This window comes from Syngnathoides biaculeatus, chromosome 9, assembly GCF_019802595.1.
Source record: "Syngnathoides biaculeatus isolate LvHL_M chromosome 9, ASM1980259v1, whole genome shotgun sequence".
NCBI lineage: Eukaryota > Metazoa > Chordata > Actinopteri > Syngnathiformes > Syngnathidae > Syngnathoides > Syngnathoides biaculeatus.
The window spans coordinates 2,774,713-3,059,581 of NC_084648.1; the positions used below are offsets into that span (position 1 = coordinate 2,774,713).

Genomic DNA, 284,869 nt, shown 5'->3' on the forward strand with positions numbered 1-284,869 from the left:
ATTGTATGTCAATTCCATTCACAGACGATCCAGTACACAAGCTATCTCAAAGCACGTTACCTAGGGAGCAAAATCTATGTACTCTAGGTCTACTTAAACAGGTTGGGTTCAGATAGAGACAGGTGGGGTTGAGAACAATGCAAGGGTGCTTTTTATTCGTTTTTAGGTGAGGGGGTTGGTGATTCTAAGTGCCACTGACTGACTGACTGGGGGTCTGGAAAGTTTATTTTTAGTTTATTTCCTTAAAGGGGAAATCCAGTGCTTTGGATGAACAATGTACCAATAGGTCATGTAATATGTACTCTAGTTTGACAATGTGATGTTAAATCCTCTCTCATTTAATAGTGTTTTGAGAAGATTTTTATCGACAATTACAAATTTTCAGGGGCGCTGCCATTTTTGCGAGTCACATAACTTATGTGCGCGGATGTGACGTGTAAGGTGCCGCACCAAAGGCTCGATTACATTGTGCCCAGCGCTGATTTTTCAGATTTATCCTCATCTGATGAAGAAATAGCAGTATCGGTTGATCAGGAAGACGGAGGAATACTTCCATACAGATTTGAACCTGTGACTGTAAATAATGTTGAATATTTGGATGGTTCTTTGGGCAGAATAACACCGGAGTCTGATCACTCGGAGGCCTATGCGCGGGACGTAAGTTCATAAACAAAGGCTCCCGGAGCTCCAGGCCGGAAGCCGCTCTGTATGGAAGTATTCCCCCGTCTTCCTGATCAACCGATACTGCTATTTCTTCATCAGATGAGGATAAATCTGAAAAATCAGCGCTGGGCACAATGTAATCGAGCCTTTGTTCCGGCACGGTACACGTCACATCCGCGCATGTAGATCATGTGACTCGCAAAAATGGCAGAGCCTCTGAAAATTCGTAATTGTCGATAAAAATCTTCTCAAAACACTATTAAATGAGAGAGGATTTAACATCACATTGTCAAAATAGGGTACATATTACATATGACCATGCAAAGCACTGGATTTCCCCTTTAATGTGGAGATGGACAATTTGTTTCACGTCACTAAAAGGAAAAGGAAACATACTCAGTACAAAAACAGTAGCAGAAGCAGTACATAAACGTCAGGCATGTGCACAGATATTCTCACGGGGAAGTTCCCAAGCTCCAGAAAAAGGGGTTTCTGTCTGTCTGCTCCAGCTTCTTGGATGTTCTCCCTTTCTCTCTTCATAAAAAGTACATGACAGTTTTACGTCAGAAAAAAGCAGGACAATTTGAAATAATGGGTTTGCACGCTTCCCTGTGCCTGCGTGGGTTTTCTCCGGGCACTCCGGTTTTAAGCGTGCAAGCTAAATAAGAACTACGCTACGCTATGCATAGATTCTTGATGATCGTTGTTTGAGTGCCCCAAAGACTCTTTACAGTTTCACACATGATTCATTCACACTTTGGTGGTAATCTACTCGTTCAGCCACAGCTGCCGTGGGGCAGTCTCTGGCCACCTGTGTGTAATGATACGTAATCAATATGTATGTACACATATTGTCAGTAGTTCAGCCAAGAGAAACACTATGAAGCGAAGGTACTGTTGGGGATAAATGAATGCAATTTCATGGGACAGGTTGTAAACGTGGGTCACCAGAGAATGATAAGGCCATCATAGAGGGCCTTGCTGGCTCACAACCCAATAAATGCAAGCCTCTGTTTGACTGGCAACCAGTCTCCGGGTGTAGTCTGCCTAGCACCTTGAAGTTAGCTGGAACAGGACTCTTCTTTCCGGGGACCTTGAACAGAATAAGCCATTTGCGGTTTGGGCTAAGGGAGCTACACTGGGATTTACTTTTGACGTACACATAAACTAGAACTCTGTAAAGGTCAAATATTTTATTATTGAGTAATCGTCATTTCCAAATTATCCAAAATGTCATCTTTTATAATTAATACATATAATATATTATGAAAATGCCAGCACAGTGGAGAGTGGATAGCACACCCTTCTCACAGTTTTGAGGATGTCGGTTTGAATCCGGGAATTGGCCTTCCCGTGTGGAGTTTGGATCGTTTCCCCGTGCTTGTTTTTTTTCTCAGGTACTCCAGTTTCCTCCCACATTACAAAAACATAGAAGCTCACTGAACACTCAAAATTGTCCTGAGGTGTCATCGAAAGGATAAAGTAGTAAATACTGGAGTGGTTTAGCTATATCCTGTCCAGCCAATCACAGGGCACAAATAAACAAACAACCATTTACAATCATAGTCACACGTATGGGCAATTTAGAGTCTTCAATTAACCTACCACGCATGTTTTCAGAATGGCAGATAAAACAGTATTACCTGGAGAAAACTCACACAGGGATGGGGAGAACATGCAATTTTCACACAGGTGGGGCTGGATTTGAACACCGATCCTCAGAAGTGAGAGGCAGATAGGATAACCAGTCTCACACCATGCTGCTGTTGACATGTTTTGGCAAAAAAAAAAAAAAATGATCTTGTTATTTTGGTGTATGAGCAAGGTGCTAATATGAAAGGGGTCCTGGCGGGCAGAAGTTCTTGTCTGCCTGAGGTGTCCTTAAACAGAATCAAATCAGAATAATCAAGGTCACCCTTGACCAAATAAGTGTGAGGTGTGTCAGGTCCAAATGCTCGCTGATGTTTTAATTCCACAGCTCAAAAATGATAAAATGGTGGCCTATTTGGGCTAAACTGCTGCTCTAATCTTCTCTGCCTAATCTCTCTATCCCTCACCTCATGTAGACAGCCATGTTGTGCAATGTGCAGTGTGACCTCGGCGAGTACTTATTCGGGTGACTAAACGTGACACAAAAGTGAGTAGAGGAATAGAGGGTGTGATGTCATTCTTTGTATTCGTGTGGTGTCACAGCATCTATGTGGTCTTTGTGTCCATTTAAGTGAACTTTGTGTATAATACAAATAAATGAAGTCCACTGGGAAGACAAGGGGACCTTTAGGTGCATACATGGCACACATCATTGTTGATCAAAATGTTCTTTTCAGACCTGTCGTTGCATTTCCACTGTTTCTGCCTTTTCCTGATCCATTCCTTAAAATGTAGCAGCTTGTCACCTTGTGCTGAACGCTGACATGCGATAATTGAATTAATTTCACCCTATTAGCTGTTAAATCAGGGTGAGCAGGCTTGGGAACGGATATAACTGTAAACCTGGCACGAAACTGTGGCGGTGGTCCCACAAATGCCATTCCTGCTCATTTTGGCTCCACCCACGCCAGCGTGGACTCGCACTCTCACCAGTCAGCCAATTGAGCATTGTCTCATTCATTGTTTGCTTGGCAGCAGTCTTACACTCATTTTACTGACCTACACATACAAAGTGTCACCGAGATTGGTTCAAAAAGTACATTTGATTACTGTATTATTATTTTTTTTAATAATGATCCTCCATAAAAATACAAGACTGAAATTTATCTTCGTTGTCTTTTCCTTTTTTAACTTTTACTGGACAAAACATATACATTTTGTGTATCTGTAGAGTTGCAAAAATATATACAACAAAAATACACTTAATCTGTCTTCTTAATCAGTGGCGTGCAAAGGCATGCGTATCAGTTTGATGAAGCTCCCCAAAAACCACTGCTGATCTTAATACTGTGCTGAACCAGTCTGTTATTCAGTCAAATTTGTGTTTGATACACACTAATTGTGCAACTATGTTGATTATTATTAGAGATCTTGTATCCTACCAAATGTATTAACATGAACAGACATTGCTAATGCTGACTTGGCACAAATCCTATGAGGAAATTAACAAAGGGAGATTGTCCCTGGCTGTGTGCACTGAGTAACTAGTAATGCAAGGTCAGAAATGCCCATTGTGTATCCCATCATTCATCCATCCATTTTCTTAGCCGCTTATCCACACAAGGGTCAAGGGAGTGCTGTGGAGCCTATCCCAGCTGTCAACGGGCAGGAGGCAGGGTACACACTGAACTGATTGCCAGCCAATCGCAGGACACATGGAAACAGACAACCCTCGCACTCACAATCACACCTGGGGCAAATTTAGTCTCCAATTAACGCATATTTTTGGGATGTGGGAGGAAACTATAAGGCATCCTCCAATCGTTTGAGATGCTCCGTGTAAATTTAACATCAACATTTGATGGTCACTGATGGTATAGAGGTTCACTCGCCTGACTTTTCCTGATATTTTTCCTTATACCAAGATAAGCAGTATAAAAAAATATATTGATCTATTTTTAACAAGAGGTCACAGATGGTGTAGTGGTACAGTACACACACCTGACTTTGATGCGGGCAGCCTGGGATGAATTCCCGCTCAGTGATGATGTTGATATGTGCCCTGTAACTGACTGGCGACCAGCTCAGGATGTACCCTGCCTCCTTCCTGTTGACAGCTGGGATAGGCTCCAGCACTTCCGTGACCCTTGTGAGGTTAAGCAGCTCAGACAATGGTTGGATGGATGGATTTTTAACAAACTTGATCTGAACAAAATTGTAGCGATCTGTTTTCTGCACGTAAAACTCTCTGCAGTCAACAGACAAGCAACTTTGATCTAATCTAATCTGCCAGGTTTCCCCAGGAAGATTTATTAAGGTGCCAACATGGTTCTTGGAAAAATGAATACATTTCAGTCATCATTCCTGAATATTTCCTGGCTGATCCACAAATAGCATGTTTTGATTTAGTTTGCAAGGAGCTAGTATGCAATCATCACTTGAAAGTCAATGGTATAAATAAAGGATATCGTGGCTGGACATTCACTTGGGGTCCAGAATAGAACAAAAGTTAAGAAAGACGTTGCTTTATGCATCACTCTCCTTTGGGATTGGCTGATTGTAGGAGGGGCTGCCACTGCTAAGGTTGGTGGGGAAAAAGGAGGGGATGTACGGAATGACCCCTATCAGTGGACTGGTCATTGGCGTCTCTGGGGGTGGCGTCATGGGGATGATGACGTCGTCCTGGTCCCACACGTGGAAGGCATTGGGGTGTGAGTGGCTGAGGGAAGGGGTCATTTGGAGCGGGCTGACCCCCTCCATCATGCCGTCTTTTTTTACATCCTCATCTATTGGACCCAGCAAACAGTCTGTGGAAGGGTGACAAATGACAGGTGATGACAGAAAACTACAGATGGGCACTGAACATTAAACAGTAAAGCATCTGAGGTTGAACAAAATCCATTTTCAACGCTGTCCAACCTTCCAATTCTTTGGATTTATAAATAATTTTCAATATGGAATAATCGTCGCCATGACCGTATGAGCTTCCTGCTTTCATTGTGATTACTTCAAAATGCTAAGCACATTCCATTTTTTCTTGCTTACTGAACTGAGTATGACAGCAGTTTTATTGGCCTTTTCAATTGAATCCAGATTATTTTTGATCTTCAAGGTTCTGCTGCAGTCTTCAGGCAAGGTAGGCCTACGTCAGTTAGGTCAAGAAAAAGTTAATGTAGATGAAGAATATCCGGCAATCCATTTTTGTATTGCGCTTATCCTGTTCAGGGAATCAGCAAGCTCAGAGTCTCTCCTGGCCGACTTTGAGCAGAGGGCAACGTACTGTACGCTCGGGACTGGTCGCCATGCAAGAAACATACCAACGTTTGGAAGGAATGAAATACAAATACTTTGTTACTGTGCTTGGGTAGATTATTTAGGTATATCTACTTGAGTATTTAAATTTCTGATGACTTTTATTTCCTTAATTTAAAACAAAGATCTGTTTTTTTTAACTCCTTCCTCTGTCAAAATAGGCTTACTTCTTTTAATCTCTACCATTGATGACATGATGTAAAAAAAAAATGTGAATAGGGAGATAAAGTCATCAAGAGTAAATGTTTTCATTGGCCGATTGTTAGCCATCTTTTCAGCAGAAAAAAAAACAAGCAAAAAAATTGGGAACTCTGCTGCAACGTGGAGCAACGATGACCGCAACAAATTCAGAAAAGCAAGATATTCTTCATCCTTGGCCTTATTTGGGAGAATTATTTCATGTTGCATTTTTATTAATATTGTTTTGTCTTGTTTTACCCATGCAGGACTTGTCATCACATTACTCCTGAGTGCCCTCACAAATGAGCTTGCTGCAAAGTTGTACCCTGTGATTTTTAATCCTTATCAGGACGAGCACGATGCGACTTGATTTAAAAAAAAAAAAAAAAGGTAATTAATTTTTTGTGCACTTTTTGTTATTTTGCCTAATTATCTGTGACCTGCAGAGAAGTCAAGCAAAGGAATGCCTACACAATCAGTTTATAGATCAAAAAGCATAAGCAGTCCTGAGACTGAAGCTAAAGTTGGCACATTTTCTACCTGACTTAAAACAGATGAATTTCTCAGCTGTTTTTTTTTTTTTTACATTCAGAGAAAAACTTTATAATGCTATCTCTTGGAGAAAAAAAAGTGGGGGAGGGGAAATGATTTATAATTGAGAAAGTACCATAAAATACCACTTCCAAGCGCTTGATATTTGCTTTGTAAAAGGTTGGATTTTTTTCATTATGCACCAGTTAGATTAGAGTCAAAGAAGGAGTCTTACTGGTACTTGATGTGTAGATTGAAATCGAAATGGATGTCATGATGAGAACGTTTGAGTGTGAGACATATTACCTGCAATATCCAGCAAAAGGTCTTTGATGAGATGACCCACAATAGCGTAAGCCACAGCGACCACAACCATGGCGGCCACAAACACGTAAAAAACGGATTTAGGTAGCTGGATGAGGTCCCTTGAAGGAGGTTTATACTCCTCATATAATGGCTCCACATTTTGGAGCAGATTCTGGAAGGAATGCCTCCCTTCTTCTGGATTGTCAAAACTGTCCATATTCCCAGAGTAGGACATGTCAAAATTATTTCAGCAATTAATCTTGCAGGTCATGCATGCCTATCAAAGATCTTTAGTCAAAGTTAAAATACGAGAAAGCAAAATTTAACTCCCCTCTCCAGAATGCATTTTGGCATTTGATGACAGTTCAGATGTTTCTTCTAAATGTTTTTCAGATTTTCTGTCTCTGGCCCATGTGTCCTCTACACTGACATAATCCAGACAGCAGGCAGCTAACCAAACACATACAATCTCCAATAAGGAAGAGAGAGAGAGAGAGAGAGAGAGAGAGAGAGAGAGAGAGAGAGAGAGAGAGAGAGAGAGAGGAGAGAGAGAGAGAGAGAGAGAGAGAGAGAGAAGAGAGAGAGAGAAATGAAGAGAGAGAGGAAGGACTGGATTATCGTGCCAATCAACAAACCTTCCCCACAAAGATTAGCCCACTTTATCCACCAAAGACCATAATCTGCCTCCACTGTGAGATTCACAGAGAAATTAGTAAAACTATAATTTTGGGGTTTGACATGGATATAATGGAACATTGATCATTCCTCGCTGAGTCAGACAAAGAATGATGCTGTATTATGTAGTATTAGTATCATCAATCTTGGGAAACAGTCACTTTGAGACAGAACATTTAAGTGGTTAAAAGAAGGTCTTATATACGCACGTAACCATCCTTCAATTATTTATGCTACTGATACTGATACTACTGTTCAGGGTTGCGGCCCTGATTTCAGCTGGGAAGCGAACTACTCCCCGGACTGGTCACTAGTCATTTGGAGGACATTGAGATCAAGAACTGTTCATTCTCACCTTCATCTGGAACTCAAGTCACTCGCCTGCACCGAAGTCAAACAATTTGTGCACCACCACACCAACAGTGATGCATAATATACATATTATTATACATATATTATGTCAAATACACAACGGAAAATTGTATTTAAATTTATTAAAAAAGCAAATATCATACATTATTTACATAATATACCCTGTGTATAATAGTTGTTAGAATTAAAATGATTTGACTTGGAAAATTTTGATCCTTTAGTTTACAGGAAATGAAAAAGCAACGATTCAGTACCAAGAGATTAGAAAATTAGTATAAAAAATTAATTATTCAACAATTGAGGAAGAATCCTGAAAATAACTTGGCACCGTAACTAGAGTAATTCTCAACAACGGTGCCTCGTCATCCTTGTGTACTGTGAGACACCATCCGAGATCATTATTATTTATTTAATAAACATACTAGCCAGTATTGTGCTTGTGTGAGGCACGGACGTGGTCTCAAATAGTCATTAGTCAAAAAATAGAAGAAGCTCTTGATCAGTTCTTGACGAACGACAAAACCACCAAAGCAGAAGGAACGACTGTTCCTCGTAGCTGCTAGATGCATTTAGGAGCTAGCACGTAAGTCATAATTGAGTATTCATTAGCGTTGTGAATACTTATGTAAAGGCATTTTCATTCATCTTTGTCTTTTTTAAAAATATATTATAATCGTGTATATTGTGTTTCCACGTACAACGTGTATTTAAAGGGGGACACGTTTAAAGCTAAACGTTTGAGCTAGCATAGCATCGACTCAATAATTAAATTAATGACTTCCGGTTTACAACTTTGAAAACTGCCTGAATTGTCATCCCAGATTGTGATTTATCAAAGCCCATTACTCGACTCCAAATCACCCCAGTCTAAAGGACTTCAATGGACTTTTTCTTTGAAGAAGCACCGGACTCAAAATCCAACCACAACGAAGGACGTGATAAGGACCCGCGGATGGTAAACCGAGTTCATTTTTTAAATTATTCTTTGGAGGTTTATCAGTCATAAAGTCGGCAGTTGTTGTGGAGCTGTACAGTAGATGTTAGAGAACGCTGCCGACGTCCTATTTTCATCGTACAAATGTTGCGCTGTCTCTGGTTGCAGTTACAAGTAGACAACGCAGAGGCCAGTTTGAGCAGGGATGATGACGTTGAAGAGAATTGCAGGTACAGTATTACTTCTACCTTTAAACTCCACTTTCTTTTGATGTTTTCACTCATTACTGTACTCACTGTCACCAGTGGACGGAAGTAACACACAATATATTAGTGCCCTACAATGAGTGGGCTATTTTGTAGTACTGTTCGAATGTCTTTTGATATAGGTCATCCCTATGGAGCCCCCAATTGCAATACATCTTGAAAAGTAGCGAACGATAGTCCCTACTTACTAGAAAATCAAGCATCCCTTGATGCATTGGCCCAGGAAAGAACAATTCCATCCATCCATCCATCCATCCATCCATTTTCTTAGCCACTTATCCTCACGACGGTCACGGGAGTGCTGGAGCCTATCCCAGCTCTCAGTGAGCAGGAGGCAGGATACAGTCTGAACTGGTTGCCAGCCAATCGCTGGGCACATGGAGACAAACAGCCGCATTCACAATCACACCTGGGGGCAATTTACTGTCCAATTAATGTTGCATATTTTTGGGATGCGGGAGGAAACCGGAGTGCCTGGAGAAAACCCACACAGGCACGGAGAGAACATGCAAACTCCACACAGGCGGCTCTGGGATTGAACTCGGGACCTCGGAACTGTGAGGCCAACACTTTCCAGCTGATCCACCGTGCTGCCACAGAATAATTATAATAATTTGTTGGGTATTGATGGATATCCAGTACGAGACAAATTGATAAGTCATGGTGCGAAAATATCATTAATATAAGTAAAGCAACACTGAGGGACGTAAAGCATTTCATCTGTATGTAATTTGTAAAATACTGTACACTCACTTTAAAAGGTAATTTCACAGAATGAATGGTGGAATTGTAGACATCGTGACAAGAATATAAAACAAAAGCAAACCCAGAAATTTAAATCACTGATTAGGGGTGAAGAACCACAATTCATTTTTATGTGACATACATTCTAGCAAGTTTATTTTACACATACAGTACTTCGTTTTAGTTCATTTTATTTCTCAGATGTAAAAGAGAAGAGCTTTCTTAAGAACATTTAAATATTTGATTCCATTTCCTTTTTGTATCTTTTATTTTAATTATTGTTCTCATTTCAGAGTACAATGAGACATTAAATGGCAATTTTTTTCTTTTTAAACTGGGGTGTTCCTAAACATCAGACGTATTTACGTATATTGAAAGGAACTTCAATGCTACTGTCTGCTGAGCTATTAAATAAGAACTGTCTTTTTAAAGTTGTGTGTTTTAATTCTCCAGGAAATTTATCAACAGGTTAACTGAAATTAGCTGTGGAGTCATTTACAAGTATCTGGAGACACAAAAGGAGAGATGCCATCTTCTTTGTGCAATTAAGCCCCATTGAAGCCAGGGACAAAAGACTTTTTGTTTCATCTCTTTTCTGGTTGCCACATTCCGCTTGCAGCTCAATCGACATCAGCAGAAGAGTCCAGGAACTGGTTGAGAAGATTCACGACCGCCGCACCAATGACCAGAAAGAAATTGAAAGCTTTCAGCAGATTATCATGGATAAGGTATTTTTCTTTTTTTTTTTTTTAATTTAAAGTAATCTTTTGTTGGTAACCTGCAAACTTAATGAGGGCCCTGCCAAAGGTTACAGAGGTGTGCCAGCAAATGAAGCAAGACATGTACAATGTCTATGAAGAGAACAGCAGTGAGATGCAGGGGAAGCTGCTGGAGTTGACCGATGTGCTGGAAACATGCACCAGGCTCCACACTGAGCTTCTGAAAGCCAGCCATGTGCTGGCCAGCCTTCAAGAGGGCCTCACCGTCAGTCACACAGCAGAACCCATCACAGAGTAGATCAGATTTATGTTGACAGTGATTTTTTTTTTTTTTTCCACTCAAGTTCTTTCTTCCTCCTTTCAGAGTTCATCAGTTACCGATGGGGTTATCGACTTTAGTCAAAGAGCAAACTCAACATTTTATTGCCCCACTTTCAGTTCCTGTTTCATTATAAGTTTTGTGTAAGCAAAGTTTAGTGCAAAAACTAATGAGACCACACCGTGTAGGACAGCAGTTTTATTGGTGTTTTCAAAGTAACATCTCAGCCATCCTCATTTTGCATCATTTCAAGTTGTATTAAAACATCACAAAATAAAACAACTCTTAATTGATAATGACAACCTGCAACCCCCCCCCAACCGAAATAATGTTTAGGCATTATAACTGGTACATCATTTAATGTGTAGAGTCACTGTTGGTGTAGCGGAACCCTCCCCTGACTTGGCAGGGTGGGTTCAGTTTCCACTCAGTGACTGTGTTCCCTGCGACTGACTGGCGACCAGTTCACAGTATAGTCCATCTTTCACCTGACGTTGGCTGGGATAGGCTCCAGCGCTCCCGTGACCCTTGTGAGGGTAAGCGGCTTGGAAAATAGTTGGATATACCCTAAAAAAAACTAACTTGAACCAGATGCGGTTGTGTATTGTAGAGCAGAAACAAATTAACGTGAATACAGCATGTCCCAAAAATGACCATATTCTTCTTTTATTCCATTGTTTTTGGGCTCATTCCAGCAGACAGGAGGCCATCATCATTTGGAAGCCAAGGTTTTGTAGTTTTTGTAAGCATATCATCAATTCCATTTCCCATGACTGGCCTTTTACCATGGAGCTGTGTTGCAAAATTGCTGCCCAGCAATAGTCCCCCGAACCCCCCACCCCCCCAACAATCAATACTTTGAGAGCCAGTTTAAGCTTCGTGGTGTCATACTAGTCTAACAGATACAACTTATGCCATCCATGGCAAATTTCTCGAAACAGCATCCATTTTTGACAGCCAAGCAGTAGAAGCCCTGTTACTACACCACCTATAAAAAAACACCAAACTCCTAACACAGACTTTTGCACAAAGCCAGGAAACATCTAGGCAGAGGTCACCAACCTTTGTGAGGCTGAGGGCTACTTCATGAATACCGATCGTATGAAGGGTTACGTGACCTGTTTCCGGTAAACTTCAGACTCCAGAGTTCATTACACTATATAAAAAGTATTTGTAATTTCCCATGTTATATGACATTATTAAAAAAAATGTAAGAAAGTCAGATTCAAAATTTAAAGCAGAAATAATAATTGGTGACCTGTGCTATTTTTACAACATGCCTCTTGGGCCCCTTAAGTGGTCCTAACGGGCAACCATGTCCCCACGGGCACCGCGTTGGTGACCCCGGGTCGAGAGGCTGCATTGGAACTCAGAATCAACAAAAACTTATCTTGCAGGTTCTTTGAAGATGAATAAAGCTTTCTCCATTGTGGCTTAAGTTTGTAGAGCATTATGTTCAGTTTCATGCCTTTGGCTTTGCATGAACACCTGCTCTAAAAGTTCTACCAGGCCTTCCGATGCATCATTGTCAACAACAGATTTTGTTTTGACAAACGTTAACACGGATTGCACAAATTTTACTACATGCTGGAGCAGCATGATGCCATGAATTTTCTCAAACTGGCACTGAACTTGCAATCGAGATGGAATAACGTCTTGCCAGGCATCAATTTAGCAACGCTGCCCAATTGGCACTATGCTTACAATAACTGCAAAGCCTCAGCTGTCCAATGTCTAATATCTGTTCAAATAATATGTGAAACGAAAAAAAATTGTGTGTAGTCACTTTTTGGACACCCTGTATTCATAATATAATCCACAAACTAAAACACCTACAAAGATGGTAATAAAGTGCTCCAGTTTCTCATCAAATATTCCCATTCAGATATTCTCATTCACCCTCTAAAAACTACTTTTCAACTGTAAAAGATTGAAGTCCAGTGATAGCTCTGCCCAGGATCAAGGCGTGGATATCATGGGTTCCTAGCGATGGGCAAAACATGAACACAGAACAAAATCACTTAACACCAGACAATCATTCTGGAACAAAACCTACTGCTGACCTCTAGCGGTGGGTGGATATAGCTGCAATGAATACAAAAGTCTTGTACCGTATTTACTCACAGTTGCTCATTACCAACTACAGAGCGGAGAGGTATCCATTTATTTTAGCAACAACATAATTTTGTAATGTAGTAATCCACTAACTAAAAAACTTCTTCCACTGACACTGTTCAGGGTAATTGTTCATCTCCCAAATGAAGCATGATACACCCAGGATGGGTCACCAGTCAAGAGGGACATTTTATAATAATAATAATAATATGTAGAATACTGCGATAGGCTGGTCACCAGTCCCAACCCCCCGAAGATAGCTGGGACAGACCCTATTTTGGATAAACAGTACAGAAAATGGATGTATAGGATACAATCAATGTGCCACATGGATTTTTGGCAAACTACACAGAGCAACGCCGGGAGGGGAAAAAAAAAATGTAATCGCACTCCGTTTTGTGGAACAAAACACTACCAAGTGACCACAGAGGCAATGGACCTCTGATCGCAATATGTAATTACATTATTCCTCATACGTAATATCCTTTTTTTTTCTCTTGAGGTTAAAAGTAACCGTCCATTTGAGGGATGATTATGAGCTGATTACCGAGTCTATGTGTGTAACCCTTAAGTGACTTACCCTCATAGGTGTTAACAGCCTCCAGGTTCATGACATGGCGGATGATGTGGTATTCATCTGCGATTCCATTCCCTCCCAGCATGTCTCTGGCTTGTCTCGCTATATCCAAAGCTTTGCCACAGCTGTTCCTCTTCAGCATGGAAATCATTTCTGGAGCTGCTCTATTTGGATGACAACAAGAACAAGTGCCTTTAACCCTAACCCTGTAACTTGACTTTACACTGATCTGATGGTCTTGATCGCTATTGGCCGATATTTAGCATTTTATGCTGATCGGCTTTAATGTCATAATGTGCCGATGGCTCTGTAAAATACATTTACTCTGCGTCACTGTTGTGTTCCCGGTTATTTTTAGGGTTGTTTGCGTGTCTTTAACATAGTACTGTGAATATCTGACTGCCAATGAAGTTATTTAAAAAAAAAAAAAAAACATGGCGACAGTGTGGGTCAGACAACACGTCTGAGACCGGTAACGCATAATCCTGGATCAAGGCTTCTTTACACTAATGCATGGGACGACTGTGCTGATTTCCCTGTGGCATTTGCATTTATCCTCAAGCGTAACCCACACGCTATTTTGAAAACGTACTGCAGTTCTCCCAGTCAGGGGTGTTGCAACGGCTGGTATTGGCTATGACACCACACGGTAGAGTTTCCTTTGCATTTCGACTTTTCTTTCCAAAACAGAATAAACGTAAGTACTAGTCGTAGTGACACCCCCGAATTGGAGGAGTACTGCATTACATTTTCAAAACTGCACATAGGGATTGTGCTTAAGTACAAAGGCAAACTTCATGCGGGACACATGCAGTCACTGCCCGCATGAGTGTAAAAAAAGACTTGATGGTTGTACGTGAACAGGCCACCGTTCTGTCGAATTGTGCTCTAAAGTTGCAGTGTGGGTGAAGTCATTTTATTACAATAAGGTAATTACAATACATTACCACCCATTATTTCTGTCATGTAATGTTGGTTTGACCTGACTGATTAGAATACTGTACATGACCTGATTTTTGAAGATACTCACAGTACATGCACAAGTTATTTCAATAGATGCATTGCTCCATCTTGTGACCGGTTATCATTTTTTTTTAACTCATTGATCGTCCCCAAAAAGCCGAGAGATAAACTTACTTTTTCTCATCAATAAGTCTTCCCAGGGACAAACATGACTGCAGCCCGATGGTAATCTCTGTCAACATGTCAGCCATCTTCTTTTGCATAAGTTGATTCCTCGCCAGTGGCACTCCAAATTGTGTTCTGATCAGTGCAAAAATATTTCAAATTAAAATAATAGTGATGAAAGTAAACGCAAAGCCTAAAATCATTCATCAAATTCATGATGTTGGACTTAACCTTTTGGAATACAATTCTTCAGTCTCACTTGTGGTTTAATGATACCACATGAATAAACGGCAAAAAGCATGAAACCATCCGTCCATCCATTCATTCATGATCTGATCCGTTATCCTCACAAGGATCATGGAAGTGCTGGAGCCTATCGCAGCTGTCATCAGGCAGGAAGCGTGGTACACCCTGAACTGTTTGCCAGCCAATCGCAGGGCACATGGAGACAAGACAAACAGTCGCACTCAAAACCACACCTAGGGGCAATTTAGAATGTCCAATTAATGTTTCATGTTTTTGGGAGGTGGGAGGAAACCGGAGTGCCCGGAGACAACCCATGCAGGCACAGGAAAAACATGCAAACTCCACACAGCTGGGGTCGAGATTTGAACCCTGTTCCTCAGAACTGTGAGGAAAATGCTCTACAGCTACGCCACTGTGCCGCCTATTATGAAAGTTTTCATCCGTATTTATTACTCATAGATAATAGATGGGCGGCAGGGTGAATGACTGGTTAGCAGATAGCTGGTAGCGAGTTTAGAGGACTGGGGTTCAAATCCCGGTCTTGCCTGTGTGGAGTTTGCATGTTCTCCCTGTGCTTACATAGGTTTTCTTTGGGCCCTCCGGTTCCCTCCCAGATCCCAAAAACATGCGTCGTAGGTTGAGTAAAGACTGAATTGCCTGTAGGTATGAATGCAAATGCTCTGACTGTACTGCCTCAAAATGCAAAGAAACCTCCCAAAGGTAAAGGCTTTTGTGTAACGTTGTAATTTCAAACTTTTCTTTTTTTGAGCAATTAATTCCTGTTCTGTGACAGTGTCAATGTGCTCGGTGACTGACTGGCAACCAGTTCAGGGTGTAATCTGACTTTCGCCCAAAGTTACCTGTGAAGGCTTCGGCACTTCCGCGACTCTTATTGAGGTTAAGCGGCTCGGAAAAATGGAAAACCCATGAAAACTAGATTTTTTCCTAAATGTCTTACTGGATGTAATGATACGATTGGGGTGAAATAGGTTTCATTTAGACTCAACCCTACTAGATGACAATTTTCTCATTTTTGGACAAGGGAGCAATTTCATGTCATGGTCTTCTTAAAATAGGAGTTTCAAGCCTCACTTTCGGACCAATGAAGGAATTGAATAACACAAAAGAGACCTTCTGATGACCATTGAAAAGAATGACATTCTAATTTAAGAAATGGATGCGCCCTTTTGTGACTGTAGAAAAGCTTTATTAGCAATACTATAAGACAATATATATATATATATATATATATATATATGAATATATTTTTAGGTTTGTTTTACAATTAGCCCAAAAATGGCCACAAACAACCTTAAAAGTGAGCAAAAATCCAACAAGGCCTTCTGATCAAAATGAGCTGCACCCGACGGAAAACATTTTAATTTTTCAGTTCTGGAAGGTAATAACATTTTCCTCGTTCTGAATGGTGTTCCCATTGTGCAAAAGATCTTCCCCTTTTTTGCACATACCCACACAAATAAATCTCTCCAGTAGACTAAACGGAAAAATGACTACTAACTATTCCATCTTTCAAGGAAACCAAAACTGTTTTTGGTTAGGTGTAGTTTGAATGGTTACATTAATGTTATTTATCTGGAATATATAAAGCACATGTACCTGTCCAGAGTGTACTGTCGAGCAGCGTGGAAACAGAATTCCGCTGCTCCCAGGGCTCCCCAGGCGATGCCATACCGAGCGTTGTTAAGACAGCCGAAGGGTCCCTGGTGACAAGGGCCCCCCCCCCCCCCCCAACAATGGTAAACACTTCATTAGGTACAACTGCACAAGTAATACAACTGTTTTTGCTCTTGCATTCAATCTTATTACGTTGTGCAGGTAAATGAACATCATTTTGGAGATGAGCTCATTTAACATAGATCAGAAGAAGCACTTACAGCCAGACCAGAAACATTTGGAAGCATGTTCTCTTGAGGAACTTCTACTTCGTCCATCAGGATCATGCCAGTGGCGGAGGCCCTCAATGAGAACTTGCCCTCGATCTTCGGGGTAGTGAAACCCTTCATTCCACGCTCGAGGATGAAGCCGCGCACCTTGCCATCTTCACACCTGGCCCAGACCACTGCAATGTCTGCTTCAGGGGAATTGGTGATCCTAGAAGAGGAAGCAAGAAAGAGCGCATCTACTCACTCGTGTTAAGAAGAGCAAAATAAGCAATTGTAAGATTGCACCAGACAAATGTAAAAAAATATTACCACAATCATCATGTGTTGAATACTAACAGTTTAATTCAAACGGAAATCTTTTTACCCACCATGTTTTGGCCCCACTGACAGTGAAGGTCCCACTGGATGGGTTGTACGTGGCCTTTGTCTCCATACTGCTGGGATCACTTCCATGGTTGGGTTCTGTCAGGCCAAAACAGCCTAGAATTTCTCCACGAGCTGGAATACATCCACAATGCATAGAGGTAAGAATACAGCACTTTTAAAGTGTTCTAGTTTATCCATAGATGTCCTCACCAAGCCTGGGCAGGTATTTCTCCTTCTGAGCCTCTGTTCCGTAAGCGTTAATGGGATGCATGACTAATGAAGACTGTACACTCATGACTGAGCGATAGCCGCTGTCCACTCTTTCCACCTCTCTGGCAATCAAGCCATACGCCACATAATTTGTCCCGGCACACCCGTAACCTGCAGGGTGGGCGCAGAATGTCAAATGGAACCATGAAACAGATTGCTGAGTGTGTAGTATTTTTGTGTACCTTTGATCGTGGGCCCTAGGACACCCAACTCTCCCATCTCCGAGACTATTTCGCGGTGGAAATCTGTTGGAACATGTTTAAGACGTAAAATCAGGTTAACACTGGTTTGATATGATGATGTGAAAGATAATATATTCCCATTTCAATGCTTAAAGGGGAAATCCAGTGGTTTACATTAACAATGTATCCAAAAGGTCATGTAATATGTACTGTATTTTGACAATGTGATGTTAAATCCTCTCTCATTTAATAGTGTTTTGAGAAGATTTTTCTCGACAAGAATTTTCATGGGCGTTGCCATTTTCGTGAGTCACATGACCTACGTGGGCGTATTTGACGTGTTACGTTACGTTCCAAATGCTGGATTACATGGGACACCATTATGCCCAGCACGGATTTCTCTGATTTATCCTCATCTAATGAAGAAATAGCAATATCACATTTTCAAGATAGAGTAAATATTACATGACCGATTGGATAGATTGTTAATGCAAACCACTGGATTTCCACTTTAAAGTGGACGTATTTTGCCAAAGCAACTCTTTCTAGTATTTGGGATGTTATATTTCCTCTATTGTACCTCAGTGTTCATGTACTACTAATCCAAATTAAAATCATCTATGCATTCCTGAGCTCCAGATGTTTTTTTCAGTTTCAGATCCTTTGAATTACTTAACGCGTGTTCTTTTAGGATGTGTTTTTCTCACGCTCATGTCTATTGGCCATGACGATGCGGGGCATGAGTTTTTCCTGGCAGTAGTCACGGAAGGAGTCCCTGATCATCACCTCCTCCTCTGTCAGCTGACCTTCCAAGTCCAGAGCGTCTCGCCAGTTGAATGGCACCTTGGCTGAGGGTCGAAACACGTGCACGCTATTATGTCACTGTCGTATACGAAAGACAACAGGTTGAACTCCTTCAAGTCTTACGTACTTCCCTTGGAAGTCTTTTTGACTTTTTCGCCATCTATTGGAGAAACATCCAAACAATTCACTTAAAATGTGTCCAGTGCATCCTTCTTATGTGGATTCTTTAGAAAAAAAAAAAAAAAAAAAAAAGAGACAACTTTACCGTTAACTTTGCGCGTGGCAGCAGGAGCCGTACTATGGGCTCGACACGCTGCGACAGCTGAACATTTTGGGGCGCTCGACAGTAGACGAGTGACACTTCTCAGAGCCATTTTCCCCTGCTAAGTTGAAAAACAAATCCAATGGCGTGATCAAACCAGACTAAAACAAATAGTACACCGTAAGAAATGACAACAAAATAATGTTAGATAATCATGCAAAGGTGACACAGAAGGAACACGATAGCCCTTCAGTGCAGTCAATCGCAAAGAGAGAACATTAAACGTTTCCACGCAACAATTTGGAGCAACTTCTACTACTCATCTCGTTGCCAAGTTTACTTACCGTTTTCTTCTCGACGTGCTCGTCAGATACAGTATTATGGGGGGTATTTATCCAGACGCGTGGTAAAGAATTTGGTTAAGTAACGTTAACGTTGGTTTACGTCACTACATTTGTTACGCCTTAAAATGGGTTCACCATTCCGCCATTATTAGTGATGATATGAGTGACATGGCGTTCTCAAATCAGTTCGATTTAGGCTGAATGTGAGTCGTGAAAAGCACAGACAATGTGGTTAGCATTGTCCTGCTATAACCCGAGTACAGCGTTGTTTCGTGCATCGGGTACTGCTTGAACAACGGGGATATCCCCAGGCTTTCCACACTCAAAATGGCGAACGAGGCTGTCCTTATGGTAGGTCTGAGACGAGGGAGTGGGTCGTTGCCCTGGATAATCATTGGCTGGTTAAATTAGCCGCCACAGACGGATATTAATAATTTGTATTAGCCTTTTGCAGCCTCCAGGATTTCCCTGTGTAAGGATTTGCGAGTTTGGACCCTACGCGTGTTCACGAGTCGAGGAAGACCTGACCAATGATTAGAAAAGGTTAACAGCAAATGGATTTATTAGAAAGGAATGTGCAATACAGACGTCCTGGTCTTATCTAGGTATCTGCCGCACACGAGGCATGTGTCTTCTGGCAGGATAGCCAAAGAAGAAGACAAAAGCTGCCCAGTAACACAAGGTTTTTATATGTATGTGTCTATGGTAAAAGTGGCTGCCCCAAGGTCTGGTCCTGGGCTGGGATTGTAACTTTCCGCTCTTTAATCTTATGTCGTTCATCTCCACGGCAACACCTGGGATGGGAGGATGGCGCCAGCCGGTTTTCTGCGGACAACCACCGGCTCCACAAGACATCCTTGTCTGATTAGCAAATGGGCAACACTTTATCTGTTGATTAAATGTACAAGGTCATATTTAAGCAAATAATGAAAGCGCAATAAAATAAATATCTAAAATAAATAAAATAGTCTTCACCTGTATTTACCCATCCATCTTCACATCAACTCAGACCAGCTGCCGTGTCCCTGCTTAAGGGAAGCATCCCCACAGCTTGATATCACCACCTCCATGTTTCACACTGAGGATGATGCATTCAGCGTAATTAGTTTTTCTTCACACAGCACTTTGCGTTTAAGCCTTAAATTCAATTTTGTTCTCATCTGACTAAAGCACTTTCTTCCGCGTCTGCCGTGTTCCTCATTTTGTATTGTAGCAAACTGCAAACAAGACTTCTTACACTTGTCTTTGAACATTGGCTTTCTTCTTGCTCTTGTTGACTTAAGACCAGATTTGTTGAGTGCAGTTGTGTACGTGTATTGTGGACAGTTTCTCCCACCTGAGCTGTGGATTTCCGCAGCTCTAAGAGAGTTGGCCATGATCTTGATCATTTCTCTTCAAACTGTCTCTCTCAGATTAGTCTTTTGTGCTGTAGAGGTGAGCAAGAGAGAGAGCGGCATGGCGGCAGGGTTAACTCTGAGGAGTACAATGGAGCCTGGGACATGCTCTCTTTGCTCCAGAAACAGTTTTTTTCTTTCTTTCAAGCCTTAGGCAATGGATTTGGAAGTTGGAAGCACACTAATTCCTTTCAGCGCATGAAAGCAACTCACTTGCTAATGTCACCATGATCAAGCACTGGTGGTAAGTTTGGAAAAGATGTGAAAACTTTTAAACATTTTCAACCTTTTAAAAATATTTATTCACACTAATCTTGTTCTCTATCAGGTGTTTTAAGCCATAGAAAAAAAGCAAAACATTGAAAGATAAAAAAAACATTTCAGTACTGTATCCATTGAAATGGCCTGTATCAGCTGATACTACAAGTAGACTGATAGGTCCTGTTCTCACTCTTGAGAGGAGGGAGAAGACTGTCAGGCTCCACTTAATTGACCCCTCCGTGGATATTGCGCAATCTGCGTCACTGACCAATCAGAGGCCAGAGATATGAACAACATTGCATGGTCCAGTATAGGTTTTGTTAGCGTTTTATCGCGTATTAGGGTGATTTAACAAAAAATATGGTTAAGAGGTGTAGTCAGGGACTTTGTAATAGTGAGGACAGGTATCCTGAAAGGCTAGTTGGTGGAGTTCGATTCGTACCCTTTCCAAAACCGAAGACCCAGTACGAAAAATGCCTTCGATGGATCAAACTTTGTGGAAGACCGCATCATCAACTAAATCCATCTAATATCAACTGGAACACATATGTTTGCACAAAGGTATGCCTTATATTTGATTTTCAATACAAGTCTCGTATAAATGAATTCGAAGTTCTTCGCTAGCATAACATTGCTACGTGTGAACGATTGACACACTTATTCTTTGTTGAGCGATATTTAGCGGTGATCGGACTGCACAAACGTGTCGCTTTCTTGCTGGCTCGCGGCCGAAGCTTAACCAGACTGCGTTTGCACGAAGATATGCTCTGAATTTGATTTTTAATACACGTCTCGTATAAATGAATTCGAAGTTCTTCGCTAGCATAACATTGCTACGTGTGAACGATTGACACACTTATTCTTTGTTGAGCGATATTTAGCGGTGATCGGACTGCACAAACGTGTCGCTTTCTTGCCGGCTCGCGGCCGAAGCTTAACCAGACTGTGTTTGCACGAAGATATGCCCTATATTTGATTTTCAATACACATCTCGTATAAATGAATGAGACGTTCTTCGCTAGCATAACATTGCTACGTGTGAATGATTGAATGAAATCAGAAGCATGGCGTCTCTCTCAGTTAAGAATCTATTGTATTGTATTGTATTTGCCATTTTTACTGTTTGTCTTACGTCAGCGCACGTGGCGTGACGTCACTTCAGGAGGCGTGGTTAAGTGCCCTGTACGGAGGGGTCAATTGCTTTCTTTGTGGTCTGGAATAGTTAGGATGAAGATACAAAGAGTGAAATAATGTCAATCTCACACATGCATGCAGCCTTTTAGGCATACACAGATACAAGGGTATTTTGTCGTGGTTCCCACTGCAAATCTATTATTGACTAATTGCTCGATTAAGGCAAAGAGTTATCTGTTCCTAAAGCTTTAATTGCAAGTGAGACGAATGGTATTTCGAATTAAAGACTGAAAAAAATGCTGTGTTCATTCCCTTCAGTGAAGAGAAAATGGACACTGCCTCATTAAAACATTTGAGGGCTATAAGACTAAACTAATAGGCAGAACTTATTACGTGAATACAGTAAGCGGAGCGCTCAACAACGTTAAAAGATCAGAATCATATGTGCCACAGCAGTGATGTGAAAATGATGTCGTATGCCTTAAGATTATAACACTGACTACGTAAATGTGAAATCAGGTATGGTGGCTCTCATGGCAGGAATATACTGAGAAATGGTTTACAGGGTGCTGCCAGTGCTGTGGGGTCGGGGGTACACACACCTCAGCACAATGCCTCATTTCGAACATAGTATTTACTTCCTCAACCCCCTGCCAATCATGGGGGCATTCAGGGTTGTGACCTTTTGTCTCCCCATGACAGGAGCCTTCAGGTGGTGGGCATATTTGCCTGGTATCCATATCTCATAAAGTCGTCACAAGCCTTAGTACTCAATTTATTCACTTTTACGAAAACAGATGCACCAGCCACCTTATCTGGAGCAGTGGCTCTAATCGGAGCCCCTCCCTGATGACCTGATGGTGGTTCTCACCATGTCTCTTAAGGGAGAGCCTGGACACCCTGCGGTGGAAACTCATTTTGGTCGCTTGTATCCCGGATCTTGTTCTTTCGGTCATGACTCACTGCTTGTAACCATAGGTGACCGGTAAACAGAGCTTCATTTCGACTTAGCTCCTTCTTTACCACAATGTCCCGATATAAAGTCCGCATCACTGGAGACGCTGCACGGATCCGCCTGTCGATCTCCCCTCCATTCTTCCCTCACTCTGGAACAAGACCCCAAGATATTTGTCATAGGAGTTTATGGAGCCGTGCTTTATCCTAAGACCTGTTTGCCATGGGTGACCCGACCAATGGCGCCCCAGGCTACTTAGCTCCAAGGATCATTGGGACACAAACCCCTCCACTACGATAAGGTGACGCTTCAAGGAAGGGCAAAATCAACATGTAGGAGGTCAATATCCTTCAAACATTCATAATAAAACTCTTAGTCCCCAAGAGTCTTTGTTCTTGTGTAGGTAGTTTATTATATACTTGAGAGTTGTTGTAGGAATACCATGTGCTTATTATTTAAAACACTGCAAAGCTTTGACTTCAAGATAATTTATGTGAACTCTTTTTTACATGAAGGTGATAAAGAGAAGTTTGTGAAAAGGGGTTGAGTGTCACTTGTGCGAAACGGATGTGTGAGGTGAGCTAATCATCATCAACGTACACAAGATCATCATCACACCTATATGATGAGAGCAAAAAGTCACCGGTGTTATTATGATAAGTTAGTGGCCTTGACATGACAACATCTGAGTAAATAACTTTTTTTTTGCTTTGTGACCAATCATCCATCGCATGACTTCATAAAGACCTTTGTTTCTTTCAGGAAGCAGGTAAGGCAAAGTCCTTGCCTCAGCACTACTTTTTATGTCAAAATTCCCTGGGCATATCCATCATAGGAGAAGGTACTGCGTGTGCTTATGTGGCAGTGAAAGGACGATAAGTGAAGAGTGTGAGGTTCTAGAAGTGAGGCCTCACACATGAAACACACAAATTGAAACACCTGCCCAACACAGTACAAGAAGGAAGTGCGACATCGTTCAAGTCAGTAGGTTGAAGAGGACTGATGACACAATGTTGCAGTTCAAAAAACGAGGTACAGCTGTGCATTTATTTTTGTGTCTACGAGTACTGGTACATTAAAATTTGTGGCAGATAATGTGCAATCTTGTGAAAGGTGGGATAGTCAGAATCGTGATTACTTTTTTTTTTTTTTCAACAAAAGTTGTTAGAGTTGAATCGTGCTGCTGCTTTCATTGCGACTTAGACATGCGTGGCACAGAAGGCTGACTGATGTCACTTGTGTGCTTTGGTGAAGACGTTAGATCAGGGCTCAGCAACCTTTTTGAGGCTGAGGGCTACTTCGTGAGCAGCAATCCTATGAAGGGCTACGTGACCTGTTTGCGGCAAATTTCAGACACAGCTCATTACATGTACATAAAATATTTTTGTTTTAATTTATTGTAGAAAAAGACATTACAGGTATTTTAAAAAATTAATTCACACAAGCAAGGCAGATCCAGAATTTAAAGCACAAATAATAGTAACAATTTGTGGCCTATGGTATTTTTAGAACATACCTCGCGGGCGCCTTATATGATCCTCGCGGACTACCATTCGCCCACGGGCACCGCATTGGTGACCCCTGTGTTAGATGTTGCCATGGCACTGGTCTGGTGAAATTAGTATGGGGACTACCAAGGGAGCGTTTTTCTGTGCTGCTGGGGGGGCATGACAGTTTGGCAGCAAAGAAACCCCTTTATTTGCTGTAAATATCATCCATACGTCATACCCCGAGAAACGAGTGACCTGGATTATGTAGTTATTGAGTTTTTGCTTTGACTTGCTACCCCATACTTGAGGAACGAGTTCTGTATGGCAGCAGGAGGCTCTACTTACTTGATAACAAGCAGTACTTTAGCTAATGTACTGTGTAAATATACTTTAAAAAGAGGCTGTGCTTTGCCACTACAAGTTGATGTTTACTTGAAAAGTTACTCTAAAATAAAGAATGACACGCTCTATGTATAGCCACAGGGGCAAACAATTAATACAAAATACTAAATTATATATAATAATGCATTCTGGGTGTTTAAAACAATTAAAAGCCATGAACAAGAGATATGAATTTTTCCTCAAATTAGAAAAAAAAAGTTTTTGTGTTTTAGAAAATTGGTCAATTTTTGTCCAGCATATCTGATATGATCTGAAATGTCTTCGTGAAGTATCGTATACCAAGATAGGGTGTGTTTTAATAATAATAATAATAATAATAATAAACCAGGCACGGTGGATCAGCTGTAAAGTGTTGGCCTCACAGTTCTGGTTGTTCCTCTGTGCCCTGCGATTGGCTGGCAACCAATTCAGGGTGTATCCTGCCTCCTTCCTGTTGACAGCTGGGATAGGCTCCAGCACTCCCGCGACCCTCGTGAGGATAACCGGCTCAGAAAATGGATAGATGGATGGATAACATGCCGACACAATGGCAAGATCAGCCCTAAGGTCTCAAAATACAGAAGGTTACTTTCCAAAGTTTGGTCAGCCACCCCCCCCAAAAAAAAAAAAAAATAATAATTCGACTTATACTAGCTGTTCTGTGCAGATAGACATCCAGACATTTACGCAAATGAAACTTGATTTTGTTTGGGTGTGAGACTTTTGGCTTGGCTTTCCATTCATTTTGATGGGGAAATATGTTTTGAGATTCATATTTTTTTAAATAAAAGCATGGCCATGGAACTAATTAATTTCATCACAATCAGAGTCATCTTTAGTTGCCAAGTACAGTCTGTCATAAACACAAGGAATTTGTCTCCGGTAGTTGGAGTTGCCAGAGTACAACAACAGAAAGGAATTGTCAAGAGAATACTTTTCAAATATAAAAAACATTTTCTTGCCCACAATAATATACATCATTTGAAAATTGTGACCAAAACCCTGATGACTTTGGTCAAAAGCCCGCATGTATTTAGTATGAATATGATTTAAATTTTGTAAATGAAATACATGAACTGCAACCCACGCAGATTAGTGACCAATCGCGGGTGTGCAAATGTATTGTGTTCAAGACTCAGTCAGTCATAGGACACAGAAAGAAAACATTACCACTCACATTCACACCTATTGGCAATTAAAAGTAACTATTATCACAGTGTTTCAAATTTTGAATTGGAAGTGCACAAACGCACTTTCCAGTGTAAACAAGAGACAGTGAGTGTGTTTTCTTTCAATTTTAGGAGAAGTTAGGACCTTCGACCCAAACTTCAAGGGGCCGCTTGACAACAGGTATAATGTCAATTTCGATCAGTGGTTCTGGATTTTTGTTCAAAAATAACTGTTCAGGACATTCTCACTTGTTCTCAGGGGATGCACGGATATTTTCTGCTGTTTGCTCTTCATCATTGCTTTGATAGGCTACTTTGGTGTGGGAGTTCTCGGTAAGATTGACGAGTTATTGATGTGAGATTTGATGTTGGCTAAACCCTAATGTGCCTGTCTTTCCTTTTTCCTATGATTCCTGCTGCCATATTTCAACTTACTTCCACAGTTTATAATCACAGTTCATATTCAGTGCAAAACAGATGCACTGTAATGCAGTGGAAAGTAATGCAATACTGTATCACAGGTTCTACATTTTTATGGATTCAAATTTCCAGTTGTGGATGTTTTCAGTTGTGTAAAAACACACTGACTTGTGCTTAATGTATTGACATGTAACTACATAAGGTAAGCAAGATATCATGATACAAACAGCTCTTTATGCAGTACAGTTCTACACCACTGCAAAGCTGTTGCTGCAACTTTCGGCTTGTCTCATCAGGGACTGGCACAGCTATTCACTTGTATGATTTGTTTGGCACAAGTTTTACCCTGGATCCTGAACACAGTCCACCGGTTGTTTATTCAAGGACTTTCAGTACCTGGGATTTAGGGCACTGATCAGCTGCTGAACCCATACCCCATAATAAACATTTTGTTAAATGTATACGTCTGCCATCAGTGTCAATCACAAATAGGCGAGATTGCTGAAATTCTCGCGATGACTTGCTTTAGATCCCAATGTGAGCAGTAAAGTGTGATCCATCTGTTGGAATGAACACACCTTACCAGTGGATGTTTCTATATGTTCGACTTCAGAATAATTATTGTAATTATCTTTCCCTAAAGCCTGGTCCCAGGGTGATCCCCGAAAAATTCTTTATCCCACCGACAGCAGAGGGAACTTCTGTGGGCAAAAAGGAACACCCCAGGAGTGAGTCATTGAGCAGTAATAGCAGAATGTAATGTAGCAGTCAAATAATGGATGTATGTTGATGTCCTCTCTTTTCATATAGGAGGAAGCCTTTTCTGTTTTATTTCAATATCCTGAAGTGTGCCAGTCCGTTAGTGCTAGTTGAGCTCCAGTGTCCCACCACACAGGTCAGCTATGAGAGACTTGTTTTTGGATATTTAGAATGGCTTTCTAACCATTATGTCTCCTGTTCCAGATATGTGTTAGAAAATGTCCCCACAAACATCTCACCCTGGACAAAGTCAAGACGAGTAGAGAAGACCGTATCTATTACCAAAAGTATTGCAAGGAAAAATTGTCTCTGGTACAACATTCACTTGAAAATTGTGTAGTGCAACATATTCCTTGTGTATTACATTTCCATTGTGTTACAATTTCCAAAGAAATTCTTACTTGGTTCATTCTTGGTGAAAGAACAAAGTGTGATTTGTTTGGGATGATCAGCACAATTTTATCAGTTTTTTGTTGTCAACAAATCGAAGAATTTGTGATCACGTAAATGAGATTAGAAGTATCATGTCTTAGCGTGTAGTCACCACTAAATCATCGAGCTTTTACAGTTGCAGCTGATGTTAACATACACTGTGCAAAAACACAAGTTAAATCTTTTTGTCTTCCTGTCTGAAGTCACGTCAGACTAAACCTCTCCTGTTAGTCAGATCACCAAAATTATTAATTTTGTTAAATGCCACAATGAGAATTGCTTAAAAGAATTTTACATTTTCTTAGAGGTCAAACGTTTGCATACTCAAAAAGTATTATGTCTTTAAAGAATGGGGAAGCCCAGATGATGAGGGGCATGGCTTTGGAAGTTCCTGATAGGTTTACTGACGGAACACCTGGGGATGTATTTAAGGCCACACCTCAAACACTCTGCTTCCTTTTTTGAAATCATGGGAAAATCAAAATAAATCAGACAGAGAATCAGAGAAAGAATCATGGAGCTCCACAAGTCTGGCTCATCCTTGGGTACAATTTCCAGATGCTTGAAGGTGCCACTTTCATCTGTTCAATTATACGCAAGTATAAACATGGGAATGTCCAGCCATTACACCGCTCAGGAGGGATATGGGCTCTGTGTCCCAGAGATGAACGTGCTTTGGTCCGAAATGTGCGAATCAACCCCAGAACAAAAGTTAAAGACCCTGTGAGGATGCTGAATGAACCTGTTGAGAAGGTGTCATTATTCACTGTGAAACGAGTCCTGCACCGACATGGGCTGAAAGGCCACTCACAGAGAATGAAGCCATTACTCCTAATGAAAAAAAAGAAAAACTTTTGGAGACATGTCCGTGGTCTGATGAAACTAAAGAGGCGCTGTTGGCCATAATGGCAAATGTTACATTTGGAGAAAAAAAGTGCAAAGCTTGTATAGTAGACCTGAGAACACCATCCCAACTGTGAAGGATAGATGTGGCAGCATCATGTTGTGACGCTGTTTAGCTGCAGCAGGAACTGGAGCTCTTCATAAAATAGATTGCATAACGATGAAAGAACATTAAATGAAGATATTAGGACAACATCTCAAGACATCAGCCAGGAAGCTAAAGCTTGGCTGCAAAATGTGTCTCACAAATGGACTATTGCCAAAATGGTTAAAAAGTGGCTTGAGGATAACAAAGTCAATGTCTTGGAGTGACCATCATAAAGCCCGGCTCTGAATTCCATCGAAAATTTGTGTGCAGATCTGAAAAGGCGTGTCTGAGCAAGGTGACCAAACAACCTGAATGTTACAGCAGTTCTGTCAGGAAGAATGGGCCAGGATTCCAGGAAAGTACTGTCAGAAGCTTGTGGAAGGTTACCCAAAACGCTGGACCCAAGTCATGCTGTTCAAAGGAAATGCTAATCAATACTCTCAATACAAAGGAAATATATGTAAATGTATGACCTCCACAAGAATAATATAAAATTCTCAAGAAATTTTCTTTTTCATGATTGTGACATTAAACAAAATAATTTGACTGACCTGAGGTTTAGTCTGATTTCACAATGAAATGTATGTTTTTGGGCAGTGTACGGAAACATCTGGCTTCAACTGTATGTACATTTGCATGATACCTAGTAGTAGCTTCTATGTCATGCTTTTCTCAGTATTTCCACACGGTTTTGAAATTTTTGAAAAAACTAATTCTGTAAATACATTTTCAAAATTCACCCATTTCAAATTCAATTTTTTTTTTCCATTCAGACTGAATCCACATCCGAGATCTGGAAGAGGGGCGTGTGCCCCTCCATGCTTATGCCCAGCAGAGCCTGTAAGTGAGAGGGCATGTCTCATTTTAGGAATGCTAAAACAAGTTGTCACGTAACAATTTATCAAAATAACAATTTGTGCTATCCGGCCCTTTTGCAGTCACGCGCCGCTGTCTTCCATATCTGTCAACACAAAAGGGTGGCGTCGTAATGGTGGGCAATAAGACCCTTATTGACACTGGCAAGGGAGATACTGTGAAAGCCAAAGCTGTACTTGATGCAACCCAGTGAGTCCCAATCAAGGTTTTTAAATTAGCACTTGCTAGCATTTGAACGACTTGAGATTTTTTTGTTGTCGATGCAAATTTGGTAATAATCGAGTTGACGTCACTTAATGGTTGATGCAGATGACACTTTCTCAAGTCGCTGAGCATGTCAATGTAAAAAATAAAAAAATAATGCTGTGTAAAGGCTTTCGCAATCTCCATGTGTCTGCTCCAAATGGCAAAAGTCCTTCACCTAACCCCTGACACATTCATCCAATCACATTCATGTTTGTCCCAGGTAGAATTGGAATTTGTACAACTATGACAGAAAGTCATGTAATAAACTACAGTAGACTAAGAATAGTATAAAACTAGGCTGTCAAATGTTCTACAATCTAGAACATCCATATTTTGCTACAGAAATCACTCACGGCTGATTCCAATTATTGCAGATATTGGGGAGTGGTAAAGCGTCTGTTTGGAATTTGTACAACTATGACAGAAAGTCATGTAACAAACTACAGTAGACTAAGAATAGTATAAAACTAGGCTGTCAAATGTTCTACAATCTAGAACATCCATATTTTGCTACAGAAATCACTCACGGCTGATTCCAATTATTGCAGATATTGGGGAGCGGTAAAGCGTCTGTTCAGCATGGTCCTGTGTCTGGACACTGTGATGAGAATTTCGTAAATGATTTTGGTGAAATTAAAGTATGTTTAAAAAAAAGACGAAGAAAAAGTGCTTCGGGGCATACTGTTTTATAAAGAAAATAGAGACCAGATGGCAATTTGATAGTTTCTCATTTTGATAATGACCATGTGTTTCCTCAGTGTCATTGTGTAAGCAGACATTACAGTATGTTGGCTCTTTACTGTTAAACACTGGAGAGCGTTTGGTGGTGGTTACACCTCGTCAGCTACTGTTAGCATTAGCCTTTTCAGAGAAGGGTGCATTAAGACTGTGGCTTTATATTTCAGGATTGGCTTGCACATTTAGCAAGTGACCTCGAATCCAGTCTTGTTTTTTGTAAACTATTCATACAAATTGAGCCACCATAGCTCTCTTGCTGAGAGTACACAAAACGGGGTTGTTAATCCAAATTACAAAACCACACGCCTATGTCACACTCTCATGGTGGATGCAGGGTAGTGAAGTCGACATGCCGAATAATCGATAAATTGCTGCAACCCCTATCATATGCTGATGCCAATAGCTGAACTGTGTAGTGTAAAAGTGTAGTCAATGCCTCGCCTAGCAATGTGCCTCTTTCCAAAGTGGTCAGTTTGCAAGAAACTAAGGAATTTTGTACTAAATCTACTATATATATATTTTGCAACCAGTTTTAAAATGTAATTCCATTAAAATTTGCTTTTTTCACAGGGGTTCCAACATCGTTCTTGAAGCTCGCCATTTGGCTATGAAAATCTTTGAGGACTACACTCAGTCGTGGCATTATATAATGATGTAAGAACATTAATTATAAACAAGAGAAATTCCATTGGACTGCATTTTTCATTGCTCACGTGGTTTACCTTGACCCTCATATTTGTTCATTTTGCTCTTCCACCTTTAGAGGTCTGCTGGTAGCCATGCTCATCAGCTGGCTATTCATAGTCATGCTGCGCTTCTTGGCAGGCATCATGGTGTGGGTCATGATTATCCTTGTCCTTGTTGTCGTAGCATACGGTAAAAATCTCCTTACACCTCCCCTGTAGAGAATGTGGCTTCAAACAGCATATGCACCTCAGTTATCATGGTTACATTTTTAAGTAGCACAGAAAACACTGAAAGGGACTAAATATTGGGTGTGTTCTTAGGCACTTTACATTGTTACCTTGAGTACAAAAATCTGATGGGAGACCCTGCTTCTGATGTGAAGATTAGCGAGCTGGGCCTGCAGACCGACATCTCGATCTACCTTGAGATCAGACAAACCTGGCTGGGATTTAGTACGCTCAAAAATGCTCCGCACACACACTCACCTACAGCCTCAATTCCAATGAAGTTGGGGTATTGTGTTGAACATAAATAAAAATATAATACATTGATTTGCAAATCAAGTTAAACCTATATTAACCTATAATTGAATACACTACAATGACAGGATATTTAATGTTCAAACTGATAAACTTATAATAATAATGGACTTTTATGGCTGCAAGACATTCAAAAAATGCTGGGACAGGTGGCATAAAAAGAGTGAGAAAGTTGAGGAATGCTCATCCAACACCTGTCTGGGTGCCATGACTGGGTATAAAAGCAGCTTCCCTGAATTTCTCAGTCATTCAAAGAGTAAGTGAGAAAATAATCAAAAGAGTCCTCCGGACAATGGGGAAATGAACCATGCAAGCTGTTATTGACGTTAAAGTTCAAAAGCCAGAACCTGTGATGGTATTGGGCTGTGTTAGTGCCTATGGCAAAGGCAGCACAAAGGCTGAAAGGTACATAGAGGTTTTGGAGAAACGTGCTGCCATCCAAGCAATGTCTTTTTATTGGATCCCCTTGCTGACTTCAGCAAGACAATGCAAAACCACATTCTGTACATGTTGCAACAGCGTGGCTGTGTCGTAAAAGATTGCGGGTACTAGACTGGCCTGCGTCCAGTTCGGAGTTGTCTCCCATTGGAAATGTATGGTGCATTATGCAGCATAAAACAAGACAATCAAGACTCTGGACTGTTGAACAGCTGGAGCTGTACATCGAGCTAGAATGTGAAAGAATTCCACCTACAAAGCTTCCAAACTTAGTGTCTTCAGTTCCCAAATGTTTATTGAATGTGTAAAAGTGATACAACACAGCGGTAAACATGACCATGATCTCCAATCTTTTTTTCGGAACTTGTCGGAGCCATTAAATTAAAAGTTAATGATTATTTGCTAAGAACTAAAAGTATCAATTTGAACATAGAACACAATGATTTGCAAATCATATTGAACCTATATTTCATTAAATACACTACAAAGACAAGATATTTAATGTTTAATTTTATTTTTTTTTCAACACAATGTCCCAACTTCATGGGTATTGGGGTTGGAACAAAAGAGTCTATTTTAATTCCTGCCACTTTTGCAGCGATCACCCTCGCCAGTGTGGAGTTCCTCATCATCGTGCTTCTCATCTTCCTCAGGAAGAGGATCCTAATTGCTGTCGCCCTCATTAAAGAATCTAGCAGGTTAGCCTCATTTCTGCAATTTTATGACACTATTTTTATATTCAACTCCACAAAGTTGACCAGTCATGTCTTGGAACTACTAAGCAATACTATGTTAATACTCAGTTTTTACTTTTAGGGAGTTATTATTTTTTTCTGGTTTCATGGTAATTACCATTATAGTCTTGAGAGCTTTTTCCTAATTTTGTTCGCCACTCATGTTGCTAAATAAGGCATTGGAAGTTTTAGGAACATCTCGTGTTGTAACAGACATCATCAAGGTCAACTTCAATGTTAAATTTACAATAAATTTCAGGCTGCCTCTTAGTTTAATTCTTGTACTACAGCAAAAAGAAAGATAATGCACAAAATACACATAATACATACACAATATTAAGACAGGATCACAATGCTTAGTAGTTTTCAATGAAGAAATAAGAAGAATAATGTGCACAAGGTAATACTTTATAGTAAGAATGGGCGATGGTGATGTTGAAGAAACGACAGTGTCTGAAATCAATTTATTTCAATACCACTTAACACTACAATAATACTTGAATACCTCCACTATAGTGTTTGTCATAGTTTGAAGTCTAACCGCCAACCTGACTAAAGCATGTTTATAACCAGAATAACATAATAATGGTCCTGCTGTAGAGAAAACATAGCAATCAACATCTGGTTGTGTCAGTGGTCATTCAACGAGCTCCACTCTTGATCACGCAATTTGAGTGGCGCTATTTTACGTGTTTCACTTTTCCACTGATCAAGGGTTACTGTGAGGAGTCTCAGGTTGGCTCTCAGATCTCTGGGGTTGAGGTCACTGAGGTCGTTGAAAATCTCCTTGGTGGCAAAGCCCAGGAGGTCGATGAGATTTGCCCCGAGTTCCTGAACACTCTGGATGTTGTGGGGCTGTCCTGGTTGACATGCCTCTGCAATATAGAGTAGACATTGGGGACAGTGCCTCTGTTTGGCAGACTGGGTTGGTAGACCCCTTTTTAAGAATGGGGAGCAGAGGGTGTGTTCCAACTACAGGGGGATCACACTCCTCTGCCTTCCCTCGTAACATCTACTCAGTGGTGTTGGAGAGGAGGGTCCATCGCGAAGTCGAAGATACAAGAGGAGCTCTGTGGACAAGCTGTACACCCTCGGCCAGGTCCTAGAGGGTGCATTCATTTCCAGTGAGGGTTGGAATCCACCAAAACTCGCCATTTGTCCTCGATTGTCTTTATACCATTTCTCTACTGAATGTCTAGCCGCAGCCAGAGAGGAGCTCTTGTTCGATGACCTTAGTATTGCAGCTCTGGTTTTTGCAAAATTAAGCATACAAAGAAAATAACACTGTCCCTACAGTGAAACACTGAAGAGGCTTTTGTTCTGTTGTAGGGTAGATTTCCTACACCTAACATAGGGTTCTTTCATTTTGCAGCCTACAATGAAATCTACTTTCTGACAAGGTTTTCTGGAGCGAAATGTGCTGCCCAGTGTCCAAATGTTTGGTCTCACTTGCAGGTCATGTGTGTTGTAACGGGAAATTGACCCAAAACAGACAGCTAGCACCCAATAAAGGCTCAAAGGTATTCTGAAGTGACCTATCACTCCAGGTGAAAAGCAGACTTCACCCTGAATTAGTTGCCAGTTAGTCGCAGGGCACCCTCAAAAGGTTGCGAAACAATACATTGGTTGCCAGTTAGTCGCATGGCACTTTCAAAAGGTTGTAAAACAAAGACAAAGTAAACATGTTACTAAGGCTATAAAAACTGCTTCGATTTTCCTAATTTTTGTACTCAGAAATAGGGTACCTGAATTTAGCAAAGGGCCACCAAAACTGCGATTTCACATTGTATTGCACAACTTAATACTTATTTTCAAATTGCATAAATGGCAACATTTTCAATTCATTGATATTTTATGTGTTCCTGAGAAATTTAAAAATGTTCCATGGTTTTACCATTGAAAATAACATGCGAATAAGAGTTCATAATGATAGAAAACTATATCGTGGAAATTTGCCATTTTTGTTTTCTGGGAAGTTTTAAGTAATTTGGGTGATCATGTTTTCTCAGTTTGAAAATGAGTTTCAAAATGAGAGGCTCTGAGGGCGCGAGCAAACATCCTCCTGTTTAAACATTTCCATCTCAGCTAATAAGAAACATCTGTGCATTTTTCTACCAAAGATTGAAGGTTTCAGTCTTAAATTTCTGAATAAATTACATGTGGGCTAGATTTCAATAAAATGGTAAAAAAAAAAAAAATCCTTAATCCTCATCTAATCTTTACAAACTAGGGTTAAGTGTCAGGATACCAACAGTTTTGTTAGCATTTGAGCTAATCGTTAAAACGGTACCTGACCACAGAGCACATTAGAAGTCATTATTAATCTGCCTTAGGGCTTTCTCTATTCAAGATGCCTTCGTATATGTTAGCATTCGACCTGTTAGTATTTTGTCCATCAAAATTTTACTTTTTTAAGACTTTTTAATTTGCCGAGGTCAAAGTATTAAACTAGTTTGATCATGTAAGTAAAACCCTAAATATACGCTAAAACCTGGCTGTGAATTTAACTTCATTTCATTTTCAGGGCATTGAATTGATTGCTGGACTGTTTTGGGGCCTCACTTAACAAAAAGTGATCAGGATTCTGACTAGCACAAAAGCTGAAAATGGAGTGCAACCAAAATCCTATCAAATTGTGCTAATGGACACTGGCACACATGAAGGGAATTTACCTTGATAAGTTAAAAATATAAAAATTAAAATTGGGCCCATCGACAATGTCGCAGGGACGACACTGACAAAAAAAATAAAAAATTTACTTTATATAATTTTCTTTTAGAGAAGAATAGAATTGCGCCAGTTTACCACATTTGAATTATGTACAACCATTGATCATAGTATAGGCTTTTTTTTCAGTTTGCTGGAATAATGTGTAACAGCGGCACGGGTGAAAGACGTAATTTTTTAAATTTTAAATAAGATAAATGAACAAATAAAAGTGGTTCAATGTGTCCTTCGTTTATTCCAGTTGGGAATAGCGATCGATAAACGCAGGTAGGAATCAGCCAACCTCTTCCCTCCCCCCCATATTACGCACACCTGTTTTTCAGAGCATTCATTATTATTATTTTTTTTCCAGGGCTATTGGATACCTGACATCATCGTTATTTTACCCACTGCTGACTTTTTTCCTTCTGTCAGTGGTAATAGCTTACTGGGCGGTCACTGCAGTGTATCCTTTCCCTTGAGCTGATAATCAGGGATGATGCAGAGAAATAATAGAAATACAAAGACCCGATTCTTTGTCCACTCTGTTTTCATCATCTTAACATCTTTGCCATTCAGTTATCTCGCCACATCCAGTAAGGAGGTGTACAAAGTGTCCTCCCCCACTGAGTGTCAAAAATACCTTCTCAAAACCTGTGATCCCAAGGTGACAAACTAAATCTGCGCCTCATAGCATCTTCATGTTTCTTGTATGACGTTCACATGTTGTCCCTCTACAGACATTCAACACTTCCAGTGTGATTTCTGAGTGTCCTCATGCTGAGTGTATCTTTGCCTTCTACGGCGGGGAGACCCTGTACCACAAATACCTCATCGTATTCCAGTTTTACAACGTCTTCCTCTTTTTCTGGTGCACCAACTTTGTGACGGCTCTGGGACAGGTCACCCTGGCTGGTGCTTTTGCCTCATATTACTGGGCCTTTAAAAAGCCCGACGATTTGCCTGCCTACCCTGTCTTGTCCTCCCTGCGACGTGCCATCAGGTTGGAAAATTGATTCATGAAATTGATGGGCTTACAAGTTATAGAATTATAGGTATTTTTTTCAACAACTCTTCATCCTTGTCAGGTATCACACGGGTTCCGTGGCATTTGGCTCACTCATCTTGTCAATTATCCAGATTATCAGGGTAATTCTGGAGTACCTGGATCACAAGATGCAAGGTAATCAAAGCAACTAGTGACACTCGAATATTTGACTTTACTCGTAGACATATATGCAGTCATGATTCCTGACTGCAAAAACTTCACCCCAATAAAAAACGCCCAAAATGTTTTCGCGCCTTGACATAAAGTACCAAACTGAACGCAATTCTACTACTTAGCAGAAAAGGAAATTTTATTTTATACCCTACTATTCCTTTTTTGAGGTTGGCCATTGTTTGAATTGTTTTTATTTTTTTGTGGAATGAATTCTCACTCAATCCATTCTTCACAATGGACAAGTTTAATTAGTGATAGCAACTTAATGCTTCCTTGGTGATTATCCTCTAGGTTCTCAAAACAAGTACACAAAATTCCTGCTGAACTGCATGAAATGTTTATTCTGGTGTCTGGAGACATGCATCAAGTTCCTGAACAGAAATGCATACATCATGGTGAGTTTCTGCAAGTGCAGATAGCCCGAGTGACGTCATTATACTGAAACTGTGATACTTTGTCTGAAGATTGCCATCTATGGGAAAAATTTCTGCACATCAGCTCAAGATGCCTTCATGCTTCTGTTGAGGAACATTGTCAGGTTGGATGTCAATAGTTTATATACTTTATTATGTTTTACAAGCTTCTGCACTCAATGGAGGCTTCTAAAATGCTCTTTTTCCAGTAGATTAATCCTCTGTCAACAGTATTTTTATAAAAATATTCAAAAAGTAATGAAAAAGCTCTTAACCATGCTTTTAAGACCGTGGATTAGGAAATTTACTCTCACGCATTGTGCCTATTTGAAAACAGGGTGGCTGTCTTGGACAAAGTGACTGACTTCCTGTTGCTCCTTGGGAAACTGCTCATTGTTGGAATTATTGGTAAGATATCTCTCACAAAATTACAGTAAATGTAATGTGTACACTTCTACTTTTTTTCTGCTTAGGAGTCTTCTCTTTCTTCTTTTTTACTGGAAGAATGCAATCTGTTGAGTACAGTCCCCCTTCTTTGAACTACTACTGGGTACCAATACTGGTGAGAGACTTTTGTAGAAAGAGCATTCACAGAATTTTCAGTTATGAGTGTAAGGACGGACAATCGAAGGAAGCTGACAAGACTTTTTTTTTCATTTGTTTCCCCCACAGAAACAACATGTATGTGTTGAAGAATTCTTAAATGTCATTTAAGCACCACTGATAATAAAAACTAAATGATAATGCATTATTTGCTAGTAGTATCTAACAAAGAAATATGTACCGTACTACTTTATTGAAAACCCTTTCAAGTCAGAATATAATGCGAATCGTTACTCCTGCAAGACCCAAAATGCACTGCATAATGCTCATGCAGCTTGTTTGAATACTGTTTTAACTGATAGGTTTTGATAATGGTATCAGTGGTGCAAAATGCTTGATGTAGATTTTTTTCCCCCCCTCCAATTAGACGATGACAATTGGAGCCTACCTCATTGCCCATGGCTTCTTCAGTGTATATGCTATGTGTGTGGACACGCTCTTCCTCTGCTTCTGTGAGTACTTCTTTATTGCCATGGTCTCATTCCAACAACAAAGCTACTAGTTTCTTGTTTCATGCTGTTTCTGACTCTCCTTATGTTTTTTTCTCACCCCCTTTAACCATTTTTTTTCGCATGTATTTTCATTATTTTCCCCTTAATTTTCCTTAAACCCAATTCCGCTGTACTCACTGAAAAGGTGAAGACTTGGAGAGAAATGATGGCTCACCTGGAAGGCCTTACTACATGTCCCCCGAGCTGCACGATCTCATCGGCTTGGCGAATAGGTCCGAGGGAGATGGAGACGATGCTGATGCTGAGACTCAAGAAGCTGCGGGGGAGGAGGAAGCTCATACAGTGGAAGAAGGCGGAATTAAACTAAAGGTGCAGTCTGATGTCTCGCAGTGGATCGAGGAAGAGGAGCCATTTGAGGAAAATTTTGAAGACACACAGAAGACTGAGGAGAACGAGGAGACTGACGACAAGGACGAGGAGCAGTCAGTCAGTGAAGTAATGGTGATCGAAGACAACGATCCAGAGGTGATAGTGGTGCTAAAGCAGGAGGGAATTGTGGGAGCAGCAGCACCTCCAAGTGAGGAGACAGAGAATGAAATTTAGAAAAGAAGCAGAAGAATCCACGTGAAAACATGATGCTTCTGCTTCTCAGTGATTATAATGTGGGCTTTTAAAAATGTACAGTGAGATTGTGGACTGAAGGAGGTGGTCCCTGATATCCTGAGGCCCAGTGTGGCTAATGTATGTAGCTTGAAATGCCGTTGTGTCGGAGAGCCGCGTTGGCTTTGACATGTTGAGAAAGTGCTTACCATTTTGTAGTCACTGTTACTAAAATACTGTCAATTAATGCACGACACAACCTCTCAGGTTGCATTTCAGTTTGAGATATATAAATTATTTTTCACAATACCGGCTAATGCCAAAAGGTTACATGCAAATTTAATGTATGTACTGTATATTTGATCTTTCTGGAGTCGTGTCTATAAATTCTTGGCTTGAATCTTGTAAAGAGCCTTTTGCTCTTGGAACGCAACCAGTTGTTACTAACTTAACCTTGGCTGACTTTGTCCTAAACAATCTTTGCTTGATGTTGACATGTCCTTCAAACTTATAAACTGTCTTCTACTTGTCATCTTGTCTAACATTCCATATTGATTCGATTTTGTTCTTGATTATAAAGAAAAACAGTTCATGTCAGTCATTGATGACATCAATCATGGTAGCAACTAAAAAAAGGCATGCCACTTATGGAAGCAGGTGTGTGCAGGAGTCATTTGGGGGGCACACCCTTAAGACAGTGTTACTGGACAAAGTGTTACTGATTGTCCTTACGCGTGATTGGTTGTTTCTCTGCTCTGCATTTGGTTGGTGATCAGTCCAGGGCATACCTCGTCACTAGTGAGAAGTGGACCTAATGGATGGATAAACTGTTAACAATGTTAGGGATTGTAGAAACTGATATGAGGAGGATGGGGTGGAGGGGGAGACGAGAACAAGCACATTTCTCACTTGAAAAAATGTTTCTTCAATTGGAGTTGATGAGGGGAAGTTTCACATAGCTAGTGGGATGCCAGCCAATGGGCAAGAGGGCTACCTTATGGACAAGTGACACCACCTATAGGTAGGCATAGCTTAATCAGGCTCCCCATGAAAACAAGGGAGAGGCCTTGTTTTGACAAGCCCCGTGAACGTGAGCAGCACACTGGTTATCTCCGGTGTCTGCCGGGCTTTTCTCTGAATTAGATGCATGGTAGGTTGAAGACAAATTGCCCAAATGTGTTGGTGAAGGGTGTACCCCCCCAAGTTAGCTGGGATAGAATCCCATTGCATGAAGTACATTGGTTGCAATACTGGCCAAACCCAGCCACAGCATCTTGTATTCCTTGGCGTTCCAGGACTGATTAGCATCTGACGTCCGACAATCTGGCAGTATGTGGGGAGCAGACCATTAAAATTTGTGAACGGATTTTTAAATTTATAGTCCATGCAGCAAATGATGTCCATCCATTGAGGGTTACGGCAGCGCTGAAGCTTATCCCAGCTATCATGCAGGAGGTGGGGTACACCCTGAACTGGTTGCCAGCCAATCGCAGGGCACATGGGGACAACAGTCGCACTCATAATTTAGATGTAGGCCAATGTATTTTCCCAAGTGTTTAGTGAAGTACTTAGTGATGTATCAGTACCAAACTATATATCCTAATTCAGTTTTTATTGTGCTATACCTGGATGTATTATACATAGTGCTTTGGATCATGTAAATAACCTCCAAAAGATTTCCCGGTTTTGTAAAATGAAATTTATTTTGCATAGCTGGTAGCTCAGCACCTCTAAACCTCTGATCGTTCCTGCCTGTGTAATATAAGCACAGAGCTTATCAGCGGTAAAATATGGGTTGATTTCATCCAAAAGTTTTTGATGCAGTATTTGTTGAACTGTGTGTTGCTGTGGAGTTTGTCATGATCCTGCCGCTCCAGCACAAGCTGTGCGGGTGCCCGCGTGGGTGCCCGCGCGGGTCCGCTGACTGAGGCGCACACCTGCGTCTCATGCGGGCTGATTAGTCTGTGTATTTATATCACCCCGATGACGACTGGTCCCCACCGGATCGTTGAGCTTCATGTCCAGTTCCAACACTCGTAGCCCTGATCGACAACCTGTGTGTACCGACCTTCGCCCGTTCTCCGACCAACCTTGTAAGCCTGACTCCTTTGATACTTCTGCCTGCTTTGATTGTTTCCCCGTGTACCGACTACTGCCTGCCCGCTCACCTGCTCTCTTCGCCCGACGTCCCAACTACCGCTGCTGCACCAGACTGCCTGCTCGATCCCCGACCTTGGCATATAATAAACGTCTACCGCTGCTGCACCGGACTGCCTGCTCAATCCCCGACCTTGGCATATAATAAACGTTTCTCCTTGAACTACCTTGCATCGTCCGAGTCCTGCATTTGGGTCCTCCTCTCATTCCGATGGGACGTGACAGAACGATCCGGCAGGAAAGACCCGGCGTCGCCGGGACCGACGCAAGGTAGACCGTCTGCTGGAGGACCAGGCCTGTCCGATCCGGGTAGGCTACTTGACGTCCTCCGCTTCCGTGTCTTACGCTCCACCAGCGAGGTATGACTACGTCCCGAACACGACCCGTCCGGCTCCTCATATTCTTCTGGACCGACTTTTCGGAATATGAGGAGGACCGTGATTTGTATGACCGGCTGCCAGAGTACGACTCCGATTATTCTGAATCTGCTCATCCGATCTTTCATCCCAGTCAGTTTGTTTCACCTCCCCGCGTTTCCAGCACCCGAGCGTCTTCTCCCAGTAGGTCCAAGTACACCAATCCGTAAGAGGGAACCCGCTTGGCGGCCAGAGGAGACGCCCCGGCCGGGCGCTCCCATGTGCCTTCTGCTGCGCGGCAACTAAGACACCGTCCTCCCACTCCTCGCCATCAACGGCGAAACCCGCAGACCCACAGCTGGTGGCGAAGCTTCCAGCCCAGAGGGAGGAGGAGCCGCCAAATCACGAGGCGTTCCGGCGCGAAATGCGGGCAGGCCGGAATCTGTACACAGGAGAACGATCAAGGCAGGCAGAAGTATCAAAGGAGTCAGGCTTACAAGGTTGGTCGGAGAACGGGCGAAGGTCGGTACACACAAGTTGTCGATCAGGGATACGAGTGGTGGAACGGGACATGAAGCTCAACGATCCGGCGGGGACCAGTCGTCATCGGGGTGATATAAATACACAGACTAATCAGCCCGCATGAGACCCAGGTGTGCGCCTCAATCAGCGCACCCGCGGGGGCACCCACGCGGGCACCCGCCAGCTCGTGCTGGAGCGGCAGGATCATGACAGAGTTCAGTGGTTAAACAACACTGCCTACCGACAAGTGTCATATATTTTGCCCCTCTTGCGTAAGTAATGCCACCAAAATAGTTTTAGAAACATCTCAGTATAATGCATTGCAGTTCTACACTAGAAACTACATGCATTTTTTTTTTGTAGAGGTTGTAAAAGTACAAACATCTGAACTTGAACCACAGACCCCCAAAAAATCTTATGACACATCAAAGAAAAGTCTAACAAACTTTACAATGAATGAATAAAAAAAAAATTGCAGGGTTATTTTAAATCAGGCTTGAAGAATTGAGAGAACCTTTCAGCTTGCAGGTGCCGAGGAGGTGTCACTGAACGATCTCACAGCAGCAGAGAAGCGGGATCTGAGCAGGCAGTATCATCATTAGCCACGCCGTCGGGATTAATTTTCCCTTTGAAATTCAGCGGGATAATGAGCTGCTGTGGCTGCCCAAGTGTGGCCGATAAGTGGCAACATTAGCCGACATCCCTTGGATAATTATTTTTCCCTCCTCTTTGCCCTGTGACGTGCGGCCAGAAACAGGCTGATGACCCAAACACTGTTGTGCTTGGCCTCCCACTCAAGTCGCTTTCGGGCTGGCAAGGGACCCTGGGGCGGATGATTGCATCCATTTGCCTTTCAATGCAATCAGCTTGGCGCCATACAGCAGACACACTGTAGCCCAAATAACACAACACATGGTGCACTTCAGGGAAGTTGTTATACCCATAGTTTGATACAGTGAAGAAAGTAAGTATTTGAATACCTTGCTATATTGCAAGTTCTCCCACTTAGAAATCATGGAGGGGTCTGAAATTGTCATCGTAGGCGCATCTCCACTGTGAGCGATAGAAAGAAAATCCAGAGATCACAATGTATGATTTTTTAACGATTTATTTGTGACACACCTGCAAATAACTATTTGAACACCTGTCTATCAGCTAGAATTCTGACCCGCAAAGACCTGTTAGTCTACCTTTAATAGTCCACCTCCACTCCATGAAGACCAAAGAGCTTTCCAAAGACACCAGAGTCAAAATTCTACAACTCCAGACGGTGGAAAGGGCTACGGAGAAATTGCCAAGCAGCTTGGTGAAAAAAGGTCCTCTGTTGGGGCAATCATTATGTAGCGCCTCTCTAGTATAAAATACTTCAACGAGGTAGCCACCCAAGTTTTCTTACTCCAAAGTACGAAACTAATAAATTAACTCAATGTTAATTACTCTAAATGTCTATTACAATTTCAGTCTTGTGCATTTAATTCTCTATCAAAAGTCTCTGAAATAATATTTCCCTTTATGAGTTAATATTATCCTAATTTAATAATCAAGCTACCGAATAACCACTCACACTATTTTAACTGTCTTGCAGATACCCAAATAATAAACCTGTTTATGTAACAAAAAGTGTGAACATTTAATAACAAAATAAAGGATGGAAAAATCCAACATGTATACACAACAGTCAAATAAACAAAGTCAATTTAACAGGTACACAATACATACATGCTCAGGGCCCAAACAGATATGAATATAGCAGACAGGCAAACAAAATTAAAACCCCAATGTCACTGCGGTGCTTCCCAAGGCAGGAGTGAAGAAAGGTGAAGGTGGGTTTTCCTCTGTCCGGCGTCCTCACGGTCCTCGTCCCTTTTTCTTCCTTGAAGTCCAAACAGAGCCTCGCTAGTCGCATTAGCTCGACGCTAGCGCCCTTGTCCTCTCCTTCGTGGTCCAATACACAGGCCTGGCTAGCTAGCGTTAGCTGGTTGCTAGTGCCCAAGCCAAGTCCCATGCATGCACTTAGCCCCTGTGGTCGCGGCTAACTCCATCACGTTACGGCGTGATTTGAGTAGTACACTCACACACAGTTTAACAGATATTCCACCACATTGCATAAAGAAAACCTATAACCTAATTGCTACTCTATTATACTGAAATTTTACCTGTACCAACTTTTAACTGGGTTACAATTAGAAAATGGAAGAAGGTAAACATGATGGTCAATCTCAATCGGAGTGGAGCCTCATGCCAGATATCACCTCGTGGGGTTCAATGATCCTTAGAAAGGTGAGGAATCAGCCCAGGACTACACGACAGGACTTGGTCAATGACCTGAAAAGAGCTGGGTACACCATTTTCAAGGTGACTGTTGGTAATACGCTTCGCCATCATGGTTTGAAATCAAGCATGGCACGGAAGGTTCCCCTGCTTAAACCAGCACATGTCAAGGCCCATATTAAGTTTGCCAGTGACCATTTGGATGATACAGAGGAGTCATGGGAGAAAGTTTTGTGGTCAGATGAGACCAAAATGGAACTTTTTGGTCATAATTCCACTAACCGTGTTTGGAAGAAGACGAATGATGAGTTCCATTCCAAGAACACCATCCCTACTGTGAAGCATGGGGTGGTAGCATCATACTTTGGGGGTGTTTTCTGCACATGGGACAGGACAACTGCACTGTATGGAGGACAGGATGACCGCAGCCATGTATTGTGAGATTTTGGGGAACAACCTCTTTCCTTCAGTCAAGAGCATTGAAGATGCATCCTGGTTGGGTGTTTCAACATGAAAATGACCCGAAGCACACAACCAGGAAAACCAAGGAGTGGCTCCGTAAGAAGTATATCAAGGTTCTGGAGTGGCCTGGCCAGTCTCCAGACCTAAACCCAATAGAAAATCTTTGGAGGGAGCTGAAACTCTGTTTCTCAGCAACAGCCCAGAAATCTGTCTGATCTAGAGAAGATCTGTGTGTAGGAGTGGGCCATAATCCCTTCTGCAGTGTGTGCAAACCTGGTGAACTACTACAGGAAACGTTTGACCTCTGCAATTCCAAACAAAGGCTACTGAACCAAATATTAACATTGGTTTTCTCAGGTATTCAAATACTTATTTGCAACTGTATCACACAAATAAATCGTTAAAAAAAAATCATACATTGTGATTTCTGGATTTTTCTTTTTAGATGATCTCTCTCACAGTGGACATGCACCTATGATGAAAATTTCAGACCTCTCCATGATTTTCCTAGTGGGAGAACTTGCAATATAGCATGGTGTTCAAATGCTCATTTTCTTCACTGTAGCTATTTGCACACGGTATTGTACTAGGTCGGAATGGGTTGAGTTAATGGATAAGAAAATGGTAATTCCTCTGAATGGCAACTGCATGGGATAAGAGTGCTTGGTGCTCATTTAGTGGGGGAGGGCCGCGTGCCGGAATGTACACACCCCGGCCTGCTGTCGTCACAGGGCTACTTTTAGCCCCACCCAAAAATCTTGCAGACTGATTTAGATCAGGAGGGGGTTTATTGGTCTGTCCGCACTGTGGACTTATGAATTCCTTTTTGACTTTTTTTTTTTTGTGATTTAGGGCTACATACACTTGACTTGGAAAAAAAAGTGTAGACTCTGAAAAGTACAGTACTTAAGTTCAAAAGAAAAAGTGAATTTTTACAATTATTGTTTTGATAATTTAGCGCTAATGGGGGAAAAAAAAAAACATTTGTACAGACAATAGTTTCCCTTTTTTATTATCTGAAATTATTTTAGCAAAGAGCTCCAATATAACTAAGAATGGAAAAAAATTGAGGGGTCTACTTTACATCGCTGCAGTAAAAACAACCAATCACACTCATGTACACACCTCCACGCCATTTAGACTTTTCAATCAACCTACCATGCATGTTTTGGAATGTCGGAGGAAAACTGGAGTACACGGAGAAAACCCACGCAGGCACAGAAAGAACATGTAAGCTCTTCAGGTGGGCTGGGATTTGAACTCTGGTCCTCAAAAAGTGTGAGGCATCAAGCATAATGATGAAAAGAAACACGTGCATTTAAACAAGTGCAACAAAACAAATTCTTTACAGGTGCTATAGTAGCAAATACAGAACAGAGGGAAGAGAAGTACAAATTATTTGTTTTCCTTTGTTTTCCACCATGGCATCTTTGTTTTAGGTTTTGGCCTATTGTAAATGATGACTAGTAGGTTGTCAAAGTTAAATCACAAATGACATCACAAAGTCAACCCTTGTAATCAGAGGAGGCTAAGAAAACAGTAAACAGTAGGCTAGAGTTTACACGTTGCTAGGCAACAGGGCTCAGAACTGCGCACGTATGGACGGTGAGCCCCCGCTTTAGCTTGCATGTGACTTCTCTTTGCAAGTGTGAAAATTGCACTGAAAACATGTTGTTCGAATCGGAAAGCACCAAACCTTCCGTGTATGACCAAATAGCGGATTTGCAGCGTAAAATTCAACTTTTAGGTAAGTTTTTTCAATGAATTGGGGCTGTGGTTAATATTACTTTCTCAATAAATCCGTCTCGCATTGATGTTCATACTTCGTGTCGATCAGAGAGTGACAGGAGTGCCTATTATGAGAGCTCTCAGTCTGCCCTGGAGAAAAACCGCCAGAACATCCTGCAGCTACGGGAGGAGAACAGAGAATTGCAGAAGAGGGTGTCGGAGGCCGAGGCTGTAAGGACGAGAAACGCATCTTCAGTGAGATCATAGGGTTTACAATCCACTCTCTCTTCTGCCTCAGGATGAACAACAATTTGTCCAATCGGCCTTACATGGTCGAGGCGTGGAAAAGGACACTGGGCCGCCAATGTCAGGCAAGGTTGTATGCCAACACTTCCTCCTACCATCCCATTTTTCGTTTTTTGTGCCTTTTGACTTGACTCCCAGGGGTCGCTGCATACAGCAAATCACTTCTATGATTTGTTTTACTAATATGTCATCAGGCGACACAAAAAGACGACACTTGATTACCTCCATTCACATCACCATGTTCAGTTTGATCATAAATCAGAACAGGTTTAACGTGTACGAATCCTCAGCGGATCAAGGGGAGAAAAAAAAAATCCCTCTTAGCCCAACCTACACCAGAGGATAATAGCTACAGTATTTTAAGAGACATCTAAAGGCCACTTTGTGCACCTGCCGTCGCACGCTAGGACAACGCCCACATTGCTTCACGTGACCTACGCATTGTCCCGCGCAGAAAGTCTGCATAGCTTGCCGCGCTCACGTCAGAAAAAGTTTCTGCACGGGAAAGCATCTCTCGTGATTGGCCCGTTTTAGTCACATGCTGTGATGATGTACCCCCGGCTCCACATAGCAGTTACATCACCCCCTTCTCGACATTTAGGTTAATTTGTTCAAGCCGACATTGTTCAACGGTCGCCATTTTTGTTGTTTTGTTACCTTTTACGGAAAGGCAATTAAAAATAACTACCAGAAATGGCCAAAAACGTGCTGAGGAAATTCCAGCCAGCGGCGTCCTTGCCAGCCATAGTGACACTTCTGGCTTGGAGAAGAACTGCACCACATTTTCAAAATTGTTCGGTTGGGTTGCGCTCGAGTATAAAGGCAAACTACGTACAGGAGGGACGCATTGACATCATCGTGGTCGCTGTATGCGTGAGCATAAAGAGGCCTGAAAATTGAGTCGTTCCTGACTTATTAAGTGATGAAAAATGATCAAATTAGGCCCGACTATCGTCATGTGTTTACGCCTCTTATTTTGGATTAAAAAAAAAAAAAACTTTTTTGTTTCATCGTAGTATTTTCAGGTTCCAACATGAAACCCAGCAATAAATACAAACTAGCTGTTCTTGTCTTTAGGCAGCTCTATCCAAACTTGAACACCGGGTGGCGTCCAAGATGAAGCGGCTCAATGCCCTGAGACACACTACCCTGACTCACCAGCGCCGGCTAGATGAGCTAAAGAGGGAGTGCCTCAGACTGGAAGCAGTCGGCTTCAACCAAGTACTCTCTGAAAAGGAGGATATCACACTGGTATGTTGCAGCATTTTTTTTTCTGGTGAAAATATCATTTGTTTTCACAAGCAAAAACGAATTTATAGGACCATGTTTTGATCAATATCTGACAACAAAGTAAAATTACATTTGTTATTCTGGTTTTTATATTTTATGTTTAATTTTTGGCATTAAAGGCATCTTGTGCAAAAAAACCCCCCAAAAAAAACAACGTACATTTTCAGGGGCACTTATGTGATTTTTCACACAACCATCTTACATCGGAGGAAAAATTACAAATAGTATTATTCATCCATCCATTTTCCAAGCGTTGTGGAAGTGCCGGAGCCTATGCCAGCTAACTATTACAGACTACAAATTATAACACAAATTCCAGTGGAATGTTGTGTAAAATGTAACATTTCTATAATTTGAAAATCCTTTTCAACCTATATCCAGTGTACTGCAAAGAGAAGGTATTTAATGTTCAATAAAAGCCAAATATTCACTGTTTTGAATTTGAAGTCTGATAGGTTTCCAAAAGGATAGTGACATGCGCATGTTTACCACGATATTACATCACCTTTTAACAACACTGGGAACACTAATTGTCAAAGCTTTTTAGGTAAAATTGTTTCCAATACTTGCTTGATACACAACTTAGGTTGCTCATCAGTCTGGGTTCACAATTGTTGTTTTCATTTTCATTGGAAGACAGATCTGGCCTGCTGCCAGGCCAGTGTAGTACTTGCACTCTTTTTTTGTTGAAATATGTGGAGACATCCCTGGAAAAGATATCGCTTGGATGGCAGCATATGTTGCTCCCAAACCTGCATGTACCTTTCAGCATTAATGGCGCCTTCACAGATTTGCACGTTGTCTATACTATGGGCACAAACACACCACTATGCCCTCTCAGATGCTTGCTTTTGAACTTTGTGGTGACAACAATCTGGAACAACTTGAAATGTAGACTCATCAGACCACAGCACATTTTTCCACTTTGTGTCACTCCTTTCCTGATGAGCTCGGACCCAGAGAAATAGATAATGACTTTCCTTTTGCATGGTAGAATTTTAACTTGAATTTGTAGATTTAACAACAAACTAAGTACACTGGCAATGGTTTACTTAGCCGTTTTTTTTAACTTAGTGCGACTTGAGGGATCGAAGGTTGGGACACTCAATGTTGGTTTTCACCCTTGCCCCTTACATGCAGAGATTTCTCCAGATTCTCTGATTCTTTTAATGATCTTATGGATCATAAATTCCAGTTCCCTGCAATTACACATTAAAAAATGTTTTTCTTAAACTGTTGGACTATTTGCTCTCGCAGTTGATCTTCACCCCGACCTCTCTTAACTGAGCCTTCCTGTTCACCTGTGAAATGTTCCAAACAGGTGGTTTGTTTTTGAGCATTTCCCACTTTTTCCAATATTTTGTTAGTACTGACCCAACTTTTTTTGGAACTTGTTGCGGGCATCACATTCAAAATGAGAGAATGTTATATATCTGACTGCATGATTGGTTGTGCCGCTGCCTGTAAATCATTAAAAATATGATCAGACCTTTGGAATGTCTTGTTCTTTGCATCCGTAGAAATTGCGGTCGCTGCAGAAGTCTCTGGAGGAGAACCAGGTCAAGTGCAAGGGGGCTGCAAACACCATGACTAACTATCTGAAACTGAAGCGACACTTGCAGGTGAGTTATCCTGACCGTCGAGAGGATTTCATAAACCATCTTTATGTGACGGACCATCCCTCAACCAGTCTTTTTTTCCTTTCTATTTCATCCGGCAGGAGGAGAGTCTCACTTTCCAGGGTCAGATAGACGGTCTTGAAGCGGAAATCATGAAATACAGGCGGGAACTGCAGAATGTGCAGGATATGAACAACAAAGCCCAGCTCTCCAAAGAAATGGCATTTGTAAATACATACATATGTGTGCAATATGTTATGAATTATTTCAATGTGGTCGATAACTTTCAAAATGCATTGAAGATTTCACACCTTACTTGTCCTGCAGTGCCCTTACACTGAATTAATTTACAGTTTCTTACTGTCCTCTGAATGTTTTACGTACCCCCCATTCTCTATTTTCTATCCTCCCAGACTGAGTTACAGCAGCAGGAGGAATTGTTTTACAAGGAACACCAAGAAAAAGATTATCTTCTAGCAATCTACCGAAAGAGGGTGCAGGAGATCAAGGCCCGGGCTGAAAAGCTGGATGTGAGTTACACGTAATACTCTATGCAGCACGATTACCTACATGAGCAAATCCTTGATGTTAAATACGGAATAAGACATTAAATCAAAGCTGATGAAGTATTCTTAACTCCAACGCTATGACCTGCAGGCTCAGAGGAAAAATGTACAACAGGATGAGCTGAACAATGAAGCTGAGTCCAGCGCTGCCATGTTGGCTGCTGAAATGGAGCAGAGCATCTGCATGTTTGATGAGACCCTCCAAAGTATGAAGGATGCCACGGGTTACACAGACACACAGGTACCAATGTTGAAACAGGCGCATTTATGTCATCGCACGATGTGATTTGTGCAAATTACTCCCTGTCTACAAATACGGCCAAATGGCATCTGTTGTACTTCAAGGTTTGCACAGGGTCCATCTAGTGGCCAATGGCTAATTGAAACAGGATGTGGCGAAGCGAGTGTCGCCCACATTCACCAAAATTGGCGAATCAAAATAGCCTGAATCAAGATCCCTTTCTGAAAATGGTTAAAGTGTGCATGCTCATTCTATCACAGGACTAAGTGGTAATTATGGTATGGTAATTAAGTGTATTTTGTCATACAGTCCCCTCAAAATCTAATGGAATGACAAAGTCAATTCCCATGTTTTCTTTTTTTAAATTTATATATATATATGGTATATATTTATAAATATATAAATATTTAATTATAATAAGTATATATAATATTATAATAATATAATTTGAAGTTAAAAATAAACTCAAGATAATACATAAAATATGTAGTAATAATAAAAATATATAAATAAATACATTATTATATATCTATATATTAAAGTCGTTTGGGATTCAAATCAAAAGATGTATACGAGACAAAAGTTCAGAAATTCTGGTTTAATTTCATGGTATTTCCATCAACATGTGTTAAACAACTCAAGACAGAGCACTTTTCATTTCAAGCCACTCACTTCAAGTGAGGAAAAGTATTGGAACAGAGAAACTTTTAATATTTGGTGGCATAATCCGTCCTTGAATAACTCCATCAAGCCTGAGACTTCACCAGACTGTTGGATTCACCTGAAATGCTTTTCCAGGCTTTTACTACAGCCTCTCTCATTTCTCATTTCTGTTAAGGGCTTTCTCTTTTCCTTTTCCACTTCAGGAGGTAAAATGAATGCTGGGTTCAAGTCTGGTGATTGATTTAGCCAGTGTAAAACATTCCCCCCCCCAGCTAGGTTCTGTTCTGCCATTGCCTTCATGCGACATAGATCACAACCACTCCACCAGTGAGTAACTCCATCCCTTCCATTCTTTGAGCTGCTTATCCTCACAAGCGTCGTGGGAGTGCCAGGGTTGATCCCAGCTATCATCGGGCAGGGGGCAGGCTACACCCTGAACTCGTAGCCAGCCAATCATAGGGCACATGGAGACAGACAACAGTCACACTCACAATCACACCTGGAGGAAATGTAGAGTTTCTAATTAATGGATGTTTTTGGGATGTGGGAGAAAACCGGAGTGCCTGGTGAAAACCCACGCAGACACGGGGAGATCATGCAAATTTCATTCAGGTGACGCCAGGATTAAAACTCCGGCCTTCAGAAATGTGATGCCAACTCTCCAACAAGCTGTGCCACTGTGCTGTCCAGTGAGTAACTCTGAGGAAAAAAAATCCTGTAAGTTGGTGAACGAAGATCCAAAGTAGACTCCATAATATTTTGGACATTTTCACTTGTGTAAGTAAGTTGGGGAATACCTCAAAAGATGAACAAAAAACACAAAAACAGACAGAACTAGAAAGCTTGTTCCTGAGGCGACCACATGGTTGGGCAGCATTTTTCATTGCATAGGGTTAGGGTTAGCTGGCAGAACAGTTTAGGAACGCTTGTCCTCTGTCATTCTGCGCAGTGCCATCCACTCGGATGACCGCCGGCGTGAATTAACTTTCGTCGAGCGAGAACAAATGAATACTTTGAGACAGGCTTACGGGATAGACTAGGTTTCTTGAGAAGGTAATGTCATAGCAATTGTTTTCAGAGTCACATAAGCAAAAAGACGGCCAGAAATGATCAGTCACAAATTTATAAAGTCTCGGATCTGTGGGCTCTCAAAGACCATTTCTAGGCTTCACTTCTTCACTGGGTAGGTTTGAATGGCAGAACTCCTCCTCTTACCTGTAGTAGGTGTCACTTCTGTTCACAAGGTGTCTCTCCCTAAATTAACCGTATTCCTACGGGTTCACGTGGTGCCAACGAGACTAGGTTTAAGCCTCCCCCACTGTATCAAACGGTAATTGTTATCTTTGATATCACAAAGGCAATCCCCTTTGTTGGCACAACTCATGTCTTGACTAGAGGAAATATTGTCCCATCAACAACAACTGAGACCTGCTGTGTCCCAAGAATCTAATTATTGTGAAAATGGAGCATGAGAAAAATCTTCCGTCACTATATTTTTGTGTCCTGTCTGTAGGAGGTCATGGATCGTTACATCGCCCAAAGGGAGACTCACCGACATCTGCAAGCGCTGAAAGCAGATAATGCGTATGTTCTCCTGGAGCTAAAAGAGCAGAAGGTGCAACTGAACCAACAGTTTGAGGACATGAAGTATTCAGGAGAAACAAAACTGTCCAGGTAAAAAAGGCAAAGTGCAGTAGTAGTAGAATAAGCACATTGTCATTTGTGAGAAAGTGTATGCATGTGCCACATACTGACTTTCACATTCAAAGCTTTTTAAATGATCTATAATCTGATGAGTGTTTCTGTCGAAAGTGCAGTGTTAGTTAAACTTGCACAATCTAATCAATTTCAATACAAAAGCTGTATCAATTTTTTTTTATAGAGTAATAGCAACTTCCAATTGCCACTGTTTGTAAATGTAACATATTTACTTCTGGAACTGTAGTTTGGTAGTGGAATAGTGAAAGCTGTTTCTATTGTCGTTGTAATTTAGCCAATCACAGGGCACATACAAACACAAGACACGCATTCGCACTCACATTCACCTACGGAGACTTTTGAGTCGTCGATGAACACAACCATGCATGTCTTTGGGATTTCGGAGGAAACCCACACAGGCACGGAAAGAACATACTCCACACAGGCAGGGCCGGATTTGAACCCTGGTCCTCAGAACTGAGAGACAGATGTGCTAACAAGTCGGGAGAAACATGAAACAAAAATTGTTTGACACTTGCTTGATTATAAAGGTCTTTTATTTTCTATTAATGTGATTACAGTAAAATGACTCCACTTCCCTCAGATAAACAACCTCTCCCAACAAGAAGAATAAGTGTGGACATAAGGGCGAGTAGAAGCATGTTTTCCTTTTCTCCGTTTGTAGTGAGCAGAGAATGCTGGACGAGTGTGAGCAGGAGCTGCTGGCTAAACAGCACAGCTGCGAAACAGCTAAGGAACGCCTGTCATCCGTCGTTAAAACCCTCAGCACTATCCAAGCTGGAGTGGAGCACCTAGCGGAAAAGCTTAAGCACATCTCTCTGGTAAAACAAACAAACAAATGAACAAAAATACTTAATGCACCCATAAAGTGAAAAAAATTCCATTAAATTAAGCTTACCATAGAGAGGACTCTTGTTAACAACCCTGTCGAATTTGAACATTTTCACTGGAACTTGTTTTAGCTACTGTAAAAAAAAAAATCAAGACACGTGAAATGGTGAAAAGCTGTTTAACGGTATGTGCTGTGTTTTGGGAGAGAGTACAATGTGTGCCGGGACACAAATGATGGCAGATCTTGATTTTCATACCAGCGCAAGACTTGCTGCAGGTATTTGCCAATTTAGCGGACTGGCATCAGCCAAAATGGGCGATGTCATTGCAGCGACGTCTCCTTTGGATTCTCCCCGCAACATGTAACTGGGTACCGAGGGCTCTTTTTCAGAAGCAGATCTTGATTGTGCAACCTCTGTTTAACAAACTTAGACAGAAAATAGTATTCAGTTGGAATTCAAAATCACCTCTTTCATGCACCATTGAAGTAAGTTTGAATCAACTTTTAAAAGCTGTTTTATATTTAGAATTTTGTACTGTGCTGGGTTTTTTTTTTTAGCCCATAATGAAAATTGTGCTCTTCTGGTCTTTTTTGGCCATGAAAAAAAAGTGCTTCATTTTAACAATCACATTTAGCAGACAACCCCTAACTAGTCTGTGAAATCAAAGTTCTGCTGTTTTTATATTTGTATTGACTCACTTTATTTTTTCAAATCACCCCAGCACGCAGCTGTGAGGACGCATATGCATGAACGACAAATGGATTCATGACGTCTGTGGACATACACAATATAAGTTGTACCGGTTATAACCAGATCATCCTTTAATTTATCATGTTGTCTTTTGCCACACTGGCGAATAGCAAAGCTCCAGTCACAATTGGCACGCTCTCTCCATGCAAGACCATCCTTGCTCCTCACATAAAGGAAATTAATGAACAATGATAAAATTATCTGTGTCGACACCCACTCCCGCAGACAGCCCTTTTTGTTAAATACGGCAGCTGTGCGCATCTGCGAAATTACAACCGAGTCCAATGCGTCTCCTGGAAGAATTATGCCTCATGCTGTGCCAGATTTGTGCTAGTCATGAAAATAAAGGTATATAGTTTATGGAAGTAAATATGTGCCACCAGGATTTGAATTTAAAATGCCACTGAAAATTTTATGTTGTAAAATTCACATTGTTTTTTCAAAGTGATCACATTTTCAATAGCTGTATTTCAGTTTAACTTTTCAATGTTTACAAATTCACCATATAAAAAAATTCAACCTTTAAAATTCAAACGCAATATTTTCAGTTGCCTGAGATTCATCTGGCTACAATTCGCTGTCTGAAATTCATCGGCACGTTCAGCACAGATGGTGAATTTTAATCAAAATGATAACTTTAAAACAATGTGAAATTTACAACATCAAATTTTCAGTGGCATTCTTAATTCAAATCTTGGTGGCACATATTTACTTCTGTAATAGTTCGACAATCAAATCCTACGTAGTTCTCAGTCTTTGCAAACTTTCCACATTTATCTTCAAACCTTTATAATGTATTCAAAAAGAGATCTTTGAATTTACTGCACAGGGTCTTTAACCTTCGTTATGAGCTGTAAATTGCCAGTAAAATCCTTTGGACTCCCTACTCCCCCCTAAGGGATACCGAGGACCAAGGGTGAAAAAACATTGAGCATGTGTACCGTTTGCTATTTTTCATCTGTCTGTGGCCTCCTCTGTCCTCGATAAAGAATGAACCACCGTCAGATGTGTCTCCAAATTCAGAAGAGTTGGTGGTGCAGCTGCTGAGCCAGTGTGAACGGAAGGTCCGCTTACTCCAGGGCAAGCTTCACGGAAAAGACCTCAATGAGATTGCGAAGGACATGGAGGAAGAGGAGGTAAGACACGTTTATGTCGAGCAGGGGTCAGGCAACATTTTTGGCTGAGGGAGCCTAGAAACACACATTCTGTTTTTGAAAATGTATTTCCATTTTTTTTAAGTTGAGTGCAAAAGCAGACCGAGATAATTATTCTATTATTACTTTAATGCATGCACCACGGCAGGATTTCGACGTCCCGCTTCACCCGGGTCCTTCTTGTCAGTTCGTACTGAAATTTACAGAGCTTCTCTTTCTTTTTTTTCGCCGTCTTCTTTCTCATGGCTTCCTTACTACTGTATGTGATTGAAAGAAGGCAACTTTTAAGATTTCACAATCTGGCTAAGCTACAGCGTTATCCAATCAAAATAGTCTGATCCTGCTGAGCCAGAGGGAAAACTAGCACTGGCTCCAGACCATAAATGTGAAAACTAGAAAGGCCAGTGCGCTGTAGCAGACTCCCATACCATCATGCCATGATAGGGATGGGGGCCAATACATGGACACTGATTATAAATGATTACATTTATTATTATTCATTTGCTATCAATACATAACATTTGGAAAAAAAAAATCCCCCCACCCACAAATCAAATGTTTTTACCTGCAAATGGTTGCTAACTCCCACTTTCCCTTGTCACAGGTACGTACCTCAAAGGGGGCATTGTAGGCTATCTAAATATTCCCATTTGTGGTCCAGCTACCTCCACTGCTGTTGAAAATGGATGGTTGCATTCAAATCTTGTACATTTTGACCAGTATTTTTAACATTCCTGTAATGCACTTTAAAATGGCAGCAGAATTATGTATTCATTTTTAATCATGTTAACTGTCAACTAAGGTTTACTTGCGAGCCAAAAGATCTCAAAAGAGCTAAAGCTTCCTGACCCCTGATATCAAGGTTCAAAGTTTACTTTGCAAACGTAATGTTTGGTAGTTTATCCTTGCGGCCTCAGCTGTTGTGTCCACTGTGTGTTTCATGTGAATAAAATCACACAAGTACTCATTAGCTAACAGTTTTGAAACGAATGATGTTTTGAAATTAAAGATGATGAAAATTAATTGGTCAACGAAACAAAGAACAAAAGCACCGTTATAGAAAGGCTTTTTGGAAAAAGGAGTTTTTAGTGACTTAAAATAAAGCCAGAAAGACTGACAGAAACAAATATACAGCTTATGTAGGGCTATAATATTATTATTATTATTTTTGTAGTTCTATTTTATGATTGAGAAACAACTGCCTTCATACAACAAGCGAGTCACTGTGGCTGAGGACCAAGAGATGGGACTCTTAACCAACGGTGAGATTCCACGCATACACACACAGAAAGCAAATCAAGTGTCATTGCTAACTTGCAATATTTTTTTTTTTCCTCAGAGGACGACAATGAGGAGGATGAGGGTATCCTCTCACGAGAAGCATTGAAGCGTCGCTCTCAGGCTATGATTGACGCCATGTCTAACAAGAAAACCTGGAAGATGAAGAAGGGCAAGTAAATGTAAGCCCAAAGGCTAGACAGGGTGATAGAAGGTAGATGGATGGATGAAAGAAAATAAAATAAAAGAAATGACGAGAAGAGCACTCAATGATTTAAAAAAAAAAAGAAGAAACAAAAAATTAAATATACATCCAGTATAAGTGGTCACTGAGAATTCTTACGGATGAGTGAGAAGACTCAAAGAGATGAAAAAAAGGGACCTTACTTGGACATGACAAACTCCAGGACTGTGAGTGAAGCCTGGAGTCACTTTGCTTAGCTCTATTTGCAGTTAAAGTATTATCTTTTTATTCTTAAATGATCTTTTGGGTCATATCATTTTTAGAGACCCCACGAACCTCAGGGTTGTAACTGCTTCTGGGTCAGGAGGTCAAAGTTGACTTGGTATAAAAGGTCGAACTGTGCATGAAGAAGACAGAACAAGATCTTGTGCAAGAGGGATTAATAGAACTCATTTGAAGTTTATTTGAAGGTTGCTAGGCGGAGTGAGCTTAGTTCTTTCACTAAATTTGAGAACAATAGTTTTAGAAATGGCTGAAAGCAACTGCAGTGATGTTCTGTATTGAATTGTAAGTATCAATAGCTGTCCTGGAATTAACCAGGTAGACAGGTTTTTACAGTGAACAAAACCTCTTTGACTCACTTGAACAATAAATTGTTTTTGTTTGTTTGTTTGTTTGTCTATTTAAATCGTTGTTGTTGACACCAGGAAACAAAAGCATCAAAAAAATATTTTGACAATTAAAAAATGACTTTCCAGTAAGTGAAATGAGAAATTTGCTGAATGTTAAATTGCATTGCCCTGGATGATGATTATTTCTTGCACAGAATGTTGTATTTGTGTAGTAACATTTGATATTATACATTCGATAACTTCAGAACAATATTTCCCCCACCCGCCTTGAATCTTGCTTGAAATGTACTTGCCCGAGTTGAATGTTTGAGTTTATGAAACATGTCTACTGTAATCTTAAAAACAACCAGTGTGTGTGTACACTCAGGTCCATAAGTATTGGGTCATCGATGCCATTCTCATTTCTTTGGCTCCAAATAATTGATCAAAAGTAAAACCAACAAGATGTGTTCACACTGATGACTTCTAGTTTTAATTTGAGTGTATTTAGATCCAAATAAGGTGATGTCTGTACTGCCTCGGGCTGTAGTTGACTGCAATGGTCTTGCAAATAAGTATCAAAAGTGAATGTAGGATTTATTACTTAGTTACTTTTGGGTCCTTTAACAAGTGTTGTAACTGTTGTAATTGCTACATTCCACCTAGTTTGGATGTAAATACGCTCAAATAGCAACTGAAAGTCTACAGTTCAAGCACAGTTTGTTCATTTTATTTTAAATCCATTGTGGTGGTGTTTAGAGCCATAACGATGAGAATAATTGTGTCAATGTCCCAATGCTTATGGACAAGACTGTATTTCTGTGTAGCTAACTAATATAGAAACCTCAAGTCTGTAGACACACAAAAAATTAAAAAAAAAAGTATATGACCCCACTGGAATTAATAACTAGTTGAGCCTCCCCTGGCGTAAGTACCCTCACCCATCCGTTTGCTGTATTGCATATTCCTACTACACGACGCTTGAGGAATTTGGATAGTTTTCTAGAAATATCTCTGGAATGTCTGCTGTAGAGGTATCAAGGAGTCCTAGTAGTAGTAGCCTTACAGTTCTGAAGTTGGGGGTTTGAATCCGAGGTCCACTTCGTGTGTGGAGTTTGCACATTTTCCCCATGCTTGCATGTTTGTTCGCCCTGCAATTGGCTGGCAATCAGTTGAGGGGTGTCCCCTTGCAGACTTGTCAACATAGATGTGAGCAGATTTCTCTAATTCTTCTCATTGTGGACTGAAGAACACTAAGGTTTTAAAGAGACATTTACAACTCTTTCCAGCTTTATATAAAGCCACACATTACAGTATGTAATTGTGAGTATCCACCGAGCTCTTATGTGCGAGGCTTGGCCCACACAGGACAATGCTTCTTAAGAATAGAAAACTCATACCTGGTTTGTATTTTTTTATAAGGCCCTGTCCTATAAACGCCTCAAATCTCATCACATTGATTGGTTGGTTGACTTTGCCTCGTGGTTCATATCCTTTTAGCTCCCTGCACTGTGATTGTTCACTTGTCCAATAAAGTCATGAATTCAAATGTTTGTGTGGAATTAGGTTAAGCATACTGTAATGCCAAATGATGCACATTGTTCAACATGAGTCATATTTTGGAAATGGCATGTTCCCTGCAAATGACTTTCAACCTGTCCCACCCTGCCAGCTTGGACAGGGTCTTACTCACCTGCAGCCCTAACGAGGGCAAACAGTATATAAAATGGATGGATAACATTGACCCACATTTGACATACCAACACTAAACATACTTTTATCAGTGCAGCATTGTACTGTATATCAATAGTGCACCTGAGGCATATACTTGATGGGTGTAGTCAGCAGTGAATGAGTTCAACTTTATTTGTATGAAAGTCAAATTACAAATGTAGTTACAACAACAAATAACGAATAATTATAATCACTTGAAAAAAATAATTTTGAAAAATCTCCGTCGGTATTTTTATGATCGATCAGTAGTTTCGATGGACCAATCAGTGTGAGGAGGAGGACGTCCTGCTTCCCCGGCCCCGCCCCGACTGCCAGCTTCACTTCCTGGTTCAGAGTTTGAATATATGTGCCAAAATGCGTGAGCGATTTGCCTGTCCAGACAATTTAAACAAGCATGCATCATGGGTTATCTGCATTTGAAATAGTATGGATGCTTGACAACTTCTTTCCACGTTATATTTATTTCAAAGCAGCGTCAGCCAACGATTTTCTACACAGGAAAATACGCCCGCACATGATTTGTGGAGAATGAGGTTAGACGGGGAGTTTATTGCTAGCTCTAATTAGGGAAGCGTTGAGCTGAAATAATGCGACATGAATGGGAAGATAATTATTATGTAGGAGTGTTCAACCAAACAGGGAGGGGACCATTCCAACCTCGAGCATCATCCACCCACAGTCCCACTCCAAATGTTTCTGAGCAAATGAAGCTTCAGCAGTTCCGTCTTCATCTGCTGAGGATTCAAGGACAAGCGCGGTTACACTAAGGTGAATATCATGCAAGTTTTTTTACACTCGTGTAAAATGATCTCATTTGTATTTACTCTTCGTCTTGTGTATTTTTGTAACAAACCTCTATTCTTTTAGAGAATAGATCATTACAAGAAAGTTACATGTTAATTTCTTCAATTTTTTTCAAACTATTTAATATTGTTTTTAAAGATACGTTACGATACGTTGGTCGTTGGTGTGATTAATTTTTATCCTTAATTTTTTTTTCTTTTATCAGTTGAGTTAGTGAGTTTGCATTTACAATATGTGCACACATTCACAAATTTCATATCGTACAGCAATAAATATGCTGAAAAACATCTCTAAAATACCTTGGTGTCTTTCAAAAATAAATGTTTTCAGTTTATTCTAAGGGTTTGTGATTATATTCACTGTTCTCATAAGTTTAGGACGTGAGAATTAAGCCTCGTTTGTGGAATGTGCAGGAAAAGTATGGAAACTTCCTTTTTCTCTTTTCATTTAAAGTCATCGTAATGTGACTTTACCAGAAGATTGTAACACCTACAAAAGTGTCAACCAGATTGTTGTCACCTCTTAGTTCCTTATGACTGCTAGCTGAGTTTGCATTATATTTGGGTCTTGTTATTTGTTCTAATAATACAGCATTATTCAGTATTCCATGGCACTCACATATTATTAAAGAAGAGTGCAAATTGTAATTTTTGGGGTGAAATGGATCTAACAGTCCACTATTTAAGCATGAAAACTTGCTGAAGTCAACTGAAATATTGGTCTCAAAAAAGAGGATGTACGGTGCCCCCCTGTTCATGCTTTTTCTTCTCGGACACAGATGAGGCAGCAAGTGTGGGCAAGATCTGCCAAGGTGAGTGGGCCTTAGTGTGTGGACACGTTGTGGGAGATGAAGAGTGTTCTTCCGGTGAGCGAAGGCAGTGATGGAGGGCAGTCCCGAAGCCCCCATACGAAGGTGGGCCGAATGAAGAAGCTACTGGGGCTGAGGCCGAGTCACTCCGTGGACGCCCATGTGACAAGGAGCCGGGGGTATGGCTGATGAGCTTCCAGTTGTTGGATTCTGATGAACAGTGTGCGGTAAGCAGAAAACACCATTCTTGATGGGTATTGCAGGACTGGTAAAGTGCTGACTTTCTTTGGATATTCTGTCAGCCATCCTAAAACGTTCAACTCCGAGTGACCGAGATCCATGTTTGTGATGTACTGGTACTTGTACTCTTAAAGAAAAGAGGAATGTGGAACATCCTGGTTGAACACAAACTGGGGTGGCTGACCCCCATTTTTTGGGGATTTACAAACAATTTTTCCCATAGGAAATAGTAGAAATAGAAATAAATACAAAACAGCAGTTGTAATTCTCAAATTTTTATAAATGGTGCAGGGATTTTAAAGTAATATTTTCACGTCATTAACAGGCGTCGTGTAAAAAGAAATGTTCTGCAAAATGAAAATACAATGAGGGTAACATACAACTCCACACTGGCGGAGCAGGGATTTGAACCCTTGAACTTAGAACTGTGAGGCAGACGCCATGTCACCATTATTCCTTTTTGAGGCTGCATTTTCATTTGGAAAAAAATGTCAGTATGTGTGTCCACGTGTTTTCATTAGATACTCACTAAATTGAGGTCTTGCGTAAATATTTCAGTGGGGTTCCAAAATTGTACGATCATTAGGTTTTATGGATAGGAGGGGACTGAGCCCTCGGGAAATGCACAGAATGTGAGCGGATGTAGCGTGCCAATACAGTTTTTCACAAACAAAAGAAGATTGAGGAATAGCTCTTTAACATTTTTGGACAGATTTTATAGGACCATATTGGATCAAAGTTAAATGTCACTGTTACATTTGTAGTGTTAATTCTGTCTGTTTTTTAATACAGTACACAAACACAGGAAGCATGTTTACAGCATTAATCCCATAATGAAAAAAAAATATACACAAATTGTTACAGTGTATGGAAAACTGCGAAAAGGTCACTGTGATGTCACAAAATCAGCCAAACCCATTGTTTTCAATTAACTGAAAATTAAAGTGAATAATTGCCCTTCAACGAGTTAATAGTGCAATCAAAATTAAATTAACAACTGAGATCGCAAACTACTTGGTGGGTGGAAGCATCAATTAATATCGTCTACTTTTAAGTTGGCAGATCAATACATTAATCTGTTCTGAATTAGACGCTGAAGCGTCTTTTCTGAGTGACATGACTGCAAGACTGTATTATTCCCCTTCAAGATAATGAAAACATTTAATTCATAACCATAGATCATTTAACACTTGAGACTGTGTGAGTCCCAGGATCCACATGTCAACAATGAGTCCCTGCAACTCATTTTCTCCAAATATTGATACAGTAATCAATCCTCTGCTATATCATGGTTATTGCTTTGGGTTCCCACTAAATAGCAGATTTTTACATTGTAACATTTTTGTGTTTTCCATTGTTCTTGCTCTCTCTCTCTCTTAGGCCTGTCTTGGTAATTGCTTTCAATTTGGCACATATGTACATTATACATTAATACCTAAACAGACAATAATATACTGCCAATCAAGTTTCCAGTTGAATCAGAAGAAGCACGAGGACCTGGAAATGTCTCACTTGTTACTCTCTGTACTCATCAGTCCTGATTTAAAAAATGAACGGGTCACAGACTGAGTCACTCTCATTTGATAGGAGAGTCTGCCAGACTGTTCTGGACTCCTGTTTTAATGTCCTTGATGTATTGAGCAAAATAACGTTGCCTGGTGAAGTTGAGTTACAGTTTAGCATGGCTTTCGCTTGTTTATCGAAGGCAGGTTGAATCAATTCCTTCATGACACAATTAATCAACAATCAATTCAACAGAATTGACGTAATTTTCAGTTACTATGCTCATCTCTGTAAATCTTTCTTTTGTCTTTTTTTTTTTTTATAGAATACTGTGCGTATTCATGAACGCGTTTGGTCGGCCATCAATACGAAAGTGAGTGAGCCAGCTGTTGATCAGTGTTGCCCAGCAACCATACTAGCACAACACAACAGAGGCGCGTCACTTGAACAAATTTCATGACTATTCATGACAGCAATCAAATTAAAAGGACATGTTGAAAAAATCCAACACACCATCGCTTTCAGACCAACAGGCGATTTGAGACAAACTCCAAACCGGCATGCAATATACAAAAAGGTAAATAATGTAAAATAGTCTGAAAAATGCCGGCACTGAAATTATTACCAATGAATATTAGTATCTAAATATAATATGTACAACATATATAAATATAAAATGTTGACGAATAGCTAAATAGGCCATGTGGCGCTACCGGGACAAACCTCAAGGACTTAAAAATTTTGAGGTTCCCACTGTGTCACTCTCTGCTCTTGAAAAGTCTGATTCCATTGTGAGTTTGGAGGGAGGAGATTTCCTTTTGTGGTTGGAATAAGACCTTCCATGTTGAACGGCCATTTTTCGAGCCCAGTGATGAAGTCACTTCATTTGTTTGACTGTATTTTTACGTTGACAGCGCATGCTTGTTGATATTTGTTATTTGCAGGAATTCACTGCATAGAAAACAGAGGTAGTACGTATTAAGTAGTGGCGGGTCTTTCTTGATACATGGTTAAAGAAGACCTGATGGCTGAAAAGGAGGATCCTCTCCTAAATGGGGAATCCCTGATGCGAGACAGACAATCAGGGACAGATGATTTTTAACCTTTCGACAAATTATGTTTTTTTTCAATAAGTTTGAAAACAATGGGATGCTACAGTATTCTATTAGTGCGTTTCTCTAAACAAGACAAACTACTAACCCAAATTGCAAACACACTGAAATCACTTTCATTAGATGTACAGTAATGTGCACAGTATGTATTAAATTGTAAATGTATTTTGTCAGATTTTTTTTCTGAAGGTACTGCGCAACACTTCACACAAATTTATGTCATATCGGAATGAGAGTATTTTGCAAGTCCTGCAAGCTGGTCTAATGCTTTAGGGAGCACAACTGACTTTGGCAATTTTCCTCCTCACCATTCAAGTGAGTTATTGTTCATAATTGCAGTCTTTTCTGTCTCTGTCTACCCTTTTGTTTTCTTAGTGGAAAAGAAAGTGCATGGGCAAACATGAAAGAATCATGCTTGATTTATTGCTTATTCATGGCCGGAATCTCATTAAGGCAACAAAAGGCTCATTCTTGGACTCACTGCCGGCATGCTTGATTAACATTTCATCTTGTCTGCTTGTTAGTGTTCTCATAATATGTAGCTAGACGGTTGCATTTAGGGTACATTTACACAACCATAATTTCATAAAAACTTTTCATGCTTCTTTGCATTTTTGGACAGATTAACATGCAGGCAATAAAGTTGTCAAAAATGACACATGTTCACACAAAAAAACACTCAAATGTGCCTCTCACATGACTAGCTAGTAATTCTGTGTTCATCCTAAAAAAAAAAAATTATATATATATATATATATATATATATATATATATATATATATATATATATATAATGTGCACCACATATTTATTTATAACCTGAAACTGCTTTTAAATCAGAGTACCACAAGTGTGTTTTAGTTTACCTGTACTGAATGCAGCATGATAGCAAATGACTATTATTTTTAAAAACTTGCACTTCAAGAGACGGGTTTTTTTTTTTTTTTAGATACATTCTTCTTCATTGGATATGAGAGTCCGTCAGATTGGTCTAAACTCCTGTTTTGCTGTCCTTGTTGGATTGAGCAAAATAATGCTGCCTGGCGGAGTTGAGTTACAGTATAGCAAGACTGTAGCTCAACTTCCCTCCTATGTTTATGGAAAGCACCTTGAGCATTTATGCAGTATCCTACTAGTGCGCTGAAGTCCATATGCTTATTATCCACACGACAAAGATAATTCACCGCACTAGTAGAATGACTAGAGGTCACTTGTAGAACGATGATTTTCAAGTGGTGTTTTTTCCTACTACTGCCTTCCAAGTATGTCATTTTTGTTCACGTGAAAGAACAACTAGGGTGCACTAGTAGAACAACATGTTACCAGTGAGCCCGAACTGTACACCAGACTCATGCCATTCAAAATCTTTACAAAATATTACATATTAAGTAAAATTATACAGAATTATTTCTAATGCATTACTTGTAGTAGTTAGTAGTAGCATGAAGATATCAACTGGTGCACATTTTTGCCTCACAAGTAACATGTAGCTGTTCCACTAGTGCCCCCTGGTCACTCTTTCAGTCCAATGTAACTAGTAGTAACATAGTACTAATGCGCACTAGTTATGAGACAATCAAAAACATACAATCAAAACCACTGAACGGATTGTCGGCACCACCCTACCCACCCTTGAAAACTTGCACGCCACTCGAACTAGGTCCAGAGCGGGCGGGATCTTGTCAGACCCTCTACATCCTGGTCACAAGCTTTTCCATCTCCTTCCTTAGGCTAGGTGCTACCAATCAATGCAAATCAAAACTAGCATGCATTCAAACGTTTTTTTTTTTTTTCTATCCCTTTTGCTATCAAGTCATTAAATTCTTGATCAGCGAATCTACTATTATCTGCCTTATGCCATTGTTGTGACACACCCTTGCATCCTGCTCGTCCAGTCAGTATTAGTATTAGTAAAACATACTGTAGACCACATGTGTCAAACTCAATGCCCGGGGGCCAGATCCGGCCCGCCGCATGATTTTATTTGGCTCGCAGAGGTAAATCATGTGGATCAACGTCCAGGATTTTTGTCAAAATGTGTCCCAAAATTTCAAATTGTCATGTCATAAATGATAACATTGAGCTATTACAAGCAGTTTTGGGTTAACAAACAACAATAGTTGGAAAACCCATTACCCTTGATTTCTGATTCCAAAACTAGTTCATAAATTTAATGTGTAAATATGACGCGGCATTTAAAGATTTTTATGGTTTCACAGTCATAATGGCGCTCTGAGGGAAACCCAGAGTAAAATTTAGCCCCTGACAAGAATGAGTTTGACACCCCTGCTGTAGAGTATTGCACAATTCGTCACTTTAAACTGCACCCTTTGCACAATTGTCATTGCACTGGTCTACAACGGTGAACTGCGAACACGTAAGGACACTCGGAACAAGCTTAATATAAATGCCAGAAGACTGCATCTCTGCTCAACTGTGACTCTGATAAGCAACAGTTCCCTATTAATTGAATGCCTGTTGTTCTTTCTTCTTGTGGCTTTGTTTGTTTCTCTTCTCCTTACTCAACGTGAACTTAGTACCAGGGCGGCACCGACTGCCGGAGACAAATTCCTTGTGTGTCATTACATACTTGGCCATTAAAGCTGATTCTGATTATGAATTGCGTCATGGCACAATTAATGAACAAGCAATCCAACAGAATTGAAATCATTCATTCTCAGTTATTCCATTCATCTCTGTTAAATGCCAGCTTTTCCCCCCCACCGTTTTCAATTAAACGGTGCACATGTGCATCCTTTTTATCCGTATGAAGTCTGACAAGCTAAAGTTCCTTTTGCAGATGACAGCAGATCTGTTTCATGCTGTAGGTATGTCCACGCCACTCCCCGGTACAAAAGTCTCCAAGCTGGATTCTTTTGGAGGTAGCAGTATACTAAACACAACATGTTGATGTTGGGCTGGCTGCTACAGGACTGGGCAACTTTGATGATCATTTTATTTTTTTATTTCTCATATATGTTGCAGTTATCATTTTAGTTTTAGTTGCATTGCAATTGCGGCAGAAATGAGTAAGAGAGTCTTCTGAATGGGGTTGGAGTGATAAAAGGTTACAAATAAAGCATACAAATGAAATGTTATTGTTTGCTTGTTTTAGAACGACAGTAGCTGGAAAGCTTTTCTTCCAATCAATGCCAGGATAGGACTTTGGGTTTGTGTGTACTGCCAACAAATGTACTGTGTGAGCTCAGATTTGTAAAGATGATTGTTTCATTTTAATCTGTCTCTAGTGTAAAGAAGCAACTTGAAGGAGTTAGTTTGTTTTCATAGCCTGCTGTTGACGTTTTTATTTTATAAATTAGCATTTGCTTCCGCTGTGCTGGCCTGCCCTCAACTGTCACCTGTCCGTGTCGCCCCTCTTTGAAATGGACCTTTCCAACTGGCGATTTAAGCTCCGCCCCCTTAACTGCAGTTGCCACCTCCCACAAGCTTCCAAAATGGCGACTGAACAGAACAGGTTTGAAGTGGATTCTCTATCGCGTATTCCAGATAATATTGCGGTATGTTTTTTGCCAAATGCATCAGGCTTGTCCAAGGGAGTTCTACAGAGAGGTCAAGGATATGTACACGGAATTAAGATGTTGGACAGAGCAGGATGCAATGTTAGTTACAGCAAAATGGCCTCATAAACTTCATATTGAAATCCAACAGGATAAAATAGTGGAATCGTACTGCACATGTCAAGCAGGATGAGTAATTTTTACATGGAAAGATCATGAGTAATATCATTGTAGTCTTTATAAGTGAGTTAGGTTTGATTTTCTACAAGTTCATTTAAACAGTGGTGATTAACTCAGTCAGTACCGTCGTCACCAGATGGAAAAAGTTTGACTTGACTCGTAATGGAACCCAGTGCTCTGTCTTAAAAGTCTGATGTGATACAAATGGGCAAATAGACATTTCTAATGCATTACATCGCGCATTTACATATCACTAACCGGACTCTTCGGCATAAAACATTACAAACTTCTTTCAGCAGGTCAGTGATACACTAACAAAGTGAAAATTGTTCTCCTGCAATCTATAAAGCGCAAAGCATAATAATTCAATCAAACTCAGAGACGATACTTCTCCCTCACTTACCTTCGAACATACAGCCTTGTGTTTGTTGATATTGTCCACATTTAGTTGTACGTGCGGTCGTCTGCAAGCCTTTATCCATCCAATCCACTTCGTCAACTATTTTTAAGGCTTTGGAAAATGTATCAACCGGGCCCCTTGTAACTTAGCAGGATATCTTTCATCAGAATTGCATGTTCCCCAAGCGCATCTGAGGACCATTTTCTTCGTAACAATAACTTTCCCAAGCACACGCTACTGACAACCAGCACTGCTTGTGGGACAACATGGCAGCGAGAGGGGCGTGTCAAGCCAGGGGTTAAGACAATGCGGCTATCTGACTGGCTATTGTCGTACGAGTGATTGACAGGTCGGAAAGGTCCATTGGTCTCATTTGTCTGAGATTTTGTCTGTTTCTCCTTTGATGGCACATGATGCATTTCAAACTAATGCTATGAAGATGAATATTTGATGTACTTTAGAGTTTGTGAGCAATGCGCATATTTACTCAACGCTACCTGAGTGAAAAGGCCAGTTACCAACGGTGAGTTAAGACAACGAAAAATGCTCTTATTTACATACCGACTATATTATCGTATCGTCATGGTTGTTAAGAATCTTTAAATAATTTCCTTTTTTTTTTTGCCTGGCTGTGCTCTATTCACGTGCTTTAATGGTTTCAATGCATGCACCCCTCAATCCTTTTCAAGGGATGAAATTTTCCTGCACTGTGGTCCTTCTGAGCCTAATTTTTTTGCCACTGTAGCCTAGTATTACCTTTAAAAATCGTTGTGCTTATTCCAAGACTTTGTCATTCATTTTTACTACCAATTTGAGTGTGTTGCGGTACTGTATTACAGTCGTTGAACCGATGTGTTGTTATTTTGACAACCTACGAGTCTATATTGTGTATCATTTTTGAAGTGCAACATTACATTTTTGGAACGAACATCTGTTAGAATGTTTTTGTGGAAACTGTCTCTGCATGCAAATCATTTCTGAACAAATTGTGCCACTGGTGAACATTCAATAGCACTTAATGTCCCAGTCATTGGACTAAGTCACAAGCTAAATCCCAAAAATTGGATGCAATGACTCTCAATTCTAGTGTTGTAATGCATGAGTCAGCTTGTCATGAGGGTTTTGCGCTGCATGTGTGTGTGTTTGTCACCAATTTAAATTGGACCTCACTTGGGTGGTGCGTAGAAAGCAAGTACAAGGTTACAGAGTTATCCAAGAAGAAAAACAAATCCAAAGTTCTGAACATTTTATTTCATATCGTGTTTGGTTACTCATAAGATAATTACGTATTAGCCTTGCTGATTAATTGTTCAGTTTTACTGATTAACGTCAGTTTTTTGCTAGTGGGTTTTTGTATAAACAATTTTAAAAGTAATTTGGTGGGGGCAAGCATTTAAATGATGTTTGATGGGTGAAATATTGAGGGGAAAAAAAAACTTATGTGAGGAAAACAACTTGCATTTGTGTTTCAAGGTACATACTGACATCTACTATTACATAATTTGTTAATAAAAGCAATTTTTTTCACACATATCTTCTTTGATATTTTTGGAAGTTAATGCTGAGGGTAAAAAAAACTACAATACAGTTGTAAGTATTGCTATCAAGGAATAAAGTTCCTATTTGCATTTGCTTTTTCTGCATAGGGGAAATTTGTTTTAAGGCAATACCGCTTTACCCTAGTGTGTGTTGTGTACACTAACATGAACATAACATTTATCTCTACAGGAACCAGTGCAGGAATGGGGGGAGGAAGAGGAGAACGGGGCTGTGTTTGGCATCACGCTGCGCCGAGAGCCCGTCTTGCCAAGCATGGACGTGGCCATGGCGACAGACGGCACAGCTTCCAGCTCGGTCCACTACAACACTGTAAAGCTGCGCAGGCTTAAAGCTGGCACCCTGGAGCACTTGGTCACCCACCTCCTGGATCCTGAGCAGCAGGAGCGCGACTACGTCCATGTTTTCCTCTCCACCTACAGAGCCTTCACCTCTATAAGTCACCTTATTGAGCTGCTTTTTCAAAGGTGAGAATCTCGCTCTGCGGGACAAACATAAACCAAAATGTTGGTTTCATACTTGTCTGCTATTCTACATATTCAGCCATTCTTAGCGTTTTACTCAAATTACTCAATTTACTCAAAACTTCAGTTTGGAACCAAATATACACTTCCGTGTCATTGTGGTTCTTTATCAAGGAACTGCAGGCATCCGTAACAGATAAACATGTGTAAAAGCCTGTTTACAACGTCATCATTAATGCGTTGAAACTATTAGATGTGTATTACGTCATCTAATACGTAAAACCGGACAGTCGGCTAATAGTCCAGGTATGCCTCACCTGTTTGCACTGCCTGCAACGTGAGTCACATGTTGAGGTTGAAAGAGGCTGTCAGACACCCTCATGACGTCATTCCAGCTAAGTGTAGCGAAACCTCTATTGAAATCCTGGAATCTTTCTATGACATCAACAACAACAAAGATGGTTTTTATTGTTTTGTTTTTTTCATCATGACGTTAGCTAACCCTTCGTCAGCGAGGCTCAGGAGACAGAAACAAACTGCATGGCTCTGACTCATCACATTTTAATTTCTAGAATTTCAAATTGTAAAGATTTATCAGACAACTTTGGTTTTCTTTGTTTACATGTAGCTCTTTGTTGAGGGTGACGTGGCAATGTAAGTGACGGTGCAATGTTTTTTGCCAAACAGTCACCCCCATAGCTGGTCTGCGGGTGGCAACAGGCTTTCTGTCTGTCTTGGATCATAAACTTCCTCCTTTGTCTTACAGGATTTTTTTCAGGATGTTGCTAAATTGAACACAAACTGCATAAAATCCAACTTCATGACTTTTTTTTTTTTTTTAAATAAAAATCAAATTCTGGAATTATTTTCTTTCTTAGGTTAGCACATTTATTGTTTTATATTCTGAAGACAACCAGAGTAACAACTATTGATGACCTCAATATAAGGACATTTATTTCTGAGCGAAATCTTTGTCTGGTAATACGCTCAAGACGAGAGTCTCTCTTCCCAAAACTCTACATCCTGAGTTGATGCAGTGCCTCAGGACGTTTTCCACCCACATTCACTGGCATAACTCATTGTGAACGTCACAATAAGTTTCTGCTGTCGTTCCAACTGATTTGTAGCACAACTTCCTGACTAAATTACAACTCCAGTTCTCTTCTATTGTGAGTGATGATATTGTAAAAGTATCAACTGGTGAGATGTTAAGGCAGAGGTATCCGTTAAATTGATCGTGTCGTCAAATTATGTGAGATGCAGACCAAATGACTGTCTATCCACATGATTAATCCTAGCAAATACTGTTTCCCTTTTTTGCAGTGATGACTCAAACACCATCTGCGCGCAAAGGTGAGTGCATTCACTTTGTTCTTTTCCATCTGTCCACTTGAACTGGACATTTCAAGGCTTCATTGTTTTTCAGTAGTGAAACCACAACAATCAAAGTCTTGACGAGTATTTCTGTTTTGCTCATTTCTTTCTTTTTTCTTCCTTTAGTCCGTTGCTGCCAGTAATCAAGCTGTGGTTGAGGGAATACAGTGCAGACTTCCACGACCCCCCTCAATATCAAGCTCTCCGGCTCTTGTGTGCTAACTTGCGCCGGCGCCTCTGCTTCAGACGCTTGGCTCAGAGTGCAGAGAGTTTGCTGAAGTCGCTCCAGGAGCAAGGTAAAGGAAGCTTCTAGTTCTCCAACTGGCCATAACCAACTGCTTATTCACTCACAATCAACACACAAATTGCAATCACCATCTGATGAAATCCCATCAAGTATTAAGGATTTATTTTATTGTCTCTGCTGGAGAGGTATTCTATTAAAAGGTTATTACTATGGTTGTAGAACTACAGTACCATACGAGGACATAGTTGGACCAGAACACGAGACACATTAATTTGGTTAATGTGCCCGTAGCGTCTTGCTTTTATACAAAACCTTATTTAAAATACTAGGTGTATACAGTATTTGGGTTAAACATAATGAGATTTGGGACTAATGCCTTTCTGCTTCTCACTTTTTATGCACACTATGCTCAGTATATTGACCATCACAGCAAAAACAGCCCTGTGTTCCGATATTCTTGAATAAATGTGATATACTGTACGTACTGTGCATGCAGAGGCTCTGCTGTATTCTGGGCTTTATTCCAACAACATTTTTAAAGGCTGAATCCCTGTTACATATCTTCAATTGGGTGACATTAGACTGTGCAGGAGTACCTGATTTCTGATGAGCCTGTATGTGTGTTGTCCTGTTAAAATGGCCGTGAAATAATTACCGTCTTCCATTTTCTATTGGTATGCGACATAACTACATGTGACCTGTTCAGTGTGTGTTTGTGTCCTTCACGATTATATTTGCAACAGATCGCAGCCACTTTACGTCAGAGGACGACAGGGGTCTGCTCTGCAAGGAGGAAGACACAGACGTGTTTGTAAACTTCCGTGTCACAGATGTAGCAGAGCAGCTGACCAGATTGGACATGGTGGGTTTTTCTGACCTTTTGTGTTGTGCTTTCTTGACAAGTCATGTGACAAGTAATGTTAATTAAAATATCAGTATTTGTGATTATTTCTTTTCTAGGAACTATTTGTCCAGGTCTTGCCATTCCATTGCCTGGGCTGCGTGTGGTCCCAACGAGACAAGAAGGAAAACCGCAATCTGGCATCCAGCGTCCGTGCCACCATTTCCCAGTTCAATGCAGTCACCAACCTCGTCATCACTTCGCTGCTTTGCCCGTTTTCTCGTTCCCCCCCCACCTCCTCTCCCATCTCATCACCCAGCTCCTCCTTGAGCTTCCACTACCATTCGAGTGCTCCAGCCCTACCTCAGTCCTCTCAAACCGGTCCTTCCTGCAGAGCAGGCATCATCGAGAGGTGGATCGGCGTAGCACAGGTGTGTGTGTGGAAAAGAAGTACGCTTTGATGACGTAAAGTGACAGAATTAGGCTCCAATTTTTTCTCATGCTGGCATCTTGCAGGCGTGCAGGCAGCTGAAGAATTTTTCTTCCTTATGGGCTATCCTCTCTGCCCTGCAGTCCAATGCTGTGTATCGTCTCAAGAAGACCTGGATGGCTGTTAGCAAGTGAGCAACCTGTAAAACGCTTAAACCACTATGCAGGAAAATACGGAGTAGTACATTTATAGAGGTTGAACATGTTATGTGGGAATTTCTACTTTACTTTTCAATTGCAGTTGGGATCAGGTCCAAATTAAAATTAGTTTGACACAACAGCGTCTGACTCTGCATGCAAATAAGCAGATCAGATTTAGATTTTCTCATTTCTCAAGTGCTAGGGTACCATCATAAAAAGAATATCGAGTTATCCATTTTCTATACTACTTATCATCACTAGTGTCAAGGACAAAATAATCTACAGTACCATCAGAAAAACTGAATTCATCAAACACACATACACACAAAAACTTAAAAAATACCCCTGCTGATGAACGCTCTAACCATCTTTGTGAAAGTCAGAATGTGGTGTTTTGGCTTTTGGTGCTTGCATTTTACTGCCTTAGTCAAGTTGACTTCAGGGAAGGAGCCAACAAAGTCTGTCTTCTTTTCAGCGAAAGCATGACTACCTTCAAGCAGCTGTGCAAGACATTTCCTGACGAGAACTGTGTGCTAGCTAACCGAGAGATCTTGACGGATGTAAGTAGAGTTGTGTACTTTAATTCTAAATGCCACCAGTAGTACCCCTACAAGTGTTGTGTGTGTGAAATTTGGTTTAAGTTGTGCTGGTTTTCCGCTATGTTGTGCAAGAAGACATGCAAGACAGATGTAAATTATATAAGGATATATAAGACGAACAAAACAAGCTTAGCTATTTTATAGCTTAAAAACAAGTACATCATTTTCTTTAGTACATAAACAGAAGAAAAAAGTTGTATTTTAATGATTTACATAAGGAGACTTTTTAAATGGAGTCTTTAATACATATTATTTAGTGGTGTACTTTTCTTTTTAACTTTGCTGTTCAAAATGTTCCACATGCCTTGTGTGCCTAACAAGTGTGTGGACTGTAACTGTGTCCTGAAGGCCTTTGCCAGGTCAACAAAACACCTTTTCTTTTCATCACTTGAGGAAAATTCAGACTCCAGTTTCACCTTTTCTTTTTCAGCCACTATTATTCTCAGTGTTGCTGCATGGTAAAGAACTAGTTATTTAGGAAGAGTGCGTTTATCACCAACCCAGAAAAATAGCAAGACTGAAAACCCCAACTGGGATTGCCTTTCCTGACACCACCCAGTCAGGAGGGAAAGAACAGTTATGTAATATTTCTGTTGTGATCTACCACACCCTACGTTTTGTCACATCGGCCTCCTGAGTGCTGTGAGGCTATTCAATCAAAGCTGACCCAACCCTAGTATTTATAATATAATAGTATTTGTATGACACTCAGTAAACATGTGAAATATGAATTAAAATCATCCATGCATTCCTGAGCTCCAGGCGTTTTTCTGCTGAAAGGCCTGAAATCAGGTCTTTCCGATTTCTTGAGGTTCTCTGTCACATCTTAGCAAAAATATCCCTGTTCCACTCCACTCCTGAGCCAGCGCACGGAACATAACACACGTGTGCACTCACAAGTGGGGCTTCTACATGGAAGCATCCAATCAGAGGAAAGGGGCGATCTTAGCCATATATAGACAAAGAAGATACAAAGCTGGGTCAAACAGAGGTAGCTGCCAGAAGAGCCTTTTCTGGACACTAATTACTAATTAAAATTAAATTAACTAATTAAATTAAATAATATAAAAATACAGGGTATTTAATTTACTTCAGTAGTTCAATTAAACATGTAAAACTCATTTATAGAAATAATTATTAAATATCAATATTTATTAATGTGATTAATAATCAACAACATATTTCCTGGTTTTGAATGCTTATGAAATGATTGTAGTTTATATCTAATGAAGCCCCAAAAAATATTTTACATAAAAAAAAAACAATTATTGTTGGGATAGAAATGAGGTAAGGAAAACCTCGAACCTATTTTATATTTAAATATTTAATGAATCACATTTTTCCCTCATGAAAATGGCTCATCTGTGATGAGTACTCTGTTAACAAAGTCACCAAGACCCAGCACGTTGACGTGCTAGGTTAGAATAAAATGTGAAATTTTCATTTTCTAGCTTTTTTAAAAAAGTTCTATTATTGACTGTTGGGACTATGACAGGAAAAGCACACGAGTTGGTTGACATGATGATTAGGAGAAAGGTTGATATTCTGTGCATCCACGGAGTAGATGGGAAGAGAAATGGAGTAGGGGTTATTTTAAAGGAAGAGCTGGCTAAGAATGTCTTGGAGGTGAAAAGAGTATCAGATCGAGTGATGAGACTAAAATTTGAAATTGAGGGTGTTATGTATAATGTGGTTAGCGGCTATGCACCACAGGTAGGATGTGACCTAGAGTTGAAAGAGAAATTCTGGAAGGAACTAGATGAAGTAGTTCTGAGCATCCCAGACAGCGAGAGAGTTGTGATTGGTGCAGATTGTAATGGACATATTGGTAAAGGAAACAGGGGCGATGAAGAAGTGATGGGTAAGTACGGCATCCAGGAAAGGAACTTTGAAGGGCAGATGGTGGTGGACTTTGCAAAAAGGATGGAGATGGCTGTAGTGAACACTTATTTCCAGAAGAGGGAGGAGCATATAGTGACCTACAAGAGCGGAGGTAGAACCACGCAGGTAGATTATATTTTGTGCAGACGATGTAATCTGAAGGAGGTTACTGACTGTAAAGTAGTGGTAGGGGAGAGTGTAGCTCGACAGCATAGGATGGTAGTATGTAGGATGATTCTGGTGGTGGGTAGGAAGATTAAGAAGACAAAGGTAGAGCAGAGAACCATGTGGTGGAAGCTGAGAAAGGAAGAATGTTGTGCGGCCTTCCGGAAAGAGGTGAGACAGGCTCTCGATGGACAACCGAAGCTCCCGGAAGACTGGACGACGACAGCCAAGGTGATCAGAGAGACAGGCAGGAGAGTACTTGGTGTGTCATCTGGTAGGAAAGGGGAGAAGGAGACTTGGTGGTGGAACCCCAAAATACAGGGAGTCATACAAGGAAAGAGATTAGCGAAGAAGAAGTAGGATACTGAGAGGACTGAGGAGAGGCGAAAGGAGTACATCGAGATGCGACGTAGGGCAAAGGTAGAGGTGGCAAAGGCTAAACAAGAGGCATATGAAGACATGTACACCAGGTTGGACACTAAAGAAGGAGAAAAGGATCTCTACAGGTTGGCCAGACAGAGAGATAGAGATGGGAAGGATGTGCAGCAGGTCAGGGTGATTAAGGATAGAGATGGAAATGTGTTGACTGGTGCCGGTAGTGTACTAAATAGATGGAAAGAATACTTTGAGAAGTTGATGAATGAAGAAAATGAGAGAGAAGGAAGAGTTGAAGAGGCAAGAGTGAAGGACCAGGAAGTGGAAATGATTACTAAGGGGGAAGTCAGAAAGGCACTACAAAGGATGAAAACTGGAAAGGCAGTTGGTCCTGATGACATACCGGTAGAGGTATGGAAGCAATTTGGAGAGATGGCTGTGGAGTTTTTGACCAACTTATTCAACAGAATACTAGCGGGCGAAAAGATGCCTGAAGAATGGAGGAAAAGTGTTCTAGTTCCCATTTTTAAGAACAAAGGGGATGTTCAGAGCTGTGGGAACTATAGAGGAATAAAGTTGATGAGCCACACAATGAAGTTATGGGAAAGAGTAGTGGAGGCTAGACTCAGGACAGAAGTAAGTATCTGCGAGCAACAGTATGGTTTCATGCCTAGAAAGAGTACCACAGATGCATTATTTGCCTTGAGGATGCTCGTGGAAAAGTACAGAGAAGGTCAGAAGGAGCTACATTGCGTCTTTGTGGACCTAGAGAAAGCCTATGACAGAGTACCAAGAGAGGAACTGTGGTACTGCATGCGTAAGTCTGGTGTGGCAGAGAAGTATGTTAAAATAGTACAGGACATGTATGATGGCAGCAGAACAATGGTGAGGTGTGCCTTAGGTGTGACAGAGGAATTTAAGGTGGAGGTGGGACTGCATCAGGGATCAGCTCTGAGCCCCTTCCTGTTTGCAGTGGTAATGGATAGGCTGACAGATGAGGTTAGACTGGAATCCCCTTGGACCATGATGTTCGCAGATGATATTGTCATATGCAGTGAAAGCAGGGAGCATGCAGAGGAACAATTGGAAAGATGGAGACATGCACTGGAAAGGAGAGGAATGAAGATTAGCCGAAGTAAAACAGAATATATGTGCGTGAATGAGAAAAGTGGAGGGGGAAGAGTGAGGCTACAGGGAGAAGAGATAGCGAGGGTCGACGACTCCAAATACTTGGGGTCAACAATACAGAGCAATGGAGAGTGTGGTCAGGAAGTGAAGAAACGGGTCCAAGCAGGTTGGAACAGCTGGCGAAAGGTGTCTGGTGTGTTATGTGACAGAAGAGTGTCTGCTAGGATGAAGGGCAAAGTTTACAAAACAGTGGTGAGGCCGGCCATGATGTACGGATTAGAGACAGTGGCACTGAAGAAACAACAGGAATCTGAACTGGAGGTGGCAGAAATGAAGATGTTGAGGTTCTCGCTCGGAGTGACCAGGTTGGATAGGATTAGAAATGAGCTCATTAGAGGGACAGCCAAAGCTGGATGTTTTGGAGACAAGATTCGAGAGAGCAGACTTCGATGGTTTGGACATGTTCACAGGCGAGAGAGTGAGTATATTGGTAGAAGGATGCTGAGGATGGAGCTGCCAGGCAAAAGAGCGAGAGGAAGACCAAAGAGAAGGTTTATGGATGTAGTGAGGGAAGACATGAAGGCAGTGGGTGTTAGAGAGGAAGATGCAGGAGATAGGCTAAGATGGCAAAAGATGACACGCTGTGGCGACCCCTAACGGACAAGCCGAAAGGAAAAGTAGAAGATTGACTGACTTATATTTATGTATGACATCAGTCCTTAACTTCCAATATGAAAATGTTCATGACATCATATCTTCTACCACAGTGATTTTTTGTTTCACTTGCGAGCAAGTAATCATTGCCTTTTGTGGTCTTTAGAAGCATCAAAGTGGCATCGTACCTTACCTGGGCTCCTACCTGAGTGTCCTTACGATGCTGGACACGGCTCTCCCTGACTTTGCAGAGGTGAGTAGAACTCCCAAACGCAAAGACCACCTGTTTAGAATACTGTAGATGCTTTTTATGCCACTTAACTGCAGTGTTTATTAAGACTTGCTGTTCTCTTCTGTGGAAAGGGTGGCCTCATCAACTTTGAGAAGCGCAGAAGGGTAGGTTTGGCCCTCTAGTGCTGCCTCATTTTAATCTCTTCTTGTCAACTGGCTGCTGGCTTCATTGTTTTCCCAAAATAATCACTTTTGGTGCCCCGATATTTGTTTCAGGAATTTGAGATTCTCGATCAGATTCGTCAACTCCAGGCTTCCTGTTCTCACTACCAACTTCCTGCAAACTCTCGAATAAGAAACTGGCTGCTGGCGCACAAGCTCGTTCTTACTGATCAGGAAAGGTTCGAACAATTTTCCCCTGCCGTCAGTACAATGCCCAGACAAAACAGGGGACACAGTTCGCAGTTAATTAATGAAGCCTCTTTTTCTTGTGGCCTGAAGTTATGAACTTTCTCGTGAGCTGGAGCCTCCCGTCGATCCATGTCCCACTTCTCCCAATTTTTGGAGCAGTCGGTTGCAGACTAAGAAGCTCATCTCGTAAGTATAATGCTTAATCCCAAATTTGGTGCTGTAACTTGTCAACCACCTAACAGTGAATAGCAATGAAACCACGTTGCACTTGCTGACTGATGGAATCTTTCAGACTGAATAGAATAGAAACTCTCTGTATTCTCTGTATTTCTGCAATGTTCCGACCGTAACCCGTGCCAAATCCACACTCGTTCAGTTTCCGGTCCAATTTGTGGAAGCAAAGTGGATGATTAGATACGTGTCAGTTGATTGGTTGAATGTGTTCCTCCTGACCAATGAAAACGCTTGTTGTAAACAAGGCGGTTCATGGGGCCATCAACACGATGGCCGTTCTCGAGTGAAAGAAATTGATATTTCAAAAATAAGTTCCGATGGAATGAGAAATTGTCGATACAGTTGGAAAGAAGGAAGTTGGTACTCTGTTAGGCGACTTCATTCGCAAAATCGATCGACCTGGTAAAGCATAGTGCACATTGGGTCAGGATGCTATTGACTATGGATCAAGAGGTTTCAAGCCATTGGAAATTCACGCAAAACGACAAAAACATGTCAAACAACTGGAAGCAACGAAAACGAACTTTTCCATAGCTGGCACATTCGGATGTCAACCCAAGGCCAACAACCAACCAACCCCGGTTGCAGACAGGGTGGTCAGTTACAAGGTGAGCGTTCAGAAGCAATTACTTGTAAAAATGTTTGTATTATTTACTTGACATTCATAATTGTTGACAAATTCATGCATTTCAATCATTTACAAAAACAAGAAATTAAAATGTTTTTGAATGGATACGATGTACACGCTATGAAAGCACGCTTGTTTGGCATGATGCAAATCTGAGTTCAATTTAGTAGTTTACTTAGTTGAATTTGTATTTGAAATTTTTTTGGGGTAGAGGTATGCGCCTAAATAATGAATGATCATATTGTGTATATTTTGATTTATTTATAGATGTACTAGATATATTTCATTCGTAATACTATTTATAAAACTTTACATTAAAATTGGTGATCATTCTTTGATCATGCTTGCAGCCCCCAGGTCTTTTTTTCATCCAGTCTAATCACATGTCTGAGTTTTTAAACTTTCTACGCTAACCATCACCTCAAAAAATACTTGGCTTTCTAAGCACTAGCATCATAATGACCAGCGTAAAAAAATCCAGCAGCAGCCCAGTGCCAAGTAAACCAGGCCGATGTTTTATTGCTAAAATGTACATTTTAGATTATTGTAGGCCACTGCAACGTAGATAGTTTGAAGAGTAACGCTGCACTTAAATACAGGAAAATAAAAAAAGTTCTCCAAAAATGATTCAGTTCAAATGTATTAACACAAAAGCACATAATATTTTACCTAAATACGTTTGAAAACTAATACTTCGAAAAGATTAAATGGGAATGTATTGTACTCAAGAATATTAAGTTCTCCTATATTATGTATAGTTTGAACATTTAATTAGGTGGTGTGTTTTTTTTTTTTTAGGAGCTCATACCGTTGTTTAGTGTTTTTACACTTATTACTGGACAGTACACCAGCTTATTATGAACATTTCTCAGTGTGAATCAAAACTAAGTTGTACTGTCACTCTAAAGGCAAAACTTGTCACGACATTTCTTACATTATACGTTACAAGATGTGCTCATGAAGCTGTGGTTGGTCAGCGCAAACCTTTTTCATTCTTCCAAGAGCAAAACATGGATGACCTTTTGGGTGCAGATCACAAGCAAGCGGTGACCGTTCTCTGCGCAAGACGTCCACCGACCAGATGAGTGTGTCGTCTTCGAGTTCCAGCAGTTCTGACATGGACGACCTCAGCGTCCCTCATTCATCCCCGCTCAGGCTCAAACTCAAGGTAGGGCCGCTTGAAATTGTTGCTGTCCATACATTTTACGGGGGGGGGGCAAAAAAATGAAGTCAGCCACAATTGCTGATTTTAGGAAAATGTGTTACTTTAAATATATTTACTTTAAAAAAAGTTCATTTTTTCGTAAAGCATAAAGCTCGCGATGCTGTATCATATTGGGCTTTTGGGTGAAAAATCACAATGAACCTAAAATGCACTATGAGCTTTGCAAGTGAACTTAATTTGACCTCGCAACGTTTTGAAAACTTTTCAACACTTCTGTGCTTTTTGCATTACTTACTGTTCTTGAACATGAAGTCAACGACATCGACCAACAGATTTGCAAGTACGTCCTCGTCCACATGTAAACATGTGAACAGCATGATGAAGAATCCCAAGAGAGATATCATCCAGGATACCAATTTTCCTTGAAGCACGAAATGTAGGTCGATGCATGAAAAATGGACCTGTCCTGAATTTTGCCATTCAGTTCCTTGTTAGGCGGCACGGTGTCGCAGCTGGAAAGCGTTGGCCTCACACTTCTGAGGACCCGGGTTCAATCCCGGCCGCCCCTTTGTGGAGTTTGCATGTTCTCCTCGTGCCTGCCTAGGTTTTCTCCGGGCACTCCAGGTTCCTCCCACCTCCCAAAAACATGCAACATTATTTGGAGACTCTAAATTGCCCATAGGTGTGATTGTGACTGTGACTCAGTGTGCCCTGCGATTGGCTGGCAACCAGTTCAGGGTGTACCCAGCCTCCTGCCCGTTGACAGCTGGGATAGGCTCCAGCACTCCCGTGACCCTTGTGAGGATAAGCGGCAAACAAAATGGATGGATGGAGGTTCTTTTTAGTAAACAGCAACTTGTGGTAGACCAACTGAAGCGACGAACAATTGGACACAGGGACTCAAACGGTCTAATTGAGATCACCTGTAAAGATTACAGCGCATTTTAGGTTCATCCTGAAAGTTCACCCGAAAGCTGAATATCCCAAATCTTTTTGTCCCCTTTACTAATTAATATCTGAGTACTTCCCCATGATAAAAATGTTTTTGTTCAAATTCCTCCTTGCACAGTCCCTGTCCAGCTCAATGCACAACATCACGGAGGACACCATCTCCATGTCGTCGTCGTCCTCTTCTCCTCTCCTCTCCAGCTCCTCCTGCAGCTCCTCCCATCCCGACCTGCGCTGCTCCTCTTTGGTGCCAAGGTCCGATTCCTCCTCATGCCCCTACAGCGCCTCCACGCAGTCCGTGCTGCCAGTTTACAACAAACAGCTTGCCGACTCGTGTATCATCAGAGTCAGCTTGCAGTGTCTCGACAACGGCAATGTCTACAAAAGTATTCTGGTGAGGGACAGCATGGTGAAAATTATACACAAATCTCTTGGCTAGGTTCTGGATCAGGTGCAGATTGAATGTAATTTATGTTTACCATTTCAATCATTACAGAATTTGAATAGCTCAATTTTAGGGATATTGCCTTTTGAGTGAAGTTTTTAGAATGTACCAAAAATGCGTCTTAACCTTGATGTGTGAACTTAATTTGGCCTTATGTAAACTTTGGAATGCCGTTCAATTTCACAGCGTGCCATCGATGTTAGTATTTTCATGGATCTAACACCTGCTGGTGAATTTTGCTGTTGAGCTCCTTGCAGAGCGCAGCGAGCTGTGCAAAAAGTATGGAAACGTTCAACAGTAGGACTTGCGTGTTCCAAAGAAATGTGCAAATTAAATTCACCTGTAAAGGTCAAGGTGCATTTTAGGTTCATTCTAAAATCTCAGCTGAAAGCCCAAAATGCTAACTTTGTGTCAGCAGTGTATATAATGTAAAATAGGTATGAATAAAATTGATAATGTCACAGCCTGAGCACTAGAGATCTGTATGCTTTTATACGCAGCAAAATTGGGCATTTAATTAGAAACCTTCTATGAATTGATACTTGATGGATCTTGAATCTAACTCAATGTGTGTCGTTTTTGATGAATTATTATGATTTTGTTCCTCAGCTGACCAGTCAGGATCACACACCTCAGGTCATTCAGAAGGCCCTGGACAAACACAACCTGGACGAGACATTCAGCTGTCAGGACTTTAGCCTCTCCCAGATGCTCAACGATGGAAATGGTACATGTTCATAAACTATAATAAGTTCAGAATCATTTCAGCACTGATAGAGTGATGCATTGACAAGTCCACCAGTTTAGGAGTTTTCCAAATCAGGCATTTTACTCAGTTGTTGTCTTTTGGTTTGATTGTGTAATGGTGTCCAAAATTGGAGATACAAATGCAAAGAACAAATTGAACTTGTAAGTCAAGGTGACATATAAGTGGAAGTTTAACACGGCATCATTTGTTTTATAGAGCTCCACTTCCCCGACAACGCCAACGTGTATTACGCCATGTGCACCACCTCCAACTACAACTTTGTCCTGCATCAACGCTGGAGGAGCCACGGGAGACACGTGGGCTCCTCCTCCAGTCCTGCAGTGCCGCCCCGTGTCCGCCACGCCAAGTGACGAGCGGCTGTCGAAGGAGATTCCTAACTCACAGCTGCTTTGTTTGGCTTCCAAAGCGAGCCCCTCGGACACCTCCGAGCTGTGCTTAGATGTCTTTTGTCAGTGCCTTGGCTGCATTCGGACATCAGGATTTTGGACCTGCTCTAGGCTCTCACAAAGCCCGTTTAAAGCTTTTGCACAAGTAGATGTCTCACTGTGACGCAGCAAATGGGAGCCAGCTGCTAACTGCAACCTGCATTGATTTGTGAACATTCTGCGATTGCAAGTCGCCCGAATGCATCTTAAACATTGGCACCTGATTTTAGTGTTTATTGTTTTAATGTTACTTTAAATCAACTTGAGTATTGGATTCAGAATCAGTATTCTGCTTTGCAGCATTGTTTTGTCTAATTTTGTATGTGAACATGGGCACACTTGTACAATATGAAGGATACGAGCTCATTATGCCCCTGTCAAGTGAAGGAGATCATGCGCTTTTGCAGTCATGCTCTTACTGTTTGTTTACAATGTATATACAGTACAGTGGAAGACTGCTGATTGACTTGCGATGATGTTACTAGTACAAGATGGCATCCTTCATATGTGATGCTATGAACAGAGTTAGCATGGAGGACGGTTCTTGTATGTGAATGAAGTGTCCCAGTAAGTGAAATGACCTGTCAGTGATGTTAAATCCTTTGAAACTGTTCAGTGTAATTGCTGACCCTGTTAAAATGAATTTTGAAACATTGCTAAATTGCACGCAGGTTTGCACTAGAATTTGCTTCACTGGCTTAAGCTCAAACATTATTTTTCCTGATTTTGGCCCAACTGTTTGCCTACTTCTATGTGACCTTGTCTGCGTATATTAATATTTTATTGCATTTTTATGTTTTCCCCAAGCTGCTCATAGTTTTAAATACTGGCTAATAAAGGCATTGTATTTCTTATAATGCTGAGAATAATTTGATCTAAATAGAAAGGGTTGCAGACCGACCATGACCATGAACTATACACTATTTAGGTGAGTGTCAGTCTTGTGTTTGCTGGCTACGATGTATTTTAGTTGGCTAAAACTGTCCTTCCTGGCTTCAATGAAAACAACCCCACAGAGCTGTCATTAAGTTAACATTCTGGGAAGGAAAGCAGCTATAACAGAAATACATCAAGGAAGGAAGGAAGTACACCTCTGCTGATTATGGAAGGTCACAGTGCTAAATGTGGCTTTTTTTTTTTTAAAGAGAAAAAAGAATTGCAGTAAAGTAAAACGATTTGTCATTTCCATTAATATTTAAATTTCAGGGGCCAGGGATCAATAATGTAGTGAATGTTACTAAAGTATTTGATATACTTTACGAATACATTTTACCTCTTTTATTTTTTTTTTTCAACCTCATCTACGAATGACCTCGCCGATGTTTGCTTTTAAAATGAAATGCTGTCAGTTGTTGCAATTTTTGCGTGTTCCTGCTGCGAGCACAGGAGGTCGCAATTCGCCTAGAGAGGAAAAGACAGCTCTCGTGTGGCTGCCATGATTCAACTCTCAGGTACAAGCTATTTTATATAAATACTCGTTTTGGACTGACACAGAGAACGTTTCAAAGTTTATTATTGTAGGTCACACTGGAATTAAACTGAACACTGAGAGGTGTTTATCATATTTATTATTCTCTTGTGTCACTTTACTAATATCTCAAGAATGCCCCATAAAGACTTAAGAAGCACGTATTAGTGGTTGTGTGCATTTTCCTGCACGCGTGCGTGCGTGTGAGCTCGAGATCACTGTGTGAAAGTGCATGCATGTCATATGTTGGGAAGTGTCATACACTTTGCATTTGTGTGTGTGTTTCATGTCAGGCCGAGTCAAAGAGCATGTCAGAGAGATCTGCTTACTTCAGCATGAAACCGTGCGTGTCGGGGGTTGCACAAAAGTGGATCCCTGCAGTGACTGTCGACAGATGGAAATGGATGAGACTAATTAAATGGATTGCTTAATCCACTTAATAGTTGCAGGTGACCGCACTCATCTTCTGTGTTATTGGGGTTTTGTTGTCTGTCATTTTAGGTTTAAGTAAGGGGTGGCATGGTGGCTCAGATGGAAACCGTTGGCCTCACAGTTCTGAGGTTACAGGTTCAATCCTGGACCTGCCTGTGTGGGGTTTGCATGTTCTCCCCGGGCCTGCGTGGGTTCTCTACAGGCACTCCTGTTTCCTCTCACAGCCCCAAAACATCCAACATGAATTGAACACTGTAAATTGCCCCTAGGTGTGATTATGAGTGCGGCTGTTTGTCTCCATGTGCCCTGGGATTGGCTGGCAACCACTTGAGGGTGTACCCCGCCTTCTGCCCGTTGACAGCTGGGATAGGCTCCAGCACTAAGATAATGGATGGAAGGATTTTTTGTATTAGGCTATGTGGACTTGCAATATCAATCATGGGCCTGCAGTGGGAGGAAAAGTATGTCAACTCTTTGAAACTATGGATTTACATAAATTGGTCATCAATTGTAGTCCCTTTGATCATCTGGATCACAAGATCAAGATCAACACCCTGCTTAAATTGTTGTAATACCAACGTCACAGTTGAAGGTTATTGTGGTGTTGAAGCAAAATGGCCCAAGTGTAAGAAAGCAGGGAGGAATTCAAGATTGTTTATAATTCTCTGCGTGTGTGTGTGTGTGTGTGTGTGTGTGTGTGCGCACATATATATTTTTTCTATTATTTTGCCCACACCACAGAATTTGGTCTCCAAGTTTGTCGCTTATTTCACACCAAGACATGGCGTTGTATTCATTTTGATGAAGAAAAAGGAGCGCTTCCTGTGCAATTAGTTAATTTAAGTTTATTTGTATAGCCCTTAATCACAAAGGGGTCTCAGAGCTTTTAACAGGTCCAAGAAAAATACAATACCAGGTATCCATTTGCATTACTGCTGGTGAGATGAGCCTGTCACAGCTGACTCTGTGAGGTATAGGAGCTGAGGTACATTCTGACGATCTCCAATCAGTCACAGGGCACAAAGACAAACAACAAATCACACTCACATTCATATCGAACGGATAATTTGGTGCCTTCAATTCACCTGACAAAATGTCTTTGGAATTTAGCTGAAGAGAATTAGGTAAATACATCAAGATTGCAAACTCCACACAGGAAGCCCGGAGCCGAGATTTGAACCCTGAGCTTTACCTCCTGGCACTGCTGAGGCATTACAAATTTGTGCGGCCCCCTTGACGTTCTTATCAAGACTTTACCTTACGTATATCAGTAATTTTTTTTGTTATTTCACATGCACACACGCAGCATCCACTCATGTGTTGTTTGGGAATGCTGTAATAGTTCATAAATGTAGCGAGTAGATGACGGATGACCTGCCAAAACGTTGTTGTCCATGATTTCCACTTGTACAGACTCACACGGAAGTGCAGGTCACTTCCTGTAGCGTGAGGCCACAAGATATGCTAATTGGGCCCGAGGGGATGGTTTCATATTGCGTAACATGATGCTGATCTCTCGCTCTCGCACACACACGAGTGGCCTACTTTCATTTTAGAGGTGCATAACTTTTTTTTTTTTTGCCACCTATCCCTCTGTCATGCATTGATAGAGGTCATCCGTCGTGTGTGTGCGTGTCTTTGAAATCACGTGTCCTCTAGTTATTGTCCTGCACACAAGCATCTTGTTGTGCACGCACACAGGGACACACTGACCTAATTTGACAGCGCCATGTAGAACAGAGGCACCGTGACTGAATGGGTCACGACAGGCAACAGAAATCCAGTCTGAAACAGTCAACCTTCTTTTACTTGAACTGCTTTTACTTCACATCCTTTGGGAATGATTAAATCATGATTTTGACGAAAACAATGATCACGTTTATTTGAACGTTTATTTGAAGCAATCAGCTCAGTTCTTGTTACAGAACCTCGTTGCTATTCACTAACCTGCCATAACATTAGTGGAACCTACTGTGATCCAATATAAGCCCTTAGAAAAAGAAGAATGAACAATTTGGAGTGACACTGTCAGAGATATTTGATTGTTTGATTTTTTAACAGTGTGGTCCATCCATCCATTTTCTTTGCTGCTTATCCTCACGAGGGTCACGGGCAGTGCTGGAGCCTATCCCGGCTGTCAAGGGGCAGGAGGCGGGGTACACCCTGAACTGGTTGCCACAGCAAATCGCAGGGGACATCGAGACAAACACCCGCATTCACATTCACACCTATGGGCAATTTAGAGCGTCCAATTAATGTTGCATGTTTTGGGGCTGTGAGAGGAAACAGGAGTGCCCGGAGGGAACCCATGCAGGCACGGGGAGAACATGCAAACTCCACACAGGTGAGTCCGGGATTGAACCCGGGACCTGAGAAATGTGAGGCCAACGCTTTCCCAGCTGATCCACCGTGCCCCCCCAACAATGTGGTCATATTTAATAATTATTGCACAGCCCTGCATCATACTGTGATAGTCAAAATGGACAGATGGATGGATGACTGATGGACTGAATAGCCAGGACAGAAATATGTGCAACCCCCAAGCCCCCCAAATAAAAACTAATATAATACAATAAATAGCATACTAACCATTTAGGTGGCTTACAAGTTCCGATGTCATAAGAGGAGTCATGACCAGCAAGGTCTAGTTGGCCAAAACAAACACAAACTTGTTCCACTGTTCTTATTTAAGACTGTTACGTGGGATGCAAATGTTCGTTCCCTCATGAGGGAACGAAATGTTCCCAGCCGTGTGATGGCATTGCGAATCTGCTCAACATAGCGACATCCATCTTAAATAACAGCCAAGGATGGGCAGACGCACGTAGGCTCCTCAGTTACATCCCGAGCCCCAACCCAACCTCTCCGTGTGCTGCTGACCTACATACTGCAGCATCTTGGTTACATAACAAGCCAGGCCTCGTAACTGCAGGCGTTAGAGCGCAAACACGACCCAGCTCCTAAACAACACCCCCCAAGCCCCCGTAGTCATTTTAATTTACATCATTATTTCCCTAATTTGCCCCTCTTAATTACACTGCCTCCAACCACTTTACTTTTTTTTTTTTTTTACCATCCTGAGTCAGTTCATCTCCTACCCCGGTTTAATATGAGCGCAGGACTAATCATTAATTAATGTTCAGAACATTGAAGTTTTGCAGTGTCATTTCTTGTACGGAACATTGAGGCAACATCATGTTCCCGCAAAGTATGCCACGAGCATCCAACATGTCCAAGGCTTTGTTCCGCTAAGCTGCTCCTCAAGCAGCAAGAAGCGGGCTCACTTCTGAATAGTCTGGCTGAATATACAATGCAGAGGCAAATGATGTAAGCACCCCCCGCCCTTCCGTCTCCCCCCTCCAACCTCCCCTATTCCTTGCCACTGACCTACTTTTACTCTGACCTTTTTTTTTTTTTCACACCACCACGGTGGGCTGGATTTAAAAAAAGAGTGAGTTTGAGTACAAGCATTGAGATGAGCTATGTGGCATAATTCACTGCAGTTTCATTTCATTTGCGTTGTAGCTTGAATAGGGAATACTGGGGATATTGCACGGGAATGCTAAAATGCTCAATGAAATCAGATAGAAAATGAAAAAATGATACAGAATTGTGTGGCGTGAGAAAGAATGATGTTGAATAATATGAACTGATATGCAATGACAAATTTGGAAGTTGAAACGTTCGGATTGGTCAAGAAGTATGTGAATGAGCGGATCTGAATTTTGGCCTCCCGTGATCTTCATGAGCGGCTAAGAAAATGGATGGATGGATGGATGGATGGATGGATGAATTTTGTCCTTTTATTTTGAAATTTTGAAAACAAATTGGAATGGGAATGACTGAACATTTTACATCGTGTGTACTTCTGTTTATCCATCCATTTTCTTTGCTGCTTATCCTCACGAGGGTCACAGGGAGTGCTGGAGCCTATCCCAGCTGTCAACGGGCAGGAGGCGGGGTAAACCCTAAACTGGTTGCCAGCCAATCGCAGGGCACAAAGAGACAAACAGACGCACTTCACAATCACACCTAGGGGCAATTTAGAGTGTCCAATTAATGTTGCATGTTTTTGGAATCTGAGAGAAAACCGGAGTGCCCAGAGAGAACCCACGCAGGCACGGGGAGAACATGCAACTCCACACAGATGGGTCCAGGGTTGAACCCGGGACCTCAGAACTGAACAGAACAGCTGATCCGCCATGCCACCTACTTCTGTTTAATTTGGGGTAAATTCTGGTGAAGTTTTGGGGCACTTCCTTTTCTTGAAGCCACTTCCCATTCATTTTGGGGAACTTCCTGCAAATTTTTGGGGCACCTCCGAGTCGGTTCCTGGAATGGAAGGGTTTGAATCAGTTGAATGTGGAAGCAGGTGGGAAAAATGTAGACAAGGTCTTATTACAGAATTTTTGTTGGTTGAAAATATAGAAAAAGTTGGTGAAAGTTTTGAAATTTTTGGTGCGTGGGAATGTAAAAATTTTGTGGTTGGAATGGTTTCAATTGGTCGAGAAAGGTTGAAGGAGGAATGAATAATAATGTACAAGCTGTTGTAATAGGGGAATGGTGTTGGTTAAAATATGGAAATATGTTGTGAAATACGTAAAACTTTCAGTGTGTGGGAATTTTCGGAATGTTGAAAATCGATCCCAAGGTGAATTGAATGAGCTAAACATTTTGAATGGACCACGCAAATGTGTTTTTTTGAATGTTTCATTAGAAATGAATGGGGATTTTTTTGGGGGGGAGGGAGGGTTGTTTGTAAGGAAGACAAAATGAAAATGCATTGAAAATATTAAATTCAACAAGAGAGATGAGGATGTTTGCTCAGTATTGCAGTGCTTGCCTCACATTCCTGCACTGGCTAATGCAGTACCCGACCTGACAGCGACGCCTCAGCCAACGGCGACTGCTACCGATCCATCGGAGTTACATTCAGATGGAAGCGTTCCATCGCTTTCATAACACTTGTGTAACTTTGCTTGGTGCTCAGCTCCAGCAGGAATTGTGACAATATGTTCATGGTGCTGAATGTTCTATTTTTTCCTTACCTTTATCTTGATAAGATTCAAATACTGTATGCGTTTGAATGTCAATTGAACATCCCAACCTATTAAATGGCCAACCAATTTATCACAATCTGATGTGGTTGTAAAGATTTGAAGAGGCTTCATTTAACGAGCCAGCAGCTTGCAGATTGTGAGTGTGTGACTTTTATGCCGAAAGAAAAGGTTTATGAGTGTGTGAAAATGATAATAAACCAAAAGCCTGGAAGGCAAATATTGACTGGCAAAGGCACTAAAACATACTGATGGCCTGAGAACTGCTATTTTGGATACGTCCTTCTCTTACCAAAAACCAGTACCACAATCGTACTCATTTTTAAGATAATCCAACTCATGCATTTCAGTACCAGTAATGGAAAACGTGTTTGAGAATTATGTAAGATTTTGTAAAAAAAAAAAAAAAAAATTTTTCTTTTTCAATAATGTTAATAGATTCCACCAATAATCTTTAAACAATTATGTGTATAAATACTGTATACATAAAATTTGTGACAAAATTATTTTGCTTTTTTCAACATAGGGTGATGTGATGATTTTTATTTTATGTATTTATTATTTATATTACTGTGACCTATAAGCTGTACAACTCAACTGAAAAAAAAGACCTGAAATATTTTACAGCAGGGAAGTTTGAATAATTCAGATAATGTGGACACACCCTTTTTAGAGAGGAATGTGGTTGTGTTGAACAATTACAAGAAGAAGGGTTGCGTCAGGAAGGGCATCCGGCGTAAAAATTGTGCCAAACATATATATGCGTTCATCTGGGATATTACGCTGTGGCGACCCCGAAAGGGACAAGGCGAAAGAAGAAGAAGAAGAAGTCAGCACATGGTGTCGCTATGTAGCCATTCATTTCCCAAGCCGCTTATCCTCACAAGGGTCACGGGAGTGCTGGAGCCTATCCCAGCTATCATCGGGTACACCGTGAACTGCTTGCCAGCCAATCGCAAGACACATAGAGACAGACAACAGCGGCACTCACAATCACACCTCGGTGCAATTTAGTGTGTCCAATTGATGTTGCATGTTTTGGGGATATGTGAGGAAACCGGAGTTCTCAGAGAAAATCCACGCCTGGGGGAGAACATGCAAACTCTGCATTGGCAGGGCGAGGGTTTGAAACCCTTGACCTCAGAATTGCGTGGCCAACAATCTAACCAGATGCCCCACCTGTCACCATCTAAAGTATGGGGCTCAAAATGGGGTCCTGAGGGCCATTTGTAGCCCATAGGATGATATTTTGTGGCCCCCACCTTAATATTAAAGTTTATTCGTGCAGCCCTTGAGGTTTTTTTTTTTTTTTTTTTTTTTTTTTTTATGAATGGCACTTTTACAATGTTGTGTGCAGTGCTGATGAACCGACAGATCAGTGGCTCTCGGGGGCGTGAAATCGACCGGGCTTGATGCAAGCAGAGAAAGATTTTTCAGAGTGAAATTTACAGCAGCATTGCCATGGAGTTTTATTAGTAGTTTTGGACACAACTTGTTTATGCTAGCATCCTTGTTTATCTTATTTTGTGTTAAAAAAAAAAAACAAGAAATATGTTTAAAAAGATTGGATTTTTTTCCCCCCAATTTAAGTGCCCAGGCCTCGCCAGATTCTGCCTCCAGCGGCCTCAAGGTAAATCGATTTCAAGACCCCTGATCTAAAGTGACTTAATAAAGTTAAATTGCTGTAGTAGGGCCAAAACGTCAGTTTCATAACATATTTTCCCACATGCTTTTGGGTTACTTCCAAGTGTTTGAGACTTTTGTCTTGTCATATCTTCAAAGCTTCTGATTGAAGCTCTCTGGGGACTAAGGCTTGTGCTGAAAGATGCAACTCTAAAAACATCAAGAAAAGCATACTTAAACCTCTGAACATCGGGGTTACTTTGAGACACTTTAAATGTTAGCAACTATGTGCTGACTCCCATTTAATGTAAGTATGAATGTGATTAGCTGTGAACAAAACCACCTCTCCATCAAGAGGGTGTGCACACTTATGCAACCACAATAGCTCAGATGTTTCTCCTTCTACTCTCCAATATATCATTCTATTGAATTGTTGATGGCACAAATTAGATGGTGCAAAAATTATACTTCATATTTATGTCTGGATTTTAACAGTGGTGTGTACATTTTTAATGTCTATGCTACGATGAAGAGTATCCAGGTTAATTGTGTGGTGCCTGGTGGGTTTGGATGTTGCTCTTAATTTTTGGTCCCATGCTGCCACACCAGTGTTATTTCATCCATCGTAATGAAAGTCAACACAAAAAATTTCTAACGTGACCAATGACAGTTCAACAGCCTTTTATTCTTCCCCATTTTCAACGTTTACAATCAAAATAAAACATGTTTTTTCCTGTTCAACTATTACGCATATCCACGTGAAGTATAGCCATACATTTTCACTTACGAGGAACCTTCTCCTTCTCCTTTCCACAAAAGGTTCAGGCAAACAGGTTAGAGAGTAACACAAGAGTACAAATCATTGCATTGGGTCGCATGAGCAAAATACACAGCACAACTGGGAAGAGCAGAGAGCAAAATGACACGACAGGGAGGACAATAAAATTACACAGAATAGACAAAATATGAACCCAATATAATAGAAAATAACAATATTAATAAAAATAGTGACCACAGTATACAAGTGATCTGGACAACTTTACATTTCTACACAGTGGCCAGAGGCAGGCACCAGGAAGTCAACTCTTGAACAGATTGTATGATTTCAATTTGAACGCGGCCGCTTAAGCTCAGTGCACAGTGGACAAGTGGCCTCGATACGTCGTCGGCCAAAGTGGGGACAAGAAGAGACGTAACAATGAGAGAGGCACCTTATGACAAGAAGAAAAAACAAAACAAAACAGCAGCTTTCCTGGTTTGAGATGGCAGTCATCTTTTTATTAGACACCTGCAAAGTGAAGGTGTAGCCATTGTGTTCAAACGCGTGACCAAGCAAGGTTTGCCTTGTGCTTGTCAGCATTGAGCGACTGCATTGACTCGACTGATATGACAATTGAACTCAACTGTTTGGGCCGTTTTGTGTGTTGCACAAATGAATTCACCCAAAACCACAAACCAAAGTCGATCCTGGTGGCTTTTTATCTTTCTTTTTTTTTTTTTTTTTTTTTGCTTGAGATCTTTGAGACAATCACTTTGTAAGTTGTCTCAAAAATTAAGCAGGTCAAAGTTCTGTGTCAGAAAGATTTTTTTTTTCTTTTTCCCAGATTTTCTTTTTAAAATATATACCTCATTTATGCAATGTCGCAACAATATACAGTCTAAGTGCTTGAAAAGTGAAGAGGACATGTGCAAGCAAAGGATTGACAGTTATTCAGAGAACAAATACACAGTTACTGTACCAACAAAAAGTGACATTAACAGAAAAAAAAAAAAAGAATATTCTTTGGTCAAAGAAATGTTCTCATAATGCCACCCAAAAAAAAAAAAAAAAAAAAAAAACGCTGGCCAGAAGTACCCCAGACTGAAACAATTTCATTCCATTGCCTCCCTCAGTGAGTGATGCATTCTTTAAACTGGAGGGGGGACATGTGGGAGGTAGGAGAGAATAAAGGGAAACAAGTGACAGTGAAGCTGGGCGGAAATTATTTCCTAGGCCTCATTTTTTTCCTGTAGAGTCAGAAACTACCGAGCATCTCCCAACTGTTCTTAAATACACTTCTAACCACTGCTTGGTGCCTTTTTTGAGTCCAGTCGCTCATCCGACTGGGGCGTGACGTCTTCAGTGTACTCCACCTCATTCTCTGCCTCTCTGCTCTCGCCGCTGAGCTGGCCGCCGTTGGAGTTGCCAGGCAGTGCCAGGTAAGGGTGCTGGGGCAGGGTGGGGGGCGGGGACACAGAGACGCTCACGCAGAATTCCATTTGCGCTCTCGTCGCCCCGGTGGACATTGCTCGGTTCTTGAGTCGCAACTTGTGGGGCAGGGCGGTCGCTTTGACCTCAGTTTGGCAATCTCCGTGCGGGCCGACATTTGCTGAAGTTTTCTGGTGGTAGCTGCTGATGTCTGAGGATGATGAGGAGGAGGAGGGAGATTCGTCATCAGTCGAGGCCTCTTTGTCGGAGCTCCGGGGGTCCCCGTCGCTCGATGATGTATCTTTAGCGGAGGAATTCTCTTGGTAGAAGCCATCGCTTCTCGGCCCTCCCTCATAGGTGAGAGCTGGAGGCTCTTCGTCCATTGTATTGAGGTAGCCATTGTGCTGTGGGAACGCAGACATGCCCTCTTCAGTGCTGCGGATCAGATTAGGAGCAAATGGGTTCCGGCTCTCGGCTTGCTCGAGGCTGTTCTCCTGACCCCGGCAGCTGTAAGGCTCGCGATGGCTCTCATGCTGCGGCTGGCTGCTGTACCTTGTCTGTAGCTCCTCAGAGTATTCATACTGCTCACAGTCCATCGTCTTTGTCCTCTCTAGCTTCTCGGCGACCTCGGCGATGGTCACTGAACATTCTGAGAACTTTGAGGTCAAAGAGTTCTGGCCGTGCTGCGGCCTGCTCTCCTGCTCATCTGGCCTCTGGCTCGCCACGGGGTAGCACCCGCTGCTAGGGTGAAACAGGATGACGCTCCTTTGTGAAGACGTGGCTTGGGCAGTGGAATGGGGGGCTTCCGTGTGGCCCTGCTGCTGCTGGTAATCCATAGAAGCTTCGGCCAATTGTGCACTCTGCTGGCGAGGAGACATCAAAGCAGGATGGATTCCATGGTAGGCACCACTTGGCAATCCATTGACTATGCCAGCAGAGAGCCCGTTGCTGTCCAGTCTTGCCATCTCCATGCTGGGAGGCTCCTTCTTTATGTTGTAGCCCAAGGGCTCGGGGCTGTCCCTTGAGGAGCCGTCAGACAAGTCGGACACGGATCCCCTCGGAGAATACTTGTGGAGCGCCGAGTGCCGCTCACCGCGGCTGGGCTGTTCAGTTTCTGACGAGTCTGAATTCAGCATCACCTGGGACGCGCTAGAGTAGCCGCTACTTGAGTTGTAGGTGTTGTTGGGGGTGCCGTTGCTGCTGCTGATGTTGCTACTTGTGTTAGCAGCCGCTGCGCTGCTCGCGATCTGCTGGCTTTTCTCCATGTAGGACGCCGTGCTGATGAGGCCGAATCGCAACTTGAGCTGAAGCAGTTCTGTTTTTAGACGAACATTCTCCTCATTGAGGGCCATGACCCGGTTCTCAAGAACCATATCATTCAGGCGCCGTTTTTCCCTAGAGCGCTTGGCTGCTTCATTGTTCTTCCTCCGTTTTTCCCAGTATGAATCGTCCTTTTTCTCATCAGAGATGAACTCCCGCTTGCGGCGGGACGCCACAGTCGGCTTGGATCCTTTAGCCTGCCGGCTGGAGCGTGCGCCACCCTCAGGAAGAGGGGATGGGAGATCGCTATAGGTAGTGAAATTTTCCAAATCCATGGAATTTTTGTTGGTGCTGGATGGGAGGTGGAGACTCAGGTTCTCCATTTTCACAGGTGTAGCCAGAGTGGAACTCTAGCAAAGAGTGTAAGGAAAGATGCACAAGTATAACACAAAGACTTTGTTGTACAACTATTTCCGCTATGTTGTGGGATCAGCAAAGACTTCTGAATGAGGTATTTGTGAACGTCTAAGATAGAGCCTCATTGATTTCTTTTGCCAACTGTTTCCTCGAGCAGAATGTTCAAGTGTCCAAATTAGCCAAGAAGATTAAAAATAGATGGAACTCCATGAACACCTTAGACATTGAAATCAAAAGGCCTTCAAAATAAAAGAGAAACGCTTGGATTTTGAGTACTTTGGTTTTCTTGGTACACTCCAATTCTCTGGAGTCTCACAGCAGGTGAACTGGATCTTGCTGATGTTTTCCCAAATGTTCTCCGGATCTGCGAAACCAGTCAGGCCACAGCGATTCTCATCACAATGTCGTACAGAAGATGTGGGTCGGGCTGTTTCCTTTGGGGTTGGCTGAGGATCCAGCTTCAATTTCTCTGTTATGTAGTGAAAAAGGGGTGGGGTGGGGAATTGGCGAGAGAGAGAGAGAGAAAACAAAAAGTTAGATTGGCAGTATGGAGTCAGCATACAATCAACATTTCGGTCCAATGACATTTACAAGAGTGCTGGCATGATAGACGCGAAGAAAATACTTCCCGAACTTTACGCAACTCGTTTTTCTGGTTTTAATTTAGTGCTGACTGGAATGTAATTAAGTGTCCACTCGGTATAATTTGATCACCTACAATCAGTTTTAAATTGTTTTAATTTCCCGACTAACACGGGACAAGCTACTGAACTTCCCCGAACTGGATGAACACAGTTGCCCAAAAGAAAGCCGGCACACCTAACATGTCTGGCCCCGCAAGGTGAACATTGAATTAATTACGTTCTCTTCTGATTATCTTACATTGGGATTTCTATGTGTTCAATAATAGTAAATTGCTGCTGTTATCATGGTGGACAGAAAGATGAGCTATGGGGTATGAATACGCCAGTAGATTTTTTTTTTTCATAGGATCTTTGCTTCTTTGAGTGACTTTCGGACTCAAAGCATCTCATAGACCATCACGTCTTCCTAGATCTTACATTTCCTTGATCGACTTTGATGAAAGCTAATGATTAGATAAGCAGTTCAATTTACATTTCAGTTATAAAAAAAAAAAAAAAAACACTGTTGACATTGCACAACTTCTCAGTTGATCTGTTGCTCTTGCTTAAGACACCAAACCAGTTGAGACTGACCTTATTCTTCCTGAAATACTTCAACACATGATTACTTAACCACACACAACGACCAATGTTTGAAAAAAAAAAAAAAAAAAACATAACAGCCATGGACACTAAACGCATTTGCTTGGTTTCTTCATAAATTAAAGGTTGTAAACTTATCCTAAATACAGATAGACAGGTAAATCCAGTATATAATACATCTGTGTGCTTTGAACACATCTATGACATTCCGGCATCTGGTTACTGCATTACGCCACTTAAGCCAGAAGACAATGAACTTGTTACATCATCTAACTGTGGACTCCAAAAAAAAAAAAAAAAAACAAGTAACCTTGAACCAGGTTGTGTAATGATAAGAATACCGCAGCATTTGTTTATTCACAGCTTTTTTTTTTTTAATTTATAGGGGCTAAAATTGGGCTTGCTATGAAACCAGTATGACTGCCTTTTATCACTGTTTTGTTCCCCTAAAGAATTCAAGCATTGCTACGCAGAACAGAGGGATTTGGCCACAACAGATGTGGAAAAATGTAGGGGTCAACCCCTCCTCCCCACTATGAATTATTTTCGTAAAGACTGCAGAGGGAGGGAAGCGAACAAAGGCGGGTGGGAAGGAAGCTCGGCTACGTCTGCGCTGTCCCACTAACCTAGAAACAACGCTATGCAGTAAACACTCCTCCTCTCTTTGACAGTACGCAATAAAATAGGTCAGTAGGACTGCAAAACAGGGAGGGCGGGAGAAGGAAAGAGAGTATTAGCATGCGCTCTATAAATAGTCCGAAAGAAGAGGGGGGAGATGGGTGGATGACAAGAGGAATTCAGGACGTGTACTCAGAGGAAATAGAGACAAACTTATATATGTCAGCGGCATCAAATCTTAATTGCAGATCGATTTGAATACAACAGCAAATCGGTCCGTGCAGTGGGAGGAGCCCACAAAGCCAGCACAGAACAATGAGCATCAGAGGCAGTTGAAAAATCTTAGCTGGAGATGGCATTGACGTCAGTGCACACACCCATCTCCGCAGCCAAAGTCACGCAGAACAGCAGCTCTCTGGACTGCATGGGGAGGGGCTGCTGTGCTCCCCCCGTCTTGGGTACGTGCTCTTAACTGGTCTTGTGTAATGGCCACATTATGGCGGTTACAGTTGACCCGACTTTAAATTCCCTGCTACTTCCCTCTCAGTACGGGGGGGGGGGGGGGGGGGGGGAATTGAACGGGCTAATTGTCTTGATTTACTACTGCAAAGTCATCCCATGTAGAAACAAAACATTGTGCTTACGGTTTCGAGCTGAGTAAACAATGACGGGGTTTTCAGGAACTTTTTACTTGGAGAGGAATGCCTCACCTCTGACCCCCAATGGGGTGAGTGTGAGTCAACAGCGAGGCATCCTTGCTCCCCTCCTCCAACATTTGAAGTGATCCAACCACACACGTGGCACGTCCATTTTGCCCCGCTGCTTTGTGTCGACGGGCTCAAAGGGGGGGGAGACAGGAACGAGGGACTACAAACTGCCACTTCTAGCTTAACTCGAGCGCTCCTGTTTGTGTCAATTTGTAGCAGGTTGTAAATCACTAAAATGGTCAAACAAAATGGTCAAACAAAACACAGCTAAGGAAATATGCTTAACAAAAAACATGAGTCGCATTCTCTTTATGTGAAATATTACATCCCCCCTGCCACGGGCGGGCGTTTCATCCGATACAATGTGTCCTCAGAGAAATTCTTTCAGTCCTGCATCTGTTATTTTTATACATTTAGTATGGCCCTGGAAGACTTCATGTAAACTGCATAGCTTTGTTTTTCAGCCCTTATAGGAAAAAGTCGGATTCTAAACCATTTAAAAGGATGGGGCCCACAGAAAAGTTGTTCAAAGTTGCATTAATAACACGAGACCTGCAGGACCGAAAGGACAATTAAGCGAGCCCTTGCATGACTGTATTGTCTTATTTCTCAGAGCAAGGGACCGAGTGGTCAAACGCCGAGTGGCCTAGTATGCCTTATGTACCGTCACCCAAATACCGGTCTGACCTACATTCTGAGAGTAGACTGGGAAAGAACAACGCAGACTCTCTGAAAGCAGACCAGCTGGCAGCAAGCGGGCTACATGGGCTCACCAGAACCCTGCCTGCCTGACGGCCTTTTTTCCATGCATTGCATCACATCCTGAATGTCGGTCAAGTCACAAGGAGGTCATCATCGGAGGCCACATTTGAACCAAACTCAAAGAGCTCACTTTTAGTGTTCTATATCAACACTTTTTTGCCAACTTGTTGTAGACGGCAGCTCTCATTATAACCTCACGAATAATAAGCAGGGTGTGAATGGAAATCAACTCCCAGGACCTTTTGTCCCAGGAGAGATGTGCAGCTCCCTGCTGCGTGTTGGTTATGTCATAGCTTCCAACGCCCCCAAACTAATGCGATGCCTTCCTTATTTATTTCCTTAACATCCACTTGAAATACAAACAAGTCATTCTGATGCTTCTGGTGAACATATAGGAAGAAACGAATCGATAGACGCGAAACAGCCCGCACCACGTTTCTTTCTTTCTTTCTTTGAACACCATCTCGCTAAATTCCCGAACTATTCTCATTTGAATTTATGACCAAAGCCACGGTCGAGCTATTTGAAATGCTCTCCACGGTTCCGGCGTGTTATATCGCAGCTGCCTCACGAGAAAAGCCACACACACGAAAAAAAAAAAAACGCCACCGACAGCAAATGAGCTCGCCATGACATTGAACACGCACTGCGGGGCAGGCGTTTCCACTTCACCCGTGGCCGCCGAATAACGCAGGAATGGGGACACGTGAAACACGAACTGGGGCGACAAAAAAAACAAGCCGACGTCCTGCTAAAGGGAACACAACGTGTTGTTTGTCCGACGGAACGTCGAGAAGTGACGGCCGGCTTTGCCGGCGGAGTCGCCGTGTGAACAATAACCGGCGTGCTGATAAACTCTCATGAAATTAAATCAACGTTTGTTCACATACCCGAATGAGAATGCTTCCACACTTTAAAGCAATAAAAGTAGAGGACAGAGATATATATATATAGGAGAGCGCGTGGAGCCGTCAAAACATACCTTTGAATGGTGGAGGAGGGGAACACAACCTACTGGCTTCCCCGACACAAAAGCTGTCTCGGTCCCGTTTCCTCCTTTTCTTGAGACAAAAACCTATCCCGAAAAAAAATCAAATAAAATGGCCCTCAAAAACATATCAATGTCCCTCCGTCGCTCTCTCTGCGCCTGCCTGCTCGGACCCCCCCCGCGTTGTGCGCTAGCGGACACTTTTTGCTCCACTTGGAGCGGCGGCAGCCTTTCTGGAAATATGTGTTAGTAGGTCAGCGGTTGCGTAACAGCCCCGCTGCCTCGTCACGTTTGTGTCCTCTTGTTTCCACGCGAGAGCGCGCACGTTACATGCACTGCGGCCGCCGCCACCCACGGCGTGTTTCTGCACCCCCTCCCCCTCTCCAAACGGGGTTATTCTACATCAAATAGCGGGGGCGGGGCGAGGCTCGGGCCAAAATGTAGGATCGAGTGTTTTATTCAGTTGAGGTTGTTGAGGTTATGGAGGTGGAAAGATCTAGAAATAGTGTTTTTGTTTTATGGGACAAAAATCTGGTATTTCAACAGTGGTGTGTAAACGTTTTACATCTATTGTAAAATGAGAAATTAGGGAAACATCTGACATACAGGTGATTATTATTGTGTGTTGCACAGTAGTAACGTAAAGTAAACCTTGTGCCCAACTTTTTCCAACTTTCCAAAATAATGCAGCTCATCATGTGTCTAATGTATCTTCTTCTTCTTCCTTTTCTTTCGGCTTGCCGCTTAGGGGTTGCCACAGCGTGTCATCTTTTGCCATCTTAGCCTATCTCCTGCATCTTCCTCTCTAACCCCAACTGCCCTCATGTCCTCCCTCACAACATCCATCAACCTTCTCTTTGGTCTTCCTCTCGCTCTTTTGCCTGGCAGCTCCATCCTCAGCACACTTCTACCATTATACTCCCTTTCTCGCCTCTGAACATGTCCAAACCATGGAAGTCTGCTCTCTCTAACCTTGTCTCCAAAACATCCAGCTGTGGCTGTCCCTCTAATGAGCTCATTTCTAATCCTATCCAACCTGCTCACTCTGAGCGAGAACCTCAACATCTTCATTTCTGCTCTCCCTGTTGTTGTTGTCTCTTCAGAGACACCCTCTCTAATCTGTACATCATGGCCGGCATCACCACTGTTTTATAAACTTGGCCCTTCATCCTAGCGGAGACTCTTCTGTCACATAGAACACCAGACACCTTCCGCCAACTGTTCCACCCCGCTTGGACCCGTTTCTTCACTTCCTTTTCACACTCACCATTGCTCTGTATTGTTGACCCCAAGTATTTGAAGTCGTCCACCCTCGCTAGCTCTTCTCCCTGGAGCTTCACTCTTCCCCCTGCGCCCCTCTCATTCCCGCACATACATTGTTTTACTTCAGCTAATCATCATTCCTCGCCTTTCCAGTGCGTACCTCCACCTTTCTAATTGTTCCTCCACCTGCTCCCTGTTTTCACTGCAGATCACAATATCATCTGCGAACATAATGGTCCGCGGGGATTCCAGTCTAACCTCATCTGTCAGCCTATCCATTACTACCGCAAACAGGAAGGGGCTCAGCGCGGAACCCTGATGTGTGTAATGTATAACAGATCAAATTAGAATATGGTAGAAAAATCCATTTATTTGAGTACTCATGTATTCTACAGTCATTGAACATTTGGGGAAAGAACTTTTTAGAGGGCAAATTCTAGCCCAACTCCCCTATTAAAAATCCTTCTCATTGTTTCCTGATTGTTTTCTATAACAAAGATCAAGAAAAGATGAACATGCATCGTAATTTTATATTCTAGTTTTTAGAGATGGTGCATTATGGGTTTTTGTTTGCTGTAAGACAATCATCAAAACTACACATGCATATTAAATGAAATGTTTCTCCGTTTGTGTAGTGCATCTTATCACACTGTTTTCACTTTTTAACAATTGAACCACCTTAATTAAATTGAGCTTTTAACACTATTTTAATGTGGTGATATGTAGCTGTATGGCAATCCTGATTTCCTGAGGAAGACATTTCACTTTGATACAGCAGAACTTTGACATTCACGCGCATGTACATAATATGTTACGTCCTCACCACCAATTTTTTTTTTTAGCAGTTACATCAGCAACCACTCTCGCACACAGGCATGCGCACACTCCACATTAGATCATGGTTATGAACAGTGGCCTTGAACTTGTCTCACTCCTCCCCCCACCACCAGTAGTATGTTGTGAAAACCACCATCCCCCAACTCTCACTAGACATTCCCTTGGTTACTATGATATGGTGCCTGCCTGGCAACCAACTCCTTCCTATATGGATCACGGTCGGGGGTGTGTGTGCGCGCGCGCACGCGTGTGTGGGAGGGGGCTTTGAGGGGGCGGGGGGTCACTCCAGGATAAATGAAAATGGAACACGTTGTGTATGTGAGTGTGAGAGACAGAGAGAGAGCGAAAGAGAGAGAGGATGAATGGATGGACGCATAAAAGCATGGTGGCTCTAGCTGATGGGATCTATGGCAACCTCATCAAGAATGATTTCATCAAGAACAATGGTGGCTGTGAAGCGTATTTTTGGACCAACATTAAAAATTTGTTCTGTGTGCAGTCAAAATATGAACAAATGTAATGGGACACATGACCATTACACCTAGAGGAAAAGAGCATTGAAAAAAAAAACATAGATGCTTTACATTTTGCAAAAGGACAATTGTTGTGTGTGTCTGCAAGAATTGTTGCTGTGTTTGATGGAATTGATATTATTGGTCGAAGGGTGCTGAGGATGTAGCTGCCAGGCAAACGAGCAAGAGGAAGACCAAAGGAAATGTTGATGGATGTTGTGAGGCACGAGGACAGTGGGTGTTAGAGAGGAAGATGGCCGAGATAGGCTTAGATCGAAAAAGATGACATGCTGTGGCGGCCACTAACAGGACAAGCTAAAAGGAAAAGAAGAGGATATTATTGAGTTTTCTTGTGAAAAAACTTTACGAAACTTTCTGCTGATACAGCCTTCTTCAAACTGGTCCCATACTGGGCATTTAGGTGGGGGCCAAAGATATTTTTTTCACAGGGCTATCCAGTATTTCTGATGGCAACCCTGCATATAGGTAAAGTAACTGTTTTTGATGTCAACATTGGCACATTTGGTCTGCGCATATTTTTGTCGAAAACAAGTCAGCCCGTGACGTTAGCAGCAGAAGACGAGAACATTTCTAGTCTGTAATCTGAGGTGTCATTTTAGTCCATTTTGAATCTCTAGACAGCTGTATTAGACAATGAGTGAAAATAGCGAGGTTAGATACATTTGAGTAGGCTTGTTTTGGTAAAAACAATTATTTCTTTGCAGAACAAAGTCACATGAGCCATGGAGGGAATTTCCAATCATATTCACTGGTTTTGTCAGCTCATTGTTGTGTTGATTGCATCGCTCTCCCTTGAAAAAGACTTTGTGAAAATGATGTCTCACAGGCATTTGTTTTTAAAGTCTTTTTGTTCGGTCGTGGCGCTGTGTGACCATAGCAAACTTTGATGTATGTGGGTGTCTGCATGTTTGTATTATTTTAATCATTGAGGCAGTCATACATTACCAATTTTAATGAATATAACATAATTATGAGTGCTGTTGTGTTGACGTTAGTGTACAATGGTATAGAGCAATATACTGTACGGTGTAATATCAACTTGAACAAAGAAAAATACACACACACAAACACATTAGGAGATACTGTTAATGAAATAAAGGCCATTTTGATGCCTTAGGTCCTTAAATGAATCATAATTAAGACTGAGATAGAAAGAACATGTCTACTCTGAGTACTCATTTACTAAGTGCTTCTAGATGCAGTGTCATTTTTCTGATATCCAATTTGTATTCTCGAGCAGTTGATATATTCTGAACTTTGATCCCTCTTCGGCACATTGGCCAATCAGTGTCCCCCAAAGTAGCTTCCAAGCTAAAAATAGCTTTTCTTTCTGACGTGGTGGATGACTCATGCAGCGTCTCGCTGCTCTCCTGGTGTCCATGCGCCATCGGTCTCTTTTACTTCAATTTCACTGGCAAGTTTCGTCGAAAACCATGCAATGCATTTAAAAATAAAAGTTTTCTCAACCGGTCAGCTGGAAAATTGATGTGCTATAGGTTAGTTATTCATATTTCCGAGTTTTTTATTCAACTGTTGAATACAGGTACAGCGTGGCCATTTGGTGAAAAGAAGTGCCCAATGAATAACTGTCTATTAAAATTTTATATATTTTATTTTGAATGAGTTATTGAATTACCTCAAAAATTACTTGCCCACATGTATTCTTGCACTGTTAAATCGTTGTAGTAGAGCCATAACAGGCTGAAATCGGTATCAATATCATGATCCTTATCAAATTAGTGTTTGATTCCAAACATTGTAGAAGAGCAGCTGCATGAGTTGAGACAGTTCTTGAGAGAGACACCTGATCGAAGACTTGAGATCAATGTTCTCAATGGATCCCTGAAAGAGGCCTCACTGGACCACACTACCTGACCATCATCCAGATCCTTCCTGGTTGGTGATTCCTCTCAAAGACATCAAGTTCAACTCTGGCTATAAGCCTTCCAGTGAGTGTACGATCTGACAGGGGAGACATCTCCCTGCCAGTTCTGGGAGATTTGCTGCGGAACTTGTGTCAGAGACTGCGTAAAGTGTCAGGTGAATTTGGGATGTTTTCATCGGTCATGTAACCATTAGGGATGGCGACTGTAGGCATGGACAAAGTTCCGGTGGAAATTATCTAGGAAAAGTGCATTCCAAAAACTCAAGCTTTTAAACGATAGGAAATAGACACTCCAACCTCATCAGATGGCAACTGAAGCTGTCTTTTCACAAATGTGTGTTGTATTGTGATGGATGTGGTTGCTGGAGTATGTCTGATATAAGTCTAATGCTTTATCTGAGCCCTACGTTGCGGTGGGAGTCAACTGAATGATCGGAATGATAGAAACATCAGAAAAATCCTTCACCAGGCCATCACGAAACTTGATGGCGAGATGCCCTCAGCTCTCAGGCAGGCGTTCTCCTCTTGTGGTCTGAGGACCTGCATTTCCACTGCTATGCCATTGGTCGGCACCACTTCTCCCAAGAACACTTTGCTACCTCGTCGTTGTTCTTTTTCCACTTTTCCCAGTAACCTTCATCTTTCCTCTCACTTGGGAAGAACGGAGTTCTTGGGATAAATTGAAAACTGTGTTTGATGGCAAGGCAAAAAGGCAAGAGGGGACATTGTGATGACTGCTCTGAGGGCCTGGTGCAAGTCGTGCAACCCCCGCAGGCATGCTCACTCTCCCACGTCCAACTGAACCATGGGGGCTGAAATAAGGACTGCAGGCTGTGAGGATGAGCCATGCAGCGGTGGCACCGCCTGGTGGTAAAGCAAATATGGGGAGGGAGAGATTTTATTTTTTTTTACAAGGCAGGCAATTTTCTTCATTAGTTTTTTTGGGGGAGGGCTGAGTCCTGGCTCCTGCTTTGGGCCCTGTTGATGGCTGTTGCCCCCATTATAGAGGCGGTGGCAGCGAGGGGCTGTCTGGGTGGGGGTTGTGGGTGGCGGTGGTCCAGTGCCCTTGCCCTTCCTCTTGAGACTACTCAAGCTTGGGAACTCCCTGAGTCCTCGGTGGTCAGTGGCTTCCCCCGAGTTGGCTCTTCTGCTGGATAGGCTAGTTGACTCGCCCCCCACCACTTGTGGGTGGATAGGCCAAGCTAAAACATTCACTGTATGTCCCGAAGGCTATTTTTTTTCTCAAATATTGTAATTAAAGCTGTCTAAGTATGTTTGTGAATCCTTCTTCTTTCTCAAAGTAATCTTGGGACCAAGCCAATCCATCAAAATGTTAATTGAACAGCATAATTGTTTCACAGGTGGGCCTTAGGTTGGATAGAACAAAAGGCCACTCTTAAATGTTTGCTGGGGGGTGGGCAGAAATCCAAAAATAGAAATCCAGTCAGTGTCTGACGTTACCACCATTTGCCTCACACAGTGCAAGACATCTGCTTCACATAGAGTTAATCCCATTTTTAGTGAAATTCTGTGGAATGCTGGTCCACTCCTCAACAGTGGTTGTCAGAGTTGATGAAGGTTGTCAGGAACTGGAACAAGCTGTCATCTCCGCTGATCCAGAGTATCAACCCAAACATGCTCAATCAGCGACATCTAGGTATGCTTGACCTGCAAAAATTGAGATGTTTTCAATAATTGTTTGCAGACTCTTGCAACACGGGTCAGTGCATTATCATGCTGCAACACGAGGTGATGGTCGTTGATAAATGGAGAATGTATTATTCATCTATTAAATGGAGAATGAACTCTTGCACTGTGTGAACCAAATTGTATTCACACCAGGTGGTGACTGGTTTTCTTACTGACACCAATGAAATTAAATTGGATAGATTCCCATGACACACCTGATAATCTGGTTGGAAATCACTGGATTAAAATATTATGGAAAAGTTAAAAAAGGGAACACATAAACCCAAATTCCAATGAAGTCTTGACATTGTGTAAAACAGAAAATAAAATATGCAATGATTTGTATATCCTTCTCAATCCATATTCAATTGAATACACTACAAAGATAAAAATATTTAATGTTCAGACTCACAAATATTAGTTTTTTGGGGGGATGAGCTGTCTAATGCATGCACTGTTTTACTTTGAAGGCAGACTTTTGTAACATGTAGAATGTGGCTTGGCATTGTCTTGCGAAAATAATTAGGTAAGCCCCTGAAAAATATCTTGCTTGGATGGCAGCATATGTTGCTCCAAAACCAGTATGTACCTTCCATCTTTTATGGTGCCTGCAAGTTAGCCATCCCATGGGCCCTAACACACTAATTTGTATTTAGCGGTGACAACGATCCAGATGGTCCTTTTCCTTTTGGCCCGAAGACAAGACATCCGTTTGTCATAGTGTGGTTTTGATGACTTGGTTTTGCTTGGATTTTGTTTGTTTCGTGTTTTGTCAAGTTATTCTGTGCAATATTTTCATGTGTTCTCTGCTCGTTTGGTTTTCACACAACACCCATTTCTCATTTACTACTACTGCTGCTATTACTAAACAATGGATGGCTGAAATGCAGTCACTCGTGGTAAAAGCAGCAATAAGTGTTTATTTACAAATGCACCAGTTGTTGGTGGAGCCAGATGAGACCCGTGGAGCCTCAGTAGGTCATCTACGTGCATGGTTTTGCTTCACAAAATTTCTATTTTGCTTTTCATTTCCTCATTCTACCTGCCCCCCCCCCTCCATCTCCTGTTGACTGAGATATTTTTAAAACAATTCTAATTTACTCTTTATTGAAACTAACAGACACTGTATTGACATTTAACTAACTTTGCAACTGTACAGTATTCTCTGGTTTTGGGTGGATATAATAACTAACAGCAGATATAGTGCTTTAAACAACATCTCCATAGACCAACATATATTCCATGTCGTACTGTATGGAATGTAAGATGAATATAAATATATTACATAAGCCCCATTGAAGGAAAGAGTGGAATAGAGATGAAATAAAATTAATGCCCACAACAGTGATTTGTCATGTACCATACACAAAGAGACTGAGCGAGAGCAAAGTTCTGGAAGTTCATTATCGATTGCATCCGCGCATGCATGTGGGCACGCACACACGTGCACACAAGACCTCCATTGTTGTTTTACAAGCACCCTGTAAATCTTTCTACACACACATGGAGATGCGGTACACTGGACCTCTCTGTCTCTTGGCCAGCTGTCAATCATTCATCTTTTCATCCTAGGAAAATATCACCATTAGGTTGGCAAACTTACCCCAACAAATGTTTTTGATCATGTTTGTGTGCATACACTATGTACCAGTGGTTCAAATATACAACTGCCTTGATTGTCAAAGTGTGGTACATGTACCTTCGCTTGTAGTGAGCAGGTTCCTTCTGCTGGTATGCAACAGAATCATGGAATTAAATACAAATAAAATTTACAAAAGATGAAATGCAACATAACGTAATGCCAACTTGTTTTTAATGCAGCACATTACTTTTTTTCTTCATCTTTCAAGTACAGTGCATTTTTAAAGTCGAGCTTGTTTTTACGGCATTTGACCAGTTAACTGTTTTTTTTAAATAAATTAAGTCAAATTTTTTTGATCAAATCTTTATATGGAGTACATTTTTAACTGAATCCTTATTTGAATCCATCATCCATCCATTTCCTTTTGTGCCTATCCTCACGAGGGTCGTGGGTAGTGGTGGAGCTTTCCCCACCTGAATACGGGCAGGGAGCAGGGTAAACCCTGAACTGGTTGCCAGCCAATCACAGGGCACATAGAGACAGTCACACTCACAATCACACCTCGGGGCAATTTAGAGTGTCCAATTATTGTTGCATGGTTTTGGAATGTGGGAGGAAACAGGAGTGCCCTGAAAACCCACGCAGGCACAGGGAGAACATGAAAACTCCACACAGGCGGGACGGGATTGGACCTGGGACCTCAGAACTGTGAGGGAAACGCTTTCCAGCTGATGCACCGTGCCACCCCTTATTTAAATTGCTTTTAAATTTTTCTTTGCATCCAAGTGAAGTGTTAACGCCCACACTGTTTTAAGTTAGGCTTACATTAATAAATTATCTTGTCAGGAATTAACCTGGGCTCTTATTTTGACAAACCCTTGGGCCTACTATAATACTGTATTTTAATTTTAGTCAATATGGTGGTGCTGGAGACCTAAGATTTTTTTTGAGGGGGTACTTTCTGTAAAAGGTTTAAGAAACCATACCTTAATATATTCACCACCCACCTAATTTACAAAACTATGATAATCAATTATCACGGTTGATCTAATGCTTCCCACAGTTCTCTAAAGAAAGCTAAAATTCACCTGGGGAAATAAAGTCAGATGGAAAGAAACTGTAGAGAAATACCGTCGGCTCGACATATAACAACTTGTTGAACCATTTTGCATGGAAAAACTTGATAAAACCATGCCTGAAAGTTGGGGGAGGGACTAATCAACAAAGAATCCATCCATTTTCTTAGCGAATTATCCTCACAAGGGTCACGGGAGTGTTGGCGTCTATCCCAGCTGTCGATGGGCAGGAGGCGGGGTACACCCTGAACTGGTTGCCAGCCAATCGCAGGACACATAAAGACAAACAGTTGCACTCACAATCACAACTAGGGGCAATTTAGAGTGTCCAATAAATGTTGCATGTTTTTGGGATGTGGGAGGAAACCGGAGTGCCCCGAGAAAACCCGCGCAGGCACAGGGAGAACATGCATACTCCACACAGCCGGGATGGTATTGAACCTCAGAACTGTGAGGCCAACGCTTTCCAGTTGAACCACTGGGTCGCCCCACTGTAAGACATGAGAAATTGATAATCTAGGAAACAGTGGAGAATTGTACATAATCATTTTTATTCAGTTCACAAAACCAGTGAGTATATGAGTTACATTAAAGACCACATAAACTGGGTAGTGGTATTTCAGGTAAAAGTGGTCTTTATTAGACTGTGACAGTGAAAGCAATAATCAAGACATTTGAGCACATGTATGTTAATGTAAAAATGCAATACAAAAATCACATAAAATCTAGCAGATAAAACGTCAATAAATATTTAGATCACTTGACAAAAGATACACAGACAGTGTGCGTTTTTCCCCCTTCAGTCAAGATCCTTCCAGACAAACACAATACTACACAACCCCAAGTTAAATTGTGAATCAAATAATTAAAATCGAGAAGAAGAAAAAAAAAAACGACTGTAGTGGAAGGAAAAATGGAAGAAATTGAGAGTAATAGAACAAAAATATCACCGCACCTGTGGTCAAGACTTCACGTGAGCGCCTAATCTTAATCTTAAAACCTACCGGTACTCACCTCTCAGTAGATCTTGTGTTAGTGTTCAAAGTTTACTGTCGACATGCACCGTATGTGTACAGGGTTTGCTTATCTTGGGTTGCCCACTGGGCCATCATTTATGAACTTAGCTCATTTTTCACATGACGTGAAGAATTTGTTTGTTTCTGGCTTTGGTTACAAATGTGAATAGTTTTAGACTCATAAACAGATTGAAGTTTCAATGTGTGGCTCTACATTAAGCCACGAAGAATATTTGAATAATGATTAAAAAAAAACATTCTTCTATCTTCAATAATAAATTACTTCTGCTATTTATCACAGGAAACGTACAGGCTCCAAAAATAAAAAAAAAAGCTGAAAAATCATTTATCAACAATGAAATTTAAAGACATTTTGAATGCATTGCAAAGACAATAATGATGACATTATAATACATTATAATTATTATTACTACTGCAAATATGTGTGCATCTTTTCAAAATCATATAATGTGTAAGTCTTTTTTTTAACGGTAATATTTTAAAATTAGTTGGATGTGATGTTCAATTATTTGGGATCATATAGTTACACTACAAACTCTTAATGTAGGTAAACCTTTTGGGTATCTGTAAATTGTGCACCCCCGCAAAAAAAAAAAGTTTGTAATTCCTTATCTTATTAGTTTCAACTGCAGAGGATTGACAGCATTATTCAAAATGTAACCTTCTTGTCTTCGCATCCGCAGAATTGTTGCTAAAGCACCTGTACTGGATTTCAGATGAGCTCTGTACCCGATAAATTGGCCACCGAGCACGTCATCCTTTGGCATCAGGTGTGTCTCTTCATGTGAAGTGCTAGGTGGTCAGAGCGAGAGAAGGCCCTCTCACAGAGCACACATTCGTAAGGTTTTTGGCCCGTGTGCTTGCGGTAGTGACGCGTTAGCTCATCAGAGCGGGCGAACTTCCAGGTGCAGCCTTCCCATGAGCAATGGTAAGGCTTTTCCCCTGGAAAAAGTATCAAACGCGCCATCAGAGCCAAGAAAGTCACGTTAAGGCGCTGTGACTGAGACATTGGACTTACCGGTGTGTGTGCGGAGGTGAGCTTTGAGGTGCGAGCTCTTGGTGTAGGTTTTGCTGCAGCCTGGGTACTCACAGCTGTGGACGGCAGGCTTCTTTTTCCCGGCAGACCTCCGCCCGCGCTTCACCTCCACCTCACCAGGGGGCAGCTGCGGTTCGGCCATCTGTTGCTGGAGACCCAAACGACCTGAGGCCTGGCTGTGGGTGTAGTCACAGAAAAGGCTGGGACTGTGACTGAAGTGGGAGGGGTAGTTGTAGTGTCGAGGGTCGGAGGTCGCAGTTTGGAGTGGGATGAACCTGCCGTCGGGTAAAGCCACCAAAGAAGGATGCTGCTGCGGGGTGTAACATGGAATGAACTCCCAGGATGTGACCTCACTTTGTCTTTCCTGGGAGAAGCCAAACTGCTCTACATGATTGGCAGCTGACATCTGATCAGCTGAGTCATGATTGTAACCCTGGTGATACACATGTGGCTGGAATGGCGCTCTCGGGGACATAAACTCACCCATGAAACCAATGTCCATCTGTTCCTGACCCACATGGTCCTTAAGCATGCCTGCCTCATGGTACGCTCTGTCTTGGTTTAAGTGTTGCTGAACTCTCTCATCACTACGGTCCAGGGGGGCAGGGCTGAGGCCGGGCGAGGGGCTGCTCCAGTCGGACAACAGCAGTTCGATGTCCCAGGAAGCCTGGCTCTCGTCGTTCAGAAGTTCCCCGCTCACTTGCTGGGCGAGATGCAGCTGCTCGGGGCCCAGAGGTGGCGACCTGTCCTCGGACCTCCACACCTATGATGTTTGGGAACATTGAGAAGAAATGTTTTCACATAAACAATTGGTGAAAAGAAAGGAATGGAAAGCAAGAACTTATGAATTGTTGACACGAGTTACTCCTTGTCTTCAACGCCAAAACTGCTCGTAGGGGCCCATTAGGAAGATTCCCCCTCAGTTATTATTGTAGTGTCCTTCTGGGTGTCCAGTTCTGTCAGTGATATGGAGCATTTCCTGCTGACCGGCACCCTCTACCCACCTCGACCCCTTTGCCTGGGTTGCCTGTCATTTCGCAGTGTCTCTGCAGCCAGTGGAAACTCTGGATTCGGGGCAGTGGGCGCAGTGCCCCACCATATGTAGCAGTCACAGCAGTATTTCTTTTCATTGTGTATCTTTCATACCAAAAAGTGATTTGTTTGCAAAATTCACATTGTCACTGATGTGTAGAGGTACATTCTTCAGGGCCAGGGTGGAGTCTGCCCATCGCTCAGTCAGCTCGGATAGGCTTCAGCTCACCACAACCCTGAACAGGTTAAGTGTTATCAAAAATAGAAGGATGGATGTTGAGGGAGGGGGGCCTTCCTTAACCGTAGAGAACCCAAGACATCCAAATCCTCTTTTAAAATTGTATCTACTCACTAAATTCATCAATAAGCATAAAAGGAACACAAAAACATCACATTTGGAAAAAATTGCTAATTTACTTCCGGTTTCAATAATGGGTCACATATGACCCAGTGGGCCTTAACTACCAAAAAAAAAAAAAAAATGCATTTAATGCAGGCACATGTGAGACGTTGGGCTTTAAGGGTAAAAAGAGTAGCTATGGTGTGTTGTGTTTATACGGTGGGCCCCTAATTACAATGGGTCATATGTGACCCCATGGGTTCTCTAGGGTTAATGGACACACTGTATCCAACAAAATCGCCAAGTCCAATAGTTGCATTTTGGACTCAAAAGATGTCCATCCAACAATAAATGTGACCAACTCATTCATAATGCGGTTTAAGTGTGTTCCTGTGAAAATCAAATTAAGGTCCAATGTGTGCAAAATGATAATGTGGTCAACAAACTTGAGGCTTCCCACTCAACATGGTATAGTGGATAGCACATCTGCCACAATGTTCTGAGGTTCTGGGTTTGAATCTCACCATTGGCCATCCTTTGTGGATAGAACATGTTCTCCCCCGACCTGCATAGGTTTTAATTTGGCTACTCAGGCTTGCTCCACATTGTAAAAGCACGCATGGTCGATTAATTGAAGATTTCTTTCCATAAGTGTGCGTGGTGGTTTGTCTAGGGCGGGGGTCACCAACTGCTTTGAGGCTGAGGGCTACTTTGTGAGCATCGATCTTACAAAGGGTTACATGACCTTCAGAATCAGAGTTCATTCTACATCAAAATTTTCGTTTTAATTTTACATGTTATAGGACATTATTTTAAAAATCTCATTAATGGGAGCAATTCAGATTCAAAAGTTAAGGGATGAAAAATAATAATAATACAGTAATAACAAGTTGTGACCTGTGCTATTTTTAGAACATGCCTCGCGGGCACCTTAAGCGGTCCTCGCGGGCAACCATGTGCCTGCAGGCACCGCGTTGGTGACCCCAGGTCAAGGGTGTCCCCCACCTCTCAGCCAGTATCAGCTGGGATAGATGTTGTTGTTCTTTGGGGAATTTTTAACATTTCAGGTGAAAGAGAAATATGAATTTAACGCTTAACACTAACGTTGTGCTCATTTGAACTTTTAAGAAGTCCTCCGTGTCCTGCTTGACCGCTTGGTCAGTAGCTGAGCATTATTTCGGGATCACTTGACAAAAGATACACTAACAGCGTGCGTTTTCCCCCCTTCAGTCATGATCTTTCCAGACAAACACAATACTACACAACCCCAAGTTAAATTGTGAATCAAATAATTAAAATCTAAGAAAAAACAACAACTGTAGTGCAAGGAAAAATGGAAGGAATTGAAAGAAATAGAACAAAAATATCACCGCACCCGTGGTCAAGACTTCATGTGAGCGGTACTTGCTGTAATACGTTTAAGAACCATACCTTAATATATTCATCATCCACCTAATTTACAAAAATTCTGATAATCAAATTATCACGGTTGATCTAATGCACAGTTCCCTAAAGAAAGTTAAAATTCACCAGGTGAAATAAAGTCAGATGGAAAGAAACTGTAGTAATGTAAGTCACGCTCAACATTAAACCCTTTCTCTCCAACATACTGAATTTATTCTTTGTTTTCTGATTTTTTTTTTTTTTTCTAAAGTGCTGAGACTTTCCTGGCATTAAGAGCTAGTATAACAAGTGAAGTCCAAGCATACTTACTTTAATATCGGAGAGGTTTGAGAAGGAGCTGAAGGAAGGGAGCACAGCCTCGGTGGCAGCCATGAAGCACTTGGATACAAAGCCAGAGAATAATCAGCTGTAGTTGGGGTTTGTGTGTTTTTTTTTTTTTGTTGTTGTTTGCTGTTGTTATTGTTGTTGTTTCTTCTCTGCCTTAATATCCTCTCGGCCCTCAGTTAAACGACAGTTCCGTACAGGCTCGCCGAGCTGCTCATGACAGTTACAGTTGACAAAGTGACTTGAGAAACAGTTTGCTAAAGATGCCCCCTTTGCACTATTCCGCTGTGCTATCTTTCCCTCCTTGCTCTTGTCTATCTCTGTCAGCTGGGACTCAAACTTCAAATCTCTCTTTTTCATGTCGCTTTGGACCGTTAGGAGGTGGAGCGGTGCCTCAAGATTTTCAATCGCCCCACGAAATTCATTATAATTTTGTACCTGTGCCGTGCGATCATCATCCATCGTGTGGCTTAATCACAAACTCACTGCACTTCCAGTCAACCCATATTAATCAATCAATCAATTGGGGTAACCCTTTGATGAAAAAGACAGCAACAAGAAAATACTCTCAGATGTTATGTTAAAAAGCTAGTCAATAATACCATTTATCAATAAAGTACATGTATCGCTAGTGTTTTTCATGGTTATGCGATAAAAATGCCAAATAAACATGATGCTATACCAGCACAGTGTTGCCGAATGCAAAACATAATATTTTCTTAAAACTGACTAATGCATCATTTTTAAGTGCTGAATAATTTCCATGACGATTTTTAACACTGTTTTGACACTTTCTGCTGTCTTTTCCCAACAACCGAAAGAACAACAAAGTTTTGTTCACTTGCCCAATGTATGAATAACTGGCTTGACTGTATAAATGTATTAGTAATCGCAAGATAATATCTTATATATTTGTAGATAGATAAATGCAAATACGATAAAGTGGAAAATAAAATGAAAAAAATAAAATAAAGATAATAGATAAATACTTATCCAAAGACTCAATTTCATGAACGTACCAATATGTGTTACCTCATCTCCATGATTTTCCTGTTTCACTTCTTGTAGAACTGGTGTCCCAATACTTATTTGTTCATGTCACCAAAAACAAAAAATAAAAAAAAGTGAAAATAAGAACGACTAGTCTTTGTGAATGATCTTTCTTATCACATCCACAGTCGGATATTGCAGGATATTACTTTGGTAACTACAAGATTACTGCCTATGCATGATTTGGCATATTCGTTCATTGTGAACATTTTGTGCATTTCACACACAAAATGTGGTCTGTTAATCACCTTAAATTCCAAAACATTTGTATCACCATCTCATGTGTAACGAGTACATGGACAATCCATAAGATCTAATAATAATAATAATAATAACAGTAACATTGAACACACACGGAAGTCACGTATTGCTGTGCCTTCTGGGAAGAAGTGTGTGTATGAAAGGTGATTATATTGTAGTTAGCGTTTATCTGCTGACGGGCAGCTGCCACAGCACAGATAATTTGTGACCAGCCCATCACTGATAAAGACTTCGTCTCCAAACCGGGTGAGGACTGCACGGACATCGTCTTCAATATGCAAAACTTGTGGTTGTCAGGCTCACTTAACGTCTTCATTGCAGTCAAAGGAGAACATTCTGAAAGACTTTCCAAACAATGAGCTTTTTATTGTCATTTGTGGTGGATTATCATAGTATTTGCACTTTTGGAGGGAGTAATAAAAGAAATAGTGTTCAAACCATTCATATATAGCAAAGTGGGGACATTTCGTTTCCTATTGTGGGACATTTCGGTGTTCATAAAGCACCACATGAAGTTTATTAGAAGAAAAAGAAAATTCTTCATTATTCTGGATATTATGCTGAGCATTTTGGGGTTGAATGTGTTGGGGCGGCAGCGGTGGCCGAGTTGTTACCAAGTCTGCACCACAGTTGGGAGGTCTCGTGTTCGGGTCTTGGGTCAGGCCCTCGATCTGGAGTTTGCATGTTTGGCCTCCTCCGGTATTCCAAAAACAACTGACCATCACAAGGTTGTTGTCGGACCTGTTGTAGAGGGGCTTCAAAAATGTTCTTAACCCCCTAAATGATTTGTTTGTTTTTCTAGTTTATATATTTGTTTATCCATCCATTTTAATCGCCGGTTATCCTCACAAGGGTCACGTGCTGGAGCCTATCCCAGCTGTCATCGGGCAGGAGGCAGGGTGCACTCACAATCACACCCAAGGGCAATTTAGGGTGTCCAATTAATGTTGCATGTTTTTGGGATGTGGGAGGAAACCGGCGTGCCCGGAGAAACCCCACGCAGGCACGGGGAGAACATGCAAACTCCAAACAGGCGGGGCCAGGATTGAACCCTGGACCTCAGAACTGTGAGGCCAACGATTTACAGTTGCATCACCATGCCGCCATATTTATTTACTTTACTTTTTATTATTTATTATTATTTACTTACTTAACAAATTCAATTTGAAGTTGCCTAGAAAGGAGTGTCCTCTCACTTCATAGTGTAAGATCGAGAGCACTTCTGTGTCATTATCCTAGCTGTTCCACTTGTTCATCCGTCCATCCATTTTCCAAGCCGCTTACCCCCACAAGAGCCACGGGAGTGCTGGAGCCTATCCCAGATAACCTCGGGTGAAAGGTGGACTACACCCTGAACTGGTTGCCAGTCAGTCGCAAGGCACATATTGACACCATCACTGAGTGGAACTCAACCCCACGCTGCCTGCATCGAAGTCAGCCGTGTGTACCATTACACCATAAGTGACTCCGACTTATTCGTATAGTTCCATATTCTCTCGTTGGTGCATTATTTTCCACACCTGGTGTGCATGTTTTCAAGTGATGGCAATTCTGCCATGGATTTGTAGTATTATTTCAGTCAGATTTATTTATTTATTTATATTTTTTTTAAACAGTAGACGTTCACATCTTGTGCATCTTCTGGGGGTTAAGCACCTAAATCCAAGTGATGTCACTGGAAGGGCACATACTATGTGCCACGTTGCTAGAAATGTGAGCGTTTAATTGTACTGCACTCTGCAGTTGACCGTCGACCAGTTTTGGTGTCTGCCTCACACCCAAAGTGAGCTGGGATGTGGGCTGCAGCGATACAGAAGATGGGTAGAAGGATGTTTTTGTTTTCCTGCAGTTTTCTGTGTGCGTCTATCTGTCTGTGTGCTCTATGTACATATACAGTATGCACGCCACAGGGCATACTTGATGGTTCATTCTGTTCAACATATAACGTAGTTTTCTACTACCTCATGGACGCTACGAATGTAATCCTTGAGCGCGGTTACCATATAACGACGTTGTCGCCCCCCTACGGCTAATTCGTATACTTTCCAAATTGATATACTGAATCGATTATATAGTTTGTATGTATATATTTGCGTCTATACAGTACTAGCCTACGTGTTGTGGTTCACAGTTCAGTAGACGTCCGTGTATCAGGTAGAGTTGCCTTTCAAAAAACAGCCTGTCAATTTTAAACATTGTGGTATTTATTGCGTCCTGTTTCTTGGTTGCTATGGATACCAAACACCCTCCCATCGACGCCACTTTGGTCGGCTGCAACAGGTAAATTGCTGAGAGCTGTAACATTTTAATAATTCTGTGTTGCGTGTGGGTGTGTGCGTGTGAGTGATCCCATCCATGTTATCTAAACATGGACATAGTCAGCATACGTTTGATTAAAGCGGTACAAGATCTGCAGACGCAGTGTAAAAAGCGGATGACACAACACTTGGCTGCGTTTATTTCGTGTGAACGCTCGCTCAAACAAATTCTAACACTGGTGAAAGTGATTCATCTCCTTAAAGTATATATATATACAATATTAATAATGCTATCACTGTTAACACTGAAATGTCCTTGAGAAAAAAGTCAACGATTTTTTTACTGTCACACCTGTTTTGATAAATTTAAACAATATGAAACGAAAAACACTTCTGCACACAAAATTGTTTCCCGTCTTATTAACTAAGCTATTGTACAAAGAGGAAGAATGTAACTTGTCCACATGTTGCTTCTTTTTTTTTTAAACCAAGAGCTAGCTGCCATAGACTGCAGGCTTTTACACTTTCCAAACTATGCGTTTAGCTAGTTTTGCACACATTTGCTCACTGAAAACAAAACTTACCTGTGGGTTTTTTCAGATTAGATGGGGAGTTTTTACATACCTGCTTGTGCTTATTAGTCAGTGACAAGACACAAAATATTTGCCACGAATCGTTCTTGGAGTCAACAACATCAAAGAGTTTTCTTAAATAAGGCCTTGAATGGGGAATATCTTATTTCCCTAAATGTGGTCCATCATTTTTGTTAACGCTTGCTTGTGCATGTTTTCGTCCATGTCATTACGGTCACTGTATTGTTCCATTCACAAGTTACAAGACTGAGTCATTAATATAAAATCATTAATGCCTTGACTTGAACCACAAGCTCATAGATGTTATGTGGGGGTACATTAAAAGTCACACAGATGGAGACGTCATCAAAACGCAGAGTCAGAGGAGAATTGTTGAAGAACTCAGGAGTCAATCAGTACAGCAGGGAGACCCGGGACCTGCTGACATGTGAGCTAGACACACATACAAAGACTTATAAAGGTCAATACATATTTATTTAATCGTCCTTGTGATGTCACGATCTGCATTCCTATGTCTGTGCACAGCAATGATGCAGGACTTCACTCTCAGCAACCTCCAAAAAAAGCAAATCAATGACTGTCTGAACAGTAAGTTTGAGGCCTTTGGGGAAGCCAACACCGCTTACACAATATTTTACTTTCCATTTGAGTTGCAACTTGTCAGACTACATTAGCAAGTCCCAACAAATTTAGATACTTTCAAAACATTGTTTAGACACACACGCACGCACACACAGAGAGTCAGTCTCGCTGCAAAAATGCATTGTGAGTCATGACTACAACTGTTTGGTTAGGAAGTCACAAAGTCACACATGGTAGCATTTAAAAGCTGAAAAAATGCATAAATCCTTGTGTGATTATATGATAATGATAGTTCTAATCTACTCACTCACTACTTTCCTTTGATTTGTTTAAATCGTATATAACTAGTATATAACTTTATCTGCCCTAACAAAGTCTCAAAGTGCCCATAAATAGTTAAAACACCCACAGTTAAAACAAAAATAACACCTATAATGGACTGTTTATACAACATAACAAATAATACATGATGACAACAAACTTATCAGAATAAATTTCTCAATTTTTTTTGCTAAAATTGCTAGTCAGTTTGAGCAATACCACAGTTGAATCAATCTCTATACACTTATACGCAAGTACGAAATGACATTATCATGCACTGGCAATGTCATTTAGCAACCTTTAGCAACAAATAGAAGTGCGTTTAGCACCATCAGAAATTCATTGGGAACACGGTAACTGCAGCACGTGCAGTGCTAATGTAACCATATTGGTAACATTGTTGAATTAATACCTTTGGTGATCAATCAAAAGTGATCATCATCATTGCTATAAAAAAAAAAAAACTTGATACAGTGATTGATCAGTGTGTGGGCTCTTACTCAACCGTTCAGGTTTAGCTGATGAAATGTCCACTGAGTGTACTGTGTGCTCTTTTCAGACACGGCTGATACATTACAATGACACGGTTATACCAGTCTCTTCTTACATTAGTGGTTGCATTTAGGAAGCCTGCAATATTGCAGCTGTGAAAGGCCAACGTTCCACCCACAGATGGCACAGCCTTGCCACGGACCGCTGAGCCGCCGTCATCAGCTTCCTCTCCTCGGCCTAAAGCCGGTCAGCGCTCCCACAAACATCTCCAAGGCCGGCCTCAGAGACGCAGTGCTGGTTCTTGTCGCTCTGGGAACAGCTACGCCCGAGAAAAGTTCTGTCCTGCTCCAACAAGTACGTTACTGAAGCCAAAAACAGAATCTACACAATAAACCACAATGAAAAACAAACAACTGTTACATGTCCACACAGCCTTGTTCAAATAGCAGTTTTTTTTTTTATTCATAAAGCTGAGAGCAAAACAATTAAAAACATGGAGCTGAAGTGGAAAGATTAGAAAGTTTTTAGAAAGTAGTAGATATGACAACTGAAATAACATACATGCACAAGTATGCACACCATCGTACAACTGGAGATGTGGCTGTGTTCGGAGTTAACTAATCATATTCAAACCCAGTTAAATGGGGGCCAGCACACACCTGATAATTTCCTCCACCTTGACGAAGGCCCTGCCCCAACGCACGCTGCTGCTTTCACCATGCTTGAGCGCAACTATACAGTACGCAGTCTTCTTTTGATGATGAGAAGTGTTATTTGGGTCTTGGATGTTTAACTTTGTAGGTAGGGCTTCGGTCTTGTCACGCTACCTCATAGTCCAGACATATGAATAAGATGGAATAAGTAGGTAGTTGTCAAAAATTCCCGATGCTACTTAAATACCTTTCCTTGGCAGTTGGAACCTTTCCTGACCAGTTGCCTTTTATCAATTTCATGGATGTCAAATCCTTTCTAATCCCGAATTCAAAATATCTTTCTTTATTGGTCCATAGCATAGTTAAGGTCTTGTAAATCCATTTGTAAACTTTTCCTGTCTTAAGAGTTTTAAACAACAAGATTTCTGTTATGCCGTGAAATCTCTCTGCTGACCATGGCTTGTGCTGTAAGATGTGACCACAAAAATGTTCATAAAAGCATACTAAAGAATTTATTTACCAATTTTGAGTTAATCAGAGGGACCATAAATAGTAGTGGGAATGGTGGTTAACCTGCTTTCTGTGAGTGGCCACATCTCCATTTGTAAGGTGTGCGCACTTGTGCAACCACATTATTTCAGTTAGTTTGACGTTCCCTCTCAGATTTTTTCCCCCCACAATAAATTGTACAGGCTATAGCTTGGATGAATGGTGGGGAAAGTTTTGAAATTATTTGAGTCTTGATATTTCACTCCACAAAAATGAATTGAACAGGGATATGTAGACTTCTATCTAAGATGGCAAAAGATGACACGCTGTGGCGACCCCTAACGGGACAAGCCGAAAGGAAAAGAAGAAGAAGATGTAGACTTCTATCCACTTCAAGTGTTACTAAGTGTAGATAACGACAACAAGTGACTGAGATTAGAGGGAGCCTGAATACTTTGCACTGTTTTATCCTTACAACTCATCTGACTTGATCTAAGGAGATTTAGAAAAAGAGAAGAGGAGGCTTCAAAACATCTTGGCAACAGGAAAGGAACACACACCAGAGGATGCGGCCTCCCAAAATGTTGTCGCAAATCTGAAGCTTCAAGTAACAGAGGAGAGGAACCGCTATCAGGAAGGTGAGGATGTTCAGGATGCACACAGCCATTTGTACATATTTAGCAGAGGAAGTTACAATGAGTCTGGCGTTGGGCTTATGAAGGACTCTCTTTTAAGTAGGTTAAATTTAGACGGTGGCCTCAAGAGCTGCATCATTCTGGTGCTCACGATAGAAACAGAAACATGAGAGGCTGGCAAAATTCATGGAGAGCTTTGAATATGAACCATGTTGTCATGCTGCTGTATGCTGTTCGACTGCGTCGTTATTGAAGACGCATTGAGGGGGATGTTCAGTACGTAGCATTGTGGCAGAAAAAAATGTGCACACATTTGAAAAAAAAATCTCTTTTGTAGTTCTGAATGAGATTGAGGAAAGAAGAGAGTTCCTGTCTTACATGGAATCTCTAGGACAGGACAAGCATTATAGCCACATCATTAACACAGAGATATCACAGGTAAACTGCTTTGTCTCACATTGCTTCATGAAGTACAAAAGATGTGGTTATTATGCTAAAGTCTCAGATCTGGTTGTGATTTTCTGTGTTCCAGAAAATCAGGGAACTGGAGATCCTGGATGGCCAACATCCTAGTCGCAAAGTGACTGTGCCTGAGCCGAGCATGAATCAGAGATCGTGACATTTGCAGGGACAAGGTCACACTGACCAAGCAGTTGTGTTTGAAGTGTGGCACATTTCAAATTAAATTAATAAACAACAGTACTGTACATGTAGCAACTTGCTTTATTTGTCTTACTTCTAATCTCACCAGTATCTGTAAAATTTTGCAGCTGCACAAAAAGTAATGGCAGAAGTACCTCAATTCAGGGAGATGATGTGTGTACATGCAATTAAATAAAGGGCAGCTATGTGAAACATTCACTTTAAAGGAAAAACAAACAAAAAAAAAGAAGCATAGCAAAATAAATTAAAACAGAGCTTCCCTAATTCAAAAAAAGATGAAAACCGTTCTTTTGCCATGTCTAACAACACGGCTGCATACATGACATTTAAAACGAATAATGTCACACGTATCTGTGTGCAAATTATGTCACTTTGATACTCTGGATCTTTGCCATGCTTAACAATAGCGACTGAAAGATGCCAACGTTTTCTATAAAGCAGCTAACAGCTTACATGAAAGCAATCCTTTTGACCAAAAGAACGATTTTGGGTAACTCAATGCACAATTTAGAGAACTTGAACAGCCTTTGATGACATATCATCCAATAAACTGAGGACATCTGAGGCCTCTGGATCTCAAACCTTTAATTACATTTCACCTGATAGGAAACTGATTACAGGCCAGTTGAGCTTTGAACAGTGGCAGCCAGGCAACAGCCTACAAGTCTGCAGTACCGCTGAGAGCTCCTCAACACGTCCCAGACCTCTTAAAGCACTTAAGTTGTCATTTTGGCTCTTGTTCGAAGAGCACCGGGGAGTCTTTGTGGCACTTCAAGACATTCATGAGTTTCTGAGAACACTTAAAAACTGCTTGCGTGGATCAGCTGTTGTCCTTACGGGGACTTTTTACAGGTTCCCCTTTGTGGCTCAGCCTCTTCAAAACCTTCATGGGTTTGAACTTTGCCCCTTTTTTCTTCTGCTGGTCTCCGTCCGACTCCTTGTGGAAGTCTGATGAAAATGAATGGGCACAGTAATGAATAGATTGGTTTCATATTTTTTGTGGTCAAATTCTTGACTGCTGAAAATTAAGAGTTAAAAAAATTATTCACTTCATTGAAAGAGTAACTCTAAGATGCAGGCCTCAATTCCTCACACTTTGGTGAGGTTGAGCAAGTCCAAAAGAAATGGCTACATGTTAAATATTGACTATAAAAATGTACGTTTAAAACTTAGAAAATACATTGCACTGTTTTACAGTACGTGATTGAAACATTTAAAAGGAACAATAAAAAGCAAGTAAAACAGAAAAAGGAGTCACTATCAAAACATTTGGCCAACACACGAAGCAGGTGTGTGATGCTACCTTTTTTCTTCAGCATGGCTTCCATAAACTTATCCTCCTCTTCCTCCCTGTGAGAAAAAGTGTTGTTAGAGTTAGCAGCACATCATGGCGAAATCTCATTAATTAGTACTGTGGGAGAGGTCGTCAGGGTTCCAGCAGGAAATGATGCAATCCGTTGTATGCAAGCAACACTTCTGCGTTTGATGTACGGCGGCGTGCTGACTTTCGGTCGCAAGGCAAACACATTGCCAACATGCGAAATGTATTGAAACTCAAAACAGAGTTGAAGATGAACATTGCGGCACAGTGCGGTGTTTGCCTTTTTATAGCAAATGAAAAAAAAAACCTTTTTGATAACAACTATTAAAAATACCTATTCCACAATCCCACGTGATTGCTCATTTAAAGAATGAAATTATTTTCCCGTTAAGACAAACAGACACTGGATACTCATACCTGACCTAACCTTTCCACCAGAAATCTGTTACCAGTCAGCCATCTGGTCCACTTCATTTGATTTTTCAATATATACATATATTTTTTTTAAACTACAAAATATCATCATCTATCCATACCAGCGACGTATCGTAACAAGCAGAACAATCAAATGCGCTTGGATGAGCTGGCATTAGGTCCAATAAAGCTGTTTGGCCACCACATCAGAATAAACCATGGCTTCCTGTCAGTACCTTTGTGTTCTATTAAACACGCCCACAATTCCCATTGACTAAGTTGCTTTGAGTAATTCAAACGAGATCATCATTTGTCGTACCAGTACATTTTTGTTTAGAGTTGTATTTGGTGATCGAATGTAAGATGGGTGTCCTGACTTAATAATCATTGAAAAACTCTTGTCATACACCACAGGATTACCTCTGCCTGTCCTGGTCCATGCAGTTGACTATTTGGTTGCGTTGTTCAATGATGGTAACCAGCTCGGCCATCAGCTGTTGCTCGCGGCTCTTGTCCTCCTCTGTCCAATCTTTCTCTAAAGGGAGGGAGTAAGCAATTATGACTGACTTGCGCACTTTTTACGGCACTAACAATAACTTGATTACTGATAACATACAACACATTGATTTCAAAAAGGCAGTATGTTCTCACAAGACTTTCTTTTTGAAATACATTTGTGGTAAATAGCAGTACTGGAATAAGTAGTGAAATACTTTTAGTGGTGAATAAACCCATAATTTAACTCCAAAGCAGCACAGGCCTTCATTCATCACCAAGCACATGTTAGGAAAGGTACGACTGGATTTAAGGTTATGATGTCCATGCACACAATAGGCACTCCCTGTGCCGACACACAGGAAGTGCCTATTGTGTGCATGGAGCATGGCAGATGGAGCCGATGAGCTTTGCAACATAATAAAGTGGGTAAGGTGGTCTTCTCTTGAGCACCGCAAACCAACCGGGTTTGTTGAGAAGACACCTCAGCTCATATTCCACGTCAGCCTGCCTCTCCTCCAGGTTCTGCTGCTTCGCCCTATGGGGACCATTAAACAGAGTGACTGAGTCAACAAAAATAAATAAATACAAAGATTCTTTCAGAGACTAAAACAACATGATTTGAATAAAGCTCTGCGACCCACGTTTGTTTGTGTAAAAGCATTCTATTAGTATGTTTCACACAAATATAAAATTGAATGGAGTGGTAACAGTAACTTGATATTGCCAATTGCTACTCTAAAAAAACATTTAATGATTTACATTTTATTTGAATTTAGTGGCATTTCATTGTAAAAATGGAAAACAAACCTTGCTAACACTGCTCTGTCAGAAGCAGTTAAGTAGTTCATAGTTTTGTATTGAGGTCACAAGATTCTGATACTTACGTGTAGACAAGCTCAGCTTCTCGCCGGACTAAGTGATGTTTCTCATGAATGAGTGTGAACCAGTCGACCAAGAGGTGCTCCTCATCTTCATCTGAAAGCACACACAATCACCTATAGACATCTACAGAATCATAGACAAAAGCACTGCTCACAAAAAATGGTCAATTGGATTTGGGGTGAAATCCCAGGATGAGCTGAACATGCACCCTCACTTCATTATTCATCTGTTCAATGTTTCAGCACTTTTTGTACAACTTCTTCTTAAACAAGGACCACAATGGCAAATAAGATAAAAAAAAAAATTCCCGAGGACATCCATATTTGCCTATCTCTGACTCTTCTAGTCTGTTTGCATCTCTGTTGCAACCGACTGAAGAGAGTTTGTGACACACTAAGCTCAGTGACCACTTCCTTCTGAAAACATCCTGTTTGAAGCCTCACAATGCCAAAGCACCACTCAACCATTGTTCAGCGTCATCTTGGTCTCATGATGTCAAACAGTATGATGAAGAGAAAATGTATTTGTCTCATTCATAGCGAGATAAAACACCAGTTGTCCAAAAAGGTCTGAAACACTGAACTGTTGGATATGTGCCCTCTAAGTTTACAGAGGGTCAAATGAAATTCACATGTAAAGATTACAGTGTATTTTGGTCAACCCAAAATTTCACCTGTTATTTTTTTAAACAATGTTCGTGGAACATCCCGTTGCGCAGGTTATGGACAAATTGTTTCACGTCAATGAAATAGCTAAGGTTTCATACCACTGGGATTGTCTCTGAGCAGCTTCTCTAGTTCCACACCCCGTAGCTCCAGCTCATCCAGTTGTTTTTCCAGCTGACCCATCTCCCCGTGGATGTCCTCCACGGGGATGTACTGATCGGACTGTACCTAGATGAGTATTTGCATGGGGAGGACTGACTATTTAAGCACCAGTTTTGGAATATGCTCTTTAAAAAATGTCAGCTTTCCTACCTTGCGTTTGATAAGTGGGAAGCCATGACCTGGGGCTGGGGGTCTGGAAGGACGAGGACCTTTTGGGGGTTTACTTTTGGATTTGTCAGGGGCGGGAGAAACTTTCCTGTTGAATGGATTTTCCTTACAAATGCGCTAAAAAAAATAAAAAAATAAAAATTAGCCTTTACGAATGTTCTGTATTTGTAAATAATTCACTACCTTGTTGTGTGAAATGGTGTCCCCTAAGGCTAATGGGCTGGGATTGGTCATGGGCCGTGGTGGAGAGGGTCCAGTCGCTTTGCTCTCATGGCTGCGACTCACCTGTGGGGTGGCAGGCGCGGAGCTTGCATTTGACGGCGTGGGAAATGCAAAGGGGCTCAAGCATGAATGAGGCAGACGCTCAGTGGAAGAGGAGGAGGAAGGAGAGGCGGTAGATGGCGAACAGATCGAAGGCTCTGAGACGCTTTTGGTGAAATTGGTTTCTTGGGCACTCCCTCCTCCGGGGGCTGGACGAAGTTGGGAGGAGCTGTGGTCGGAGCCAGAAGAAAGACTCTCCACACTGACAGCTGGTGAGCAACAAGATTGCTGAGAATGAGGATGGACTGAGTTGTCAACAGAGATAGAGAAGTAAACCAAGGGAGCAGAAATAAAACGGGGTTGAATGAAGATGGAAATAAGAATGGAAAAATTATGGAGGCGAAGCAAAAATACAATAAACATCAGATATTTCAATTATGTTTTTTGATGGAATTCAACAGTACATATACCATAAAGCTTTATAGGTGTTCCTTACTTACTTAGCAGGTTTTAACCATCATTACCAGTTATCAATACCCAGAGTAAATTCTACAAAAAAGTATCCAAAGTCACGACGCCTGCACCCCAGTATTCACTAAGCATCACCAGTGAGGTGAAGACAATTTGTGAAATGATAATATCACAATTACACGATCATGTTGCATAAGATTATTTTCACCTTGGTTAGCAGCAAGTGGCTGCGGTGCACGAGGTGCTGGTCGTTTCTTGCTTTTAGCACTTCCTGGGCTTGCCGAGCGGGAGGAGCTGCCCGTGCTAGGGGGCGTGTCTGCTCCAGAGGCTTCCGCCACCTGTGTGATGCTGTACCACGGATGACTCGGCACCAGTGTGGCTGGATTCGGAATGCCTTCCTCCTCCTCGTTAATCTCATTCTTTTCATCTTCATCATCGTCAAAGGGGTTGGAGGGTAAAGTGGGCATGCCGGACCTGGAGCCCTCCTCCTTAAGAGAACACACAGAACTCGTGTTGGGAGGTATTGAGAGTCCTGCGGGGGGAGGGGGAGGGGGTTTCTTCTTCTTGGTTTCTGACTGGACCAGGGCAAGCCAGGGTGGGTCTTTGGGTTTATGAGTGCCACTGGACAAGCTGGACAGTGAGACAGACACATGGAGACATCAAAGAGGGCAATACCAACATCCAAACACAGGCATGACATGGTAAACTTTTGATACGATGTCATTAAGACAGGGAAAGCCAGTGATGATGTGCTGAAACAAATGAACAACAAAGAAAAAGAAGCAGGTTTAATAGAAACTCAGATACCTTCTAGGAGACTGGGATCTCTCTCTGGGTTTTGGAGGGGTGGGTGGCTTCGGATGTTCACCTACGATTCCAGATGAAATGTAAACGTTACTCATTTTCATGTCTGTCAATTTCAAAGAAATATTGATCACGCACCAATTGCAAGGCCGTCCACTGTCCGGGGTAGCTTCACTCTTGGGGATGGCCGGGGCGGAGGGCTGGGCTCAGAAACCCGGCGAGGTGCTGGCACTGGTCGGGTAATAGGTTCATTTTGATTGGTAGCTTTCGAGGTGAGGTCCCCGTTAGCCTTATGACTGGTTAATGTGTCCTCTTCTACCGCTTGTTCATGATCTTCCTCATCACTGTCGTCAAAAGGGTTAGGAGGAGAAGAGGGACGGTGTTTTTCTTCCACTTGTCCACTGTCATTAAGTACATCTGGGTTTTCCAAGGAGACCTCGTTTGTTGGTACAGGAGTGATGATGACAGTTACGTTAGCTGGCATGTCAGTATCGTTCACTTTATCCATAGAGGATGCAGTCATTTGCTGGTCTGTATCAGAGGCTGAGGTGTGGGGTGTCTTGCTGCGACCGATCCTCATTGAATGGACCGCACTCGGTCTCCTGGTAAGATCTGGACGGCCATTCTGGTTCGCTGAAGCTTGCCTTGTAAGGTGGTGGGTGCAGATCAAAGCCCCAGAATCACTTCCTTGTTTGTAAGATCCAGGTAGCAAAGTGCTACGACACTCAGTGCACCTGGGAGAACAGGCACAGGAGAAGGCTCAGCTCCAGAATAGCTCAGACATCCAGATATGACATAATTATATCAACTAAAAACATCTGTCAATTGTAAACAAAGTACTGTATGGTGAACGGAACTCAGGATCTGTCTCGCAACCAATTGATTCGTCAATGATGACTCTTTTGTCTCATCTTTTTCTTGTCGTATCCATGCCACACAGGACATATACCAGACGGTTTTACACTACACCAGTTGAACAGGGTCCACGAAGCCATGTTTGGATGACTTCGGTGTGAAAACACTACAGAGCCCTGACCTTAAATGCAGCATACATTTGATATGATCCTAAAAGGGGATTGTGAGCTAGTCACCTTGTCAAATAGCAGTGATCTCTGACCTGTCTTAAATCAGTTAAAAAAAAAAAAAAAACTTGCAATAAAACTTTTTTTTGTAACCGAGTGCTAGCTTTATTCGCCAGAAAATGTCGTTTTTGATCTTTGGCTTTTGCCTCACCATACCTATAGGGTAAAAACAATGACATCACTTTGTAGTGGTCAAACACGAGTTCAAAGAAGTAACACAAAGGCCATTATTACTGTGACTCACATTTGTTTGTGATCTGTCCCCACAATTTATTTCACTCATAGCAGTTCAGTGCCCACCTGAAGCAATTTCGATGGTAAAGCTTGCCGTCTACCAAAAACCGTTGCACCAGATGGACGTGCTGATGACAGGCAGTGCAGGTGCTGCTGATCGTACTGCGCTTGTAGGCTTCTACCCCCACCACCTTGGTCTGGCCCGGCTTGTGCAAGCCACCGGACAGTATTTCGCAGGCAGAGGACAAGGAGGAGACATCAGGGGAGGGGGGAAGATGCAGAGTAATGAAGGAGGGGAAGATCAAACATGGAGTCAGGATTTGAGGGTCTGGATTCTTCAGTGTTTACCTCACTACATCTACTTGCTTCACAAAGTACCACATACTGCTTAATTCAATTCCATAGTTTCAAATGTAAATAAAGTATATATATTTTAAATTTTAAATACCCCTTATTTGACATGACATACATGGAACTTAACTTTATAATTGCCTTTTAAAATTCACACATCTTGGGTTAGTAAAGGTAGCATTATGAAGGTTAGATTCCCAGTGTAATTTGATGGCTTTTAGATTGGGGTAGGGAGATCTGTGGTTAGCAGCAGCAGCCTATTTCAAAGCATGGCACACAGTGTTAGGGAATTACAGCACTACTATATTATGTACAATAGCAGATTAAAAAGACTGACCTATCTGTTTAACTTTCATCTCTTAGCCCCCACCACCCCATTTTACTGGCTAGGCTCAGGAACAGAGAGTGGAGTGGGGGGCAGATTTGGGGAGGGGGAAGTACAGGAAGAGGGGGTGGAATGAATTTCCATCTGAAGGAAGGATAATGCCAATACATAGGAGTGTGGGATGGAGGCAAGATGATGGCATGCCAACGAGAAGAGAGACAGGATACAGAGGCAATGTTTATGCACTACTACTGTTCTCCTCACAGGGAAGAGTGAAGTGACATGTACATTTTTTATAAACTTAAAAGCAAGGATAGGATTTTACATTTTTCAGAGTTAATAATCTTCGCCACAAATATCACATACGGATATTTAAAACCTCCTCGATACACATACATAATGGGCAAAGATTCAGCCTGCTTATTCATCTACAAAATGACTGAAAGGTTTTAGAGGAGAAACATCCTGACCTTATAAAATCACAACAATGGATGAAGAAGACAACTATTTGTGTAAACACGTTTTCACATGTGCCTCATGGCCTTACCTCAGATTCAGCCTCTTTGTCCTCAAGTGGAGTTGGAGGCCTTTTCTGAGTGGGCTCATTAAGATTGACAGAACCTAGCCTCTTCATACTGGGAGGGTTTGCTGTAGGAGAAGATGATGATGAGCATATATTCTCTCCTTGATTAAGTAAGGCCCCAGGTTCAGCTGAAGAAAAACAACCACCACTATCCTTGACTGTAGGTATTGTGTTATTTGATGATGGGCAGAGTTGTGCTTGTGATTGGCTATAACAAATTTTCGCATTGTTTGGGAGATTTTAAGCATGTTATTGTATTTATTTTTTGTAAGAGTTTATCTTGGTCTCATTTTTGATTAAGGTTTCCTGATTCGATAGTTGAGATCTGAAATCATTCTGGTGTCAGCAAAAAAAACAATGATTGGGCAAAAGCCTGTCTGGTAGGGTTCAAGCTCACACAGGACAAGAGGTGGTAACATGTTTATATGCCAATTAGTTTAACTGCTGTAGAACTGCATTCTATTACGCTGAGAGGTGTTTTTTAAGTAATATAAATTTAATATCCAAGGGTGGAGGAAAACATTAAAAATATCACAGTACAACATAAACTACAACCACAACAATAATAATAATGTGGTTAAATTAATCACGCTCTAACCCAACTGTGCATCTATTCTTTTTCTTTACCAGTGTCACAGGTGAGCTGGAGCCTTTCCCAACTGACTTCAGGTAAGATGCATTGTACACACTGGACTGGTCACCAGTCAATCACAGGGCATGTATACAAAAAAACAATTCACACTCCCATTTGCACCAATGGACAATACTTCCAAGTCTTCAATGAACTATCCATCTTTTTTTTGCATGTAGGAGGAAGCCAGAAAACTGGGAGAAAATCCATGTAAACACAGCGAGAACATGCAAAGTCTAAACATGACGACCGTATCTGAAATTCAAATCCAGAATCTTTCAATTTTGAGGCAGATGTGCTAAGCTATACTTCATCGTGTTGCACCATCTCTATGTAGATCAAAATCAAACATTGTCGTATCTGTAGAAGCACATTTACTAATGTACAGTAGCTCTCTTGTCAAAGATGCCATTCAGTCAAGTGGGTGTATAGAAAAAAAAATAAACAATGATTTCCATCATGGAGCTCTGTGTACCAACCTTGAGACTTATTATTGAAGAAATTGTAGTACTGGGAGACGTAGGTTATGACGCTGAGCCTGTCAGGAACCTTCATTGATACCATGTCTTCTGGGTCCAACAGTGCAGGTATCCCTAGCTGTGCCTCAGCCACCTCAAAGGCCTGCGGTGAAGGAAAACCAGAAAATGGTCAACCAAGTCTCTCATTTGTCTTAAGTAAAGATTTGTTACCATCCTGAAAGTGGGGCTATAAATATACGTCGTGGACACGACCGTGCAAGCTCATTATTGTCCAACAAGCAGCTAATATGTTTTGACTTCAAACCTACTTCCCAAGCCATTGTTGTGTTACACCCTCATCAGCTGGCCATCAAGGAGTTTTTTAGTCCTTTGCCACAAACTGTCCTAAAATAGAAATTAGAGGCTAGCTCCTTTCTCACAGTAACATCGCAGGCAGAGTACTGGGTTGGCGCACACATACACACACTCACTAACACATGCCTCGAGCCAATGCATTGCTTTAAAGCATAAGTGTCATCGCTATAAACATTCTAAAATAGATATTGTAATGAAAAATACATGTAACATTATTCATTTCAATGTCTATACGAAAAAATAAATGTGAGCAGAGAGCCCCTTCTGACACGGAAGCTCTTTTCGAAAAGGAGGACATCACACAACCAAATGAAGTTACCGGGGCAATATTAGACTATTGTTTCGAGCCCTCAGGGCAATATTACACTATTGTTTCAAGCCATCTTCAGATGATATGCGATCACGGCCAAAGCGCATCCCCGTCTGATCCACTTCCGCGGCAGAGATGAGCCATCGCGGATGAGCTGCCGGTGTGGCTTATGACAGAGCCGAGCCATCCTGCTTTAGGGGGGTGTTCACAGACGCCGCAGTACTGAGCAACACAGTCGAGCCGGGGCGCCATATGCGCGCACGTGGCTGAGTGAGGCATTCTCAGCTGGGTTCTTCAGAGCAGCCCCCGTTCGCAAAGCCCGACGCCCAGCCTTTGCAGAAGCAGTGACCGCCGAAAATGGCACCGTAGTGGCATATAATGGAGCCGAGCCTGCTGCTTTTAGGGGGATGTTCAAAGCCGCCGCACTACTTGTTGAACATTGTCGAGCCGCAGCGCATTACTGCCGACCTGTTATTTGGAATCCACGAAGCTCTCGTCCCCTGCACCCGTGCAATCCATTTTTCAGAACGAACCGGGTCTCTTGCAAACTTATGAAGGGTAAATCCATTCTCTCGAGTGTTCAAGCAATGTCCAGCAATGCCGGCATTTTGGCTAACACGAAGGAACAAAGAGCTACCTTCCTGGAGGTAAAACTAATGGAAACAAACGAGTCCACGTGGGGGCGCCGCTGTCCTTTACGTCACTTCCTGCTTCTTCTCTAAAACAAATCCCTTGAGAGGATTTTCATGGCGGGGGTTACTAAAAGCTGTATACGTTAAAATCATGTTTTGTGGTGAAAAAACGCATGGGCCCATTTTGGCTGACGTTTTTTTAATAACATACTAAAAATCATCCATTTCATGACAGGAGCCCTTTAAAGACTGGATAGGGCAAAACTATTGAACCGCATTCTCACAAAATTTACCAGTTTGATTAAAATGAAAAAGGATGCATTTCACAGGAATCTCTCAAGTAAATTCCAGATTTTCAATAAAGTATCCATCTAACCTAACAAAATGTATGTGCGAGAATGTAGGCACTATGAACTGTGACAACATGATAACAAGACGTGACAGTTATCTTAAAAAGTTTGAATATGGGTCAATTGTTTGTAGATGAGATTTGTTGGGGAAGATACCCAGGGAGGAGTTCATGAAAACTAAAAATAAATTGTTGCATGCGCTCCTCATTTGCAGTCATAAATGAGTTACTCGTGCTTAAGCCTAAGGGATATAATGAACTATTTGCTTTCACTTATTAGTCAGCATATTTTGTTTGTGGTGCTTTAGCAAACATCTTCGGTTTCTGAAGGCTAAAAAAAGAGGTCTGCCGCAAAAAAGTCCTGCCAAACTTGAGCTCACTTGAGAAGACTCCCGTTTCAGCACTGAATGTACTCTTGGTTTACTGATGGAGTGAAAAGGCTGAACAAGAAAAATATGTTGAAAAATTTGTGCTGTCTTAGTCATCACCATTAATGTACAAAAAAAACTTGATTTTTCTTTTCTTAGCTTTAAGGCAAAACTATAATCAGGGTTGTACAATATTTTGGTTTGGTTCTCAAAGGAGAATCTGAGGTTGCTACTCAATGCTGATTTTTTTTTTTCCCATGACTCACAAACATTACTGGATAAACAAAGACAGTGTCGGGGTGTGTGAGAGATCAGATGATTTGGCGCAGTCCCTAACTTTCTTTGCATCACGAGTCGTTTGCGAACAACACAAGACTACTTGAGCCCCTTCTCATTTCTGAATGGTTTGTAATATAGCAAATCCATATTAATAAAATAAAAATAATATTGTATCAAAGATAATGTGATTTTTATAACATTTACTGTCGAGTGCTCAAACATCAAAATGAAAACTCAGGACTCAATGAAGCAAACAAACACAAAGAACAAATCTAAATACTTAATTTAGGGCTAGGATCTGGGACTAACCTTTGTGAGGATAGATATCTTGGAAAAGGGACTACAGTGATACCTCTACTTACGTAATTAATTTGAAAATGGACATGGACAATGTGAGTCCCGGGATGCAAATGTTATTAAAACTTTAAACTTTATACTTACCGTACAACTTCAAAAGATATGAAAAAAAATCTATATAAATACAGTAATCCCTCATTTTTCATGGTTAATTTGTACCAGACCCACCCGTGAAAAGTGAAAAACTGTAATGTAGGGGTAAATGGTGATTTTTTTTTTTTTTTTTTTGCTTCATTGGTCCATGTGGTCTTGCTGGGGATGCCGCATTATACTGAATTAATGTAGCTTCCCGCTACAATACTGTACTAATGTATGCTGCCATTTTTTTTTCAAATCCTATTTATTTATTTATTGTTTTTGCTTCATTGGTCCATGTTGTCGCGCATTACTATGTAGTGATGTGGCTTTTTTTTTGCGGGGGGCAATGCATTGCCTTGACGATGGGTGATCTGTGAAGTAGAGAGGGATTACTGTATTACAATCTAAAAATAGGCTTTTGGATTCATGTATACAGTGCACGACGGCAACGTGGAGTAAATGTCTTGTGGACACGGATCGGATCAGTGAATTAAAAAAAAACGATCAGCTGATCATAAAAAAAATGCCAATTATCAGCCGATTCCAATCAGGCTGATAAAATCAGCGTCAAGACAGTGACACACGCGTGCACACACACACACACACACACACACACACATACAAATAAAACGGAAAAAATTTACATATGTGTTAAGGACAGATCCATTTGGCTCAAATGTCAGGCAGAAAAGACTGAGTTAGAATAGCTTGGAAAAGATTATCAAAGGCTTTTTCAAACCAAAATTATTTTGCAAACCAATTCCAAGGACGAGGATATCAAATACTTTACTGTATTTAGAAAAAAAAATTTATGTCATTGGACCTTTAATGAAAAGTGTGTTGAATCTGATTTCATCTCTCACACAGGTTGCAAAGACAAGCTTAATCAGGATTTCTATGGCTGTAAATAAAAACACTGGCAGTAATAGCAAACATCCTCTCACGAGAAACTAACTTACCAGTCGGTTGTTCTCATAGATGTCATCTTTAGAAAGTGAGTCAAAGTCTCTGTAACCAAACAGACAAAACAAAAACATCAGTTTGTCATAGAGTGTATGACCTGGGCCAACTTAATGAGAGAAAAATGATTGTGGGTGCTATACTGTATTGAGTGACCTACTTCTATTAAGAACCAGCAAAATAGGTGTCTGGACTAAATGATGGACAGACGTGGTGAGCAGTTAAGCTTTTTAAGTGCTATAGTTGGCTACCGAAAACCCAAACAACAAAGTAATTGTATAGGTTCTGAGAAGGATAATGAGGTTGTGCTTTGATGATTACAAAGGGCCTGGTGCAAGGAAGCCAGTAAAAAGCTTGCTGTAAAAGTGGGAAAAAACTGAGGTGTTCCTGAAAGTGTTTGTCTGCACGTCTGCAAAGGCATGTTGGAAAGAATTATGAGTCTTGATTACATTTCAGCCTGAAAGAACTCACAAACGTGACCTGAGGTTGCTCTAATCTGGTTCCCAAGACCATGAACACAGTGTGAAACAGTTCTAATTTAAAGACTCGTCTTGATGGGTCTTTTTCAAGCACACAATGCAACTGTCCCAAATCTGTTCACAACAATTCTGAAGTGTCATTGAGCTGGCACACCTTTCCTTGGATGTTAGACAGTCAACTGAGTCCACTATGACTGCGCTTCATTCCGTAATTACAACATCCCAAATACTAGAAAAACTTGGTTTGGTAAATCCTGCGGAGAGTCCCACCTTAAAGTTGAATATAAAGAAATGGTTATACAGTTTCTAAAGCAGTGATCCTCAACCAGTGTCTCAACCATTATTGTGGCAGACAGAACAAATAAATGCTCTTTAATAGATGGCAGAAAGTACATAGAATAATTAATATACCTACTTTTTGTGACATTTTTGTTTGTTGGTGTGCCGTAAGATTGTTCAATTGTAGAATATAGTGTGATGTCTCCATAAAGATCGGAAATGAGTGATAGATGTGTAGATGAACTTAAAATCTTGCATCAACATTTAATGAAATATTAATGGGGATGTTTATATGAATCTTTTTCATGTGTGATGTATAATTTTGATTCTATGTGGATTACAGAAAACCCTAAATAAATTCCAACTTGTGCACCAAATTTTTCATTATAATAACTGATTATAGATTAATATAAGCATTGTAACCTGGAAAACAAATGATTAAAACTTTTAATTAAAATTATATTAATGTCAATGATAAATGTACATTTCTAAACAACTGTACAACTTCATGAGACCACAGTGGCTGCAGAGTATCACTACATTGGCCAAGGTCCATATTAGAGAAGTAAATCCAGTTTGACAGGCAGAGGTCCTGGCTGCAGATTACCCTGACGGGCTGTCTGTCTGGATCAGAATGAGCCGGTCTGGGTGACTGCAGCTACTATACACAGTGGTGGTTAAACATGCTGAGACACGAATGTAAGCGACAGAACTCAAAAGTGGACTATTTCAGGCTTATAAACTGCTACTTACAGAGGTACTGCTGTGCCGAATTCAGATATTTTCTGTTTCACTGACTTAGTCATGCAGGGGATGATTGCTCGTTTTGCTCATTTTCTGAACCACGGAAGAAGCTTCCTTCACATCACATTTCCCCTTGAAGACAAGCGAGGGAATATACTGAACTGCGTTCACACAACACCCAAACAATAACTGGTAAATGTTCAGCATTTAAACCACATCGCATTCAACTTTATGCTGGCAAGTTTAGAAACTAACTGGATTGTATAACAGAGTTGTCCTGACGTGATCAGAAAGTATCACTTTCATTTCAATGGTATCAGGTGAAAAAAATCACTTTTACGTTTGAATTTTCAAACAAAATCACAAGGTATGGGACAAAGACACTGCTGTTCCATTCAGCAGTATCTTAATTGTATACTACAGAATGTAACGTTTTGTGTGTGTGTGATGGCACGGAAAAGACGAGAGGCAGAACACCACATCCATACTCATGCTGGGATTCCACAATAATGCTTGGTATTTATTCAAGCTTCAACTTTTTAAGACCGGCTGTACAGAACCTATTTGTTCATGCATGAAAAAAAAAGAAAAACAGAAGCCTGCGTTACCTAGCATTTTGGGGTGAGTTGATTGACAAAATAAATCAAACATCCATCAAGCTACCATCCATCCGGTGGTAACTTGTCAACTGAGTTCAATAAACTGACTGTGCAGTCACAATGTACATGTGCTCCAATAGCATTAGCTCACGTTTCTGTGGGACAAGAGTTTAGATCTCTAAACAACTCAAACAGTATCCTAACATTGTAGGAACAACGAATTAAGGTTAACATTACATAACTGAAACAACGCTATAGATTTGCAGTAACCATTACATCACCCACAAATATTCAACATTGCACATGACCATGTACACCAGTGGTCCCCAACCCCGGGCCGCAGACCAATACCGGTCCATGGTTCAATTGGTACCAGGCCTCTGAAGAAATAATCAATTGGTTCCGTTGTATTCATTATCTAAGTCTGAACAATCCTCTTGGATACATCTTGCTGATTTCAGCACCATATTTACCCCCGCAACCTAGCAAAATGAGTAATAAACTTGTCTTTGGAAATTTTGTTTCAGAGGGGAAAAGGCTCACTCAAGAGACAAAAGAAGAGCCTCCAACTTCCAAGAAAAGAGTTATTAACAATATCTAAGCACACGTCCGACTTTTTGAGGAGCATTTTGGACGCGGAGTGAGTGTTTGAATTATGAGAGCCACTGCAAAGATTTCCCTCAGAAAACAAGTCGCCACCGGGAGGACATTCATTCTCCCAGCTGGTGCACAATCACCTGTCTTTGTTATTAAAAGATAAGAACTCTACTTCCTGACCAAAAAGGACCCACAAACTGCCAAGAGATGTATTTGTGACCCATTTATCAACAAACCAGGTGAATGCAACATGTCTGTGCAACAAGAAGATCAACTGCTTGAGATCACAAACGACGGTGACTTTAGAGGTATTTTCGAGACAACAACTCTGCCCTTGTTCTGGATTAAAGTCTTGGCAGAATACCGGGAGATCGCCACCAAAGCACTGAAAACCCTATTGCCATATCAAACATCTCATGTATTAAGTGCAGTTTTCTGGAGTAACAGCAACCAAAACAAAACAACAGAATAACCTGGAAGCAACACATTTCGGGTGTCATTGTCTCCCATTACCCGCAGATGGGACCATCTTGTTTCAGAGAAACAAGCTCAGGTGTTAGCGTTATGGTGAGTTAAAATTTTCATCTACGTTAAATTCATTTTCATGGCGTGTCTACGGTATCTTATTTTGAAGGCATGTTTAAACATTATAGTGACCAGTCAGAGCTTGGTTGCCAAAAGACTGAAATGAGGCAGAGGGGAGAGGAGAGGAGAGGAGAGGAGATGGTTCAAACCGACCAATTTATTTAATCTGTTGGAAAAATGGAGTGTTTAATAATTCTTAAAAAAATGAACAGATAAAAGAGAAATAAATGTCGAATTGCTGGTTCTTGTTTATTTTTCCACAGGTATTTTTATGTTCATTTTGTTTCATTTTTATTATTTATGATCATGTTTATTATATTCGATTTTCAATACAAACAATATTCAATCGAGAAAATGTAACGTTGTACAGCATTGACCAGTCCGTGGTGATAAAAAGGTTGGGGGCCACTGATGTACAACAATAATGTATATATTCTTTGAAAGCTGGTTGTACTACCAGTATTTCTATCCATCCATCCATTATCTGATCCGCTTATCCTGATAAGGGTCCTGGGAGTGCCGGAGCCTATCACAGCTAACTTTGGGCAGGAGGCGGGGTACACCCTGAACTGATTACCAGCCAATCGCAGTGCAAATAGAGACAAACAACAGTCACACACCTAAGGGTCTCCAATTAATGCATGGTTTTGGGATGCAAGTAGTCTGCAGAGAGCATAATAGAACTGCTACCAAATGTAAAGAAATTCCTCATGAGAACTTGCTCCAGAGTGCTCTGTAACATAGAATAGGGAGTCGATTCACCTTCCAGCACGACAATGACCCAAAGCACACAGCCAAGATAGCAAAAAAAAAGGGGGCTTCAAGGAGCAGCTTGTAAATGTCCTCCAGCGGCCCAGCCAGACCTTGAACTTGAATCCCATTGAAAATCACTGGACCAAAATGTCTGTCCAGAAGAATGGAAGATCATCTCCCAAAACAGGTGTGCCAAGCTCATACAGACATACCCAAGAAGACTTGCGGCTGGTATTCCGGCCAAAGGTGCGTCAACAAAATATTATGCCAAGGATCTAGGTTTTGTCATTGTGGGATATCTTATGTAGATTTTATGAAACTACACTCAAATCAGCTTTCTGTAACATAACAAAATGTGGGAAAAAGTGAAGGAGTATGAATACTTTCTGGTCGCACTCCATGTATGTATAAATGTTTTTTTTATTGTATTTTCATTGATCCCTTATTCATGTTATTGTTTTGTTTATAAATTCCTTGTCTTAACAAAGGTTTGAAAACACTGATCTAATCATTATTCTCCTGAATAAAAGCTCAAATTATTCAAGTCTTATATAATGCGCACACACTGACATGTTTCATATTCATATTCAAGAGGGGTGGAGGAGTGATTATGTGTATTATTATCATCTACCTGATAATCATGATCATGAATAAATGAATAATGGTGAATACGTCAGTGGGTATTAGAGAGGAGGACGCACGAGATAGGCTTGGATGGAAAAAGATGACACACGGTGGCGACACCTAACGGGACAAGCCGAAAGAAAAAAAAAAAAGCGATACATATAGTTCAGTCTGGAAATGTCTTGATGACTTTAGTCACAACCCTAAATATTGCAGCATGGACGAAATTCTCATCTTTTTGGCTCGCTTTAATTTGCTGGTGTTTACATTAAAATTAGGTAAACGGTTTAGGAATTACAACAGTGCGTGCGTGGCTATTCCACTTTTTTAACAGGGCCATGCTGATGCTGATGCACAATGCTGATGCTAGCATTGTGAATCCTTAGGTTTCTCTGAAGTGATAAACACAATGCACAACTGATACCTGGTCGTCTCTGCAGTTGAGTAATAAACACCCTTGGTAACAGCATGATGACATCATACAGTAGCAGCAGATATACAGTACTTAAAAACAAATGAATATGTACCGAACGTAAGAAGCAGATTAATTTACAAACAAATGATTGTGTGACTAACATAAGTGATTAATAGACGGTTACATTACATTCCAATTAGATGAGCCAGTTCATAGCACATGGCTGCTGACTGGACTGGCTGGGATTATTAATGGAACGGAGTCATCTTTAACCCAATGAGTCATACCTTAACGTCTACTGTTCCAACAAATCAAGGGTCGGTTATCACAAACCTTCACAATACTAACATTCTTGTTGTGCTCCATCTAATGTGTGTGGTTTTATGAAAACAGAGTGGTGTGTTGTTCTGGGCAGCACAGGACTTGTCAGGCTGTGTTAATTACAGCACATTGAGCTTCCACCCACTGTCCATTCCAGTTCACATTGGGATGGTTAAGAGATGCATCCTCAACACACATTCACATATCCAAACAGAGTGGCAAACGTCAAAGATGTAATATTCATCTGAGTTACGCCTTTCAATGGGTGGCTGTAAATGTTGCCTCGTGACAAATTACCATGATTTTTGGAGATGATATGCTGTGACTTATGACAACAAGAGGACTCCTTTACTGGGCTTTGACATATGAGACCAGCACAGTGATGAGTTAATTTATTGGGCATTTTGTCTGTATATCACAATTTCATAAAATTAACACAATTCTCTATGTTAGTCTTCAAATATATATGGATTGATTCAGGTACAAAAAACAAATCCATCAATTGATTATTCTATGTCTAGATCTAAGTAAGGTATTTGTTTAATAAGTTCATGCCCATTTTCCAAGTCGGCTATCCTCACAAGGATTGTGGGAGTGCCAGAGCCTATCCAAGCTAACATCAAGCAAAAGGCAGATCACACCATGAACTGGTCGGCAGTCAGACGCAGGGTACATATCGACAACATCACCAAGCAGGATTTGATCCCACGCTGCTCGGACCAAAGTCAGGGGTGTGTACCACTACACCATTGGTGACCTACTTACAGTATTTGATAGGCTGCTGTGTTAAGTTTCAAGATCCCATTTAAGGGAACTAATGTAGAATCATCATAATTCTAAAGTGTTCTAAATGTGTGTTTCAAGAAAATGCCCACAAAAGTATCCTATTTCCACAAACATAGGAACATCTATACTTACATCCACTTTGGCCTGGATGTATAATGACACAAAACATGAAGCCAACCTGAAAGGATGTCACCATGAATCTCTGTCATTAAATTATACAACAATAAAATGTGTTAGTCGTATTAGAACATTGGAAATTAATCTGCCTCTGTATCATGTTTTTATATGATACTTGACAAAGAACCTGAAGGGTGAGCCTTTTGTCCATCTGCATTTGGCCAATATAGATTCTTTCCACAGTAAAAAGTTACTAAATGGCAACATTTCTTCACATTTTTTAAAAATTTCTACTGGTTTTGCTTTGGTTTAACATACGATGCATGTCTTATTAATTTTCAGAAGTTTTACTAAATTGTATTTTTATATTTTGCTTTTTTTAAAAAAAAATCATACTCTAGCTCGCATCCAGTCTTCTATTCTCCTCAGTAACGGGAATCGTGAAATCGTCTTTAGAATACCAAACCGTTTTAAATGTGTGGTTGAGTAGAATGGCATCATATCAATAGTGTCATATTTCCACAACCACTGGAACGTGTACTCACATCAACTCTGGTCTGTAGCGATGTATGATGGCACAAAATGCCAAGCCGTCCCGAAAGGACGTCGACATGTCCTTGATTTCCACATCGCGATAATTTTCACACTGTATCCGACACCACTCTTGGAGAGCCTTCAGAGATCCCATCATCGTGCCCTTGTGGTCCAGCAGTCAGTCATCAGTCGAGTTTCGCCTTAGAAAAGCGTCGATGCTTTAGTTTTATACACTAATGCCACGCTCCGTGAACTAGTCAAATATTAGCCAACTTTTCGCAAGTCGAAGTTGCCATAAATTATCTGATCTCCGAGGTCATACTGCGAAGAATGATGATATCGTCACTGGACCTTTAGCCGAGATATATAAACGCAGCACGTTGCTTCACCCCCCCCCCCCCCCAAGCTCACCAGCAGCAAAGTTCTTAAGAGCAGCCAACTTTGCTAGCAAGCTAGCAGCGGCCAAGACAGTACATGTTGTTTCTTTAGAATCACGACTTGGAGGCAGAACTGTGGGGTGATAAAGCAATTCCAATCCAAGCAAAGGGAACAGTTTCCTCCTCTGGTGGGGTGTGGACCGCAACACGCTTTTTTGTTTCTTTTTTTTTTCCCTTAGGACGGTAGTGTCACGCACTGGTGGTTACAGCGCTAGATGAAAATATATAAGTCCCATTGTTATCCCCACGTAACGTTGCTACAAATGGCCACAGCCGACCCAAAAGCTTGTCGCCGTTGACAATCCATCCTCTCTTGATTTACCCGAAGAGTTTCTAGCGTGTCACCTCCACAATGACACGCTGTTCTTTGATTCCACGCCGCACCCCACTGGGGGCGCTACGGAGACGCCCATTGGACATTCACGCGATAGTACAAAAACTACGCGAGACTTCACCTCTTGTTTGGAATAATTCCCCAAAAATGGCAGCGCCACTCCCTGAAGGGGAGAGTCTACAGTCGCGTATCCTTGAGTCATTCACGTAACATACATTTCGATAAACACATTAAGATTGCAGCGCGATCGAGAAAGTTAGACTCTTAAAAAGTGCGTTTGGAGATTAAAAAAAAAAAGCTTTAATGTGTCACCTTTGCTGTATGGGTTCACGTTTTCCACGTTACAGTGAGTTAAATCTCAAAGGATGAAAACACAGTTGTACTTCAAATAGGCTGCGGTTTAACAAATAAAGCAATGACTGCCTCAAACAAAACATGCTTTCACATTGTGCATACTTGAGGTACCTTGACACCGTACAATAAATCATTAATAAAAGCTTCAACTTGAAATCAACAAACTTCCAATTTTCCAATTCCAAATCAATTTACACGATGATTCTATGAGAATGGTGACTTGCTTGAAAAGATTCACAGATTATTCGGTGATGCCTCCCTGTCTACACACCTGTTGACTGGCAGGTTCTTCTTTCACCAAGTCAGTTTTAAAATAATCATGAAAATGAATTAAATTACAGGCATTAGATGGGGCCAGAGAAGTGTGATTTTTCAAAAGATCATTTTAACAACACTACTCTCAGGGAGACGGTTTTAATATATATGACTGTAAACACCAGTTTTAAATAACCCCCGAAATGTAACTATAACCTGTAATGTCAAGTACATTCCCGGACAGCTGCTCATGAAAGGCCAGAGGTGGGCCAAGTTATTGTGCAGTGTTTAGACAGGATCCCCGGTGATGACAAAATGTTGATTCAACTGTGGTTGATACATGTCCCTGCTCTCTTCCAGGCATTGTCAATCAGGATACCATAATTAGTGATAACAACCGCTTCCCATCCGCTCCAACTAAAACCAAAGGCGCCATCTTCGAGGATAAAGAGAAGCCTAAGTCATGGGAGCAGTGGGGCAGTTTGTAGATGGATATCATGACACCATGTTTTGTTGAGACTTCCCACCTTAAAATCCGTCCCTGTAAAGCTAACACAGGAGAAATTAGCCAATGCAACATTAGTAGAAAATATCAGTTTATCATTTACTGCCTTAGTTGTTGGATAAACACTTTTTCATTTCTGACAAGTGGTGTTAGGAGTTGTTTTAGTCATTACCTCCAGGGTACATTGTGTTGGGATTTCTGTTGGAATGACACGCATTAGTGGCCTAGGGCCCATGCATGTGATGTAACTATAGTTTACCTTGTTAGCTGCATTCTACATTAATAATAACCAGTTTTGTTTCCTATTTGTAAAAAAAAATGATAATCATAATAATGAAAAAATGTTCCTCAGGCGTTTCAGTTAAAATACTCCCTCCATAGTATACGTACTCTTTTGTATGGCATTCGGGTTTAAGATCGCATTAAATTGGCAAATGGTGAGAAGAAAGTGGGGGTTTCATTTAGCATAAGCCCAAAGATGGAATCCCCAGCAATTAGACTCTGCCAAGGAATTGAAAAAGTGCTGAACTGATTCACTGGGAGGCACACATGGAGTCCTCCTCTCATGCCTCATGCCTCCCGCATAGTTGTTTACCAAAGTTATTTGAAATGAGGTTGCGCCTCTTTATCTTATGTGTGGTAGGCATAGTTGACTGAGTATAATTATTGGTTCTATTGTTATGTATTTTTGTCAGCTTTATAGGTGTCCAAAAGTAGCATATGAACAAAAATATCATTACGGCTGTCAATGTTGCAGCCCAACATGCTCTGATATTATTCAGCCATTTTGAAGTCATGCCGACCAAGTCACCCCTAAATGAGTCAAGTGTCTTTTAAATCTTCACCAGCCTTCAGGTATTTTCAGATACTATAAATCTGCACCCACCGTATGCTGGTGTTTGCTCACCTTTCCCTTTGGGTGACTCACCTGAGATGACCTTTTACAGTGTGTAATGTGTATCCACGTGTTTTTTTCTGCTATTTTGTCCATGTCATTCATTCAGCTCTTGCTCAGTCTATGCCGTTGTTCGGATAAAACTGCATGTAGAGTAGATGTTAATTCATAAACAGACATAGGATGAATAAACAAATGGCAGTAAGAAGGTTATTGAAGCACAGTAACTTGTTACTTTTTTTTTTTTTGATGATGTAGTTCAGGGATGTCAAACTCATTTCTCTTGCGGGCCACATTGTAGTTCGGGTTTGCCTCAGAGGGTCATTTCGAGTCAAGGCAGCGTGGGATCAATTCCCGCTCAGTGATGATGTCGACATCTGCACTGCGACTGGCTGGCGACCAGTTCAGCGTGTAGTCTGCCGCTGCCCGAAGTTAGCTGGGATTGGCTTCGGCTCTCTCTCCGAACAAATGCAGAAGTGTTGCATCAGGAAAGGCATCCGGCGTAAAAAAAAAAATCAAAAAGACAGTTACTGCTGCACCACCATGACAGTGGCACAAAAATGGCTTCACACATCAATGCTGATAAAATTCCCAATTTGTTTCTAGTCCTATCAAATTGATGCATGTGAAATTTCCTAGTGACACACCATTGGAAAACAATGTTTTTTTTAGTTTTTCAAAAGAAGTTAATGGATACACAGAATCCCCCAACTTTTTTTTTTTTTTTTTTTTTTGCATTCGTTATCAATTAATAGCATTGGTATTATCTCTGGATCTGTGCAAACACTACAATCTTTTGGACACATTTTTTGTATGTAATTATCCAATTTGTTTTGTTTTTATTTTATTGTATTTATTTTTTGGGGGTGGGACCTTGAGTGGTTCCCACAGGTACCACTCGAACAGAAAAATGAAAATAACGTATAGCGTTTTCATCCAACACCCAACAGCAAAATGTCACTGTTTAGTCTCACTCCCATGTGTAACCGCATTACAGCGACCTTGGCAGTGGGAATGAGAACAGCTATCTTACAAGTGGCCAATAAAAACAAATTAGTTTTGTTTGTGTTAACAATGGTTTCAAAAGCAATAACTTTCCTACAATCAGCAAATGAATTCAAGTACACATTTTTGCAATTTTTTAAGATGTTTGGGGTTCTTAATAACTCCTGAAAGGGACCCACTTGTGTATTTTTTTTTCCTTCATCATTCGTCTATCTCTCATTGTGTGGAAATTATTGGTAATTTGTATGGTCTCCCAAACAGTGTTTTGAATGGAATGAGACCCTTACGTGCTTGTAATTTATGTATAGTTAGACTAAATCTATCATTGTGTCCAAATTGCCCCTACGTGTGTTTGTGAGTGCGGCTGTTTGTCTCCATGTGACCTGCAATTGGCTGGCAACCAGGTCAGGGTGTACCTTGCCTCCTGCCCGTTGACAGCTGGGATAGGCTCCAGCCCGCCACGTGACCCTTGTGAGGATAACTGGCTAAGAAAATGGATGGAGGGATGAATGGATGTGTAGCTTGAGGAAACTGACCACATTTTGTATTCACATTCCCTTGTGGATTATGTCGCACGCAGATCAAACAAGCCCTACAAAAAAAGTTTTTTGCATACAAGTTAAATCCATGGATCATGTAATGCCTTTGTACCAGGGCTACATTCCCCCTGTTGAGACCTGAGACTTCCCATGGGTCAAGATTGCCGCCCACTTAAAAAATGTTTTTGGTAGAATTTTTTGTATCTGTGCTGACATAATTCCCATTTTGTAATGTAGTACCTTATTTTTTCCACATTTTTAGTTCTGCTGGTAAGCTTTGTTGTTGCATTTTGTTTATTACATCATCTCAAAGTATGTCTTCATTTGTTACATGGTCAGCTAATCCCATAAAGGTTTTGCCGCTTCTTTTGCTGTTTTATCTGTAAATCAATTTCCTAATGATTTTTTGTCTGTAGTTGATGTGTGTACTGCACATTTACATATGGCTATTTCTTTTGGTAATTTAACTGCTACGAGCAAATTTTGTAGTAGCTCTGCATGTGTCACTGTGTTCCCTGTAGTTGTCACTATTCCTCTATTCTTCCAGTATTGTCTGTGTAGATTGTGATACCACCGTGAATACAGCAGCATCTGGTCTCAGATTGTTTAAGACTGTCCAATAAGATATGGTCTGTACAGTTCAGTCATCCCAACCCAAATCTGGTTCTTTTTCTGTCCAATCAGGAACATTTCGTACTACCAAAACAAATTGTCCCAAACTCTTCCACTCCGTTGTAATGACGTGTGTGGTAGTGTCCATTCCTTGTTTAGTGCATTTAGTTTGTCAGTCAGTCTTGTACCTGTCACCACGACTGATATACCATCTGAGAACAGATAATCATGATTTTGTCTGGTGTGGGCTGTTATAAGTTTATCTTATACTACATTGTCACATGCAATGAGTCACTTCCTACGTCATTTTGTGGTTGTTCAATCACATCTTGAGCTGTTTGCAGCAAGAAATCTCTTGTTCTTGTGGGAGCTTTGTTTGGAATATGTAAGGTGTAATAATAGAGCGCTGGGTTCCTATTTTGTATGATATTTAACTGTCCTCCCAGTAATTCCTTTTTTTTAATTTTTTTACTTTTATATTTCCTGTCAGAGAGGGAATTAAGCCCAGTCCTAGTTTCAGCAAGCCATCTCTTCCCAAAAAAAAACGTATGGGACAAATTAAAAAGTTGCATTTTGGGAGCATTAGTTGTGACATTTTTGATGGGGAGATGGCTGCTCTCTTCCTCTTCTGCGGCCACAATTAAATGTTTCGCATAAAGCTCCATAAATTTCTCCTTTCTCTGTCAGAAAGGTGTCAATTTTCTATTTCTTATTTTGTAGCACTCTTTCTGCGTGTAGTGCTTGGTTAACGTATTGTTACAGGCTGCCAGTCGGTTTGTCAATCCAATGTTTTTCAATTCATTGTTTTATAGGATTATTTGAATTCACATGAAGAGCATTTTTTTAATTGCCCTTGATACATACTCCCTGGAGTGCGATCTTCAGGAATGCCACCGTTTTTTTTAAAAACATGCATTTATTCCAAATCTGTATTCTTCAAATGGTTCATTGTTGTTTTATTTTGCTCTTCCAATGGCAGATTTTTTTTTTTTTAAATCTAGCAGAAGTGCGCGATATTAACCCTTGAACTCCCTGCTGTTGTGAGAAAGTACTTTGCTGTCATCCAAATTTGTTGTACTTCCACACCATTTAAGTGGTAAGATTTTCTCAAGTCTTCCGTTCCCTGGACGAATTATGTTACATCAACTTTATGAGATGTGATACCTTTTATGGCCGTTTTCACATCATCTTGAGTCCAGCTTTTTTTTTGTTTTTTTTTAATGTTTTTTTTTTTTTTTGGTTTTTGTGTGTGTATGTGTGTTTCTCTTATTTTATCCTGCAGATTAACTATATATATTTTTTGTGTGTATGTTGAGCTGGCCAGCAAAGTCATATTGTGTTATCCACAAATTTAGATGTTTTGTTTTAGTAGGACATTTGCTTTCTACAAACTTAGTCCTTACACATCATTATTATTATTTTTTTTTCAGATGTTGTGATTCAACTATTTTGCTATTTGTTTTTCCCCTGTTGGAGTCAGTGGTTCACCTAGGGTGACTATACTGACTTCCCCCTGAACAGGGTGAAATTTACGTTCCGTTTGAGGTAATTCTCAAGCTTCTACCACAAGTGGCGGAGAATTCTTACCTCTGCATCCTCAAACAGTTGTCACTCAATTTCCTTTCCTTTTCACGTAGCTCACGTACAGGACACACCTTGCCCTTTTCTCAGTTTTATAGACTAATTAGTCTACTCGATAGTGACTAGTATTCTCGAGGTTTGGTTCTGCTGCAGTCACCCAGACGCACATTCACTCATTCCTCATGAGTGTGTGAGTTTCCTACTCACCAGAGATGTCTTCACTTCCTTCGGCTTCTCGTCAACCCTCAGTCTCCAGACGCAAAGTCGAGGCCCAGTCCCGGAAAGGGTCTCAAGTGCCATGGCCACGGTCTTTGCCTGGACGTCGACTCGGCCCCTGGAAACCTCAGGTATCTTGAGATCCGGCTCGAAGGACCAAGTAAATGTCAGGTTCACCAATCAGACATTCATTAAACAGGACAAAAAAGGAAGCAAAGACACCAGTTCAAGTCTCGCGAGGAGAGAGGAGAGGAACTGTTCCATACAACTCACCACTGCACTCTCTGATTATCCTCTCCTCGGCACCTCTATTTATTTAGTTTTGAGATGCCCCTTATTTACATGAATGTTACAAAAAGGAGACGAAAAGCAAAACAGTTTGAAACAAGGTGTAAATGTTTGTTCATGTGCGTGTGCATGTGTGGAAGATTGCTGAATACGTGTGTGGTCATCATTTCTTTAACAGGCAGCAGTTCTAACAGTTCTGATGATTAGATGTTTTTGTTCTTGCTATCTCCTGCTAGGAGGCTGCCACGTTATCTAGGGCAGAGCAAAGCATTTCTTTATTGGAAGCAAATGTATGATAATTATGATCACAATTATTCCTACAGGGATGTAGGACATTCCTGATGTTGAAGAACCAAGCAACGAGAATATTTTTCTAAACTCATCTAAACTTTTGACTACCTTACTTCTAAGAATAGGGTTTCAAAAAAAATTCTCTTTCTCTTTCCGCTTCTCTCACTTATCCTGTTTTTCGAGACGTTGTCTCACTTATTGAACAGCACACACCCTGAAGATCTAAGCTGCAAAGAAGCTCATTAAGGAAATGTTTCGGTGGGTGAGTCATTTGTTGCTTTATTAGCTCAAGTGGAGTGCAATATCAGGCCACACAATTATCTGCACAATCTTTGCAGACGAAGTGCACACAGGTTTTTTGAGAATTTCCAAAAACATAATCTGCAAACCAGAGACCTTAAAAAAACGTTTTACCCCATTCACACACTTAATTTTTTTTTTCAATGTGTTAAACATAATTAAAATTTAGCGAAGACATCTAAAGCATTTCTTTATTCTGTTGTTAATGTCTAGCAGTCAAGAAATGGGAGACTAGTGGCTAACATTACTGAGGAAATTTGTTTGCACAGATTGTTGCTTCAAGCTGTCACTGACCAGCTGAGGTTTACCGTAAAACTGACATAACACAAAAGAGAATAAAAAAAAAACGTATATTTAAACACCGAGTTGTCTCTGTTAATGCTGACGTACTGTATAATGGGAACTGGCAGAGATGGACTAATGGAAATTAGCAGAGATATTGCAGTTATCATAAACCTTCAAACAGCTACTATTTTAAAACATACGGTGCAGGAACATATGAAGAGTTCAGACGCAAAAGCAGATATATCAATTTTTGTTGTTTCGGTAGATTCTTTGATTTATACAGAAACAACAAAAATGGATACTGTATATCTGCTTTCACGTCTGAACTCTTCATATACAAAAATACACAGAGCTTTATTCTCTCAGCTCTGTGGGAACAACAACAAGCAAAGGGCATAAGTACTTACGCACTTATTATGTTGGAATGTTTACATTTTTTTATATATTCACACAAATGTCCTAATTTATTTTTAATCTGTCCTAATGGCATATTTTATGGAGATTTTTTTCAAGAAAACTAGACTCAACTCAGCTGTAGAATAAGTCTCTAATGCTAGCAAAATGTGGAAAATGTGAAGGGGTGTGAATACTTTCTGGTGGTACTGCATTACTGCAGCTTAGGTGGGGACCATCTCTTCTTCTTAGTTTGAAGTACGCCCCAGCTGCATTCAATAGCTCTGTGGTCCAGCATGATTCAGCACAACCATTCTGAGAGCACACAACTCTAAATTCAGACTTTTCTGAACAGTAGAGTATAAAAATCCCATAAAAAGGAATTCTGTAAGACTCCAATTATGTGAGAAAGTGAAAGATGAACCACGATTGTCATGTAGTGCCGTCATGACCAAATTCAGTTTTGGAAGGGGGTTGCTCGGATACATACACCCCTCTTCTTTTTAAGGACCAGAAGAACAATGAGAAGGTTTCAAAGTGGATAAATACCATTCGCGAGGTCAAGGAGAAGGTGAGTCTGCTGAGTGAGCTGCACAAGGGCTACAATAAGGATTGAAGCTCACAGAGCAATCAGGAGCTCATTAAGGTTACAAAGGTTGTGCACATTAATACAGTGAAGAAAATAAGTATTTAAACACCCTGCTTTATTGCAAGTTCTCCCACTTAGAAATCATGGAGGGGTCTGAAACTTTCATCGTAGGTGCATGTCCACTGTGAGAGAGATAATCTAAAAAGAAAAATCCAGAAATCACAATGATTTTGTTTAACAATTTATTTGTGTGATACAGCTGCAAATACAGATTTGAACACCTGAGAAAAACAATGTTAATATTTGGTACAGGAGCCTTTGTTTGCAATTGCAGAGGTCAAACGTTTCCTGTAGTTGTTCACCAGGTTTGCACACACTGCAGGAGAGATTTTGGCCCACTCCTCCACACAAATCTTCTCTAGATCAGACAGGCTTCTGGGCTGTCGCTTAGGAACACAGAGTTTCAACACCCTCCAAAGATTTTCTATTGGGTTTAGATTTGGAGACTGGCTAGGCCATGCCAGAATCTTGATATGCTTCTTACGGAGCCACTCCTTGGTTTTCCTGGCTGTGTGCTTCGGGTCATTGTTACGTTGAAAGACCCAGCCACGACCCATCTTCAATGCTCTGACTGAGGGAAAGAGGTTGTTCCCCAAAATCTCACAATACATAGCCGCAATAATCCTCTCTAATACAGTGCAGTCGTCTTGTCCCATGTGCAGAAAATCACCCCCTAAGCATGATGGCACCATCCCCATGGTTCACAGGAGGGATGGTGTTCTTGGGATGGAACTCATCATTCGTCTTCCTCCAAACACAGTTAGTGGAATTATGACCAAAAAGTTCCATTTTGGTCTCATCTGACCAAAAACCTTCTCGCATGACTCCTCTGTATCATCCACATGGTCATTGGCAAACTTAAGACAGGCCTTGACATGTGCTGGTTTAAGCAGGGGAACCTTCTGTGCCATGCATAATTTCAAACCATGATGTCTTAGTGTATTACCAACAGTCACCTTGGAAACAGTGGTCCCAGCTCTTTTCAGGTCATTGACCAAGTCCTGTTGTGTAGTCCTGGCCTGATTCCTCACCTTTCTAAGGATAATTGAGACCCCACAAGGTGATATCTTGAACGGGGCTCCACTCCAATTGAGATTGAGCATCATGTTTAGCTTCTTCCTTTTCTCCAACAGTGGACTTTTTTCACCGAGCTGCTTGGCAATTTCTCCATAGCCCTTTCCAGCTGTGTGGAGTTGTACAATTTTGTCTCTGGTGTCTTTGGACAGCTCTTTGGTCTTGGCCATGTTACAAGTTCGAGTCGTACTGATTGTATGGGGTAGACAGGTGTCTTTATGCAGCTAACGACCTCACGCAGGTGCATCTGATTCAGGATAATACATGGAGTGGAGGTGGACTTTTAAAGGCGGACTAACAGGTCTTTGAGGGTCAGAATTCTAGCTGATAGACAAGTGTTCAAACACTTATTTGCAATTGTATCACACAAATAAATCGTTAAAAAAAATCATACATTTTGATTTCTGGATTTTTCTTTTTAGATTATCTCTCTCACACTGAACATGCACCTACGATGAAAATTTCAGACCCCTCCATGATTTTTAAGTGGGAGAACTTGCAATATAGCAGGGTGTTCAAATACTTATTTTCTTCTCTGTATATACCACTGCTGAGTACTGACTGCAGCGAATGCTGCAGGTGAGTTCTTGGTTTTATGAAACATCTGTCCTCTCTTAACAGGATATTTATAAGCGCTGTGAAAAAATGAGACCTACACTATTCAGATTAGCCAGTGAGAGATGAGAGTGATGAAGCCTTAGGTAAACGAATAAAATGGCGAGGGAACTAAACAGAAAGGGCTCTAATTAGGAGACTATGGATGAAAGGTTATAAAAACACTTGAGCACATAAATGGGTTTCAACTTCTAGCGGATAGCTTGCAGTCTGATGATAATTTTACAGAGGTGATTAAGCTTTACAAGTGGCAGGTGAAGAATGAGAAGGTGACAAATGACACACCTTTAAACACAGGTCGGTGCAAATGTGCACTGTCCACTGCATCAGTTTACCAGAACTTCGTCTTTACCAATGTTCCCTCCAAATTTTTTTTTCCCTGAGCAATCACATTAAGCCCATAGGGGCCCCTTTGACCACTGTGAGCTACATCAGACGTCTGTCATCCATTAAACTTACGTGGCATAGTAAAAGAATCAAATTACAGCGTTACAATCCCATCAGAACATTTTTAAGTGTTTTTGTAAACGAACAATGAAAATGTCAACAAATCTGTGTTCTTTTAACTACACACAAAAAAAAATTGAAACCCTGCTTCCAAATTGATTCAATTTCTTTATTTTTAATTCACAATGATATCCTTATGTTTTTCTTGTTATACAACTGAATTGTTGCTTCTACAGTATATATGTCAACATCTGACAGTTGTATGATGCTCCAAAGAATTTTATGGTAGTTGTTATTTTTCTCCTTGTATTTGAAATACAGACCTAGCTTTTTGTGCACTGTATTGTCTATGCTTTCATCCTTAATCCTGCACTATTTGATTGACTGAATTAAAAAATTCAAAGGCATACCGATAACCTTTGCTATGTCAGCTTTCTGGTATATTCAGGTACTTTGCCATGTGTTTGTGAATTTGTTGAACTGAAAGCAGAGATTCATTCCTGTTGATGGCTAGGAAAATATTTTCAATGAAAAGGTGAACTTGCTCTGGGTTCAATTTGTTTATCAGTGTCAGCTTGTTCCTTTTCTCTCTGCCTTTGGTGGTCTCCCCCAACTTCGCTCTATGTCAATTGTGCCAATGGATGAAACAGCCATTCAACCCTCACTCATTGAATCACATTGCAAAATGGCACAAACTGAATGCTAAACTGATATGTTATAACTTTCAATTTGAGTTGGAGTTTTATTTTTGTACATAACACAGCGTGGAGAGAACATTGTCTTGATAGTTCTTGATTTTCACTTTTTCTTTGAATCAAAGTAGGCCAATGTAGCACCACCCTATTGGACCTGACAGCACTGAGTGCACTAACCAGAATGGCACCATTCAGCCAAGAACCCTCCAACATAGAGACCCTCAGAATATTGGCAGCAGCCTCCTGGAGGATGACCTCATGTTGCTGGGTGAGCACAAAAGTCTCAACTATCTTGTAAACCTCAAATTGAAGTACCGGTCTAAAAAAGTCAGAATTGGGTTGAGTCAGCTTTGTTTGCACAGCAGTTTTGTCTTATTTCCATCGAATGGGACATGGTGTTCACTCGGTGGCTGTGACCCACAATGTTGAGCCAGTCCACACAGAACATTTTTGTTGTTTATTTGTGTAATATGGCACTTATTAACCTCATTAACCTTTGTTGTTTCTGATCTCCTTGGACTGAAGATTACTGAGGGTTTAACACATATTATGCCCATCAGAGGCTTGAAGAAAGACATTTCTGACAAAAAAATCACTTGGAGACAAGCCCATCATCATCTGTATATTCAATGTTCCCCTGTATGTATGCTCATTGTGGATGCACTTTTTTTGCAAATTGAGGAGGTGGGGGGCTTTGACGTCCATTATTTCTCGAACAATTGTGTTTTTTACACAGGTCAAACCAATATCAATATAGAAGTATTGCTTTACTGCCATCTTGTGGCATTTTGATGGAACATGAAGTTGCCTAAAGAACTCCATGGAGTGCTTTGTTGTGTTGCCAATCTGTAATCGATACACAAGTATAAACATCCTTAGGTGATTCACCATTATATCATTCCATGCAGGAGCTTACAGTTACATCTAAGGCTTCAGCTATCAAATATTTTTTAGAACTGAGTACTACATTGATTCAAGTAATTGGATTAAAAAAAATATTGACATTAAAAACAATGCGGTGGCTATAATAAGGATTCAGAGCCTTTTTTATTGCAGCCATTTGCTAAAATCATTGTAGTTAATTTTTTCCTCATTAATATACAAACCCAATTACAATAGTGTTGAGTCCATTCATCCAATATCTGAGCCCCTTATCCTCTCCAGGGTCACAGGGGTGTTGGAAAGAGGACTTTATTTTTATTTTCTGGCCAATTTCTTTGGATTTTCCCGTGATTTCAAACAACAAAGCAGATTGTTTGAGGTGTGGCCTTAAATACATCCCTAGGTGTGCTGTCAATTAACTTACATGATTTCAGTTCACCTATCAGGTTTGCAAGCCATGGACCTCATCAACTGGGCTTCCCCATGTTCTTTAAAGACAATAATTTTTGTGCATGTGAACGTTTGAGCTGGAAGAAAATAATATACAATTGTAGAGGGAATTCTCTCATTTGTGTGGCATTTAATACAATTGAAAACATTTTGTCATCCTGCCTGACCTGAAACAGGTTTAGTCTGGTCTGACTTCATACGGTGAGACAAAAAAATGAAGTGTTTTTGCAGTGTATGCAAACTTCTGGCATCAACTGTACACAGACACACATACTGTACACAAAACATTTTTGTTTATTTTTCCCAGGGCGACACAGTGGTGCAGCTGGAAGGCATTGCCCCTTGGTCTGATTGTGAGTGTGACTGTTGTCTATCTCTATGTGCCCCATAACGGGACAAGCTGAAAGGAAAAGATGACGACGTGTTGCAATCTGTGTTTTTATTGTGGCAATTCTTATTCACAAGACTGGCACAATATGAAATTCCATTTTGGATTTTTATTTTAGAATCACTTGGCATTCAGTTTTTACACGTGGAATGTCCTTTGACAGAATGTTTTAGCTCATTTCCTGCCTTTTTTTGTTGTTGTTTTAAGTCCAAAGTTGACATCACTGACATCTGATTGGATTCCACATGTGCATTTGCTCGAGTCATGTACCTGAGAGTCAATTCAGTTTTGGTTATGCATACATTTATGTACTGTACTGTAATATGTTCATGGCTACATCAGAATCGTAAATTGAATTAAGTTGCAGTATGAGTCTATGGCCACTGTAATTATAGAGCTATTAAAATCGGGGAAAATGGTACTGAAGGCCAAGTGGTTCCTTGTCAACATAATATTGAACTATTGTATAACGAGGTGCAACTTAAGATACAATAGTAGTAAAATGTCTCATTAAGATTAATTCGTGGTTACATTTTTAACATATGAATCAACAGTTAAAATGGACACATTTAAAGGTCTGCGACAGAAATTCTTTGTTCCGCTCTTACATATGACTGCATCATCACAAGTTTTGTCAGAGGTCATCTTGTGTAACATTTCTCAAGCGTTGCATAAGCACATGTATTTTCTTTTAAACAATTTCACAACAAATTTGTAATCCAAACATTTCACAGGCAGATATACTGACCTCACCTGGACATTGTCCCAAACCCAAACAGTCCTACTATTGTGAGGCCCAACAAGAGCAGAATTCCAGTTATCCCTAAAGAGTGAAAACAAAGTGTGTGCAGAGCTTGTCAAATCATCATGTTTTACAAATGATGATAGCTACAAATAGACAAAGCGGAATGCACAGGTGAAAGAAAGGATATATAAGATGGACACCCCATGATCACGACACAAGTTAGATTTAAATGTGATTGTTTGATTCGCTGAGTTAGAAAAAACAAAACCCAAACCCTCCATCGTATGTATGGCCGCACAGGAAATTATATTTAAAAAAAAAAAAACGAAAAAATTGTAGTCTGAATAAGTGCTGTGCTAACTTTGTTAGAACATGAGACAATGGAATGTTCACAACATAAGCCGATGTCTAAATGCTGTATCACGAGCCAAAATTCTTAAAGGGAGGTTCTTCACTGAGAACAGCCTTAAAAATTCTACTTAATAAAAGCGGTGCATAGAAATGTGACTTTATCCTCATTAAAAAGAAAACTATTGTAGAAATGATCCCTGAGGACAAAATGTTTTTCCCCTTTTTAATGTACTCTAAGCTGAATTCATCCATCCATTTTCCAAACTGCTTATCCTCACTAAGGTTGAGGGCATGTTGGAGCCTAGACCAGCATCTTTGGGCAAGAGCCGCAGCACACCCTGAACTGGACGCCAGCCATTTGCTGGGGTACTCAGAAACAACCATTCACATTCACACCTACAGGCAGTTTAGTGTCTTAAAATAAATCTACCATTCATGTTTTGCGATGCGGGAGGAAACAGGAACACGCGGAAAAAAATCCACATGGGAACAGGGAGAATATGCAGGCTCAGGTGAGGCAAGATTTGAACCCAAGCCCTCAGAATTCAGAGGCAGACGTGTACACCAGCTGTCCACCCACCATGCCACCAGCTAAATTAATCATAATTAAAATTGTCCTGAGCAGGGTGCAAAGCTTCACCAAGTCCTGAAAAGACACCTGCATCCTGCATATGCATGCATGCTGTAATTAATGGCGTACACGCAATGATAACTACCCCATCACGCCATCTCCATCTGCCAACATGACGTGATTCTAGCAGGGCTCTGGAGCTACAAACTCCCAATTTATCATCGCGCATGTCTTGTCCTTGTCTTAGCAGAGTATACAAATTGGGCATCCAGAATCTGACCAATAGTTAAGGTGGTACAAAATACGAAACGTAATTAAAACTACTTTGAGAAACAAAGGGATTTTTTTTTTAAATCTATGCCAATGGCTTTCGAAGGCCAGAGCATTGACAACAAAAGCATGTAATGCTGAAGCAGAACAAGCACATACGCGGTATGACCCCAATCCCTATTGGAGTTTAGGTTTTCTAGATAAAAGTGGCAGAAACTGCATAGAATGGTGTAAATAGGTTTTTGGGTTTTTAGCTTTCCCAGAGGTCTCAGAGTGGACCAGTATAAATTTACAACAAATAATCCCACTCATCTCAATGCTAATGCAATTGGGTCACAATCAGTCCAGGGTGCCTCCTGCTTCTTGCTCACCATCAGATCACCTGCGAACCTAATGAGAACATGCTGTAAAGAAAATGGATGAATGGCTACTACTACTAGCGGGGAGAAGGCCCAGAAGGAGTGTTGAACTGGTAAGGGGGTTGTTCCACAAAGCCCACTAATGGGGGCTGTGGTGGCGCATACGGCTGAGGCATGAGAGGCTGTGGCCCCCCTGGCGGCAGTGATGGAGGATGAGGCTGGGCAAACTGACCCTGAAGATGACTTGAGTGGTCCATCCCTTCACCACTAGCAGACAGGCCTCCACTAAGGTTTGAGTTGTGGCCGCCTCTGTAGTCCTGGTGCTGATCTGAGCTGTGGCCACTCGTGCTTCGATCCCTGTAACGGTCGCCATAGGAGGATGAGGGGCGGTCATCAGTGCGTCCGAAGCGGCTGACTCTGCTGCTGTCGGTACCCTCCCTGGAACGCATGCGGCGTTGACACTGATCCTGGTACATCGTATTGGGATTGTTAAAGCTGCTGCCACGGTAATGCATTCTGCCACCTGTAAGCCAAAAATTACAAATGGACAGTTTCAAACTTGATAACTCGTGCTCAGTACTATATTTGGGTTAGGCATTTGACTACATTTTCTTCAAAACGCCTGAAACGCGATAATTACCGCTTCCTCTTCCGTGGCTTGAGTCGACCATTTGAAGCAGTTTGGGGTTGATGGCCTGATTCGCCTCTTGCAAAACCCGGACAAGGTCTCGGGCCTGCCGTGCATTCCCAGGAGTGAAGAAGGTGTAGGCAGTGCCTTTATTGGTACTGCGAGCTGTACGTCCAATACGGTGGACGTAATCTTCCGAAGAATTCGGATAGTCAAAGTTGATGACAAACTTGATATCTTCAACATCTTTTGAATAAGAAATGTGTTTTAGAAATTATCGTTAGTAGAAGAAAGCCTCAATCAGAATAATATTCTTAAATTGTAAAAAAAATGCTGATTATTTGTAGATATTTTGCATCAGATTTGGATGATTGTTTTGGATGAACTTACCTTTCACTTACAGGCCCCTCCATAAATATTGGAACAGAAAAGTCAATTTCTTTGGTTTTTGTTGGATACTGAAGATATTTAGGCATCAGATCAAAAGATGAATGAGACAAAAGCTCAGAATTCCAGCTTTTATTTCATGGTATATACATCCAGATGTGACTGGAACATGTGACGATGGGAGTTTCTAATTGCCTTTTAGATTGCTTAAAAATTGCTTGTTTTTGGCTTTGGAAATTTACATGTGAGAACTGCATTTGTTGTTAAGCAAACATAAAGAGAAATAAACCAGCAAATATTAAATGTTATTCAGTTCAAGTCATTTGAAAAATGTCTGTTGCAATACTTCTGCTTGGGTGGCTTCAAGCAAAGGATGCATTGTCAGAAGCTGTTTAACACATCTTGATATAAATACTATACCATCAAATGGTTTCTTTCGGCTTGTCCCTTTCGGAGTCACCACAGCATGTCATCTCAGATGAACGCACATATATGTTTTGGGACAATTTTTACGCCGGATGCCCTTCCTGACGGTACCCTTCTCAGGGAGTGGAGGCCCCAGTGGGAAACGAACCCAAAACCCCTGGTTTACCAAACCAGTGCTTTAACCACTGAGCTACGGGGCCTCTACTTTTGTCTCATTCATCTTTTGATCTGAAATTCAAATGTCTGCAGTATACAGCAATTGAAATAAATTGATCTTGCCATTTCAATAATTTTAGGACTGTACAAGACAAAATTTACTTTGACATAGCTCCCTCGGGTCAAATTTTCCTCAGACGTAATACGAAATGAAATAAAATCTAGCAATCATGAATGTACGTAGCACACTGTATACTGGGCCTCCTCCAAATGTTTTCGATACTGAATATACAGTAGTAAAGACATAAACTCTTGCTTTTTCCACAACCCACATCTTCTGGCAAATGTACTATATGTTATTTTCTTTGTTGCTGTTATTTGACTGTAATCTTTAATTGAGTGGCTGCAGCTTTACTTGTAATAAATGTTAAAATAATGAAAAATAAAGGGTTAGGGTTAACCCTAACCCTAACCCTAACATAATAAAAAAACAATAACCAGAAATGTCAATATATGTATAATTGCTTTGGCATATATAGCCGTCTGGACCAGCCAGGACACAGGATTCTGGCCCCTGCGCCGCGTACGCGCACCATTGCAAGTGTTCTTTTTGTGTGCCTATTTTTCCAGGACATGTAACATAAGTATGATACACATGACTTAAGTAAGTGTGTGTAGCATGTACATTTGGCGTCTTAGGTTTGTGACACTTTGTCACATTCACTGCTCATTTTTCTGGGTTAACCACAAGAGTTCTAAGAATATAAAGTTTTACTTTAAAACAGTTGGATGATCCCAAACGCAACAAAACAACTATTAGCATGTACCCTACTCTTCTTTTGATGTAAAACACTTGGAAGAAGTACGGCTGTGATTTTCACCCACAAGAAATCTGGACGACACTGATGTACCAGCCATGTTTCAGCAGAATGATCATTACTGGCCAGTCTGTTTGAACACAAATTGTCTGTTTCTCATTACAGGAGGTGTGGGGCTCTGACAGCACTGCTGAGTCTGATCAGGAATTCTGCCCTCCAGGATGACTGAGAGACTATTTTATCAAACAAACAATATCTCAGTACTATGTTACAAACTTAGCTCACATAATCTTTCAAAAAGTGTAGAAGGTGGACAGAGGTAGCTGCGTTTCGGAGCTCATGGAGGGTGAAGTGAAAGGGGCGGTGCGGTACTTACCCCTTTTGTGTGGTGATCAGTCCTGGTTCAGAGGGAGGGGCTGAGGGTGAGGAAGACCTGATTCTTCCGTCACCTTCTGCACACACCAGCAACGTCAGACGGGAGCAGAACCGCTAAACCTCAAGCGATACAACCACAGGTTCTGTTGCTCTCTCGCCACATTGCAGGAACCTCCTCGGGCCCTGGCCAGGACTGGATCCAGACGAGCCCATCTAACGCTTTCACTGTCTGTCTGCTTGTTTTGGATGGGTCGCACAGCAGACAAAACAGGCACCTCCGGCAGCTCCAATGACAGGCTCGTTGGATTCACACACTGACAGTATTGGGCTGGGGAAGGGGAGCTACATTACCCACAAGTACCGGGGCTTCATCCCCTCAAAAACTAGACAAACATCTACTTTTAATAGGACCGAGCGTGCAGCGACAGCAGTGCACACTGTTACAGCTGTCGCATGCTGCAAAAGCCTGAGAGGAGAAGAGGGGACAAAAAAGAAGAAAAATATAGTAATGGGAATTTTGATAAGGCACATAAACTTCACTCATCCCCCCTTCTCACATGTATTGTCATGTCAACAAAGGTCACCAAATCATTTTCTTCCTTTTTCTCAATTTTACATTTGTACATCCAGTGACTGTCCTTGGCACCTCACACACACGTGTATTACGTTTATGGCTCAGTGCATTGCTCCCAAACACAGACACGCCACTCCGTTCAGGCAGCATGCTAAAGAGCCCCGCTTGAAGGATGCTTTGTAGATATAGTAACAAGAAACAGACCAGTGGACCAGAAAGCCAGAAGCCTCCTTATCAGACATTTGACAGCCCTTAAGCTGTCAGGCTCTAAACACAGGGTGAACCTCCATATGATGTGTCTCATTCATCATTTAATTCACTGCTATTAACGGCTGTTGAATTCAAATACCTATGTTAACACGGAGGACTGTCAGTAAATGCACCTAAAAGACTCAGTGAACCTAAAAGAAAACAACGCTGGACTTTTAACGGGAGAGAAATGTTCAGAGTCGAGTAATTGATCAACAATAATACAATACTTCACTCCACTGCTTATTTACCTTGTGATCATACGCTACACTACACCTTGTGTGCAGTATCATGTGAATTTAAGTTAACGTCAAAGTATCAAAAGGGGTGAGAGATTATTTATCAGTGCGAGATGACGTACCCAGACCACGAGAGGCAACGTCTGTGGCAATCAGAATGGGAGCTTTCCCACTTCGGAATTCTGCCAAAAACAACAACTTCTGAGACAACTCACCATCAGCGGCCACAGAAGCTCTAAAAATAACTGATGATGTGTTTCTCCAACCTGTTAGCACCCAGTCTCTCTCTGGCTGGCTCTTGTCTCCGTGGATACACATGGCTGGCCACCTAATGTGGAAATCAGCAGTACAGTCACCAAACTGAATAGTTTTGACATCGCCACAATAAGTTACTAAAAGAGCTGTCAGATTGCTCACCCATCCCTCCGCATCCTTCTCGTCAGCTCATCGCAGCGTTTCTTGGTCTCCACAAAGATTATGGTTTTGTTCTCCTTCTCTGCCATAATTTCTTCCATCAGCTGAATAAGTCTACACACAGGGAGGGAAAGAAGGAACATTAGCTATTCGTCCACCCATCTTTTTCTTCTGATCAGGGTTCAGGTTTCGGGGACAGCAGACCGAGCATTGAGAGGCCCAGGGTCTCACTTCATTCAGCTCTACATGAGGGAATGCCAAAGAATTATCATTACACCTCACCAGGGGGATGCATCCATGTCCCACTCTAGCCAGATGCCTGACTCACGTCACCAAGCTTCTCTCGATGCAGAGGCGCAGCGGCTCTAACCTGACCCCTTCTGCCATGACAGAGTTTCTCACAATAGCTCGAAGAACAATACCGATACTGATAATATATAATTCAAAGCAAGGATTATTATTTTTTTGGTTCTTTTGTTTTACTTGAGAGATTTGCTCTTCAGTAATGTCCAGCTAAAATTGCCATCCACGCTTCACGGTCCAGATGTACCACAGATTTATTTTTAAAAAATTCAAGGGCTGTAAACTAATGAACATATGCCTTGATGTATTTAAATAGGGTATTTCTATATTGCAGACTTCAGTTATTGTGTGGATGATTCCGAGGGTAAACTGAAACGATAGCGAGAGGATTACTGTATTTTTATTCATACCAAAGGTTTGGAAACATGCTTTCCCAAAATAAACTCACATTATGTTCCAAAGAAAAAAAATCCATATTTTTCTTCACAAAAATGTCCTTTCAAACACAATCCTTGATACATTTTAATGCAAAGTTTTAAACTGGAATGCACCATCAATAAATAAACAAAAATGTTCCCTTTAGGATAAACATGTAACTTAATTTTCCAAGAACACAACATTAATAAAAGGTGCTGCTTCTATCCCAAAATCAATTTTAACATGTAAAAATTTTAACAAAATTAGGTCTTACGGGTAAATGCAAATTTTTGGCAAGGGAAATAAGCCTTTTTACAATTTACAATTACACGTCCATATTTAGCCTTTTGGATAAATATATAACAACATATGAATATTTCATTTTCTTAATTTTCTTAGCTGCTTATCTGTTCGCCTCACAAGGGTTGCAGGAATGCTGGAGCCTATCCCCGCTGTCATCGGGCAGGAGGTGGGGTACAGCATGAACAGACTGCCAGCCACATAGAGACAAACAGCTGCACTCACAATCACACCTTGGGGCAATTTAGAGTGTCCAATTAATGTTGCACGTTTTGTGGTGTGGCAGGAAACCGGAGTGCCCGGAGGAAATCCACGCAGGCATAGGGAGAACATGCAAACTCTACACAAGGAGGACTGGGATTGAACCCGGGTCCTCAGAACTGTGAGGCCAATGCTTTCCAGTTGCCCCAAAATGTGAATGAATATGTAACTTCAATATTTTCCAAGAATGTATGTTTCTTTCAGCTTGTCCCTGTCAGGGTCACCACAGCATATCATCTCAGATGAACGCATATATATGTTTGGCACAATTTTTACACCGGATGCCCTTCCTGACGCAACACTTCTCAGGGAGTGGAGGCCGCAGTGGGATATGAACCCACAACCCCTGGTTTACCAAACCAGTGCTCTAACCACTGAGCTACGGGGCCTCAATATTTTTCAGGAATGTAACATGAGTAAAAGGTGCTGCTTGTATCCAAAATCAATGTCACCCTTTAAAATGTGAACCGGTATTTCTTGACTATGTTACTCAGTCGTGAGAACAATTTTTTCCCAAGCTGCTTCCACCAGTGAAGTTAATCAACATGTGGATGTGGATATACTGTAAAATTTAAACCAGATGTTTACGTATACTATGTAAAGAGGCACTCGCTCACCTCACTGTCTGATGTGCAAACAGACTAAACTTTTCTGTTTAAAAGCAATGGTACCAAACATTGATGAAATGTATACAAACTTCTAACATTGAAGAAAGTCATAAAAAATGTGTAAACAAATAGTAAATAGAAATAATTTGGTGAGCCTAATTTACTGAAAACAGCAAGATCTTAGTCTAAATTTATGTCAGACAGTAAGAACAAAGCATGTCTTTGATGTAAACATCTGGTTTCAACTGTATCACTGCTTTTGTGGAAATGATTGGACCCATGGAGTGTCTCTGTTACCGGTGGGGGTGGGGTGTATTTTTTTTCATTTTTTTATAAATCTTTTCACATTCAGAACAAGCCTTCTCCTAATTTGCTCCATATCTCCATTTCAAATGTTAAAATAAATTGCCAGTGCTACCCTGTTTGCTTATTGTCAGATGACGTAAACCTGAAGTAATTCCGAATTACTGCCAAAATTGAATAACTTTTACGGCACAGCCGTTTTGTTACAGTGTAACCAGTGCATGTTAAAAGGAACACACTTTGAACTACTGCAGATTGGTGAAAAAAATTATTAAAATAAGAATTAATTCATGAAATCGATTATTTGCCCAGCCCAATTAACAGAATTAAAAGATAAATGCAATGGCATATCGATATTTGAGGTTTCCCCACTTCTTACTTGTGGTCCTTCTCGTTGTCCATGCAGACGTCAACAATTTGCAGAATGTTGTGGTTGGCACTGAGTTCCAGGGCTCCAACATTAATCTGGATGTAGTCCCTCAAAAAGTCTTCAGCAAGTTGTCGGACATCTTTGGGCCAGGTTGCACTCCACATGAGGGTTTGTCTGTCAGGCTTCAATAGCAGAAAAAAAAAGATAAGTGAAACACATCACATCAAATGTACCCATAACAGCAGTCTTTCTCCTACCCTAATTTGTTCAACTATCTTGCGAATCTGGGGTTCAAATCCCATGTCCAGCATGCGGTCAGCTTCGTCCAGCACAAGGTACGTGCAGCGACGCAAGTTAGTCTTTCCTGACTCTAAAAAGTCGATCAGGCGACCAGGCGTGGCAATGCAGATCTCAACACCTAAAAGAAAGTTAAGTAAAAGTAAGAGGGAAAAGGAGGACAGACTCCACATGGGATTGAGCAGTAGTGGCGGCGCCTTGCTCAAGGGTGGATTGTGTTGATTTGTTTTTCAAATTCACCAAACGTCAGTAATGAAATACTGAATTGCAGACTTCTGACATGATGCAGCATTTAGCATCTAACATTGTAACCCACCCTTCTCAAGCTCTCGAATCTGTAGTCCTTTGGGTGCTCCACCATATACACAGGTGCTTCTGATTCTGGAAGACTTGCCATAGTCTGAGGCCACTTGCTGAACCTGCTGAGCCAGCTCTCTGGTCGGGGCAAGGACCAAACACTATTAGGTGAGAGGGTTAGAGAATAGTTACAGGCTGCCTGACGAAGTAAAAAAAAAAAAGTGTGCAGCGGACCCCTCATAACTCAGTAAGAGTGGAAATCAACAGCTCAAAGTTAAAAATGTAATGCAAATGTGAAACAAAAATCTAAAGCCCAGGCAAAAATGATGCAGATCCATGTTTACCGTATTACTAGTTAATATGCTTTTTGAAATAGATTTTAGGCCTTGTGTTTACATTTTCACAAGGGTAGCAGTCATATTAAACTGAAGGGGAAAACAAATGGCAATGACAGCAATAACACAAATACCAGAGGTCTTATACATAGAGCTCGCAAACTAGTCATATCACAGTTGGAAATGAGGAGCTGGTAATTAGCTGCATTTGCATTTATCCACAAGTGAAACGAGCTATCATCGCAACTCGCAACTGCGAATACTGCCAGATAATAAAACATCATCGTGCAATCAGATAAGATTGGTGATGACATCAGGATCAGCTGCTAGTCTGAAATAAAAATCTAAAATATTTGTCACAATGCAAGGTTGCTCACAACGCAACAGGGTTGCAAGAGAAGTCAGTGCTGACTGCTGAGTCTTCTCCAGTTTGCTATGGGGCCTCCCCTCACACCTCGTCAAAAGTAACATTTTAGCAGGATGACAAACATTTAGAAATTTATTCATAGTCAGTGTTAAAAGCCATCAAGAAAGCTTTTTTTACAATGATTATAAAACATTGGCACGCTTTACTCAACGGTAAAGTGTGCCAATGTTTTAATATGAACAACTATTTCTTGTAAAATGTCTCCAATTTCATTATTTCATATTATTTTGTTATAGTGTTGTTTTATTAGGAATGTCCTGGATTTGTGATCAATTCAGTGTCCCCTTGCCAAAAATTCTGAAAAAAAAATTATCCAGCTCAGCCGTGATCCTGAATAGAGCAAACAGAGAATGGATCAGTTATATTTACACTATAAAAACTATTTTAAATATGGACAAAAAGAAAAACAACCTCTCGTAGTGTATTATGTCTGACCTGTGGATGTCCACTGCACTGTATTTGTTTTTCAAAAACCAAGCAGCAAACCGAGCACATGAACTTACAATAGGTCCATCTCCTCTCTCCAGATAAGGCTGATGATTAATGTGCACGATTGATGGAAGCAGATACTACAGATAGAGAGACAAGTGCAGTGTCAGGTACCACATGAAATTAAGCAGAACTTGATATTGAACAGATGCTCTCTAGAAATATAAGACATTGAAAACAAAGTTGATTAAAGTCAAATATATGAATAACCTATATCATTTATGAACTAGAAAACAAAAACGACTTCGGTTGCATTCTTCCTTACCGCTAAAGTCTTTCCAGAGCCAGTTTGTGCTATCCCCACCATATCCTTGCCACTCAGAGCCAGAGGGAAGCCCTGAGACTGAATCGGTGTGGGCTCCGTGAAGTTCTGCTGGATTAGCACATCCATCACATATTCTAATACAGCAAGGGAAACAACAACATTGCAATGTTACGAGATCAATTTCTCGGTGTTACAAGCAAAAAAGTTCAAGAGTTTTAGTGATGTAATGCACAGCTACACGAGTGCACACTGTGTGAAGGTGATGTACTCACGTGGAAACTGTGCCTGTTGAAAAGTCATCACAGGTTTAGGACAATCAGACCCTTTGACGGTGATCTCTTTCTTTCTGCGAAACTCTTCAATTTCATACTGGTGATGTGAAAAACAGGATACAGCTTACACAAAATGCAGTTTGCATTCATTGAAGATGACATAACGGGACAAGCCGAAAGGAAAAGCAAAATAAGAACTAGAATAGAGCAAAAGGGACCTATAATTGATCAGGCAAAAATTATTTTTAATTCAATCAAATGAAAAAGTTCCCATGTACCTGACTTAAACGTTGAACTTCAGGGTGCTCAGTGTAAAAGTTTTTCTCAAATTTTGGCAGCTCATCCAGGTTCCACCTTTTCTTACGGAGACTGTCACCGAGATGACCAAACTTCATGGGCAGGGGGCCATTACTGCGACCACCCATGGGCCCAGAACGAGGCCTATGAGGATACACGTTACATGTAGTACTGCAGAACCATTAATACAGTGTGCAGATAAAGAGTCGCGTCATGTTGGGTTATTGGGCATATTTACTACCACCAGAATTTTTTAAAGCGGCATTTGCTGGAAATAATTCTTCAAAGTATTACACTGTTTTAACCTAATTATTTTGCAAACATTTTTCTGTGATTTTCCTTACAGTTGATACAAATGACAGTCTGCATTATTAAATCTTCCCAATAAGACGGCCACGATGACTAAAAACTAGTAATAACGAGTGTTAAGTCAAGTCATAAACTTACAAAGAATAAAGTTGGTAAATGTAAAGAAAAATATTGTATATTTTTAATGTACTCCGTACTTTAGCTGCATTCCACGGCGGCAGATGACAGTGACAATCTCAAATCTATAAAATGACGATTTTCTTTTTCCCGTAAGGATATGGATTTTACAACAACAAATGTACTTTTTCTCGAAAATAATCGTCTTTCTTCAACTTTTAACGATCTACGACGCGACTGTGACAAGTCAACAACATTGCTAACAGTTTCTGTCAGCTGCGTTCATTGGCGTAAACTTGAAAAGACGACATAAATATGAGTTCTGCACAAAGGTCCAGCAATGCATTTTGGGTGATGCAACATTAACTGTATTTTTATCAGATATTTGAAGGCGATAAATTGCAGTACCTGTCTCGTCCGCGGTCCCTGTCTCTGTAATCATAGGAAGAACCCCGCCTCATAGTTTACCCCAAAAAATAACTACGCAGAGCGTCCGCTAGTTAATCAGTTCGACTAATCTTTTTGCAACGTAATTTAGCACAAAACCACGATTATTTTATCAGTAAACACGCTAAACTAATTCAGCACACAGACAACACACTTTGTGACTAGAATACGAGTGAAAATAATCTCGCTAAGTTTTAACACGTCACGTCACGTAGAACAGGATGAACGTAACATATCCCTCTTGATTCCCCCCGCCCTCTTTTGAGGCGTAATGTCAACTGGTTTGGCGGCGTATCTGCACCATTGGAGGGGATAGCTGCGTATGAATATTTACGTAGTCATAATAGTGAATATAGTTCGTAATCTCTTTTCACCAGAGGGTGTCACTCTGTGTGACATTTTAAATTACAGCGTAGAAGAAGTCTTTCAAGAACCGGAAGTTATTGGTTGTTGTTGTTGTAGATATGGAGCTAAATCGGTAGTCCTTGGTGTATGAATTAGAATGTTCATCCGTTGATTTTAGGGACATGCCTTTGCTCATTCAAAATACAGTTGTGGAGCGTATCACCTCGACCGCAGATCTCTTCGACAAATATCCACATTTGCAGGTCGGTTTGTACAGTGTGGCTAAAGTAATATGTCCCCACCAATCATCAATAACACTTTCTTGTGACAACAACAACTTGGAATAATGTTACTTGTACTACTTATACATTGTTTTGTTTTTTTCAAAAGTCAGCAATTTCTTATAATTACACTCATGATTGGTTGCATGGAGTTTGTGTTCATGTGCTTTACATGAAATTAAATTCTGTTAACCATGGTTGATCCTATGTAATCATGAAAAAAAAAATCAAGCGTGATTAGTAGTTTTGATTAGGCGGGTGGTTTATTTCACTTTTCATTCTATTATACGTGTCCCTCAGGGTAGAGCTGCAGAGCCACTTGGCGTGATGTACTGTGGCAAATACTTTTTGCTTGGAATATCTTTTCATGTAACAGGAAAATGCAAAAGCCTTTCGCTCCCAGCCGCTCACTGATGTTGACCCCAAGTGCCTCCTGTATGTCCAACAGAGAGAGTTTGCTGCAACAACACCAGCAGATAGTAAGGAAATATCTGTTGTTAAATTGTTTTGTCTTTTTTTTTTTCTCTCATTTTGTTGTTTTGTCTACTGGTTTATTTAGTAATGTTTCTACTGTACTCCAGTAGGTGTCTCTAGGAACTCCAGATTGTTGACATAAAAATGTTTCATTGTTTTGTGAGCCTGATTCATGATAGCAGCCCAAATGTTTTAAATTTCATTTATCAGTGTTATCTGTTATCCCAGATAGTGTTTCAGTGATTGGATCTGAGGATGCTACCACCTGCCATTTGGTTGTGGTACGGCATACAGGTAAAACGTGTTTTTTGGGCTTTTCTTTTTTGTGTCCACTATCGGCTTTCATTTGAATGTAATCATGTATCTCCTTGTTAGGAAGTGGTGCTGCTTGCCTTGCACACTGTGATGGTTCCAACACTTTTGCGGAAGTCCCCCTCTTCATCAAGTCAGTCACATCACTGAGTACCTGTTGTCATGAGGGCAGGTATGAAAAGAACAAGCAGTAAAATTTGTAATTCATTTCCTTAACCTCATAATTCCTCCAAGTAGGCTTGAACTCCATCTTGTTGGTGGCTTTAAGGATGAGGCAATGACATCCCATGAACTCAGCCTTAACATACTAGGTATTGTTTAATGCACCTAACCTAAGGATGCCCTGATACTAATTGTAGGCTTTACACGATCTGGATTTTTTGGGCCGATCACCAGTCAACAAGTTTAAAAAGAAAGCGATAATTGCTCACCAATCCGATCACAAGATGGAACTATGTGGCTATTTACGTGACGTGCTCACTTACTGCATATATTTGCGTATCCTGAGTATGTTAAGGTATTCTCTAGCATTTTATATAAAAGTTAAATTATCAATGAGCTCTTGGCGCCATTCAAGGATTGTCCACTGACATGTTTAGGTCAAATCAACACAGAAATAACGAGTGCTAATATACAATACAAAAATCACTTTATTGGAATTAAATTAACAAAATACTTTTGATCAAAGACATCCTTACTCTAACATTCTTACAGTCCCTTCTATATGTATGTGTGTTTTCCAGAGTTTAGGTCTTTTTGGTTTTTCCTTTTCTCCCGGCTTCTCCTCGTGTACATTCTTCAGGTGCCAGATCAAATTTGTTGTTCAGATGATGTTCCCCACGAACTACTTCAGTTGTGGATAGACTGTAAATAATTTACGTGTTGTTTGTATGTGACACCACAAAATAGTCCCAAAACAATTATGTTTTTTTTTTTTCCACCGACAAGATTGAAACAACTTTCTTGTCCATCAGATAGACAAGATATGTGACAAGGCTAAGAATAAACTAGCTTTTGGATTCAGACGCGATGCGGCTGTGGATTAAAAGTCTTTTGCAGAGCCGATGGATGACATTAATTGGATCGGCGAATTGTGACATGAAAGCAATTTGGCCAATCAGCATAAAATGCTAATTATCGGCCCATACCGACAAGATCGGTGTAAAGTCTACTTAATAGCACTAAAATGTTACCAAGCAAAAAGCGCTCTCATTATTTTTATAGCAGCCTTCCAACAACTACAAGATGATATCCATCTGGAAACATGTTGCGTCACAGGTAACATAATGTGACTGTTACATATTGGTTACAAATATCATCATCCCTGTCTCAACTATTCTTGTCCCCCCCAGAAATGAATGACGTAGTCCTCAATGCTGTTCATAGACCAGCAGTTTATGGTGTAGGTATGTGTATGCCACACAGGAAATGATGCTCTTTTAAATGCATACTACTTCAACAACATTTATCCTTGTGTTTTCAAGCTGTGAATGTTAAAACGGGCAAAGTGTTCCCTGCCACTTTCCCTTATAAAGGACCCGCAGAGGAGCTGCGGTCAGCACGCACCTTCACAGGGGGACAGGTAAACATCTCGGATGTGAAAATGAATTAACCAGTTCAAAGAACCTTTATTATATTTTGAGTTTTCTGTTTCAGTCAAAATAAGCCAACGCTCACTCGAATAATGCTTTGATTCCCGTACAGATGGTTAACATTTATGACTCTAGTCAAGGACTTGTAAAAGTCGGCCCTTGCAAGTGGTCTCCTGATCTAGGTATTGCCTTTTGGTTGTCCCAAGATGATGTCATTATTTTAAAGGTAAATCATCGATCAGGAATTCAAGGTTTGTCTAGTGACTTCTTCCCAGTGTGTATATAAAGTTGAATTTTTTTCTTTCCTGCTTAGTACTTGTCTACGTCGCCAAAGGCTGAGCCACCACACTTTGTCCATCATATTAAATCCACAATCCAGTTTCTCCTAAAGCACCCAAACTCTGACAATCTCTTCCCCGGGGGTCAGCCACAACTCTACCAGAGGACTGAGAGTGGTGAATGGGAGGAGTTTGCCTCAAGTTGATTCTTGATTGTTTTTTTTGGACCTTGCAATCACCGTCTGCTTTTCTTATTGTGGTTTAAACTGGACCTCATATCAATCGAAAGGCTGTCATGACTCATCTGGCTGGCCCAGTAGAGAAGTAGGCACACAAGCGAAAGTCTATCATTATCTGATGAAGATACTGTACGTTGTCACTTGTGTTAGCAATGTTAAAACCTGAACCTTCCATCTCCTTCTGGATCATGTTGATGTCACTATATGCCTCATTATTTTCTTTTCATGAACATTAATGAAACTTGTCTTTTTTTTAATTGATAAAATCATTTTACCGGCTAGCATTGGTTTGAATAAAATACTGATAGATACCAAAGTTATGTTCACCTTGAAAATACTAGTGCATACGACTAATCATTAAAGTGCTTAAATGTCTTTGACAACCTGCTATCAAATCGTGAAGAGACCACCTGACATCATGAAGTACTAAAATGGGACCTATTTCTATATGATGCCTGTTGATGTTAAGCATTTCTTAACTGAAATGAGGAAGTAAACAATTTCTTAAGAAATAATAGAGTGGGACTGGTTTGGTCACCTGCCTCGCAGTTCTCAAGGGTTCAAATCCCGGCCTTGCTTCTGAGGAGTTTGCATGTTCTCCACATGCCTGTGTGGGTTTTCTCCTGAAACTCCAGTTTGCTCCCACAGCCAAAAAATCAGAATCAGCTTTAATGGCCAAGTGTAAAAACAATGAATTTTTCTACGGCAGTCGGCGCTGCCGTGGTACGACATTCAGAACAACATAGCAACAAGAGACATTTCTGTTTATAGGAACTATTCCTTATAGGACGTGCAAGATGTCAAATCTATATAGATGTGTTAACGTCCCACGTATTAAGCTTGTACAGAGTGCCTTTACCCGTTTGCGGTTCCCGCTATAGAACAGTGCAAAGGGAGCAGTTTAAAGTGACGAATCGTGCGGTCTATGAAATGTAAAAAAATAATTACAATATATATATTACTAATACTAATAATGATTAGACTAGCAGGATGTGAGTGAGTATCCTAACATGGACAAGACAGAAAAATAGAAGGTTTGCTATCAAGAATTTAACGACTTAATTGCCAGAGGGGACACAACTGAGTGCCTGCTATTTTTGACTTTCATTGTTCTCAAGCACTTTCCCAACGGAAGGAGCTGGAAGAGCTAATGGCCAGGATGTGGAGGATCTGAGGATCCCGGCTGCTCTGGACCAAGTTCGCGTTGCGTGCAAGTCCTCAGTATTGGGTAGCGTGGTGCCGACAATCCTTTAAGTGGTTTTGATTGTCCGTTGCAGTCTGAGTATGTCCTTTTTTGTGGTGGCCACAAATCAGATTGTGATGGAGCTACACACTACTGATTGGATAACTGCTGTGTAGGACTGTCCCAACAGCTCTTGTGACAGGCCGTGCTTCGTCAGAAGCCGCAAGAAGTACATCCTTTGCTGGGCTTTTTTGAGGATGGAGTTGATGTTTGTCTCCCACTTTAGGTCCCCTGAGACTGTAACTCCCAAGAAGTTGAAGGTCTTGCACAGTAGGTTAATTGAAAACTCTAAATTTCCCATAGGGGTGAATGTGAGTGCGAATGGTTGTTTACATGTGCTCTGCAAGTGGCTGGTGACCAGTTGAGGGTGTACCCCACCTCTCGCCCAGTGTCAGCTGCTGTCGGCTCCAGCACGCCTGCAACCTTAGTGAAGATAAGCAATTCGAAATATGGCTGAATAGAAATTGATTTTGTTTTTTATGGATTTCAAAAAATAATCACATTTAAACTTTAAAATGTTTGTGAAAAAGCTACATCATGGTGTACTGTATTGACTACATTTTGTGGTGGTCTAATACATTTTTGGATCATTTCATCAATTGGCTGAATGAATAAATGGAATTTCTATTGTCATATTTACATTCAAGAGAAATGTGTACATAATGTACCTGAACTGTATATCAAAAACAAAACACAAGCAAAAGTAACCAAACTGCATAATAAATACAGCCTTTCCTGATGGGACTATAGCAGTTGGTTTTAAAACAGTTTTAAAAACATTAATTCTTTTTTTTTTCGTTTAATTTAATGATAACTTGTTTAAAATAAATCGTATCATGTAGGTTTCAACTTGGCTTTAATATTAACACATTGCACGCGAGTCCTGCTCTTGTTCAGGGCAAGACACGCCCCACCTCAACGCTATTGGCTCTTGCACAGCAGGAAGGGCGAGGCAACCCAGGTGGAACGAGAAAAGCAAAACCTTTATGAACATTTGCACAAAATCAAAACAATAGATTGTTATTTCTAGGTATAGAGCTGTGGTTAGTTAGTATGAGCTACGATGGGTTAAAGTCAAGGTGAGTGCGGGTTCCGCCCAGTCACACACTTAAAACGAGATCCAACAGCCAATCATTGCAACAGCTTGTTTGCCGCAGCCAGTAATATTGGAGCGGGGCGTGTCCTTCGTAGAACACAAGTTGGAGTCCCGATCAGGCACCCAGGAATGGTCGCCAGCCATACGCGTTGTCTTCTTCCGCCTGCGTTCACACATCATCCCGCCCCAAAAGAAGACAGAGCCAATCCAAATCCAATATGGGCCCGGAGAACGCAGATAAACGCGCCCGCCCCAAATTCCCAATGTCTCGCTGTTCTGCGACCAAGTACTGGATCCCATCAACGCTTAAATCCCATGTATCCTTATATCTGTCTAATTTGTGAGCCTTTTCCTTCGGATGTACTGTGTTGTTCTCGTGCCGGGAAGCTCACCGCGTAGACATGACGTGCGTCATTTGTCTCGTCCTGACCGAATAACATTGCGGGAATGGTACCACACCGTCTTCTTGCATTTTGGCGTTGATGAGAGCCATTTGCATCCATGATGCGAGTTAAGTGTGGCGCCGTCTTTACGGTTATCGCAAATTATCGATTGTGTTCAATGTAGGGCTCCAGTCATGATAAAACACGTCCGTCGGTTCCCTTGGGTCACAAACGTTACGTTGTACGGTTGCCTGTTCGCGGGAGGGGACTTTGTTCACCAGTGGTTTTCTCAACGGGACCGAATGGACTGGAGCCACACGCGGAACGTCGCCGTGGTCGCGTTCAGTTTCCATGGCAACTTCAATTTCTTCTGGATGCGCTTTCTGGAGCGCAGATTCCCGGGGAATTCCGCCGCGATGGTGCTGAGGAAGCTGGTCCTGGATCAGACCGCTGCCGCTCCCTTGGCCACCAGCGTCTTCTACACGGGTCAGTTAATGGTTAACTTGGAAATTTACTGGACCGCTTGCAACACGATTCCAATCTCGAGTTGCACCGTGGAGCGTAAAGGTCAAAGATTGTTCTTTGAGTTCACATGTTGTGGAAAAACGTCAAATTATCCGAACAGAATAAGATTTACGGGAGGGGTAAAAAACGAGAACTATGACAAAGTTGTGATATGGGAAAAAGCATTACTGTAACATAGCACAAGAATAATACTAGGAAAATGATTATATATTCTGCTGTATATTATGTGTGCACCATTAAAGCGCTAAATACTTTGTAAAACAACTCATTAATAGTTGTAATAGTAAGGCCCATATTTCATTTGTTAGTCTAATTGTGAGATATCTCTTGTGTTTTGGCAGGTGTCAGTTTTTTGGAGGGCAAAGATGATATCATGGAAGACTGGAGAGACAAATTCTTTAACACCTACAAGGTGAGTACAGCAAAGACACAAGAAGTAGAAAGACGTACTGCTGGTGGACGTGGGAAAGTTCAGAATCCAAGTGCACATCATGCATCACACGTTTTAATATTCTTAACTGCCATGCATGTCCAACCCAGCATTTAAACAAAAACTTGTGTATTTAGTAGTAACTGATGTCAATGTGAATGTTTTCACGTTAGTCAAGTAATTGTCAGTACACAGGAGCCACTGACACATTTTTCCAGCTTTCTATTTTGGGTGGGTGCATTTCTGTACTGGTACTAACACAAACACACATACAACAAAGTAAAACACACTTTTGTGTTCATGCTTGACGTTCATACACTTAAAATAGTCCCACTGTACTATAATTACAATAATATTTAATTGCTTTAATTTGAATTGGAAGCAGCATGATGGACAAAAGCTTGGCAGGTCTGCCTCACAGTTCTGAGGACCCAGGTTGAAATCTGGCCTCGCCTGTGTGAGATTGGTATGTTCCGGCTGGGACCACGTGGGTTTCCTCCCACACCCCTAAAACAAGCACGGCGGGTTCACTGAAGGTTCTTAATTGCCCGTAGGCGTGAATGGTTGTTTGTCTATATGTGCTCCGTGATTGGCTGGTGACCAGTTCAGGCTGTATCGTGCCTCTCTCCCAGAATCAGCTGGGATAGGCTCCAGCATGACCCGAGTGAAGATAAATGTAAGATGTGTGAATGAAATAATTTCAATTTGTTGAGAAATTGCTTTATTTTAAGACTCTTATGTAACTCCACTTTATGTTACTGGTAATTCTCAAGGATATCTCATTGTTAATTCTTCTCACTGATTATACTGGTTATACATCCATGTATCAACTAGTTAATGAATGAAGAAAATGGGAGAGAAGGTCGAGAAGAAGAGGCAAGCATGAATGACCGGAATGTGGCAATGATTAGTAAGGGTGAAGTTAGAAAGGCACTGAACAGAATGAAAAATGGAAAGACAGTTGGTCCCGATGACATACCAGTGGAGGTATGGAAGCAATTTGGAGAGGTGGCTGTGGAGTTTTTGACCAACTTATTTAATAGAATACTAGCGGGAGAGAAGATGCCAGAAGAATGAAGGAAAAGTGTGCTAGTCCCCATTTTTAAGAACAAAGGCGATGTTCAGACCTGTGGAAACTACAGGAGAATAAAGACGACGAGCCACAGAATGAAGTTATGGGAAAGAGTAGTGGAGGCTAGACTAAGGACGGAAGTAAGGTTAGATAGAGCAGGCTTCAATGGTTTGGACATGTTCTTAGGCGAGAGAGTGAGTACATTGGTAGAAGGGTGCTGAGGATGGCGCTGCCAGGCAAAAGAGCGAGTGGAAGACCAAAGAAAAGGTTGATGGATTTGCTGAGGGAGGACATGAGGCCAGTGGGTGTTAGAGAGGAGGATGCACGAGACAGGCTGAGATGGAAAAAGATGACACGCTGCTGCGACCCGTAACGGGACAAGCCGAAAGAAAAAGAAGAAGATCAAAGTTTCAACTAAAAAATTGAAAGCTTATTTATTGTTCTCCCTGCGCATAGAGAGCTAATGCAATTTCATTTCTCTTTTCAGACTGGGCTAATGTTCTGGCCCTTCATGCAGGTAAATATTAAATGTCCTATTCAAGGAACAGAATCAGACTCTTCACCATTAGCTGCAATACATGATTAGAAAAGTAAATGCTGTACAGTTTAAGAACTGTGAACTTTTACCTCTTATTTCTGCCCGATTGATATTAAAATGTGCACAGTCACAGTGCTTGACTAGCGCATCCTGAAGTTGTTCCAATATTTATCCAGTGACACAAAATCCAACTAAGTCTATTTTTAAAGTACAAAATTGTACAGCAAAAGCCTCACTTTTTTTTCTTTTTTTAACTAAAATGTCTACCTGGGATGCGTGATGACACTCCAGTCGAAAAATGTGTTTGTCTCCCACAGTTTATAAACTTTGCCTTGGTCCCTCCGTACGTTCGGACCACCTTCAGCGGCTGTTGTGCCTTCATCTGGGCCACCTTCTTGTGTTTTTCGCGTCAGAGTGGCGACGGCACCGCCGGTGCTGCCCTCGCCTGGATGTTCCCCTCCAAGGAGCATGGAAACGAGAAGACAGACGAGGTGAAAAGCAAAGTACTTGCTTCTCAAGATGGAGTGGTAAATCCTTCGTCCAAACATAAATGAATTATACAGAAGAAGAAAAAGAAGAAGAAGAAAGTGAGAGCCATGGAGGTTCATGAGTCACTCAGGGGTAAATGTTGGTCACATTTTGTCAGGGTCATCGTGATTTATAAGCTTAAAATCTGCAGCAGTATAAGGCACAACTGGAAAGTGATAAATGAATAAACATCATGGTGTCAATAGAGTAGCATTCATATTCCAGCTTCTGCATTGTATCTGATACACTGGTGTACCTAATGTTGTGGCCAGTAAGTGGACAGTTAGAAGGTGCTTCTCAGTCAGTACTGCTTTCAGGACAGGAACCGTTTGTTACTCATGTATTGTCTTCCAGAGCACACTTAACACTCACCTTTGAGCTCATATCAGGTCCGTGAGGATTGTCAGTCTCATCCAGGTTTTTTTTTTTTTCCCCAAGGAAGTTCGAATCAAGGCCGAGGTCAACTTGGTTGGTGATACTTGAAGACGTTTCACAATCCGCTCATTCAATCCGTTTATTGTGAGTGGCTGGAATATATAATATAACGTAAATTGGGATGGAAAATACAGACGTATGCACCAAGGGGAGAATATGGCCCATATTGAATGTGTAACTGGTGGTAGCTAGACTTCTCAACTCCAAGGGAGCCCGCAAAACAAGTTCTTTACATGAGCTTATATAGGCGGTCACTAAGGAAACATGAATTTGTTGAGCCACGGAAAATGAAAACTTGGAAAGGTGAAAGTGTGTTGAAATAGTCGGTGCTTATATTAGTGCATTAGTGGTACTGCTGACACAATAGGATCATTTGTGATATTTCCTCATTACAAACAGACGTTATTGAGGCTGCTTGAAAACAATAATTCACTGAGCGACGACAGTATATATTGGTACAAAAAGCCTACAGATGCCTGTTCAAATGCCACATTTTTGTGAAATAAAAATTATTTCAAAATGTTTTCGACCATTCATCTGACCTATAATCTCCACAACTAAATTGGAAACAAAACTTAAATATTTTACAGCGGGAAAGTAAAAAGACAGCGTGGGTGCTCGTGTGTTCTAACCATCTTATAATTTAACCAATCACATTTAAACTCATGTTAAATCAGAGTCAGCGCACACCTGCTGCCATGGAACACGCGTCTGATTAACCCAAAATAAAAATGCTGTTCTAGTAGTCCATCCATCATCCAAGGCACTTATCCTCACAAGGGTCACAGGAGAGCTGGAACCTATCCCAGCTAGCTTTGGGAGAAATGTGGACTACTTCCTGAACTGGTCAACAGTCAGTCACAGGGCACATATCGACATGACCACTGAGCGGGAATCGATCCCATGAAAGTCAGGCGTGTGTACCACTACACCGTTCGTGTTTTAGTAGTGTTTTTCTGTCATATTTGTAGTCGCACCATACAGCGCAGGGCAACGTGCTACACCCGCAGAGACCCTCCACAGCATCGGAGGTACCTCATTGTTCAAAGGTATCAGTCAGGAGAATTCATACAAAAGAATTTGCAAGTCATGAAATATAAATATTTAAATTTTTGTGGATGGGAAACATTTAAATGCAGCACAGTAACAGAACTGGTAAAGCGTTGGCCTCACAGTTCTGAGATCACAGGTTCAATCCCGGACCCGCCTGTGTGGAGTTTGCATGTTCTTCCCGTGCCTGTGTGGGTTTTCTCCGGGCACTCCGATTTCCTCCCATATTCCAAAAACATGCAACATTAATTGGACACTCTAAATTGCCCGTAGGTCTGATTGTGAGTGCGACTGTTGTCTGTCTCCATGTGGCCTTCGATTGGCTGGCTACCAGTTCAGGGTGTATCCTGCCTCTTGCCCGTTGACAGCTGGGATAGGCTCCAGCACTCCCCATGACCCTCGTGAGGATAGGCGGTGAATATATCGTACAACTCAACACGGTGAAGGCAATCATTATCCAGTGGTGAAAATACAGCGAGACAGTAACATTGTCAAGAACTCGACGTCCCTCCAAAAATGCTGAAAAGTTGAGAAGGAAACTGATTAGGGAGGCTACCAAAAGCATGATGGCAAAAAAAAAAGAAAATAATAATAATCAGTACGTTGTAGTGATTATGTGCCACATTAATGGTAGATGACAAAAGCCTGGCATTTGAGCAGGGATATGAAGACTTTTTGTATCCATTGTTTTTGATTTGAAGGATGTTTACATTCATTCACAACCGGGTACAATCATGTAGGCATCGTGTGTGTGTACACTATATATAGTTTTTTCTCATCTTACCATACTTGAATTTGTCAAAACCATACTTTTTGTGATATGTGAACGTAAAAATATCGTCTTTGCACCATCTCCTCACTTCCTGCACATTAATTCATTGAACATGCCTCCATATTGGTTTCATCGCATGCTGTTAGTTTGACATTGAGACATCTTTATTTGTACAAAAACTACTCACAACTCTTAGTATATGCAAACAGCAACCTCTGTTTTGTTTTTTGTTTTGTTTTTTAATTTTGAGGCAAGAGCCACTGCACTCGGGGGTTTAGTCTGATATCACTGGAAGTATACTTGTGTGATTGTTTTGGTTTGCCATGAAGGAACACCTATAATGATACTGTTGATTGATGATTGTGTTGTTACTTTTATTAATGAATTCATCTTGAGACAGAACCTTTCAACGGCACTGGAATTTCAATTTTTGAAAGTACTTGCAGCATTGGTTTTGATGCGACAAAGAATTTTTATCATGTAATGTGGTCTTTTATCAGATTTGACACTATCCAACTTATTGTGACTGTGATACAGAAATCATATATATTAATAAATACATATGAACGTTCCATACATTATCGTGTTTTTATGTTGACCATTGTAAAAAAGCACTTTTAACATGCTATTCCCTATGCAGTGTCAGCCTTCTCTGATCACTGTTTAATTCATTTTACATCAACAGACAGGGTGGAATGGTGACACAACTGGCTAGATTGTTGGCCTCACAGTTTTGAGGACCGGGGTTCAAATCCCGGGCCTACCTGTGTGGAGTCTCCCCGTGCCTGCGTGGGTTTTCTCTGGGCAGTCCGGTTTCCTCCCACATCCCAAAAACATGCATTGATTGGTGGGATTGTGAGGGCGAGTGTTTGTCTTGTCTCCATGTGCCCTGCGATTGGTTGGCAACCAGCTTATGGTGTACACTGCCTCCAGCCCGATGACAGCTGGCATACGCTCCAGCACTCCCACAAACCTCGTGAGGGTAAGTGGCTGGGAAAATTGATGGATGGATCAATATGCAGGCACAAACTGAACATGTGAAGCCTTATTTGAAGTAAGTGAAGTTGACAAGAAGCATAGCTGGACCTTCAAGACTGTTTAGACTCCACAGATTGGAGTGTCTGAAACTTCAACTGGCAACTTGGATGAATACACAGACAGTATTACAGCCTACACCAGTTTCCGTGAAAACGTGTGTACCAACGTAAGCTGTGGTTCAACTGGCAAACCTCACCACCTCTCCCAGGCTAAAGAAGACGTCTAATGGAGTGGGGGGAGAGCCGTGTACAATCAGGCCAGGGAACATTGACAAATGTTCACAAACAGGATGTAAAACATGTCTTTAAACAACAAAATGGAAGGCCAAGACAGCGTGTCCCCCTCCTGCTTGAAAGTCTATAAAGGTCAGCTCACCGTGGCTTTCACACAGATCAACAGATCTTTGGAACACCATCCCAATACACAAGAAACCTGTACTGTGTGAACTAAGTAACTACAAGACTGTTCCTCTGATGTCTGTGGTCATGCAGTCCTTTCGGTGCCTTGTGCTAGACCGCCCGTTGTGTGCCTACTCAGAAAATACATCTGTGGATGAAGCGCTCAACACGGGACTGCACTTCATCCTGGACCACCTTGACGACACCGGAAGTGGGATACCCACTAAAAGGCCATCTTCATAAAGGGCCAGCAGAGGATGTAGCTCCTGCAGTTTCTGAGGAAGCACAGCCTGCCACAGGACCTGCTGAGGCAGCGTATCCAGTTCTGTTGTCATCCATCACCGTTTGCTTTGTTTCTGCCACAAAAAGGGACACATGCTGACTGCAACGGACAGTGAAGCATAAATAACTAAATAAATAACTATATATATAGTTGCACACCACCAGAAATATAATAAAATCCTCACGGACCTTCAACATCCTGGTCACCACCACCTATTATAGCTCTTTTCCTCAGGGAGGCACTAGAACCAGCAAACATCTTTAATAGTTAATTTCATTGCAAAATGCTCCCCAATTTTGCAAACTGCTGTTGGGACACCTCGTACGTCGTACCTCGTACGCTCACTTAAAAAAAAAAAAAATTAAGGTGCACTATTTGCATACTGTTGTTTATTACTACTGTACCAGATCTTTGCACTATTAGTCACTTTTAAAATATCTAAAAGGCTTGAGGACTGGATCATTTGCAAAATTGCCATTATCTCAATATTGCCACAATCGTGGTACACTTTCATTGCTCAATGCCCCCCCCCATCCTATATGTATATTTTGCTATAGTTGTTTGTTGTTATACTAGGGTGAGTTCAACTACTGAAGACATTTTTTGTGTGTCTTGCAACATATTTGGTCAATAAATCATAAAGGTATTCTGCATTAATATATAATCCAGAACGTGGACTCTTGAATCAACAAAGCAAAGTTTTCGAATGACGAACAGGGAGAAAATCTAATTTGAAAGGAGAGCTGCCACTACGAACATTACCCCAGCATATTCAATGAGTGTAATGTGCAGTTATTTTTAAAAGTCTTCTCACCCCGCTTCTCATGTCCTCGTCAGCTCTGCGCATGCGCCCCACATCCCCTCCATCCGCACGTCGAGGGATCGAGGAGACCGGAGAAAGATGCTCGGCGTCTCAGGCTCAGCCGGCTGAAAACTCAGCATTTGGCGGCATTTTGCTAGCGGAAGACGTGCACATCTGGGATCAGGCCGCTTTGTGGGCGAACATGGAAATGAAGAAGTCTTTTTCAGACGCGGAGCGCGCACTAAGGAACTACGGCGCCGTGTCGCAAACGGCGTGGACGACGGACAAAGGTGAGCGGCGTTTCGGGGAAATCCACAAGCGTGCTGTCGGTCGACGTGCATCCGCGCTGAGTTCAAGTCAGAGCTGTTGCTGTTCGAAGACAGCGACGCTGTTTTGCTATTCAAGGTTGCAGTGAATGTGCGTGCCCGATTTAAGGCCCTTTGCACATTCGTTCGCCTGCATGCGTTCATGCGCAATTCGGGACGTTCCAAATGTACAGTATTTGCTGAATCATATTATATTTCTCTGCATTTCACATTTGAAGAATAGCCGACTTAGCACATTTCAAAACTAAATCTTTGCATTGTTTAAAAATATATTGCAATTGTTCAAAAGCCCCAAAAGGGTATATAGTTGACAGTTTCACATCAATTAGTCAAAACAAAGTTGTATTTTGGGAGTATGGGAGGGCGGGGGGGGGGGGGTGCGCGGGGGATACTGTACAATAGCGATATTTTCTGTATGTGTGCTTGCAGCTTAATGTCAAGTCTGGTTTACAAATAATATTAGATATGCATGCTCACAGCGCTTAAATTGTTTTTATCCAACAGACAGCAAACAATTTTGCTTTGTCTGCATTGTGTGCTGACTCTACATTGTATTCAACACACATTGCAGACAATTCTCACTTAAAAAAATAAAATGAAATGATGAAATAACACATTTGTACGTATAAATAATGATTGTACATTAATGAAATGATCTCAGATCTTATAGGCTTAAAAAAAAAGAGGATGCTGGTTATTTTCTATGAAAGATTTCCACTGCATACCATCTTGTTTTATTACTAAACCTGAATGAGTGACGCACGTGATGACACAGGCGACGTGCTGATGACAGCCTCTGCGATGCCCCCGCAGGACAAGCCATCATGAGGGCACACGGTGGGAAGTTTGAAGGAGGGGAAAAAAAGACGCAACTAAGGCTTTATTTCCTCTCTGTTTACAAACAAAGGTGAAAAAGAAGCGCACCCCACCCCACCCCCGGCCGATCTCCTTTAGGAGAGTGGGAGTGCAGTCCAGTGTGTGTGTTTGTGTGTGTATATAATGTGACTGCAGGATGTGTCATCAGCTGGATGTCATGCAGATGCTGATATTCACCTGATGTGAAGCGCCCCCGATGCTCCTACCCTCATTAAGTCGACATCATTGGGTACACTGATGAGGCTGTTTGCTAAATGAATGCAGCATGAGATGTATTTGTAATGAGCAAATGGAGACCCACCGCTAAGTCTACAGCTTGCTGTGTGAGTGTAAACTCGGTTTTATTGTAAATCTCGAAAGTAGTGAAATTGGTTGCTCCTCGTATTTGCGTGAAAAGAACGATCTTTTTGTTTGGAGTGGAGAGCGTAGTCCGACGTATCTTTTTCTCACATCACTGAACAAAAATGTGGAAAAGGGCTGAGATAAAACACACCCAGGCCTGTTTTGAGCTCCCGGATATTGTAGAAACTTTGATGTACTTGCAGTACTGGCGAGGGAACAATCAAGGCCTCCTTTTCTGTTTTAGGCTCGCATCTGCTTACTTGCGGTGAGTCAGCTCCACGCTCGCTGACTGCAGTTCAGGTCTCTGCAGGAGCTCCGGCTGTCTCATGATGTAACAGACTGATCTGGCCCACAAGAAAGCAGCTCAGAGAGCACACGGGCCACAATTTTACAACATACTGACAATTTTACTACATATTGACAACTGGTGTTAATGTTCACATATGTGTTGCCTCTCCTTTTCTGTGAAAATGTATGTCATTGAGAATACTATAGTGTTATACTTAATTATCTCCCCAAAGTGATGTTATTACCAATCAGGTGAGAAGGTGCAGTAGTGTTTTTCATTGGTTTATTAATTGGATTATGTGCAAATATATATATATGTATATATATATATATATATATATACACATATATATATATATATTGGAACATCTCCCATCTTAAATGTCTGAATCTCAGCACTGACCCTCCTATAGAGCTCGTGCACGTGACGTGACAATTTGCATGGTGCCATATTGCCGGTCAAGCCAAGGTGCTCGGCAGTGCGGGAGTCATTGAATCGTAGCAGATTATTCACAATGCTCGAGACCTGTTGTGCTTTTGGTTGTCACAATAGATGAGACAGTTCTTCAAAGATGTCATTCTATAGAATACCAGCTGAAAAGACCAGAAAAGATAAATGAATTTTGGTAATAAAACAGGATGGATGGTTCCTAACGTCTGTGTAAAATCATTTCATTTCAGGTAGGAATTATTCTTCTCAATCTCAAATTATCAAGAAGTATTTATGTCATGTTGAATTGTTTGAGAATGTGTATTTAAAGGGCTCCTGTCATGAAATGGATGTTTTTTAAGTGTTATTAATGAAAAAACATCAGCCAATATGTGCCCACAAAATATGATTTAGACGTAGACAGCTTTTTGTCACTCCTGCCATGAAAATACTCTCGAGGGATTTGTTTTCGAGAAGAAGCAGGAAGTGACGTAGAGGACAGCATCCCCCCCAAGTGGACTCGTTTGTTTCCATTAGTTTTCCCTCTGGGAAAGTAGCTCGTTGTTCCTTCGTGTTAGCCAAAATGCCGGCTCATTGCATTGCTGGACATTGCTTGAACACTCGGGAGAATGGCTTTACCCTTCATAAGTTTGCAAGAGACTCGGTTCGTCGTGAAAAATGGATTGCACAGGTACAGAGGACGAGAGCTTCGTGGGTTCCAAATGATAGGTAGGCGTGTATACAGCAACTAAAAAAAAATAATAAATTGGGGCGGACCACGTAATCGGTCTCTCATAACATAAAAGATCCGGGGCGGCTCTGAAGAACCCAGCCAAGAATGTCTCACTCAGCCGCGCGCGCAGTAATGCACCCCGGCTCGACAGCGTTCATCGAGTACTGCGGCGGCTATGAACATCCCCCTAAAAGCAGCACAGCTCGGCTCCATTATATGCCACCGCGGTGCCGAAAATCAGCCACACCGGCTGAGGTCCCGTGTTTGGCTCCCACGAAGGCTGCGCGTCGGGCCTTCCGGACGGGGGCGGCTCTGAAGAACCCAGCCGAGAATGCCTTACTCAGACGCTTGCGCACAGTAAAGCGCCCCGGCTCGACTGTTGTTCATCACGTACTGCGGCGTCTATGAACACCCCACTAAAGCAGGATGGCTTGCCTCCATTATATGCCACCACGGCGCCGAAAATCAGCCACACCGGTCGAAGCGCCGCGTTCAGCGGACAGGGCTTTTGCGAAGGGTGCGCGTCGGGTTTGGGGACGGGAGCGGCTCTGAAGAACCCAGCGTCACTCAGCTGCAAAGCGCCCCAGCTTGATTGTGTTGTCCATCGCTACTGCGGCGTCTATGAAGAACCCCCTAAAGCAGCACCGCTTGGCTCTGTCATAAGCCACACCGGCCGGCTGCGATGAGTCGCATAGCAGCTGAATATGGCTCGAAACAATAGTGTAATATTGCCCCAAGGGCTTGAAACAATAGTGTAATATTGCCCCGGTAACTTCACTCGGTTGTGTGGTGTTCTCCTTTTCGAAAAAAGCTTCCGTATCAGAAGGGGCGCGTTTGTCTCCCATAGTTAGGGTGCACCGCGTGTTTTCATTGGCGAATGTCCGGGTGACGTCACGGACGGAGGATGCAGCCAATATGGCGACCACTTGGATATCGCAGAATGATACTTCTGCAACTTTGTGCATGGATGACTCGCTCTCCGCTCACATTTATTATTTCGTATAGACATTGAAGTGAATAATGTTATATGTATTTTTCATTACATTATCTATTTTAGAATAATTATAGGGATGACACTTGGGCTTTAAAAAAAAACAAACATCTGTCACACAGAAGTTTACATAGGTTGTGTGGCAGCAATACGCTTTCATGTATGGAGGCAAATTTTCCTTTTCCAATCTTAATGAATGCAAGTTTGTGTAAAAAAAGGGGTCGTTTATTTAAATATTGGTATTTGTATTGAAAAAAAAAAACTGAGTGGGGCCATCACTATGTGGGATTTATTCTTTATTGAGAACAGATTCAGCAACAAAGTATTTGTATGCGTCCAGACTTTTATACGCTTTCACACTCGTCTGTGTAAATCTCGACGACTTACGCACCAGATACATGTGTAGATCAGGTTGTCCAAGACAAGCGGAAGTGGGTTAACAGTCCACTTTCTTATCGGCGAAAACATCAACTTCGGCGTTAAATACGGGTCCTTTATGCCAAGTGTTTCTCATTTTTCCACGTACCTTCGTTTATTATCACCTTCTAAATGTTTAACGGTATCAGACAAAATTTTGGGTATTGTGCTATAAGACATATTTTCGTCTCGTCTCAATGGAATGAACTTCCAACAATGCTTTTTTTGACCGGCAATATGGCAACGTAAACAAATATCACTTGATTTTATGACATAGGTGGACAAGCTCTACATGTACAGGTATGTGGACATTTTTTTCTGTGGTGTTTTCCCCAAATGCTGACTTCCTCAGCATTAAAAAAAAAAAAAAAAAAAAAACGCTAATTGAGGACTGTAAACTGCCCTAAGGGTGTGTAGTTGAGTTTGAATGGTTGTTTATGTGCCCCACAATGACCGGCAGTCACCATTTGCCCAAACTCAGCGAGGTCATCCGATAGGCTCGAGCTCCCACGTGACAGTGTGGAGCACAAACAGTAAAGACCACACTGACAATTTTAGTGCTGTATTTGCCAATATCTTATCGTGTGTGTAATTTTAACATCTTGAGTCATCCTTTATGCCTTTATGAACTGGAAAGTAGCCGCCCGACTGCCATTACAGTCAGCCATCAATGCATTTTCCGTTGCGTTTGTCTTCTCTACAGTCCTGGGTGAGCGGGAACAAACAAACACACAAACAAAGGGGAGAACAGCAAACACCACACAGGAAGGCTGCAGCCCAGATTTTAACTCATGACCTCTGATCTGTGAAGTTAATGTCCTAACAAGGTGTGCATGTTTTTCTGGGGGGATGTGGGCGAAAACCGGAGTGCCCAGAGAAACCCCACACAGGTGGGGCCGGGATTCTAACCCTGGTCCTCAGACATTTGAGGCCAACGCTTTCACCACCTCTTCCACTGTGCCGTCCTTATCCCCACAACAAGCTTAAAATTGAATTGTATATTGAATGCATTTTTTTTTTTATATGTTTCACTGATTTATTCCAAATTGAAGATTCATGGGATGAGTTTGATGGTGGAACTTGCATTTTTTTTTTCCAGAAATTCAACCACGAACATACCACACAGACAATATTACAGTATAGTGTACTCAGGTGTAATCGACCTAGTTAATCTAGCTAATCGGAGTTTGTTTCCCAGGTCACTCTGATGTGTCCATGGCAGAGAGCACCATGTGTCCAGAGGAGATTGAGATGGAGATGGCTCGGATCCAGCGCCTTAGGGAGGTCTTAGTGCGTCGGGAGTCCGAGCTGCGCTTTATGTAAGTCGTAAAACGTTGTTTTATTTTTGGATGACCAGATGAAGAGGAAATGCGGTGAAGATTTGATCACAAAAAGGTCACGAGTTCTAGCAGCTGTCCTAGACTGCTAGATAAGCCATTTCCATTATTGCCGTGATGTGGCACACCTTTTTACCTCCATTTACAAAATACTGTACCATGTTTTGTTTCCGGAGATTCTATTCATTTATCTATTCTCATTTCATTTCTTGGCCGCATCACATCCAGCAAGTGTACATGGATCAGATTACGGCTTCGATCTGCCAAGTCTATCTGATTTTCCCGGGGCCTTTGGACTCAGTACTCCTCACGATCTAACTTCCTATATTAGCAATGGAACCTTTCACACAGCCAACCAATTGGCCCACATTTACTATCCTCTGATTGGCTGGTCAGTTAAACTTGGTCCAGTTAAGGTACTCAAAAAAACAAAACAAAACAAAAAAAAAAAAAAAACAAGCCTGTAGCAATCTGAACACAATACATTGAATTATCAGCCTCTCTGGTGAGTATGATGTATTTTACTGAAATCATTTTAATAAGTATTGTTTCTGTTCCGCTCCAGATGACCCACGTGACACAATCGTGTGCATTTATATAGCTTTTTTTGTCTTGTATTGATGGTTTTTCTATATTTGTGACATAACAGTGTTTGAATTAAGAAGCAGATTAAGTCAGATAAGCCTCAATTTAAGGCCCGGGTACCAAAATGCACAGCCCGCCATTGTTGATTATACAGTTGTATAATGAAATTACTGCACTCAATTACATTAGATTGCAGGGTTACATTTAAGCATAAAATTACTACTGTCGTTTCATCTACCCATTTGCTTCACAGTATTTCTATTTTTGCATTGGATCATGTCTCTGCCATTTCCTTTGTTGACTTTATAAGTAACAGATACACACAAAAGGCCCCTGAGTTGAGATAGAGCAGGAAGACTGTAATAATGTACAGAAAATTTGAAATGTCAATATTCATGTCTCATGAGCTCTATTCTTCCCCACCAGTGAATATTTTGAAATAGGTTTTGATATTGTATTGTTTATATTCACTCCCCAGCTGTAATATATAAAAGCAACACTAGTCACAGCAAAAGGTGAACCACCATGATGCAGTGTGCAGTTTCTCAAACTGTTCTATTTTGCCATGGAAATTGCATGGTACAGTTTCTACATGTGTACATATGTATTTGTAGACTTCATTAAAAAAAACGTTACAGCACACATCCTCATTAATCCTAAATAGATTATTCAATTGGCTTAATGTTCACAGTGTAAAAACACGCGAACTCCACACTGCATAGCAGGAGAGCAGGCATTTGAGCCTCAATCCTCAGAACTACGAGACACATGTGCCATCCACTGTGGCAAATGGCTGCCCCAAGAAATAAGACAAAATGATCACATGCAATGGTTGGGAATCTGTTCATGCGGAAGGGGTTTATTTATCTTTTTTTAAAAAGGTGTTTAGAACATGACCAGCGTGGATTGTTGTGTGTTTGGTGCGATATTCTTAAATGAAGCTGACTGATTTAGCGGAGAGCTCACTTAGTTCAAGTCCATAGAAAAAGGTTCATTAGACTGCCCGCGTAAGTCCTTGCGCCTGCCTGTGTGTGACTCCAGATCTCACATAAACACGTGGATGTATATAAAACTGATGGTCAGAGGGCAGAAGCTTCTGGAATTCACCGATAGCGCTGAGAGAGGGAGGGAGGCTGAGAATGGAGCGTGGGTAAATGCGGAAAGAAAGGAGGGGGGGGGGAGACTGTGAATGAGTCATCAGGCTGATGTATAACTGGGAGGTTTAAATGTGTGGCATCTGACTCAGAGTGAGAGAAGGGATGAATGGGTAGGGGGGCCACGCTGAGGCCCCGAGATATGAACACAGGATGGATTACGCCATGTTGCATGCTCTCCGTCTGCCAGGCCAGCTGACGTCGTGACATCTTCATGACGAGCTCAACTTGCATTTTAGATCACCTGTCATGTCAATTTGACAAGTCTCGCCTCTGTTGACAAAAGTTGCTGAAAATAAACACTGACATTTACCGGGTCTCTGACATGTTGAGACATTGAAATGTTTCAGTTTTTAGTATATAGACAATCAGTCAGGACCAACTGGTTATGATTGAGTTTGCAGTAGTATAGAATGTAGTATATAGAATATATAGCATATAGAATACAGTATATGAATCAGTTTTTTTCCCATTACATACAGTATTTTGTCCCTCAAATATACAGTACATAGTGAGCTAGTGGGGTCTCTCAATTCTGAGGTCTGGGCTCTCATGTTGCTACTGTTCTCCTGTGTGGAGTTTGCTTGCCCTCATCAGGATGCTGCATTTGTGTGTGATTGTGGGCTTCCTCCCACCTTCCCAAAAAACATGCATGTTATGGTCATTTAAGACTTTAAACTACCATTAGGTGTGAATGTGAATGGTTGTTTGTACTCTATATATGCACTGTAGAAGAAACAAAACAATCAGGTGGTTTATTATGATTTTTAAATGTATATATTTAGGTTCATATAGCAACTCCTTTTTACATCTTTACAACTTAATAATTTGCCATAATTGGGAAAATTATTAGTCTATTTTATTAGTTTCTACACCATAAAATGAGTATTAGTGTATTGTATTGCAAATAAAAACAAGACATTAAAAATTTGGGTTGCATTTAATGTCTATATTTGCTCTTCCATCTGACAGAAGTCAATGAACATCTCCTTTTTTTGTAGGATGGACGACATCCAGCTGTGCAAAGACATCATGAGTTTAAAGCAAGAGTTGAGACAAATTGTTGCAGTACCAGGTAGCGCCTAAGATCAAAGCATGGAAATGCATCATGAAGAAAACACTTCTCCATTGTCATCTCCTTTCTGTGAAACTCTCAAACTAGAGTGGAAGTGAATGACAGCTTTTGCTAGAAAGTGTGTGCGTGCGTCACAATGTTATATAAATAGGACGTTCATGGGATGGATGTCAGTGATGTGAGCAAGAGAGCATCGTTCACACAGAAGCACATTTTAAGCTGCTTAGTGTTGTTTGTACTGCTGCCTGTGAATGCAACACAAGTGAGACGTTCACTGACGTCACCTGCATCATATTCACAGGCACCATTAGTCACACCTGTATGATCTAGTGAGTTCTAATAAAAGCACTATCAAAACGTGCTTTAAAATGATTATAATCTCCAGACTGGTATTCATTCACCCTGTATATACAGTGCCATGAAAAAAAATACTTCCTTACCAAATTCTTATTTCTGCATAGTTTCCTCACTTAAATGTTTAAGACCAACAAACAAACAGACAAATATAACCAAGTGAACTCAAAATGCTGTTGTGAAATGATTTCATTAAGGGAAACAAAAATTTAGATGCACTCTCCAGTGTGAAATATGTAATTAGCCCCCATGTGAAATCATGAATAAATTGTGGATAATCCCAATTTTGTATTAATATCCACCAATCACTCCCACGATTTACAGACCTGTTCAAGAAATCATTGAAACAGAATCTGTCCCGACAAAATCCAGTCAGAAAAAAAAGCTGCAACAAAATGACAATCAAAACAAACTCCACAAGAATCAAGAAATAAAGATGACTAAATCTGTTACAAAAGCCATTTGAAAAGCTTTAAGATTCCACAGAACCAGAGAGAACCATTATCCTTAGATGCAACAAATAGGGAACGGTGGTGAACCTTCTCAGGTGTGGCCAACCTCTAAAGATTACCCCAAGAGAACAGCAATGATGCATCCATGAGGACACAAAAATAAAAAATAAAAAAAATAGGACAACTTCAAAGAGAACTGCAGATCTGCCTTGCCTCAGTTAAAGTCAGTGTTCACGACGACGAGAGCCTGGGCAAAAAATAGCATCCATAGTCGAGTACCAAAGCGAAAACCACTGACCAAAAAATACATAAAGACTTGTCTTACTGTGCAAAATAAAAAAAATTTCAAGACAACATTATATGGAGTGACAAGATGAAAGTTGAACAACAGTCAGTGACAACACTGCCCATATCCACAGGACACAAGTGAAGGTATCATAATCCATTGTTTGACAAAGACTTTGAGAGAAGAAATAGTTAATACCACAAGAGGCAAATTACTCCTCAGCGAAAAGAATTGAAAGGCCAGATTAGATTTTGCAAAGTAAAGAGATGAGCCACAAACATTTTGAAACAAAGTTTTATCTACTGATGGGACCAGGATTAAACTCTATCGAAGTGATGGAAAGGCTAAAGAATGGAAAAAGAAAGGATCTGCTTGTGATCCAAAAGGAAGTTCATTTGTTAAGAATCGTAGCGGTAATTTGTCATGGCTTGGACTTGCTTGGCTGCTTCTGGAACGGCCTCACTAGTCTATATTGATGATGTAACACAAAGGCAGCATCAGAATGAATTCTGAAGTCTATAAAACTATTTTATCTGGAAGTTGACAGATAATTTAGCATCAGATAAAGTACTAAAGCTCAAAAACAAGTACTGAATTAAAAAAAAAAAAAGATTTTCTTCACTGGCTCAGAGGAGGAAAAGGAGGTGGTTGTTTAGGTCACGTGTGCCATTAAAAAAAGACCTGGACTATAAAAACAAAGTGGAGGCCTCTTTTACCCAAGGGAATCTCCGCTCCGCCTGGCAGGGCCTGAAGAACATGGCGGCTGTGGATTTCACAGCATCCAGTCATCAACCCAATGACCTCATCTCTCTTTTTCTAGATTTAAAAAAAAAAAAAAAAAAAAAAAAAGACAATAGCGCAGAGCTAAATATTTCCTCACTTCAGCGTCGTGACTCTACATATGATCACCTTCAGCAGGGAGGAGGTGGGGAGCGCCCTCGAAAGAACCAAAACCAACACTGCCACTTAAACCGATAACATCTGTCGGGGGACCTTGAAGCATTGTGCTGATCAGCTGACGGAGGTATTCCAGCAGCTCTTCAAGACCTTCATGATCTGCAACACAGTGGCCTGGAAGTGAAACCGAGGCATGATCATGCCCATCCCCAAGAAGGGCCCCACTAAGGTGTTGAATGATTTGAGCTCTGACCTCTCTGGTGATGTAGGCGATGGAGAGGATTATCAAAAACTACATCACCAGTTTTGCTGAGCCTCTGATGGATCCATTTCAGTTCGCATACAGGGCCAGCAGGGGAGTGGATGATGCAATGATATACATCCTTGAGACCACCCAACTCTCAGCAAGAGATCCTCAAGACCATGGCCAGGCTCCTGTTTGCGGTCTAACAACCTGCAACCACACATCCTCGCCGAGAAATTAATGACCCGTTTTAACCTGAATTGCGAAGTTATTAGGTGGGTTATTGACTTCTTAACCAATCAGCCACAGAGGGTGTTTGTTAATGGATCCTTCTCTGTCCACACCTCTAAAGGCTCGCCACAGGGCTGTGTTCTATCACCGCTGTTTTACATCCTTTACACAGACAACTGCAGGTCCTCTCAGACAGAATGTCATCTGGTGAAATTCACAGATGACCCAGTCCTTCTCTCTACTTTCTGCCTCTAACCCACGCCATAGTCCTGTACTTCAGGACTTCATCTCCTGGTGTGAGGGAGCCTGTCTCCAATTGAATGCTAATAAGACCAAAAAGTTGATTTTGACATTCTCCATCAAGCAGAGACAATTGGCAGAACCTCATATGACCGCCACCACCTCAGCTCATGGAGGAATACAAGTACTTGAGCACAATATTCCGCAGCCTTCTGAAGTTTTCCTCCAACACTGAGGCGATCCTCAAAAAGTCCCACCAGAGACAATATCTGCTGAGGAAGTGGCGATCTTTTGGAGTGAATAAAGACACTCTTGATTTTCTACCACTCTTTTATTGAAAGTGTGTGTTTCTTTCGGCTTGTCCCTTTCGGGGTCGCCACAGCGTATCATCTCAGATGAACGCATATATATATATGTTTGGCACAATTTTTACGCCGGATGCCCTTCCTGACGCAACCCTTCTCAGGGAGTGGAGGCCCCAGTGGGATACAAACTCACAACCTGAGAGTGCATTACCAATTTCATTCATCTCCTGGTTTCTCTCCATCAGCCCACAAGATCGGTCACAGCTACTCTCCATCACCAAAGTCTCCTCTAAAATCATTGGTCTCCCTGTTTGAGCTCTTTCTGCTTGTTCTTACCACCAATCCATCGACATTGCACACAGGATCTTACGTCACCCCTAACATGCATTACATTCAGTGTTGAAGTGGACGCAGGCTGCACTGACCACGCTGCAGGACGGAGTAGTAGCTCCAGCTTTCTTCCCACAACAGTCCGATTGCTGAACATTGACCACTTCCTCTTTCAACATTATCCGGCCTCTCAACATACTAAATGCTCACAAAACTGACCGCTGTCAAGTATTCACATTTGTTTGTTATTTTTTTATGTCCTATGATGTCTGTCTGACTGTCCTCTTTCTGCTCTTGATGCCCTTTTAATAACCCTGCGGGGACAAATAAAGTTATGAAAATAAACTTGCGAGGAAAAGACGACACTGTGTGGTGACCCTTAATGGGACAAGCCGAATGGAAAAGAAGACAATTAGGAAGCAAGAAGATGAAAACAGAGAGTCGGTCTCATTTTCAAGGACACACACAGAGACACCCACACACAGAAGCTGGCATAAAAGGTTAAATTACTGAAAAGCAATAGTTTTTTTTTGACCGTTTTGGCAGACTCATAATCCTTTTAATTAACTTTTGCGCAAGCCACATGCTGTGTACACAAGCCTGGTGCATTTCCTGCTCTGCTGACAAGGGGATTTATGCATTGAAATCATTACCCGGCCTCCCTCCGCCCCTAAACCCTTTGCAGACTGTCCCAGCCTCAGCCCATACAGGGCATAGCGAACTTCTTCACGCCATGAAAGTTGATGTTTGCACTCACTTTGAAGTCATGGTAGCGAGCAGTGACAGACATGGTTACATACAATGGCTCAGGAGCAAGCCTAATGCTTTCCATTTCATGTTCATACACATTGAATGATACAGCCCACGGAGCTTACATATTAGTGTTACTGCAGGTTGTAAAGCCACTTAGAGGTCAGTCCAGCTTTGCAAAGATAACGCTCACCTTTGATTGATACAGGATTAATATATTTTTGTCACAATTTGCATTGTTAATCTGTTGACTTTCTCCTGTTCATACAGAGAAAGAGAAAAGCAAGAATGACAAACAGCATGAGGAGGAACTGATCCTGAAGATCCACAAACTAGTGCAGAAGAGGGATTTCTTGGTGGATGATGCAGAGGTGGAGAGATTAAGGTAGATGTAAGAGGGGAAACATTAGCATGCAAATGTATGAAGAGTGGCAGCAATACCATCAATGCAAATATCACTATGACTCAGAGAGCAGGAGGAGGACAAGGAGATGGAAGAGTTCCTCAGGCTGAAACTGATACCACTGGAGAAGAAACTCAAAGTCAGACAAAGTGAGTGGACATACTTGAATGCATGTGCATGTGCGCACGCACACACAAATGACTTCTAAAGAGCAAACCTCTCTCTTCACCTCCATTTTTAAAACAAGATCCTCCAAAGGCCAAAAGACAACTCCCGGAGCCTCCGCCTAACAAACCCGTCATCACTAAATTAGATGTGGCCGTCATCAAGGACTGCTGTGGCGCGACCCAGTGTTCCATCATGTAATTGGCAGAACCCCAATGCACACCCCGACAGCCAAATTCAGCAAAACACTTCCAGCTTTGTGTTCAACTCGAAGGTGTTCATGTGTCATGTTTGCACTGAAAGCATAAAATGTCAGGGAGGAGAGTGTTTGCGTGTCATGTGGTTGTATATTTGCATTTCACAACAAAATCACCTATTCACATTTTTTGTGTGTGGAGTCAATCCTCTGCCATTCTGGGGGCAGAGGTCTAAAGAGAAAAGTTCGGCCCGTGTATCACAGAAGAATTCTGAAGTGATGCATCGCTACTGAGGCTCCAGCCTGGGGAGGAGCCAAGTTTATTTTGGGCTATTGGTGAACGTTATGAGAGAAAGTCTTTGCCAAAATCGTAATTGATTTAGAAAGGTAATGTAAGTTGAATGTGAAATATTAAAATTCTTTGGTATCAGTTTGTTGTATAGTTTCTTGTAACTAATATAGGAAATCCTAAATACATTACAGAAAGGCTTGATTCTTGTCCTCTGCGAAAAGTGGCATACTGTTGTAAGTAGGCTTAGAATTTTAAAGTAAAACAGAAAATTTGCCATTTCCATTTCGGTTCCCGTTACACTGGCAATAAAATCTATAAATCAAGACTCAGTACAACAAGCACAATGTCCATTGAGCTGTCCCCTCCAAACGTATTGGAATGGCAATTCCTTTGTTGTTGTACGTACACAGAAGACATTTGGGTTTCAGATCAAAAGATGAAGATGAGACAAGTTAAGAATTCATTTCATGACAATAAATAAATCTAGATGTCGTACCACGGCGGCACTGACTGCTGGAGACAAATTCCTCGTGTGTCGTTACATACCTGGCCATTGAAGCTGATGTGTTCAACAACTCAGGAAAGAGCACCTTTTGAAGTCACCCCCTTTTCAAGTGAGCAAAAGTATTGGAACAAACATTACTAAATGAATAACATTGGTGGCATAACTCTTGCAATAACTGCATCCCTCCCTACACTCCTCAGGATGTAAATGCACGGGCTATTGGGTTAAGATCCAGTGGAATTCTAACTTTTGTCTCATATCTTTTGATCTGAAAAACAAATGATGACTACTAAACGTGTAAGGAAGATTACGTTGCTTATTTTTCCTTAGGTGATGGATACACTGAACTTCTACACGCACTACAAAATGGGATTATTTGTAAATTACGGTGGAATGACTGGTTAGAGCGTTGGCCTCACAGTTCTGAGGACCAGGGTTCAAATCCCAGCCCTACCTGTGTAGAGTTTGCATGTTCTCACCATGCCTGCCTGGGTGTTCTCTGGGGACTCTGGGTTCCTCCCACATCCCCAAAACATGCATTAATCGGAGACTCTAAATTGCTCCTGGGTGTGATTGTGAGTGCGACTGTTGTCCCCCCCCCGGGTCCTGCCCAATTGTGACTGGGAATGGCTACAGCACTGCTGCAACTCTTGTGAGGATAAGTGGCTCAGAAAATAATTGTATGAATGTAACAGTTAATAGAGATCCCTGTATGTTTTTCCAACCTTATCCTCTAAACCTGTCTGATACTTGTGGTAAATGACTCCCAGCCACCCGAAGATTGTTATTGGCAACAATAAATTAAAAACAAAACAAAAAAAGAAATACACTACAACAACACTAACTCAACAATGACTAAGTTGTAGTGTTTCCATTTGTGACCTAGTTGCCGCAAAAAATGGTCAGATTTATTTTGGGATTAATGAAAATCTGATTACATATGCGCAAACAAAGATAAAAATTTTTGTGTGGTTTGCTCACTTCCTAACTGGCAACACTGACATCACCATACCAATAATTGTTGATTGTAATATCAGACTCACAGTTATTCTGATTATTGCTGACGTGAAGAAACTAAGTCCCCTGAATTATGTTTTAGTGATGAACATCACAACTATCATGCAAGTTTCTTGTAACATTTCAATGTATGTTTGAGTGTATAATGAACATTAGCGTAAACCTTTTGTTTCCTTTTATTCTGATAACCATCTGCAGTGCTAGTGAACCCATGTACTTCCAACTGTTGAAAATGTAACATATACAGAAAATGATCTTAACTACCTGTAAAATATGTTTAAATAAATGAGATCTTTCAAGAACCTACCAGTGGCTTGCATCTTACCGTCAAGTGTCGACATGAACCAACCAAGACACTAAAACCAATAAGTGATATGCTTAGTGACATTTATTAACAGAACTGTATTGGTCCCTTAAACAATGTTTGATAGCAAGAAATTGTTGTGAGGTTTTAGGACTGCAATAGATGGAAAGGGTGAGGGGTTGTGGGCAAGTAAAAGCTGATTACAAGGAAGCAGTTTTAAATAAGTTTTGAATTAAAACTTTCTTTCCAGTCCTTGAACACAAAACAACTGTTGTACAAATGAACAATCAAACAGGCAAGACAAAGAGTTAGTACAAGCAGGCTAAGAATGCATTCATTTCTTTCTTCAAAAAAAGTCTTACTACAAATAAATGCACATTTCCTGAACAAAAACTATGCAGATGTGCATATTATAAGAGCTCTTTACAGATGAAACCTGCACAAAGGAGAAGCTAAAGAAGCTAATGTGTCCATTTGGAGTTAGACGTCACTGCAGAGGAAGCTTAAGATTTACTCAAAAAGCTTAAAAATAGATGTTTCTCGGGGGAATTAAAGCCATTATTATCAAACTGAAATCCTTAAATCATTGAGCTGCACATTCTTGATCAAATAGTATTCAATCGGGTCTGAAAAGAGCAGAGACCTACGCTGCAGCAACCATAATTAAAATAATTTAGGGGAGTCGGCAATAGTTGGACCCAGGGCTTTCAAGGAAAAACTCAAAAGCGAATCACGTCACGATGGACTGAACATGTTAACGTAGCGAATGGTCACTGAACGAATGGCCTCTTATCCATTCTACTAAAGTTTTTCTCAACAAAAACTGCCACTTGTCACATCTGTGGAGCTTGTGTCATGATCATCAGTAAACCCGCAGAGACGGATAGCAACCAAGCAGCCAGCAGAGCCAGAAAAAATTGACTGCAAAAAGGAAGAAATTAACACATCTTCTGGACGTAAAAACGTTATGGCCAGGGAGGTACGTTACCGTGGCAAATACAAGCCATTGTAAAAGCCAGGCAAAATCCAGAGAGTCACAGAGGATTCTCTTGTGGATGCTTCACACAGTCCCTGTGCTGCTCCACGAACAAGGCCACTGTCTCCCACAAAACGTCTTGTCCCAAAAATTCATAACTGCGAATCTTCCCATTAAACGTCAAAAACTACAGAGTGCACCCCTTGAGTCATTAACTCAGACAGGAGTCCACTGCAGATACTAGCAACAAGGTGGAGAGAAAAATAAAAGACAAAAAACCTTGAATACTTCAGTAGTGACGGCAATGGTGGCTCAGCTTCTAAGAATCCTACAACAAGGCGGAAACGAAAAAAAAAAAAAAAAATATTGCAAAGAAGTTTTGTCCCCCCCATCAATCATCCATTTCCATCTCCTGCTGGGCTCACACCATGCATCAACTCATATGCACAATGTGCATATGTCAGATGTTAAACTCCCTACTGTGGCGTACCAAACACAGTTACAAGAACACAAAGATGCTGGCTGCAGATTCAAAAGCTTGTCCAAGTATGCACACCCTGCCTTGGGGGGGTGGCCCTTCGGTTTCAAGCAGGTAACCAAATTCGCACGGACTTAAGGAACAAGTGACTTCTTGATGATCTCAAAAAGGTAACCTGTTAGGATGTGTCTGAGACAAAAGGAGCAAACAAGGACTTGAGCATTTCTGGCACTACCTACAACATTCTAAAACGATCAATTGAAATTGTCTTCTGATACGAGATACTTGAGATTTTTTTTTCCCCAATATACACAAGTACACATGAACAACATCCCGAAAACTGTCATTTGGTTAGGCTAAGATGTGACAATAAGTTTGATTTGACATCCTAAAACAAGCGTGCATCTTGAGCATCTCTCCAAATGGTTTGTGTAATGTCTTGCAGTGGCATCTAACTCGAATTTGGATTCCGGTGTGCACTTGTAACCGTAAGTGGGTTTTACGTTTGCACATTTCAGAAAATCTGCAAAAGGTAAAAAGATCAAAGCTCCATGAGAACCACCGAATGAAACATTGATTGTGAAAGAAAAGACTAAAAAGATTGTGATAAAGAGAAAAGCACACTATGATAAAGCAATGACAGAAGAAGCAATCCCAAATGCCCTTCCAGTGGTTACTCTGCAGTGTGATTAATAAAAAGGTAATTAACTCTTCTACTCAGAGTTACACTATGGGTCAACTAGTATGGCTGAATGTGCATGTTTGTGTTGCTTCAGAGACCTGATTTAAATGAAAAGTTGGCAGCTAGCTTGATTCTACTGCGGGGGCCTTTTCTGCTGGAACTGTCCATGGACAAAAGTGTCTTAGTGGTCTCCATGGGTGGAGCGGGCTCATCATCTCTGGTAACTGCTACTGCATTGAATTCTTCACTCTCTAAAAAAAAAAGATTAGGAGAGGGAAAGAGAGAGAGAGAGAGAGAGAGAGAGAGGAGAGAGAGAGAGAGAGAGAGAGAGAGAGAGAGAGAGAAAAATGTATTGGATGAAGTAACTAAAAAAATTGTGATGGACACATAATTACAATGTGTTTTTGTCCTTTCTGACAACAATGTAATATAAGGCAGCACACTTCCCAACCTTTATGGATCATATGCACGGCACTGGAAAGGTTAAGTTGGGTATGTGTTTCCAGTGTGCATTGCAGGGATTTCATTTGATGTGCATCATACATCTGAGATACACAAAAAATGAGAAGGGACGGAGTAAAATCAATCTCTGCCTGAGGACACAGAGATACCGGTAAGTCTGTTGCTACACATTGCCTTTTTCCTAACTTGAATGTGTGTAATCTGTTATACTGTGCCAATTATTTCAATTTTTGTGAACAGAGCCTGTTTTTTTTTTTTTTAAACAAATAATGCTATGATCAAGTATTGGCTCCCTTTTTGAATTTGTGCAGTTTCCCCAATTTAATGTTTAAGATAATCAAACAAAATGTAAATTTCAAACAAATATTACCAGCGTGAACTCAAAATGCTGTTTTTACAACAATTTCATTAGGGGGGATATTCAGTTGTTTGAAGTCATAAGAAAAAGTAAATGAATTAATCGTGGCTAATTAACATTTTGGTTCATTTTCCTCTGACCGCACCCAAGCCTGATTACCTTCAGACCCGTTCAATCAAGAAATCACTTAAAAAGAATCTTTCCCAACAAAATCAGTCAGACAAAAGATGGGAAAAATAACCAACAAAAATCACACATTCCAAGAACACTTGACAAATAAGGTAATTGATCTCTATTAATCAATCTGTTAGGAAAGGGTTACAAAAGCAAATTCTAAAGCTTTAGGATTCCAGCGAACCACAGGGAGTGCCCTTGAAAACAAGTTGAAAAATTTGTATGTCAAAAATGAAGCCATGCGCAAGAATAAGCACACACAGTGCCTGCGAGTAAGCACACACACTGCCTGCATATGTACATACAGTACATACATACTCAAAGGTGCAAATGCTTCATTGAAATCAGATGAGGACCCTTTGACTGTTTTCCTGATACTGGGACAATAAATGGTCACACACCAAAATGAAAATTCTTGACCGAAATTGAAAGTGAGTGGTTAAAAACAGACGTGCCGAAAGTGAATTTGTGTTTTTTACGTTAAAAAGAAAGGCAACACAAAGTGGTCAAGAACATTACTGTGGAACAGTTTTTGGGTGTTATAGGATGGGAGGAAAAAAAATAATAATAAATAAATAAATAAATTCTACATACTGTTCAATTTCACAACAAAATCATGACTATAATTGTAGTCATCAATTTATGGCTTCAATTTTCTGAATTTAATGTATTCATTGCGTCAACCGGCACAGCACGGTGGTCGACCGGTGAGAAAATCCCCTTCACAGTTCTGAGGACCTGGGATCATATCCGGCCTCACCGGCGTAGTTTGCGTGTTGTCCCCATCTTCTGCCTAGGTTTTCTCCAGGTATTATGATTTCCACATCTCAAAATCATGTACAATAGGTTAATTGAATAAAATGTTCGTAGATATGAATGTGTGCGGATAGTTGTTTTTAATCGGTCCTGGGACCAGTTCAGGGTGTACCCCACCTCTTGCTCAAAGATAGCAGATAGGCTCCACCATACTCGCGACCCTAGTGAGGATAAGCAGTGTAGAAAAAGCTGATCTATGCTGTAACACAGTGACAGCCAGACCCAAAGTGGCTCAAAGAAGTATTTAACACATTTCACTCACTAAATATACTTCCAAATGTGCAAATGCACCTAAAAATTTTCCCAGATATTGGGAACAACCCAAGTAACCAGTACATACAAAGACAGTAGAACAAATCTCAGAAATTATATTGTGTGTAAAAAGGTGAAATGAAGAAACTAGTCTCACACATTTCCTGTGATTTTGGCTCATTCCTGCACACAAGAAGTCTTCAGATCTTGAAGGTTCCTTGAGTTTCAGTTCAACAACTGATGAAATTTCAGTAGCATCTTTTGAAATTTATTTTATGAGAAAAATTGTGACTTTTCAGCTGCTGTATGTGATAATTGTAGTGTATCAATTTTTTGGGGTGTTTTGTGAATCCATGACACGATAGCTAAGCACCTTCCTTGCCTAAAGTCTGTCCCCATGTTATACTCCCTCTGTTCTTTGTGATAACGATAATTGTCAAAGTGTAGTTTATTCACTGTCATGGAGGCGATGATTAGTCACTTATACTGCGTTGACAATGGACACGAGAAACTTTTGCCACCATGGCTTGGCATATTCAGCTGCGCTGGCTGTAGCTTGTAGGAACCCTGGTGTGAAAGTGTTGGATGTGTCACACTGAAATGTTTAGAATCATAAAACATTCAAAATAGCCGACAAAAACATGAAAACAAAATGCAAGGGTCCTCTGTGAAAAAGTGATGGCCCTCAATATTAAAATTGAACTGTGGTTTATCATACCTAAGTCCAATTCTCTTTTACAAAAATACTCTGGTGTCTGATGAGACAAAATTTAACTTTTGGAAAGGTTTGTGTCCCATTGCATCTGGCATAAAAGTAACACCGCATTAAAAAAAAAAAAAAAAAAAAAAAAAAAATCAAACATGATAGCTAAATGTGGTGGCAATGTGATGTCTGCTACTTCAAGACTTGAATGACTTGCTGTGATAAATGGAACAATAAATTCTGCTGTCGAACAAAAAATACTAAATGAGAATGTCCTGCAATCTGTTTGTGAAATCACCATGAAAGGAACTTTGGTTCTGGAGCATTAGAATGAAACACACAATCTACTCCACCTTTGAATGACTGAAGAAAAACAAAACCAAGACTTGGAGTGGCCTTGCTAATAGTCCTGACCTGAATCCTATTGAGATGTGGCATGACCTTAAAATGCTGTTCATTCTCGAACCCCCTTGAATGTGGCTGGATTACAACAATTCAGCAGAGAAGAGTGGGCCAAATTCCTCAACTACCAATAAGAGACTCATTGCAAGTTATGGCAAATGCTTTTAAGCCTGACCCAACCAGTGGTTAGGTTTCAGGAGCAAACACTTTTTCAACACAGGGACACAGAGGTTTGGATTTTTTTTCCTCCCTTAATGAAAAAACATTTTAAAACTGCATGTAGTGTTTACTTGCATTGTATATGACTAATATTTAAATTAGTTTGACAGTAAACATTTAAGTGTGACAAACGAGCAAAAAATACCTAGAAATTTGGAGCAAACAGTGGTGCATTCAGAGTCAATTGAGCAAAGGTACCAACAGTGGAACCTCAGAGTTTGAACATAATTCATTCTTATGTCGTGTTCAAAGTCCAAGGTTCTGTTTAAGAAAGCAATTATTGTGTTTCATGAATGGCAACAGGACATGTAGTGGAAAAGTATTTCAATGTTCCGTCTGTCATTTTGTCACTGGCAAAGATATATGAACGAAGACATGTTTGGAGTAAATTATTTTTCCACCATTTAAGTGAAATTGGATAATTTCCTGTGGCACAATGAATGAACTCTCAAGACATATAAGGGGTTTGGAATCACTGTTGTGGTGGCAATTTTTCAAATGCGTTCTGACCTGATGTGTGGTGCACTGGCAGCACTTTCTCCTCAAAATGAATCAGATCCGCCTGCCGCATTAGGACAGGGTCAGGATGGAGCTCAGGTGACGGGAGACAAGATGGTACCGGGCCACAGAGAAGGTCGACTGGGGACGTCAGACACAGCAGCTCAGACTCTGGTACCATAGTGGCACCTGGAAGGCAAGGAAGGTGTTGGCTTTATTATTATTATTTTATTACAAGGTAAACACGAGGTAATATGTTTGTCAAAAGCCTCTTGGAGTGTGAAATTTAACATTACAGACATGGCAAAAGGGTATACCAACAGTGTGTTTCTATAGTCATTTCTGGCCAGATATTTTAAAATGTTAAATACAGAGGTGTGAAAAACTGTATGCCCCATTTCTCATTTCATGTTTTTTTTGTGTGACTGTGACACTTAAATGTTTCCATCCATCTATTCATTTTCTGAGATGCTTATTCTCACAAGGGTCACGGGAGTGCTGGAGCCTATCCCTACTATCATCGGGCAGGAGGTGGGGAGCATCCTGAACTGGTTCCCAGCCAATTGCAGGGCACATAGACACAAACGACAGTTACACTCACAATCAAACAGAAAGACAGTTTAGTTTTTTTTTTTTTTGGGATGTGGGAGGAAACTGGACTGCCCGGAGAAAACCCACACAGGCACAGGAAGAACATGCAAACTCCACACAGACTGCGCCGGGATTTGAACCCTGGTCCCCAGAACTGTGAGGCCAACACTCTAACCAGTTCTGTCACTGTGCTGCATTTAAATGTTTCCCATCCACAAAAATATAAATATTAGTCAAAGAAAGCACAAACACAAAATGCAGGGTTTTTTTTGTCATGATGAGGGAGAAAAAAAAATGATTACCTCCCAACTTCTGAGCAAAAAGACCATTAAGGCTCGTCTTAATTTTACCTGAGAACATCTTGATGATGCCCAAGACTTTTTAGAAAATCCTCTGTGGTCTGATGAGACAGTTGAACTTTTTTGGAATCTTTTCATCTCATTACACATGGCGTAAAAGTTACTGCATTTTAGAATAAGAACTCAATACCAATATTAAAATATGATAGTGTGATGGTCTGGGGCTGTTTTGCTGCTTCAGGACCTGGAAGACTTGCTATCATATATGGAACCATGAATATTGCAGTCTGCCCCCCGCCCTCTCCCCAAAAAGAGAATGTTGGCTATTGATTTGTGACCTCAAGATGACATAAAGCTGGGTTCTGCAGCAAGAGACAATCCAAAAGACAACAACAAGTGGACCGCTGAATGGCTGAAGAAAAACAAATTGAAGACTTTGGAATCGTCAGCTGAATCTTATTCAGATGCTGAGGCATTATCTTAAAAAAGTGGTTCAAGGTTGAAAACCCTACCGTGTGTCTGAATTTATCACTGCAATTCAGCTAAGAGTGGGCTTAATTTCCCCTACAGTGCTGTAAGAAACTCACTGCAAGCTGTGGTAAATGCTTGACTGCAGTTGTTGCTGTGAAGGGTGGCCCAACCAGTTATTGGGTTGAGGGGGAAATTGCTTTTTCCCCAAAAAAATTCTCCCTTGATAATGAAAACCTTAAATTAAAAACTGCATTTTGTCTTTACTTGTGCTGTCATTAATATTACTGACATTTAAACAAGGGTGACAAACATGGGAAAAAAAAAAAATCAGGAAGGGGGCAAGCACTTGTTCACACCACTGTATGCTTGACTAAGAAGAGATGAGTAGTGATTTAAGTGATCAATATGGTATCGACCTAGCTTAGCTGGAACACTATCTGACCAAGTACCATTTCCAATAAATGATTTTGCCAACTGGAAGGTGTTAATAAGAAAATAGCAAAAAAGGCACAACAGAGATTTTTTTCTTGATCCAAGGTATAAAGAGCAACATTTTACTTGGACTCTGGGGTTCAGAATGTGTTGGGCTGTCTCTGGGGGTCTCCAAGCTACCTCCTGACTGAGGGTTGCTGGGGACTGAAACGCTCAGCCTCTCTGCAAAACACCAACACACAAGCCTGTTATCATTTATAGTACACGGAATCACATTACCACATTGAATGGATGCACTGAAGCTTTTGCCTTTCATATCGTTCTTCAAAACGATAATCCTCTTGTGACCGTGCCCTTTAATCCAGACCACCTAATGACGCCCCCAAAAAAGGATGGAAAACAAAATGGTGCAATTTATAATACAATAGGAATATAAAACAGAAAAAAATATATATCCTAAAGTGGTGCACATAGAGCAAAAATTTCATTGGCACCTGTGGAATGGCGTTAAGCAGCTCATCTGTGCTGGTGTATCCATAGGTGTGTGACTCCAGGCTAGAGCCAGTGAACTTCTTATAAGCTCCTTGGAACTCCGAAAGGAAGATCTGGTTGTAATGGTAGGTGTGGAGCAGGGCACGTACATTACGGGCAAACTGGTAAAGCCTCGTCAGCCTCACCCATTCATCACCTGGACTGCTTGCAAAGCTGCCAGCTTGAATATCTCTGTTACCACCTTCACAGTAAAGCTGTGAAAGACATCAATTAAACGCTGCCCGGCTTAGAAGAATGTATATAATGTAATCTAACAATAGGGTTCTTTCACCTCCACAAGGTAGGGCATACTCTTGAGTAGCTCACTGAGTGAGAGAAATCCATATTCACAAGGGTTGAGCAGGGTTTTGTGGACCGTCTGGTAATGCTGGCTCAGCACATCCACCCTAAGACCCTCGTCAACATTCTCTTGAGACATAAGCAGTGCCAAAAGTTGTGACGTCAGCAAACGCAGAGACTTCCTGTTGATGAGCTGAACTTCACGTCCTTCTGTAGCATCCACCAGCTTGAAAAGGACAAATTGGTTTAATATGTATATATGAAGGAAAAGCGTTAAATGACTACATAGGTGTTTCCCAAAATTTGCGACAAACATCCAAGGAACGGAGTCCTGAAAAAGTATTGGCGACGCTTCACAAATTAGTTTTGCATAGTTTTCCCACTTTGCTTTAATCAAACAAATGTAATAGACAAAGAAAAGTTGACCAGAATATGCACTTTTTCAAAATGGCGATATTATTCCAAGACAAAAAAAAAAAAAAAAAAAAACTTAAGTTACCCTGTCCTGTGTGAAAAAGTACCTGCTTTGTTAAATCATGAATTCTGGCTCGTCAAACTTTTTACTGATCATATCCAAGCATGATTACTTACAATACATTTTTATTATTAATTTTTTTTTTTTTTTTTTTACAAACAAGTAAGCCAAGTTTTTTGGGGGATCAGCTGTGGTTTTCACCTTGGAACTCTGCCATGGGTGCCATTTTCCCTCAGTTTCTTCCTTATTGTTGAATCAAGAACAGTGACCTGAACTAAGGCAAGGGAGGCCTACGGTTATTTAGATAAGGTCCTCCCCTCTCCTGGTTGAGTCATCCTTGTGTTCTTTGGGTATAAAGCAGGCCTGGAGGTAATCAATCTTGAAAGTGGTCACTGAAAATGAACTCTGCTTTCCAAAATTTGGATTAGTCAGAGTTAATGCACCATTTTCGAAGTGGGGCAATTATTTTTGCACATAGATCCAGGGAGCTTGCAATATTTTTTTTGCTTAATAAATACAATCATTTAAAAACTGCACTTAATGCTTATGTACTGGGTTATTGATACACATTCGTTTGATATTAAACAAAGTGGAAAAATGCAAAAAAAAAAAAAAAAAAAGAGGTATATTTTCCATGGCGTTGTAGATAAAGATACCATTATTTCGGGTAAATAATTTTTGAACCAATTAAGTGTAATTGGATAATTTCCCAAAGTACATGAATATCATCGCACATTGTATTTTACATTTGTACTTGACAGGAAAACCCATCAAATTAACAACTCTTTACCTTAACAACATGGCAGAGTTTGCCGAGCAATGCAGGCAGGGAGCTGGTGTCATAGTCCTGCAGTCGGAGACCATAACCAAAGGTTTTGCTGTACTCTGTGAGCAGCAGGTTCACAGGAAGGCTCGAGTTTTTTTGAGCCCGAAGAAGCTTAACCAATTGAGCTGCCAGAGCCTTGATGCGCTCCACTTCTGTTAGGGTTAGTATCTTCTCCTCCCCACACTCCAACACCTGCCATGGTCGTGGGGTGGGTTATATCAGAAACTTTGTTGAAGCGCAAACATTCACGTAGCTACTAGTGCCAATCACTAGTCTACTCACTATTAGTACTTCAGGGATGGCCTCAAAGAGCTCGATGAGCTTAGTGAAGCCATAGTAGCTGAGTTTACACTGACGTCCAAAGTGGTGGTGGTAGGTTGGGATGAACTTGCTGAAGGGCATTTGGCAATGAGGTTGGTGACGTAGGAGGTCGATGACCTCCTTTCCAAACTGCTTTGTGTGCTCCATTTCATCCCCAGTACGTTCTGTGGTGAAAGAGGCAGTGAATCTTCCAATTACTCATGTTTTCAATAATTTCTTACAGATGATCATCATTTCACCACCTATCCATCCATCCATTTTCTTAGACGCTTATCCTCAAGAGGGTGGTGGGAGTGCTGGAGCCTATTCCAGCTGTCAACGAGCAGGAAGCAGGGTACACCCTGAACTGGTTCCCAACCAATCGCAGGGCACATAGACAAACGACCACACTCACAATGACACCTAAAATCTATTTAGATTGTCCAATTAATGTTACATGTTGTTTTGGATGTGGGAGGAAACTGGAGTGCCCGGAGAAAACCCACACAGGCATGAGGAGAACATGCTAACTCCACACAGACAGGGCCGGGATTGAACCCGGAACCTTAGAACTGTGAGGCCAACGCTTTCCAACTGACCCACCGTGCCACCCATCTTACCACCGATATATTACTATGGCTGCAGCTCTGGGAGGTGGGGGGGGGGGGGGTCCTAAAATGTATTGCAATCTTCCTAAGGCCTTCACAAAGTACATGTAATTATTGTTTCCCTCCTGGTTAGCTGAAGGATGGAGGCAAATTTTTGCAAAACCATAGTGTTAACTGAACAGATGAGTGAGGCTTATCACACAAGAATCAATACAAACTCTTCTTTTAACAATTTGTGACTGTGCACGCGCAGTTTTATTTATTTAAGCTCAGAGTCCAACCTTGCCACTCTCTGCTCTAACCTGCAAATTCAGTGACTAAGTAACTAATGAGTTTAAAAAAAAATAGGCTGCAAAGGTAGGATTACCTCTCTTGGGAACAGAGATGACCGTGTCAGTGTCGTGCTGTGTGGTGGTAATGGTGGTATCAGGGATCTCAGACAGCAAGTCAATGAGGTTGCATATGCCATAGTCTGTTACGTTCCAGTCTCTGGAAAAGCACCTGATGAACGAGGGATAGAATACATTAAAACCCTGAAGCGCTCTCCAGCCCTAAACACAAAATTATGACAAAATGTCGACAGACCAGTGATATGCTTGCATGAAGTCCTTGATAGCCACTTGCTTACTGGCTTGAAATTTGAGAAGTTTTAACAGGTCTTGAGTGAAACGCTTCACTTGGGCACGATGAGTGAGGGTCAGCAGTCGTTTTGTACCCATGCCCAGGATCTGTCAAGGAAACATTATATCACATATACTTGAGGTACTAGGCAAGATCAACAACAAAGATAAAAAGAACTGTCACAATAATTCTGCCTTTCCAAAGATAATTCAGGGTTTATGCATGAGCTGCGTTGTACATGCCGTTTGTAAATCGATATCGCTTACAATACAATTTTCAGTTTGATTGCTCAGACATAGAAGTTACCAAAATTGGTCCTCTCTGTCAAGAGATGTGTATATAAAGAGACAATTACCCTAATAAGCCAGCACTGACAAATCAATAAGGTAATGAAAGCATGCAAGCCACACCCAAAACACATATGCACTGTGTCACTGTAGTGAACATAGTATGAAAAATATTGTTTGCGCAACTAGTTTGTTGTATATCCGGTTTATCTCGCTTTCCAGATTAGGAGATGACAAGGTTCGCGATGCTGAAGTAGGACTTTTGCAAATCCAAGTTTGGTAAAGAGAGACAAGGACAGCCACAAAGTGTCAAAATCAGACTCAGAGTTTGAGCAAGGTTCATTCAATGGGAAGCTCCTCATTGGCTGCACCTGAACAACGGCATTTTGCTCATTATAACAGCAGAGACACACAAATACACCCAAAAAAAACATGCAGAAAGAAATATTTACACTGCTCAAGTACATGTTAATTTACAAATATGAATAAAAATGAAAGTTGCCCCATTTCTTTGCCTTTTGTTTTTGTTTTTTTTTTTTTGCTTCCGATTTGAGCCAGGCCCATCTTCACCTGCACAAGATGTGCGTTTCAAGCAGTGCCACGTGCATATTATCCTACTCTTGAAGCACTCTCATTCTTGAAAACAATTGCTAAAAATCAGTGCCTGATTCACTTCATTTTTCACTGTTAAAAACTTGAAGTTTTATCAGCTGCAGTGTTGCTGCAGTTCTTCAAGTCAAAGGTGTCGCTACGGATGATATTGGCTGGGACACCATGGTGGGGTTTCCCCAGAACATTTCGATAGCCATTTTTACTTTCCTTTCCGTAACATGGTACAAAGCAACATCAATGGCAACCGTAGAAGCATGTGTGCTTGAACAAATGGACCTAAATGATACATTTAATCACTCAAGAAGGTGGTAACATAGGTGGTATGTGGAGCCAACAGGAGCAATGAGTACTTCCTCACAAAATGTTACTAAAGCGGGCTAATCACGAGACAAGCATCGCGGCTTTTGCTGTGCAACTTTTTTTTGACGTATGCACGGCAGGCTAGACACAACCTACCGAAAGGTGCTATGTGGTGCAATTTGTAAGTCACGTGACGCAATGGGGGCAATTAAGAGTAATAATAGAGGACGTTTGCTTCAGAGGTGGGCAGAGTAGCCAAACATTGTAATCAAATAAGAGTAGTTACTTGACAATGTGAGTCATGTAAAAAGTAGTCCTCCAAAAAAATACGCAGGGTGAAATGTACACTGTGAAGTCACTACTCAAGTACTGAGTAAATAGTACAAACAAACATAACTTTGAAACGTACTGCAGAATTGGTGTTTTCTCAAGTGAACAGAAATGTATTCACATTTAGAAAGATGGTGTCAGACAAATACTACAATCCACAAAAACTGTTGTTTTTGTTCTTCTAAATGTAAACAGGAGTAGCATGCTGTAGCCTTAATGGTAATGACAACCTTACCCCAATTGGTGGCCATGTAGGCACGACAATCAATTGGGTTGGTTAATCTCGTTAATCCCTATGCCCGGTGAGGCCAAAAGAAGATGTGTGAGGTCATGTGACTTTCTTTTATCGTTTGATTTGTGAACTGGATTTGAACATCACTAGCCTTTAAATTAGACTGACGCAAATAGGGTCCAACGCAAAAGTCGTACTCTCATGCACGAAACAGTTGAAGTAAATGTAGCAAGCAACATTTAGATCATTGTAATTGGAGTAAAAGTACCACTTCCGTACGAGCAGCCTATGATGTTAGCGACGGTGACAGTGACTATGACAGCGACCAACCCTAAAAAACTGAAATCTATACGATTCACAAAAATGGCCTGTTTTAAAACTGAATTTTGCCAAGAGGTGACTGATTTGCATGTATGTAATAGCAGTATATCAGTCTGCAAATTGGACTCTGATAAGCATCAGAGGATCTGGTCCAAGGCACTGACATTTTACAATGATCCTGTGAGTTCCACAGCAGTTTGAGATATGTCAAAACCAGAACAATGAATGACGTTAAACTGCATAATAAACAGATACAAATTATTGCTCAAGTAAATTACCTGCAGGACATGTGGCACTGCTTCCAGCAGCTCAATCAGCTTTGAGTAGCCATAATCAGAGACACGGCACTGCTTGGCAAAATGATGATGGTAAGAGGGTATAAATTTGCTGATCGGCATGATGCAAGATGGTTGACTCTTTAAGAGGTCAATAACTTCTCTGCTGAACTGAACGAGTTGAGGGTTACCAACTGGACTCTTACATCTTTGGAGCCACGGCTCTGAAAGCAAACAAATGAGGGTAATCACTTTTTTCCAAAATTAGGAGCAGAGGAAAAAATGTTTGATTTAATGAAATGTCTCACCAACGTTTGGTGCTGGTGGTTTGTTGTGAATCCACTTGATGACTTTGAAACCATTATGAGCTTTGACAATAGTTATACTGGGGACACACGTGATGAGGTGCTCCAGAGGAACACCATTTTCGAGAGTGTCATTGCCCAGTTGCAGCGGACTGAACTTGGCTTCGTAGCAGTCTGAAAAACTACAGGATATGATACAAAAACAGCAATGTATTGAATTTATAATGTGTGAGAAACATGGTTCAACTAACATCAATATTTTACATGAACTAGAATGGATCAGCATATTTTGTCACCTGAGGAGAGGAATTGTTCCACTGTGTGACTGAAGCAGTGCGTGAACCTCAGAAGCCAAAGTGCTTAGAGACATGACAACAAAAGGAATTGTGTACGAGTCTGGGTCAAAATCTGCCTCACTATGAAATAGAACGGAAACGCACCAGAATCAATCATTAGATATATCTCAAGCTAAGATTTGTCATAATGTGGTTTAATTTAATTAGGGGTACATATTCCAATCCTGAGGAAGAGAGAAAACTTTGTATGGTCATCGATTATACTAATGATAAGGCACAGATCATATTGTAAAAAAAGATACAGAACACTCAAATCTTTCAATTACAGTGCTGTGAAGAAATATAAGCCCCATTCTCATTTGTTATATTTTAGCATTCTTAACCCACTTCATGGTTTAAAAACATCAAACAAATGCAACTAGACAAATATAATCCACGTGAAATTATTTCATTTACCTAAAAAATACATACTGAAAGTTACCTGGTCCTGAGTGGGAAAAAAAGTAATCTCTTTTTGTTGAATCATGAATTCATTGTGGCTCATCACAACTTTTGGTGAAGTTCCCACTGATCACACCTAAGCCTGATTACTTCCAGACCTGTTCAGTCAAGAAATCTCTTAAAACAGAACTTGTGTTGATAAATATTAAATTAGAAAAGACCTAATAAAAAACACTGCAACAAAATGACAATCCCAAAAATTTTAGAATGGTTACAAAGGCATTTCGAAAGCTTTAGAATTCAAGCGCACCACAGGGAGAACCATTGATAGAGAAATTATGGAACAGTACTAAACTGTCCCAGAAGGTGCCAGCCTACAAAGATTACTCCAAGAGAACAGCAATGACTCATCCAGAAGGCCACAAAGCAACTCTGTCCAACTTCTAAAGAAACATAGGCCTTCTTTGCCAGAGTATAGGTCAGTGTTCATGAGACAGTAATAACTATGAAAAAAAAACTATGAAAGAATATGGAGTGATTGTTTCAGTCACCAGGTTATGAGGGTTGTCTCATTGAGAAGAACTGCATGCATTGGGTTCAGCCAGAAAGCTAAATAAAGTACACACACATGCAAACAGCAAAATGTATGAAAAAATAAGAAAAAGAGTGGGCAAAAATGGCATGGTGTTTCAGAGTGAAAACCAAAAACAAACAAAAAGAACATGAACCGACATCTTACTTTTGCAAAAGAAGATCTGAAATGATTCTCAAGAGTTTTGCAAGTATATTATATGGATTGACAAGATGGAACTTGAGCTTTTTGGAAGGCGTGTGTCTTGTTACAGCTGGCATAAATGAAGCACAGCATTTCAGAAAAAGAACATTCTGCCAACAGTCAACAACGGTGGTGGTAGTGTGATGGACTTGGTATTAAAATGCAGTGGCGTAACCTTAAAAATGCTCTTTATGCTTGAAAAACTTCAATTTTTGCTGAATAAAAACAAAATATCTCCAGTATTGAAAGACTCATCACCGGTTATGGGTAATCATTGATTTCAGATGATGCTGCTGAGAATGGCCCAACCACTTTTCAAGGTTTAGCCTGTTTATTTATTTTTTTTCCCCTCACTGTGCTTGGTAGGTTTGGATCTTTTTCCACTCCCTTAATAAAAAAATTAAAATGAAAAAAAATGCTAAAAAGTGTATTTTGTGCTTACTTGTGTTCTCTTTGACCACTCTTGAAGTTGTCTGGATTGTGTCGTTTTGTTACAGCCATTTTTTTTTTTAATGGATATTTTTGTCTGGAGGTAATGAGGCTTGGGCGTGAACAGTGAAAATTAAAATTGTGATTTGCCACAATAATTCATGATTAACAAGGGGGCGGGGGTTATGACTTCTTCACATAGGACTTCATAAATGACATTTAAAAATATAAACAATACTGTGGGGAAACCATGCAAAAATAAGTTGAGAACGTGTTAATACTTTTTCACAGCACTGCACAAACCTAAAACAAGCATGCATGTGTGTGTGTACATGCATTGTGGAATGTATGCCAGATTCTTGCCTGAAGTTGTGCTGTTTATAGTGTTGTTTACAGACAGGTTCATGATACTCCAGCTCCTCAAACACTACAGGGCTGCTGCTGGCTGTGGAGGAGCTCTCCTGTGACTGAGAAGATCCCAGTGGACTCTGACGGATTTGGCTGCTGGACAGAAGGCACACCAGCCTTGTGCCGCCCTGCTCCCGTACAGCCACTACATCAGGCAGCCTGTAGAGGTCGCTCATCAAAAGCTTACGATGGTATCTGTAGGTGAGGGAGGAAAAGCAGTATCCTGGAGTTAAGGCCTCTTTATACTCGCACCTGCGTCGACTGCACTGACATGTCTATGACTATCCGATGCGTAGATTGCCTTCGTCCTTAACCGCAACTCATTCACACAGTTTTAAGAATATGCTGCAATTCTTCTCCAAGTCAGAGGTGTGCTACGGCTGGAATTGGCTCAGCTAGAGATTCCTCAGCACATTTTGGTCACTTGTGGTAGCCATTTTTAGTTTACTTTCAATAACAAGGAACAAAGCAACAATATTGGCAACATGGGGCCTGTGTGTTGGCATGCTCTCTGTCTGGACACTCCGGTTTCCTCCCGCGGCCCAAAAAGAAGCATTAATTGGAGACTCTAAATTACCCGTAGGTGTGATTGTGACTGTTCAGGGTCTACGGCCCCTCCTGCTCAAAGCCAGCTGGGATAGGCTCTAGCACTCCTGCAACACTTGTGAGGCTAAGTGGCTCATATATTATATACGTGCGCACACACGCAGGAATTGTATTTGCCCCCACCCTCCTGATTTCAGTTTTATTTTTTTTTGCGCACATCACACACAAGGGTTTGAAATCCCCAAACCAGTTTTAATATCACTCAGAGACAATCCAAGGAAATACAAAATGTAGTCTTCCAATGACAACTCCATTTATTAAGGCACAAAAACATGTTTAACCCACAAGTTTCTGGCAGGACGTTCTCCTTTAGGATATTGTGGTGCATATCAGAAGTCATTGTTCCATCAATCATAGCAAGTTGTCCGGGTCCTGAGGTACCCAAGCAGCCCCAGACCACCACGCTTCACTATTGGCATAATGTTCTTTTTATCAAATGTTGTTGTGCCATTTTTAAACCGGATGTAACGGGCCACACACCTTCCATAAAGTTAATCATTTTTACTCATCAATCCATAGAATGTTTCTCCAAAAGTCTTCAGGATCATCATGATGTTGTTTGGCAAATGTGAGATGAGCCTTTGTACTCTTCGCTGACTTTGTGGTTAGTAACAGTGACTTGATTTTAATTTTTTGTGGATTTTGTATTTCCTTGGGTTGTCTCAGTGATATTAAAATTGTTTTGAAGATTTGAAACCTTTGTTTGCGTGATGTGCAAAAAAAAAAAAAAAAAAACAAAAAAAAAAACTCAGGGCGCAAATACCTTTTCATGGCACTGTACATACGTGTGTGTGTACACAGACATACACATTTGTGTTGATTTTTTTTTCATGCTGAGTAATCAAGATACTTACTTCTTCTCATAGATCTCAGTGAGCTTAAAGAGAGGAAGGCAATTGGCAGGCGCATCCTGAAGAATGCTGCTGATCTCTGAGCTGTAAGATGATCAACTGATCAACTTCAACCTCACACAGATCCCAAGTAATAGCTTATTCTCCTCACATTTGTACCTGAGCCTTGCCATGGATTTGTTGTGGCCACCTGTGATCAGAGAGACCTGGATGCGCTTCCCTCCAATTTTGTAACGGTGAAGTCCGCTCACAGCACTGATAGCCTGCTGTAAGGACAGCATCTGGATTGTAGCTTTAAGCCTGTAGTCCGTGTGGGGACTAAGCTCCACTTCTTTCACCTATTAAAAAAAAATAAAAATAAAATGAGCCTAATCTTTTGGATTCATGTCAACAAAAGAGGTAACCTGTAATGCACTCATTTAAATATTTATAATAATGCAGAACACTGATGAAGGACATACCCGCCCATATCGGAAGAAGGTGTCACTTAGCATCTGTTTTAATTCTTTGCGGGACATTCTGTAATCAAGGTTAGCCACCTGGATTTTAGCTCCATCTGAAAATGGCTCAGGTGGACACTCAGGGAAAGGGCTTTGAGGGGCACCAAATATAGGAGAAGAGCGGCTAGAAAGGGAGGGCGATGCAGTCCTTTGTGAGAAGGGAAGATATTGGGAAACAATTCATCAAGTATCATAAAGGTCTGGATATATTTTATGTTAAATTATAAGCATTGCATTTCACTAACGTACAGGATCTCTTTTTCTGAGTATGCGTATGAAATGCAATTACCTGGAAGACCAAGAACCCTGGGGTAGGACAAAAGGGCTGAAGCTTCTATGGAGGTTCAGTTTGCTGAAAGCAGAGGGTGTGCTGATCTGAAACTCCGGTGAGTGTCCCTCCCCTTCAACAGGAGACTCAGTCCCACTAAGACTGAAGCCATCCCTTCAACATGGAAGAGATGAAAACATGGGTAAATACAAGTCTTCATCGATCCAGATCCTGGTTTCCTGTATTCATTTTGATCTCTTTTATACTGTCACAAAACAGGGTTTTGATGTGAAAATGTAAGGTTTTATTTGGTATCACTTTCCCCTCTCGATGTGTGTACCTTCTCTGGTTTAAGGATTCTCCAGTGAAACTAGGTTTGGACATCTGCTGCAGGAATCCAATCTCACCATTACTATGGGGAGAAGAGGAAGCTGGACGCACTTTATCTAGGTGGTTGAAACCCATCTTAGGTTTGCTCTCTGAATTATCCAACTCCTGCATCAAACAAAAGGGGTGTTTGATGTTAATGGATACTTAAATGTAAACATGCATTGTTGCTGGCATGCTTAAAATGAAAAACAAAAACTATGAAAGAATATGGAATGATTGTTTCAGTCACCAGGTTATGAGGGTTGTCTCATTGAGAAGAACTGCACGCATTGGGTTCAGCCAGAAAGCTAAACACAGTACACACACATGCAAACACCAAAATGTATGAAAAAATAAATAAATAATACCGGAGGGTTTGGGGGATCCCCCGGGACCTCACAGAGATTTGGTTTTCATTTTAACAATCTGGAAGACTACAATAAGGCAAAATACATTTTCTTCACATACAAAAAATTTACAACACTCAACATATATAAATATACATATATATGTTGATGTACTAAAACTGAAATCATTAAATTTGCCCAATTTCTTTGCTTTTTTATTTTGGCCTCCAACTTCAGCCATGTCCAGCGCCACCTGCACCTGATGCTTGCTTTAAGATGGGTCAGATGAACAGAATCCTCCTCTTTAAGCACTCACATTCTGGGGGAGGGGGGGAGAAAAAAAAAAAAAAAAGACTACACCATAGTCAGTCAAATGTGATTTGACAGCCTTGTATGCGCCCACACGCCATCGCACTCGCAAATCCGTACAGTCGAGCACGAAAAATCACACGTGAAAAATTTGTTACGAGTAGAAATACGTAAATATTGAAAGATGTCGCTTATTTTGTGTCATCTTGACCAATGTTCCCTCTAATATGCGCAACTGCAAACTCAGCACACACTCTCAGCGCACATGAAAACCGACCCAGCGCAGTGAACCACAGCCAAAAGGCATCCCCCCCCCAAAAAAAAAAAAAAAAAAAAAAACCCGGAAGCACCGGTCTCTGCTCAGCCTACTTCTCATAAGTTTACCTGACCACCCCCCCACCCACAGCTCTTAAAGAGGTACACTCATAATTACAAACACAACACACACCCTTAACTTTACATCTGTCGGCATGACTAGTGGACCATACCCTTAACTTCATTTCTGCGGGCATGACTGACGACACCCGTACATTTTTCAAATGTGAGTGACTGTAGTCCGTTTCCCGTCATTCCTCAGAATTACCAACTTCATGTGCTAATCCCAAATACATCCTCCAGGAAAATATTAAGTACAACATTACACTTTTATTAGCCATTTCAGAATTTCAAATTAATTCTTTCTGTGTTGTGACATAATCCTACACATGTTTCAATTTCTTAATACATTTAATATGAACATCCGTAAAGTAATCAGATTATTGTAGGTACGTTTCCGAACTAATACAAGATGTACTAGTGGATCAACTCATGTCACAGATGTTACGTGCCCTTTGGGGTTCCACTGAGAGTTGAACCAGGGCCCCGACGCGCAGCACCTCAATGCAAAAATGTAAACGACAACAACAAATACGTTACTGTCTGACCTGATAAGTTAAAGTGTTGCTTATTTAAAAAAAACTTGCTTAACAATAATCTGACTGGTAAAAGTAAATAGTCTTCCAAAAAACTCAGTAAAAGTAACTTATGATTTTCTTAATCACAGAATGAATAAAATGTACAATTTGTGACATCTGTCTCTGTGTGTGTATGCAACTTCAAAACTATTTCATCACCAGAAACTTACTGCATGGTGTTTTCTCGAATTATAAGTGAGCTGAAATACCCATGTTTGGGCAAACAGTGCCAGACAAATATTGGACTACAATACACGAAAGCGGTTCTTTTTGTTCACCTAAACATGAACACGAGCTGCACACCGTTTTCTTCATATAATGATGACCATTCTAAACATGGTTGCCACGTAGGTACGGTGGTCAGCACTGCAGGCTTATCTTGTGTTAATACCTACGCCCAGGAAGCCCCATGGAAGACTTGGTGACTGGTCACTAGCGCTTAAATTGGATTGAGGCAAACAGCACCCAAAACAGAAGTCGAAGTCATAGGCTCACGCACGAAATAGTTGATAAAGCATAAATGGTAAAAGTAGCAAGCAACATACTGAGATCTTTGTTATGGAGTAAAAGTCCCACAACCGCTTTACAGCAGAATTTTTTCTCCGGTCTCAACAACTCATGCACCTAACCCTGCCAGTGTTTGTGTACGACAGAGCCAATGAATCAACATCCCCCCCCCCCCCCATTCCTGGAAAAACGAATTCACGCAATACAATTAATGTAAATGGCTTATTTAGAGTTTAAAATGACGATTTTCACAACTGATTTGCATGTATGAGTACATGAAGCAGACAGGACAAAACACAAACAGGCCTCACACACAAAGCAGTATCAGTACAAGTTCAAGCTTAGCTGAAGCTGTTATTCACTTGGTTAGCTAAGATTTAATCTTACCATTAGTACAACGATTAGGACTTTTTTTTTTTTAAACATGCAGGAAAGTGCGACACACAGCTATGACTTTTAATACATGTCAGACATGACAGATGTTAAGCAAGCAGCTATAAGCAGTTAGTCAAGCCAGCAATTAAGCAGACACTTGTGGAGGAAAGACTGTACTGCACAGCAGGAAATACAGGGAAAAAGGGAAATGGAGGTCAACAGGGAGCAGGCACTGACGAGTGCTGACCTGATGGGGTTTCGTAGGCACGCCACCTGGAGGCCCAGAGCACCCTCTCTTGGGGCTGTACGGCCTTTCAGGCACTGTGCCAGGTGTGAAGCATGGGCGGGTTGCTCGCCGTGCCCTCCTGGGCGACTTTGGCTTTTCCAGGGGCAGAAAGGAGGAGGACGACACGAGAGCTGTGGTAAGTATTGTGTCCTGACTTTGATAAGGCAAAGGCAAAGTCTGAGGTAGGGGAACGTGATGCAGTTGAGACTGAAGCTCACGCTCAAGATTTGCACAATCTCTGGGCCTCGGGGACACAGAGACGCTGATTCGATGGCCAAATACGTCTTCATTTTCCATTCGCTTGCAGGCACGTGATGCTGCCTCTGGGCTGCCAAAACGGAGGACAGCTGTGCCCTGGGACATGCCCAGCACCTTACCACCACAGTTGTCTGAGAGGCGGCGAAGCCTGAGCTTAACAGCATTCCACAGGCTCTTGTCACAGTTGACAGGAAGGTTGTGGACATAGAGCAGGTTGTAACTGGGCTGAAGGAGGGGAGGAAAAGACAGGTGGCCTGTCTGGGTTTGTATGGTTTACACTTTGTCCTTTTTAGTAGAAAAAGAAAAAGACTGTTGAGTGGCTTAGATAGGGTAAAAAAATATATATAAATACGTAAGAGGTTCAGATTTATAAACTAAATGTCCTCCTGCAAATCTATACCAGGATGAGTCTCCGCAGATTGAGGCCATCACTTACCTTTCTCAATAGAAAATAGTCACCAGAAAAGAGGGTACGTTTTGAAAGCCTACCTGGGTTTTGACGAACATGCGTGGAGGGAGGTCAGCTGTAATCTCTTGAAAAGCTACATGACGGTGGGCATGCTGCAGCAGGGCTTGAGATGTATGGTTACCATGGACCAGGATTATCTGGAAACCATGGCGGTGACGCAGATCACTCAACTCACTTGCAAAGTTTACATCAGCTGTTGAAAAGAAAATATAACAGTTTATACACTTATTTTGTGAAATAAGGCCTTATAAATATTTTCTGAGAATCTGAGCAGCACGCACAAGATACTAAGACAACAGTTGCGGGTGCAGCGTGGGTCTCGGCAAAGCGCCTTAAACTCTGGCGGAGTTTATCATCTGCAGCATTCTTGGCCGTGGCATTGATGTGTGCCACAGTAACCTGGTGAAGAAAAGTATGTTGATGTGGTGTTTTTTCTAATCAAGCAGTGTTTTTCCACAAACACGTTTAATAGATTACCTGACAGTTATTGAGCTCTTGGATAACTGCTTTACTTTCCTTACTGATATCACAGACACAGATGAACTCTGCCTCACGGTGGCCCTGAAAAAAACGGCTGCGTATACGCTCCACCACGACCCCAGCAGATCGTCCACTAGGCACACTGCAATTCTCAATGTCCCAAAACACTCCCACAGGGGGGGTGTTCTCTGTACCAGCACTTTCTGGTGAACCTGACCAACAGAAAACAAAGGCTTCTCAAAAAAAAAAAAAAAAAAAAAAAAAAAAAAAAAAAAAAAAGGACAGGAATTCCATGCATTGTCCTTTAGTCAAAATTAAAGTGTCTTTACATTGTTAAGTGTTTCAACATTGTAAAAAGTTCACACAACATTCACTTGTCCCTTTGAACACAAATTTTGTTCTCTTGGCATGTTCGGTTTAAACAATCCATACAAATTGATGGTGCAGTCACTTTGAATAATGTGAAGTACGGTAGAACATCTCCAATCTGGATCAAGTGATGCTCCAGGTGACATTCACTATTTATGACTGTGTTGTAATGCAAAAATTTATGTATTTGGACATAACATATTGGATCACTCACACCTTTAATTCTGTTCTTCCTTGAGTATGAAGTTATTATGTCTAGAGGTATTGACTGGTTTAAATGTCTTTGCAAACTGCCTAGTCGACACAACGTAGTCCGACAGGAGTTCACGATTTGCTGAGCAGAACAAGTGGGTGGGGGAGAAAAGCCTAGCTAACTATCTATCACAAAAAAAACATTTCAAAGAATGTATTTAGAGACTGCATCTTGCAGTTGATGACCAACAGATGTGTTTGATAGTTTGTGTCGCTAATGAGTTTTCCAAGCACGAGGAGGCAAGTGTGGTCAAAATTATTTGCTGTGTACTGCAAGGTACAGTATGTCTTGAATCCTAAACTACTGATTTTTAAATTCTGAAAAGCAAATGACTGATCAGAATTACAGGAAAAAGGACTAGTTAATTTACATAAACAGCTGGTAAATTAGCTTTCACTTATGATGGATGAATTCAAAAGTGCACTAACCATACTTTTGGCCAGCCTTCCCTTGGCTGAGCACCGCACTATCAGACGAGGTGGCGCATCCGTTACAAATGGGGATAGAGATTGGAGTTGTTTGGGGAACAGGAATATTGGGCCAAACCTTTTCTGACTTGGACACAAAGCCATTGAGGGGCTGCAAACATTTTTTTTTTAAATCAAACAGGTGTCAGGATGTAAAAGGAAAGACTCACATCTAAGTCACCTTAAGTGATGAACAAGAAATGAGTAACCAGTGTAGAACTTTACCAACCTTCAACAAGCAATCCTGACAACAGTGCGCCCCCTTCACACAAACCACTCTCTCGACATTTAGGTGCATAGGATTAGAGTGGAGATGTGCTGATGTGGATAAGGTATCGATGGTGGCAGTAGCAGGTTGATCACAGAGTGTTGCACTTGTCTGGGTTCTTTTGATAACGGAACTGCAGTCCATACCACAGATGTAACAACCAGAAGAGGCCACGCAAGAGTCATGCAAGGAAGCTTGAAGATCAGAAATTGGTGGGAGTGAAGAAGCCAAAAGGGGGTGAGAAGGGAAAGAGACTTGGTTGTTTGGAAGAGATTTAGGGTAGGTTTTAAGGAGCCTGGAGCAACAAGGAGTGTGGGGCTGTGCCGAGATAGGTTGGGAAGTGGTGATAGAAGAGAGCCTCTCGGGTTTGTAGCCACAACTGGGCTGCGGATCAAAAGCATCATCTTTAGGTTCACAACTCAGCGTGTGTTTGTACTGAAGAACAGTTGAGGTTACAGAGCAAGGCCCAGACCTACTAGTGCTACTGCTGCTGTAGGTGGGCTTTTCCAATGAGTCAGGAATGCCATGGTGTGGGACAACACCAGCTATGCTACTACCAACATTTCCACCATCTGATAATCCATAGCCCTTGGTGATGCAGTAATCACACTGGGCACATACGCTTACTTTGGGGCTAGGCCCCTCTTGTTGCCGGTTCTGCAGCGGAGGCTGCTGTCGATGGTGATCTTGTGCAGGCTGAGGAGGAAGCAAAGGGAGACTGGGCACAGGAAAGACCTGGGATGGTTGGTAGGATGAAGCATGGTGCAGAGGGGGTTGGGGGACATCCTTCAATTCCATTGCTGTTTTTCTGCTGTCCATGTTATCCTAGCAAAGAGGAGAATAGTACATTCGTATGTACATCGATCGGTTAAATGCAGGATTTCTCACTTCAGTGACAACATTCTGTTTCATTATTTTGAGATTTATATTTAAAAAAAAAAATATTGCTAACTTTGTGCAGCTCTTAAAAGCACATGTGTAGGTTGCGGCATACTGTACCCTTTTATCTGTCTTAGGAGGGACAGGTGTGTCATCAGTGGTGATGCAGTCTTTTAGTTTCCATAGAAGAATTAAGGATTCTGTTTTAGGATGCCCCATCCATGGAGAGGTTTTCGGGTTGCATACGGATCTCTCCTTTCCCAGTCCTTCCATCATCCAACCTCGAGAGGTCTCTCACCATACTTTGATCTCCCTCCTCTCTCATACTTTCCTGCTAGAAGAAACGAAATAAAACAGCGGGCCATGACAACTATGACAACTAACTTTATTGTAGATGGTACACAAGTGAGTGTGCATTTGCGACAAAACTTTAGGACAGTGTCCGTCGCAGTTTTAGGAAATGTAGTTATATCAGCAGCCAGTCAAGTTTATGATGCGATACATTATTTTCGACCTCGTTAGCCATGTACACTACACTTTTCCCTGCGTGTTGCTAGGCCATTAGACTATTTTCTAACAGAAACGACAAAGGACGATGAAAGGTTCCATGAATTTTAATCTTTATCTGGCGAAGCAAAGGTTTGGTTTAAGCTAACAATGACTAGCTTAGTTATCTGATGGACACACTGCTTAGAGCACTTCCTGTTTTGTCTTATATTTATAATCATAACACTGCCGTAAAGGCCATTCAGCAAATCCCATGTACATGTAAATAATACCTTACAAGCTTTCGTTTGTCACATCTTTGTCACATAACTGCGCCAGTCCAGTCAGCTTCCTCGACGAAAACGCGCACCTTTTTGTAACTAACATCTGCCAGAAAGCACTCACAACTGTCGCAAAATATTCTACGCTCCAAAGCATAGATAGTGTCCTTTGCACACCTGGGTCCAAACATCCTTCTATGACCAAGATAACAACCACGACATAATAATAATAATAATAATAATTCATATAAAATATTATTCTTTTAATTAATACTAATAATAATTTAATATTCGATCAACGCAATCAAAATTTATTATTTTATTGCGTTTCAATTGAGGTCAGATTTAATTTATTTCATTACGAAATAAAGACAAACTTGTCTGAAAGCACAACTTGATACAACTCCAACATTACACATTGATGGATAATCCCATAACAGGAATATTGCAACACTTGACTTTTCAAAATGGGTTCCCCGTTTCACATGTTCACCCTAAAACTTGATTTTATTTTTCAGTGACATCGTCTTGGGAGTATACTGTCAATACAGTATTATAAAAGAGTAAGCGTAGAAAAATAATGTGGCCACTAGCGCTCCCTGGTGCCTGTAGTGTGGGTGAACAATAACGGGACGGCAGGTTCAACCGTCATCCCACCGGTGAATGGAGATGCATGAACAATAGCGGCTGAGAGTTTTAGGCTTTATTTTTTCTACTTGGCCTCAATTCATACATTTCATTCGAAATCTAGCGACTTTTATTCTTCTATTTATTATCTTGTGTGAGCGCCATGGCGATTGCTCACGTAGCAACAGAGTACGTCTTCTCGGACTTTTTGTTGAAGGATCCCACGGAGGCAAAGTACAAAGGAATGCGTCTGGAGCTCGCCGTGGATAAGATAGTGACGTTCCTGGCCGTGGGACTACCTTTGTTTCTCATCTCGCTCGCTTTTGCTCAGGAAGTCTCCGTGGGTAAGCGACGAAGCGTCCTCCGAAGGAAACACGGATGCTCATGTCACCACAACATAGACTCCTTGTTTGATTTCAATGACAATAATGTTTTTTTTTTCATCTTAAATATGCAACAAGTATATTAATATAAAATATTTGAATTCCTTGGCGTTTGAAATTAAATATCCAAGTGTGACGTTGGGCTCCACCCTTTTACTTGAATTACGCCCAGTCAGTTGCAGGACCACAAGCTCGTTTCGGCTGCAGCGTGTGGACTTGTCCTAGTTCAGATCATTTCGTATAAATCATCTACACACCTCAAAGGCTGTTCAACCATCTAATGTTCATAGGTTCATACCCATTGCCCATCGTGCATTGCCAAAGTGAGCAGTTTGACACTGTGTAGACAAACAATGTCCCACCCTTCCTAATGCATTTGCCAGTAATTATGGCTCATAAAATTAATTAATTGTAAATTTTAATTATTCCTCTGACAAAAACATTTTTTATGGTTCCAACTTTGTGGTGCAACACTTTATTTTGCTTCCATGCTTCACAAAACTAGGTCTATAAAGGCATAGATGGAAGTGTTTGGTTGGGGGGGGGGGGTGAGAACCTTGGCTCAATTTCACCATATTGGGTTGGTTCTTCTCAATGAATAGGTACAATTTCCCACAGACGCACTACAAATCATGTACAAACACAATTCCCATGAATTTGCGACATTTTAAAACAAATTAAAACAGAATACAATGATTTTCAAAGGATGTACAAACTATAGTTCACTGAATACACTCCACGGAATTTAATGTTTAAACTGATAAACTTTAACATTTTTAGCATTTAACCATTAACTTGGAATTTTATGGCAGCAACATGTTCCAAAAAACCAAGGGCAGGGTCATCTTAACCACTGTACTACATCACCTTTTGTTTTAACAATATTCAATAAACATTTGGAAGCTGAGGACACTAATTGCTGAAGCTTTGTAGGTGAAATTCTTTCCCAATCTTGCTTGATGTGATGTACAGCTTCAGCTGTTCAACATTTAGGGGTCTTCGTTGTTGTATTTTACCCTTCATAATGCGCCACACATTCTCAATGGGAGACAGCTCTGGATTGCAGTCAGGCCAGTCTAGTACTGCCACACATTTCCAACAAAGCAATACTGTTGTATAACATACAGAATGCGGTTTGGCATTGTCTCGCTGAAATAAGTAGGGGCGTCCATGAAAACGACATTGCTTGGATGGCAGCACATGTTTCTCCAAAACCTTTATGTACCTTTCAGGCTTTATGCTGCCTTTACAGATTTGTAAATTACAGTCCGGTTGGTTCTTGCCTTACAGTTCTGAGGAACGGTATTCAAATCCTGGCCCCGCCAGTGTGATGTTTCCATGTTCTCCCCCCTTCCTGCGTGGGTTTTCTCGAGGCACTCCGGTTTCCTCCCACATCCCAAAAAGATGCATTAATTGGAGACTGAATTGCCCATTGGTGTGATTGTGAGTGTGACTGGTTGTTTCTTTCTATGTGCCCTGTGATTGGCTGGCAACCAGTTCTGGGTGCACCCTGCCTCCAGCCCAAAAATAGTTAGGATAGGACCCAGCGATCCCACGCCCCTTTTGAGGATAACCGGTGAAAGAAAATGGATGGATGGATGGATGGATGGATGATATAAATCCTCGAGTATCATTCGGATATGTTACAGGGGAAATGGTAGATGATCAAACTTTCTAATTAAATGCTCCTCCAGGAACACAAATCAGCTGCTTTGCCCCCACTAACTTCTCCTGGAGACAAGCAGCGTATGTGGATTCATTTTGCTGGGCAGCAGTACAACAACAAGCTGATGATTCACCACTATGGCTTCACAAGGTACTGTGAGCTCACTTGCCATTTACACATTCACTTGTAGGGGCTGTCATCATCACTCCACCTCGATGATACATAATTATATGATACCACTATTCTAAGTCAATAAATTTTAAACCAAAAGTGACAATGCTTAAATCTGTTCTCTTTTTTCCTGTAGTTCTTTCCATATATCCTGCTCTCACTGGCCATCTTTGTGTATATCCCTGCCCTTTTCTGGCGCTTCACCGCAGCCCCCCATCTCTCCTCGGATCTCAATTTCATCATGGAGGAGCTTGACCGCTTTTACAATCGTGCCATTAAACTGGCAAAGAATTTGGCATCCTTGGATGCTAAAGATAAGGATGCTTCACAGGACGCACAGAGGTAAACAACCGAATATTTCAATCTTCACACTGAAATATTTGGACAAAACAAAACATCTCTTTGCATGAGCGATTCTTTTTCTTCAGTAATGGGCTTTGTTTGTTCCGGATCATTAAGAGAAGCGACTTTCTTTCACTTTCGGGATTTGTTTAGTGTTATACTTATGATCTTGTCTTAGTATTTAATCAAACACATTGAACAGCTCCATCTTAAATTCTACGCAAAGGGATATGATGTTTTAGTTTAATCATATGATAGCATCAGAGAGATTTATAAACATTAGCCATGTGAGACATTGCTTGAAGCTGCGTTTATAGCGTAAACACCATTGCATTACATTAGATTTATACAGTAACTCAAAGCATGATATTTACAGAAAAAAATGTTTTTTGCTGATATTTTTTAATATGCTCATAACTCACCTGAGAATTTGAGGGGTGCAGCAAGTGGGTGGGATTTTTAATTTGAACTTGTTCTGTGAAGCCTTGCTTTTTAAGGATGAAAGTTGGTCTATACAACAAGATTTGATTGATTGGTCCATTGATTGATTGGTTGACTGACCTGACGTTTTGGCACGATAATATAGTTATATTGGGATTGGCAGCGTGACCCGTTCTCTCACCCAAAATCAGCTGAGATATTCTCCCATCCACCTGCGACTCTAGTGAGGATAAGCAGTACAGAAAGTGGATAGACTGTTTTGGCCAATGAGGGTCATAATAAAAATAGTCAAGATAAATACTTTATGAAAAATTTTCACCATGCATTTTGATATGCACTAAATCCATCCAGCCATACATACATTTTCCAAGCCCCTTATCCATTTTCTGTACCGCTTATCCTCACTAAGTCAAGGCCGTGGTGGAGCCTATCCCAGCTACCAAATTAACTTCATTCCTTTGTTTACACTTGTATTCTTTGTCTTAAAAGTTTATTTTGTGTGTTCTCTGCAGCAGTGCTCTGGAGCTGACTGAAAGTTGCTTCAAATATCCTTTAGTCGAGCAGTATCTAAAGACCAAGCGCTTCTCTTACCGCCTCGTGATCATGTACTTGGCATGCCGAGCCTTGACTCTGCTCATCTTGCTGCTCGCTTGCATCTACCTCGGATACTACATTCGACTGGCTTCCTTTACCGATGAGTTTCCTTGTGACCTGCGCACAGGGGTGCTGACCAATGACAGCAGGGTACCCTCAGCTGTCCAGTGTAAGCTTGTGGCAGTGGGGGTCTTCCGATTGCTCAGCTACATCAACTTTGGGGTGTATGTGCTACTCACTCCACTGGTGGCCTACGCCTCTGTCGGACCCGCACGTCAAAGTTCCAACTTCCTCCGACCTTACGAGATGCTGCCAGGCTTTGGTGGTTTGGGTGGGATCACACCTTTCTACAATGACCTTAGCATCTATCTGCTGTTCCTGCAGGAGAACCTAAGTGAACTGAAATCCTTCAAGTGCCTGCAGGTGAGTCAGTTTGGAACAACAATAATGACTTAGTAGAGAGTGAAGCCCATTTCACTTGTTTTATTAACAGGTGCTGGAGTTGTTGCAAGAAGCTGGTGAGGAGGGCTTTGATCCCATGTGCCTACTGCGAACGTTGAGCCAGGTGAAAACAGATGTGTTGGATTGTAAGAAGGCATATCCACGAAACAAAGTTAAGGAAGTCACATCGTAATTCCACTGATGTATGGGACGATTTTTGGTCTTGTAATACAGTGAAGAAAACAAGTATTTGAACACCCCGCTATATTGCATATTCTCCCACTTGGAAATCATGGAGGCGTCTGAAATTTTCATCGTAGGTGCATCTCCACTGTGAGAGAGCTAATCTCAAAGGAAAAATCCAGAAATCACAATGTATGATAATTTTAACGATTTGTGTGATACAGCTGAAAATAAGTATTTGAACACCTGAGAAAACCAATGTTAATGTTTGTTACAGTAGCCTTTGTAATTATAGAGGTCAAACGTTTCCTGTAGTTGTTCACCAGGTTTACACACTGCAGGAGGGATTTTGGCCCACTTCTCCACACAGATCTTCTCTAGATCAGACAGGTTTCTGGGCTGAAGCTGAGAAAAACGGAGTTTCAGCTCCTTCTAAAGATTTTCTATTGGGTTTAGTTCTGGAGACTGGGTAGGCCCCGCTAGAACCTTGGTATGATTCTTACGGAGCCACTCCTTGGTTTTCCTGGCTGTGTGCTCCGGGTCATTGTCATGTTGAAAGACCCAGCCATGACCTATCTTCAATGCTCTGACTGAGGGAAAGAGGTTGTTCCCCAAAATCTCACAATACATGGCTGCGGTCATCCTGTCCTTCATACAGTGCAGTTGTCCTGTCCCATGTGCAGAAAACACCCCCAAAGTATGATGCTACCACCCTATGCTTCACAGTAGGGATGGTGTTCTTGGAATGGAACTCATCATTCGTCTTCTTCCAAACACGGTTAGTGGAATTATGACCAAAAAGTTCCATTTTGGTCTCATCTGACCACAAAACTTTCTCCCATGACTCCTCTGTATCATCCAAATGGTCATTGGCAAACTTAAGACGGGCCTTGACATGTGCTGGTTTAAGCAGGGGAACCTTCCGTACCATGCATGATTTCAAACAATGACGTCTTAGTGTATTACCAACAGTCACCTTGGAAACAGTGGTCCCAGCTCTTTTCAGGTCATTGACCAAGTCCTGTCGCTTTGTCCTGGGCTGATTCTTTACCTTTCTAAGGAACATTGGGACCACACGAGGTGATCTATAGCATGGGACTCCACTCCGATTGAGCTTGACCGTCATGTGTAGCTTCTTCCATTTCTAATGATTGCTCCAACAGTGGAGCTTTTTTCACCAAGATGCTAGGCAATTTCTCCATAGCCCTTTCCAGACGTGTGGAGTTGTACAATTTTGTCTCTGGTGTCTTTGGACAGCTCTTTGGCCATGTTACAAGTTTGAGTCTTACTGGTTGTATGGGGTGGACGGGGTTCTTTATGCAGCTAATGACCTAACACAGGTGCATCTGATTCAGGATAATACATGGAGTGGAGGTGGACTTTAAAGGTGGACTAACAGGTCTTTTAGGGTCAGAATTCTAGCTGATAGATGAGTGTTCAAATACTTATTTGCAGCTGTATCACGCAAATAAATCGTTAAAAAAATCATACATTGTGATTTCTGAATTTTTCTTTTGAGATCATCTCTCTCACAGTGGACATCCACCGACGATGAAAATTTCAGACCCCTCCATGATTTCTAAGTGGGAGAACCTGCAATATTGCAGCGTGTTCAAATACTCATTTCCTTCATTGTAAATAAAAGAGTATTGTGAGTCCACATCCATAAGGTGCGATATATTAGCACATTGCTACGTATGCCAAGGTAACTTATCTGTACACTCCAGTGACAAGTTGTTGAACTCCTCAAGTACAATAGTGTTCTTTGTGTACATATCTGCTGGTGTGGCTGTTAATATAGACATATACACTGTAGATTACTTGCATTTTCTTATAGCTCTTCCAACCTCATTGACCAAGTCCTGCGGTGACCAACAACTGACATGATCTCGACAGGTGGTATGGAATGTCCATGTGTATCTCCTGTAAGGCACATATAACAGCCTTGAAATACTTATTATCTGAACAGGCTGCATATATTAGGTCAGTTTTCCAAATTTGTCTTTTTTTAACGTCACTGCACTCTAGTGTTGTTTACGACAAAGACAACTATTCTAAAGCATAAAATCCACCTTGAAGTGTCGGTTATGTGTTCAGTTTTACTTGTTTGTTCTAGATTTGGGTAATGTGATGAAGTCAGGATATTTAAATTTTTTTAATAACACTTTCTTTTCTTAGGTAATACCTTCCTAACATTTGTGAATGTCGGCAGTGCTTCTCTAACTGACTACTGTTTGTACTAGTGTGCATATTGTATATTTATTTTGTAATGAAGATCTTACTGCAATTTAAAACTTCCCTTTTTATTAGTGATGTTCATTTATTCTGCACCTGTAAAATGAGAAATGAAACCTTAATAGTTAATGGGCACATACCGATTTGATGGGATATTCTTAAAGCATGAAAAATTCATAGAAATTCATAAAAACATGTGCATGTTAAAATAGCCTGATACAGTAATGGAATAATGGAAATGCCACTTTAGAATGGACACTCATTTAAAAAATGTAAAACTGTTTTTTGCTGTTATGGGACTTCATTACCAAATAAACAAGGCATTATGATACTGCCTGTTATGACATATTATTTTATTACCATTATTTTTAAACCTTTTAATCTAATCAAATATCCGTTAATAAAAAGTAAGTTTCTTTCGGCTTGTCCCTTTCGGGGTCGCCACAGCGTGTCATCTCAGATGAACGCACATATGTTTGGCACAATTTTTTACACCGGATGCCCTTCCTGACGCAACCCTTCTCAGGGAGTGGAGGCCCCAGTGGGAATATTCTTATATTATTATTATTTTGTTGTTGTTGTGGCGCTACGTCAAAGCCCAAAAATCCACCCACTACATATATAAAAGGATTGGGTTGATTGGGTATACGGTATATGTCGTCATTCGTTCAGACCAATAGCGTCTCAAAATTCAAGCTCTGTTTGTAATTGATTGGTGGAAAACCGAAGGGTTATTTGAGCTGGTGGCCAGAGCTAAACTAAGTTTGTTCGAGCAACGCACATTACGAACAACGTGTTTAAGATAACTTTTTGCCAGGAATATATACACATTAATCCAATCTGTTTTACTATTTCTTTTGCATGCAGGTGGGTCCATTTTAAAAATGTTTAACTTGGCGTAGTGTGACGTGGTAGTTTAGCTTCATTGCTAAGCCGGCTAGTAAGCTTGTTAAGCTCATGTTACATTCATGTTGAAGTCATTTTGTCTTTCCAAAACAAGTTAACATTTCTGCATTATTTTACGATTATCTTATACGTTAACCCCAGCCCTCTGTGGCAAATGCTGTGCAGATTTTGGTATTTATATTAGCATGTTAGCGTCTGCTAACAGCAGTGACCGTTGAGAGGCAAACCCATTGTTAAGCAACTTGTTTGATGCACTTTTTAAGTTAGGTCGTATAAACCCGAGCACCCTGAGACATGGGCGAGGCGACAACACAACGCAACTTTGCGACTCTACAAGAGGAGTTGGGCTTTTGGAGGGAGGAGGCAAACGTACACCAGCAGAGGTAGTATCATTAAATATAATCCTAATACATACACTAACACGTTAGATGCTGTAATTACGGATGCTTATAACTACACACACGAAACCACTGTCATTTATTATCATCTCGAATGTAGCACTACTTAGTAATGCATAGTGAACTCATATGGAATCGTTTTGCTGTCATCAGGGCAGATGAAGCTCAGGAGGAGCTGCAAGAATTTCAGCAGATGAGTCGAGACTATGAAGCAGAATTGGAAGCCGAGCTGAAGCAGTGTGAAGTTCGGAACAAGGAATTGTTGCAGGATAACAGCAGGCTCCGTATGGAACTGGAAAACCTTAAGGTTTGATGAATAAGTGGAACTGAATATGCAATTTGGGGGGTGCAGGAAAGGGGTCAATAACAATAACAGCCTATGTCTTTGAACTTTGAACTTCATCTCTTAATGGTACAGATTCATAATGAATATGTCTTCTTTGTTGGGTCACCACAGTACTCCAATTTTGAAGGGCTCGCAATGCCTGCTTATTACAATCAGAATCAGCATTTTGGCCAAGTGTGTAAAAACACAAAGAATTTTTCTCCGGCAGCCGGTGCTGCCCTGTTACAACGTTCAGAACAAAGAACAAGAATGTAACGAGAATAAAGAACAACAGACATTTTGGTTTATAGGAACTATTCCTTATAAGAGTCACAGATGTGCAAGATGTAAAGTCTTCTTCATTTAGAACAGGCAGGAGATAAGAGTGTGTCAACGTCCCGCATTGTGTTAAGCTTGTACAGTTTTACCCAGTCACTCACATTTCGCACCCGCACGCCATCGCACTCGCAAATCTGCACAGTCGAGCACGAAAAATCACGCGCGTAAAATTTGTTATGAGTACAAAAAATCGATATTGAAAGACGTCGCTTATTTTGTGTAGTCTTGACGTTAATTTTACGTGTTTATTTCATAAACGTTGTTAACGAAACAAGCCTGCTCCTAAACAATCACCCGGAAACAGGATATGCAAGTTAACCATACTGAGCGTGTACGGAAGTGATCCCAAAAGCACATGTTCCGAGCTGCTTCATGTACTGCGAGTGCATTTGCGTCAAAAGTAATCAAAATCATGAGCTATGTCAAAGGAAATTCAGTTACACCAGCAGGGCTCAATGCGTGGGCAATTTTGGTTGATCATGTGACGGCGTGCCCAAAAAAAAAACAAAAGACGTTAGACTATCATCCACCTCGTCGCTTGTTGCAGGTGTGGCCATTACGTCGAGCGCACGCACATAAAGGTGTGTTCTAGCAAGCCGGCCTCCTGTTTACGGCAGTCGTTGTGATGCGCGCGTGCATCCCCGCTCCGCTGGTCGATTACGAGAGACTGGCTGGTTGACAAGTAGATCTTGGACGGGGGGAATCTGGGCACCCCTGAGTTACATTGAAAACATTTCTGGGATATAACACAGGTAATGTTTCAGTATCTAACTATAATAAGTATGAGATTGGGATTTACTTTGACTTGATATAAGTTTTAATGTTAGACTAGTCAGTCCATATATTTAAATGCGAATGGTTATTTTATCCCGTGGTACCGCCTTATCTTGAAGTTGAAAACGTTTCCCTTTTACATGCTTGAGGAAGATATAGATAATCTAGCTTTCGTCAATGGATTGACAATAGATACCGCCGTAAATTACGTGGGATTATAACAATACATCATGATGAAATAAAATGATTTGATTATATGAATATTTAGTGTTAGGTTTATCACCTAACTTGCTGGAATAGCTGCACAAATAACGAACAAGAAGTCGTCTTTCTTGTGATCAGGAGGACGTGAGAGACAGGCCAGTTACAGTCTCCAAACACATTCTGAACCAGCCTCTCACATACTCTTTTTTTTTTTTTTTTTTTTTTTTTTTTTTTTTTTTAAATTAGAAAACACACAAGGTCAAAAGGAGGGGTGAGCAGATGAAATGAACAAAGGTACAGTTTTGGTGATGATGTGGCACATTCTTTGGTTATGATGGAGTTGTCCTTGGCCACTTGGAGGAAGATACTGTTGCATAGGGTTAGGGTTAGGTGTGTAGGAGCTCGTCCTGTGAACAAGACTCTTTAAAGCAGGGATGAGAATTTTCCGCCGATCGGCGGATTTCCGACTTTTTCAGACCAAATTGACCATTCTCTAGATAAGCGCACATCCGTTGAGAAAATTTCAGGGGGTAGGATATCGTGCACCTGCCTCTCGGTGGTGGGCTCCGAGCTGCAAGTTCAGCTTCGTGCTAGCACAACCACGACTATCATATGCCGTTCTAACTTGCTCGGTAGTGTAAATATTTGCATTTTGCGACATAAACATTAAAACTTGTTTGCGGCAGATTACTCGATTGGACAACAGAGTTATACAGTATAACGATCCAATCGTGTTAGTGGTTAATCGAGTTTCACCATTGCCATGTACATGTGTTCTCGGTTTTCAGAAATCGCAGTGTAACTTGTTAGTTAGCCAAGTAATGGCGCGTGGGATTTAGCGCGAACTTAGCGACGGTGTGTTCAAAGTTTTACGATGGCGAACGTGTTAGAAAAAAAGGATGAAGATAGAGCGAGGGCAATTGACAAGGATGCTGGAATCAAAAACTGTTTCAGACGGGCATGGCTTGAAAAAAGTGTAACCGTGCAGATAGGATTCACATTTATTAAGCCGCCATATAGACTTAGATACTGGAAAAAGTTGGTAACATAAGGAACCCTTAAGTTCTGTTCACACTTGTACAGTAGTTTTGTAGGCCTTTGTATCATCAGAACGGAGGCTGTTCAGTAGAAAAAATAAATAAAATCACAATCTCGTTTTACATGCCATTTTTAACAGCCTAAATACCTTTTTTATAATTTTTTTTTTTTTTGGTCATTTGCACACTACACCGTTGAATTGGGGATGTCAGCAATATTTGGCATCTGACTGATTTGGGTGCTGCTTGCAGGAGAAATTTGAGAGCCAGCACACTGATACTTTTAAGCACATCTCCACCCTGGAGGAAACTCTGGCAGAGACGACAGCGGTCAAAGATCACCTGCAGAAATATATCAGAGAGCTAGAACAATCCAATGATGACCTTGAGAGGACCAAAAGGTCAGAATTGAAATCTCATTGCAATTGGTTTGCTGTAAAAGTACAGTGCCCTCCATAATTATTGGCACCCCTGGTTAAGGTGTGCTTTTTAGCTTCTAATATTTTTTTTTTCTAAATAATATGGGACCTTAATGGAAAAAAAGAGAAACATCCAACCTTCAATACAAGTGCATTTATTCGGTGGGGAAAAAAATCCCACATAAAGAAATAATTATTTGACATCAAATAATGTGTGTCACAATTATTAGCACCCCTGGTGTTAATACTTTGTATAACCCCCTTTTGCCAACAAAACAGCACCTAATCTTCTCCTATAATGTTTCACAAGATGGGAAAAGATAAAAAGAGGGATCTTCAGCCATTCCTCTTTCCTCTCCTTTCTCTAAATCATCCAGAGACCTAGGTCCACTCCTCTTCAGCTCACCCCACAGGTTTTCAATGGGGTTGAGGTCTGGGGACTGAGATGGCCATGGGAGGAGCTTGATTTTGTGTCCGGTGAACCATTTCTGTGCAGATTTGGCCATATGTTTAGGGTCATTGTCTTGCTGAAAGACCCAGTGACGACCCATCTTCAGCTTTCGGGCAGAGGGCAACAGATTTTGATTTAAAATTTCCTGGTATTTCAAAGCATTCATGATGCCATGCACCCTAACAAGGTTCCCAGGTCCTTTGGAAGTGAAACAGCCCCACAGCATCACTGATCCACCCCCATACTTCACAGTGGGTATGAGGTGCTTTTCAGCATGCGCATCTTTCATGGCACGCCAGACCCACTTAGAGTGTTTGTTGCCAAAAAGCTCAATCTTGGTCTCATCTGACCAAAGCACACGGTCCCAGTTGAAGCCCCAATACCGCTTGGCGAACTCCAGACGTTTGCGTTTATGATTGTGAGTGAGGAAAGGTTTTCTCCATGCATGCCTCCCAAACAGCTTGTTGGCGTATAGACAGCGCCTGATGGTTGGGTTAGAGACTTTGTGACCCCTGAATGCTACCATTTGTTGTAATTCTGTAACAGTGAGCTTTGGAGATCTTTTGATTTCTCTTACCATCCTCCTCACTGTGCGTGGTGGCAAAATAAACATGGGTCCTCGTCCAGGCTTGCTTACCACTGTTCCAGTTGTTTTGAACTGTTTAATTATTCCTCTCACAGTGGATATGGGCAGCTGCAGTTGAGTGGCAATCTTCTTGTAGCCTCTGCCTGACCTGTGAAGGTCGACGCACATCTGCCTCACTTGTATGCTGTGTTCCTTTGTCTTTCCCATGTTTAAGAGTGGATAAAAGAAATGGCACTGTGTCATGTCATATTTATACCCCAGGGAAACAGGAAGTGATGAATTACTAATTAAATGTTCCTACATACTCTGGTAAACTTTGTAAACTACTATAGAAATGACAGAAATGCTTCAATTATATTTATTTCCTGGGAATTGTTATGGGTGCCAATAATTGTGGAACAGGTGATTTAATGAAAAATTATTATTTTTTAGTCAGGGATTTTTTTATTTTCTTACAATTCATTTGAGTTGAAGGTTACATTTTCCTAAAATTTTCAGTGACAGTATTCTTCTGCAATAAACACTGAATTTATTTGAAGGCTTTTAACACATCTTAACCGGTAGTGGCAATAATTATGGAGGGCACTGTAGTTTGCAAAGTTTCAGGGACACAATAATCATCTCCATTCCTGCCCAGGGCTACCATCATGTCTCTCGAGGACTTCGAGCAGAGGATGAACCATGTCATTGAGAGGAATGCTTTTCTTGAGAGTGAGTTGGATGAGAAGGAGAACCTGCTTGAGTCTGTTCAGAGGCTCAAAGATGAAGCCAGAGGTAAACACATTAGCTACACTCAGTGGCGTCGCCGTCGCTGACGTCATAGGCTATTTTGTACTCTTTCAACGCTGGCAGCTAGATCCATTTCACACACGCACACCATTTATGGCATATTACTCCTTGGCGGACTAATATCCCGACTCATCGGCCCGGGGTTCTGCTCTTGACCTGGTTCGGATACTGGTTACAAGAATTGACAAGACCAGAAAAAAAACACGTCCACCACTACTGCTGTTGAAACCAGTACTTTTACTCCATTACAATGATTCAAATGTCACTTGCTACTTTTATTTTTATTTGTTAAAGTCCCCGATGGCTCCATGACACAGTCTGCTCGATGTATTTGGAAACCAGAAAGCATTATGGCGCAATTGGAGATGTGTTCACATAGCCCTGTCTACATGAAGCACAGGGTGGCGGAACGTCCAGTCTTTACTTGTCTTTCTGAGAAGACGAAGCTTGTCCATTTTGTTGGTTAGGGAGCATAGTTTTGCAAGGTTGATCAACGGGCATTGCTTTCGGAATACTTTCTTACAGACCTGAGCCGCTCATAGGCACACTATCCTCAATTGTGCCTCCCTCAGGTCCACCATGTGCCATTGACCCCAGATGCTCCACCGAAGAGTAGCTCCTAGTCAGAAAAAAATGAACTGATTTGTGAAAGTTGATGGAAGAAAGTCCAGAGTAGACTCCCAAATGTTTAGCAAGTTTGCCCTTATGTTAACAAGTTACATACTGTCTCTAAAGACTTGGAAAAATCACAAAACATAGACTGTACTAGATAGGGTGTTACTGAGGCGACCATAAAGCTGACCACCATCTCGATACCTAATTCATTAAATGGTACAATGTTGCAAGGAGTACACACCAATGACCAAAGGTGATTCCTATCTAAACTTTGGGAAACCAAGTTTCTTGTGGTTACTGACAAATGCATCAAAAGCATCATCTTGAATTGGGTGTTCTTATTGATTGAGCACTTAAGTGGAACCTTGTTCTATGTTTACATGGACACTTTTCCTCTTTGCCATCATCAGTGGTTATTTCCTTTGTTGGCATGACAAGTTAGCCAAAGAAAATACAAAACATGAGTTTATATTCCTTCACTTGCTCCAATTCTCAAAATCTCTTAAAGTAACCTCTCGAAAGTTATGTGCAACTCTAAGAAACATTTGATAATTTCCGAATTGTACCAGAGACATTTGACTTTCGACTTCAGGGGTTTCACTTTTTATTCTGTACAACATTCCTTTGGTTGTGCTGTTTGACACAGATCTTCGCCAGGAGCTAGCGGTGCGTCAGAAGGAAAGGCGACCATCCAGCAGCATGGGCAAAGACCTGGATCGATCGGACCTGCCGTGCCCCTCCGCTAATAACCCCCCGACCCCTGTCACCCCTTCCAAACCTTCCAGCTCGTTCGCCACCCCTCTTGTATCCAGCATCCGGCGAGGTGGAAAGACTTTCCTTTCTGTTTGCTTAAATGTTTAATGATTGGCCTTTTGCCGTGAATAAGTTTTGTATTTTCCTGTTTTGTTCTGTCTCAGGTGATGGACTAACAGGGACTCCTCTTACAACATCTGCAAGAATATCTGCACTGAACATTGTTGGGGAGCTGCTGAGAAAAGTTGGGGTATGAGATGTATTTGTCTCCTGTGTTTTATGTAGGTATCATGATGACGTTTGTGGAATTGTGTAAGTTGTCTGTGTTATTTGTGGGATGACAGAATCTGGAGTCCAAGCTGGCCTCATGTCGTGACTTTGTATACGACTCATCGAATACACGGCTGGTGCTGCCAGCTGCCCCCGCTAGTCCTTGTGGGCTAGACGGTGGGGCTGAAATCCATGCTAGCAGCATGAGTCCTCCTCCACAGTATGACAGGTGAGAGGGATTGCCGATTAATATACTATGCAGATTGAGACTGGGCCAAATAAAAAGAAAAATAAAATTTTCCCATCAGAGCCTTGTTAGAATACAGTAAATTGTGCAAAAAGTTCTGCAACATTGAATACAAAAGTCTACGGAATGTCAAATTAAGTTCACCTGTAAAGGTTGTAGTGCATTTTATGCTCATCCAGAATTTTCACCAGAGATGATTATCTAACTTTATATGAGTGGGGTACAGTAGATTCCACACATTGACGGTTCAGCATTCGTGAATTCATCTGATCGCAGACTTTTGGGGGGGGGGGGGGTCTCTTTTTGCAGTCAGGCCCAGTCAGCTGTATCACAGCTTATTCTTATGAGGATCTAGGTGTTTTTATTTTAGAATAAATTATGTTGTATATATTAAAATGGGGCGGCATGGTGGCTCAGATGGTAAAGTGTTGGCCTCACAGTTCTGAGGTGCCGGGTTCAATCCCAGACCCGCCCGTGAGGAGTTTTCATGTTCTCCCCGTGCCTGCGTGGGTTTTCTCCTGGCACTCCGGTTTCCTCCCACATTCCAAAAATATGCAATATTAATTGGATACTTCAAATTGCCCATAGGTGTGTTTGTGAGTGCGGGTGTTTATCTCTATGTGGCCTGCGATTGGCTGGCAACCAGTTCAGGGTGTACCCTGCCTCCTGCCCATTGACAGCTGGAATAGGCTCCAGGACTCTCCGCGACCCTTGTGAGGATAAGCGGCAAAAGAAAATGGATGGATATATTAAAATGATTATTGGGGGGAATAATGTCCAATGAAATAAAATGTAGCTTTAACATGTCTGTGATGTATTAAAGGTATTTGTACTTGTCTTGCAGCTTAGTGAAGCGGCTAGAATTTGGACCAGCACCTCCACGAGGTGTCTCTCAGGGTGCTCAGTCTCCAAAGGGAGGAGTCAAGATGTTGCTGTGAGAATCCTGCACCTCCTAACTTCACCTCGCGCCAACTCCTCTCCCACCACCCAACAACATCAGAACTTTGAACATCGAGCTTATTGAACCTGAAACCCGCTTTCTTTGCTTGCCGCTCCACATGATATGTGGAATTCTGCTGCCTCAGAGTCACCTGTATCACACCATATCATGGGATGAGGCACAACACGAATGCGTAACGTCCACTTTCCCTCTTGTCCATGTGGTGAGGAGCTTCAAAACAACACTGTATTGACTTACTGCCTGGCTGTGATGGTGGATCACTCCCAGGTAGCAAATATTCCAGACATGTAAATGGCCCTAATTTCAGGACTGTTCAATGAACTAAATTAACAACACTAGGTTGTTGTTTTGAGTACAAACCAAAGCTGTGATGAGGGAAATACATTCATATTTTTTTTCAATAATACCTCATTTAATAAATATTTGATGCTTTCGGATTAATCAGTTCATTTAATTCAATCAATTAATTTTCATGTTTTGTAGGGCTGGGGAAGCTGACGGAAAAAAAATCCGATACATTTTTTCATATTTGATCTCTATCACAATTTGTATATTTTTTAAACTTTTAAGAGTTAGTTTTAAAGCGTCTGTACTAAAACTAAAGATAGATTAGTTTTTAGATTACATAATTTTATAAACACATTTTAACACTCAATATTTAGAGCTGTACCCCCAACATATTTGCATACTAAGGAAATAAAATAAAAAAAAATACAAGTTTTCACTCAGCAGTGCAATGAATGTGGAACAATAATAATAGATTAACAACTTTAAAAAGATTTACAAACCACATGAATTCTGATGAGATGATTAGTTGCTTGCAGTGGCTAACTGCTAATGCTACATGTGCTGGCAGCACTGATCGGAAGGATCTATTAACAGCACACCTTCCGATCTGTTTTGGCTTTTCACATAATCATGTGGGTGTTGGTACTTTTTCAAATGAATAGTCTGTTGCCCTTTTTTTAGGGTGCCGACAAAGTGCCATGAAAAAGTATTTGCGCTTCTCAAATTCTCCTTTTTTTTGCATACCTGTAGTTTCTCCACTTTATTTGAACTCATTAAATCAATGTAAATATCAGACGACTGAACCAAGTTAACATAAAATGCAGTTTTTTTGATGGTGATTTCATTTAACAATTCTCAAAACAATTCAATGTGACCTAGTCCTGTGTAGAAAAATACCCCCCCCACCACTTGCTAAAGCACAAATTAATTGTGGCTAATCACTGATCACACCTAAGCCTGATTCCTTGCAGGCCTGTACAATCAAGAAGTCAAGTCAATCAAGGGTCTATCAATCTTGAAAGGGTTATAAAGCCATTTTTAAAGCTTTAAGTTTCCAGTGAACCATAGGAAGAGCCATTGTCCTCACGTGGAGAAAATATGGAAGAGTTGTGAAACTTCCCAGGAGTGGCCGGACTACAAAGATTACCCCAAAACAACAGCAGTGACTCATCCAGGAGTCCACATTAGAACTCGGGACAACTTCTAAACAACGGCAGGCCTTCCTTACCACAGTTCAGGCCAGTGTTCATGACATACCAATTAGTAAAAGACTAGACAAAAATTACATTTAGGGCAGAGTTTCAATGCAAAACCACAGCTGATCAAAAGGAACACAAAGACACCTCTTTTGTAAAAAAAAAAAAAAAAAAAAAATCTGAATGATTCCCAAGAGTTTTGTGAGAATAGTTTATGGACTGACAAGATGAACGTTGAACTTTTTAGAAGGTGTTACATGTGGCATAAATGTAACAGCTTTTCAGAAAAAGAACATTGTACCAACAGTCAAATGTGGTGGGAGTGGTCTTTGGATGCTTCTTTTTCAGGACCTGGACAACTTGCTGTAATTGATAGAACCAACAATTCTACTCTTTAAAAAGAAAACCCTTTAGGAGAATGTTCAGTCGTGTGTGTGTGTGTGTGTGTGTCCCCCAACTCAAGCAAAAGTGCACTTGGGTTCTGCAACAGGATAACAATCCAAAAAACACCAGCGGGTCAACTTCCGAATGGCATGGGGGGAAAAATTGTTTTGGAGTGGCCTAGTCAAAGTACAGACTTGCAACTGATTGTAAAGCAGTGGCCTGACCTTAAAAAGGCCATTCATGCTCCAAAACTCTCCATTTCTGCTGACTGAAACATTTCTGCACAGAAGAGTGAGCCAAAATATCTCAACTGAGATGTGAAAAACTCATTGCCAGTTAAAGAAAATGCTTGATTTCAGTTGTTGGTGCTGAGGATGGCCCAACCTGTTATTAGGTTTAGGAGACCTTTACTTTTTCACACAGGGCCAAAGTAACTGAATGGGTTTTTTTTCTTAACAAGTGAAATCACCATTTAAAAACAGAGTTCCCTTGAGTTCAATTTGTCTATTTACATGCGTTGAAGCTTAAACATGGGGAGTGTACGAAAAAAATTGAGGAATTTGAGAAGTGGTTCAATACTTGTTCCTGGCACTGTACCTTGCACATTGAGTATTTAATAACAACGCTCCATGTTGTTTTGAAGACCCCAGCACACAACCGGTGTTGTAAACTTGCACAGTGGCCAGCTGGCTCCATCGCCAGTCCCAAGAAGAGTGGACGAAGATTGAGTCGGACCGGTAGTTTCGGTTTCACCATAGGCCTGGTCAGCCGAGGAGGTGGAGTGTACTCCCACAACTTGGAACCGGAAGTGACGCAGGACAAAAACCACTCTGACTGACTGCTGTCACCCTTATTCCTGCCATGTTAGAATGAGGAAATTTGCACACAGGTGATAATCAAGATCAACATGATCTTTGATCTCGATTATGTAATTTCCCAGCCGTAATCTGTTGCATTGGAGCGTCATTTGTGGATTAGTAAAAACGTTGCTCCCAGGGGTTGGTTTTAAACCAATGCTGCCTTCCTCCACATTATTAGCTCTTGATTTTAGGTGACTGTTTCGTTTTAATAATGCACACATACTACTGAATGTAGCAATTGTTCTGTTAATAACTGTTGACTCACACTTTGTGACTAGGGAGGGAAAACAAGCAATAATATGGTTGATTTGGTCAATGAGATGTACGATTTTTGGTCTGAGTAGTGTATATTGGATAACACTTTTTTATTGGGGGGGGGCAATTATGAAATTGGGATTAGAAGAAAGAAAACTTTTAACTGACTTTTACCCCTTTGAAGCTATTTCAGGGCAAATATTGTGTGCAATTTCTTTTTGCATTCAGTACCTTGTGGCCTTGTATTTCATGCGTGACACCAAACTCTGACCCCTGTTGAACCGCTACAATTTGACTTTTGAAGTTATTAACCTAATATGAAACATTAAAAGAACTACATGGTCTTTTTTATGTGTGTATAGAGCTTTATTTTTTTGTGCAGGTGGGTCAACAATTATTAGAAAGCAATTGTGCAATTGTAAACATCAGTTGATTACATAACTGTATTGGACAATCTAGAGTGATTAGCAGTTACAAATTTTTGACTGCAGACTGAACTGCTGACAGTTGTCCTAAATGCAGCAAATTGTACAAGAGGTGACCTTAAACCTTTGGTAACATTTTACATGTAAAAGTATGGAACAGTGATCATAGGAAATCTAATAGTTGAGTACTATTTAGGGTACAAAAACCAGACTGGGTGTAGACAACATCTACATTTCCAATCTCATATGTCAACAGCAGTCACAGGCAAAAAGACAACCGTAGCTGTAGTAGTTCCACATTTACACAAGGGGACATGCGATCCAAATGTGACACACGGTATTGGCTCTGCTGGCAGGTTAGCATGGTAATTAGTGGCACCTATTGTGTACAGAATGTTGCATTATTAGTCATTCAGTGGAGCACAAAATGGTGTAAATGGAAACAGTAAATCACACAGAAGTGATGGCACAAAAGAACCCCCTTGCTTGAGGTTTAGTTTATTTGATTTGTGTCAAGAAATAGTGGTCTGAAACAAAAGGATAGATCAGTTAACTACTGGAAATGGCAGACAACTATATGGTACCTGGCCTCTTGAAATGAAACAAACTGGATTTAACTAAGCATAAATGTGAGAGTATTGAGAGTACTGATTACGGAATAGCTTTTTTTTTTAATCTCTTAACTAATGCAATCATTAGCCTCTTTCTTAAAATTAAGACATTGTATGGTTGCGACTTCAGCACTGCAAAAATGCCATGTGCTCTATTGAGTACAGATTTGACCCTGTTCTAAGGTGTGATGTGTAAGAATTGGGGATAAAAGCGATTACCACCCTCTGTGCAACATGTAGCAGCTTGTGTAGGCATTCTTACAATCTAGGTTGGTATCATTTGGTCAGGGTTCCATTCTGTGCCCTTGAATATGCTGAATTGAACAGGTCTTAACTTTGATTAGATTGTTTTTTTTTCTTCTTTGATGGAATTGGTAAATTTCAAGATGAAAATGTCTCTGGGCCACTTGGCTCAATTAATAAAAGCACTTTCTCAAATGAATGTTACCTTCCCCCTACTGAGGATTTTCTGAATGTGCATTATACAAAGGATCTCGCTCTCATTGTCAATACAATGGGAAAAAAATACATCTCTGCGTGGCAGAAAATGTGACATTCCATGGGCTTACTTAAATGATATGAAATGAGTGTGAGCTCAAGGATAAGGAACCCGAATAAAACACTATGCGACTTTTCTCTAGTCAGGCAGTGCATATTTGGATGTGAGGTTGAACTAGGGAGATGGAAATAAAGCAAAAGATAGACCTCCGTTTTCAAGACCGAGTATTCTGAGGAGAATCTAGTATCCACTTAGTGTCGTAGATGTCGTCTCATCTCTCAGTCTGCTGACTTTCCGTTGAAGTCGCTTTGGGAGTCTGCCTCCTCCTCTGACGCGTCCTCAACCACCCTCCGACCTCCGCTCGTACGTCGAGGTGCGCTGCCAAAGGAGGGCTCATTTCCACGCCTAAAAAGTCACAGGTACAAGATGACACAGTGGCCACGAGAAAGGAGTCAGGACTGGTTGTCGAGTTCTGTTTCTCGACTGTGACAAAATAATCTATGTGAAACATGAGTTATGTACATGAATCATACATGACTCAAATCCTTCTTTTTATGGCAATTCAGAAAAGCTTTCAGTTTGAGTGGATGACGTAATTCTCTTGATGGGCTCAGTAAGTTGTCAGAAAGTAGAGTGTGAATTGAAAAGAAAATTGAAGTTGGGGATTTCTTTAGAGATAATGAGGATAGAGTAATTTGGATGTAGCGGTACCTGCTGTATTACTTCTTGAATTAGGGGTTGCCTCTATAATACAAAAATAAACACATTTGTATTTCCTTAAGTGCCTATTTAATGTGCTAAATACGTCACAAGAAAACATTTTAATCCAATAACTATTTGAAAAATATTTACACTACAAGTCGTATATCGTTTTACTGCATGATAGTTCTAAAACTTCTCCTATGTGGCTAAAAAATAAAACCGTGTTAGAAATCACTCATCGAGAGGATGAAATGCAGATCAACAAGAAATACATTTCTGTCAGTCAAAACTGAGCAATATTAACTTTATAAGAGTTTTCAAGATTGTGCAGTTCTACCTAAGGAAGAGGTTAGTCAGTAAGAGTATATTAAGACAAGTGAATTCAAATTTTGCTGGTGAGGGGCACGCTGTGTTAGTTAGATGTGATTCTTCTGATTGAGCAAATGTAGTGGCTGATGTTCAGCACAGTAATTAACTTGAATTGTATTTTTGTGTGTGAAAAAAGCAATTTCCCAATGTAGACATTTTAGTCTCCCCATAACATCTATTACTGCACATCCTTGTCCCACTGTACTGGCAGTACAAAGAGCAGCAACTAGACGCGATTTGTTCAGGTCAAGAAGAAGGTTGACATGAAAATATTCCTACCGGAGTTTGCTCTTGAGAGAGTTGACCTCACGACTCATGGCATCGTTGGCCTCGGTGGCTTCATCCAGCTCCCGCTGCAGCTTCCTGCGGGCGGCTGTGGCTCGCTGAGACTCCTCCTCCGACTCCTCCAGTTGTCGCTTCAGCTGCTTCATGCGTGCATTTGCCTTTTCAGCCTGGTGTGGAATTGATCAAGAGAGCATTCAAGTCAAGGATGCACCACTTCTGCTACCGCCAGCAGTCCTGAAATTGCTGGAAAACAAGTGATCCTACCTGGTCTTTGTACTGTTCTGCCTGTTTCCGTTCATCCTCCACCTGCATCATCACATCTTTGAGCTTCTTGTCCTTCTGGCGCACACTCTTGGCAGTTGCTTGCTTCTCCCTGAAAAAAAAGGGTCAATCTCTGTCTGATTCATTTCAAACTGGAACGCAAGGATGCAGATTTTAGATCTGCTGCTGGAGAAAATAGGGAGTTGGGATAGTTACTCGAGAGGGCTTTTTTTTTTTCTTTCACAGAAGGCCTAATGCTGCAACAACATCACATAACACGAGAAAAGACATCATTGTAGTATACAAAGCGTATATACTATAAAATTGTCATTTTTTTAAACGATTGGATATGAGTAAACGATAGTAATTACATGTCTTTTTCCCTTTCTGATTTCGGATTTTTTTTCTGGCTGAAATAAATCACATAGTTCTTAAAGTTTATAGTGAGAAGTATGGGCGGCACGGTGGCGCTTGGGGTCCCCTCGGAAGAGCTGGAAGAAGTGGCTGTGGAAACGAAAGTCTGGGCTTCCCTGCTAAAGTTACTACCCACGCGACAGAACAGAAGCAGAAAAAAAATTCATGAATGGATGGATGGTGAGATGTGTGTGTGTGAAATTCAAGTTACAAAATATTTTCATTGCCTTGTAAAGGGCTATGAATGATCACTATCCTCCTGAAAACAGTAAGTGCAGCAGATTCCTTCAGTAGCCTTGCCCAGAAATACAGTGATACCACAATGTTGTCTCTAATTCCTGGTTGTTTCTTGAGATTCATGGCTTATTCTTTACTCTTGCTGTTGGGTGCTTTGGCAGATGTGTGGGTTTGTAATTTCACAACACAAAAACTTGGATTTGCGGCCTGATGATATCTTAGATTTGAAAAATAAAAAATAAATATATTTGCAAGCAGCATTCTAAAATCAAAAAGTTGCTTTATCACTCAGTAGTGCATAAAAATATATTGGCACAAGGCTAGGATATATCAAAAAGTAATCAGAATTAGCTTTTGGCAATATGCCAAATCAATATTGGTAACACGACATAAACACTTTCTGGATGCAAATAAATAAATAAAGAGGTACTGCATTGATTATTGCATGTTTTGCCTTCTCTGACCTGTTCTCCTGCTCCAGTTGCTCCTCCAGTTGGGCCACCTTCGCCTCCAAAGCGGTGATGGAGGATTTGAACTTGGACTTGACTTGGTTCTCCATCTCACTGAGCTTAGCCTTCATCTCTTTGTTCTGCCGCTCCATCTGCTGCCGGGCGCTCTCGTTCTTCTGAGAGGTCGAGCGCTCTGTTTGCAGCTCGTTGTTCATCTGATCCACCTGTGGCGAGAATAAATGCTAGGGGCAGGTACACAATCTGGCGAGCCTGAGATGTGATCTTGCTTCTCCGGCAACCTGCTGTGTGCTCTTCCTCAGCCTATCATTGAGGATTTCCATGTTGCTCTGCTCTTCCTCAAGTTCTTCTTCCAGCTGGGAGATCTTCGCTTCCAACCTACGCTTTTCATCTGACAAAGCAGACCTATACGCAAGAAGCACAAATGTGGTCAGATTGGATCAAATGCTCATATCGGTCCTTCTCCAAATAAAAACAACACATGACTGACTTTCCAGAGGAGTTGCTTGCCAGCTCGTCTGACAGTTCGTCCCTTTCAGCTTCTGCTTGCTTCCGCGCCCTCTCAGCAGAAGCCAGTTCCTAAAGAACCATGACATGAAATATGGGTTTATGCCTTTATTTTTTTACCTCTACTCACAAACAGTCAGTAGAAATGTCATATAGTAGTGGAAAAAAAACATCATTAATAAGACATGGTTGCTCCACCAGTGCACCCTAGGCATTCTAGTCATTTGAAATATGTTAAACAGGAATGGACGGCAGAAATTGAAAAAACATCACAAGGGAAAAGTGCACCCTAGTCATTATACTAGTGTGCCAAATTATCTTACTAGTAAGGACAAGATGATTCAGCACACTAGCGGGATATTGAATAAAGGTTCAAGCAGCTATCCTTAGTCTCATTGTGAACCAACACCGTTACCTCTTGCAGCTGCATCAATTCAGCCTCCAGACTCTTGGCTTTCTTCTCACTCTCCTTGGCCGTAGTCAGTACATCCTCGCGGGCAGCACGGGCATCTTCTAGCTCCCTCTGGAAGTCCTTCATTTGGGCCTGGTGGAGGAGTGGAATTAGGATACCATTTTTTTATTTACATGCATGCACATCTGGAAGAACGCGGTAGGACACCCTTGATTCTTTGGACTGGGATATTATGTTTATTTGGACAATTCAAATATTTTTTTCAAGGCTGTAGGGCAGAGAATGGAAGTCGAGTACAAAGAGAAAACCTTCCTTGATACAGTAGGTAGATCCAAGAGAACATTCAAACGTCACACAGAAACCCACAAGCCAACACAGATTTGAATCCAGGAGCTTCAGCAAATGTGTAAAACAATATAATGAAGTGAAACTCAAACTGAAACTTTTTATTTCTCACCTGGAGCTTTCGGAGCTGCTTAATGGCCTCATCTCGTCCCTTATTGGCTGTATCAATCTGGCCTTCCAGATCTTTCATATCGGTCTCTAACTTCTTCTTGGCTGCAGCTGCTGAGGCTCTCTGCTTACGTTCATCCTCCAGTTCTGTTTCCAATTCACGGACCTGGAATGAGTGTCCTCAAATTGTTAGATTATTGATAAAATTGGAGTAACTTTCTGTGATAAATGCTGCAAAGCATTTGTCTTCACCTGCTTGACAAGCTGTCTTTTCTTTTCCTCTCCCATCTCATCGCGTCCTTGGAGATCCCTCTCAAATTGGGCCTTCAGAGCCTGCATGTTGACCTCTAGGCGCAGTTTGGCATCCTCAGCTGCCTGTAGCTCGTCCTCAAGCTCCTCCAGCTGAGTCTTCATCTCCTCCACCTGGGCCTCCAGGCCTCGCTTGGACTTCTCCAGCTCATGGACCTGACATGAATGTAGCATCAAATTAGCAACCTTGTGATTACCCATTCATTGATTCTGGACACAATCAAAGGGGAGCTGGAGCCTGTCCCAGCTGACCTTGGACCAGAAATGGATGGTCAACCACAGAGCAGTGATGACACATTCAATGACGCGTGAAATTAAACATGACTGTAGATCATACATTTTTCCCAACGTCATCCTTTGAGCTGATCAGATCCTCCATCTCTGCCTTGAGGGCTTTGTTGGCTCTCTCCATTTCCTCTCTGGCATCATGGGCCTCATCCAGAGCCCTCGCCAGGGACAGCGCTTTTGTCTCCTTCTCTCTGGCCTCAGCCTCAGCCCGATCTCTCTCGTCTGCGTATTTACTGGAGATAGACTTCTCTTCTGCCAGCATCTGGAGGCCAAACGACGACAATTAAATGATGCAAAATATCAAAGTTTCAAAATCTTGTCATTTGAGCAGAAAAATGTCAAAAGTAACAACTTGGCAAAACCTGGTCAAACTTCTTTTGCTTCTTCTCAAGGTTTGAAACATTCTGCCTCTGGTTGTCAAGATCCATCAGTGTGTCCTCCAGCTCCTGTTGCAGACGATTTTTTGTTTTCTCCAATTTGTCGTAGGCGGAGGCCTTCTCCTCAAACTGGGTAGTGACTGCCTCCAAATCTCTTTGGAGACGTTTTTTGCCTTCTTCCAGCAGCTCAATGTTCCCGCACATTTCCTCCAACTTTTTCCTTGTATCTGACAGCTGTAGAAGTAGTTCCAAGGAAATTAGGAAACTGACCTTGAACTTTTTGTTTTAAAAAACATTTTGATCAAATCTCTAACATCAGGCATGATATAAACCTATCCCTGACCTGGATGTTGAGGGTGGACACTTGTCTCTCAATGTTCCGCTTAGACTCCATCTCCTCCTCGAGCTGCTCCTGTAAGTTGTTCTTGTCATCTTCTGCCTGTCGAAGTTTAGTAGACAACTGCAACTTCTGACGTGTCTCCTCAGCCAGCAACTCCTGTAGGCCAATCAGGTCAAAAGTCAGATCAAAACCCACCTTCTTTCCATCAAAATATTACTTTTCTACTGCAGTAACCTGTGCGTCCTGGAGTTGGGAGCTAAAGCTGGCAACATCTTTGTTAAGTTTAATGTTCTTGCCCTCAGCTTCATTCAGTAGGTTTGTCACACTCTCCAGTTCAACCTGTGGAAGGATGAACGTGTTATGGATTTTGCGTGTTGTACTTGCTGAGTGGCATATACAGTACTTCAGAAACCCAATTACAGTGATCTTAGAGCAGCGTTCTCCCATTTCAGTCTTCTGCTTCTCACTGTCATTTAAGCGGGATTGTAAGTCCGTCACTTGACCTTCCAGCTTCTTCCTCTTGTGCTCCCCGTCTTGCTTTGCTTGAGTGAGAGAGCGCACCTCCATGGTTAATTCAGATGTCTCCTTATCCAAAGTTTGCTTGGCCTTCTCTAAGTTTGACTTTACCTGGAAATGGAAGGATGCTTTATTATAAACAAGTCATAAATTATACAACTAAATGAAATCAAATAAGTACTAGTGTGTGAAATAATAGTGTAATTACTCGTTTAGACTGTTCCAGTTGCTCTGTTAGCTCTTCCACAGCCTGGGTGTGTTTCTGTCTCATTTCATGTATCTGGGCTTCATGGGTCCGGTTCTCCTCCTCCATTGCTCTCTTTAGTAGGGTCACCTCCTGCTCACGTTTGGCTCTGCAGAACAGAGTTCAGTTTACATTGAATCTACGAGAAAAAACTTCTGCATGTTAGCATTTGTCTTAGCATTGCTTTTTTTTTCTGTTTGTTTTTGCTTTAAAATTATTTGCTTTCATTGTACACAGGCTATATTGTTGAAAAAATGTGTGACCTGAGTTCCTGCTGGGTGGCGGTGCTATCCAGGGTATCCTCTAGCTCTGATTTAAGAGCCTCCAGCTCTTCTCCCAAGTCACGTTTGATCTTCTCTACCTTGTTCCTAGCTGCTCTCTCTGAGTCGAGGTCTTCCTGCAGGTCAGAGATGTGGCCCTCCAGCTCTCGGATTTTCTTTAAAGCATTGTTTTTTTGAGCACTCTCATCTTCTAATCTATATAAAGGAGGAAATGTGTTAAATACACTGGTAACAGTAGTTACCAGTTAGTCATCCCGAGTTAATGTGAAGCAACAATATTCAATTGTGTTTAGCATAAAATAACATCTTCAAAAGTACACACATAAAAAGTATGCTTAATTGGTCTTGTGAATAAAGAACTTGCATTATTTGAATTTTATTTGTCCTTTAAATTGTTAGCTGTCCCCGATAATCTCAGTGGACTGGTAGATTCCTGAATAGAACTAAACAATATATGGATCAAACCCTAGGTTGAAATACAGAACTCTGATTAAGAAATCATCACGAGACCTTACCTGGCCAAAGAATTCTGTAGTTCCTCCTCTTTCTTTGCCAGCTGGGCCCTGAGTTCAGCGATCTGGGCCTGCAGGTCTGCTAGTTGCTCCTGGAGGTCATTTGACTCAGCCTCTAACTTGCGCTTAACCTTATCCAGCTCTTGCCGAGTCTTTTCCTCCTTCTTCAGACGGACTAGAAGTAGTGTAAAAAGTATACAGCTCAACAAACGATAAGATGCAGTTTGTCTGTGAATTTTGATGCCAACGTATATGAAAGTTCCTAAACAGTGATTACCCTCCAGTTCCGAGATCATAGACTCATGTTTATTTTTCAGTTTGGTAAGGTTCTTCGACTTCTCCTCTTCTTCAGCCAGATTAGCACTGTAGTCCGCAACCCTCTCCTCCATCAGCTTCCTCTCCTACAAAATCAAAATGTAAAAATGTGATCGCTGAGCCAATAATGCCACATTAACTTCATTCCATTTCTTCTTAATTTACCTTAAGCAGCTTGTTGTTATGATCTTCCATCACCAGGATGTCATCTTCAAGCTTTTTGATCTTTCCTTCACAAGTGACCTTCTCCAGCTGCAGCTTTTGGCGTGCATCCTCCTCTTCCTCTAAATGCTCTTCCAATTCCTACAGCAATAAGGTGATAAGATAGTATCCAAGCCTGCTTTTCCTTACTTTCAGAAAGAGTGATGGGAGATAAACGACCAACAATGAATATAACATTAAGGAACAATCAAATTCATTACCTGCATCTGCTGTTGCATCTTCTTCTTATCCACCAGGAGTGACTGAGAACGTTCTTCCTCTTCATCTAGTCTTGCCTCCATCTCATGGAGTATTTCCTCCAATTCCTGCTTCTTTGCTGCTAAACGCACCCTCATCTCCTCAGCTTCCGCATACAACTCAGTCTCAGCTTGAAGCTGCTCCTGCAGTGCGTTTCTCTCTTCCAAAATCTGAGACAAATTGACAATTAAGACAAGAATTAAGAGTAACCGTGTGATTTACTGGCAATTTATCTTGGGCTGTCTGAGAACCAAAAAATGGATCGATGGATGGTTAGTAAATGGAGAATGCGATGTCAGATTTGGTTGTTGACCAAAACTGTAACTTTATTCATGTTATTCATCATTTACCGTTGTGTGCTTCATGGTGATCTCATTCAATTCTGATTCATACTTTGCTGCATTTTCTTTAGATCTCTGAAGCTCTTCCTCCTTTAGGCTCATCTCCTCCTCCTGCCGAGTCACTTGCAGAAGAGGCTTAACCTTTGTAGGAGTGGGAAAAAAATTATTTCAATATGAAATTGTAAGATGCCTATCTATTAAAGGAGAGAAGATCTTAAGCTATGTGCCCTTATGGACATGCCAACCTTTGTGAAGAGTCTCCACCACTGCCAGTTTCTAAGTTTGAGGTAGGCGGCACAATTCCTTTGAATAACTTTCATGGCTGTGAGCTGTTGCTGCCTCTTAGCAAATGCCCTTTAAATCATCAACAAAACAAAAATATAATACATGATACGATACATACAATATCAGATTATACACCTATACCAACACTTAAACATATGTCACAATGTGAAAAGGCAGTAATTGAAATGATGCATTTTTTATGAATCCAATATGACATAGCTAATGACATAACAGAAAGGCATCTGAAAATGTTGAATGGGGTTTTCAATGTTAAATTTAAAGTGCTGACAAATGTACCAGCTGGAATAGATCCGACCCTGCGTACACGTAGTGGTGCCATTAAAAGTACTGTTCTCAAATTCTTAGATTTTCGCATAGTTTCTCTACTTTAACGTTTAGATCATCAACCAAATGTAAATGTCAGACAAATATAAACCAAGTGAATTTAAAATGCTGTTTTTACATTAAGGAAAAACAAAAAGATTCAGTTACCGGGTTCTGTGTGAAAAATTCACCCCTTTGTTAAATCTAGAATTACTTGTGCCTATTCAGATTTTTTTGTTGAATTGTCACTGACCACACCCAAGCCTGATTTCCTCCAGACCTGTTCCATCAAGAAATCTGTCAAACAGAATCTGTCCAGGCAAAAGTTGGACAAAACATCTAAAACAGCTGCTACAAAATAACATCCAAAGAAATTCTAGAATGGACAAGAAAAAGTAATTGACATCTTTTAGTCTGGAAAGGGTTAATATAACATTTCTAAAGCTTGAGGATTCCAGCCAACCACAGAAAGAGCCATTATCCTCACTTAAAGAAATTGTGATGAATCTTCCCAGGAGCGGCTGGATAACAAAGATTACCCCAAGATAATGACAAGAATGACTTATCGAGGAGGCCACAAAGGAACTCAAGACTGACAACTGATTCTAAAGAATCGATGGCCTGTCTTGCCTCTGTTAAGGTCAGTGTTCATAACAAGAAGAGATCGGTCAAAAATAGCATCCATGGCAGAATTCTAAGGCTAAAAACACTACTGACCAAAAAAGAATAATGGCTCGTCTTACTTTTGAGAAAACAAACCAAAACAACAATAATAACAACAAAACAACAACAAAAATGGCTGATTGAGACGGGCATATTAAATTCCATGATAAGATGGAAGTTGATGTTTTTGGATGGTGTGCGTCTGGTCACATCTTGTGTAAATATAGCAGGGCATAAAATAAAAAAAGGACATCATTCCAATGGTCAAACATGGTGGTTGTACTGTACTGGTCTTGGGGTACTTTGGTATTTCAGGAGCTAACCAAAAAAACTAAGGAAAAAATAAGAATTTGAGAAGGGGTTCAATACTTATGTGGCTTATTTTCTTCCAATCAGATAATATGGTATTAACTATAATGACATTTTGATACATTTTATGGTGAAATAGTCAAACCATCAACAAACAATGATGCAAACATGACTGCTACCAGCCGAGGTAAACATGTCAAATGTGTTTACAATCTATTTCTACTATATGCAGTCTTCCCTACATATTAGTCACCCAACAAGTCTTGGGGCATTATTCATATTCAAGCGGTGGCATTGTACGTACTTTCTGGCCAGGAAGCCTCGAGCCTGGGCTTGGAAGGCAATGATAATCACAGTTATCTTCAGGTCTCTCTCCTCCTCCAGCTGCGCCAAAACTCCTGTGCGGAAAAATATCTTGCTCTGTCCGATTCTGTACAGATTTGGATCCAAGTCCAGATGTTTGATCTACAAAAAATATTGATAAATCTCATTGTGACCTTGGTAAGAAGAGGTTGCAAACTCAAAGCAAACATTTCTGACTGAAAAACGCCAGTTTACCATAAGGCAGCAAGCTTGTTTTCCATCCATAAAACCTTTGGGAATAGCACTTGCTGCCAGAATCTCATAACTATGAAACAAAATTTAAATACATTATGCATGTAGTAGCAGAGAAGGGTTTAGCACTAGTCCTATGTGATGTAACTCACCGCTGGCGAAACTCCTGGAAGACAATTCGATTAGGGAATCCTTGTCGGCAGATTCGAATCCCCTCCAACACACCATTACACCTGAGCTGCTCCAGAACCAGGTTGGCGTCCAGCTTTCCTGCCTGAGGTGAACATTACTTTTAACGGGATTGAAAGAGTTGACCCCGAGCGCCAAGTACAGATTGGAGATACAGTACAAACAAAAGTAACATATTGACAAAGGTATTGGCGTACTTGTTACATCTGCCACTTTTCCGGGGAGACGATCAGCAAGACTTTGTTGTGTGTCCGTGGTAATTTATGTACAGGGAGTCCTTGGTCTACGACTGACATCCGTTCCTACGGTAGCGACTTAACTCGAATTTCGACTTAAGTCGTATTCCACCATTAAAGTCACAATTTACATCAAAATACCAACAAATAATAAACAAAATGACGTACTTAGCATTACTGCTGAGCGGTGGATGGAGAAGAAGAAGGGGAGGCTGTGCTTAGCTACTGCAAAGGAATCTGGTCCTCAATCTTCTCCATCATGACAAGTATCAAAGAACCTTGTTTTGTGATCATTGTATCCGACTTCGGAATGTAACCCTTCAGATGCGCTAAAATACGGGCTTTGTCTTTAATAATTGTCTCCACGGTCGACCGACTGAAGCCTTGGTAGTGTTAGTGTCTCTCCTTTCTCCAATCTTTTTATGATCTTGAGCTTTGTTTCCATGGTAATGGATTTTCTTTTGGCTACAGAAGCATTGCTAAAAGACACAGCTTTCTTCTGTGGGGCAATAATGTCTAAAAAGGAGGGCTAAAAATGCAACGATACTCCTAGCGCACAAATACGGACAAGCATTAGCCAGACAAAATGGTGGACGGGGGATGGGCGCTATAAAGTCGAAACGTTTTAGGTCGAGACCGTCTTAACTCAAGGATTCCCTGTAGTGTATATTTTTTTTCGACAGTTGTGATTTCAGAGGTTACACAGGTCACTGAACTACAGAGTCTTCCCACAACGTTGGACACTTCATTGCCCAGAAAAAGAATTAATACTGGGGCCCCCAGTTTTCTTTCTCAAAACCTGGTTTTGTAATGACATTGTAGTAATTGGTGATGTGTCCCATGACTTTTGTCTACAATTACCAGTTGGTAAAACAAGTTTTTATTTATCGACGCTTTGTCCTCTTCATGGTTAAGGGATCTGTAGTAAATAATGAATTGATAAATAACACTTTATGGAACTAGTTTTCTTTACCCTCTTCTCATGATTTGGAATGATGCATCTGACAAAGTTGGGCTGAGTGTTGTGCAGTGTGGTCATGAGTTTTGCTAGAGACTCCTTGTAGAGCTGTCCCACTGTGCGGAACATTCCCTTCTTGGTTTTCGATCCACTCGCCATCGAGCTGTCTGACATCTTGGCAATGGTGTCCAGACCCACTACTCTGTCAGCTGAAGCATACAACAACACTAAGTCATACACTAAAGACAACACTGCATTAATGACTTGATATTATTTAGTTTTACTCTGGTGTGTACAGAAACATTGGCGTTGGAAATGAGAATCTGTTTTCAATTGCCTTACCTGGACTAATAAAGGTTAAATGAATACAAAAAAATAATTGATTGATTAAATGATTTGTAAACCCATCACAATTAAACATTACTACAATGACAATCAATAGACATTTGCCGAGAAATGAATTTGACTAAGGTTTGTATGTCAGTATTCTCACAATCTTTCCAGAGGTCTTGCACAAATGAGCTTGAGGAGTTGTTAAGCAGCGCTGTAACATTGTCATTCAGAGGGTCCATGTTCTTTGTCAGCCAGGCTGTGGCATTATAGTCCACCTACAAGTAAAAAATATTGATTTAATTTTACCCAGCAATCTTGGGCCAGCTATTTCAGCCCCCATTGCCCCCTCAAAAAAAGCAAAAAACCTACATCACATATCTCAAAATGAATATTTAAGGGTTATCCTATCCTCACCTTTCCAGCATAGTGAAGAATAGAAAACTCTGTCTTGTCTTTTAGTTGTTTTGGTTTAGCAAATTTAACATGGTTTCCTTGGGTGTTCATTAGTTTTTCTACAAAGGAAACATCTGTGGCTTTAGGGAACCAGCACTCTTCATCCAGCAAGGCCAGAATCCCTGGAGGGTTGTTCTACAAGCAATATATGCATGTAGAGATTTAGATGAGATACTCACTACATTATGAAGAAGTTAAACTATTTGCTTCGTTTTTGAGGTCACTCACCGGCCTCTCAATGAGTTCTATGCAGGGCTGCAGGTCCAAACCAAAATCAATAAAGTTCCACTCGATGCCTTCTCTCTGGTATTCCTCCTGCTCCAGGATGAACATGGTGTGGTTAAACAGCTGCTGAAGCTTCTCATTGGTGTAATTGATGCACAGCTGCTCAAAGGAGTTGTCCTGCAACAGCCAAGAAATACAGTAGAGGATACACATAGTTCATAAAGGGATTTACCCTGTGACATTGTTGCACAACAGAGTTTCATAGTTCCATACCTCAAATATCTCAAATCCAGCGATGTCAAGGATACCCAGGAAGGAGGCCCCTTGGCGTTTCGTCTTGTCCAGGGCTTTGTTGACTCGCCCTAAGATCCAGCGGAACAGGCGCTCAAACACAGCCTTTGCCAGGGCTTCAATGGCAAAGTCAGCCTATGAAGCGCATACATACACACGCACGAACACAAACTCATAAAATATCGTTTCTTTGATTCATTCTTTCATAGCAGTGTAATTTGTGCAGTACCTGCTCTTTAGTCTGGGCTTTTTGCACCACCTCTCTGCCAACTTTGATACGAGGCGTGAGGATGGCACGAGTGAAGTCTGTCACATTGATGCCCTGCAGGTGACACACTTTCTGAGCCGCTGCAGAGAGGAGAAATATTTGTATTAAATCACAACACAGTGTCATGCTAATTCCACAATTCTTTTATGTTCTCATCAGGTTTTTTTTATTACATGTTTGTACTGTGTGTCAATAATTTGTGCCTCAAATTGCCTGTACTGCAAAACAAGACACACACCTCCATAACTCATATCAATATTACAAAAACCAACATGAGAAAAAATATCTAACCTGTGTTGTCAGGCATTGTGGCCTGCTCCTGGTTTCTTTCTTTCTTAAACTCAATATTTCCCAGCTGCATGACCGTTGAACACACCTTCAGGATATCTAAAAAGAGTAACACTAGTGTTAAGATTCATTTTCATCCATTTTCTACAACACTCGTCCACACTGGAGTTGACAGTGAGCTGAAACCAGTCACTCTAACATTTACACCTAAGAAGTGACAGGGACGGGCTGAGCTAGAAGTTGAATTCAGGATTCTGCCTTGCTGTAAAAATGAAGATCAGTGGTACAAGTGAGTTATCAATCTGTGGTGCAGTTAGTGAGTAATCATAATTTCATTTACGTCTCAAGGATCTGAAGAAGTGGTCGCCTTTTATCAGGTTTACAGTACAAGCTCTCGGCCAGTCAGTCTGTACTTGGTTAAGGCTTTAATCAATTTCAGCGTGCTTCATCAGATTAACAGAATGAAAGAGTTGTAGCAGATGACACGCAATGAGAGCACACTATACCTATTTGAATGATTGGACATGATACTTCTACATCCCATTAAAAGGAAACTAAGATCAGATCAGACGTGTGATACCAATTCGCTCCTCGTCCGTAAAGCCCATGATGGTCATGGCCTCCATTGTCTCCTCATACATCTCATCATCCTGCTGGCCTGGGATCTGGACGTGGCCCGCAACTAGGAAGCGGTAGTTACTGAAGGGCTCCAGAAGAAGCTCCTCTGGAAAGATAATAATAATGAATTACATTCCATACATTTTTTTCAGGTTTTATCATTCGATCTTTGACAAATCACAGACTTTAAAAACATGTTACCTCGAACTTTATCCTTGGCACCAGCAATCATATAGTAGAAGATATGGAAGGCTCTTTCTATCTTTGCTTGTCTGATACAACGAGACTTCTCCAGAAGGTCTGAGAACTCATTGATCAAGGAACACAAACAAATTGTCAATTTCATCCAACTATGAAGATTGATTCATTAATGTTTTGCGTGTCACCCACCATGTGAACCCTCATGTGCTAATTAGCTGGATCGAGCACTTCTATGATCATATTACCAAGTCCTAAACTAAATACAACTTCATTTATGCTCTGTAGATCTACAAAAATTGAGGATACAAGTCTCAATATTGGCCCCAACGATGTAGCCTGTCACATCAAAGTTGATTCGAATGAATTTCCCCTGTGTGAAACACAACAAAATAAGTTAAGGACTGAAAAAAATGGTTCTTCCAGAATAGACAAGGACAAAAATGTCAAACAACAGTAGATTGATATCATTTTTGAGAGCCATTTCAGTTATGACACCTAATATCAAATCATTCCCTTTAAGAAAATGAAAACTCACAAATCGGGAGGAGTTGTCATTTTTGATGGTCTTGGCATTCCCAAAAGCCTCCAGAATGGGATTGGCCTGTAGGAGCTGCTTCTCTAGCTCTCCCTGGTGACAACACATTTACACAATTAATGGCCGCAGATGGGGTTAAGCGCTGGATTTCCCAGAATGTAAATAATGTGTGTTGATTTAAAAAAAAATAAAAAGACAATAAAGACTCAAAGTAATTATTTAAAAAACAGTTAAAACTGTTCTTTCTAATGATTCTCAAACTACCTGCATGATCTCAGAATTCCTATAAATTATGTAACCGACATCTGACCTGAAGTTGGGAGGCAAATGAGGGGAAGCTGATATATAAACAGATAAGGAGGTCATGTTGGTTCAGCTGAGAATATTGCCAGCAAATTACTTCTGAGGAATCCTCCATCTGAGTATATCTGAATGTGCACGTTGCATGTGTTGGCAAACTGCGGTGAGCCTGATCCACCAAAATGAAAGTTTACAGTTTTCTCTCAGTGTAGCATTTCTCTGTCTGTGGCACGGGTGCCATCGTGGATTTGGGGTCATATGAAAAAAAACCAAAAAAACTCAAATACCACAATTTGAAAAAAAAACCAAAACTATTTTCTACTACCCCAGTCAGTCCTGGGCTATTAGAATCATCATCGCCCCCTTTCCCCTTCACTAAGCTGCTGGTCTGTAGGCTGGTAGGTGGAAGCAGGTGATTGGAAAATTTGGCAGACACCTCCTCAATGTGCATTGACTTAATGCACTTGATCAAAGGAGTCTTTGTGAGCTGACCCTGTTAACCTCCACTCCATTGACGCTCCTGTTTCAAATCAATGTTTCCATCTATTGTCGAGATAGGTTAAAACTTTCAGAGAAAAAGGGTGTCGATGGCTGTAACCTGATTGAAAATGGTGAAGTGATGAGGATGGAACATTTGCAACAAAAGAAAAGAAAAGACTGACAAGATACAGACCAGCTGATGTACTGAAGATCAGCGCTATCAAAGCAGAAAGGATTGTCTTGCTCATTTAAGCTCCTGGGATAGGACACTGGAGAAGAGAAAATGAGAAATAGAGCACAGAAGAGAAGCAAGAAAAAGAATGGGATAGCTCACAGCAAGGATTTTGGAGGTATCAAGATTTACTGTATACTAAATCTAAGGAGTCAAGTTAGAAAAGACAGCCAAAACAATAGTTTTGTTTACGCGAGATTGATGGCAGTACACAGTTAACACAAACAAACCAAAAATGAATCAGACAGATCCAATACACTAACTAAATGGTCACAACATTAGGCCGGTTTTAGAGTACATATATGCAAATACATTGTTTGAATGATGAGGAGGTATGTCAGAAGAAAAACTGTAGCCTAAATATATATATATTTACGTCTTTTATAATATACTTAAATAGGAATGACACATTTTATATGTACAGTACATATGTGAATCAGAAGCTAAATTATGAACGTCTCATGCGGACCTGATACAGGCTATCACAGAATCAGAATCACCTGTATGAGCCAAGAGTATAAAAACACACAAGGAATTTTTTCCAGCAGTCAGTGCTGCTCTGGTACGACATTTGGAACAAAGAACAACAAAGTAACAATAATAAAGATAATATAATAAGATAATTTATAGGAACTATTCCTTTTAAGAGTGATAGATGTGCAAGATGTAAAGTTTTCATTTAGAACAGGTGGGAGATAAGAATAAGAGTGATAAGAGTGTTGCACAGAGATGCATTTAAATCATCAAATGTGAAATGCTCAGGTCTTATTGACGCTCTCTTGTTTGATTGTATAAGCACCAACCAAAGCATGCATCAAATATTGTTACCGCTCAGCGTATATAATATTGCAGGGCAGCTTGGAGAGTTCTTTTTTTTAAATATATATATATTTTAAAAGATGAACGACAGAGTTACAATTCAAAATTATAGGACCAAACTAAATATATTCGGTCACAACATCATACTCTCCCGGGAATGTCGAGGCAAAGGGCAGGAGGTTAGATGAAGAGGAATACATGAGAAAAAGGTTGTGTTTGAGACACGAGATGAAGATAGGCATGCTCACACTGTGCACATGATCGGTGAAAGACCCTTTCACTTCTGGGGGAGTGGTTAACCTCAACACCACCAGCAGTAAGAGGGTGTTCACTGAAGATGTTTGACACCAAACTCAACATTGTAAACCGCTAATTAGCCCTCAATGGGCATTCTGCAGGTTTCAAATGTGACTATGATGTACTATGATCATGCAAATCCACTTTCACTGGGTAATACAGGGAAAACTAATGTTAGGGGAAACACCCTTTACCGTATGGATTTTTGTCATATACTGCAAATGTAAAAAAAAAAAAAAAAGGTTCTTTGATAACCGTGTGACACTATCTTCATGCACATTTAAAACTCAGGAAGAAACAACAGCACACACAAAAACACACTTCAGGCATTTCCCTTTACTCACGTAGGCAAACTGTGATCCTGATTGTTGCTATTTGGAGGAAATGGTGATATTCAGAATTAAACTGTGCAGCATCCTAAATATATTAAGAGTGAGGGAACTGGCTGACAGACCCTTACTTTTCATGACAGCACAATCACTTTGCACACATACTTACAGCACTGCTGTCCTTCTTCCCTTTGTGTGATGAGGCTACTACAGCCAAATACTGGATGACCTTCTTGGTGTTCTCTGTCTTGCCAGCGCCAGACTCCCCGCTGAGGAGGAAAAAAAGACAACTGGTAAAGTGGATGAAAAAGAAAGCTATCTCACAATAAAAAAATCTGTCATCCTGGCTCAGAGAAGCAGTAAAAGCTTAGTCTTAAACCAATGTATTGTATAACTGGGAGGCTTTTAAACAGAAGCACAAGCTCATCCCTTTTTTACTCCATAAAATGTGCCCTGTGATCTTGGATCCTGAAGAGAAAGACAGAGTTGAACAATCCCAGAGCCACCAGCCCTCAGCATGCACCCAGACCAACTAAGTCTTGGCTCCATAAAAGGCATGGGAGCCTCTGTGTTCAGGGTTTGGAAGCTGGAAGAGGATTCAATCTATTTTATCCTGTTCTCATCTGGCATGGACCCATGACTTCCAGACTCTAACTGCTGGTACTTGTGAGTGTTGAACAGATTCTAATGGGACTTTTAGCTCCATATGGTCCATTAGACAGTATCCATGTCCTGCTAAGTATCAGAACAAGTTTCATAAAACAGGAGACAGCCAAGCTGGTCAAAGCAGTAGCTACACCAGGACCAAATCATCTGATTGTATCAAAACAGAGTACAGAACCACTTCTGAAATTCCTAAATTCACAAAATTAGTCCACAGCCAAAACCCTGCAAAGTATATGTGACTTTATACTCTTGTCTTTTTAAAAGGCTCAAAGTTTATCCTCACATGAGTGAGCAGGACAAATCTGTTTTAAGGGAATTACAAAATGTCAAGAATGACCCAGGCGCTGACGATAATTTGTAAAACTTTGCTTGCTTGTGTGTGTTCAGATTCATAAAATGTTCAGTTCACAAAGTTTCAATGAGAAGAATCCCATACTGTATTTGATACACACCATTTCCCGAGTGACAACACAGCATATTCAGCCTTCCGTGATGGCTGCAGTAAAAATAACACTGACAGTGAACATACAGCACACACACACAAACGCGCACGTCATACATGACATTCCGTGTACTTTACCAGAAGCATTTCTGCCATATAAGGCCCCGACTGCCTGCTGAGCTGCGGAGCAGTTGTAGATTTAACTGAAATGGTAATCTTGACTGCTGGGACATTACTGGGCAAATGTTCAGCTCTCTTGTGTTATTCCACATTATCAGTTTAAAAAAATATTTCAAATCACGCGTCATGTGGATTTTCTTACATTCATTTAATCTCGTGTATCACAAAGTGTTCATAGTGATTCCTCCCAGTGGAAAAGCTCGTTTTATAACGTGCCCCAAACACAGATTGAGATGTAGACAACCAAAGATTTCCAACAAATAGTACTTGGAAGGGTGTGCTAGATGAGGAAGTGGTCTGATTTCATCAAAATATATACAAAATCAAGGCATTAGTGCTGCAATTTTCGAGAAGCGGGAGCCTAGAGGGCATCACTGCATGGGGAGAAGAGCGCTTCCCTTTGCTGGTACGACAGCATTAAAAGCTTTTACTTTGGCTCCTTGTGTACAGCTAGGTATTCAGACAGTTACTTGACTTTGGAGGGATTTTTTAAATTTTATGCAACCACAATGGATTTGAAACAAAACAAATCAAGAAAGTGTTTGAAGTGTAGCCTTTTAGCATAGACTTAAGAGGTGTCATGAAAATATGGCATGCAGCATTTTGGATGATCAGCACTTTTTTTTTTCCAGAGTACATTTTTCAGGGTCTGTCGAGTTTTCGGACAAAGTAATACAATAGTAAATGTAACCTTTACATATTTTGCATATAACAGACAAATTCTCAAGTCCATGGAGATGCTTTGCCAGGCCTTCACTGTAACTGTCTTCACTTTCTCCTTGTTTGCTTTAACTTGTCTTTAGCAAGTGAAAAGCAAGAGCACTGGATTGAGATCAGGCACCTGAATTAACCATTGAGCAATATTTGATTTATTTACTGACAAAAAATATTGACACAATAAGGATACATTTACGATTGCAATTTTCTCCAAATACACTTGAGCGCTTGAAAATGGTGATAGTCTGCTAGAAATGTCTGTAATTCCTAAATGGCAAATCACATATTTTTTTACACTTACTCTGAAAGACTCAAGTTTGCCATTTTTTTTATTATTGTATTTAAATGCAAAATTGTAGAAATGCTGCCATTGTTCAATACATACCCCTGGACCTCACTGCATGAACCATACTTGTTCAAAAGCAAAAAATAGATCGTAATCAGAAGACAAACCCTGGACAGATGTTCAGCATTTACACAAAATATAGTGATTTGCCCCAGTTCAACTCAGATCATAAATATTAACTAAATGAAGTAGATAGATAGATAGATAGATAGATAGATAGATAGATAGATAGATAGATAGATAGATAGATAGATAGATAGATAGATAGATAGATAGATAGATAGATAGATAGATAGATAGATAGATAGATAGATAGATAGATAGATAGATAGATAGATAGATAGATAGATAGACGTGTCATATTCACAGATTTCCAGACAGCTTGTCTCTAGATGGCCAATTCAACTGCCAACAAATGGATTGAAACAAATAAACAAAAACTTGGGGGCCAAAGGGAGGTAGGGCTATCTGTTTTTCCAATCAGTATAAAGGCGAAACATCCGGACCGAGTGTCTGAGTGGAGAGCCGGGCCACAGTCATCGGGAAGCGCTGCAGTCACTTTAAAGCATTTCCAGAGGGACTGATTGGATACAAATACTGTATCAGGAAAATGTAATATTTGTTGACAGATTTTGTATCTCCATTATCTCAAGCAAAGAGATGATAGTTATATTTCAACTCTATTTGCCCTTTCTCTCGAGGAGGGCATAGAGGAGTCTTGCGTGTTTGAATTTTAATTTACACAGGCATTTTGTGACAGTCCTGGGGCAATGCAAAACATGCACACGCACACACATCATGGAAAAAGTTTCAGGGGAAAAAATGACATACATGGTAGATTTTCACTTACGTGCATAGAATGGATTGGTCCTCTCGATCTGCAGACAGAAAAAACAACGAGTTTTAACTTGTGATACAAACAGAAAATGTAGAATATTTCATGTTTTCTACTATGTTTCAGTGAGTTGAATGTACAGCTATAAATGTACGCAGGGCTTGACAATATTTAGCTCACAAGTCACTGTGGTCACCAATTTCCCAGAGTTACTATCCACTCAAAATTTTTTTTTGGGGTGGTCATGAACATCATGTCTTACTGTCCGAAGAAGAAAAGGACAGCATGTGCTGCCATCCAAGCAATGTCTTTTTCAGGGACATCCCTCGTGTATTCAGCGAGACAATGGCCAAACACATTTTGCATGCATTACAACACCATGACTTTGGAGTAAAAGTATGAATAAAAGACTGCCTGCCAGCAGTCCAGATCTGTTTCCCCTTGAAAACGGACTGTTGAGCAACTGAAGTTGTACATCATGCAAGAATGGGAAAGAATTCTACCCTCAAAGCTTCAACAATCAGCATCCTCTGTTCCCAAACCCAGAGTGATTCTTGTGAAAAAGAAAAGTTTTGTAAACATGGCCCTGTCGCATCATTTTTGGAATGTGTTACAGGCATCAAATTTAAAATCAATAAATATGTGCAAAAAAAACTTGCATGTCTCTCCTTTAACTTTAGGTTGAAAAGGATTTTAAAATGATTGGATTCTCTTTTGTCTAATTTTACACAATGTCCACAACATAATTGGGGTTCATACACCTGAATAATTTGAGGAACAATCATTAATTGATGTGAATTAGAGGCGAAAATACATTTTATTGTGTACTTATGAGACAACTTCCCGAGGAAACGTTTACATTTATTACGTTAGCATCAACGTCTGATGCTAAAATGCAGCAGTTGGAAACGATTGAAGTGTTTCCATAGCTTAGTTTAAGCTCTGCACTACTCTACTCCTCTCCCATGTAAACTGTTAATAGTTTGGCAGTGGGTGTAAAACATTGTGCAGTTAGTCACAGCCTGATAAATTCCACTGGTTCATCCTCAAGGCAGTTGAGCTTTAAATGAGGGTTCTTTAAAGACATTGCTGATTTATTACAGATAGCAGAAATGTGCATAGACAGGAGAAAGAAGAGAACCCCATCCCCAAACAAACAAACAAAAATAATAATGAAACAAATCATTCACCTTCTATACCGCTAATCTTCACTAGGGTCGCTGTCAGAACATCACTCTGACAGCCGATCCCTGCTATCTTGGGGCAAGAAGCAGGGTACACCCTGAACTGGTCTCCATCCAATCACAAGACACATATAAACAACCATTCACACTCAAATCCACAGCTATGTTTAATTTAGTCTTCAATTAACCTACTATTCACGTTTTGAGGAATTGGGAGGAAACCAGAGTATCTGGAGAAAACCCATGCCGCCACGGGGAAAACATGCAAACGTCACACAGGCAGGGCCGGATTTGAACCTGGGACCTCAGAACTGTGAGGCAGATGTGGAAACCAGTTCTCTAATGTGCCACCAACAATCAAACAAATGTCTTAATTCGTGATACGAGGGTGACATTCGACCTTATGACAACACGATATAATTGTGAATGTTCAAAATGAAAATATTCTGAACTATATTTAACTAGGGTGGCATGGTGGCTCAGCTGGAAAGCGTTGGCCTCACAGTTCTGAGGTCCCGGGTTCAATCCTGGACTCGCCCGTGTAGAGTTTGCATGTTCTCCCCATGCCTCTGGGGACTCTGATTTCCTCCCACATCCCAAAAACGTGCAACATTAATTGGACACTCTAAATTGCCCCTAGGTGTGATTGCGGCTGTTGTCTGTAACCATCTGCCCTGCGATTGGCTGGCAACCAGTTCAGGGTGCACCCTGCCTCTCGCCCAAAGATAGCAGAGATCGGCTGCAGAACATTACCGAGTCGAAGTCAAAGTTAGTTGGATTATGTTCAAAACATAACGTGTGGTACAAAAGTAGTACAATTTCAACAATGAAAATCTTAATTACAAGAAAAAAAGTCATAGTATTATGAGAAAAACAACAAGCACAAGCTTGACAGTCGTCGTGCAGTTGAGATATTCTTTAACGAATGGATTTTAAGCCCAACAAATGTTATGTATTGCTTAGTGCTCAATGAAATGCTCGTTTTGTTGTCTGATCTTCCATAAGGATGCACGTGCCCAAGAGGTATGCCAACCAGATTCCAGTCACTCGAAGCTTGACTGCAAGGGTAGCGGGATGCCTCGTGAGCAAGGAAAAGTGACTTTGCTAGAGAAACAACTTGTCAACTCCCAATGGGTGCAAATCTAAAAATAACATGGAAACATTAGGAAGAGGTTCCTTTGGGCTAAGATACTGTATGTTAATCTGATGTTTTTCCATGAACACTTTGTCCATGCAGAATTATATATTGGGTCAAACATGAATTTTTGGTGACGTGATCTCAAGTTTGTCTCAAAGGAGAACATGTGGACAGTAGTAACATCCAGCAACGGGCAGCTCAAAAGTCAAAACACAAAAAGAAGAGATGGCCAGCGTAAAAACAACTACGGTACTTTGTATTTAGGTCTTTGCCAAGAGTTACAACAAACAAAATGATAGACTCGTTGTGAGGAAAAGCAGCTTGGAAAATAGATGGATGGATAATAATTGAGAACCCTTTTCATAAGAACGCTTTTGAAATGTAACCACCTGTACAGTCTTTTAAAGACTCTTTGATTCACAATGCAAACAACGACTCTCAATTTGTACTATAGAGCTCATGCACGTGACGTCACCATTTTCATGGCGCCATATTGCCGGTCAAAAAGAGCTGCTCGACAGTGTGGAGGGACATTGAACCAGAGCAGAATATTCACAATGCCCGAGACTTGTGCTGTTGGTTGTTACAACAGATGAGACAGATATTCAAAGAGGTCATTCTATAGAATATCAGCTGAAAAGACCAGAAAAGAACGATGGATTTCGGCAATTAAACGTGATGGATGGTGCTTAACCAAATACCCACGACTGTGTAGTGATCACTTGATTTCGGGTAGGAATTATTCTTCTCAATCTCAAATTACCAACAAGTATTTATAATGCAAAGTTGGCTCATTTGAGAGCAATGTGTTAAAAAAAAAAAAAAAAAAACGACAGGGAGTCATTTCCAATGTACACGGAAGCGCGTTGTGGCCACACGTTAAATTTGTTTTTTTATTAAACAACAAAACAAAAATTAATTAAAAGGCAGGTCGCGGTGTTAACAGAACTTTTTCCCCTAATCGAAAAACATTCGTCAATCATAAAGCATTTGACAGATTTTCCTGGACTACCACAAATGATTATTTTGACAAGTGACTAGTCATAGATTATTTTTGTGATTGTCTATTCAGATAAATGTGAAAAGTTCAGTTTATTGCAGACCAAGCAGCTGCTCTTACATTATACAACCATCACTAGCTTCCATTTTGAAGTGCATAAATTTTAAGAAAACATGTTTGACCAAAGAAGAATAAATATTTCCATATTGTTGCACTATTCATTTTTATATGACAAACAGCTCCGATTGAATAAAGACAAGCCAGGCTGATGGGACAGGAAATACTTAATAGAGCCCACCCATTTCTCAACATAGATGTCAACTCCTCAGAGAGGATGTCCTCACGCCAGCCAAAGAACCAGTGGGCACAACCCCCTGGGCCCACTAGAAACGGAATCCACGGGAAAGCGTCCCTTCTAAAGTGAAACCACGACCGATTCATTTACAATAAGTACAGCTCTGCCATCGACACTACTGCCACCTCTACAAAACATTGACAGAGGTACTGCCAAAATACATTATGACAAGGGTCTCCACAGTGCCGTGTGTTTGAAAAAAATTAGACCTGGTGAGATACTGGAATAAAGACCGTACCTTGCATCATGTTTCTGTAGGCGTTGTCTGTGATGGAGTAGATATGTGGGGGGACTTCATGGCGCTTCTTCCCTTTATACATTTCAACTATCTTCTCGGAGTAGATGGGCAACATCTTGTAGGGGTTGACCACCACACAGAACAGGCCCGAGTATGTCTGAGAGCAGAGGCCACATAGAACATGAGAAGTTTGTTCATCTTTATGTTCGTGTGTTTATTTACACTGGGAACAGTATAAAATCAGACTAGGATTGGAAAATCAATCAAAATGTTTTGAATGAATGCATTTGGGAACATACTTACATAAATAAGGCCCGAGAAGTACCTCTCACGGATATTGTGCAGCACTGACGCCTCGTTGAGGCAGGTAAGCTCGGCCATGTCTTCCACCTTGCTGAACTTGGGTGGGTTCATCTTCTGGATGTCGTCCTTGTTGACTGTCACCTTCTTGCCATTGTCGGCCAGCTCCACCAGGACCTCATCCCCGTGCTCCTCCTTGATGCTCGCAGCCTCAAAGCCGTGCCTCTCTGAGGGGATCCAAACCAGTTTCTTTGCTGCCCAGTCGGCCTGAGCCATGGGGCTATTCAGGAAGTCCTTGTCCACAAAGAGGAACTTCTCGTCCTCGTTTGGCCCCTTCTTGGACATCTTTGGATCAGGTTCGGGGGCCAACTGGTGTAGAAAATAAAAAAAAGAACGCCATTAAAAAAAATGAACAAAACAGAAGTGAGGTAAAAAAAAAAATTGAGAACTGATCTTGTAAATCTTGTGTTTCGCTATAATCAGTAATACTCAGTAACTATTACAAACAGTATTGAATTGTCCAAAAGCCCAGGTCATGCACTTCATATCTATCATTTCTGGACTATAAAACAGTAGGATTATAAAATCATTGGCTCTAGGTTCCATTCCATGAAATTTTGGAGGCAGGTACCAAAACTGTGTGTGAAATATTTTATGTTTTTTTTTCAAAATTTGAGAAATTAAAATAATAATAACAATTACAATAAAAATAATACATGTAATAATTAAGGCTATTAAAGCATTGCTAAAAAAATAAACATTGATGCAGAAGCTCATTGCAAAATAATTAGCGAAAATTAGTCATGGTACTATGTGATCTTCTTTGTATCAGTATTTCAACATATTTCCTTCACTAGGACTCCAGTTTGACAAAAAACACAGCGAATTTTCCCTACAAGGTGCAGATGTGGAATTGACTTTGTCATTGTTGGAAAATGATTTTTCCGTGAAAACTCCCAAAACAGTTACGCTCGATGACATTTACTGATTCCAAGTCACCATTTAATTGACAATATCCATTTTTGCCTCCTCCCGCTCCCCCCCTCTGTCTGTCTGCTCGGAGGGGGCTTCGGCCTGTGTTGTGATGACCATATAAGGGCCCCTTCTCTGGAGCAAAGGCTCTTTTCTGCCTTCTTCCTAAACAGCAAGGCAAGTGAACTTCCAAACAAAGCCCATATAGGGAAGAGTATGTCTCAAGCTGCCCTTGTCGTTTACACCAAAATGATAGTAAGGTCTAGAGTCTAGAGGGCTGCCTGGGACTTTAACACTCAGGCTTCATAAAGGCCCCTGGAGGAACCCATTTTTATATGCTACAGTCACGGATTAAATTATAAGGGTCAGACCAACATTAAGGGAGAATGTAAAACGCTTCATATATGCATACTGTACGTCACCCATCCTCTATTATCACACTGCCTCGGTCCACTGAGCATGTGAGCACTGGCTTTATTGATGTGTCGAATGAGATTGGCCTTTAAACTCTTCAGAAGGCAATTTAGTGATTCTAGGATTATGAGAGTCAGCTGTCCACGGACTGTTGCTTTGACCTCCCCCCACCCTCCATCTCTCTGTACAAGACTGGCACTCTTTCATAGAGTGGGAACTATGTAGAAAAAGCCCCTAAAGCCTCCTGAGAAAACACAATCAGACCTCGGGGACCTGGCAAAACAAACCAAGCAAAATGATGAACATTAACAGGAGACAGAGACGAGCGATGAATGAACATGCTCCTCAGGAAGCAATGATGATGCTTTGAGCAGATAAAAACAAACAGACTTTTCCTGTAAGAGCAGCCTGCTCCTCACACTCTTGAACTTGTCCTCACCACAGTGACTTGAGATAAAGCCACCCTCGCTCTATTATGTCAACATAGCCATTGTTTGCTGAGGACAGATGTCTCAAAAAGAGTTGACAGAATTATAACTTGGAATGATGGATGGGCACACTTAAACCTTGCTAGCATTTTCCAACAAGGACCTTAATTCCTTAATATATAACGTATCTAGTGCTTAACAACAAATATATTACACCACCAACTAATGTCACATTTATGGGATAGTTGGCCGTGATTAAGAGCACTGGTAATTATCTTTTGTGTTTGTGTGTGTATTCATCTTGAAATTCTTCATTCTTGTTCAAAGGGACATGTTGAGAGTTCACTCAAATTGATTCTGCATTCAAGCAAATTTTCTTGTAAGGATGTTCTCCTCATTTTTATGAAATTGCAGCATCTTAATGTGTTTATTAATCTGAGAAATTAGGTAAATGCAGGTCATAGATATGTCTTTGTTTCAAATTGAGAAATGGATCAAAACAGGACAGTTGGACCTTGCTGAATGTTTTACTGCTTTAGTGCAAGTGGTTAACAGATGATCTTGGATACTGGTAAATGTGAAGGGCTACCAGTTTAATACACACTTCTGAAATATGAAATTTGCTCAATTTAACTTCGATATTAGTATTGTAAATTATACATCCATCCATTTTCCAAGACACTTACACCCGCAAGGATTGCAGGTGTGCCGGAGCCTATTCCAGCTAATGTCAGGCGAAAGGCAGACTGGACTACACCCTGAACTGGTCGCCAGTCAGTCGCAAGGCACATATCAAAAACATCACTGGGCAGGAATTAAACTCATGCTGCCTGCACCAAAGTCAGGCATGAACACCACAACGCCACCATTGATGCTATCATTGTTGCACATGATTATTAGTAATTATTGCTATTCATCTATGTCAGGATACTGAACAGGTTAATGATTTATTACAATGATTAAATGAATATGCAACACTTCCAGTGTTTACATTTTCAAATAACTGCTTTTACAACATACCTACAAAATCACATTTTCCCAACAGTAGCACATGGGCACCATGTTAGGGACTCCTAAGTTAATGTTTCTAATAATTAAAATGAATTATTGTAATAAAGTGAAAAACAAACATGATCTAATCCTACTGGTCTCACTTAAAATGCTGCCATGAAAGTATAAATGAGAAAAAACTAAAACTAATTATTGCTGAATGTATTTGTCATTCCTGCCCAAAACAAACAGATCTCAACCCAGTGTATAAATTGACCTTTGTATTTGTCAGGCCTCTGGGTCCTGTGAAGGATTGCACTCATTTCCTCTCATTTCTGAGAAACATTCTTTCAGCCTCTTTTTCAATAAACCTGAAAACATCTAGACCTAAATATCTTATAGCCGCAATTGACTCAATATAGATTATTAAACAAAGATCTTTAAAGCTGAAACTTGTTGCAATTATGTTGTCATAGAATTCTTGTGCAAGATTGTCTTTTTCTACCTTGGTGTGTCAGTGTTTAATCAACTCATCACTGTTTGACTTTCATGATTCCAATACTAATGTTGCTTTGGACCAAGATATTACTCTAGTGCGAAGTTCTTGACAAAGGCAGAAAACAGTTGGCATTAATTTAGCTTTCGGTACAGTTAAGGGTTTAAAATAAAATACACATTTCTTACAGGATTGGTGTAAACACACCGCATAACGGCAGCAGCGATCCTCAAAAATTCAAGCATAAAGCAATTGCCGCATATGCTGATTTTGATAGAAATTGTCATTTTAACCCACTATCTTTAATGAAATAAATCCAATTTTATAGTGACACCAAAACAGTGTCATTTCCTTTGACAGTAATGAAAGCCAATCATTTTCATAACCAGAGCAAAATAGTATTCAACATTAAGACAAACTTTCCATTCCCCAAACATCTCTCAATCGGGTATCTTGACAAGTGTGCCAGAGCATCAGCAGCCGAGCAGCGGCCCCCCCGACTCGACAATATACTCACTTAAAGGGAAAAAAGCTGTGCTGAGGGCAGCGTTGAATGAGATGAGCAGTCGTTTGGAGTGCCCGGCGCTGACAAGGTACTCCCCACTCGAACAGTCCAAAAGACCCCTGTCAAATTGTGAGACTTACCATTTAAACTACTCAGCTTCACGTGTGGGTGGGGCTGCATGCGGGTCGTGGCCACCCTCCAAGAGCTCTTTCCTCCAGCAGGAAATAGCATCTCCTTCAAAAACCGAGGGCATGCGCTACATGCTCACTCAGGCACATTTGAACGTGATGGTGTGAACCAGGTGCTGGATGGAGGGAAGAATGCAGCAATTATATGCAGGGGTGTCAAATGCAGTACAGATATTCATGTAAAAAAGACAAACGAAAATAGGGAGTCATTCAACTCTTAAGTAAAAAGACCATGTACTGACATCATTCTTTCTTGGGAAAAAAATATTCGGTGACATTATGTGCTAAGACCCTAACAACAGCAACAAAAAACAGAATAATGTTTGTTCCTACCCTTTTCTGTTTTGTAATTTGCAGTAGAGTCACTGATGGTGTAGTGGTACACACACACTTGACTTTGGTGCAGCCAGTGTGGGATTGATTACCGCTCAGTGATGGTGATACGTTCCCTGTGACTGACTGGCAACCGGTTCAGGGTGTAGTATGCTTTTCGCGCAAAGTTTGCTGGGAAAGGCTCCAGCGCTCCTGTGACCCTTGAGGATAAGTGGCTTGGAAAATGCATTGGAATGGAATAATCTGCAGTCGAACATGGGGTGGTTTCACCAAAAACTGGTTTCTGGATAAAATGCAGAGAAAACGTCTTTGTGGAAAGAAACAGGTGGAGGAGAACAGTAACTTTGATGCTCATAAACAACCAAGATATGACTGATAAAGAATATTTTGTCAACACAAATAGAACCGAGAACTGCATCATGAGCGACACTGGCACACTTAGATGGCTCAAGTTAATTTTCAGACTATTTCTTTAGATATCATTCACTCCTTGAACCACGTCATCATTTATTATAGTCACAACAAACTACTTTCAACTATCAGCCTTGACCCATACTCTGTTCATACAATATACAGTCTCTATACAAACTCCAAGGTGTTCAACTTCCTTTTTGGCATTTCTCTCCCTCATGATAGGCGTGACAAGCTGAGAGTCAACCCCTTATCTTTATCTTCTACTCAAACGTTGTGCTGACCTTATCTCCAAAGGGATACAATGGACCCAAATACAGGGATCTGCTCATCAATGCAGTGCTTTATAAAGCTGACTTTCACGGACAAATTGGATGAGACCCTCTTCCACATATACTCATTGAAAAAACATTTGACAAATACAGTACAGAAGTACAGTACAATACAATATAGGGGCTGAGTCAAAAAGAATACATCAGAATAATTTTGTATTTATTAAGTTTAAAACCATTATAATGTATTGAATCTGTGGTCATTTGATAGGGGAGGTATCCAAGTTGGACTGGGTGTGAACGTCACCGCTGTGGCGATGCACTCCTCTGTCAATTTACATTGCAATGCGGTTTTAAATTTTTTCTAAAGCTCCCAAACCCCCCTCCCGTTTTATTTGTCAGGCCAAAACCTTGGGTACCTGCTTTCCTTTCCCTGCTCCTGGCACCCTCGCCTGTCACTGCTCGCGGCTGATGTTTGGCACATGGGCTCTCTTTGGCAGGCCATGACATTTCTGGGTGGCAGCTGGATCATCCCATGGGCTCTGTTGTTGGTTGGCACCCCCATGCCCTCCGGGGGTGGTAGCAGTAACGTACTTGGTGGTGGTGGCGACCTCAGTTAATGTCAGTGTTCATGACACAACCATCAGGAAGAGACGGGGCAAAAATGGCATCCACGGCAGGAGAGACGGGGCAAAAATGGCACCCACAGCAGATTTCCAAGCCGAAAACCATTGCTGACCAAAAACAATATAAAGCCAAATCTTCTGTTCCATTTGAATGATTCTCAAGACTTTTGGGAAAATATTATTTGTGCAGATGAGATGAAAGTTGGCCTTTTTGGAAGATTTTTGTCTTTTTACATCATGCATAGTCTTAGCACAACGTTTCAGAAAAAGAAGATACCAACAATCAAATGTGGTGGTAGTAGTGTGATGATCTTGGGTTGCTTTCTTCTTCAGGACCTGGACAACCTGTTGTGATTGATGGAACCATGACTTCTTTCAGAAATTTCCGACAGAGAAAGTTCAGTCATCATTTTGTGACCTCAGGCTGAAACGTACTTGGGTTCTGCAGCAGGATAATGAGCCAATGCTCACCAGCAAGCAACTTCTGAATGGGTTTAATAAACAAATCGGATGTTTTGAAGTGGCCACAGCAACAGGCTGGACTTTAATTTGATTGGAACACAGTGGACTGGCCATAAAAAGGCTGTTCATGCTCGAAAACCTTCTATTTTTGCTGAACTAATAAAACAAATTTTGCAAGGAAAAGCGGGCCAAAACATCTCCTCAGAGATGTGAAAGACTGATTGCCAGTCATAGAAAACACTTGATTTCAGTTGTGGGTGCTAATGATGGGCCAACAACTTTTTCGCTTTAGGGGACAATTACGTTTTCACACAGGGCATTGAATAGTGTCTCCCACCCCCCCCCCCCCCAAAAAAAAATCATTGAAATCACCATTTAAAAATCTTAAGTTCACTTGGGTTGTACCTGTATGATATTTACATTTATTTGATCATCTTCAACATAAAAGTGGGAAACTATGCACAAACATAAGAATTTGAGAAGGTGGACCCTTATATTTTAGGACACTATGTTACGAGAACACCCCACAACTTTTTGTCTTTTTCGGGGGGCAAGTGTTTTTTTTTTTTTTTTAATGCAGTGAGAGTTTATTATATGATGTTTAATTTTCCTATTAGTGAAGCTGAATGGATGCTACAGTATGTATTCACAGTCTAAAGATTATGCAATCAACGTCTTCTCCTCATAAGGCAAGTCAGCTGTCCCCTGCACAGGAATCCCCTTTGACTGTAAGTCCAGAAAGACCTCACTGAACAAACTCATAATTCAGTCGGTGAGTCTCCCAATATGTGTGTGTGTGCAGATCTTTCAAATTCCACCTCGACAAAGAGTGGGACCCCAGCTCCTACATCCCACGTTACCTTCCCGCCCTCTTTCCATCGTCTCCCCAATGGAACTTCCTATATAAGGACACCGTACTGTTTGCTCCAATAAATCACGATGCGGGTTGATAGCCAGAGCCTGTTCTAGCCCACAGACTGGAAGTGCCGGTGTGTGTGTGAGTGTATATTTGTGTGTGGACCTACATGGAGGACCTCAGTGCACCCTCTGGCCAACATCAAGGAGGCAGAGGCAATGCGCTCAGATTTGGAAGGTGGGTCGAGCTACAAGGAACAGGGAAGGTTGACGACGAAGACGACAGGGCAGGGCAGTGGAGCTGGAGGCAAATAAAGCAGGAGATATACTGAACAGAGGTTGCAGTGTGTGCCATATAAGGAGAGAGGTTCTGTTTGGAATATCTTTCCCTGTTACTTTCAAAGTGTAGCATAGACAAACACTAAGAGCCCTAGTGACTAAATATGGTCCAGTAGCAATTCTGTTGCAATGGGACTGGAAAGGATTTTAACATCGATAGGGATAATTGTTTTTACTTGGGAGTAACTGGAGGTGTGGCAGACAATGGGTTTACACTCGGGGAAGTTATCTGGTCCCGGTTTAAGATTTGCATTCACTTAAAAAAATAAAGGGTATCTCTCCACAGTGATTACCAATAACTGAGCCATGAGAGTGTACTGGTTGGAATGGGAGAACTTATCCTGTTTCCCTTAATTAGTTTCCTGTTGTTGTTGTTGTTGAACTTAAGCGACGTCCCATTTTTTTCTTACAGAAGTGCATTTGTGAAGTCACTCAGTGATGTTGCATGAGAAAGCCTAGCCCTCATTCTGCACGTTAACTCATCCCAAAGGTTTTCTCCTGGGTTGAGGTCAGGGCTCTGCGCAGGCCAGTCAAGTTCAACCACACCAAACTCTCGCATCCATGGTCCAGGTAGGAAAACAGAAACCTACAAATGTGACATGTTTTTTTTAGTGCAATTTAGTGCAGTTTCATATCTTCTTTTCCTTTCGGCTTCTCCAGTTAGCTGTCGCCACTGCGTGTCATCTTAGACGAACGCATAATTGTTTGGCACAGTTTTACACTGGATGCCCTTCGTGACGCAACCCCTCTGCATATGGTGTGGGGAAAATCTTTAAAGCCATTAAGCTAAGGGAACCATAAGTCAGTGGTCAGCTCATTAGTCCTGCAAGACAGTGATTTTGTTTGTTTGTTTTTTTGGTGAATATTTTTAATACCTACAACTCTCAGTGGCAACCAGTTTAGGTTCTTGATTTTTTTACCTCTTGTTCCAATTCAGGCGACACGGTGGATCAGCTGGAAAGTCTTGGCCCCACAGTTCTGAGGACCCAGGTTCTATCCCACCCGCCTGTTTGGAGTTGACATGTTCTCCCCGTGCCTGCGTGGGTTTTCTCTGCGCAATCTGTTTTCCTCCCACATCCCAAAAACATACCACATTAATTGGACACTCTAAATTGCCCCTAGGTCTGATTGTGAGTCCGACTGTTTGTCTCCATGTGCCCTGCAATTGGCTGGCAACCAGTTCAGGGTGTACCCTGCCGCCTGCCTGTTGACAGCTGGAACAGGCTACAGCACTCTCGCGACCCTCGTGAGGATAAAGCGGCTAAGAAAATGGATGGATGTTCCAATTCAAGTTTGACTTCCACCACTCACTTGGATGTTAACGTTTTTTTTCTCATCTTGTTATAAATGAGTTTCAATGTTTTGTAATTGACAAAACCCGGTAAATACCTGTAGCTGTTAGCATGGTGGGTTAATGGGCACGTCGGCCTCACAGTCGACAGGTGCTGAGTTCAGAATAGAATTCAGATAGATAAAGGAGAATTGTCTTCCCGTGTTTGTGTGGGTTTAATCTGGGCATACTCTGGCTCCCTCCTACATTGCAAAAAAAACCCCATACATTTCAATTAAATGAAGACTAGAAGGTTAAATCAAATTTCTTGGACAAGTGGGATAGAAAATTGATGGATTGGTAGTAAATAGATGCCCTCTCTTTTTTTCTGTCATCATTATGACCATGAATGGCAATCTACTCAAAATATATTCAACCCCATGGAATTCATTTGAGCTCAAGGGCAAACATGAACATACTGTTTTATAATCAAAGAACACCACATTTAATATTTACACAACTGTCGCTTTCACACAACTGTTTTATAGTGTGGAGGAGCACCACCGTCAATCATACGGCTAACTGCCAACTGACCAACCACTGTTCATCTCCCGCCACATATATAGCCATTTACAAGAGAGCAGGCATATCAACTGCCAATAAATTAGGTGGCTCTTCCACTGCAAATAAGGTTTGCTCCAAAGCAGCTTGAGTCCAGACTAGATGCTTGCTACACTTCTACAAAGATGTGACCTAGAGGCAGAATGTTGATTCAGAGATCATAAAGCATCCGGGAAGGGCTCAGTATCAATCTGCTACTCCTCTGCATTGAGAGGAGCCAGATGAGGTGGCTGGGGCATCTGATTCGGATGCCTCCCGGTCACCTCCATAGTGACATGTTCCAGGCCCGTCCCACAGTAAAGAGACCCTGGGGGTGACCCAGGACACGCTGGAGAGACTACGTCTCTTGGCTGGCTTGGGAACGCCTCGGGATCCCTCTGGAAAATCAGGAAGAGGTGGCTGGGGAAAGGGAAGTCTGGGTATCCCTGCTGAAGCTACTTTCCCCGTGACCCAACCCGGAAAGGCGGTAGATAATGGATGGATAAGAGAGCCCACAATCCAATTCATCCCCTCGGTGAATTAGGGTGTTGAGTTCTGGTTTTAAGAACAGATTCAAAAGATTTCCCTATTAATTATGTTACTGAGGGCATAAGTACAGTGTGTTTACTGTTGATGATCAGGCCCTGAAATAAATGATCCTCTCTGTAAAGAATCAGTTCCAGACACTGTCTGCGATAAGAATGTCAGGTCCCCTTAAATGGCGAGGGAAAAAGAAACGCAAAAACTATGTGCTCGTTGCTATGGATGTTTGTAATGTAGTGCATCACTTTGTGGTGTTTCTTATTGCAATTATCTAATTTTCCATTGAGAAGGAGCAAACTAGTCAGCATCACAAGAAGGTCAAGCTGATAGACAAAACCAGTTTCAATGAAGTTGGGACATTGTGTTAAACAGAATACTGTACAATCATTTGCAAATCATATTCAACCAATAATTAATTGAATACACAAGATATTTAATGTTCAGACTTATACTTTTTTGTTTTGAGGAAATAATCAACTTAGAATTCGATGGCTGCAACACATTCCAAAACAGCTGGGATGGGGTCACTTGTACCATGACGTCATGTTACATTTTCTTTTAATAAACATTTGGGAACTGAGGACACTAATTGTTGAAGCTTTGTAAATGGAATTTTTTCCCATTCTTGAAGAACATCAAAGTTGTTAAGCGAATGACCCCTAACCTGAGGGATGAGAGTCAAACATCAAAACCATATTTGCAACTTGCTGGATCGTTGTGGCTAAGTGTTCACAAGCTAAATTCACCCTTTTTAGGTTTACATATCATGTTTTTTTTTTGTTTGTTTTTTTACTCAAGTGTTGTCATGCTCCCCTTATTTGCAATAAAACAAGAGGTCAAAAGACTAGATGCAGTTCACTTCTGTCGCCCATTGATAGTAAAAAAAAAAAAAAAATCTAGATGGCATATTTTCTCCACAGATTCGTGTTGTTATACGTCCAATCACTTAAATAAAATCTGTGAATACTGTAAATCTGAATTCATGATCATTAGGTACGTCAACGCTACGGCAATACGTTTGCAAAGTTTGGAAGTGCAGCTTTATTCTTATCTTGGGTAAGACTGCCATCGTGTGGCCGTACTCAATAAGAAGCGCATTACCGTCCACAGGAGGGTAGGACAGTCCTGTACTCAAGTAACATTACAGGACTGTGTTTAGAACATTACTCAAATAAAAGAAAAAAGCAGTCCTCCACATAATTACGTAAGAAAAAACAACTCCGAGTCAGAATCAACTGTTACAATTACCGCTGCAATTTCTCAAGAACTAAGTTAACTTGAGATTTTTTTTTAAATAGCATAGTGAAAATGCAGAAAAATAAAAAGATTTCTGAACAATATCACTTAATTAAATCATGTTGTTGTAAAATAATAAATGATGAAAAAAACATTTATAAAATTAGAAACATTCATCTTCTTGCACAATCTTTTTCCACAATTAAAGTCAGCTAGAATTTCTCCTTCTAAATGGATTTTCAATCAAAAACATAATCAAGAGGGGAGGTGAAAATAATCTTGTATGCGATTCGCTTGGCCTTGGATATTAAACTTTCTACCGTGTTTGCCATTTCAAAAGGGATGCTGTCTCAATTGCTCTTCTACCTGTTTATAGAAAAGTGAAATATGGAAGTAAATATGTGCAACCAGGATTTGAATTTCAAATGCCACAGAAAACAGGATTTGAATTTGAAATATAAAGTGATGACATTTTCAGTAGTTGTATTTCAGTGTAACGTTTCAATGTTAACAATTCAACTGGCTACAATTCACCGTCTGTGCCACCAGGCAGGGGTAAAGCGTAACTTCGATTGGCTGGGTGTTCGGCGCTGACCTGAAATAACCCGGCCTGGTGGCAAAGACGGTTAATTTTAGAAAGCGAATTGTAGCTGGTTGAAGTATTTAATTTTAAATTCAAATACTGTTTTCTGTGCATTTCAAAGTCAAATTCTGGTGGCACATATTTAATTCCATAGTGAAATAAAATAAATACATTTTTCACAATGGTCCACTCCCTCTTCTACGTGGGATATGGCTATGTTCAGGAGTAACCAATCACATTTAAACTCATGTTAAATGGAAGTCTGTCCACACACCACCATTTCAAATACCCCCAAATTCACAAGTTTGGGGGCTTTACTGAAACTTGATTTGCTTTAATCACTGAAATTATTGAATGAATAAGCTAGTTGACTAAATTTATTGCTAAACTATAGGCTATTCAACGCTATCACCAGCCTCTGCTTTTATAAATTTCTGTCTTAGCACCCCCACCCCACTGCCGGTGAGCATTTCAACTAGTGGGAGTGGGAAAAAGTTGATCTCCCCCCCAAAAAAAGGGGCGGGGGTGGGGGCATGCCTCAAAAATTTTGAAAACCGCTGCACTTAGAAGAATAAATATGTCCACTCTAGGGGGAATCACATAAGTGGGATGTCTGAAAAAGGCAAGAGAAACTGTTCCATTTTCAGCCTGAAATTGTCTTGTCATTGAGCACCATGTTGGATCCCAGATTTAAAAAAAAAAGTTCGGAAATACTTGGAAGAACCAAACATACTGTCAAAATGGTTAGGAAGTGGCGGGAGGATAAAAAGGTCAATGTCTTGGAGTGACTATAAAGCTGTGATCTGAATCCCATCGAAAACTTGCAGACAGATGTGAAAAAGGGTGTGCGAGCAAGGCAATCAAGAAACCTGACTCAGTTACATCAGTTCTGTAAGGAGGAATGGACCACGATTCCAGCAGATTACTGTCAGAAGGTTACCCAAAACATTTGACCCTAGTCATGCAGTACAAAGGAAACGCTACTCAATACTAAGGAAATGTATGGAATTTTTTTCCTTTAAAAGAAAATAATATAAAATTGTCTGTCATTATTGTGGCATTTACAAAATAAAATAAATAATAATGATAATTTGAGTGGTCCTGATTGATCTCAAACAGGAGAACTTTAGTCTGTTTAAACCTCAGAAAGTGAGACGAAAAAAATGAAACGTGTAAACTTCTGGCTTCAACTGTATAAAAAATGATGAGGATGGATTGGACGAGTCCCAGCGTGCGCCATTGCCCCATTGTGCTTTGCTTCACTTGTTAGCCGTCAGCTCCGTGTCCTGCGTTGCTAGGAGGGGGGCCTCCGGGATGAGGCGCGCCCCTTAGGAACACCTTCCTTCCATCATCGCTGCTATTCAGGAAGTGCGACACCAAACCATACAAAAGAGGCCTAGACGATCCAGAAAAACAAAAGATGTTTATTTTTGTATTGGTTATGCTAAGGAAAAAGAAATAGCTGAGGCTGAATGACAAAACAAATGGTCAGGAAAGTACTTCAAAATCTCTCGAAGAAAAAATGTAATATGGCAGTGATACTATTCTTTTGTTAGACCTGGAAGCGACAACAGAGATGTGGTTATGTAATCTCCATGTGTGAAAATATAATGATGGTGTAGATTCATAGATCCCTCCAACAAATGATCAAAGCTCCAAAAGATCAGAACTGGCTGTTTTTGTGTCCTGGCAAATTCACTTACACCGACTTGGAGCTCATATCCTCAGCAACTCTCAGCTCACTCGCCAGAAACTGCCTGTCCAGGGGAACTTGGGGCTGGCCCGACTCTGGGATAACAAACAGAAGCAGAGTTTAGTCTAACGCCTCTCAACAATAGAGACTGGTCATGTTTCAAAAAAAGCACAATAGCAATCTGAAGGAACAGCCCTGTCAAGTTTTGTTCCACTCCGTTTCCGACCTGGCTTTGCATTTTGACCCCGTAGAACTTCTTGAGAAAAACAAGTCAATTATGACACATAAGCTCAGTTAAGTTGAGGCAGGCTTGTGTTCCCGGAAAAGGGTGTGATCTTATCACGAGACGATGCTCAAACAACATATTGTGCGGCCCTTAATTGCAAATATTAATGAACAGCATGTCATGCGTGGACCGAGTGCAAAAGAAAAGTCCAACTGCAATGTACCTAGGATTTGAACCAGTTGAGGTAGGAGGTAACAAATAGTCATATTCTACTTCAGTAGAATTTTCAGGACTCTGTAATTGAGTAGCTATTTTTTTGTGACTTCCTACTTATACACCCTACATTTGAAAACGGATATCTGTATTTTCTCCTCCTTAGTTTGTCTAAAAAGGCTTGTTACATTATCCAACATCCATGGATGGTAACAGCCCACAACATAAAAAAAGATGAAACGTGATCAGCAGATGAGATCTTGATTGACTGCTTTTTTTTTTTTTTTGTCCAGTACAAAGCACCTATAAAAAAAAAAAAAAAGAGGAAACTATTTTGTGTGCAAACCGGAGAATTTTTTTTAGTTGTTATCAGAAAAAGGTATCGTGTATCCTCGACAGAATCAATTATTTTGTACTTTTGTGATATAATTACATTTAGTAACTTAACGTTCATCATGGAATCTGTACTGCGTGTGAGTACTTTTGGCATCGCTGAGTGGAGGCTGAGGCTCACCTGCTGTCAGAACCGATGCCGTGTGTCGGTACTTGTTGAACACCAAGTACTCCCGGATGAGCTCGTTGATGAGCAGATTTTCGTGGGACAACGGCGGCCGATTCTCCCCTTGATCATCCAGGGCATCGAACACTTCTGCCCGGATGCGAGCCTTCAGTTGGCCCAGCACTCCGCGGGACTCCAGGGTTTCTCTCACGGCTATCTTGTGTGGATTATAGCGCAAGGAAACACCCAAGGGGGACATATACATATAGTCATTTGTAACTAAATACTGTATCTCCATTTGTCTTCAACTTTTAGTTCGGCATCGTTTAGTGCAAGCTAACGTGGCTAACAGCCGCGGCGTCTAACAACCACTTAAGTTTGAATTAGCTCACTTATTCTCCATATGGCCTCTTTAATCACGTTTATGTAACAGAAACACATGTATTTATTTTATTTCTGACAACTAAAGCATAACGAGCAGCCTGGCTGTGGCTATCAGACTCATGATATACCCCGTTTAAATACGCCAATAAAATAACAATAAACTGGGTTATTAGCAGCTTTATTACAGCTTTATTTATTTACTAGTACGAATGGTACTTGTACTTGTCCAAACACTATCGAATAACAATTAAGTTTACATACCGCATTTTAGTTCAGTGGTGGTTGTCATTGCCACATGTATAAACAAAGCAGCAGAGTTTCTTCGTGCAGCTGCAAAGGAAATGGACTCGCCATCTTCTGCCATCTAGCGACGGGTCCAGTCTAGTGATACGAATACACGTGGACCAACGTTTTTCGGATTCCTGTTAATAGACTGTTTTCGACCACGTGACTACATTCGGGGCACCTGGCCGTGTTGGATGGGTTTACTATACTGACGAGCTGTTCACTCTAATGCATTTGCATAGACCGGAGTTACACAAATGTTCGTACGACTGTTAAAAGTGACGCATGATGGCTAAAAAGACTTTGGAAAGTTATCGGTGCTCATTAGATGTTGTTTCAAGAAACCGTTATGACAAGAACTGTGCTTTGATCGACAATATCGACCCATATGCCTTGGAGAAACACAAATGGAGCGCACAACTGTGGGCGTTGGTAACCTATCCAGACATCGTCCACTGTCTTCTCTTCTCGACAAGCGCATATATCTAACTAAAGAATTACAAAGGTCTGGAGGCCTACAACCAATTCATCAATGGCTGGGTTCATCATGTGGCGTATCGATTGTAAGCAACCTCGCTGTCTCCCCACACTGCTAAGGTTAGTTTACCGCACAATGCAATTTAAATACGTACCGCATGATTATAGTCAGCATTGTGTTAAAATATGTTGATTATATCAACAAAAGTGGTGTACATTATTATTTTACCCTGTTACCAAGAGGGAGAGAGAAAGAGGTTCGACCGTGACGATTCCCAAATGGAGCTCGCACCTTTTTCTCCATTTCCACGGCTACATTTTTAACTCAACTAGCGGTGCGGGAACTCGTTTTGCCAACTTTTTATAATGAAACAGAAAATACAGATTTTGGAGACATGCATTGCATTCGCACACAAGTATTGTGCTTGGCTGCTAGATCAGCTCTGGTAATACGAGACAGCCACAGTTGTCGCCGTTTGGTTGATAACTGCTCCGTTTTCTCGTACTGGTTCTTGATCACAGCCGGCAGTCGAAACAAAAGCGCTTTACAACGCCCATTTGAGCAACCAATAACATAGCAGTGCGCCCCCACTCATAAGCCTTTCTGAAATGATTCCTGGTTAGTTACGTGTTTACGTGAATTCAGCAAACCAAGATGGCGCCCGTGTTCTAAATCGGAAGGTGTGCGACGCCAGTGAAAAACAGTCTATGAAAGAAAAACCCACTGTGGTCATACAAACAAATTGAATCTGACTAAATTTACAATACATTATAAAATATAGTGCAAATCAACCACTGGATTACTTTCAGAATGTGGTTGAAATGAATAATAAAAAAAAAAGAAGAAAAAAACATTCATGGAACAGGCCTGGACAAAAATGATAGCAGCCCTTAAAAGGTTTGAAATTGATTTGACCAGAGGGACATGTTCAAACACACTGTGTGTGTCCTATAAGTAGCGTCATGGTTGTCTTCAAACTTGCAACCAGTCAGACAATTTAAAGGGTAGCAAGTAATCACTGTGCTGTTTGTTTGGTGACGTGGCGTGTACCACACTAAACAGGGACCAGAGGAACCAACAGAG

General features: G+C 41.1%; 17 protein-coding genes and 1 long non-coding RNA gene across 42 annotated transcripts; 10 read left to right on the top strand and 8 right to left on the bottom strand.

The window, feature by feature from the left end:
• The first annotated feature begins 7,950 nt into the window (after positions 1-7,950).
• syce2 (synaptonemal complex central element protein 2) lies at positions 7,951-10,656 on the top strand. The gene is made up of 5 exons (XM_061829463.1): positions 7,951-8,212; positions 8,451-8,584; positions 8,732-8,793; positions 10,193-10,301; positions 10,381-10,656. Exons 2-5 carry the CDS (start codon positions 8,510-8,512, stop codon positions 10,588-10,590), a joined length of 456 nt encoding a protein of 151 aa, XP_061685447.1. The 5' UTR covers positions 7,951-8,212; positions 8,451-8,509; the 3' UTR covers positions 10,591-10,656.
• A 140-nt stretch (positions 10,657-10,796) lies between these two features.
• LOC133505913 (glutaryl-CoA dehydrogenase, mitochondrial-like) lies at positions 10,797-18,950 on the bottom strand. 2 transcript variants are annotated; one of them, XM_061829461.1, is made up of 12 exons: positions 18,810-18,950; positions 18,469-18,586; positions 18,331-18,363; positions 18,107-18,247; positions 17,400-17,462; positions 17,158-17,328; positions 16,950-17,079; positions 16,573-16,789; positions 16,295-16,398; positions 14,441-14,566; positions 13,307-13,467; positions 10,797-12,594 (listed from the first exon to the last, which is right to left on the bottom strand). In XM_061829461.1, exons 2-12 carry the CDS (start codon positions 18,575-18,577, stop codon positions 12,521-12,523), a joined length of 1,329 nt encoding a protein of 442 aa, XP_061685445.1. In that variant the 5' UTR covers positions 18,578-18,586; positions 18,810-18,950; the 3' UTR covers positions 10,797-12,520. The 2 variants fall into 2 exon arrangements, with proteins under 2 accessions (XP_061685445.1, XP_061685446.1); XM_061829462.1 differs by having other exon boundaries at positions 18,469-18,583; positions 18,810-18,944.
• Positions 18,951-19,021: 71 nt separating this feature from the next.
• Positions 19,022-38,979, top strand: LOC133505912 (choline transporter-like protein 2). 4 transcript variants are annotated; one of them, XM_061829458.1, is made up of 24 exons: positions 19,022-19,160; positions 23,069-23,129; positions 23,316-23,585; positions 25,726-25,774; positions 25,853-25,926; positions 26,657-26,741; positions 26,824-26,908; positions 26,977-27,084; positions 28,969-29,035; positions 29,134-29,260; positions 30,626-30,709; positions 30,819-30,931; positions 31,063-31,194; positions 32,318-32,417; positions 35,533-35,625; positions 35,739-35,826; positions 35,900-36,162; positions 36,248-36,342; positions 36,673-36,776; positions 36,846-36,919; positions 37,132-37,202; positions 37,268-37,356; positions 37,765-37,849; positions 38,034-38,979. In XM_061829458.1, the coding sequence occupies exons 3-24, from the start codon at positions 23,564-23,566 to the stop codon at positions 38,450-38,452; spliced, it is 2,427 nt and encodes an 808-aa protein (XP_061685442.1). In that variant the 5' UTR covers positions 19,022-19,160; positions 23,069-23,129; positions 23,316-23,563; the 3' UTR covers positions 38,453-38,979. The 4 variants fall into 4 exon arrangements, with proteins under 4 accessions (XP_061685442.1, XP_061685441.1, XP_061685443.1 ...); XM_061829457.1 differs by lacking the exon at positions 19,022-19,160 and adding an exon at positions 20,274-20,447; XM_061829459.1 differs by lacking the exon at positions 19,022-19,160 and adding an exon at positions 20,761-21,025.
• Positions 38,980-45,789: 6,810 nt separating this feature from the next.
• Positions 45,790-58,693, top strand: odad3 (outer dynein arm docking complex subunit 3). The gene is made up of 13 exons (XM_061829811.1): positions 45,790-45,964; positions 46,055-46,176; positions 46,244-46,321; positions 47,329-47,502; positions 49,062-49,163; positions 49,262-49,387; positions 49,574-49,690; positions 49,818-49,967; positions 52,144-52,304; positions 53,014-53,170; positions 54,922-55,068; positions 56,261-56,348; positions 56,426-58,693. The coding sequence occupies exons 1-13, from the start codon at positions 45,886-45,888 to the stop codon at positions 56,542-56,544; spliced, it is 1,620 nt and encodes a 539-aa protein (XP_061685795.1). The 5' UTR covers positions 45,790-45,885; the 3' UTR covers positions 56,545-58,693.
• Positions 58,694-59,205: 512 nt separating this feature from the next.
• On the top strand, positions 59,206-83,486 carry rgl3a (ral guanine nucleotide dissociation stimulator-like 3a). Its single transcript, XM_061830781.1, is given in 18 exon segments — positions 59,206-59,661; positions 60,476-60,662; positions 60,665-60,732; positions 69,187-69,482; positions 70,803-70,832; positions 70,980-71,149; positions 71,844-71,962; positions 72,061-72,372; positions 72,458-72,561; positions 73,047-73,131; positions 77,540-77,626; positions 77,737-77,769; positions 77,881-78,005; positions 78,106-78,201; positions 79,910-80,045; positions 81,112-81,384; positions 82,045-82,162; positions 82,400-83,486. Coding segments are annotated over 17 exon segments (2,325 nt in total). The 5' UTR covers positions 59,206-59,661; positions 60,476-60,544; the 3' UTR covers positions 82,555-83,486.
• An 8,387-nt stretch (positions 83,487-91,873) lies between these two features.
• LOC133506555 (uncharacterized) lies at positions 91,874-99,737 on the bottom strand. The gene is made up of 2 exons (XM_061830814.1): positions 99,370-99,737; positions 91,874-95,543 (listed from the first exon to the last, which is right to left on the bottom strand). The coding sequence occupies exon 2, from the start codon at positions 95,038-95,040 to the stop codon at positions 93,268-93,270; it is 1,773 nt and encodes a 590-aa protein (XP_061686798.1). The 5' UTR covers positions 95,041-95,543; positions 99,370-99,737; the 3' UTR covers positions 91,874-93,267.
• A 2,082-nt stretch (positions 99,738-101,819) lies between these two features.
• Positions 101,820-130,637, top strand: c9h22orf23 (chromosome 9 C22orf23 homolog). 4 transcript variants are annotated; one of them, XM_061830039.1, is made up of 7 exons: positions 116,982-117,004; positions 117,869-118,002; positions 118,101-118,163; positions 119,151-119,324; positions 120,610-120,750; positions 121,085-121,185; positions 121,280-121,405. In XM_061830039.1, exons 2-7 carry the CDS (start codon positions 117,876-117,878, stop codon positions 121,364-121,366), a joined length of 693 nt encoding a protein of 230 aa, XP_061686023.1. In that variant the 5' UTR covers positions 116,982-117,004; positions 117,869-117,875; the 3' UTR covers positions 121,367-121,405. The 4 variants fall into 4 exon arrangements, with proteins under 4 accessions (XP_061686022.1, XP_061686023.1, XP_061686021.1 ...); XM_061830038.1 differs by lacking the exon at positions 116,982-117,004 and adding an exon at positions 101,820-102,473 and having other exon boundaries at positions 117,901-118,002; positions 121,085-121,409; XM_061830037.1 differs by having other exon boundaries at positions 121,085-121,409.
• On the bottom strand, positions 108,819-114,508 carry klf1 (Kruppel like factor 1 (erythroid)). Of its 2 annotated transcripts, XM_061830035.1 has the most exons (4): positions 114,433-114,508; positions 113,399-113,467; positions 110,296-111,076; positions 108,819-110,219 (listed from the first exon to the last, which is right to left on the bottom strand). In XM_061830035.1, the coding sequence occupies exons 2-4, from the start codon at positions 113,459-113,461 to the stop codon at positions 110,044-110,046; spliced, it is 1,020 nt and encodes a 339-aa protein (XP_061686019.1). In that variant the 5' UTR covers positions 113,462-113,467; positions 114,433-114,508; the 3' UTR covers positions 108,819-110,043. The 2 variants fall into 2 exon arrangements, with proteins under 2 accessions (XP_061686019.1, XP_061686018.1); XM_061830034.1 differs by lacking the exon at positions 114,433-114,508 and having other exon boundaries at positions 113,399-114,152.
• On the bottom strand, positions 121,451-142,110 carry micall1a (MICAL-like 1a). 3 transcript variants are annotated; one of them, XM_061830032.1, is made up of 17 exons: positions 141,673-142,110; positions 141,273-141,461; positions 134,428-134,476; positions 130,742-130,883; positions 129,596-129,696; positions 128,439-128,578; positions 127,195-127,790; positions 127,060-127,120; positions 126,461-126,882; positions 125,704-126,086; positions 125,503-125,637; positions 125,292-125,418; positions 124,528-124,618; positions 124,105-124,178; positions 123,566-123,680; positions 122,714-122,760; positions 121,451-122,358 (listed from the first exon to the last, which is right to left on the bottom strand). In XM_061830032.1, exons 2-17 carry the CDS (start codon positions 141,416-141,418, stop codon positions 122,231-122,233), a joined length of 2,757 nt encoding a protein of 918 aa, XP_061686016.1. In that variant the 5' UTR covers positions 141,419-141,461; positions 141,673-142,110; the 3' UTR covers positions 121,451-122,230. The 3 variants fall into 3 exon arrangements, with proteins under 3 accessions (XP_061686016.1, XP_061686017.1, XP_061686015.1); XM_061830033.1 differs by lacking the exon at positions 141,673-142,110 and having other exon boundaries at positions 125,704-126,050; positions 141,273-141,666; XM_061830031.1 differs by lacking the exon at positions 141,673-142,110 and having other exon boundaries at positions 141,273-141,666.
• A 10,902-nt stretch (positions 142,111-153,012) lies between these two features.
• On the top strand, positions 153,013-160,987 carry LOC133505861 (uncharacterized). Its single transcript, XR_009796353.1, has 3 exons — positions 153,013-153,299; positions 154,671-154,716; positions 159,628-160,987. It is a non-coding gene; the product is annotated as an uncharacterized LOC133505861 (long non-coding RNA).
• LOC133505859 (probable ATP-dependent RNA helicase DDX17) lies at positions 154,786-167,690 on the bottom strand. Of its 2 annotated transcripts, XM_061829372.1 has the most exons (13): positions 167,389-167,690; positions 166,536-166,698; positions 166,258-166,354; positions 165,986-166,119; positions 165,735-165,800; positions 164,489-164,630; positions 164,133-164,293; positions 163,885-164,057; positions 161,317-161,427; positions 161,166-161,227; positions 161,022-161,081; positions 157,688-157,921; positions 154,786-157,570 (listed from the first exon to the last, which is right to left on the bottom strand). In XM_061829372.1, the coding sequence occupies exons 1-13, from the start codon at positions 167,439-167,441 to the stop codon at positions 157,125-157,127; spliced, it is 1,902 nt and encodes a 633-aa protein (XP_061685356.1). In that variant the 5' UTR covers positions 167,442-167,690; the 3' UTR covers positions 154,786-157,124. The 2 variants fall into 2 exon arrangements, with proteins under 2 accessions (XP_061685356.1, XP_061685355.1); XM_061829371.1 differs by having other exon boundaries at positions 161,022-161,227.
• Positions 167,691-167,823: 133 nt separating this feature from the next.
• ntan1 (N-terminal asparagine amidase) lies at positions 167,824-171,264 on the top strand. Its single transcript, XM_061829373.1, has 10 exons — positions 167,824-168,035; positions 168,430-168,532; positions 168,756-168,821; positions 168,903-169,011; positions 169,077-169,150; positions 170,064-170,117; positions 170,192-170,245; positions 170,324-170,421; positions 170,544-170,657; positions 170,745-171,264. The coding sequence occupies exons 1-10, from the start codon at positions 167,955-167,957 to the stop codon at positions 170,913-170,915; spliced, it is 924 nt and encodes a 307-aa protein (XP_061685357.1). The 5' UTR covers positions 167,824-167,954; the 3' UTR covers positions 170,916-171,264.
• Positions 171,265-173,438: 2,174 nt separating this feature from the next.
• LOC133506503 (bMERB domain-containing protein 1-like) lies at positions 173,439-197,022 on the top strand. Of its 6 annotated transcripts, none has more exons than XM_061830716.1 (8): positions 174,590-174,607; positions 176,185-176,214; positions 181,577-181,831; positions 187,143-187,263; positions 190,022-190,095; positions 194,455-194,569; positions 194,654-194,736; positions 194,835-197,022. In XM_061830716.1, exons 3-8 carry the CDS (start codon positions 181,585-181,587, stop codon positions 194,951-194,953), a joined length of 759 nt encoding a protein of 252 aa, XP_061686700.1. In that variant the 5' UTR covers positions 174,590-174,607; positions 176,185-176,214; positions 181,577-181,584; the 3' UTR covers positions 194,954-197,022. The 6 variants fall into 6 exon arrangements, 5 of the variants coding, with proteins under 5 accessions (XP_061686704.1, XP_061686703.1, XP_061686702.1 ...); XM_061830717.1 differs by lacking the exon at positions 174,590-174,607 and adding an exon at positions 176,649-176,726 and having other exon boundaries at positions 176,192-176,214; XR_009796509.1 differs by lacking the exons at positions 187,143-187,263; positions 190,022-190,095; positions 194,455-194,569; positions 194,654-194,736; positions 194,835-197,022 and adding exons at positions 173,439-174,156; positions 176,553-176,726; positions 183,330-183,855 and having other exon boundaries at positions 174,537-174,607.
• A 106-nt stretch (positions 197,023-197,128) lies between these two features.
• LOC133506167 (meiosis regulator and mRNA stability factor 1) lies at positions 197,129-223,282 on the bottom strand. 6 transcript variants are annotated; one of them, XM_061830018.1, is made up of 27 exons: positions 223,150-223,282; positions 222,486-222,699; positions 221,448-222,311; positions 221,180-221,330; positions 220,127-220,341; positions 219,931-220,048; positions 219,670-219,842; positions 218,884-219,405; positions 216,117-216,271; positions 215,798-215,950; positions 215,470-215,656; positions 215,168-215,346; positions 215,012-215,092; positions 213,507-213,746; positions 211,499-211,618; positions 211,206-211,384; positions 210,901-211,121; positions 208,505-208,647; positions 208,287-208,420; positions 207,294-207,496; positions 206,976-207,203; positions 205,703-205,936; positions 205,374-205,625; positions 205,189-205,249; positions 205,006-205,101; positions 203,099-203,275; positions 197,129-199,453 (listed from the first exon to the last, which is right to left on the bottom strand). In XM_061830018.1, exons 2-27 carry the CDS (start codon positions 222,639-222,641, stop codon positions 199,293-199,295), a joined length of 5,403 nt encoding a protein of 1,800 aa, XP_061686002.1. In that variant the 5' UTR covers positions 222,642-222,699; positions 223,150-223,282; the 3' UTR covers positions 197,129-199,292. The 6 variants fall into 6 exon arrangements, with proteins under 6 accessions (XP_061686002.1, XP_061686004.1, XP_061686000.1 ...); XM_061830020.1 differs by having other exon boundaries at positions 222,486-222,696; positions 223,150-223,274; XM_061830016.1 differs by having other exon boundaries at positions 223,145-223,274.
• A 485-nt stretch (positions 223,283-223,767) lies between these two features.
• On the top strand, positions 223,768-230,764 carry LOC133506168 (pannexin-1-like). Of its 2 annotated transcripts, XM_061830024.1 has the most exons (6): positions 223,768-224,103; positions 225,837-225,958; positions 226,116-226,321; positions 227,275-227,779; positions 227,850-227,921; positions 229,818-230,764. In XM_061830024.1, exons 1-6 carry the CDS (start codon positions 223,923-223,925, stop codon positions 229,833-229,835), a joined length of 1,104 nt encoding a protein of 367 aa, XP_061686008.1. In that variant the 5' UTR covers positions 223,768-223,922; the 3' UTR covers positions 229,836-230,764. The 2 variants fall into 2 exon arrangements, with proteins under 2 accessions (XP_061686008.1, XP_061686007.1); XM_061830023.1 differs by having other exon boundaries at positions 227,850-230,764.
• A 168-nt stretch (positions 230,765-230,932) lies between these two features.
• LOC133506169 (nuclear distribution protein nudE homolog 1-like) lies at positions 230,933-239,722 on the top strand. Of its 2 annotated transcripts, none has more exons than XM_061830025.1 (9): positions 230,933-231,082; positions 231,385-231,504; positions 231,673-231,826; positions 234,451-234,599; positions 236,292-236,428; positions 237,705-237,881; positions 237,976-238,061; positions 238,156-238,310; positions 239,173-239,722. In XM_061830025.1, exons 2-9 carry the CDS (start codon positions 231,416-231,418, stop codon positions 239,264-239,266), a joined length of 1,041 nt encoding a protein of 346 aa, XP_061686009.1. In that variant the 5' UTR covers positions 230,933-231,082; positions 231,385-231,415; the 3' UTR covers positions 239,267-239,722. The 2 variants fall into 2 exon arrangements, with proteins under 2 accessions (XP_061686009.1, XP_061686010.1); XM_061830026.1 differs by having other exon boundaries at positions 230,945-231,082; positions 231,389-231,504.
• Positions 239,723-243,158: 3,436 nt separating this feature from the next.
• On the bottom strand, positions 243,159-272,449 carry LOC133506166 (myosin-11-like). 2 transcript variants are annotated; one of them, XM_061830014.1, is made up of 42 exons: positions 272,303-272,449; positions 268,489-268,854; positions 268,186-268,342; positions 264,286-264,313; positions 261,254-261,353; positions 261,100-261,126; positions 258,628-258,720; positions 258,399-258,462; positions 258,093-258,191; positions 257,854-257,997; positions 257,277-257,372; positions 256,947-257,065; positions 256,700-256,852; positions 256,430-256,603; positions 256,163-256,336; positions 255,909-256,023; positions 255,431-255,624; positions 254,185-254,306; positions 254,036-254,105; positions 253,782-253,942; positions 252,142-252,250; positions 251,906-252,037; positions 251,519-251,725; positions 251,262-251,399; positions 251,059-251,182; positions 250,785-250,956; positions 250,252-250,464; positions 249,953-250,097; positions 249,649-249,855; positions 249,463-249,567; positions 249,232-249,384; positions 248,874-249,122; positions 248,561-248,773; positions 248,167-248,379; positions 247,919-248,080; positions 247,465-247,593; positions 247,033-247,121; positions 246,824-246,947; positions 246,540-246,748; positions 245,428-245,536; positions 245,158-245,330; positions 243,159-244,212 (listed from the first exon to the last, which is right to left on the bottom strand). In XM_061830014.1, the coding sequence occupies exons 2-42, from the start codon at positions 268,828-268,830 to the stop codon at positions 244,086-244,088; spliced, it is 5,934 nt and encodes a 1,977-aa protein (XP_061685998.1). In that variant the 5' UTR covers positions 268,831-268,854; positions 272,303-272,449; the 3' UTR covers positions 243,159-244,085. The 2 variants fall into 2 exon arrangements, with proteins under 2 accessions (XP_061685998.1, XP_061685999.1); XM_061830015.1 differs by lacking the exon at positions 261,100-261,126.
• Positions 272,450-278,509: 6,060 nt separating this feature from the next.
• cep20 (centrosomal protein 20) lies at positions 278,510-283,436 on the bottom strand. Its single transcript, XM_061830914.1, has 4 exons — positions 283,285-283,436; positions 282,655-282,852; positions 281,712-281,796; positions 278,510-281,404 (listed from the first exon to the last, which is right to left on the bottom strand). The coding sequence occupies exons 1-4, from the start codon at positions 283,385-283,387 to the stop codon at positions 281,275-281,277; spliced, it is 516 nt and encodes a 171-aa protein (XP_061686898.1). The 5' UTR covers positions 283,388-283,436; the 3' UTR covers positions 278,510-281,274.
• Positions 283,437-284,869: the final 1,433 nt, after the last annotated feature.

Coding starts and splice junctions, on each gene's coding strand:
- syce2 (XM_061829463.1), top strand. CDS start 8,510: ATGGACTTTTTCTTTGAAGAAGCACCGGACTCAAAATCCAACCACAAC. Junction 8,585..8,731: donor GTGATAAGGACCCGCGGATG/GTAAACCGAGTT, acceptor CTCTGGTTGCAG/TTACAAGTAGACAACGCAGA. Junction 8,794..10,192: donor GACGTTGAAGAGAATTGCAG/GTACAGTATTAC, acceptor TTCCGCTTGCAG/CTCAATCGACATCAGCAGAA.
- LOC133505913 (XM_061829461.1), bottom strand. CDS start 18,577: ATGGCTCTGAGAAGTGTCACTCGTCTACTGTCGAGCGCCCCAAAATGT. Junction 18,364..18,468: donor TGCCACGCGCAAAGTTAACG/GTAAAGTTGTCT, acceptor TTTCTCCAATAG/ATGGCGAAAAAGTCAAAAAG. Junction 12,595..13,306: donor GGCTGTTAACACCTATGAGG/GTAAGTCACTTA, acceptor GCCCATCGCTAG/GAACCCATGATATCCACGCC.
- LOC133505912 (XM_061829458.1), top strand. CDS start 23,564: ATGTTGCAGTTCAAAAAACGAG. Junction 29,261..30,625: donor GCTGTACTTGATGCAACCCA/GTGAGTCCCAAT, acceptor CTTTTTTCACAG/GGGTTCCAACATCGTTCTTG. Junction 36,777..36,845: donor ACAGAAATGCATACATCATG/GTGAGTTTCTGC, acceptor CTTTGTCTGAAG/ATTGCCATCTATGGGAAAAA.
- odad3 (XM_061829811.1), top strand. CDS start 45,886: ATGTTGTTCGAATCGGAAAGCACCAAACCTTCCGTGTATGACCAAATA. Junction 46,322..47,328: donor GGCCGCCAATGTCAGGCAAG/GTTGTATGCCAA, acceptor TCTTGTCTTTAG/GCAGCTCTATCCAAACTTGA. Junction 53,171..54,921: donor AGCTTAAGCACATCTCTCTG/GTAAAACAAACA, acceptor TCCTCGATAAAG/AATGAACCACCGTCAGATGT.
- LOC133506555 (XM_061830814.1), bottom strand. CDS start 95,040: ATGGAGAACCTGAGTCTCCACCTCCCATCCAGCACCAACAAAAATTCC.
- klf1 (XM_061830035.1), bottom strand. CDS start 113,461: ATGGCTGCCACCGAGGCTGTGCTCCCTTCCTTCAGCTCCTTCTCAAAC. Junction 111,077..113,398: donor CAAACCTCTCCGATATTAAA/GTAAGTATGCTT, acceptor CAAACATCATAG/GTGTGGAGGTCCGAGGACAG. Junction 110,220..110,295: donor TCACCTCCGCACACACACCG/GTAAGTCCAATG, acceptor TACTTTTTCCAG/GGGAAAAGCCTTACCATTGC.
- c9h22orf23 (XM_061830037.1), top strand. CDS start 117,876: ATGTTATGTGGGGGTACATTAAAAGTCACACAGATGGAGACGTCATCA. Junction 118,164..119,150: donor AATCAATGACTGTCTGAACA/GTAAGTTTGAGG, acceptor TTCCACCCACAG/ATGGCACAGCCTTGCCACGG. Junction 120,751..121,084: donor GAGGAACCGCTATCAGGAAG/GTGAGGATGTTC, acceptor TCTCTTTTGTAG/TTCTGAATGAGATTGAGGAA.
- micall1a (XM_061830032.1), bottom strand. CDS start 141,418: ATGATGGGATCTCTGAAGGCTCTCCAAGAGTGGTGTCGGATACAGTGT. Junction 127,791..128,438: donor TACCATCGAAATTGCTTCAG/GTGGGCACTGAA, acceptor CTGTTCTCCCAG/GTGCACTGAGTGTCGTAGCA. Junction 123,681..124,104: donor GTGTCTTCTCAACAAACCCG/GTTGGTTTGCGG, acceptor CCCTCCCTTTAG/AGAAAGATTGGACAGAGGAG.
- LOC133505859 (XM_061829371.1), bottom strand. CDS start 167,441: ATGAGGCGGGGTTCTTCCTATGATTACAGAGACAGGGACCGCGGACGA. Junction 166,120..166,257: donor TCAACAGGCACAGTTTCCAC/GTGAGTACATCA, acceptor TTGCTGTATTAG/AATATGTGATGGATGTGCTA. Junction 161,228..161,316: donor AGAAGGATGCGGAGGGATGG/GTGAGCAATCTG, acceptor TTTCCACATTAG/GTGGCCAGCCATGTGTATCC.
- ntan1 (XM_061829373.1), top strand. CDS start 167,955: ATGCCTTTGCTCATTCAAAATACAGTTGTGGAGCGTATCACCTCGACC. Junction 168,036..168,429: donor ACAAATATCCACATTTGCAG/GTCGGTTTGTAC, acceptor TTCATGTAACAG/GAAAATGCAAAAGCCTTTCG. Junction 170,118..170,191: donor GGAAACATGTTGCGTCACAG/GTAACATAATGT, acceptor TGTCCCCCCCAG/AAATGAATGACGTAGTCCTC.
- LOC133506503 (XM_061830716.1), top strand. CDS start 181,585: ATGCGCCCCACATCCCCTCCATCCGCACGTCGAGGGATCGAGGAGACC. Junction 181,832..187,142: donor GGCGTGGACGACGGACAAAG/GTGAGCGGCGTT, acceptor TTTGTTTCCCAG/GTCACTCTGATGTGTCCATG. Junction 194,570..194,653: donor GCAGAGGTGGAGAGATTAAG/GTAGATGTAAGA, acceptor ACTATGACTCAG/AGAGCAGGAGGAGGACAAGG.
- LOC133506167 (XM_061830018.1), bottom strand. CDS start 222,641: ATGATGGAAGGACTGGGAAAGGAGAGATCCGTATGCAACCCGAAAACC. Junction 215,951..216,116: donor GAATCCTTAAACCAGAGAAG/GTACACACATCG, acceptor TCCATGTTGAAG/GGATGGCTTCAGTCTTAGTG. Junction 205,626..205,702: donor GTATGCCCTACCTTGTGGAG/GTGAAAGAACCC, acceptor TGTCTTTCACAG/CTTTACTGTGAAGGTGGTAA.
- LOC133506168 (XM_061830023.1), top strand. CDS start 223,923: ATGGCGATTGCTCACGTAGCAACAGAGTACGTCTTCTCGGACTTTTTG. Junction 224,104..225,836: donor TGCTCAGGAAGTCTCCGTGG/GTAAGCGACGAA, acceptor ATGCTCCTCCAG/GAACACAAATCAGCTGCTTT. Junction 227,780..227,849: donor AATCCTTCAAGTGCCTGCAG/GTGAGTCAGTTT, acceptor TTTTATTAACAG/GTGCTGGAGTTGTTGCAAGA.
- LOC133506169 (XM_061830025.1), top strand. CDS start 231,416: ATGGGCGAGGCGACAACACAACGCAACTTTGCGACTCTACAAGAGGAG. Junction 231,505..231,672: donor GCAAACGTACACCAGCAGAG/GTAGTATCATTA, acceptor TGCTGTCATCAG/GGCAGATGAAGCTCAGGAGG. Junction 237,882..237,975: donor TGTATCCAGCATCCGGCGAG/GTGGAAAGACTT, acceptor GTTCTGTCTCAG/GTGATGGACTAACAGGGACT.
- LOC133506166 (XM_061830014.1), bottom strand. CDS start 268,830: ATGTCCAAGAAGGGGCCAAACGAGGACGAGAAGTTCCTCTTTGTGGAC. Junction 261,127..261,253: donor GGAAGAAGGACAGCAGTGCT/GTAAGTATGTGT, acceptor TCCTCCAAATAG/CAACAATCAGGATCACAGTT. Junction 257,373..257,853: donor TACGGACGAGGAGCGAATTG/GTATCACACGTC, acceptor TACTCTTTTTAG/ATATCCTGAAGGTGTGTTCA.
- cep20 (XM_061830914.1), bottom strand. CDS start 283,387: ATGGCAGAAGATGGCGAGTCCATTTCCTTTGCAGCTGCACGAAGAAAC. Junction 281,797..282,654: donor GGCATCGGTTCTGACAGCAG/GTGAGCCTCAGC, acceptor TTGTTATCCCAG/AGTCGGGCCAGCCCCAAGTT. Junction 281,405..281,711: donor GATATGAGCTCCAAGTCGGT/GTAAGTGAATTT, acceptor TGGATCGTCTAG/GCCTCTTTTGTATGGTTTGG.